Source organism: Ornithorhynchus anatinus, chromosome X1 (assembly GCF_004115215.2).
Source record: "Ornithorhynchus anatinus isolate Pmale09 chromosome X1, mOrnAna1.pri.v4, whole genome shotgun sequence".
Lineage (NCBI taxonomy): Eukaryota > Metazoa > Chordata > Mammalia > Monotremata > Ornithorhynchidae > Ornithorhynchus > Ornithorhynchus anatinus.
This window is the reverse complement of record NC_041749.1, coordinates 115,362,271-115,591,545: the sequence shown is the minus strand read 5'-3', so window position 1 is coordinate 115,591,545 and position 229,275 is coordinate 115,362,271. Positions and strand designations below refer to the sequence as shown.

Sequence of the window (229,275 nt, the reverse complement as noted above, 5' to 3'; positions counted from 1 at the left end):
GGGTGGAGGGGGGGGAAGAGCAAAGGGAGCGAATGAATCAATAAATCCTATTGAATGAGTCAGGGTGATGCGGAAGGGAGTGGGAGATGAGGAAAAGGGGGCTTAGTCTGGGAAGGCCTTTTGGAGGAGATGTGCCTTCACTAAGGCCTTGAAGGGAGGGAGAGTGATTGGTGGATTTGAGGACGGAGAGAGTTCCTGCCAGAGGTAGGACGTGGGCCAGGAGTTGGTGGTGAAACAGGAAAGAACAAGGCACAATGAGAAGGTTAGCACCAGAGGAGCGAAGTGCCTGGGCTGGGTTGTAGAAGTTGCTTAGTACAGTGCTCTGCACACAATAAATACGATGGAATGAATCGAATGAAATACAAAAATAATATTATTGTTATCATTATTGTTATTATTATTATTATTTCCCCAGCTAGAATCCTAGAGTGTCCTAAAATCCTAGAATCTCCCTTTTGTCCATTTCCAGCCAGGAGGCAGCTGGAAAGCCATTTTAAGTTGTGAAAACAGAGAAAAAAAAGAGATACCTAAAGGTCACGCAGTATGTCAGTGCAGAGCTGCTGGTTGGTGGGGAGGAGTAGGGAGGGAAGGTTCAGGGCCAGGGGTTGTCAGTGGATGGGGAGGTTGGGTTGGGCAGCAGCCAAGGTCGGGTTGGGGAGGGAGGGCCATTCCCCACCCAGCGTTTCCTGCCCCTTCCTGGTCGACGTTATTTTCACACTCAGAGTGGGAGTCTGACTGTGTCTTCCTGTCCTCTGGGTCAGAGGCTAGAGCTGCAGCCGTAGTGGGTGGGAGGGGAGTCCAGAGATCAAGGACTTCCACCCCAGCTCCCAGCTGTACTCCTAACCAGACAGAGAGACCCCATGGCTGCCCCTCCACCCTTCCCCCACACCCCACTTCCTCCCACCCAATCAGCCCAGGCAAAGGGAGGAGAACTTTGTTCCGGCTCACCTTCCCTTCAGTCTCTCAACTCCTTCACCCGACCAGGGCCTCTTGCCATCCCCTGACCTTGTGGGCCCTGTCAGCACCCCGACCTCTGTTCCCAGGAAAAGCAGACTCCCCCTGCCCCACCCTGCCCTACCACTCCTGGGGTCAGAGCCAGACTCTAAAAATACCTCCCCCAGGATCCCGCCAGTCTGGCCTCAGAGCCCCCAGGCCAGTCCTGTGCCTCTCCCTCTCCCCTGGGTCCTCCCCCACTTTGCACCCCCTCCCCACTACAGGTCAAAGAACAGAAACTTTCAACTTGGAATTGCAGTTCATTCATTCAATCGTATTTATTGAGCGCTTACTGTGTGCAGAGCACTGTACTAAGTGCTTGGAAAGTACACTTCGGCAACAGAGACAATCCCTACCCAACAACGGGCTCACAGTCTAGAAGGGGGAGACAGGCAACAAAACAAAACAAGTAGATAGACATCAATAGCACCAAAATAGATAAATAGAATTGTAGATATATACACATCACTAATAAAATAAATAGAATAATAAATAAGTGGGAGGGGAGATGAGGTGGGGGCAAGGTCCAGGACTAGGCAGCCCCTTCTGACCACCACCTGCAGGGACCCAAGTGCAGGTCCTGATTTCCAAGTAGAGGGAGGAGCTAGCTCCAACCCCACTGGGGAAAAGAGTAGAAGGAGAGATGGAAAGGACCCTGACCCTTTCTGCCTGAACACCCCAAGACCATTTCATCCAGACCTGCCAGACACCCTCATCCCTCTGGGAGTAGTGGTAATAAGAGAATTGATTGAGTGCTTACTGTGGGCAGAGCACTGCACTAAGCATTGAGGGAAGTAAACAGTCTCTGTCCCTCATGGGGCTCACAATCTAAATGTTTATGTGGGGAGAAGGGATTGGAGGCAGACACAACATTGTCCAGAGTGGTCCATAGGGGGATGGGGGGGGCGGGGGCCCCCTCCCCCCCCCCCCCCCAGAGGAGAGAGCTTCTGGAGACTTGACCTGTAGGGTAGCAGACAAATCTGGATGCCTGGTCCCTGGGCAGTCCACACCCCTGCTTTCCTGGTCGCCCTTTTCTGCCACATGATGCTGGTGCTAGTAGTAGAAGTAGTAGTATTTATGAAATGCTTGCTGGGTGCAGAGCACTGCGCTAAGCACTGAGCAAGAATCTACAAGTGAAAATTAGATATGGACCCTGTTCCTCGAGGGGCTTGCCTTCTATGAATATAGGTGTGATGGGGACGACAGGAGACATGGTCTGATTCCCTCTCTCCTCCTGCCACACCTGCATTGGCAAAGATGAAAGGTCTCTGGACAGTCCATCAGGAGGGCCGGGCAGAGGGGTAGAGGGTGTGTGTGGGGGGTGTTCTCTCTTCCTGCTTCCACCACTGCCTAATAGCAGAAATAAAGCTGGGGAGGGGAGGCTCCTGAGAGCCCCTGTGACTTGCAGCCACCCGGTGATTCGGGGTTAGGTTACCACCTCTACCCCACCACCCCACAGCTGGGAGTCACTGCCGCTTGAGCCCCCCTCTCCCCTCCCCCAGCTCAGCTCCCTGTCTGTCTCTCTGGGCGTCCCAATTATAGAGACGCATGTGCTCCACGCTGCTGGGAAATAATGTCACTCATTCCCAGTGGTCCCTGAGGCCGGTCCACAGGGGCCGAGGGGCTACTGCAATCACCCCTTCACTTTGGCTGACTTGTCAGCAGGATTGGGCAGCCTTGTCAGAGAAGACAAGCTCAGGGAAGGGGGAAAAGGGAGTTGAGGAGGGGGCGTGGGCAAGATGGAGTCATGCTGCGAGCAAGGCTGGCTGGGTCTCAGCTTAGTCATCACAGGCTAAAGGAGGTGCTGGGTGACTGGGAGGGGTATCGATGCATTTTGCCATTTCTGAAATGCCATGCAAATGATATGCCAAACAGCATGCAGATCAGTGTTTTGGAGTCAACAGCTCAGCCACTTCTGGCAGTTACAGGACTGCAATCCTGAAGGACAGAGGTCAGTACCAGTTCAGGGACTTGAAGGTGGGGAGGGGCCAAAAAGGCTTAGGTTAGCTGGTCTCCTTCAAAGCAGCTGCCAAGACACTGCCAACCAACCACCAGTCACTTGCCCAGGGAGATGAACATAGTGCCAGAGGGATGATTCTAGGTGAGCTTCTGGAGTAGTCCTTGGGCACCTCGCCAGCCAGAGCAGAGGGGTCACCACAAGAATTAGGACCTTCCAATGACGGGGGGGAACCGGGCCCATCACAAGGGAGTGTTGGCTGATGCTTGGCTCTGCCACCGGTTCTCTGGGCAGCTTTGGCAAGGATCCCTGGCCCAAGGGGTCCCTGGCTCTTCAGAACAGTCTGTATCCTCCTTGGGAGTTAGGGCAATGAATGGAGCCCTTGGCTGGGATCAGGACTCCTGCATGTTGGGTCATCCAACCGTTCTGTTCCCCGCCCCGCCCCGCCCCGGACCTCATCCCTATCCCCTGACCTGAGCCTCTCTGGGCTGCCTGGAGGGGGCAAATGGGTCCAAGTAACCACGGAATTCCAGGCAATCCAGGTGTCCAGGAAAGCCCAGGGACCACATTGCTATTAATATTTGTAATTAATGAATGTGTATAGAGAATCTCTCTAGAGTGGAAACAGAGGAGTCCATGAGTGACTGTCGCTCTTTCCAGCAAGGGAGTCTCCTCAACCTTTCCCTTTTCTCTCCCTCAGCTCTCTGTCAATCCCTGGCTCTCTAGGTGTCTGGATCCCTGTCTCTTTCTCTTTCTGAATCTCTGGCTGTCTCTGTCTCTCCGCAATCTGTGGTTTCTCTGTCTCTGCCTCACTGTCCCCACAGTCTCTGGGCACATGTCTGTCTGTCTTCTTCCTGACACTGTCCTCTCCCTCTCTCTCTCTCTATCTCTATCTTGGTCTCTATTTCAAAAGCTCAGTTGCTCTGTGGGCTGTTCCCAGCTTGGCTGGGAGTCTGGAGGGACCCAGAAGCAGAGAGAGGCCTGATTTGAATCTGAAAAGGGCCCTGGGCCAGAGAGCTGACCTTCACCCTGGGGGTCAGACTTTACATTCCGTCTGCCACCCGGGCTGGGCCTGCTCCCCCGGGATCCCCTGTGTCAAAAAGGGGACAGACTTACAGCAGCCAGGAGTCAAAGAGTTGAGAAGGGGGCGGGGGTGAGGGCAGAGGGGGATCAGCTGAGCAGGACAATAGGCCAACCCTCAGAGCTGGGGGCAGGGAAGGGGGAGATCCAGACTGCCCTGAAACTGGGTAGGGACAGGACTGACTTGGTCAGGAGATCTGGAGAAATCTTGAAGCTGCTTTGTGACCAGGGTAAGCAGACCCTGTCCCCTTCTCCCTGCCCCTCCCCACCCACTCCTCCATCACCAGGACCCAATGAAGATTCCTCTAGCAGGCTTGGGATCAGCAGAGCTCAGAATCAGTGGTATTTACTGAGCACTTACTGTATACAGAGCACTGTACTAAGCACCTGGGAGAGTACAATACAATGGAATTAGCAGACATGTTCCCTGCCCATAATAAGTTTACTGTCAAGAGGGAAGCCAGGAACGGCCCCTTGCGGGAAAGTGGGAGCAGGAAGTAATACCCAGAGGCAGGCTCTGATCAGGGCGTTACTGAGACAGTGGCAGGGGGGATATTTCTTCCCTCCTTTGCCGCACCCTATCCTCCCACTACTTCAAGTTTTATTTTAAAAGCTTCACACCCAGACCATCACCCCTCTGCCTCCTCCTCCATCACCCTCCAAAAACATAGCCAGAGAGAGGGTTACTCTGTTACCACCAGTAAGTCAAGTGATGAGTCCAATATAGGTTGAGCTGGGACAGGCCCTAGGCTAAGGGAACTAAGTGAGGGGAAAGCAGGTGGGCCGCTCCAGCCAGGCAAGGTAAGGTAGGCCGGCTAGGAATCTGCCTATCTCTCAGCACTCAGAGGGGTGGAAAGCCTCGCAACCCACCTCCTACTTCTTTTTCCAGGACATATCACTGTTGTTCACGATGCCCAGGCACAGCTCCCTTCACACAAATCTATTTTTTATCCCAGGCTCTCCTTCCTTCTGCTCCCAACCCCCCCTGCCAGCACATGGGGTTGGGCAGCCTGGGGTCATTTCCATTTGAAAGGCCAGTGACCTTGGTCGGCATCACTCCAACCTCTGGACTCTGACACTTGACCCCTGCCAAGGACTCCAAAAGCTGAGCAGGATGGATGAATAGGACTGAGAGGGTCAGTGACCCCTGGGACAGGCCAATCCCCAGGGGCTCCAAAGCCCTGAGCCTCAAAGTAGGCTAAGGTAGGTGAAGAGAGAGGTTGCCCTCTCTGTAGCCAGCAGGAGACTCTTCCAGGAGAAGGGATTGGTCTCTTGACCCATCCCTGGCCAGCCCAATGGTTGTAGAAAGTCCAAGGCCAGGGGAAGGATCCTGTGAAGCTGATGATCCTGCCTGTCTACCTGTCTACTCTGTTTTGTTTTGCTGTCTGTCTCCCCCTTTAGGACTGTGAGCCCGTTGATGGGCAGGGATTGTCTCTATCTGTTGCCGAATTGTACATTCCAAGGGCTTAGTACAGTGCTCTGCGCACAGTAAGCGCTCAATAAATACGATTGAATGAATGATCCCTGTTCTGTACTGTCAGGTAAGAGATCTGGCCTGGATCTCCCCATTTGATTCTCCAATCTTCAGATAAGCCAAGGGAGCAAGAACTTTGTCAGCCATAAACTGCAAGCTGCTTTTCTGAGGTGTGTATGGGAGAGGCAGTTAGGGCTTCTGCCCCCCCCACGCCCCACTCATGGATATTCTTCCAGGGTCTCCTGCCAACACCACCATCACCTCTCATCTCTCAGTTGTCGAGAGGAGGGAACATCTTCATCTGGGTTTGGGGTAGGCTATGTGGTCAGAGGGGATGGGAGCAGGTTTGGGGAAGCTCAGGTGAGTTCTTCTGGATAAAATATGGCATGCAAGATGGTATAGGCTCTTTGAAGTGGCATGGCATAATGGATAGAGCACGGGCCTGGGAGTCAGAAGGTCATGGGTTCTAATCCCAGCTCCACCACTTGTCTGCTGTATGACCTTGGATGTCATTTCACTTCTCTGTGCCTGTCACCTCATCTGTAAAATGGGGATTGAGACCATGTGGGACAGGGACTATGTCCATCCTGATTAGCTTGTATCCATCCCAGCACTTAGTACAGTGCCTGGGACATAGTGAGCGCTTAACAAATGCCATCATTTTTTTTTTTGATATGGTCTGTGACAGTCTACCGGAACTCTGGACCTGCAGGGCCAGGGGAGTGAATGGTCCCCTTACTCCATAGAGCCATCAGCCCTCAGGGCCATCTTGTGTCCAGAACAACCCCTAAAGCTGATACTGAGGGGCAGATTGAATGAGGTCTAGAGTCCTTGACTGTCCTAGTCTCTCGTCTCTGCTCTCCACTACCCCCTGGTTCCTGATGCAGTTTGAGCAATCCCTGACGAATCACACTGATAGACTAGAACGGGGTCACCCTGTCGCCTACCTCCCCACCCCTTGTCTCATGTTCCCCACCCTTCCAGAGACAGACAAGCGGCCCCCAGCCAGAGACTGGGCTCTAAGCACTCCCTTTACTCCGGAAAACAACAGTCATCATTTCTTCTGTGTGACCGCCTCGATGCCCCGGATGTCACCAGCCCTGGGGTGGAGCACACCTGCCTAGAATGGGAAAGGGCTCCCCCAGCAATCCACATCTCGGGACGCAGGGGCAGGGAGAAGCAAGGTATCTGCTCCTAACGGCCCCACGTATAGGACAGTTGGTTTGCCCAAGCTTCCTTTCCCTGGGCTAGGGAGGAGGCGGAGATCTGGCAGTTATCTCTTTAATGGTCCTGGTTGGACTCTTTCTGGCCCTTTAAGAGCCCTCCCCCCCCTTCCCGTTCTTGCTCCCCGCGAGCCTCCCCCTCTCCAGGAGGAGACCGCCTGCTTCCAGCTGGGGTCTGTGGGGGTCATGCGAGGCGGTTGGAGCCCCCCCCACTCCTCCCGGGACCGCAAGGAGACCCCCATTATGGGCGGGGCGGCTCAGACGGCTGGCCGGGCTGAGGCTCCCTGGGGGGCCGCCCGTGACCCCGCTGACAGCAGAGGCGGCCGAGAGACCCGCCCCCAGCTGGACTCTGCCTCTCCTCCTCCCGCCAGCGCAGCCCCCGGGGCTCCTGGCGGGCCGGGTGAGAGGGCTCGGCAGGGGCAAAGGGCATGCTGGAAGGGCCAGGGGAGGAAGGGGTAGAGTCCAGTCTCAACCTTCTCCCCCGTCCCTGGGCCTGAGTCGATTGATGTCCGCTCCCTCCCCAGTGCCCTCTCTCTCCCGATCCCAAGTCTTTTGACATTTTTCCGTCGCGACGGCTTCGCACCCTATCCCAGTGGGGCGACTCCTTCAGGTCACGGGGCGGGCAATCCTGGCCCCGAGGGGGCAAAGCTGGCACGTTGGTTGGCGCCCTCAGGAGGGCGAAAGAATCTGGCCATGCCCACCTCTGTCTCTCCTACTTGGCATCCTAAAATCCTTCCTTCCCCCCCAGCCTGGGTTCGCCCAGCAGTGCCTGTTCCGAAGGGAGGGAGGGACAGAGGGAAGGGGGAGAGAGGGGGCAAAGCCTGCCCGCTTCATCCCGGGCTTCCCCTCTGCTCCGGTGGCCTGGAGCACAGAGGCTCGGAGCAGCTGCTGCCTCTCTGCTTCCTGCGTGAGGCTTTTTTATTTCATTTTATTTTTTTTTATTATTTTTTCTTTGCTTCCAGCTCTCCGGCAGACCAATTTGTCCTGGGAGGCGTCAGAGTGGGAGTGATGAATAGGCCGACGGGGCTGCTGCAATGCAGCGCTGTGTCTCTGCAGGGCTCGCCAACTCGGCTCTCTCCGCGTCCGCCCCCTTTCGCCCCCTCCCTCCCCTGACCCCTAGGCGGGTGTGTGCGGGTGGGGGAGGGGATCGGGGGCGGACGGGGGGATGCGGGGCGGGGGGGATGGACACGCCCTGCCTCGCTCCCCCCGGGCTTTTCCAGGAGATGAGTCAAACGAGGGTCCCTCGGCCGACCCCGCCTCCCGCCCCCTCCTCAGCCTCCCCCTCACCCCCCTCCTCCACGCCTCAGGCTCTAGCAACCCTAGGGGCCGGGTGGTATGGCTGAGAGCCGACAGCCCCGCCCCGTTCCGGGATCTACCCCACCTCCTTCTCCCTCCTCTCCGGCTCCGGGTCCTTGACCGCAACTGTGGACTCGGAACGCCAGAGCCCCAGCGTGGACCGTCCGTTCCCTGGCCCAGGAGGCATCCTCCCGCCCGTCTCCCGGCCTGCTGCTCGGACTGCCTTCTCCCCCAAGTTCTGCCTGGGTGGCGAGGGGCCTCGGGCTCCCCGCAAGGACCCCACATGCTAGCCGGGAAAGGGGAAGAGAGAGCAGTCCCGGCCCGGCAGTAAAGCAGCTTCAGGCCGAGAGGGCCCTTGACTCGCCCCTTAGGAGATCAGCCCCCGCCGAGCCCCCCGTCCTCCTTCTCCCCGACCCCGGCCCCCCAGATCCCCCCAGCCGGCCGGGCCTAGCCTCCCCAGGATCTAAATGGGCGAGCTCAGGCCAGCCGATAGACTCCATCTAGGGCGTTGGTGCCCTGTGCGCAGGCGCCCTCGCTGGGTAGGCCCCGGTACTGCAGCCACGAGATCTAGGCTCCAGGACTGGTTGGGACCCGGGCAAGGGGTAAAGAGGGAGAGGTCGCCGGGCGGGAGAGGTTTCCCAGAACTGAGAGAGGAGGACCATCTGGAGAGAGGATCTGGAGGCTGGCAAGGGGGCAGGCAGCGGGAAGGCTGGTGGGGGGAGAAGCGGGAGGAGTGCCTATTCACTCTTCCTAGAAGCAGTATGGCCCCCCCCCCGGGGAGGCGGCTGGGGCGGGACGAGAGCCTCAGAGGGAGGTTTCGCCCAGAGGCCCCACGGCCCGGCGCTCCTCCAGAACCCGGGCCGTGCAGGCCAGAGTTTCGAGCCGCTCCGCGTGCCGGGCTGACATCAACCCCATCTGTGCATCCAGCTGCCGCAGCTGCTCATCCTGTTTCCGCTTGGCGTTGCGGAAGGCCAAAACCAGGGCACTGTGGAGAGAGGGGCAGGGCCGGCACTAGGTTGGGGGTGGGCTGAGGCCAGTCCCAGGGGAGGGAAAGAGCCTACAGGGGCAGGACAGGAGACCCTTAACAGGATCCTAGGGAGCGGAAGGAGGGGGTGGGGGGGTGTTGGAACTTTCACTGACAAAAGAGACTGAGCAAGTTGAAATTGCGGCACGAAATGCCCAGAATAGACAAAAGGAAGAACTTCCTGACTCTCAGGGGGCTTCAGAGTAGGAACAGGCAACCAGTGGAGATTGGGAATTTTCCACATTTTCCTGGAAGGTTTGGGGCGTTCACCAAAACCCTCTAGGCAGGGGACTGGATCAGATGACCTCTCAGGGTCCCTGGCTGTTCTGGGGATTCTGCTTAAGGTGAGGAGCTGATAGGCCGGGGGCAGGGTCAAGGCTTGGTGTAGGGAAAGAGTGAAGCTGGAATTAGGTCAGAGCTTGGTGTAGAGAAAGAGTGAAGCTGGATTTAGGGTTGCAGGAGGCAATCCTGGCCCACCTGTGGGCTTTGAAGAAGTCACTGGTGAGTTCCACACACTGTGCCCTCTGGACCTGTCCGGTGCTGGCAAGTTTCTCCAGGGATGCCAACAGCTCTTGGATTCGGCTTTGCAGTTCCCGGCCCCTGGCACCCAGAAGCATCACAGCATCCGAGGGGGGTGAGATGTCTCCCAGGGCCTCAGAGATGCCCCGGTACCTCTCTCTACCCAGGGTACCCTGAGACCTCCCTCTCCCCAGCCGGGACTCAGAACCCGATCTGGCAGACTAGTAGTGGTGGGAGGGGGGTTGCTGCCCCCATCTCCCCGCTCCCCCAGAATGATGCCCCGGACCTCTCAGAGGTTCCAGCCTGGCACAGCTGCCCCTCCTGCAGCGTTAGGTCTTAAGAGATGCTTACCGGGCCAGAGAACTTGCCAGCTCCTGTGCCATCACCTTTGTGTCCCGGGCCACCCTGGGTTTCCCCAACATTGCATTTCCATCGCCACGTTCCTGCAAAGACCACCGGGTAACCCCATGGCAAAACCAACAAAGGGGAAGGGGGCCCAAAACACCCAGAATTGCCACCCCCTCCTAGGTACCAGCTTCAGGTGGATCCCTCCCCCTGGTGCCATGGCTCAGGGCGGGCATTGTGGCACTCACCCCAGCACAACTGCTGCAATCACTGTCGCTGCTGATGCTGCTACCGCCGCTGGAGCTGAGCGCCATGCCAAGCCACCCGGGCCCATGGCTCAGCTCCCACTGCAGGTGCTCGAGCAGCAGAAGGTAGGTGGCCCCCTGGGCACGGTGGGCATAGTCCCGCAGCTCCAGACCGCGTTTCTCTTTCTCCAGAAGGCACAGCTGGGTCTTCTGGTCAGCCAGGGCCTCCTATGGCAGGAACAGCAGCTGGGCCCGGATCCGGCTACCCCGGCAGGCCCCACCAACTTGCAGGAGGTCTCCCCTCCACCGGGTCTGGTCCGTTCCAGACAATTCCCTTCCCGTCACCAACCACAGATCCTGGCTTCTGTGTGATTGGTAGGCCTCTGCCATAGCCTAGGTGCCTGCAGCTGGGAGTGGGTGGAAGAAACCTATGTGAGTCTTTATCAAAACCATTTTCAAGCCCTACGCCCAGCCCCAGGGCTGAGTGCTCGGTGCCGGCTGGGGGTGGGGCTGGGTAGTGGGATTGTCTCTTGGTGGAGTGGTGCCAGCTCAAGTATACCTAGGCACATAATAATAATGCTTACCATGTGCCAAGCACTGTTCTAAGCACTGGGGTATATACAAGGTAATCAGGTTGGACTCAGTCCCTGTCCCACGTGGGACTCCCAGTCTTAATGCCCATTATCCAGATGAGGTAACTGAGGCACAGTGAAGTGAATTTCCCAAGATCACACGGCAGACAAGTGACAGAGCCAGGATTAGAACCGATGCCCTCTGACTCCCAAGCCCGTGCTCTTGCCACTAGGCCATGCTGCTTCTCCCTGCCACCCCTTGACTTGTGCCCTTTCATGCCTCCTGGGCTCCATTTAAGATTCCCAGTAGATGGCTCCTTGCCCCCTAATGCTAGGCCAGGGACCCAAGCCCCCACCGTAGCAGGAGTTTCCTCTTGCCAGGACTGAGGCCAAAGGGGTGGGGTGATGCCAGCTGGTACCCACTCTGATGGTGGCCAGCTCCTGCAGAATCTGCATCTTCTCCAACCTTGGAAGAGCTCCTCCAGGCTGGGCACCCAGCACCGCCTGCATGATATCCTCTAAGTTGGGACGGATGGGGTCAGGGGCTGGGTGGGAACCATCCACTTGGGAGATCTTCAGCAGGGCCTGGCGCTCCCTCAGGTTCTGGATGAAGCTCCTCAGTAGTGTGGCCGCCTCCTGGGAATTTGCCGGTCTTGTCAAGGGGTCCACACTGCTACCCTCGGGACTGGAATACACATCAAGAGCAGTGCCAGTCCCAATGGGCTTTATCATACCAGTACTTGGGGCGGGCAATGAGAACAATCAGGATGCCCCACCCATAGACACCCCCCCACACAACCCCAGCAATTCCCGGTGCCAGCTCTCCTCCTTGAGACTGATATGATGCCAACAGTCTCTTACCTGGAATGGGCACCTCTCCCCTCTGGAGGCTCCTCTTCCGCCAGCAGTTTCCTGGCCTCAGCCAGGACCATTTCCATCCTGTCGAAGTTCTCAGGGATTCCTTCTGCTCCCAGGACTGGCACAATCCCCAGTTCTGCCTGACTCAGCGCAAGCAGCACCCCGTAAGCTTCCACACATTGCTCGCTGTTGGGATGACCACGGCCCTGAGCCTCCAAAGAGAGAAATACCCCCCACCCAAACTCCAGCCCTCCCATGCCCCTAACATATCTCTCCCTTCTGTGAATTAAATCCAGTTCCAATCTTCTTCCCCCAGGCTAGGGGCAACTATGCCTCCAACTAGAGCTCCGGCTCCACTGGATGGAGTAAAATACACTTAGGAGGAACTCAACCAGGCATTTTTTTTTTTAGGCAGGGCCAGCTCCACTTAACCCAGTGAGGGGACATTAAAGAGAAAGGGGCTGGGGAGTATAGAGGGGAGCGGGCGTATTTTCTGTATACTTTGGGATCAAATGAGCAATATGCAAATATATGCAAAAGCAGTAGACTGATTTCAAGAGTCAACAGCACAGGAGCTCTCTGCAACTGGCCTCACCTGTACTGCAGGGCCAGACGCAGGGCCGTGCTGTCAGACTCCTGCTGGCCCAGCCGCATGCTCAGTGCCTCCGAGTCACTCTTGCACTCCCGCAGGGCTGCTGAGAGCAGCTGGTTCAGGCACTTGAGTTTCTCAATGTTCCTGCCTCCGGACAAGAAGGGTGGTGGGGGGGGGGGGGAAGGGGCGAGAAAGTGAGAGTGCAGAACCAGAAAGGCCAAGGCCCCAGTGCCACCCTGGCAGGCTCCTCCCTCTTCCCAGAGACCCCCCTCCCCTCATGCCAGAGGGTGTTCTGTTTCCAGAGCAACTCCTGCCCTCACTTGCCCAGGCCATCCTGCCCAGGCCATCCTGTGGGTGCCTGTGGGTGCTCCCGGCCAGGGGAACCCAAGTTCTTCCCTGCCCTCCCCGTGCCAGGGTTGAGATCTCACCCCCGCAGACATTCCATTTGGACTTCCAGGTCTTGCATCTGGGGAACAAGGGGCTGGGGCTGGGGCTGGGGCTGAGGCCGGAGGTGGCCCAGGAGCTGGGCACTGGAGCAGCTCCGGGCCCGTCGGAGCAGTGGGTGAGCCACAGAGATGGGGTCCTGCCAGGGGAGAACCAGCTGTGACCCGCCAGAATGATGAGGGGTGTGTGTGTCTGGGGGGTGGGGGGAGGGACACGAGGGAAGAGAGAAACCTGGGCTCTTCCTCAAAAGTCAACATAGCCACAGATCCTGACACCCTGGCCTGCCCCAGACCCCATCACTCCCACCCCCATTTGCTGCAACTAAGGTGCACCTGTTCTTTGGCACATACCCACCTGGGACCCCCAGGTCTTGCCCACTGTTCCTGGGCTGCTGGAGCCACTGATGGAGCCTGCCCTTCTGAGGGGCAGGGGTGAAGATGGCTCCAGCCTCAGCAGGGAGTCCTGCAGCTCCTGGACCTGAAGGGGGCAGGGGTGGGGTGCAGGAGAAGGGTTGGCGTAAGTGCTGAGGGGACCCCGTCCCTGCCTCCTCCCCTCATCACCAATTCTAGAATCCTAGCTCCTGGCCCAGCTTCCCACCCCTGAGACAGAAGGATGTCTGTTTTTGGTTTAAACATCTCTCACCCTCCTGCAGCTTTCTGCCCCAGCCCCCTTATGTCTAACACACCTTCCTCTGGCTGTTGTCTGTCCCATCTCCCCATCCAGCCTCTGCCCCTCTCTCTCTGTCCCCCTCTCCTTCTCTTCTCCCTCCTCTCCATCCTCCTTACCTTTTTCTGCAACCTCTCCTTCTCCTCCTGGGAGGCCTGCAGGGCTCCCCGAGAGCGGCCCAGCTCCTCCTCCTTGTTCCCCAGTGCCACCCGGAGAGACGCATTCTGCTCCATGAAGCTGGCCACCTCCCGCCAATACCAGCTCCTCTCCTCTGCGGGCAGCCCTTGGCCGGTCTCACTCCTGGGCCTCCCTTCTTCCTGCCCTCCTGGGTCCATCCCCCAGCTTCCAGCCAGCTCTTCCAGTTTCTGGAAAGATGACATCACCCCCCCACCCCCCCCCGCGACCCCCATTATCACCCAACCACCCACCCCAGCAGGAGCTCAGGCCTGGGCAGGGAAAAGCATTCTTGGTTAGACCTCCCCCCGGGCCCTGGGACCCACTCTGGCCCCGGAGCACCTTGCCCCACCCTGCCCCCCATATACATCTCCACGCAAGGCCAGGCCCACCTGGTTTGCCTGTTCCAACTCCTCTGTTCCTGGCCCCTTCCTAGCAGGATCTGTGCCCAGGTGGCTGGAGGCCCCCTGGCGCCAAGCAAATGCTGCCTTCTCCAGTGATGTCACTGCCTGCTGCAGGTCCAGGAACACATTGGGGCGGTGTCCTGGGGAGACGCCAGATGCCCCAGCATGAGAGGTGAGAAGTGGGAAGCAGAGGAACTGTGGGCTGGGGGAGTTGGGGGGTGGCGCTGAGGAGGTGGGCTCTGGAGAACTGAGGACCCTTCTCGCGGGGGGGGGGATACGAGGGCAGATCCATGAGCTTGGAACTCCCCAGGGACATACCTCTGAGGGCAGGACCCAATCTTGGTGAGGGAACTCAAATAGGCTTTCCAGCTGGGGGAAACCTAGCAGTCCTGAGGAGCTCCCCCATCTATGGGCCCAGGCATCTCTCCAGATGGAACAAAACTTACCCTCCTCAGTGCTCCCAGCAGGGGGCAGACAGAGGCCGCAGGCAGGGGGCTTGGCCCAGCCCTCCCAGGGCAGGGTGCTGTTGTACTCCGAGCTTCGCTCCACATCCTCTTCTTTCTCCCTGCAGGGATAAAGTTGAAGGCCAGAGACCAAAGAACCCAGGAATCCAAAGCCAACAGCAGGAAGAGGGCACTCCCCACTTCCAATGGCGGCTGGGCACTTCAACCCAGTTTAACCTGGGTCTATCCCTTGAGCAGATCTGGATACCAGTGAGTGGGAACCAACCAGTATGGGCCTTGGAGTGCAGGCATCCATACGAGTGTGTGTGTCCTGTTTCCCCATCAAACTGTCAGCCCCTTGAAAATAGGGATGGGGTCTTCTCCTTGCCTTGCCCCTCCCCACAGCACCCAGTACAGTATGTGTGGAGAAGGGCGGAGGGTGGGGGGATGGGGCTTGTGCAGACCCCACAGTAATCTCCCATTCTTCCTGGTGCACAGCACCTCCTTACCTTGCCCTGGCTTGCTGCAGCTGCTCCAACTTGCCATGCAGCTCGGCAATGGTCACCAAGAGCTCAGTGATGTGCTCCTCATACCGCAGGATGGCCCTCTCATCCAGCGCCCCCTCTGCCGCTGCCACCACCTCCGTCTCCTCTGCGCTCTCTGCCACAGGGTCCAGCTCCCCCTGTAGCCACTCAGCCTTTTAGAAACCCCCAGCTCCCCGCCCCACCCCACCCCCAACCCCTGGGGTCCTGGCCCTGCCTCTGCTGTGAAGGAAATCGACTCTGCCTGATCCCCACATCGGCCTCCCCACTCCCTGGCCATCCACAAGATTTTCCATCTGCCCGGCTCCCAGGATGTGCCTTCTCCCACATTCATTCATATCGCCCCACTGTTTTACCTGTCCCCTCCCCACTGGACTGCCTGTCCTTCCCCACTGAATCCCGTGGGATCAGGGTGGGAGAGGAAGTGGGAGCCTCCGGGATGGCTTCCTGTTTTCAGACAGAACAATGAACGGTCGGCCAGTGGGGTGGGGCCCAGGACTGCTCGCCTCCCCGCTTTCCTCTCCCGGGCTCCCGGCTTTGGGACAACTCACAGGGGGTGGAGCTCGGCCCCTTCGGCTGCGGGGCCGGTTAGCCCTGCTGCTCATGGGCTCCTGGCCTGTAAGAAACAGAGAGGACAGGCAGGATGAGACCAAAAGCAGAGAAAGTGGCAGAGATCCAGGGAGAGATCGGAGCTTCGTCAAGCCAGCAGTTTCCATCTGAAACCACCATGGAGTTTGATGTGTGTTTGTGTGTGTGTGTGTGCTTGCATATATGTTTCGTCTCTACTGCCGCCAGCCTGACCCCAACCCATGGGATCTCTGCTATCCTCCTCGCCCACCTCCGGGCTCTGTAAATCCTAACAAGTTTGTGGTGGGCCTAGGGTGGTGGGACATGACTGCCATCTGATTCTATTTTCCCCACCTGGACCAATTTATAGGCATCCACCTATAAATTGGTCTACACTGAGCATTCCCTGGGTCCAGAGCCATGGCTTGGGGGCCTAACAGGATCAATCAATCAATCAATGGTATTTATTGAGTGCTTACTGTGTGCAGAGCACTAGACTAAGTACTTGGGAGAGTACAATACAGTAGAGCTGGTAGGCACAATCCCTGCCCACAAGGAGCTATAGTCTAGGCAGCTCTACTCAGCCTCCAGTGCAGGATGCCCAAACCTTGCCTACGGGACCCCGGAATGCAGAACAGGGCACACTCACAGGGCTCTTCCTCTGGGTGTTTGAGTGCACTTACCAAGTCAAGCCCTGTCCCCTTATGGGAAAGGTGAAAACTGAGGCCTGGGGACTTGCCGGAGCCATGTGGAAAATCAACAAAGATGGGAAGGCAAAACCCAGGTAGCAGCATGGCAGAGTGGATAGAGCTCGGGCCTAGGAATCGGAAGGTCATGGGTTCTAATTCCGACTCCGCCACATGTCTGCTGAACGACCTGGGGCCAGTCACTTTACTTCTCTGGGCCTCAGGTACCTCATCTGGAAAATGGGGATTGAGACTGTGAGCCCCACATGGGACAGGGACTGTGTCCAATGCGATTTGCTTGTATTCACCCCAGTGCTTAGCACAGTACTTGCCACACAGTAAGCTCTTAACAAATACCATCATTATTATTATTATTTCAAACTTTCTCCCTTTTCCCCCTCCCCACTTTCTAAGCCATTCCCCTTCCTTATTTATTGTATTGGAGGCAGGGGTTCAGATTTCTATATTCAACTTTCAGGCTTCCTCCTTCCCAGGATCCCCTGCCCTGTAGCAAACTGGGGGCAGCAAGCACCCCTGAGTGCGCTGGCATTCTCCACGGGTGCCATGATCCATCCAGTTCCCATTTGTTCCAACCTTTCCCAAACCCCACCCATTGAGGTTTCCACATTGGAGCACCGAGGGTGTCAGGCAGGAGAAGTCCTGTGCCCTTCCAGTGGGGAGGGCATCATCTGCCCCCTCCCAAGCCAGGTTTTCCAAATTGCCTCCCCCTTCCAGCCGCTTCCAGCTGCTTAATTGACAAGGGACAAACACGAAAAACCCCAGGGCCAGAGTCCAGCCATATTCCAGGGAGTGGGAGAAAGCTCCCGCCAAGAACACCTCCCCCCCCGCCCCCCGCACTGGAAAGGGCATGGCATTCCCTCTCTACCTTATAGCTCCTGGCTCCGTTGGCTGGCCACAAGCTGAGATGAAGGGGCTGGGTTGCGGGCAGGTGCCCTGGTAGTTGGCACTGCCCTGAAGCTGTGCTTCCTGGCAAGGCACACTGGAAGCCCCTTCCCCACTGCTGCCGGCCTGGGAGGTGGTTGTGACCAGAATGAGGGTGGAAAGCTGAACCTCCCCCCACCCCCACCCCTACCCTCTTGTCACATGACCTGGTTATTGTTTTTCTCCCAAACCCCTGAGTTGCAGCTGTTTCCTCTCCTCCTCCATCCTAGGGAAACACCTCCCCCTCCCCGCCGCACACCCATACAAACACTCCATCCTCTGCCAGTCTAGACAGGCTCCTTGTAAGGGGGTGGCAGGAGGAGATGGGGGCTTAAGCAGGACCATGCTGAGGAGGTGACAAGCCCTCAATAAATATCACTGATTGATTGATTGACTGATTGATGTGACAAGAATATACTCACCTGCCAAATTGCATACTCCTCAATTTAGGTCTACTGTCTCCTCCATTAGCCAGCATGTTCCTCAACCAATCAATCAGTGATATTTCTGGAATGCTTACTTTGTGCAGAATACTGGACTAAGCGATTGGGAGAGTATGATACAGCAGCCCTGCCCACATCTAGGAAAGCAATGTGACTCTAGTGAATAAAGCACAGGCCTGGAAGCCAGAGGACATAGAAGCTAATTCATTCATTCATTCCATCATATTTATTGAGCACTTACTGTGTGCAGAGCACTGTACTAAGTGCTTGGGAGAGTACAGTACAATAAACCGACACAATCCCTGCCCACAATGAGCTCACAGTCTGGGATTGGGGGGGAGACAGACATTAATATAAATAAATTACAGATAAGTACATAAGTGCTTTGGGGCTGGGAGGGGGGATGAACAAAGGGAGCAAGTCAGGGTGACGCAGAAGAGAGTCAGAGAAGAGGATGGCTGCTCCACCACTTGCGTGCTCTATGACCTTGGGCCTCAGTTTCCTCAACTGTAAAATAATAATTATAGTACTCAATAATAATAACTATGGTACTTGCTAAGCTCCTACTATGTGCCAAGCACTGTTCTAAGCGCTGGGGTAGATACAAGTTAGGTTGGACACAGTGTCTGTCCCACATAGAGCTCGCGCTTTTAATCCCCATTTTACAGATGAGGTAACTGAGGCCCAGAAAAATGAAGTGACTTGTCTACTGTCGCACAGCAAACAAGTGGTGGAGCCAGGATTAGAACCCATCACCTTCTGCCTCCCAGGCCTGTGCCTTATCCACTTAAACTATACTGCTCCAATATAATGTAGCCCTTAGAACTGTGCTTAACACATAATAAGCACTTAACAAATACTATTAATAAAAACAACTAACATTTACAGTCTAGAGGGCAAGAATCTAGTACCTCCCTGAATATGTACAAACACCTATGGTGATCTGTACAAACATCATCCTCCCTGTTTTTGAAGTCTGCAACCTCCCCAGCAACCTCGACTCCTCATGTCCTAGAAGAAAGAGCACACACTTGAGCATCAGAGGACCTGAGTTCTAGTCCTGGCTCTGCCACTTACTTGATGTGCAATTTTGAGCAAGTTACTTGACTTCTCTGGGCCTCAGTTTCCTCCTCTGTAAAATGGGGATAAAATACCTGTTCTCCCTCCCACTTAGATTGTGAGCCCCATGTGGGACAAGGACTGTTTCTGACCTGATTATCTTGTATCTACCCCAGTACTCAGTATAATGCTGGGCACATATTAAGCACTTAAAATACCACATCTATTATTATTATTATTATCTCTCAGACTCAATTGCTTGCCAAATTCTGCCGCTTCTTCCTCCACAACATTTGACAGATCAGCTCCTTTCTTTCCACCCATTTGGCCACCAACAGCAGCCACCTTGGTTCAGGAACTTGTCATATCCCAGCATGACTCCTAGATCAGCCTCCTTACTGGTCTCCCAACCTCCAATTTCACCTCTCTCCAGTCCATACCTCACTCTGCTGCTTGGTTCAATTTTCTTAAACATTGTTCTGCACTCATCTCCCCACCTCCTCAAAATCCTTCATTGTTGAAAAAAAGCAAGGTACTAAGTGCTTGGGAGTTAGTCAGTATTATTTATTGAGCTCTTACGTGTGCAGAGAACTGTACTAAGTGCTCAGGAGAGTACAACAGAGCAATATAACAGACACGTTCCCTGCCCATAACGAGCTTACAGTCTAGAGGGGGAGACATGTTAATATAAATAAACAAAATTACAGATATGTATATAAGTGCTGTGGGGCTGGGAGGGCTATGAATAAAGGGAGGGTGACACGGAAGGGAGTGGAAGAAAAGGAAAAGAGGACTTAGTAAGGGAAGGCCTCTTGAAGGGGATGTGCCTTCAATAAAGCTCTGAGGGTGGAGAGAGTAATCGCCTTGCCAACCTCCCAGCCTCCTGTCTTTCCCCACTCCAGTCCATACTACACTCTGCCGCCCGCATCATTTTTCTACAAAAACGTTCTGGACATGTCACCCCACTCCTCAAAAAACTCCAGTGGTTGCCCATCCACCTCCGTATCAAATAAAAACTCCTCTCCATTGGCTTGAAAGCACTCTATCACCTTGCCCCCTCCTTCCTCACCTCACTTCTCTCCTTTTACAACTAAGCCCACATGCTTCGCTCCTCTAGTGCTAATCTTCTTACTGTGCCTCGATCTCGCCTGTCTCACCGCAGACCCCTCGCCCATGTTCTGCCTCTGGACTGGAACACCCTTCCTCCTCTAATCCAACCGACAACCACTCTCCCCAGCTTCAAAGCCTCACTGAAGGCACATCTCCAAGAGGCTTTCCCAGACTAAGTTCCACTTTTCCTCATCTCCCACTTCTTTCTGCGTTGCCCTGACTTGCTCCCTTTGCTTTTCCCCCCTCCCAGCCCCAAAGCACTTATGTACATATCTGTAATTTTATTTATCCTTTTGCTCTTCCCTACTCCCAGCCCCTAAGCACTTAAGTACATATCTGTAATTTTATCTATTTGTATTGATGTCTTTCTCCCCAACTGTAGACTGTGAGCTCGTTGTAGGCAGGGAATGTAACTGTTTACTGTTGTATTGTACTTTCCCAAGCATTTAGTACAGGGCTCTGCACACAGTAAAGGCTCAATAAATCCAACTGAATGAATGAATATAAAGAGGGAGGAAGTTCCAGGCCAGAGGCAGGACATGGGTGAGAGGTTGGCAGCAAGATAGAGATTGAGGTACAGTGAGTAGGTTGGCATTAGAGGAGTGAAGTGTGCAGTTTGGGTTGTAGTAGGAGAGGGGCGAGGTGAGGTAGGAGGGGGCAAGGTGATTGAGTGCTTTAAAGCTGATGGTGAGGAGTTTCTGTTTGATGCGGAGGTGAGTGGGCAACCACTAGAGGTTCTTGAGGAATGGGGTAATGTGGCCACTAGAGGTTCTTGAGGAATGGGGTAATGTGGCCTGAATGTTTTTTGTAAGAAAATTATCCAGGCAGCAGAGTGAATCCTCCCCGCTTCTAAACTGTGAGCCTGTTGTGGGCAGGGATTGTCTCTATTGGTTGCTAAATTGTACTTCCCAAGCCTTAGTACAGTGCTCTACACACAGTAAGCTCTCAATAAATACAGTTGAATGAATGAGTGAATGAATGAAATATGGACTGGAATGTGGAGAGACAGGAGGCAGGGAGGTCAGCAAGGAGGCTGATACACTAATCAAGGCAGGATAGGATAAGTGCTTGGATTAGCATAGTAGCAGTTTGGATGGAGAGGAAAGGGTGGATTTTTAGTCAATTAATCAATCAATGGTATTTATTGAGTGCCTACTATGTGTAAAGTGCTTGGGAGAATACAGTAGAATTAGTGGACATGATCCCTGGCCCCTAGGATTTAACAATCTAGAAGAGATTTAAGGACTCAATAAGCACTATTGATTGATTAGCTGATTTAATATGTAGGAAGAGCCACTGACTGTCCCAAAATTATTTTGTGTGTCTCCCCTGCGTGAGTGGCTAGAGCTCAAGCCTGGGAATCAGAAGGACCTGGGTTCTAATCCCGGCTCCGCCACTTGTCTGCTGTATGACCTTGGGTCAACGAGGTCTTCACTTCTCTGGGCCCCAGTTCCCTCATCTGTAAAAGGGGGATTAAGACTGAGCCCCTGTGTGGGACAGGGACTTTGTCCAACCCACTTTGCTGGTATCCACCCCAGCACTTAGTACAGTGCCTGGCACATAGTAAGCACTTAACAAATACCACAATTATTATTATTGTTAGATGGTAAATTATTTGAATAATAATAGTAATAATGGTATTTGTTACTGTTCAAGGGAGGGATCCTGTTTCCTAACTCTATTGTAGTCTCCCAAGCACTTAGTCCAATGCTCCGCACCCAGTCGGTGCTGAAAAATACCACTGATCAATCAATCAATCATATTTATTGATTGCTTACTGTGTGCAGAGCACTGAACTAAGAGTTTGGGAGAGTAAGTAGAGTTGGTATCCACAGTTCGCTGCCCACAACGAGCTTAAAGCCTAGAGGTGGATACTTTAACTTGATTCTGAGAGACAAACACCTCCCCTTAGGCCTCTGGTAGAGCCTCAGACTTAGGGCCAGGGGTTGGAGCCCAACAGACTTCCAAGTGTGCTCGCAATTGAACCTGAGCCCTGTCCCTTTTTCCCCACAACCCCTGCAAGCTTACAATTTTTTCCAGGCTGAGCCGGTCCAACCTAACACAGTAGGAGCTGAAGAATTGCGGGGGTGAAGGAGCAGAGGCTAGGGGAGATTGAACAGGAAAGAAGCACAGACTGGGGCTCGCTCTGTAACTTTTTATCCATTAATGGGTAGTTTGCATATTAAGTATAAAACAATGTGCAAATCAGTGAGCTCTGTTTTAGAGACCACCTCTCAGCATTTAATAATGGTGATATTTGTTATGCACTAACTCTTTGTGTCAAGTACTGTACTAAGTGCTGGGAAGACACAAGCTAAGCAGTTAGGACACAGTTCCTGTCCCACAGGGCACGGGCCTGGGAATCAGAAGGTCATGGGTTCTAATCCTGACTCCACTTGTCTGCTCTGTGTCCTTGGGCAAATCACTTCACTTCTCTGAACCTCAGTTACTCATCTGGAAAATGGGGATTGAGACTGTGAGCCCCACATGGGACAGGGACTGTGTCCAACCTGATTTGCTTGTTTCTACCTCAGTGCTTACTACAGTGCCTGGCACACAGTAAGTGCTTAACAAATACCATTATTGTTATTATTATTATTATCATGGGGAAGGGAGCACGGGTCTCTTATCCCCATTTTTCAGATGAGGAGACAGGGATGAAGACTGTGAGCCTCACATGGGCCAACCTGATGACCCTGTATCGCCCCCAGTGCTTAGAACAGTGCTCTGCACATAGTAAGCGCTAAACAAATACCAACATTATTATATCTACCCCAGTGCTTAGTACAGTGGCTGGCACATACTAAGCACATAAATACCATTTTAAAAGAGTTTACTGTGTGGCAAATACTGTACTAGGTGCTTGGGAGAGTACGATACAACATGGTGTGGCTTAGTAGCTAGAGCATGGGCCTGGGAGACAGAAGGACCTACGTTCTAATCCCAGCTCTGCCACTTGTCTGCTTTGTGACTTCGGGCAAGTCACTTGACTTCTCTGTGCCTCAGTTAACTCATCTGTAAAATGGTCCTTGTCCCGCATGGGGCTACGAGGCTAAATAGGAGAACTGAGGCACAGAGAAGCAAAGTGACACAGTCTAATCCCGCCTCTGCCACTGATCAGCTGTGTGACTTCGGGCAAGTCACTTGACTTCTCTGTGCCTCAGTTAACTCATCTGTAAAATGGGGATGAAGACTGTGAGCCCCACGTGGGACAACCTGATTACCTTGTATCTACCCCATTGCTTAGAACAGTGCTCGGCACATAGTAAGTGCTTAACAAATACCAGTATTATCATTATTATTAGCGGATAGAACGTGGGCCTGGGAATCGGAAGGTCGTGGGTTCTTATCCCAGCTATATCACTTGTCTGCTGTGTGGCCTTGGGCAAGTCACTTCGCTTCTCTATGCTTCAGTTAGTTACCTCATCTGTAAAATGATGATGAAGACCGTGAGCCTCGTGTGGGACAGAAACTGTGTCCAACCCAATTTGCTCGTATCCACCCCAGTGCTTAGTATTATCATTATTATTATTATGGTATTTGTTTAGTGCTTACTATGTGCTGAGAACTGTTCTAAGCACTGGGGTGGATACAAGGTAATGAGGTTGTCCCACTTGGGCCTCACAGTCTTAATCCCCATTTTACAGATGAGGTAACTGAGGCCCAGAGAAGTTAAGTGGTTTGCCCAAGGTCAAGCAGACAAGTGGCAGAGTGGGATTAGAACCCATGTCCTCTGACTCCCAAGCCCGTGCTCTTTCCACTAAGCCATGCTGCTTCCCATGCACATAGTAAGTGCTTAACAAACACCACAGTTGAGGCTTCTTGGAGGAGATGTGCCTTCAAAAAGGCTCTGAAGTTGACTGTACCCTCCCAAGCGCACAGAACATTGGTCTGCCTGGAATAAGTGCCCAAGGAGAACACAACATCTGTTTCCCCCTCTCTAGACTCTGATGCTGTGGGCAGGGACTGTCCCTCCTTATTGCTGCATTGTGCTTTCCAAGTGCTCAGTGCACAGTAAGGGCTCAATAAATTTGAGGGGAGGGGAGGGGAGGGGAGGGGAGGGGAGGGGACGGGAGGGGAGGGGAAGGGACGGGACGGGAAGGGAAGGGAAGGGAAGGGAAGGGAAGGGAAGGGAAGGGAAGGGAAGGGAAGGGAAGGGAAGGGAGGGAAGGGAAGGGAAGGGAAGGGAAGGGAAGGGAAGGGAAGGGAAGGGTCCGTTCTGCGGCAGGAGGGGGCTGAGGTGAGGCCTCGGTGGGACTACATCTCCCAGCAGGCAGTGCGGCTCGCCCTGGTTTCCGGGAAAGAAGATGGTGGCCGCCTAGCTGGCCTCCTCGGCCTTGGGCAAGCCATTCCGAGCGGAGCGGGGCGGGCGCGGCGGTCGGCGCCGGTGAGCCAGGGCCGGGGTGGAGAACTCGCTGCGGGATCGGGGGATCTAGGGGTGCCACGTTCGAGGAACGCGAGGGAACTGTGGCTCTTCCTTTTGTGGTCCGGATGCAGCCACGCTCCCCCACCAGTCCTTCCCCTAATTTCCCCCTTCCGGGTCGTTCGTTCGTTTGTTTGTTTGTTTTTATGGTGTTGGGCAAGCGCTTATTGGGTGCCAGGCCCTGTTCTAAGCGCTAGGGTAGATGCAAGGTAATCAGGTCCCACGTGGGGCGCGCAGTCTTAATCGTGGCGCAGTGGATGGAGGACGGGCCTGGAAGTCAGGGGTTCTAATCCCGACTCTACCACTTATTAATAATAATAATAATGGTAATTGTGAAAATGATACTTGTTAAGCGTATACGGTGTGCCAAGCATTATTTTAAGCGCTGGGGTAGATACAAGGTAATCAGGTTGTCCCACGTGGGGCTCATAGTCGTAATCCCCATTTTACAGAGGAAGTATGGAGACACAGAGAAGTTAAGTGGCTTGTCCAACGTCACCCAGCAGACAAGTGTCGGAGCGGGATTAGAACCCACGTCCTCTGACTCCCAAACCCATGCTCTTACCACTAAGCCACGCGTAACCCTGGGCAAGTCACTTCACTTCTCTGGGCCTCAGTTACCTCATCTGGAAAATGGGTATTGAGACAGTGAGCCCCACGTGGGTCAGGGACAGCGTCCAACCCGAGTTGCTTGTATCCACCCCAGCGCTTAATACAGTGCCCGGCACTTAGTAAACACTTAAATACTACAATTATTATTATAATTATGAATCCCCATTTTGCAGACGTGGTAACTGAGGCACAGAGACGTTAAATGACTTACCCAAGGTCACAAAGCAGACAAGTGGCAGAGCTGGGATTAGAACGTAGGTCCTTCTGTCTCCCAGGCCCGTGCTCTAGCTACTAAGCCACACCATGTTGTATCGTACTCTCCCAAGCACCTAGTACAGTATTTGCCACACAGTAAACTCTTTTAAAATGGTATTTATGTGCTTAGTATGTGCCAGCCACTGTACTAAGCACTGGGGTAGATATAATAATGTTGGTATTTGTTTAGCGCTTACTATGTGCAGAGCACTGTTCTAAGCACTGGGGGCGATACAGGGTCATCAGGTTGGCCCATGTGAGGCTCACAGTCTTCATCCCCATTTTACAGATGAGGGAACTGAGGCACCGAGAAGTGAAGTGACTTGCCCACAGTCACACAGCTGACAAGTGGCAGAGCCAGGATTCGAACCCACGACCACCGACTCACAAGCCCGGACTCTTTCCACGGAGCCACGCTGCTTCTCTCAGGTTGGACACAGTCCATGTCTCACATAGGGCTCACAGCTTTAATCCCCATTTTACAGATGAGGTAACAGAGGCACAGAGAAGTCAAGTGACATGCCTAAAGTCACCCAGCAGACAAGTGGCTTAGCAGGATTTGAACCCAGGTCCTCCGACTCCCAAGTTCGTGCGCTTTCCACTAGCACACTGCTTCTCCCACTCAGTAGATACCATTAATTGATTGATATGGGGGTCTCATGTTTTGGTATTTTGCCAATTAATAGCATGTATTGAGGTCCAATTTTTTTTTTGCTTGTTTGTTTCTTTTAATGGATTAAGTGTTCACTGTATGCCAGGTACTGTACTAAGTGCTGGAGTAGATACAAGCTAATCAAGTTGGACGCAGTCCATGTCATTCATTCATTGTCATATTTATTGAGCGCTTACTGTGTGAAGAGCACTGTACTAGGCACTTAGAAAAGTACAATACACTAAACAGTGACATTCCCTGCCCACAACAAGTTTACAGTCTAGAGGGGTGGAGACAGCCATCAATACAAATCAATAAAATTACAGATATGTATATAAGTGCTGTGGGGCTGGGAGGGGAAAAGAGCAAAGGGAGCAAGTCAGGGCGACGCAGAAGGGAGTGGGAGATGAGGAAAAGTGGGACTTGATCTGGGAAGGCCTCTTGGAGAAGATGTGCCTTCAATAAGGCTTTGAAGGTGGGGGAGAGTAATTGTCGTATTTGAGGAAGGAGGGCGTTCCAGGACAGAGGCAGGATGTGGGTGAGAGGCCGGCGAGATCAAGGCACAGTAAGAAGGTTAGCACTAGAGGAGTGAAATGTACGGGCTGGGTTGTAGAAGAAGAGAAGTGAGATGAGGTAGGAGGGGCAAGGTGATGGAGTACTTTAAAGCCAATGGTGAGTTTATTGGAAACCACTGGAGGTTTTTGAGGAGCCCGGTTCTGAAGGTCCTGAATGTTTTTGTAGAAAAATGATCTGGGCAGTGGAGTGAAATATGGACTGGACTGAGGAGAGACAGGAGGCTGGGAGGTCAGCAAGGAGGCTGATTCAGTAATCCAGGCTGGAGAGGATGAGTGTATTAATGGGGTAGCAGTTTGGGTGGAGAGGAAAGGGTGGATTTTAGCGATGTTGTGAAGGTGGGAGTGAAGGGATTTGGTGATGGATCAAATATGTGGGTTGAATGACAGAGTCAAGAATAATGCCAATGTTACAGAGCTTGTGAGATAGGAAGGATGGTGGTGCCATCCAAAGTGATGAGAAAGCCATGTCCCACATGGGGCTCACAGTCTTAATCTCCATTTTACTGATGAGGGAAGTGAGACACAGAGAAGCGAAGTGACTTGTCCAAGGTCACGCAGTGGGCAAGTGGCAGAACCAGAATTAGAACCCAGGTCCTTTAGACTCCCAGGCCCATGCTCTATCCATTATCCCATGCTGCTTCTCATGCAGATTGTTGGATCAAGCGCTTGGGAGAGTAGAAGACACGATCCTTGCCCTCGAGGGGCTGATGATCTAAACAGGGAAGATAGTCATGAAACATTTTACAGGTAGGAGGAAAAAGAATGGAGAGCTGGAGATGTGGATGGGTCAAGGCTGAAATAGAGTCTGTCAGATATGGACCTCAGTGCCCACAGTGGCTGGGATCACATAGGTGCTGAGTGCTTACATAAGTATTATTTGGAAGGGATGGGATTTCAAATGGGTTTTGAAGATGGACAAAGCTGTGCTGTGGATCCCAGTGGCCAGATGCTTATAATGTATTGGCTCGGTGACTGCATCAGCCCCCTCATTGGTCTCCTGGCCTCCAGCCTCTCCTTTCTTCAGTCCATACTTTGCTCTCTTGCCTGTAGCATTTTTCTCAAACTTCATTCTGCACCCATCTCCCCACTCCTCAAAAACCTGTATTAGCCATTCCTCTCTGCATCAGAGACTCCTGACCTTAGGCTTTAAGGGTGTCTATCGGTTCTCTCTCCTGCTCTATTTCTCCCTCTCTCTCTCCCCCACTCTCCCATCCAGCCACTCTTATCTCCCACTATACCACTGCTCATACTCTTCATTCATGATTATCTACTCACAGTACTTGGTTCATGCCGTTCTCCTAGCCTGGAGCTCCCACTCTCTTCCAATCTGACAGCTCTCAACTCAAGCTCTCCCCATCTTCAAGGCCCTTCTGAAAATACATCTCCTCCAAGAGGCCTTCCCTGATTAATCTTGACTCTCTCCATTTTATATCCCCCCAAAACCTTCCTAAAATCACATTTTCTCCGAGGCCTTCCCTGAGTAGCACCCATTTCTCCTATCCACCCTCCCCTCCGTGACGCCTATGCACTTGGCTGTGTATCCCCTAAGCACTTTGATACCCCATCCCCACAATTCTTATATACAGATCCTTATACTTTGCCATTTTCCCTTTATGTCATTTGTTTTAATGTCTGTTTCCCCCTCAAGACTATAAGCTTCTTGTGGGCAGGGATCTTGTCTACCAGTTTTTATTGTATTGTACTTTCCCAGGTGCTTAGTTTAGTGCTCTGCATACAGTAAGCACCCAAGAAATACCACCGACTGGTTCATTGTCAACTCAGCAGTTCCGAGCCCCCTGAACACCCCCGTCCAACCTCTTAGTGCTTATGGACATATTTTACATACCTTCTATTTTTAGGCATTAACTCATATACACATCCCTTTTTCCTTCTTCACCTTATCTGCAGATTATTTTAGTGTGTCTCCTCCGATAGACTGTAAACTCCTCGAGGGCAAGAATAATGTCTGTTTATTCTTGGACTCTTCCAAGTGTTTAGTATAGTGCTCTGTCCACACCAGCTGCAGAAAAGCAGCATGGTCTAGTGGAAAGAGCCCAAGCCTGGGGGTCAGAGGACCTGGGTTCTCATTTCAGCCTTGCCTCTTGCCTGCTGTGTGACCTTGGGCAAGTCACTTCACTTCTCTGGGCCTCAGCTCCCTCGTCTGTAAAATGGAGATTAAGATTGTGACCCGCATGTGGGACAGAGATCTTGGTCCAACCTGATTAGGTTGTATTTACCCCAGTGCTTAGAATAGTGCTTGAGACAAAGTAAGCACTTAACAAATACTATTATTATTATTATTATTAATGAATGTGATTGATTTAAAACTGGAGGGAGTGCTAGGGGCCAGCTCACTGGAATTCCTTCCTTCATTTCATTCACTCATGCAATCGTATTTATGAAGCATTTACTGTGTGCAGAGCAGTGTATTAAGCACTTGGGAAAATACAATGCAACAATAAAGAGTGACAATCCCTCCTCACAACGAACTCACAGTATACAGGCAATACAAATAAATAAAATTACAGATAAATAAATAAGTGCTGTGGGGCTGGGGGCGGGAAAGAACAAAGGAAGCAAGTCAGTGTGATGCAGAAGGGAGTGGGAGATGAGGAAAAGTGAGGCTTAGTCTGGGAAGGCCTCTTGGAGGAGATGTCCCTTCAGTGAGGCTTTGAAGCAAGGGAGAGTAATTGTCTGACAGATTTGAGGAGGGAGGGCATTCCAGGCCAGAGGTAGGTTGTGGGCCAGGGGTCGAGACAGGCAAGATTGAGGCACAGTGAGAAGGTTAGCACCAGAGGAGCGAAGTATGTGGGTTGGGTTGTAGAAAGGTAGAAGAGAGGTGAGGTTCAAGGGTGCAAGGCGATGGAGTGCTTTAAAGCCAATGGTAAGGAGGTTTTGTTTGTTATGGAGGTGGATAGGCAAGCACTGGAGATTTTTGAGGAGAGGGGTGACATGTCCTGAACATTTCTGTAGAAAGATGAACCAGGCAGCAGAGTAAGTATGGACTGGAGTGGGGAGAGGCAGGAGGTTGGGAGGTCAGCAAGGAGGCTGATGCAGTAATCTAGGCAGGGTAGGATGAGTGCTTGTATTAACGTGATAGCAGTTTGGATGGAGAGGAAAGGGTGGATTTTAGCAATGTTGTTAAGGTGGGACTGAGTATTGCCACTCTCTGGCTACAGTTTAAACTCATTTGCTTGTGTTCAGTCCTTGAATAGCCCTTTGGAGCCTGTGAAATCAATCAGTGGTATTTATTGAGTGCTTACTGTGTGCAGAACACTGTACTTGGGAAAGTACAGTGGTGTGGGACAGAAACTGTGTCCAACCTATCTTGTATCTACCCTGACACTTAGAACAGTGCCTGGCACATAGTAAGCGCTTAACAAATACCATAATAATAATAATAGCTATTATTATTATTACACCATAATAATAATAGCTATTATTATTATTATTACAATATGATAGAGTTAGACTAGGATAGACAAGCTACTAAAGTTTCTCCTCTCCAGGCTCAGCTCTAGTCTGGCAGTTTTTTTCTGAACCAGCCTACAGGTGCTAATGGGTTCCTCTTTGCTGCCTCAGGGGGTTTGTCAGCTTTCTTGACTTTGAAAGTCTTGACTTTCAAAGCCAGTTCCCCAATGGAGACAATCGAGTCTGGAAACCCAGTTGTTGAGGAGGAAGAGGAGGAGGAGGAGGAGGAGGAGGAAGAGGAAGAAGAGGAGGAAGAAGAGGAGGAGGAGGAGGAGCAGGCAGCCGAGCAGAGACCCAGGACCCGCTCCAATCCTGAGGGGGCCGAGGACCGAGCTCTGAGCGCCCAGGCCAGCGTGGGGAACCGGAGTGAGGGGGAGGGAGAAGCGGCCAGCACCGACGACAGCCCCCAGAATCTGCCCAGCACCAATGGAAAGCCCTGGCAAGTCCCCGTGCAGGCCGTGGAGCTCCAGATCCGCACCCCCAGGGTGAACTGCCCGGAGAAAGTGGTAGGTGGTGGCTTTCCAGGCTGTCACTGGTCTTGCTGTCGAGCTCCTGTCCGATCCCTGGCAGGATTTCCCCCGAGAGGAGCCGCCCGCCGACACCATTTTGCCAAGCTGGGGGTTCTGAAGCCTGGGGCCCTCTTGCCCCTGGAAACCATTGCTGGGAGCTAAAACCATCACTAGATGATTCTGTGGTCTTGGGTATTTTCTTAGAGTATGATGACAACAACCTGGCAGAGATGCTCGCTCCGAGTGCCCCCACCAATTGACCTGCCAGCAGATAGAAAGCGAGCCTAGTCAATTTGATGCTTACCTGAATCCAGATGTGTGTAATCTAACTGCCAGTGGCTGGCTATGTTCAGAGAACCACCCGATCTCTGAGTGCCAGGCCAGGCCCTCTGTCTGTTTCTTCCCAACTATTATGTTGCCTCATTTTTGTTCCCAGCAGGGCGCTACTATGTTGCATTGTTAGAGGTTTGCTTTGGCCACCATGAATTGCCCTCTACTCTACACCCATTTCTCCTCTAATGCGAGGGTCGTGTTCTCTCAAAATCCCTTTCATTAAGGAAAACTCAAGCTGCTGTTCTAAATCCACACGTGAGTGTCGGAATTCTTCTGATACTATCGATTGTTTGGTCGATTGATGACAGCCAAACGGGCTCATGCTGTCAGGCGAATATTCCCTGATTCCCTAACGGCATTCTAGCAGAGTGAAAATGCGTTATGAAATAACTGAGTATATCTCTTTGTTCGATGACATCCGGGCAGTAGCACACTCCGTGTTTTGTTTCCTACATGGTTTGAACCGAGGAAGGTGGCCCGTGGTCATCTACCCGCTTTACGGGCTGGGACTGCAAAATCCAGACAGATCTGTGGTCCCGTCCAAAGTCTGGTGGTGGCGTCCAAGGCAGATTCAGGAGTTCAAGTCTTTATTCCTAGAAGGCTGCCCATCCTGTTTCTCATAATCCACGTTCTCTTTCCTTTGCACACAGATCATCTGTCTGGACCTGTCAGAGGAGATGTCTTTGCCCAAACTAGAGTCTTTCAATGGGTGAGCAGATGGGCTTTGGCTTCTGGTTCAGTGCTTTGCCTGTTGAAATGAGCTTTCAGTGGCCACCAATCCTTCCCCCTAACTCCTGCACCCTCCCCTAAACATTCACTCAGTCTCTTCCAGTGGCGATCAGGGCAGATGGAGTGAAATAGGGGAGAGGGAGAGGAGTCTGTCTGCCCTCCATCCTGTATGGGCCATCATATTAGATCATCCTCCATGAGAGATTATTAGCGAACCATCACGGCCAGGACAATCTCCCCGCCCCCCCCTTCCATTTGTAAGTTCCTTGTTAGCCTGTACGGGGGGGCCCGTCTGCCATTAAACAGAATACCAAGTAGCAGTTTGCTTTCAATGGCTCTGTATCAGTGGGCAGAATAGATAAAGGAGATGTCAGTTGAATTTATTGAGCGCTTACTATGTGCAGAGCACTGTACTAAGCGCTTGGGAGAGTACATACAATAATAAACAGCCACATTCCCTGCCCACAACAAGCTTACATCCCATTACCAGGAGCCCCTGCCACGTGGAGGGAGCTGGGTGGGTCAGCGAGGGGCTCTGAGGGGACTGCATGCTGCCACCCATACCTGAAAGGTCCTGTGCGTATCGCAGCAGACCCCAAGGACAGCCGCCCAGTGGAAAAGAGCAGCTCTCTGGGCCGGGCTGGGCACCCTCCCCAAGCTTCAGTCACACTTTCCCCTAGGCCGTCTGGCTCTCTGCCCCCCTGCGAAAGAGATGGTGGTCTCTGGGGAATGGGAGTCTCAGAGTGGCTAGGGCAGAGTGGGCCCTCTGTCCCATGCAGCTCCAAGACCAACACGCTGAACGTTTCCCAGAAGATGATCGAGATGTTTGTGAGGACAAAACATAAGATTGACAAGTGCCATGAGTTTGCTCTGGTGGTGGTGAATGATGATGCCACATGGGTGAGTGAGAATTTGCCTTCTCCTTGTTCCTTCCCGTCTTTCTTGCCCCCTGCTCCCAACGGGCAAGTGGTTAGTCTCTTCAGCCTGGTCTCCCGATCTTAGCAGGATCCCCTCTGGTGTGGCTTGGTAGATGATGGCCCCGGGGGGCTTATTTGATGCTTGATCACATTGCCTGGTGAGTTGGAGTCCCCTGCCTGGTCCTCCCTGTGCCCCACCCTCCATCATCATTATTATAATCAAAAACACTTACCGAGCTACCTGTGTAGACAGAGTGGGAGGCTGTCTGCGGGAACTCATATTAGGAAGAAAACCCAGGCTCTGCCCTCAAGAAGCTATAGAGAGGTGGCATGGTCTGAGAGGGCAGAACCTAGGTTCTGGATCCAGCTCTGCGGCTGGTCTGCTGGATGACCTAGTCCAAGTCTTCTGACCTATCTGGGCCTCGAGCTATAAAATCAGAATGCTACCTACCTCTCCCTACCTCCCTAGGTGGTTGGGAGGATAAAATCAGATGGTTTGTGTGAAAGCGCTTTGGAAAAATCCAAGCACGCCGTGCATTCAAGGTGGTGGCGGTGTTCTTCGTCATCTAAGGGGAAGAGGAAAGACTGGATGGGAAAAGATAATGGCAGGTGAACCAAGGTATGTGAACAGTCCTCTTTGTCTTGCTTTCAGCTGTCAGGATTCACCTCTGACCCCAGGGAAGTGTGCAGCTGCCTGTATGATCTGGAAACTATCAACTGCAAGTCCTTCAGTATCCTTTGAGGGGCCGGGGGGAGGTGCTGAGTGGAGTGGTCTGTTAGCCATCCTAGCTGACTCTGGGACTGTCCCCCCAGTGTTCAGAGCACTGGTGGGCAAGGGCTGGGGTTTGGTCATTGGATTGTAGTATATGGAATGTTGGTCTTTGAGGATATTCCAGTTGGGAGAGGGGGCAGTCTGAGAGGGGAGAGGGAAATAAAATCCCAAAGCAAGTCCATAATTGCGCAGGTTCCAGATTTTCTTTATTCCCCGTAAGGTTAACCGAGAAGCAGCGTGGCTCCGTGGAAAGAGCATGGGCTTGGGAGTCAGAGGTCGTGGGTTTTAATCCCGACTCCGCCACTTGTCTGCTGTGTGACCTTGGGCGAGTCACTTAACTTCTCTGTGCCTCAGTTCCCTCATCTGTAAAATGGGGATTAAGACTGTGAGCCCCATATGTGACAATCTGATTACCTTGTATCTACCCCATTGCTTAGAACAGTGCTTGGCACAAAGTAAGTGCTTAACAAATACCACTATTATTATTATTATTATTAATCAAGCAATAGTATTTATTAGAGAAGCAGCGTGGCTCAGTGGAAAGAGCATGGGCTTTGGAGTCAGGGCTCATGAGTTCGAATCCCAGCTCTGCCACTTGTCGGCTGTGTGACTGTGGGCAAGTCACTTAACTTCTCTGTGCCTCAGTTCCCTCATCTGTAAAATGGGGATTAAGACTGTGAGCCCCACGTGGGACAACCTAATTCCCCTATGTCTACCCCAGCGCTTAGAACAGTGCTCGGCACATAGTAAGCGCTTAACAAATACCAACATTATTATTATTATTATTATTTATTGAGCACCTCTTCTATGCAAAGCACTGTACTGAGCACTTGGGAGAGTAGAGTAGCTGCAGGAGACACGATACCCGCCCTCAAGGGGTTTCCAATCTAACCAGGGAGATGGACACATGGTGATTTATAGATAGGAAGAAGTACTTACATAGGTAAGTCGACATGTCCAAAAATACAATGGGAGGTTGAGGGTGCCAAGTGCTGAGATGATAGTTTGGTGAGGATGAGGGAAGTTTAGGATGGAATGACAGACTGACTGAGAGTTGGAAGAGAGCGAGGAATCCAGGAGAACGCTCAGGTTGTGGTCTTTAGAACCCTGTCGGTTGGTGGTGTTGGCTGGGATGGGAGAGCTAGCTAGAGGGGCGGATTTGGCAGGGGAGGTGAGGGGTTTGGTTTTTAACATACTGAGTTGGAGGTGTCAGTGGTCCCTGTGGAGGGGTCCTGCAGGCAAGAGGAAATGCAAGATTGCAGATGGGAAGGGCGGGCGATTGGGACTTGTAAGATAGAATCTTGTCTTATGCCGTCGAGTCGTTTCCGACTCACAGCGACATCACGGACACATCACTCCCAGAACGCACTGCTCTCCGTCTGCAGTTGTCTGGTAGTGTATCCATAGTTTCCTTGGTAAAAATACGGAAGTAGTTTACCATTGCCTCCTTCTGCTCAGTAAACTTGAGTCTCCACCCACTACTCTCTCCCATGCCGCTGCTGTCCAGCACGGGTGAATTTTGACTTGTAGCAGGTTGCCTTCCACTCGCTAGCCACTGGCCAAGCTAGGAATGGAATGGGTATGCCTCTGCTTGACTCTGCCTCCCGTGGCCGAGACTGGTAGAGGACTGGGAACTCTCCAGGTGCGACCTTGAGAGGGCGATAGATGTTGAGATACAGTCAGGAGACATGAATGTAGAGATGGTCGCTGAAGCCACGGGGATGGATGAATTCCCTCAAGGAGTGAGTTTAAAGCAAGAAGAGTAAGGGACCCAACCACAACCTTGAGGGACCCTGCATTTGGGATGGGAGGAGGAGGACAGGTGGAAGAGGAGCCAGAGAAAGAGATGGAGAGAAGGAGTTAGGAGGAGAACCAGGAGACGATGGTGTTTGTGAAACCAAGAGAAGAGGGTTTCAGGAGAAGGTGGCCCACGGTGTCAGAGATGGCTGAGAGGTCCAGGAGGACTAGGAGAGAGTAGAGACCATGGGATTTGGCAAGGAAGAGAGCACTGGGGACCTTGGAGAGTGCGGGCTTGTGGAGCAAAGGGAGTCGAAACCAGATGGTAGTGAATCAAGGAGGGAGTTGGAGGAGAGAAAGTGAAGACAAGCCATTAGAGGAGTTTGGACAGGAGTAGAAGCTGGGAAATGGGGAGGTAGTTGGAGGATGCAGTGGGATCCAGAGAAGGCTTTTTTTAATATAGGGGAGACTTACAAGTGTTTGAAGGCAAAGGGAAGGGAGCCATCAAAAGAGAATCAACCAATCAGTCAAATTCATTAAGTGCTTTCTGTGTGCAGAACACTGTACTGAGCACTTGAGAGAGTACCGTGTAGCAGAGTTGGTAGACATGCTCCCTACCCATAAGGAGGTTACAGTCTAAAGTGGGAAACAGTAAAATAAATTATGGATGTGGATGTTAAGTGCTGTAGGCCTGAGAGTGGGGTTAAGTGCTTAAAGGATACAAATCCAAGTGCAAGGGTGAGGCAGTGGGGAGAGGAAATAGAGGAAATGAGGGCTTAGAAGGGGAAGGCCTCTTGGAGGAGATGTGATTTTAGGAGGGCTTTGAAGGTGGGGAGAATGGTGGTCTGTCGCATATGAAGGTAACGATTATAGGTGACAGAGGAGAGTAGGGTAGGAGCTTGTATTTTTAGAAGGAAGTGGGGTCCGAGGCCTGTGTAGAGGGGGTAGCTTTTGAGAGCCAGAGAGCTCCTCTTGAGATGGCTGGAAAGGAGAGAGGATGTAGGGGCAGGAGGGAGGAGAGGGGATTGCTGCCTCAGCCTCCTTGCATACCTCCCTGCCTCCTGTCTCTCCCACTCCAGTCCATACCTCATCCTGCTGTCCAGATCATTTTTTCTACAGAGAAGTTCAGTCCATGTTTTCCTTCTCCTCAAGAGCCTCCAGTGGTTGCCCATCCACCTGCAAATCCAACAGAAACTCCTTACCATTGCCTTTAAAGCACTCGATCACCTTGCCCCCTCCTACCTTACCTCCCTGCTTTCCTATTACAACTCAGCCTGCACACTTCGCTCCCCTAATGCCATCCTATTCACTGTACCTTGATCTCGTCTATCTCACCACCGACCTCTCGCCCACATCCTGCCTCTGACCTGGAACACCGTCCCTTTTCATATTCGACAGACGATCGCTCTCTCCTCCTTCAAAGCTTTATTGAGGGCACATCTCCCCCAAGAGGCCTTCACTGACTCAGCCCTCATTTCCTCTTCTCCCACTCTCTTTTGCATTGCCCTTGTACTTGGATTAAATCCGTTTATTCACCCCTCCCTCAGGCACACAACATTTATGTACATATCTATAACATATTTAAATATTTGTCTCCACCCAAGACTGTAAGCTTGTTGCGGACAGGGAACTTTCCTACCAATTCTGTTATATTGTACTCTCCCAAGTGCTTAGAGTATTCTGCACAGAGTAAGCTCTCAAATACAACTGATCTATTGACTGATTCAGGGAGGGAATTGTGGGAAGCTTGCACCTAATGTTTTCAATTTCGTTGAAGTAGTTGGAGATAGGAGAGGAATGGGCGCTGGGAGAGACAGAATGGAGTTAAAGATCTGGACTATTCAATCATATTTATTCATTGTCGTATTTATCGAGCCCTTACTGTGTGCAAAGAATTGTACTTAGTGCTTGAGAGAGTGCAGTATAACAATAAAGACACACATTCCCTGCCCACAATGAGCTTGCAGTCTAGAAGGGGAGTAATTGTTAAGGGCCACAGGCATGGGAGTTGAGGAGAAGTAATGTTGCCTAGTGGAGGAAAGTAGGGGTGAATTGGAAGAGGCCAAAGCTGCCCGTGGTCCCTGAATTTCTGCCAAGGGCACTCTGTGGCCGGAACGGAGGAAGCCTGCTGGAGGTTGGTGGTTCCAGCTGGACAGTGACAGAGGGGTGAGGGGCTGGAGTTGTGTCAAGGGTGTGGCTTTGTGTATTGAGGGAGGGGAGATTCGGAAAGGAATCCAGAAGCATTGAACAGAGGAGGTCTAGGTTTGTGGGGTTGGGAGGAGTGTGAGAGCCACTGAAGATTAAGAGGCTGTGGTTAGAATGGTGAGGTGATTTGGGATGGTGGAATTCACAGAAATTCAGGAATGTACCTAATAATAGTAGTGGTGCGGGTTAAGGGCTCTGTGCCAAGAACTGTACTAAGTGCTGGGGGGGATACAAGATAATTAGGTCAGACACAGTCCCTGTTCCACATGGGGCTCCGGTCTAATAGGGGGAGGGAGAACAGGTCTCTTATCCCCATTTTACAGATGAGGTAACTGAGGCACAGAGAAGTGAAATGATTTGCCCACGGTCAAACAGCAGGTGCATGACCTTGGTCAAAAAAATGAGCAGAGGAGTTGAGATATGAATCCAGGTCCTCTGATTCTTAGGCCTATACTCTTTTCACTAGGCCTTGCTGCCACAGCCTTGAAATCAGGCCCTGAGTCCTGGAAATGTTGGGTGAACTTCAGTTGTGAGGGTTTTGCAAATTTCTTCAAGGGTAGGCTTCTAGCCCCACGGTGACAGGCTATGTGGAGGAACCCTGTGGGGATGACCATCTGGGACAGCGTGATCTAGTGGATAGAGCATGGGCCTGGGAGTCAGAAGGACTTGGGTTTTAATTCCAGCTCCACCTCTTGTCTGCTGTGTGACCTTGGGCAAGTCACTTCTCTGTGCCTCAGTTCCTTTATCTGTAAAATGGGAATTAAGACTGTGAGTGCCCTGTGGGGACAGGGACTGTGTCTAACCCGATTTGCTTGTATCTATCCCAGTGCTTAGTACAGTGCCTGGCACATTGTAAGCACTTAACAAATGCCATTATTCTATTACTGATGGTGATGATGATGATGATGATGATTATCATCATCCTGACAGACCTTGAGAGCTATCTACCAGCAAGCCTCAGGCTCCCTGTCTCCCCTCTCGTGTATCACTCTAGCCAATTCCCTTCCAGCTCAGCTTTGTCTTCCTGGAGCTTTCTCAGCCTTCCCTCACCAACCCCAAAGCCTTTGCCCAAAACAGTCGCCACCTCCTTTAAACCACCGCATGAGGAAGCTATCCCCAAGTAACTCCAACCTGCCAACACCATCGCGACCCACTCCACCTCCTCAGCTCTTTTTTGTAATGACTGTACTCTGTGTGCTTGGGCCTGTGTGTGTGTGTGCGTGTGTGTGAACTGAGAGAGACTGTGTTTTCACTGTGTGTCACATGTGGGTTGCCTTTTGTTGAGTTGCCGTGACCTACTTTCAGTTGGGGGCTGCTGCCTGCCTGACTCTTGCTGCTGATTAAATAGCCTCTTGGTGCCATCGTGTTCCAGGGTCGGGGAGCTGTGAGGAGGCTGTCCTGATCCCCACGGAGCCTATGCTTTTGTACTCTCCCAAGCGCTTCTCAGTCCGGGTGCTATAGGAGTTGGGACCTGGTGGGTTCATGGGCATTTGAAGGAGTCTCCTAAGTAATAATAAGAAGAATGATGATATTTGTTAAGCACTTAGTATGTGCCAAGCGCTGTCAGGATGGAGCCCTGAAGATTTGAAGTGCATCTTGCCATAAACACCTTGAGGCCAGGAACTACATCTATTCTCAAAGTGTAGAGCTCTGCCCCCTGATGATGGGGGTGGGAAAGGCTTGTGGCCCCAAGATAGCAACTCCGCCCGCAAGCTGAAACTGCCAAGCAGACTTGATCCCGGTCAGCTTGGGTCCCCAGCTTGGGGTGGGTGCTGAATCCATGTTCGCCTTGATCCTTATCTTCCAACCACCAGATCTGGATGGCCTCTTCAACCTTATGTAAGTTCCTGCTGTTGTCACCTCCAGTCATGGAGGCGGAAGCTTCTCAGTCTGGTTATGATTCAGAATACAAAGCCCCATTCTCCTCTTGCCTGCTGGCCAAGGAGCACATTGGGGTCAGTTTTCACTGCTCTGAAATGTGCCCTCTTTCCCCTCCCTTTCCTTCTTCCTCTTGTTCCCTTTTCCTCCCTTTCTCTCCCTTCCTTTCCCTCTCCTTTCCTCTCCTTTTCCCTCTTCTTCCTCCCCTTTCCCTTTTCTCCTTCCCTGCCCCTCTTCTCCCTCCCTCCCTCCCCTTCCTCCCCTTCCTTCTTCTCCCTCTCCCCGGCCCAGACAGCAAAAGATCGAGCTGCCTGTCACAGAGAACGTGCAGACCATCCCGCCGCCCTATGTGGTCCGCACCATCCTGGTGTACAGCCGCCCAGCCTGCCAGCCTCAGTTTTCCATGACAGAGCCCATGAAGGTGGGTTCGAGAGGAACAGGGATTGTTTAGCCAGAAGTCTGGTAGGGTGGCGGGAACTTCACCTCTTCTAGGGGCCAGAAGGTGGAACACGTTGTGGATGGACAGTCAAGCACTTTGAGGGCAAGGGATCACATCTGACTCCCAGACCTGGGCTCTTTCCCCTAGGCCACGCTGCTTCCCACTGGAGGCAGGGACATGGCTGAAAAGACTGGTGGAGGTTTCTCCCAACCCTAAGGTTCTCAAAGAGGAGCTGCCACTCTCCCCACCCTCTCGGTAAGCTTCAGTAAGCCACGTTCCAACCAGAAATAGACCCTTGACTTCCCTTTGAGGGCAGAACGGCTGAGTTGGATCAGATGTTTCCGGGGCCATAGACGCGATTAGGAGCTATTCAGCTTGGAATTAAAAAGGATGCAAGCTAGAGGGAGAGATTTAGGCTGTCTTTTTTTTCCCTCTCCTCCCAGAAAATGCTCCAGTGTCCGTATTTCTTCTTCGACGTGGTGTGCATCCACAATGGGGCAGAGGAAAAAGAAGAGGAGACGAACTGGAAGGTAAAAGGAGCAGAGCTAAATCCATTGCGGGGTTGGCTCTTCCCTCCTCAGCCCTTCCAAAACCCAGGGCCGGAGATTTTGGGTCCGAGGGATCTGGGGACAGGTGTCCAGTTAGGGTGAAGGGAGTCTCTGCTGTGCTTGGGCTTGGCTGTTTCTGGGACCATCTGCGTTTGGTGGCCCAATTTTAGCTGGGTGGGGGATAGGGGGGCAAGATGGGTAAGGGGGATGACCAGGGAACGTTTTGACCAGGCTGGGGTCCCGGTGGAAGTGTCTGAGGGGAGCAGAGAGCAGACTGCAATTTTTCTAATTCTAATTCATTTGTAGTTATTGAGCACTTACTGTGTGCAGAGAACTGTATTAAGTGCTTGGGAGAGTACGATATAACAATAAACAGACACATTCTCTGCCCACAATGAGCTTATAGTCTAGAGGGTGAGATAGACATTAATATAAGCAGGCTGGCCACTTGGACTCTAGAGGAGACAGGAGAGGCAGCAGAAATGGTGAGGGGCCTGGCATGGGCCTAGTCCCTGGGCACAGTGACATCAGACCCAATCTGGCAATCGATGAGTGGCATTTAATGAGTGTCTACTGAGTGCTAGGCACTGCACTAAGCCCTTGGGAAGATAGACAGTAGCAAGACACAATGTCCTGCCCTCAAGGAGCTTACCATTTAATAGGAGAAAGACAAGAATTTTTTACACATAATGAACAAGGATAAAGCAGGAAGCAGTACCACCCATCAGGATGAAACAGCCAAACAAATGCATATACTAGTAGAGAAATGATCTGTAAAGCTATGTATATTTAGGGTATGAACAAGAATGCTGACAGTAGGACACAAACTAGAAACTGGGACGAGATCAACATTTTTCTCTTATATCCAGAAGTGAAGAAAGGAGGGCCATCTCCAGGGGAGTCTGGAAAAACAGACCCAAATGACTGGCTCCCAGTGAGAGATGGGGGAATACTACCAAGCTGCCAGCAAGCCAGGAGAAAAAAGAGTTAAGGCAGTTTGGAAATGCCTCAGGGAGAGCCCGCCAACCCCCAACTCTCTGCTTGCTCAACTTCTGCCCGCTGAAGGCCCCCCCCAAGAAGAGTTGTCTGGATTCAGGCCTCAGAGAGGGTTGCATTGTGTTGCCACATGGACTAGTGGAAAGAGCCCGTGCCTGGGAGTCAGAGGACCTGGGTTCTAATACCAGCTCTGCCACTTGTCTCCTGGGTGACCTTGGGCAAAGTCACTTCTCTCTTTTTTTTTTAAATGTGGTATTTGTTAATCACTTACTATGTGCCAGTCACTGTACTAAGCGCTGGGGTAGGCACAAGGTAATTGGGTTGGACACAGTCCCTGTCCCACATAGGGTGCCCAGTTTTAATCCCCATTTTGCCAATGAGGTAACTAAGGCAGAGAGAAGTTGTGACTTGCCCAAGGTCACACAGCAGACAAGTGGAGGAGCAGGGATTAGAACCCTAGGTCGTCTGATTCCCAGGTCCTTGCTCTTTCCATTAGGCCACGCTGCTTCTCTGTGCCTCAGTTTCCTCAACTGCAAAATGAGGATTCGCTACTTGTTTTCCCTCCTACTTGGATGGTGAGCCCCATGTGGAAAAGGGACTGTGCCTGACCTGACTGATTTGTATCTACCCCAGTGCTTAGGACAGTGCTTGACACATAGTGAGCACTTAACAAATGCCGTAATCATTAGTATTAGTGTTGTTATTATCATTCCCTTGCTGGGTGCTGACCTACCTCCTGTAGCTGTGCCTCCTCCTGGAGGAGGTCCGGGTCTAATGGTCAAAGGGCAATTATGAAAGAGCTGGAAAGAGAGAGTAAGTCCAGCCTGCCATTCTCCACATGCCCTTCACTGTCAGAAACATTCCCTGCCCACCCCCTGGAACCAGCCCATCCACCCACTGGGCACTGAGAAGCAGCGGCACCTGGGGGAAGAGCCTGGGAGTTAGGAGATCTGGGTTCTGAAAAGAGCCCGGGCTTGGGAGTCATAGCTCATGGGTTTGAATCCCGGCTCTGCCACAGGTCAGCTGTGTGACCTTGGGCAAGTCACTTAACTTCTCTGTGCCTCAGTTACCTCATCTGTAAAATGGGGATTAACTGTGATCCTCATGTGGGACAACCCAATTACCCTGTATCTACCCCAGTGCTTAGAACAGTGCTCTGCACATAGTAAGCACTTAACAAATACCAACATTATTATTATCTCAGCTCTGCCACTTGCCTACTGTTTGATCTTGAGCAAGTCGCTTCACTTCTCTGGGCCTCAAGTTTCTCATCTGTAAAAAGGGGAAAAAAATATCTGTTCACCCTGCGCTACAGCCTGTGAACCCCATGCAGTTCAGGAACTGTGTCCGATCTGCTTACACTATAGCTCTTCCCCAGCACCGAGTCCAGTGCTTGGCACCAAGGAAGTACTTCACGACTGATGATAATGATGATGACCGAGACCATGGCAGCCAGGGCCAGGTTTTGGACTCCTGTTAAAATTTGAAAGTTCAATGAAAAGAACAGGAGAAAAGGCCTCAGGAGGAAAAGGAATTGGGCTTGCTTAGTCAGAGAAGAGGCCGAGGGATGTGTGTAGGGGGGCTGGAGCCCCCCTGTTTGTGGTCACCAGCCTTGAGGTCTTCAAAACATAGAGCAAAAGCTGTGCCTCAGACACACTTAGAGCCCGGCGGTCATGCCCGGTGACTTTTCCTGTCTGTGGAGGCTGAGCTGAGCTGCAGGGTTTTGGACAGGAGGAGTCATCCTCTGTCATCCCTGGTCCCTTTCAGCCTTCCTATTGCTAAAGCAGGCAGGGACAGAGAGAAGAGAGCAGCCACATGGAACTCCAGACAGTAACAGCTCTGAAACCAGAAATGCTCATGCCCATGCCAGGCAGGATGGCCCAGGGTGCCACCCTCTGGCCCAGGTACCAGCAGTTGCCAATCCCCCTGCTCTAGAGGGGAAGTTCCTCCGGGGAGGTGAGAGTGTTTCATTGATGGCCTGACCCCAGCTGCCACCCTTTTTTTCCACCCCCAGGAGATGTACACGTTCTTTGGGAACCTGGACTCCAGAGGCACCAACTACAAATACGAAGTGTCTTTAACCGGGCCAGCGGTGGAACTGCACAACTGCATGGCTAAACTGCTGGCTCACCCGCTCCAGAGGCCTTTCCAGACCCACGCCTCCTACAGCCTCCTGGAGGAAGAAGAACCGGTGGAAATTGAAGCCACCGTGTAGCTGCCGGATGTCACGTCCCGCGATTCTCTTCCACCAGGGGGGCTCACCGGAGCCATATGTGGAGCTCATCCCTAGCCCCCATCCCGTTTTAGCTCAGATCCCAAGAGTCAAGTTTTACTTGACTCTCCTTTTCTGCCCCCGTCCCACAGATCACTCTGACTTGTGTGTACAAGCAGCAGTTGATCTGTTTTTACTGTTAGCCATCACTGATAGACCCTGCGAAAATTAAAAGATCCACCGTTGGCCTCTGATTGGAAATGGGAAGGTCAGTTTATCCTACCTCTTCTTCAGGTGGTTGGGAAGGGGGAAAATGAGCTTGGAGTTGATGAGTTGGTGGCAGGACTCGCACAGATGGGACCTTGCTTAGTGCTCTTAAGAAGAAGGATCAGTGTCAATCGGGGTTTTTCCAATGATATTCTGTCACGCAGTGAGTTTGATTGTGAACTTCCGAACTGAACTCAGTGAACTTCCAGAAAGGAAGGTGTACTCTGTATTCATTCCTAGCGGGGAAACTTTTTCCAGCCAAGCAAAATAATTTGTCTTTTGAGGGGATGGGGGGAGCCTGATTTGGTCAAATGTCTCTCTTCTGACCTGTGGATTTGGGGAGAAAAGCCTCATGGATTTTCCACAGCAGTGATGGATACCTCTCTTGAGGTCTCAGTAACGGCAAACCTTCCTTCTTTCCAACCTCCGGCACTGCAGCAGTTGCAGTGTACATCAGACTTCACTGGGCTGGAACTGTTTTCTCATGCGGCCAGGGTGAGGCTCACGCCACCACCCCCTCTTCAATCAATCAATCGATCAATGGTATTTATTGAGTGCTTACTATTTGCAGAGCACCATACAGAATCCTTGGGAGAAGACAGTACAACAGAGTGGACAGCCTTGTTCCCTGCTCACAACGAGCCTGATCGGTTTCCCTTTATCTTGCGCCATTACTGTACTCCATTAGCATAGATCATTGAGAGTTGTCCAGATACCTTCCAACGCAGTTGACTAGTAAATCCAGATCCAATTTGCTAGACTGTTCATCTGCATGGGTGCAGAGGGTGAAACAGCCTCTCGGTAATGAAGATGCCCTTTCACTAAGGTTCATGTCAGTGGGGGATAAGGCGGTTGGAAGAGCGCTAGTGCTGATGGATCGAAAGAAATAGCGACTAAAACCCGAGGGTCAGGAACAACCGCCTTTGTGTTCCGCTTGGATCCTGCTGGTAATTGAAAAGTCCTCATGGGACCTTATTGACTGGTTCCCATGGGGTGAGGGAGGGTGCCGTCAGGATCCAGCCTCTCCCACTCTGGCTGTCCTGGAGTCTGAGGAAAACTGGCTCCCTGGTCTCTTGTGGTTCGGCACCATGGTAGCGACAATTTAGAGAGAGAAAAGGTAATCCCTTGGGGGAGCCTGAAGTCCCTTCTCCAACTCCCACCTTATTTGCTGCAGCAAGAAAGGGATTGTCTGCTGCTGAGCCAGGATGGGCAGCCTCAACAAACCCTGTAATCAGACTGCAGAGCCAAGAAACAAGCAGCAGGAGAGAACAGATCCAACAGAGGAGAGGCAGACACTAGCCTCCCAGGCCCTATCAGAGCTAGACATAACTACTGCTGGTGCTGATTGACGGGCTCTGGAGGTTTCTGAGGTGAAATGGAAACCGTCTTGTGCCCTGCGCTCAATAAATAGGATTGATTGATCTTGGTCTGTTGCCCAACTTCTGGGTTTTAATAATAGTAATGATGATGATATTTGTTAGTTGTATGTTTTGAAGAAGCCCTTGGAAGAGTACAGTATAGCAGAGTTGGTAGACCTGTGCCCTCCCCACAACAAACTTACAGTCTAGAGGGAAAGATAGACATTAAATAAATTGTGGATATGTACATAAGTGCTATGGGGCTGAGGGAGGGGTGAATAAAAGGTGCAAATCCTAGTGGTGGAGTGACGCAGAAGGGTGTGGGAGAGGAAGAAAATGAATGAAGGATTAGCTGGGGAAGGCCTCTAGGAGATGTGATTTTTTAATAAGGCTTTGAAGGTGGGGAGAGTAATGTCTGTCAGATAAGAACAGGGAGGGCGTTTCAGGCCAGAGACACATTGTGGGCGAGAGGTAAGTGGCGAGATAGACGAGATGGAAGTAATGGTGCCAGGGATTGTGGCCGAAAGATGTTAAAATGTAGTAGATAACTGAAGAAGTTAATTCTGCAGCTAAATGCTCTAGGGAGCTGGGGCAATAGCTGATGCTCTTGTTTCATGTAGGTTGAGTCCCCTTTGTATGGAATTGGATCTCATATTTTGTATTTCCATTAAGTTGGTTAAGTAGCGTGCCCTAGTGGAAAGAGCACAGATCTGGAAGTCACAGGTTGTGGGTTCTAATTTTGGCTCTGCCTCTTGTCTGTTATGGGACCTTGGGCAAGTCACTTAACTTCTGGGCTTCACTTTGCTCATCTGTAAAATGGGCTTTTTAGAGATGGCGTAGTAGACTTTTTACAGAAGCAGCATGGCATAGCGGATAGAGCATGGACCTGGGAGTCAGAAGGTCATGGGTTCTAATTGTGCCTCTGCCACTTGTCTCTTGTGTGACCTTGGGCAAGTCACTTCACTTCTCTGGGCCTCAGTTACCTCATCTGTTAAATGGGAATTGAGACTGTGAACCCCGTGTGACACGGACTGTGTCCAATCCAATTTGCCCGTATTCACCCTCGGGCCTAGTACAGTGCCTCGCACATAGTAAGCGCTTAACAAATACCATAATTATTATTTAAATCCTACTCTCTTCTACTTAGACTGTGAGCCCCCATGTGGGACAAAGGCAATGTGTTCAACCTAGTTATCTTGTATCTACCCCAGCTCTTAATACAGTGAGTGCTCCGTAAATGATAAGCTATTAACCATAATTATTATTAGTAGTAATAGCAACCCAAGATGCTTTCACACCAGAGATGAACTATGCTTAGAAACCAATTGATCTTCCTAACACGTGCCCCCATCTGAAGTAAATCGTACTTCTTTTGAGGGGCAGACCATATCTTGCACTGTTTGAATCAAGTTATGAGGCCTTGCGGATAATGTTATGGTTTCAATAAAATATATGAAGAAATTCATTATCTACTACTAATAAGTTGTCATTTTGCTTTCCAAGTTCCACGGTGACTTCTGGTATGTTGTGATACATAACTCAAATTAACCCAACCGCTTAGGGGCGTTAGCTTTTAGGCTACATTTGCAATCCAGGCATACGTTTGTGGGTTTTTGTGGTGTTGTTTTTGTTTGGGTTAGTGGAAAGTTGCATACACTAGTCATAATGACTGTTGATATTTGTCAAAATCAATACTGCATTTTGGTCTTTTTGCTTGGGTTAGTGTAAAGTTGCAAATTACTAGTCATAATGACTTGATATTTGTCAATATCAATACTGCATTTTGTGTTTTTGTTTGGGTTAGTGTAAAGTTGTGTATGCTAGTCATAATGACTGTTGATATTTGTCAATATTAATACTGCATTAGCTGCCAGACTACATTGCATTTGGAGAGCGATTCTGTGGGTCAGGTTTACACTCCTTTCAACCCATATGTTGAGAGGTGTAGAACCTTGCCAACTCCCCAGGGACATCAGTTGGCTGCGTTGAGGCACCAACCTGGGTCACTCATTTAAGTGACTGGGAATCAGCTCCAGATAATGGTGTCCCTTGTTTCCTTGGAACTTGGGAAGAAGATGTTTTCTGGAGCCAACTCAGCTCACCCTGGGTGTCTTCAAAATGAAGGAAGATGGGTCCAAAATTTGTAGAAAGTTTGCCCAGTGGTTGATTTGATCTCATCTGCCAGGGATCTATACCCCTAAAACAGCTCTATCCTATTTCAGCAGATCATCGTGCCCCTGTTGAAAGGTGGTGGAATTTGCGTAGCCACGTTGGCTGTTTCTGGCAATGAAATAAAGCTCCTATCATCAAATGCTGCGTCTTGGTCCTTTAAAGCAAGAAGATGCTTATTGCAGCAGACACCTGGAATTTAGGTCAGGTCTGAGGCTCCATAATACCACCTGCAGAAAGCCCAAGAGCTGAACATAGCGGGCTTCATAGAGGGGAGGACTCGATCACGTGAGAAGCAGCATTGCCTAATGGTTAGAGCACGGGCCTGAGAGTCAGAAGGACCCAGGTTCAAATCCCAGCCCTGCCACTGGTCTGCTGAATGGCCTTGGGCAAGTCACTTCACTTTTCTGGGCCTCAGTTCCCTCATCTGTAAAAGACTACAAGCCTCGTGTGGGACAGGGATTGTGTCCAACCGGATTATCTTGTATCTATCCCAGTGCTTAGAACAGTGCCTGACACATAGTAAGTGCTTAGCAAATACCATATATTAGTATTTTAGGTTGGTGTTAGCGGAGTGTAGTATGTGGGCTGGGCTGTAATAGGAAGTCTGAGTACTTTAAAACCTTTAAGCCTTTACTATGTGCCAAGCACTGAGAAGTGCTGGGATTGATCCAGTTTAAGCATATTGGACTCAGTCCCTGTCCCACATGGGGCTCAGAGTCTAAGAGGGAAAATGGGCATTTGATCCCCATTTTACAGATGAGAGAACTGTGGCCTAGAGAAGTTCCTGTCACTTGGTGGGCTGGCAAATGACAGAGCTGGCCTAGAGAAGCAGCGTGGCCTAGTGGATAGAGCACAGGCCTGAGAGTCAGAAGAGCCTGGGTTCTAATCACGACTCTGCCACTTGTTGGCTGGGTGACCTTGGGCAAGTCACTTCACTTCTCCGGGCCTCCATTCCCTCATCTGTAAAATGGGGATGAAGACTGGGAGCCCCACGTGGGACAACCTGGTTAATTTGTATCTACCCCAGCGCTTAGAACAGTGCTTGGCACATAGTAAGCGTTTAACAAATACCAACATCATTATTATTATTAATCCCGGGTCCTTCACTTGTCTGCTGTGTGACCTTGGGCAAGTCACCTAACTTGTCTGTGTCTGTTACCTCATCTACAAAATGGGGATTAAGACTGTGAGCACCGTATGGGCCAGGGACTGTTAACAACCTTTGTATCTACCCCAGTGCTTAGAACAGTGCCTGGCACATTGTAAGCACTTAAATAGGATAAAATAATAAAAAAAAGCAGGGACGAGAACTGTGGTCCAAGGCCGTTCTCTTTTCCGTAGGGCCATGCTGCTTCAGGGGTGCCGCTTCTCACAGTAGAGGAGAGCTTAGGATCCATTTGCTGTCACTTTGTCTAAGGCTTTTCCTAAACAGGAAGCCAGAGGCCCAAGCTGGCCGCAGCCTGTCCCGTCACTCATTCATTCATTAGTATTTATTGAGTGCTTACTATGTGCAGAGCACTGTACTAAGCGCTTGGAATGTACAATTCGGCAACAGATAGAGAATCCCTGCCCAATGACAGGCGCACAAACGGGGGAGACAGACAGCAATGCAAGACAGAACAAAACAAAACAACATCAAGATAAATAGAATCAAGGGGATGCAGCGTGGCTCAGTGGAAAGAGCCCGGGCTTGGGAGTCAGGGGTCATGGGTTCGAATTCCGGCTCTGCCGCTTGTCAGCTGTGTGACTTTGGGCAAGTCACTTCACTTCTCTGGGCCTCAGTTCCCTCATCTGCAAAATGGGGATGAAGACTGGGAGCCCCATGTGGGACAACCTGATCGCCTTGTATCCCCCCAGCGCTTAGAACAGTGCTTGGCACATAGTAAGTGCTTAACAAATGCCAACTACACCTCATTAACAAAATTAATAGGGTAATATATACAAATGAGCACAGTGCTGAGGGGAGGGGGAGCGGAGGGAAAGGGGAGCTCAGTCTGGGAAGGCCTCCTGGAGGGGGTGAGCTCTCGGTAGGGCTTTGAAGTGGGGGAAGAAAGTTCGTTTGGCCGTCCCGGCTGCTCGTTATCTCCTTGGCAGTCTGGGAAGGCCTCCTGGAGGAGGTGAGCTCGTTTGGCCGTCCCGTCTGCTCGTTATCGCCTTGAGCCAGAAGTGGTTATCAAAGCTGTACGAGGCGGGACCCACGACCGCCCTCGGGGCGGTCTGGCGACCAGTCCCTGCGGCCGGGCGCCGGGGCGAACGGCCAGAGCCCCGGGCCCGCGATGCGGCCCAGCTTCTGGCAGGGGCTGCGCCGCAGATTCCGGCTCCTCTCCGCGGCCTCTCGTCACTGGCCGCGCCCGGCCGAGGCGGAGACCAATGAGCGGAGGCGCGGTCAACGGAGGCGGGAAGTTGGAGATGGAGATGGCGACGGCCGGGGCGGGAAGCGGCCGGCCCAGGAGCGTGCCCCTCTACCCGCCGGCATGACTGCGGCCGCCCTGGCGACCAGGCTTCGCGCGGCGCTGCACAACGAGGAGGCGCCGTAAGACACCCTCGCCCTCGGGCCCCCGGCACCCCGATCCCCGGCGTCCTGAGCCCCCAGGCGGCCCCCGGGTCTCCAGCCTCCGCCCCCCAGCAGTCCCCCCTCCCTCCCCTCTGCCCACGCGTCCGGCCCCAGTTCCCTCTTTTCTCCTCATCCCCCGAGTTGGCCTCGGCCGTGCCAGGCCGGGCCGTGCATGCCCTATTCCGAGCGCTTTCCAGGTGAGGCCAGGGTTTCCGGCACCTCCGGAGGGGTCCTGGCAGGAAAGAAGAACCGACTCCTTAGTGTACAAAGCCCGGGGTGGAAGTGAATATCATATTGATGCTACTGACACCTCTTCACTTGTTTTGATGTCTGTCTGCCCCCCGTCCCGTCCTCCCCCCTCCCCCCTCCGCCTTCTAGACTGTAAACCCTGTGTGGGCAGGGATTGTCTCTCTTTGTTGCTGAATTGTAATTTACAAGCGCTCGGTACAGGGTTCCGCACACAGTAAGCTCTCGATAAATACGACTGAACGCACGATTGAATGAATGGAGGAAGGGTAGAGCCTTGGGGTGGGAGAGGGAGGGAGATTAAAGGGGAGAGCAGCTGGGAGCGTGGGCTCAGAAGTCTTAGACAAGAGGAGCTGGGTGCCGGCAATAGTGGTGGGGTGGGGGAGCTGCCAAGGGCCCAGCCTCGAGGGCATCCAGACACCCAGATTGTCCCCGATTACGCCCCACTCAGAAAAGGTCCAAAATGGGGACCTAGCTGCAGACTCCTCCAGCACTAGCCCCGACTTGTTGCTCAAATTTAAATGACGCAGGGGTTTAGGGGTGGGGCAAGGAAGTTACCGAGAGGAGGAAGAAGAGAATGGTAAAGTGTTGATGCTTAAGTGCTCTAATAGTAAAGCACGTAGGGTGATATGGAGTAGAAGCACTGAGGTGATATTTGAGAAGATGTGACTTGAGGCAAAGAAAAATCAATCACGGAAGGCCTCCTGGAGAAGATGAGAAGAACTGTGGTCTGGCTGATTTGAAAGGGGAGGGAGTTTCCCAGCAAAAGGGAGGGTGTGAGCAAAAAGGTGGGCGGAAAAGATGAAAACGAGACACACTGAGTAGGAGGGAAGAGTTTTCTTGCTTGTTTTTAAAATGGTATTTGTTAGTGCTTACGACGTGCCAGGCACTGAACTAAGTGCTGAAGTAGATACAAGTGAGTCAAGTTGGACAAAGTCCCTATCCCACATGGGGCTTGTAGTAATCCCCGTTGTACAGATGAGGTAACTGAGGCACAGAGAAGTTAAAGGACTTTCCCAAGGTGACACAGCAGACATGTGACAGAGCTGGGATTGGAACCCAAGTCCTCTGATTGATGCCCAGGCCCTTTCCACTAGGCCATGCTGCTCTGAATAGGTTGACTTGAAAGGAGTCAAGTGTGGAGATGTAGTGGGAGGAGAGTGGATAGGTAAGAGGGAGGGGGTGATTGAGCAATTTAAAGCCAATGGTTAGGACTTTGGGCATGATGTGGAGAGGCATAGGTAAGTAACCAAGGTAGGTAAGTGCCCAGCCCGCACACTCCGCTCCTCTGCCGCCAACCTCCTCAGTGTACCTCGTTCTCGCCTGTCCCGCCCTCAACCCCTGGCCCACGTCCTACCTCTGGCCCGGAATGCCCTCCCTCCTCACATCCGCCAAACTAGCTCTCTTCCCCTCTTCAAAGCCCTACTGAGAGCTCACCTCCTCCAGGAGGCCTTCCCAGACTGAGCCCCCCTCCCTTTTCCTCTGCTCCTCCTCCCTTCCCCATCACCCCTACTCCCTCCCTCTGCTCTACCCCCTTCCCCTTCCCACAGCACTTGTGTATATTTGTATATATTTATTACTTTTTTTTATTAATGATGTGTATATATCTATAATTCTATTTATCTGTTTTGATGGTATTGATGCCTCTCTACTTGTTTCATTTTGTTGTCTGTCTCCCCCTTCTAGACTGTGAGCCCATTGTTGGGTAGGAATTGTCCTACCTGACCTCGTGTCTCTCCTTCTACAACCCAGCCCGCAAGCTAAGCTCCTCTACTGCTAACCTTCTCACCGTGCCTCAATCTCACCTGTCCCTCTGCTGACCCCTAGCCCACGTCCTGCCTCTGGCCTGGAACGCCCTCCCTCCTCTAATCCGACAGACAACTACTCTCCCCTGCTTCAAAGCCTTATTGAAGGCACACCTCCTCCAAGAGGCCTTCCCAGACTAAGCCCCACCTTTCCTCATCTCCCACTCCCTTTTGCGTCACCCTGACTTGCTCCCTTTGCTCTCCCCCCTGCCCCATCCCCAAAGCACTTAGGTACATATCTGTAATTTTATCTATTTGTATTGATGTCCGTCTCCCCCACTCTAGACTGCGAGCTCATTGTGGGCAGGGAATGTCACTGTTTATTGTATTGTACTTTCCCAAGCACCTAGTACAGTGCTCTGCCTGCAGTAAGCACTCAATAAATATGATCGAATGAATGAATGAGTGATGAGATCCAGTGACCCCAGAATCAGGGTACTGTTGTGTCATTTGGCCACAACCCTGTTTTGAGTACTCTCAAGTGGCAGAGTGGTGTACCAGTCTCTGGGCTCCATGCCAGGCAACCGACCTGCCCTTAGGGAGATCCTGATGGGGGTGGTGGAGAAACAGGTTCAACAGCAACTGCCTAGTACAGTACTCTGCACCAAGTATGCGCTCAATAAATACTATCGAGGGGTCTATTCTAAACTGCTACTGCATAGATTCATTCATTCATTCACTCATTCAATCGTATTTATTGAGTGCTTACTGTGGGCAGAACACTGTACTAAGTGGAGGCCTCAGCCTTGGGTCACACTCTCCCCATCAGGAAAGACAAGGTGGGCTGCCTTCTCTGTCCCGCAGGAGCGTGGAAGCACTTCTGAAACAGGGTGCGGATCCCAATCTGGTGCTGCCCGATGGTGCGGCTGCCATCCACCTCGCAGCCGGCAAGGAGCGGGAGAGTGGGGTGCGCTGTCTGAGTCTGTTGCTGCAGCATGGCGGGGATCCCAATGCCAGGTAGCTGTCTCCCAGAGGCTGCTGGGATCCTGAGAACCTGAACGCTTGGGGATCCAGAGGCTCAGTGCTACCCCCCTCCCCCCACCCCAAAGTCCCTTGTAGGCGGGGATTGCGTCTACCAGCTCTATTGCTGTGTTCCATGCTCTGCACGCAGTAAGTGCTCAGTAAATATCATGGTTGGATTGATTTTATCCAGACAGCTGAGCTTTGAGGGAGGGACACCCTACATGCCCCTTCCTGGGGCTACTGACCCCCCCAGGTGGACTGAGATGCCAAACCAGGCTCCGTGCTGGTGGGTGGCTTGGTCCAGGCCATCCCTTTTCCCCTAATAATAATAATAATAATGTTGGTATTTGTTAAGCGCTTACTATGTGCCAAGCACTGTTCTAAGCGCTGGGGTAGACACAGGGGAATCAGGTTGTCCCACGTGGGGCTCACAGTCTTACTCCCCATTTTACAGATGAGGTAACTGAGGCACAGAGAAGTTAAGTGACTTGCCCAAAGTCACACAGCTGACAAGTGGCCGAGCCGGGATTCAAACCCATGAACTCTGACTCCAAAGCCTGTGCTCTTTCCACTGGTGGCTTGTGTCTCCTGACCCCTTTCAGGATCTGTGAGGGGGAGACTGAATTTCCCCCTCCCACACTCCACCCAAACCCCAGGCTTTCATTTTAGGTCTGTGGACGCGCTGACTCCACTGCACGTGGCTGCCTCCTGGGGCTGCTACAAGTGCTTGAAGCTCTTGCTGAAGAAAGGAGGGAACCCCGAGCTTCAGGATCAGGTCAGCCTCAATCAGCTAATCAGTTCATCAACCAACCAATCAGTGCTCACCCTCTGAACCCACCAGACTGTGGAAGGCAGGGACCGTGCCGCCTCCCCCTCCTCCCACCCATATCCCCTCTCCCCTTCCCCCCTCCCCTCCGTGCCTACTATACTACAGGCTAAATCACAGCCATGGTACTTGATGGGACCTCGGACTTCCTGACCCCCTCCCCCCGCCCCCGCAGCTGAACCCGGCCCAGTCTGTGCAAGGCTGTCTCCTCTCATCCGCCTGGGGACAGACATGGGGGCTGCCCGAGGACCCCAACTCAGAAGCTTTCTCATCTTGTTGTTCCCCAGGATGGAAACCGAGCCATTGACTTGGCCCTGGAGCAGGGGAACAAAGAGTGCGTCCGGATCCTGCGGGAATGCCAAGTTTCTGTGGATGAGGAAGAGGGGCCGTGTGGTAAGCCAAGGTGGCCTGCAGCGGGGGAGGGAAGAGAGCAGGTAAGGCAGGGTCGGAGAGTTCCGAAATCCAGACTACTCTAGTCGACGTTACCATAATCCGGCCACCAGGTGGCGCCACCTGATAACGTTCCCCAACCGGAGTTGGGGAGGGTGGGATTAAGGTAGGTCCAGGTGCCGGGGGCGGGCCAGACACTGGTAAGAATAAGAATAATAATAATGATCATGATGGTATTTGTTAAGCGTTCACTATGTGCCAAGCACTGTTCTAAGCACTGGGGTAGAAACAAGGTAATCAGGTTGTCCTTCATGGAGCTCACAGTCTTAATCCCCATTTTACAGATGAGGCACAGAGAAGTTAAGTGACTTGCCCAAAGTCACTCAGCTGACAAGTGGCAGAGGTGGGATTAGAACCCACGATCTCTGACTCCCAAGCCCAGGCTCTTTCCACTAAGCCACACTGCTTCTAGCGATGGAGTGAATTGGTCTAGGTGGCAAGGAGCATGGAAGAAGAATGCAGGACGCCCTTTATTCCCACAAGCCTTTCCATTTTCTGGGACCAGCATCATAGTTGCTGTTATTATTATTATTATTATCATTTTAAGCCTTTCTTATGTGCCAAAGCATTTAGCGCAGGTCTCTGCACACAGTAGGCATTAAATACATACTATTTATTGATTGGTTAATTGATTAACAATTTGTTAAGCGCTTACTATGCGCCACACACTGTTCTAAGCGCTGGGATAGATACAAGTTAATCAGGTTAGACACAGTCCCTGTCCCACATGGGGCTCACACTCTTAATCCCCATTTTACAGATGAGGTAACTGAGGCACAGAGAAGTGAAGTGACTTGCTAAGGTCACACAGCAGAAGAGTGGTGGAGTCAGGATTAGAACCCAGGTCCTTCTGACTCCCAAGCCCTTGCTCTATCCACTAAGCCATGTTGCTTCCCTTTAGGATTAAAGTCCTCCTAAAATTCCAACCCTTGCACTAAGACTTCCCTGAATAATTCCACCCCTCTCAGGGTCACACCTGGAGAGCTCCCAGTACTCTACCAGTCTCGACTACAGGAGGGAAAGTCAGGCAGAGGCCTATCCATTCCATTCCTAGCTTGGGCAGTGGCTAGTGAGTAGAAGGCAAACTGCTACCAGTCAAAACTCACCCATGCTGGGCAGCAGCAGCGTGGGAGAGAAACAAGGGCGAAGACTCAAGTTTACTGCACAGAAGGAGGCAACGGTAAACCGCTTCCGTATTTTTACCAAGAAAACTCTATGGATCCACTACCAGAACGATTGCAGTTGGAGGTGGGGCGTTCTGGGAGAGATGAGTCCATGGTGTCTCTGTGGGTCAAAGACGACTCGACGGCTTAAGACAAGGCGAGAATAACTCCACATCAGACTGTGTTCAACCCGATTTGCCTGTATCCACCCCAGTGCTTAGTACAGTGCCTGGCATATAGTAAGCGCTTAACAAATGCCATAATAATAATAAGAGCTCATTAGCTACCACAATCATCAATCATACAATCAATGGTATACATTCAGCGCTTACTGTGTGCAGAGCATTGTAAGGAGGGCTTGGGAGAGTACAGTATAGTAGGTAGACATATCCCTGCCCTCAAGGATTTTACAATCTAGTGCTTAAAATAGCACTTAGCTGTAGTAGTAGTGACCTTTGTTAGGCACTTACTGTGTACAGAACCCTGAACTAAATGCTGGGAAACCTTACAAAAAAGGTAATAGGAATAAATTGATTATATAATCAGACACATAAATGCAAGTGCTGCGGGCAAGCTATAAATGAATGTGTCGATTAGACTGTAAGCCCGTCGATTAGACTGTAAACCCGTCAAACGGCAGGGACTGTCTCTATCTGTTGCCAACTTGTTCATCCCAAGCGCTTAGTACAGTGCTCTGCACATAGTAAGCGCTCAATAAATACTATTGAATGAACCCACTACCCCACTGATTTTGCTTTTATTTACTGTGGGCCTTCGTTATGCACTTACTGTGAACAGAACCCTGAACTGAGTGCTGGGAAAGAATACATGGGAGGGAATTAAACATGGTCCCTGGGCTTCCGGGGCTCACAATCTAAGAATATAAGGTAGGCGGAGGGGATGGGTGACAGAAATATAAGGAACAATGAAACAATAAAATACCCAAACAACATAAAAGTCAAGGACAAATACACAAAATAAAAACAAAATCGGTGGGGTACTGTGGGTTACACATTCATTTATAGCTTGCCCCCACCACTTCCGTTTATGTGTCTAGTTAAACAATCAATTTATTCTGATTGCCTTTTTTGTAAGGTTACTAGATTTACCTGGACCTCAGGTTCCTCATCTGTAAAATGGGGTGTCAATCCCTGTTCTCCCTCCTCTCAGAGAAGCGGCGTGGCTTAGTGGAAAGAACCCGGGCTGGGAGTCCGAAGGTCCTGGGTTCTAATCCTGGCTCAGCCACTTGTCTGCTGTGTGACCTTGGGCAAGTCACTTAACTTCTCTTTGCCTCAGTTACCTCATCTTTAAAATGAGGATTAAAAGTGTGATCCCTATGTGGGACAACCTGATTACCCTGTGTCTACCAGCATTTAGAACAGTGCTTGGCACATAGTAAGCCCTTAACAAATGCCATCATTATTATTAGACTGTAAGCCCCATGTGGGACAGGGACTGGGCCCTATCTAATCATATTGCATCATTCCCCAATGCTTAATACAGTGCTAGGCTGATAGCAAGCACTTACCAAATACTCCAGTGATCATGATAATGATGATTATAGAGATAATCAGATCAGGTCCAACACACAATCTAAGAGAGGATTAGACAGTGGGTCTCAGGTCTCCTGATTCCCGGCCTGGGCTCTTTCCTCTAGACCCCCGAGCACAGTCCTAGGCTTGTCCCCTTTCCCTGAAACTAAAGGAGGAGGAGGAGGAGGAGGAGGGAGGAGACTTTGGAGGGGCAGGGGGCTAATGTGCTTTCTGGGCATCTCCCAGTTCCTGCTCGCGGTGAGGACCTGGGCAACAGCCTCTTCTCCGTGTTCAACTGGGATGGGATGGACCCCAGCCATCTGTGGGAACTTTCCGATGTGACTTCCGGGCCTCTGAGCAGCACCCACCTGGTCCTGGAGGAGGACTCGGCTGGCTCCTTCAGAAGAAATGGCCTCAGGAGTGCCCCGGGGCCACCAGGCTGGACAGAGGAGGTGCTGACCTTGGGAGGGTCTAACCCGGAAAGCCCCAGGCTGCTGGATCCCCAGCTCCAGGAGAGGAGCAGACTCGTGCGTCCTCTGGCATCTGAGGGGTGCCCCCGGACCTGCTCCTCTGAAGCCGAGGGACACGCCCCGGCTGACTTGTCCGACACCATCACCATCGGGGGAGAGGGATGCGTCTTCGGGCCATCCCCTCAGGGGCAGCTGGCCTGGGCTCGGGAAGACCTTCCTCTCAGCTCCCCAGGAGCCCTTGGGGCCTCTGACCTCTCCTGCCCTGCCGGCTCCCAAGATCTCAGCCAATTGCTGGGGTTGGCTGCCACATCCCCGGATCGTACCTACCTGTTCTGGCACAACTGCTGTGCCACCCCTGGGACCCCAGCCAAGGCGGAACCCCGGGACACAGGTCTGGGGGCCAAGGTGGGGAATCCAGGCAGCAGTGGCACTAGCAGTTACCTCCAGCCTGTCCAGGACGAAGAGACAGAGGGCACACCAGAGAGCAGCAGCAGGGAGGCTGGCCCCTCCCATAAAGAGACCCAAGACACCTGTCCTGTTGCTCATCTTGGGCATGGGGACACCGAGATCGACCCTGAGGTGACTTTTGACCTACCACCACCCTCTGCCAAGTGTGGGGGGTTCTCGTGGGCAGCAGCATCCCCCAGGGAGGGGCCAGCAAATTCTGTCCTCAGGGCCGAGCTCCGAGCCATGATGCTGTCCACCAAGGTTCCCCCGCCCACCACCCCCCATGCCCGGGGCCGGGCGTCGGAGTCAGACACCCTGCCGATCAGGGAGATCGGTGACCCGGATGCTTGTGTCCCCCCACCCAAAGCCCCTGGCAGTCCTGCTCCTGAGGAGCCCTTAAGTGCCATACTGCAAGGGATCCTACTTGCCCCCCCAGACTACCCCCACCAGGAGTCTTACCGCTTCGTCACTCCGCGTACTCCCAGCCGCCTGCGGGCCTCAGCCTCCCAGAACAGCAGCAGCTCCACCACCCTCTTTGATGAGAGTCTGGAGCTGCCGCGGAGGGTCCAGCGGGTCCGCAGCCCCCCACGGGAGGCCCCACCTGCTGCCGGCAGCCCAGGCGATGACGATGGTGATGCGGGAAGCAGCAGCCACAGCAGCAGCCAACTCTCTGGGGACCTCCCCCACAGCCTTAGCGGGCCAGGTGCCCCTCTATCTTCACCTCCAGCCTCTCAGAGTAGCTTGCTAGTACCTGGGGGAGATGGTCCCCCACCCTTAGTCTCCTCTGATTCTTTGGCGGGGCCTGAACCCAGTGCCCAGTCCCCTCAAAGCACCCTGGGGGGTGACAATTCATCTAACAATTTCCTGACAGATGACCAGTCCTCCCCAGACAGTGAAAATAGTGTCCAGAGGTGGTTTACCGAAGAAGAAGAGTCCTGGATGCCCCAGCCCCTCTGGCCCTGCAGCAGCTATGCCCAAAAAGGGGCAGCGGAGCAAGCTCCTGGGGCCCAGCACCCAACCCAACCTCGCTGCAGCTTCAGCCGTCTGTCTGCCCAGGGACCGTCCCTCCCTGAGCCCCCCCTGTCCCCCGGGGGGAGGCCCCAGCAACTCTCGGGGCCCGAGCCCGTGGAGTATCTGTACACGGATCCTATGGCTGGGCACAGCCTGATTGAACGGCACCTGCCGGGCACCGAGGAGAGCGCCAGCGACACTTCGGCCTCCGATACCACCATCATCTATGACTGGCGCAGCTGTATGAGGCAGCAGAGCACACCCCCTGCAGAGGCTCCCCGTTTGTCAGACCTCTCCGACCAAGACCTCCTGTGTCAGCTGCGTGCCCACGGGAAAAGCCCGGGGCCCGTCACCCCTTTTACCCGGAAACACTACTTGAGGTGGCTACAGGAGCTCCAGAATGCATCACCTACCTCTGTCCCTGGACGTCCAGCTGGTGAGTCTCTCCCCTTCCCACTCCGTCCCCTCCCCTACCATGCCTTGATTCAGTTAGGACCAATAGAGCCTACCTGGGGCAGGGCGGGGGGCCGAGGGGGGAGCAGGTGGGGAGGTACGCCTAGGACAGGAGAGTCCTTCTGAGGTCTAGGCCTGCCGGACCCGATTCGAGTTGGGACCAGAGTATTCTCCCTCTGGCCTGGCTGGAGGACCCCATGGGTTGATGCCCAGATAGGCCCCAGGTGCCACGGTCCTGCGAGGCCTGGCTCTGATTCAGGTTCTTCCTAGCTGGCTCCCCCATGGTGCCCCGGGGGCACAGCCCGGAGCTGACCCTGGCCTTACGGACGGGCCAGGTACCCGACGCCCAGGCGGACGAGGAAGCCCTGGCCCGGCAGTTCGATCAGCCAGACAAGAGCCAAAGGTGGCGTGAGGGCATCCTCAAATCCAGCTTCACCTACCTGCTGTTGGACCCCAGGTACAGCTGTGGGGGGATGCTGCCTGGGGGAAGGAGTGCCCAGCGGGTGAGGGGAGGGCACCCAGAGAGCCTCCCGTCTCCTTCCCAGGGTGACTCAGAACCTGCCGGCCCGCTGCCAATCCCTTAGCCCGGCCCAGTGCTTCCAGACTTTTGCCAGCGCCATCTTCTACGTGGGCAAGGGGAAGCGGTCCCGGCCTTACCAACACCTCTACGAGTCCCTAAAGCATTACCGCAGCAGCAAGAAACAGGTGACCGGGGTGTCCCATCCCCACTGCCCTCCTGGCTCCATTGCCAATAACCCCAACAGGCTCCTTGTCACCCTTGGCACGTCCCCCAGGGCGGGGCGGGAATAGTTGAAGCGGGACCAGCCAGTCAGCCTGAAGGCTGGGAGACCTTGGGCCCAGAGGCTGATCCGGCTTCTGCCTCAAGTTGAGAGAGTGGCGGGAGGCATGAGCGGGTTAGGACAGTGAGGTTGGGGGGCCAGCCCTGATGCCCTTCCCCCAACCACCCTCTCCAGGCCTGCCCCAAGGTTCGCCACATCCTGGAGATCTGGGCCAGTGGGCAGGGGGTGGTGTCCATGCACTGCTTCCAGAACGTCATCCCAGTGGAGGCCTACACCCGCGAAGCCTGCCTGGTGGACGCGTTGGGTACGTTGTCCTCTTTGTGGGGGGATGGATTGGGGTCAGGATGCTCTTGATGGATGCCCATCTTGCCCCACCTTCCCTCCTTCACTATTTGATGCTGTACCCCAGCCCCCCTTTACAAGATGGGTCCCTTTAAGGCCTTCCTCTCCCCTCCAGGGATGCGGACGCTAACCAATCAGAAGAAGGGGAATTATTATGGTGTGGTGGCGAGCTGGCCCCCCCGGCGGCAGCGGCGCCTGGGCGTCTACCTGCTGCACCGCGCCCTGCACATCTTTCTGGCTGAGGGTGAGAGGCAGCTGAGACCTCCGGACCTCCGAGCTGGGCCGTGAACCCGACCTCGGAGCTGGCCGACGGGGGAGAACCCGGGAGGCCGAGGACCATCAGACCCAAGCCAGCTCTGTGAGATGAGCGGGGTTCAGTGGGGTGTGGGGTCTCTCTCGGGGCCACATTGGGTCAGCCCTCCCCAACGCCGAGAGCTCCAGCTGGCCCTCTGGCAGAGAAGCAGCGTGGCTCAGTGGAAAGAGCACGGGCTTAGGAGTCAGAGGTCATGGGTTCTAATCCCGGCTCTGCCGCTTGTCAGCTGTGTGACTTTGGGCAAGTCACTTAACTTCTCTGTGCTTCAGTTACCTCATCTGGAAAATGGAGATTAAGACTGTGAGCCCCGCATGGGACCTGATTACCCTGTATCTACCCCAGCGCTTAGAACAGTGCTCGGCACATAGTAAGCGCTTAACAAATACCAACATTATTATTTACACGGCCAGATTAAGTTATTCATGGATTTCGGGAGGTTGGGCCTCTCCTGCCTCAGAGTAAGTTGGCTCATTGTGGAAGCAGCCCTCCTCCTCCTCCTCCCCCCCACCCCCTGGAATCGAACTAGAGGGCCTGGCAGCTTCTGGCTTCCTTCTGCCCCCTCCTTGAAGGGGAGCAACACTAACCTAACCCATCCTCAGGGTCTTCTCCAGCCTACGCTTCTGTCCCCTTTACTGTCTTCCACCCATCCACTCTGGCTCCCATCCTCTAACTGTGGGAATCCCTCAAGGTTCAGTTCTGGGTACCCTTCTATTCTCCATCTACACTCACTCCCTTGGAAAACTCATTCACATCCATGGTTTCAACTTTGCAGATGATTCCCAAATCTACATCTCCAGCCCTGATCTCTATCTGCAGTCTCACATTTCCTTCTGCCTTCAAGGATGTCCTGACAACACCTTGAACTTCACAGGTCCAAAACAAAACTCTTCATCTTCCCTCCCAAGCCCTGTCCTTCCCCTCTCTTTCCCATCACTGTAGACAGCACCACCATCCTCCCTGTCTCACAAGCCCGTAACCTTGGCATTTTCCTCAACTCATCTCTCTCATTCAACCCACATATTCAGTCTGTCACCAAATCCTGTCAGTTCTATCTTCATAACATCCCTAAAATCTGCCCTTTCCTCTCCATCTAAACTGCTACCACCCTGATTCAAGCACTTTTTACTGCATCAGTCTTTTTTATGGTATTTGTTAAGTGCATACTATATGCCAATCAATTAATCAATGGTATTTATTGAGTACTTACTATGTGCAGAGCACTGTATTAAGCACTTGGGAGAGTACGATACAACAGAATTAGCAGGCACGTTCCCTGCCCATAATGAGCTTACAGTTTAAAGGCGGAGACAGACATTAATATGAATAAATAAGTAATTTATAATATACAACTTAAAGATATGTACACAAGTGCTGTGGGGTTGGGGTTGGGGCGAATATCAAATGTCCGAAGACCACAGATCCAAGTGCATAGACGACGCAGAGGGGAGACAGCTGAGGAAAGAGAGACCAGCCACTGTTCTATACTCTGGGGTAGATACAAGCTAATCAGGTTTTTTGGATTTTTAAATGGTATTTATTAAGTGTTTACTATGTGCCAGGCACTGTACTAAGCGCTGGGGTAGATACAAGACAATCAGGTTGGACACAGTCCCTGCCCCACACAGGGCTCACAGTCTTAATCCCCATCTATAAAATGAAGCAGAGAAGTTAAGTGACTTGCCCAAGGTCACACAGCAGACAAGGGGCAGAACCAGAATTAGAACCCAGGTCATCTGACTCCCAGGCCCATACTCTTTCCACTAGGCCACACTGCGCCTTGCTGACCTCCTTACCATCAGCTTTAAAGCACACAATCAGCTTGCCCCATCCTATCTTACCTGGCTGATTTTCTGCTACAACCTAGTCCACAGGCTTCACTCATCCAATGCCAACCTACTCACTATACTTCGATTTCATCTATCTTGCCACCGACCCCTTGCCCTCATCCTCCCTCTGGCCTGGAACTGTTCTCCCCACTTTCAAAGCTTTATTAAAATCACACCTCCTCCGAGAGGCCTTCCCCGAGTAAGCTCTCATTTTTCTTACTCCCTCTCCCTTCTGCATCACCTATGCACTAACATTCGTACCTTTTAAGCACTTGATATTTGCCCCTCAGCACTGTAATTTAGTTTAATGCCTGTGTCCCCCTCTAGACTTTAGTAAACTCCTTGTGGGCAAGGAATGTGTCTACCACCTCTGTTGTATTGGACTCTCTCAAGCACTTAGCACAGCGCTCTGCACACAGTAAGTGCTCAATAAATACCATTGTTTGATCTGGATGGACCCAGCCAGGGAGACCCAGGATAGGAATGGGAGCCTCCGTCTATGACTGAAACAGCCACGGCCCTCGGACTCCCCACCACCATCACCGCCGCACAGCGCTGAGTGAGAACTCTGTGGAAGCCAGGGGTCCCCAGACACTAATTTTGTCGAGGATTGCCTGATGCCCCGGACCAGACGTCTCGAGTTATGATGAACGGCACAGACGACATTTCTAAATATATCCACCACAGACGGTTGACACATCCTTTTACTTCCAGTGACATAGAAGTTGGGAAACCCCTCCATCATTTAGGAGCAATACGGCTACAAGAATCAAGTACACAATTCTGGCTAAATTAGGTCAAAAAATAGGTGTCCAACCTTGGGTCAAGAACCAATCAAAGATTGTTCCTGCAGAGGAACCATTGGTTCCTGCAGACTGAATCCGAGGGCTGCCTGGATCTAGGTGGAGCTCCTGGGGGCTGGAATTCTGGGCGTTACCCATAAGGGGGTGGAGCTAGGGGCAGGCTAATGCAAAGTGGAAGACAAGCAGTCTATCCCACATGCTGGGCATCGGCCTTCTGGTCCTAGCCGATATGGCTGCCAGGTAAGACTGCATCTGTGAGCGTCTTTGAGAGTGCCCGCTAGCACGTGGTGCCCAGGAAAAGACAATCAGGCACCTTTTCTGGCCCCCTTGCCATTCAGGTAAGCATTGCTTAATAATAATAGTAATAATAATAATAATAATGGTATTTAAGTACTTACTCTGTGCCAAGTATTTTCGTAGATAGAGGATAATCAGATCAGACACAGTCCCCGTCCCACTGGGGCTTCCAGTCTAAGGGGGAGGAGGAATAGATATTGAATCACCATTTTACAGATGAGGAAGCTGAGGCCCAGAGAAGTGAAGTGACTGGTCCCACGTCACACAGCAGGCAAATGGTGGAGCCGGGATGAGAGCTCAGGCCGCCTGACGCCCAGTCCTGTGCTCTTTCCAATAGGCCACGCTGCTTCTGAGGGGAAAGGTGAGTCCTGCTGCCATGGAGGACTCATACTTGAGTTGTTTTGCCATAGTGGTGAGGCTTTGCACTCAACCATCCACACTCTCTCGCTCGGTCCCTGCATACCCAGAGGCACACATCGTGAGATAGCTGGCAGGGGAAACGGGACCAGCCCGTGGTCACCGAACAGAAGAGCTCTGAGACCTCAACAGCAGCAGACAACTCTGTACCCTCGCCCATTTGGCATCGTTCAGTAGACTACTCAGATTGGCTTAGTAAGGGATAGGAGGGTCTTTTACAATTTATTGCAAAAACCAAGGGAAAAGGGGGGGAAAAATACACAGTTGCCCTTTGTGCAGCTAGACAGACCGGAGTCAAAAAACATCACCAGACTTTTATCTCTGGGAAAATTGGAATGCCTGATAGCAGCAGTTGTCTGACTGTGAAAACATCCCTTTGGCCGCTGTCACTTCCATGAGGAAAGACAAGCCAGAAGCCATCGCCATTGGGCAAATGCCTGTCTGACTTTGTGGCCGGAAGCTTCTAGAGCTGAGGAAAACAGGACTCAACAGCTAGATTGGAAGCTCTTTGAGGGCAGGGGTCAGGTCTACTAACTCCATTATACGCCTCCAAGTACTCAGTACAGTGCTCAGCACACAGTAGAAGCTCAGTAAATAGCACTGATTGATTGATTAGCTCAACTCAGCTGTCTCCTGGCCCATCCCCTCCTTCCATTGAGTCACAGATTGGTGTTTGCCCCTCCATAGGAATCATGAGACCAAAAGTTTGAAAGCCAGCCTAGACGAGAGAGTTCAAATGTGAAGTCTAGTACATTGTAAGCTCCCTGAGGGCAGGGAGCAAGCCCATTCTCTAACATGGACCCCGAGTGCCTGGTATAGGCTTCTGCCCTCTCTGTGGGCTCAAATGCCATTTTTTGACTTGGTGGTGGGGCTTTTTAATTACATGGTCCCCTGGCCCAATAAACCCCACAGCTAACACAGGGAAAAGGAGGGAGGTGGTGGGGGTATCTGGATCCAGGTGGACTCAGCTTTGACCAGGACAGATCTGATGCTGGCTTGAGAACCCCCCACCCCCCGTTCTTTGCCCTTCACTACAGTGGCCAAAATCCCCATAGCCCACACCCCTCCCTGTGACGGGGAGCTCTGATTGTCAGTTTATTTGATCACCTGTGATTTGCACTAAACACCTCCCACCCACCGGGTTTTTCCAGTGATCTACAAGTGACTATCAAAATTCTCCCAACCCTCTGAGGAGTGGGGATGGGTGAAGGTGGAGAAGCGTCCTGTGGCAAATCCTCCTTCCCGACCCCGGCGGCCAAGATGCTGGCATGATGGAGAAAGGTCTGGCCCCCGGGAGGGGAGCTGGACAAAGGGTACATCTGGCTTCCCCAGACCAGTTCTTAGGGAAAGGTCCCGGACTGCTAGAGAACTCGGATGGGGACGACAATGCAGGCAGGTGACACAGGGTGGTGTGTTGGGGTGGTGGGAGGGCAGTGTCCAAACGCCTGGCTATGCAGTTGGGCCAGCCAGGCCCTCAACCCCTTCCCACGACCAGGCGGGTCCGTCTGAGTGACTTCTCCATTTGAATCGATTCCCTGGCTCGGCACGAGGGACACCAAGACAGACTGGATGCAGCGTCAATTCAGGGCCCACTCTTCAGGCAACCCCCAATGCTGAAGATCCTGGCCCTACCTCTACACCCCCTCCCCTCCACCCACCCCACCCAGCAACAACAGGCAAGACAGATGAGAGAAGCAGCAGGGGCCTGGGAGAGGGTCCCTCCCGACTTGGGGTTCGCCCCCCCCCCCCCGGTCCTACCCTTCAGAGTCTCCACCAAGCTGGGGCCGGAAGGGGTGGGGCATAGACCCCTACCCCCCCCAGCCTCGCCGCCACGCCTCTCTGGCTCCTCCGGCTGGATCTGGCAACCAGAAAATCCCCTCCCCTGCTAGGGAGGGCAGCCGCTGTCGGCCGTGCTCTTCTCATCCTCTTCTTCGAGATGCCCGACTTGGAAAAAAAATAACCCCACACGATTCCTCATTTATTTCTTCAGCTCCAGGGCCGCTGGAGGCCCCACGGCGTCTGGCTCCCAGAGCAGGAACTCGTGAAGGAGGGTGTTGACCAGCTCGGGACACTCCAGCATGACCATGTGGCTGCCTTCATCTATCAACTTCAGGAAGGCCAGGAGCAGGATCTAGGGGAGGGAGGCCACGAACAGGGCAGGGAGAGGTCACAAACTCCCTGGGTCACCCCATCAGACCCTTCCCAGCCAACGGGATGTCCTCCCTTGCCTTGGCCCTAAGTTTTTCCTGCTGAAGTCTTGGCTTTCTCAGTGCCCCAGCCCCTCCTGGACTCAAGTTCCCCTGTGCGAGGGCCCGCCCTGGCCCCCTAACCTTTGCCCGCTCCCCCGGCTGCTCCCCGCCCATGGCCCCGCACCTCCGCCATGCGCTGGTCCTCCTCCACGGGCACAAACTTGTCGTGCATGCCGTGCACCAGCAACACGGGCACCGTCAGCTCGGCGTGGTAGACCTCGTCCCCCTCGGGCCAGTATTGGCCACTCATCATGGCCCTCAGTACGAAGGAGGACACGTTGAAGGCATTGCCCTCTTTCAGCAGCTGCTTTTCCTTGGCTCCTTGGCGGGCGAAGCCGGCTCTGATGGGGAACAGGTGGAGAAGGTGATACTGGACGTTGGGCCAGGATCCGGACCGTGCTGTCCCTCCTGCCCCCTCCGACAGGAAACCAGGCACTGGGAGATGGTCAGGGACCCATTTCCACGGCTGCTGACTGGGCCTCCTGCTCCTTCCAGTGGGTAGAAAGGCCTGTGACCAGGGCCCTATGCTTTCTGATGGCAATTCCCCCACCCCAGCCCCTTCTAGTTTTCCAAACGTCAAGGGGGGGTATGGGGAAAAGTTGGCCAAAACAGCAACCCCTTGCCCCAACCAGTGTAGCACCTGTGGTTGGTAGCGTCCCTCCCTCCCCCAACAACCCACCCCTGAAAACCCATTTACTTGAGGAAGCTCCAGGCCAGGCAAGGGGAGAGGCAGCGTAACACACATGTAGGCATGTTGAAGATGGAGCAAAGACTGGGCTCCAGGGCCGTTGGACCCCCGCCATTGATCATGATGACCTTGTGCACCAGGTCCGGGTACTCGTGGGCCAGGAATGTGCAGAAGGAAACCCTGGGGGGGAGGCAGGGAAAGGGGCATCACTGGGGGGCAGGAGAGGAGGGCCAACCCCGGGGGCAATGTCTTGGCCCCACCCTCCCCAAAATGGGGTCAGAGGTCACCATGACCACTTCCTGTTGGGGTGGTCTCCCCGCTAGGGCAGCTGGCCTCCAGGGATGGGGAGAGCTCAGAGGCCACAGGGAGAAGCAGATGGGCCATTGAAGCCCTGCAGGAATCGGCTCTCCCTGGCATGCAAGGACACTCCCAAGGACTGCTGGGAGTCGTGGCCCGAAATGCCGGGGAAGGGGAGGCGGGGGGGCCGGGGGGAGGGAAAACAGCCGGAAGAGCAGGTGCTGCTCCTCTCCCTGGCCCCAAGAGGCAGGGCAGACAGATTCCCCAGGCCCGGCCCACTGCTGCCCGCCCGGCACCCTCTCACCCATAGGAGTGCCCGATGAGCACGTTGCGCTGCTTGGCATAGCGCTTGAAGATGGCGCGCATGTCCTCGGCCAAGGCGGAGAAGGTGTAGGCGGCAGCCACCTGGGGGGCCGAGCTGGCGCCGTGCCCAGCCAGGTCGGGCGCCACCACCTCGTATCCCAGCCGCACGAAGAAGTCCAGCTGCTCTTTCCAGATGGCGAGGGAGCCGCCCACCCCGTGGATGAAGAAGAGCACCACGTCCCCGTGGATGCCCTTGCAGCTGGTGATGCGCTTCTTGCAGTCGATGTCAATGATGCGTTTGGGGCGCCGGCCTCGCCGCCGTCGCCCCGCAACCCCGGCGCTGCCGCCACCCACCCGCTCCGGGCCCCCGGGGCCTGGCCGAGCCCCCTCGCCAGGCGGGGTGCCTGCGGCGCCCGCCTCCCCCACCTCCAGCTCCACTGTGGCGGCTGGCTCCACCCCCCCATTCTGCCCGTGGAGCAGATCCGCCCGCAGGGTGTCACCCAGGTTCTCTACAACCAATTGCCCATTGCGGTAGAGGGTTATGCGCCGCTTGCAGTGGACCAGGCCCTGCTCCTTGTCACCAGGTGGGGCATCGGCCCCCTCGATGGACGGTCGGACTGGGACCCCGTGCTTCACCCGCAGCACCCGCCCCGGCTTCACCTCCACAAAGCTGTAGCCGTCGCTAGACTCCACGCTCTCCAGGGGCACTACGGCCTGGGGCGTCTTGCCCAGAAGGCAGCACATGATGCCATCTGTAATGCTGCTCAGCATTCTCGGTCCTGGCAGGATAGGGGGCAGGGAGAGGAAGAAAGGAAGCTGGCATGAGATGAGGACAACACCATCGTCGTCATCTTCACCGGGGGTCTGGATTGGGTGCTGCTGGGTACAATAATGATGATGATGATGGTATTTATCAAACACTTACTTGATAAATACCATCACTACACTTGTAATGTACTACACTACACTTCCCGTTGTGGGCAGGAATTGTCACTCTTTATTGTTATATTGTACTTTCCCAAGTGCTTAGTACAGTACTGTACACACGGTAAGTGCTTAATAAATATGATTGAATGAATACATGCTCACTGGGGTAGATACAAGGTTCTCAGATAGGTCCCAGTCCCTGTCCCACCCGGGGCTCAAAATCTTCCTCATCCCCATTTTACAGGTGAGGAAACTGAGGTGAAGTGAACTGCCCAAGGCCACCCAGCAGGCCAGTGGCCATACTGGGGCTGAAACCTGGGTCTCTCAAGCGCGCAGTCCAGGGGGCTTTCCATTTGGCGCTTGGGAGAGTCCAATAAAAGTAAAAGACCTGGTTCCTGCCCTCAAGGAGCTGATAATCTAATGGGTGCCTCTGTGCCCACCAATTCCCATCACTCACATCCTTCAGCCTGGATAAGGTTGGAAGAGAAATAAGAACATGTGCATGTGCGTGCACACACACACATACACACACACACACACACACACACACTCTCCTCGCCCCCAGCCATGAGCTTGCTTTCTTTAACTAGAGTATGCTCTGGGGAAATGGGACTGGGTTAAGGGTCACTGCCCAGCTACTCACTTTTGGCTACCACCAGGACGGCCAAGTACACCATGGCAACTTGGAAGGATCTGTGCAGGAAGTTGGCAACACCTGCTTCCTTCTCTGGAGTAGGTCATTCCATCTCCCTCCACTAACCAGGCTTCCAGACCCCCAACAGCTCTCTATCCCTGTCACTTCCTGTCACTGAACCAATCAATTGATCAATCCATGGTATTTATTCAGCACTTACTGTGTGCAGAGCACTGTAGACATGATCCCTGCCCTCAGAGAGTTCCTGGTCCACTGTGGGCACAGAGTACTGGAATAAGCGCTTGGGAAAGGTCAATGCAATAGAGTTGGTATACGTGATCCCTGCCCTCGAAGAGTTTACAATGTAGTATGGGAGTTCATTCATTCATTCAATTGTATTTATTGAGCGTTTATTGTGTGCAGAGCACTGTACTAAGTGCTTGGAAAGTACAATTCAGCAACAGAGACAATCCCTGCCCACAACGGGCTCACAGTCCAGAAGGGGAAGTTGGACACTACGACGGGTGTTGAATCCCCATTTTACAGATAAGGAAACTGAGGTCTGGAGAAGTTATGTGACTCACCCAAGATACCACAACAGGCAAGTGGTAGAGCTGAGATCAGAACTCAGGTCCCCTGACTTCCAGGTCTGTACTCTTGGGATTAAGCTCATGGGGGTGAACTAAGACCAGGACTTCTGTGAGGAAGGCAGGCTGGTGGGGTCTGTGGGAGCCAACAGTGGCTGGCACTGAGTGGGCAGAAACACCAAGCCAGTGTGACACGGGCACCATCAGTTCAGCATAGTAACTACTCTTCCCAGACCTATGGGAACCATCTCACCTCTCTAAACATGCAGAGCACCTCTGCATGTCAAAGACACCCCTAAAGGGCAAGTGTGGGTGAAAAACACATATGTTTAAGGACAAAGCTCATGTGAAGAACATATGTGTGTAAATTGTAAGTTTATTTTGGGCAGAGAAAGTGTCTGCTAATTCTGTTGTATTCTCCCACGTACTTAATACAGTGCTCTGCACATAGTAAGCACTCAGTAAACACCACTGATTGATTGATGTGCAAATCACATGTGCAAAACCTTTGAGTCTCAGGGATGAAGACAGACAGACAGGCAGACAAAGAGCCTCTCAAAAGCCCCTAGCTCCCTAAACCTGTGAGCTTGGAGTGTGTGGGGGTGGTGGGGGCTGAGTCTTAAAGGGGAGGGCATCACCTGGGCCTAGCTTGGGAGGGAGGCCACGCTGCTTCTGAGTGTAGGTACTCGCCTTCTCTGGGCCTCAATGGCCTCATCTGGAAAATGGGGAGGTGAATCCCAAGTTGTCCCTCCTTTGTAGACCAGGAGTCCAGTGAGCAGGGGGACGGGATGGGGACTGGCTCGGATCGGCTCTCCCCGTCTAGGTCACTCAGTAAGTGCTCGATGAACCCCATAATTATTAATCAGAGAGGAAGAGGAAAGGGCCTGGCTCGAGAACGGGGGTGTGAGGTTGGGGATGGGGATCCAGAAGATCCTTTGAGAATGGGAGGGTGGGTCAGAAAACCCACCCACAGACAAAAACCAACCCCCGAGGAGGGGGGTGGGGGAGAACAGGCCTGGCGAGCAGTGAAGCCACTTCATGAACTGATCCCCATGATTCAGGGCACTTGGGGTGCACGGATGAGGCGTCCGGCACTTTTCTCCCAGCCCTGGGTGTCAACGGGGCGGGGAGGGGGCCCTTCCCCAACTCTGACTCAGACAGTCAAATACTCTGAGACACTCCTCCTCCTCTACACTGGAAGCTCATTGTGGGCAGGGAATATGTCTGTTATATTGATCTATTGGACTCTCCCAAGGGTTTAGTATAGTGCTCTGCACACAGTAAGTGCTCAATAAATATGATTGAATGAATGAATGAGACAGCAGCCCAGGCCTGCCTGGTCTCTCCACCCTCCCCTCCCTCCTGCTGCTGCTGCTGCAGGGCACAATGCTACCTGGACCAGACCGGACCAGCTGATGGGCCCAGAGCCTTGCCTACCTTCTCCTACCTGCTCCCGCTCTCCCCTATCTCCCTCAAGCCCCCCATTCCTAGCCCACCCCTTATGTTCATTCATTCATTCATTTATTCAATTGTATTTATTGAGCATTTACTGTATGCAGAGCACTGCACTAAGCTCTTGGGAGAGCACAATACAACAATAAACAGTCACATTCCCTGTCCACAACGAGCTCACAGTCTGGGGGGGTGGGAGTGGGGGCAGGAGAGACAGACATCAATATAAAAAAATACAATTACAGATTTGTACTTAGTGCTGTGGGGCTGGGGGTGGAGGGAGAGCAAAAGGAGCAAGTCAGGGCGATGCAGAAGGGAGTGGGAGATGAGGAAAAGTGGGGCTTAGTCTGGGAAGTCCTCTTCGAGGAGATGTGCCTTCAAAAAGACTTTGAAGCCGGGGGGGGGGGGGGTGTCATTGTCAAATTTGAGGAGGGAGGGCATTCCAGGCCAGAGGCAGGGTGTGAGCTTGGGTGGTAGAGTGCTTTAAAGCCGATGGTGAGGAGTTTTTGTTCGATGTGGAGGTGGATGGGCAACTGCTGGAGTTTTTTGAGGAGTTTTTTTACCTGTAATTCATTCATATTAATGTCTGTCTCCCCGTCTTGACTGTAAGCTCGCTGTGGATGGGGAATGCGTCTGATTATTGTCCTATTGAACCCCCCAAGCGCTTAGTACAGTGCTTGCACACAGTACGTACTCAATAAATTCGATTGAATTAATTGAATAAAAGAATATTCAAGGAGGAAGTGGAGGCCCCAGTTCTAGTTTGGGGAACCAGGTAGGGTTCGAGGGCTATTCTCAGTGAACACACACCCTATCCCATCCTAGATCCCAAGAGGAAAATCCCAGAGGACTTGGGCCACCCCAAAACTCCCCTCCTTCCTTCCACCAAAAGGTTACCAGGGAAGGGAAGGGAGGGGTGATTACTTGGGAATGCAAGTCATTAGCTTAATTGCCTTTTAATTGAAGGAGCCATCTGCCCTGAAGCTGTTATGCTCGGCTCCTCCCAGAGTTTCCCCCTCTCCTCTTTCCGTGGGTTGGGGGAAGGAGGAGAAAGAGGAGAACTAGAGGGTTAGGAAAAATCCCTCCCACTGTGATCCTTTTTCTCTGTCCTCCTGGGGGAGATGGACTGTGGTGCTGTGGACTGTGGACTCAGTAATAATGATGGCATTTGTTAAGCGCTTACTATGTGCCAAGCACTGTTCTTAGCTCAGTACCCAACTTGAGGTTTGGAGGACAAGGGGAACAAACCCGAGAAAGGAGCTGGCTGCTATATGTCCCACTGTCTCTCGTCCTAAGTCTCTCTGCCCTATCCCCCCACCACCCCAGTCCTCCCAAAAGCCTGGAAGTTCATTCTCCCAGATGGGAGTCCATCAGTCTGCAATAGAGACCATAGCCACACAGAACATCCTGGAGACCTAGCCTGCTTCCTTCTTCCACCACCTGCTCCTGGAGGCTTCCAGTGGCTACCGTCCTCTGAAGCAACCTAGCCAAGACTTTGGTGTGACTCCAACAGAGCAAGCTCTCCCCCAAATCAAAACCTCAAACTGTGGATATTGTCCATCCTTTTGCAACCACCTGCAGCTCCATTCTGCCCACCAGCCTGGCCTCAGACTAGGAGTTCAGCCTGTCAGCAATCTTTTGGTCTCTGCATGAAATAAATGTCTATTTCTATCACCAACCTGTATGAGGCTATTTGGGGGTGTTTGTGGACAGGCTGCCAACTGGGTACTGGTCAGATGAAGAGTTGTGATCAGGGCCAGTCAATGCCCATAGCCAAAAAGACTAGTACTGCCAGGGTTAATGGTTCTGGGGAGCAGGTCCTGAGCTCAGAGGTGTGTGTGTGTGTGTGTGTGTGTGTGTGTGTGTGTGTGTGTGTTGGGGGGGGGGGGGGGTGTCTCCCCATAGGGTGGAGAAGGAAGGGAGAGTTCCCCAGCTAATGTGAAGGAGGCAGGAGCTTAAAATAAAAGTGAGTTAGCCACTTTTGCCACCCACACTCCCCACACCTCAGATGGTGATGAATTCCTTCTGGCTTTTTCACCTGAGTAAGGAAGCAGGCCAGGAAGGGCAGGATTGCTAGCTGCGAGGGGCACATAGGTTGTGGTTTTCGCTGTGGTTTGTATGAGGGTCCCTTGAGGGGAAGAGAGAGAACCAGAGGCAATACAGCTGAAGGCCCTCATTTCCTTTTCTCCCACTCCCTTCTGCTTCCCCCTCATACTTGGATTTGCACCCTTTATTTACCCCTCCCTCTGCCCCGCAGCACTTACGTACATAGTTGCAATTTATTTACTTATATTCATATCTGTCTCCCTCTCTAGACTGTGAGCTCATTGTGGGGAGGGAACATGTCTACCAACTTTGTTATATTGTACCTCCCAAACAGTTCTGTGCTCTGCACACAGTAAGTGTTCAATAAATACTCTCAATTGATTGATCAAGGGCAGAGAGCGGTACTTGTCACAGGCACAGCACTCTTGGGAGTGCAGTTATGGCTGCCATCAAACCCACTAATGGGAAGTGGGGGCCTGAGATGGAGGGGTGGGACAAATTCCTGTGGCCTCCACCCTCTGCCCAACCTACCAGTTTACTGCCACTTAAGGGTGGAGGTAAGCCACAGCCAGCTGTTTAGGGTCTGAGGAGTGTTAGGGAAGGGACAGTTTCCTTCCAGTCAGCCTCAGCGTCCCCTTCCATCACCCCTCTCCCCCCACCCAACACTCAGCAGAAAATGCAAATTCGAGTGAGGCCTGGCCCTGCGTCTCCCTGGAGAGGGGCGCTCTTAGGGGTGGAATACTTGCCCAGTGAGATATCATTAGGGGTTGGTTAGGGTCATACAGCTGTGCTGCTGTTCACCCACCTGTGGAAAAGGGCAACCAAGGAAGAAATGCCTAAAGGATCTCTGGGAATAGTCCATCTGCACACTTTTCTCCCTGGGGAGACCCCTCTTCAGGGTGAAAGTTCGAGAAACCCCTTCAATGAAAGAGACTGCCAGAGGTTTTCTTGTCAACCTCTGATCCCATTTCAGATAGATGGGAATTTCTCCAGTTCTCAGTAGCAATAATAATAATAATAATGTTGGTATTTGTTAAGCGCTTACTATGTGCCGAGCACCGTTCTAAGCGCTGGGGTAGACACGGGAATCAGGTTGTCCCACGTGGGGCTCACAGTCTTAATCCCCATTTTACAGATGAGGTAACTGAGGCACCGAGAAGTTAAGTGACTTGCCCAAAGTCACACAGCTGACAAGTGGTAGAGCCGGGGTTCGAACCCATGACCTGTGACTCCAAAGCCTGTGCTCTTTCCAGTGAGCCACGCTGCTTCTCAGCAGTGTGACCTAGTGAAAAGACCACAGGCCTGAAGGTCAAAGGACCTAGGTATTAATCCTGGCTCTGCCACTAGCCTGCTGTGTGACCGTGGATAAGTCACTTAAGCACTTGAGTCCATACCCCCTAAGCAACTTTGATATTCATCCTGCTCTCAGAGCTCTTATGTCTATATTCTTTTACTCTGCTTATAATCAGTAATACGATTGATTAATTGACTGCTGTGTTCCCTCTCTGTGATTTATTTTGTCATCTTCCCCTCTAGACTGTAAGGTCCTTGTGGGCAGGGATCAGGCCTACCATCTCTATTGTACTCTCCCAAGCATTTAGTACAGTGCTCCGCACACAGTATGTGCTCAATAAATACCATCGATTCTGTGACTCAGTTTCCTCCATCTGTACAAAAGGAATTCAATACCTGTCCTCCCTCTACTTACATTGTGAGCTCTATGTGGGACAGGGACCATGACTGACCTGATTATCTTATTATCAGTGTTGATATCAGTGCTGACCTGATTATCAGTGCTTAGTACAGTGCTTGGCACATAGTAAGCATTTAACAAATACCACAATGATTATCTTCATTATTATTAGAGTTCCTTAGGGAAAGAAATTCCATAATCTCCCCTAGCCACTGGATTCAGCATTTCTCAAATCTGGCTCATGGGAAGTTCCTCCTGATGTCTAACTTTAGTCCCTCCTGCTGACGCAAGACTTTCCTTTCATTCTGTCTTCAGAGGAGATGGAGGCTAGCCAGTCACCCTCCCCGAATAAGGAAAGGAATGTTCATGAATATTTGGGAATGAAAGGGGGTGGGGCAGAGAGGTAGGAACCATCAGAGTTGCCTTTCATGGAGGCAGGGTAGGGTCAGAGGGCAGAGAGTAGAGGGCCATCAGGCCATTCATTCATTCATTCATTCAATCATATTTATTGAGTGTTTACTGTGTGCAGAGCACTGTACTAAGCCCTGGGAAGAATACACTACAACAATAAACAGGCACATATCCTCTGTCCATAATGAGTTTACGGTCTAGAGGGGCCAGCCCCTGGAGGTCTAATTTTCATCTGGTTATTCTTTCCCAGCCCTCAGCACAGTAAATCAATCAATCGATGGTTTTATTGATTAAGACTGCGAGCCCTATGTGAGGCAGGGATTGTGTCCAACTCGATTATGTTGTATCTACCCCAGCGCTTAGTACAGTGTTGGCAGATAGTAAGCATTTTAACAAATACCACAATTATTATTATTAAGCACATACTGTGTGCTGAGTACTGTACTAAGCGCTTGAGGGAGTGCAGTAATAATAATAATAATGATGGCATTTGTTAAGCACTTACTATTGTGCCAAGCACTGTTCTAAGTGCTGGGGTAGTACAAGGTCATCAGGTTGTCCCACGTGGGGCTCGCAGTCTTAATCAATAAAACCATCGATTGATTAAGTACTGTATTTTCCAGATGAGGTAACTGAGGCACAGAGAAGTTAAGTGACTTGCCCAAAATCACATAGTTGACAAGTGGCAGAGCCGGGATTAGAACCCACGACCTCTGACTCCCAAGCCTGGGCTCGTTCCCCTAAATCACGCGGCTTCTCAGTACAATAGAGTACAACACAAAGCAATACAAGAGAGATGGTAGACACGATCCCTGCCCTCGAGGAGCTTCCAATCCAGAGGGGGAGAGGGACATTAAAATGAATGATAGGGGAAATAGAAGAGCATAAGGATGAGTACTTGAGTGCTGGGGGGCTAGGGGTGGGGCGAGTGCTTAAGAGGTACAGATCCAAGCGCACTGGAGCGTAGAATACTATTAAGTATGGGGTTAATAAGTACTATTACTACTAGTCAGTGGAATCCCGGACCTGTGTGGGCTAACAATGCCTTCCCGATCCCCTCCCCCTCCCGCCCCTTCTCTGCAGACAGCAGCCCGGGAACAATACGGTACTCAGCTGTTATAGGGGAGGCCTTGTCAGAAGCCTGCCGGCCGGGGTCGAAAGGGAATTCCCGGCCGGCCGGGACCCCACTTTAACCCCTCCTTCCCTCCCTCCCACATCCAAATCCATTTCGTAGCTCCAGAAGCGGATCCCACCTCAATCGGACGTTCCCTGCGAACGACCCTCCTGTCTCTCGCTCTCCCACTGCCCTCCCCGCCCCTCAGGATGGGAGCTTCGGTGGAAAGTCAGAGAGCGAGGGTTCTTCAAACTAATGGGGGGGGCTACGTTGGGAAATGGAAGGAATTCATCCCTGCGGGGGTAGGTAGCAGAGAAGACTTCAGGTCCAGGGTGGTGGGGGGGGGGGGGCTTTCGGGCTTCAGACTGGGCCCTTCTCCCCCCGGGACGTCAAATCAATGTGCCATTCTAGTCCGCGCCTGAGGCCGGTAACCATGGCGACTGGCTGGAGCAGTCAGCGCCCACCCCCAGCGGCGGGGAAGGAGCCTGCGCCGGGTTGCATAACGGGGAGACGGGAGGGGGGAGGGGTGAAAGGAGCGCCGCAGAGAAAGCACCCCCCCCCCAGGCCTTGGTCACCCCGACTAGACCTCACCATGTGGGTGAGGGGTAAGAGCAGAGAAGAGGGAGTGGACCTGCCCGGGGTGGGGTGGGGGGTTCCCAGATCTACAGAATGAGGATGGGGCCTAGCATTTCGTAGAGAGGACCATGGAGGAGACAAGAGGGGAAGGTGGAGGATGGGGGATGGTGAGGGGTAGATGGAGAGGTGGGGGACATCTGTCGGGGGGTGGGGGTGGGGTGTGTGTCAGTTGAAGGGCTGGGTAAGATGAGGTCCAGGCCTCTACATCCTCCCCATTCCCCAGTAGTTTCCATCCTGGCAAAAACAGAGCCAAGCATGTCTTGGGAAACAGGGCCCTGACAGGGGAAAAATTCTCCCCTTGAGCTGGGGGAAAAGAAGGGCTTGGATGGAAGGTTAAAATCTTCCTGGACACCTACCTGGTAGGTCCTCTCCTCCTGCAACATCCAAACGGTGGGGGGGGGGGTGTCTGTGCGTGTGTGTCCGTATGTATGTGTATCCATGTGTGGAGCTGTGTGTGTCCAAATACATGTGTATCCATATGCATGTGTATCCATGTGTGGAGCTGCGTTTGTGTGTGCGTGCACGTGTGTGTGTGTGTGTGTGTGTGTGTGTGTGTGTCCCTTCCTTTCAAGATTTGCCCTGCACCTGGCTGGCAGCTCTGATTAAATGTTTGGGGAATTGAATGAATAGGATAGGGGGATAATTCCAGGCCAGTCACCTATTGCCCAAAGTAATCAAGATTCTGATCATTCAGACCAAGTGTTCCACTTGTGGGGGGCCTGGGGCCAGAGAGCCAAACCCCAAGATTTTCTCATCCTCATCACCTTATTAAACTGAAGCTATTACAGCTCTTGCCCCCAAAGGAATCGACCCAGCAGAAAGGGGCTCTGTGGTTTCAGCTCTTTAAGCCTGTCCCAGAGCTGCATCTGCTCAGCAGCTGGTGAAGCAGGCCCCTCTTGCCAGGTGCCAGGCTCGCTGCAGGTCCTTGGCATTTCACAGATGAGGACAGGCCTTGATCATCAAGGGGAACCTGCCCAATGCCAGTCAGGTCAGGACCCAAAGGACAGAAAGAGGCGAACAGAAAACCTAAGATCCCTTCCCCCAGCCCCTTCTGACCCCACCCGTGTATCTCGGTTTTCAGGAATCTCCCCCCTTGTCCCACGAGTCCCAACTTCCCTTGCCTGTAGCATTTCTAGGCATAAGGAACCTGGATCCTCCCAACCCCCATCACAGAATAACCCCACAGAAGCTTAAAGCATCTAAGCCAGAGACCTCATCCTTCTCCCAGAATAAGAATTGAGAGAGGGAGAGAGCCAGAGAGGCAGAGAGCAAGAAATCAATGCTGCACCATGCTGGTCTGCGATCCCCTCGTCCTCCCTCCTCCCGCCAGAAAATCCAGGCTGTTCGCTGTCTCTCCAGCGCCCAGGAATACTGTTCCCTCCCTCCTTCCCTCCCTCCCTCCTTCCAAGTCCTGATCCTTTTACTGCAGTTGCATCATAAAGCCCACTGAGCGCCAGAGCCACTCTGAGGGACTGGGGTTATGGATTTTTTTCGGGGGGGAGGGGTCCCCAAAAGCCAAAAAAGAATCAGGGGGGTCGCCTCACCTCTGCGTTCTTTATGGCCATTTTGCTCGGGCAACCCCCCCTCCTCCCGTCCCCCCTCTCCCTCCGTGGCCAGCCGACAACTTCGGCTTACCCATCCCGGCTTACTTCCTCACCTCATGGACTGCTGATCGCTGGCAGGGGCGCTGGGACCCGGGGCGCGGGGGGCTGGTTCCAGACAGGAGGGAGCGGAGGGCTCCAGGTGTGTTTGGGGGGGTCCGGGAACTCGGGAATCCAGGGCTGGCCGCTGCTTAGGGAGGCTTCTGCTTTGCTTTACATTTTGGCACGTGCAGCGAGAGGTCGGTGGGGCTCCCTGAAGACGTCGGGGGATTTAAAATTGCTTTTCTTCTTCCATCGCCGTCCCATTTCCCACCGCGGGGAGGGGAACGCTGTCACCATCCCCTGAGCCTGGCCGCTTTGAGAGGGTTATCTGTCCTTGTACGCTGTAGCCATAGAGAAACCCTTTAAATCCCTCCCTGGGTAGAGGCGGGGCCTCCTCCGGATAGATGGAGTGCATTGCCAATGGAACTGAAGGCAATCGTGGCCTACTTTTTAGCCAATGACAGTTCAGGACCAGGAAAAGGGGTGGGAAGAGAACCGAGATAGTAAGGCTACATGGAAGGAGTCGAGCCACTTCATTTTTCCAGACCAAATTCCTATTATCCTTTTTGTCCTCACAACAACCCTGGGGAGAGGAAAGTTCAGGGATTCTTCTCCCCATTTTCCAGATGGGGAAACTGAGCCCCAGAGGCAGCTAGTGATTGCCCCAAGGTCGTCCGGCAGGCCAAGGCAGAGCTGGGACTGGAACCCAAATCTCTCGTTGCCCAAATCTGCATTTTCTGCTCTAGTGAGTTAATACAGCTCTCTCTGGTCTAGGACGGGAGGGTGGGAATGAACTAGCTGTGGAATCACAGCCTACATTCTTGCTTAAGACAACACCCTCAAATAATACATCCTGTCCAGCTGCCTCAGCATGTGTTGGAAGGTATGCTATTTGACTCATCAAGCCTAGGAATTAGGAAAGAGGCAAAAGGTGATTGGGAAGAAGTCTGGCCTAGTGGATAGAGATGGAGCCTGGGAGCCAGAGGACCAGGGTTCTAACCCCGGCTCCGCCCCTTGTCTGCTGTTTGAGCTTGGGCAAGTCACTTAACTTCTCTGTTGCTTCAGTTTCCTCAACTGTAAAATGGGGATTCAATCAACTCCTGTTCTCCCTCCTATTTAGGTTGGTAGCCCCAAGTGAGACAGGGACTGTGTCCAAGCTGATTGACTTGTTTTCTACCCCAGTGCTCAGAACAGTACATGACACATAGCGTGCAACAAATACCATAATAAATAAAATTACCATCAGCCCCCTGCCTTCAAGAAGTCCAGTGCTTAAAACAGTGCTTGGCACATAGTAAGCACTTAACAAATACTATTATTAATAATAATAATAATAATGATAGCATTTGTTAAGCACTTACAATGTGCCAAGCACTGTTCTAAGCGCTGGGGAGGATACAAGATCATTAGGTTGTCCCATGTGGGGCTCACAGTCTTAATTCCCATTTTACAGTTGAGGGAACTGAGGCACAGGGAAGTTAAGTGACTGGCCCAAAGTCACACAGCTGACAAGCGGCGGAGTGGGATTTGAACCCATGACCTCTGAGTCCCCAATCTGTGCTCGTTCCACTGAGCCATGCTGCTTTTCTGTTATTAGTAAGGCCCCAACCATCCCAGCATAGGTGTCACACAAATGGGAGCAGGGGTGTCAAGGGGAATCGTGAGGAACCTGAAGTTCTGCTGCTTCTTTCACGTTTATCTGTCATGTTGGTCTTTAGTATTTTTGTTTACCTTTCCTAATGTGTCATTCACCAACCCTACCCCTCAATCAATCAATCCATCAATCAATGGTATTTATTGAATGCTTACTCAATAGAGAAGCAGTGTGACTTAGTAGATAGAATACAGGCCTGGGCGTCAAAAGGTCATGGGTTCTATTCCCGTCTCTGCAACCTGTCTGCAATGTGACCTCACTTTACTTCTCTGTGCCTCAGTTACCTCATCTGTGAAACGGGGATTGAGACTGTGAGCCCCACATGAAACAGGGACTGTGTTCAACCCAATTTGCTTATGTCCACCCCAGCGCTTAGTACTGTGCCTGGCACATAATAAGCACTTAACAAATACCATCATTATCATTACTACTGTATGCAGAGCACTGAACTAAGCACTTGGGCACATACAATACCTCCTCCCCTTGTTCTTAGATGGGGAGCCCCTTGGAGGATAGGGACTTTGTCCATGTCACATCCATCTATTTCCTTCCCAGCACTTAGTGCTGTGCAGAGTGCAGGCTCTGCAGCTCTTAGCCCCTCCACCCCATCCACCCCCCCCCCCCCGACCCGCTTCTTCTCCTGTCAATGCTGCTCCTCTCTAGTTACTGGGTTGAGAGGTAGAGAAGAGCTTGTGGGAGTAGAGAGGCAGTCTCAAGACTCAGTTCTGGTTCTTCTCTCATTCTTCCATTCTCCATCTATACCCACTCCCTTGGAGAACTCATTCACTCCCATCTCTATGTGGATGATTCCCAAATCTACATCTCCAGCCCTGATCTCTCTCCTTCTCTGCAGTCTCACATTTCCTCCTGCCTTCAGGACATCTCTATTTGGATGTCCCACCGACACCTGAAACGACATGTCCAAAACAGAACTCCTCATATACCTACCCAAATCTTGTCTTCCCCCTGAATTTCCCATCACTGTAAATGACACACCATCTTCCCTGTTTCACAAACTCATAAGCTTGGCATTATGCTTGACTCATCTCTCTCATTCAACCCATATATTCAATCTCTCACTAAATCCAGTTGGTTCACATCATAGCTAAAATCTGCCCTTTCTTCTCCGTGCAAGCTGCTAAGATGCTGATCCAAGCTCTTATATCCTGCCTTGACCCTGCATCTCTTTCCTCACTGATTTCCCTGATTCCTGTCTCTCCCCACTTTAGTCCACACTTCACTTTGGTGCCCGGATTATTTTTTTACAAAAATGTTCAGTCCACATTTCCCCACTCCTCAAATATCTCCAGTGGTTGCCCATCCACCTCCACATCAAATAGAAACTCCTTACCATCATCTTTAAAGCACTCAATCACCTTGTTCCCTCCTATCTTACAATAATTATAATAATAACTATTATTATTATTGTGGTACTTGTTAAGTGCTTACTGGCTCAGTGGAAAGAGCATGGGCTTTGGAGTCAGGGCTCATGAGTTCGAATCCCAGCTCTGCCACTTGTCGGCTGTGTGACTGTGGGCAAGTCACTTAACTTCTCTGTGCCTCAGTTCCCTCATCTGTAAAATGGGGATTAAGACTGTGAGCCCCACGTGGGACAACCTGATTCCCCTGTCTACCCCAGCGCTTAGAACAGTGCTTGGCACATAGTAAGCGCTTAACAAATACCAACATTATTATGTACCAAGCACTCTTCTAAGCGCTAGGGTAGATACGAGTTAATCAGATTGGACACAGTCCCTGTCCCACATGGGGTTCACAGTCTTATTCCTCATTTTGCCTCTATACAAAGCAGCGTGGCTCAGTGGAAAGAGCCTGGGCTTCGGAGTCAGAGGTCATGGGTTTGAATCCCGGCTCTGCCACTTGTCAGCTGTGTGACTGTGGGCAAGTCACTTAACTTCTCTGTGCCTCAGTTACCTCATCTGTAAAATGGGGATTAACTGTGAGCCTCATGTGGGACAACCTGATTACCCTATATCTACCCCAGTGCTTACAACAGTGCTCTGCACATAGTAAGTACTTAACAAATACCAACATTATTATTATTATTATTATTTTACAGATGAGGTAGCTGAGACACAGAGAAATGAAGTGACTTGCCCAAGTTCACCCAGCAGACAAGTGGCGGAGCCAGGATTAGAACCTAGGTCCTCTGACTTCCAGGCCTGTGCTCTTTCCACTAGACCAGGCTGCCTGATTTTCTACTACAACCCAGCCCACACACTTCACTCCTCTAACACCAACCTACTCACTGTACCTCAGTCTCGTCTATTTTACCTCCAACCCCTTGCCCATATCCTCCCTCTCACCTGGAACTCCCTTCCCCTTCATATTCGACAGACCATCACTTTCTCTATCTTCAAAGCCCTCCTAAAATCACGTCTCTTTCAAGAGACCTTCCCTGATTAAGACCTCATTTCCCATATTTGTCTATACACTTGGATCTGTACCCTTTAAGCACTTGATATTCACCCCACAGCCCTTATGTACACATCCTTATGCTCTCCCATTTCCCCTACCTGTAATTTATTTTATTGTTCATTCATTCAATTGTATTTCTTGAGTGCTTACTGTGTGCAGAGCGTTGTACTAAGCACTTGGGAGAGTACAATATAACAATAAACATATACATTCCCTGCCCATGATCATGTATGTCTTCCTACTAGTCTGAAAACTCCTTTTGGGTATGGATCGGGTCTACCATTGGTATTTATTGGTGTTTATTATCTTCCAATTACCATTGATATTTATTATCTTCCCATCCAAACCCTGTCCTCCCCCTGACTTTCCCATCCCTTTAGATGGCACCACCATCCTTCCTGTCTCATAAGCCTGTAACCTTGACATTATCCTGGACTCCTCTCTCTCATTCCGCCCACATATTCAATCCATCACTAAATCCTGGCTATTCCACCTTCACAACAACGCTAAAATCCAACTCTTTCTCTCCATCCAAACTGCTTCCAGTTAATCCAAGCACTTATCCTATCCTGCCTGTTTTCGTTTAGAAGCAGCGTGGCTCAGTGGAAAGAGGACGGGCTTGGGAGTCACAGGTCATGAGTTTGAATCCCGCCTCTGCCACTTGTCAGCTGTGTGACTGTGGGCAAGTCACTTGACTTCTCTGTGCCTCAGTTACCTCATCTGCAAAATGGGGATTAACTGTGAGCCTCACGTGGGACAACCTGATTACCCTGTATCTACCCCAGCGCTTAGAACAGTGCTCGGCACATAGTAAGCGCTTAACAAATACCAAGATTATTATTATTATTATTACTGCATCAGCCTCCTTGCTGACCTACCTGCGTCCTGTCTCTCCCCACTCCAGTCCATACTTTATTCTGCGGCCCAGTTCATTTTCATACAAAAACATTCAGACCCTGTTTCCCCACTCCTCATGAAACTCCACTGGTTGCCCATCCACCTCCACATTAAACAAAAATGCCTCACCATCGGCTTTAAAGCACTCCGCCACCTTGCTCCCTCCTACCTCACCTTGCTACTCTCCTACAACCCAGACTGCACACTTAGCTCCTCTAATGCTAACCAACTGTACCTTGATCTTGCCTATCTCACTACTGACCCCTCGCCCACGCCTTGCCTCTGGCCTGGAACACCCTCCCTCCTCATATTCGACGGACAATTACTCTCCACCTCTTTCAAAGCCTTATTGAAGACATGTCTCTTCCAAGAGGCCTTCCCTAAGCCCTCCTTTCCTTTTCTCCCACTCCCTTCTCCAATGCCCTGACTTGCTCCCTTTGTTCATCTCCCCTCACAACACCACAGCACTTATGTATGTGTTCGTAATTTATTTATTTATATTAGTGTCTGTCTCCCCCTCTAGACTGTGAGCTCATTGTCGGCAGGGAATTTGTTTACTGTTATATTTTACTCTCCCAAGAGCTTAGTATAGTGCTCTGCACACAGTAAGTGCGCAATAAATACCACTGAGTGATTGATTGCAAGAAAGCATGATTGATTGAAGTAGTAGGGCCTAGTGGATACAGTATGGGCCCAAGAGTCAGAAGGACCTGGGCTCTAATCTTGACTCGGCCACATGTCTGCTGTGTGACCTTGGGCAAATCATTTCAGGTCTCTGGGCCTCAGTTACCTCATCTGTAAAATGGGGATTAAGAGTGTGGGACAGGGGACTGTGTCCAACTTACTTAACTTGTTTCTACTCCAGTGCTTAGAGCAGTGCTTAGCACATGGTAAGCACTTAAAAAGTACCATAATTATTATTATTATTGTTAGGGGGAGACATACATTAAAATACATCACAGATGGGGATATGGACATAAGTGCTAGGGGGTTGGAGATGGGGAAAAGAGGGGTTAGTCAGGGAGGGCTTCTTGGAGGAGATATGATTTTAATAGGGATTTGAAGGTGGGTAGAGTGGTGGTCTGTTAGTTATGAAGGGGGAGGGAGTTCCAGGACAGAGGATGTGAACAAAGCATGGGTGACAAGATCACAGTACATTGAGAGGTTTCATATTAATAATGTTGGTATTTGTTAAGCGCTTACTATGTGCAGAGCACTGTCTAAGCGCTGGAGTAGACACAGGGGAATCAGGTTGTCCCACGTGGGGCTCACAGTCTTCATCCCCATTTTACAGATGAAGGAACTGAGGCACAGAGAAGTTAAGTGACTTGCCCACAGTCACCCAGCTGACAAGTGGCAGAGCTGGGATTTGAACTCATGACCTCTGACTTCCAAGCCCGTGCTCTTTCCACTGAGCCACGCTGCTTCTGAGCAGAGGCTATATTAGAGGAGTCGAGTATGTAGGCTAGATTGTAGTAGCAGATCAGCAAGGTAGGGTAGCTTAGGGACAGTTAATTGAGTGTCTTAAAGCTGATGTTAAGGAGTTTCTATTTGATGAAGAGGTGGATGAGCAAGTACTGGAGGTTTTTGAGGAGTGATAAAACATGGACTGAACGATTTTTAGAAAAATGATCCAGACAAACAGAGTGAAATATGGACTGGTGGGGAGGGAGGCAGGAGGCAGGAAGGTCAGCAATGAAATGGATGCAGTAGTCGAGGTGGGATATGATGAGTACTTAGATCAGTGTAGTGGTAGTTTGGATGGAGAGTTAGGGGCAGATTCTAGAGATTTTGAAGCAGGATGGCTAGTGGATAGAGCACGGGCCTGCGAGTCAGAAGGTCATGGGTTCTAATCCCAGCTCTGCCACTTGTCTACTGTGTGACCTTGGATGAGTCACTTCACTTCTCTGTGGTTACCTCATCTGGAAAATGGGGATTGAGACCATCCCACTTGGGACAGGAACTGTGTCCAATCTGATTTGCTTGTATCTCCTGCAGCACTTAGAACTGTGCCTGACACATAGTAAGTGCTTAACAAATACTATCATTATTATTATTATTATTATTAGACCCAACAGGATTTGGGGACAGACTGAATATATGGATTGAATAAGAGAGATGAGTTGAAGGTAATGCCAAGGTTATGGGCTTGTGAGACAGGGAGGATGGTGGTGGTGTCTACAGGGATGGGAAAATGTGTGGGAGGACAGTGTTTGGGTGGGAAGATGAGGCGGGGGTGGGTAGAAAGACAGAGTACACTTCTGTCACTTGAGTGCTTCACAAAATGTAAATCCTGCAGCTCCCTGAAAGATGGGTCCCTCCCAAAATAGCAAATAAGCCTTATTGATTCTTATCTATGTGAACTACCCACATAAATCAGAACTGGAAGGGATCTCAAGAGGTCAACTATTCCAGCCCCCTGTTACCAAGCAAGATACAGGGGTGTCTCCAGGAATGGATTCAAATGACTGTTACAGTGCTCCATCCAGGAAGTTTTGTTTTGTTCTGTTTTGCTTTGCTGTCTGTCTCCCCTGTTTAGACTATGAGCCCATTATTGGGTGGGGATTGTCTCTATCTGTTGCCCAATTGTACATTCCAAGTGCTTAGTACAGTGCTGTGCACATAGTAAGCGCTCAATAAACACAATTGAATGAATGAATGAATGAAGCTCAGTCTTGTGTTTAACTCAACTCACTTGTTTAATCTGCTGTGAAGTTGGTCTCAGTAGTTTCTCCATTTTATTCACTACTCTCCTACTACAACCCAGATCGCACATTTCTCTCCTCTAATGCTAACCTTCTCACTGTGCTTCGACCCCACCTATATAGCCACCGCCCCCTCACCCATGTCCTGCCTCTGGCCTGGAACACCCTCCCTCTCCATATCTGACAGACAATTACTCTCCCAGCCCCTCACAAAGCCTTATTCATTCATTCATTCATTCATTCATTCATTCATTCATTCATTCAATAGTATTTATTGAGCGCTTACTATGTGCAGAGCACTGTACTAAGCGCTTGGGATGAACAATTCGGCAACAGATAGAGACAGTCCCTGCCGTTTGACGGGCTCACAGTCTAATCGGGGGAGATGGACAGACAAGAACAATGGCAATAAATAGAGTCAAGGGGAAGAACATCTCGTAAAAACAATGGCAACTAAATAGAATCAAGGCGATGTACATTTCATTAACAAAATAAATAGGGTAATGGAAATATATACAGTTGAGCGGACGAGTACAGTGCTGAAGGGATGGGAAGGGAGAGGGGGAGGAGCAGAGGGAAAGGGGGAAAAGAGGGTTTAGCTGCGGAGAGGTGAAGGGGGGGTGGTAGAGGGAGTAGAGGGAGAAGAGGAGCTCAGTCTGGGAAGGCCTCTTGGAGGAGGTGAGTTTTAAGTAGGGTTTTGAAGAGGGGAAGAGAATCAGTTTGGCGGAGGTGAGGAGGGAGGGCGTTCCGGGACCGCGGGAGGACGTGGCCCAGGGGTCGACGGCGGGATAGGCGAGACCGAGGGACGGTGAGGAGGTGGGCGGCAGAGGAGCGGAGCGTGCGGGGTGGGAGGTAGAAAGAGGGAAGGGAGGAGCGGTAGGAAGGGGCAAGGGGACGTAGAGCCTTGAAGCCTAGAGTGAGGAGTTTTTGTTTGGAGCGGAGGTTGATAGGCAACCACTGGAGTTGTTTAAGAAGGGGAGTGACATGCCCAGATCGTTTCTGCAGGAAGATGAGCCGGGCAGCGGAGTGAAGAATAGACTGGAGCGGGGCGAGAGAGGAGGAAGGGAGGTCAGAGAGAAGGCTGACACAGTAGTCTAGCCGGGATATAACGAGAGCCCATAGCAGTAAGGTAGCCGTTTGGGTGGAGAGGAAAGGGCGGATCTTGGCGATATTGTAAAGGTGAAACCGGCAGGTCTTGGTAATGGATAGGATGTGTGGGGTGAACGAAAGAGACGAGTCAAGGATGACACCGAGATTGCGGGCCTAGGGGACATCTCCAAGAGGACTTTCCTAAAGCCCCCTTCCCTCTTTTCCCACTCCCTCTTGCATCACCCTGACTTTATTCATCCCCACTCCCAGACTCACGGCACTTATGTACGGATCTGAAATTTATTTATTTATATTGATATCTGTCTTCCCCTCTAGACCGTAAGCTCCTTGTGGGTAGAAATGTGTCGGTTATATTGTTATATTGTACTCTCCCAAGCACTTAGTATAGTCCTCTGCACACAGAAAGTGATCAATAAATACGATTGACTGACTGATTAGTAATAATAATGGTAGCATTTGTTAAACACTTACTATATGCCAAGCACTGTACCAAGAACTGGATAGATACAAGATCGTCAGGTCGGACACAGTCCTCGTCCCATATGGGGCTCAAGATCCAAGGGGGAGGGAGAATAAGTATTTAATGCCCATTTGACAGATGAGGAAATTGAAGCCCTGAGAAGTGAAATGACTTGCCCAAAGTCACCCCGTAGGTAGGTGACGGAGCTGGGATTACAACCCAGGAATCCTGACTCTACCCCGTTTAGACTGTGAGCCCGTTATTGGGCAGGGATTGTCTCTATCTGTTGCCGAATTGTACACCCCCAGCGCTTAGTACAGTGCTCTGCACATAGTAAGCGCTCAATAAATACTGTTGAATGAATGAATGAATGACTCCAGGCCTGTGCTCTTTCTTCTAGGCCAAGGATTTATTCCTGTTCTTAATTAATAATAATGGCATTTATTAAGCCCTTACTAGGTGCTGAGCACTGGGGTAGATACAAGGTCATGAGATCAGATACACTTCCGTCTCACATGGAGTTCACAGTCTATCTTATCCTCATTTTGCATGTAAGGAAACTGAGGCCCAGAGAGGATAGATGACTCATCCAAGGACACACAGCAGACAGTGGCAAAGCTGGACCTTAAACCCAGGTCTCCTGGCTTCCCTGTTTCATGGTCTTTCTACCCGACCACACTATCATTCGTGTTCTTTTTCAAAGGCTTTGGTGATTTAACAGGGGAGATGGGGTCACTTTGAATGTGCTCACAGTGGAGAAAAGCTTGCATTGGGTAGCAAAAGGGAGTGGGCGTGGGGAGCCACTGAAACTCATGAAGCTCAAAAGCTCTTTTCAATCAATGAATGGAATTTACTGAGTGCTTACTGTGTGCTGAGCTAATTCAGGAGGACTGGTGAAAATATCAGCGGGGGTGGAGGGGAGGAGAAAAGGTACTCTTTGGTACCCATGGTGTGTTGCCATGCTCTTGGCCATCTTCCATGTACCCCCCTCCCTCCCTTCTCCTTGTGGCGATTGAAGGGAAGGGGAGGGCATACTGATGTCGCAAGGTAACTGGGAGTCCTAGGCAACCGGGAGCAAGACAATCACTCCCATTCCTGTTCTCCGTCCTGCCTCGGTTAGTTCCTTAGTTAGCTATGGTGTTTATTAAGGGTTTACTGGGGGTTAAGCGCGGGGATAAATAGAGAACAATCAGATTTGATTCGGTACCACACGACCTGAGTGGGGAAAGTCAGACACAGAAAAGAATAACAATGAGTTACAAACAACGGTAAAAATTACGAACTGAACAGTCCACGATAAGGTTACAAATCGTAGTTGAAACGGTCATTTTGGAGCAGGGCTCGAGCTCCTCTCCGCTTCAGACAACAGTTCTTGGTAATGAAGCGCTGCGTCCTCCGCAATATTCAAGTAGAGGGGAGCTCTCGCGGTGGTCGGAAGGAGCCTGGGCGGGTTTGGGGGGGCGGCACTGGACGGCGCATCCCGCAGACCGCAGTCCCAGGAGCACGGAGATACAGGACCACACGTGGTACAAGCTTCTGCCCACCTCCCGCTCCTGGAGGGAGCTCGCTGTCTACTTGAGCTACGGAAATCACCCGCCCCAAACGGAGTAAAACAAAAATCTCGGAACGCCCCCCGAAGGTAGATAGAGCCCCCCGCGTATAAGATCGCTCTGCACCACAAATCCCGCCCACTGGAAATTTGCTCCAGTGTCTTTTCGCGAGGTTCACACGCACACACACTCTCTTTCCGCCCCCTTGCCAGTCGCCCCACCAGCTGTGCAACATCTGCCTACTGCAGTCAACAAAACAGCTCCAGAGGCATGCAGTCATTCCTTCATTCAATAGTATTTATCGAGCCCATACTGTGTGCACAGCACTGTACTAAGCGCTTGGGAAAGTACAACACAGCAATAAAGAATGACAATTCCCTGCCCACAACGAGCTCACAGTCTAGACTGGAGGAGGCAGACCTCAATACAAGTAAACGGACATCAATATAAGTACATTCCAAGCGCTTAGTACGGTGCTCTGCACATAGTAAGCACTCAATAAATGCTATTGGATGAATAAATAAAATTACAGATCGCCCCGCTTCTAGGCTGTAAGCCTGGTGTGGGCAGGGATTGTTTCTCTGTATTGCTGAATTGTACTTTCCAAGTGCTTAGTACAGTGCTCTGCATACAGGAAGCATTCAATAAATATGATTGACTGAATCAGTGAAAGTGCTGTGGGGTGGGGAGGGGGGAAAGAACAAAGGGAGGGAGTCAGGGTGACGTGGAGGAGAGTGGGAGATGAGGAAAAGTGGGGCTTAGTCTGGGAAGGCCTCTTGGAGGAGATGTGCCTTCAGTAAGGCTTTGAAGTGGGGGGAGAGTAACTGTCTGGCAGATTTGAGGAGGGAGGGCGTTCCAGGACAGAGGTGGGAGGTGGGCCAAGGGTCCGCGCTGAGACAGGTGAGATCGAGGTGCAGTGAGAAGGTCAGCACCGGAGGAGCCAAGTGTGCCAACTGGGTTTAAGGAGAGTAGCTAGGTAAGGTAGAAGGGGACAAGGTGATGGAGTGCTTTAAATTTAGCCAAGGGTGAAGAGGTTTTATTTGATACGGAGGTGGGTAGGCAACCACTGGAGATTTTTTGAGAGGGCGGTGACTTCCCTTCTTCAAAGCCCTACTGAGAGCTCACCTCTTCCAGGAGGCCTTCCCAGACTGAGTCCTCCCTTTCCCTCTGCCCTTCCTCCCCTGCCCATCGCTCCTCCTCCCTCCCTCTGCTCTACCCCCTTCTTCTCCCCACAACACTTATGTATATTTGTACATATTTATTACTCTATTTTATTAATGATGTGTATATATCTATGATTCTATTTATCTACCTTGATGGTATTGATGCCTGTTTACTTGTTTTGTTTTGTTGTGTCTCCCCCTTCTAGACTGTGAGCCCACTGTTGGATAGGGATTGTCTCTATCTGTTGCCGAATTGTACTTTCCAAGCGCTAAGTACTGTGCTCTGCACACATTAAGCACTCAATAAATACGATTGAATAATAATAATAATAATAATCATAATGATGGCATTTGCTTACTACGTGCAAAGCACTGTTCTAAGCATGGGGGGTGGGATTCAAGGTAATCAGGTTGTCCCACGTGGAGTTCACAGGCTTAATCCCCATTTTACAGATAAGGTAACTGAGGCCCAGAGAAGTGAAGTGACTTGCCCAATGCCACTCAGCTGACAAGTGGCGGGGTCGGGATTAAAACCCATGACCTCTGACTCCCAAGCCTGGGCCCTTTCCACTGAGCCACACTGCTTCTCCTGAATGACTACGCTGAACGATTCTGTAGAAAGATAATCGTGTTATTGGAGTGAAGAATGGACTGAAGTGTGGAGGGGCAGGAGGTTGGGAGGTCAGAAAGGAGGCTGATGCTGCAGCCCTCTCAGCTGGCCAACAATTGCCGGGCCAGCAGGAGTGAGGTCGCATCACCAAGTGGATAGACCACGGGCCTGGGAGTCAGAAGATCATGGGTACTTATCCCTGCTCTGCCACTGGTCTACTGTGTGACCTTGGGCAAGTCACTGCACCTCTCTGTGCCTGTTACCTCATCGTAAAATGGTGATTGAGGCTGTGAGCCCCACGTGGGACAGGGACTTTGTCCAACCAGATTATCTTGTGTCCATCCCATCGCTTAGTACAGGGCTGACACATAGTAAGTGCTTTACAAATACCACAGTTATTATTATTATCGTCCAGCGGGGCCTTGTAGCGACTCAATCCTGAAGGAGGGACTACACATCCCAGCAGCCCTTGCGCCTCAGCTCCCAGAAGCGCTTGCGGCCGCGCCTTTCTCGCGCGAGGTTGGGCTAGCGGCGAGACCCGACGGGACTCGAGGTTGTTTGAGAGTCGGTTTTGGCTGCTGGGTTGGCGGTATGGGCTTCCTGGTGGGGATTTTGGGACGCCTTTTGGGCCCGGTGGGTTCACGGGCGGTACTTCTCGGAGGCAGGTAACTCCTGGCGACCTTTCCTGGGGAAACAGGGAGGGAATGGGAGGCGGAAAGAGAAAGGAGGGGGGAGACTCAATCCATGGTATTTATGGAGCGCAGAGCACTGTGCTAAACGCTTGGGAGGGAGAGGCTGCGTGTCTCAGTGGAAAGAGCCCGGGCTTGAGAGTCAGGCGACCCAGGTTCTAATCCCGGCTCTACCACATGTCTGCTGTATGTCCTTGGGCAAGTCAGCGTGGCTCAGTGGAAAGAGCCCGGGCTTGGGAGTCAGAGGTCATGGGTTCAAATCCCGGCTCGGCCACTTGTCAGCTGTGTAACTTTGGGTAAGTCACTTCACTTATCTGGGCCTCAGTTATCCCATCTGTAAAATGGGGATTAAGACTGTGAGCCTCACGTGGGACAACCTGATTACCCTGTATCTACCCCAGCGCTTAGAACAGTGCTCTGCACATAGTAAGCGCTTAACAAATACTAACATTATTACAACCTGATCACCTTGTATTCATTCATTCAATAGTATTTATTGAGCGCTTACTATGTGCGGAGCACTGTACTAAACGCTTGGAATGTACAATTCGGCAACAGATAGAGACAATCCCTGCCCGTTGACGTGCTTACAGTCTAATCGGGGGAGACAGACAGACAAAAGCAATAGCAATAAATAGAATCAAGGGGATGTACCTCTCATTAACAAAAGAAATAGGGTAATAAAAATATATACAAATGAGCTGACGAGCACAGTGCTGAGGGGAGGGGAAGGGAGAGGGGGAGGAGCAGAGGGAAAGGGGGGCTTAGCTGAGGGGAGATGGGGGGACAGAGAGGCAGCAGAGGGAAAAGGGGAAGCTCAGTCTGGGAAGGCCGCTTGGAGGAGGTGAGCTCTCAGTAGGGCTTTGAAGAGGGGAAGAGAATTAGTTTGGTGGAGGTGAGGAGGGAGGACATTCCGGGACAGCGGGAGGACGTGGGCCAGGGGTCGACGGCGGAATAGGCGAGAACGGGGGACGGTGAGGAAGTGGGCAGCAGAGGAGCGGAGCGTGCGGGGTGGGCAGTAAAAAGAGAGAAGGGAGGAGAGGTAGGAGGGGGCAAGGTGATGGAGTGATGGAAGAGTGAGAAGTTTTTTTTTCGTGCGGAGGTTGATAGGCAACCACTGGAGGTTTTTAAGAAGGGGAGTGACATGCCCAGAGCGTTTCTGCAGGAAGATGAGCCGGGCAGCGGAGTGAAGAATTGACTGGAGTGGGGAGGAGAGGAGGAAGGGAGATCAGAGAGAAGGCTGACACAATAATCCAGCGGAATATTATGAGAGCCTGTACCAGTAAAATAGCCGTTTGGGTGGCGAGGAAAGGGCGGATCTTGGCGATATTATAAAGGTGAGACCGGCAGGTCTCGGTGACGGATTGGATATGTGGGGTGAATGAGAGAGCCGAGTCAAGGATGACACCGAGGTTGCGGGCTTGAGAGACGGGAAGGATGGTCGTACCATCCACAGTGATAGGGAAGTCAGGAAGAGGACAGGGCTTGGGAGGGAAGATAAGGAGCTCAGTTTTGTACATGTTGGACATTTTGGACCTTGTATCCTTCCCAGCGCTTAGAACAGTGCTGTGCACATAGGAAGCGCTTAACAAATGCCATCATTGTTGTTATTATTGTTATTATTCTCTGTGTCTCAGTTTCTTTCTCGGTAAAATGGGAGTTCACTAACAATTCTCTCTTCTACTTAAGCCCCATGTGAAGGACTGCCCGACCCCAGCACTTATTACAGTGCTTTAGGAGCAGCGATACCCTGCTATAAAATGTTGCCGAGCTGTTAACTGTTTATGAATAGGTCCCATTTACATCTTGTTTCACGAAGCTGAAGTCCTCTCCCCCTCCCTTCAGGCTCGCATCTCCTCCTGCCTCCAGGATGTCTCCACCTGGATGTCGGCCCGCTACCTAAAACTCAACATGAGCGAGACTGAGCTCCTCATCTTCCCTCCCAAACCCGGTCCTCTCCCAGACTTCCCTATCACCGTGGATGGCACGACCATCCTTCCCGTCTCTCGGGCCCGCGATCTCGGTGTCATCCTTGACTCGTCTCTCTTCGTTCACCCCACACATCCTATCCGTTACCGAGACCTGCCGGTTTCACCTTTACAGTATCGCCAAGATCCGCCCTTTCCTCTCCACCCAAACGGCTACCTTACTGCTACGGGCTCTCGTTATATCCCGGCTAGACTACTGTGTCGGCCTTCTCTCTGACCTCCCTTCCTCCTCTCTCGCCCCGCTCCGGTCTATTCTTCACTCGGCTGCCCGGCTCATCTTCCTGCAGAAACGATCTGGGCATGTCACTCCCCTTCTTAAACAACTCCAGTGGTTGCCTATCAACCTCCGCTCCAAACAAAAACTCCTCACTCTAGGCTTCAAGGCTCTACGTCCCCTTGCCCCTTCCTACCTCTCCTCCCTTCCGTCTTTCTACCGCCCACCCCGCACGCTCCGCTCCTCTGCCGCCCACCTCCTCACCGTCCCTCGGTCTCGCCTATCCCGCCGTCGACCCCCGGGCCACGTCCTCCCGCGGTCCCGGAACGCCCTCCCTCCTCACCTCCGCCAAACTGATTCTCTTCCCCTCTTCAAAACCCTACTTAAAACTCACCTCCTCCAAGAGGCCTTCCCAGACTGAGCTCCTCTTCTCCCTCTACTCCCTCTACCACCCCCCCTTCACCTCTCCGCAGCTAAACCCTCTTTTCCCCCCATTTCCCTCTGCTCCTCCCCCTCTCCCTTCCCACCCCCTCAGCACTGTACTCGTCCGCTCAACTGTATATATTTCCATTACCCTATTTATTTTGTTAATGAAATGTACATCGCCTTGATTCTATTTAGTTGCCATTGTTTTTACGAGATGTTCTTCCCCTCGACTCTATTTATCGCCATTGTTCTCGTCTGTCCATCTCCCCCGATTAGACCGTAAGCCCGTCAAACGGCAGGGACCGTCTCTATCTGTTGCCGACTTGTTCATTCCAAGAGCTTAGTACAGTGCTCTGCACATAGTAAGCGCTCAATAAATACTATTGAATGAATGAATGAAAGGGCGTAGTACAGTAGACATGCAATAAATACTAATGAATGAATTCAATTAGTATTTATTGCATGTCTACTGTACTGAGCCCTTTCATTCAATCATTCAATAGTATTTATTGAGCGCTTACTATGTGCAGAGCACTGTACTAAGCGCTTGGGATGAACAAGTCGGCAACAGATAGAGACGGTCCCTGCCGTTTGACGGGCTTACGGTCTAATCGGGGGAGATGGACAGACGAGAACAATGGCGATAAATAGAGTCGAGGGGAAGAACATCTCGTAAAAACAATGGCAACTAAATAGAATCGAGGTGATGTACAATTCATTAACAAAATAAATAGGGTAATGAAAATATATACAGTTGGGCGGACGAGTACAGTGCTGTGGGGATGGGGAGGGAGAGGTGGAGGAGCAGAGGGAAAAGGGGAAAAAGAGGGTTAAGCTGCGGAGAGGTAAAGGGGGGGTGGCAGAGGGAGTAGAGGGAGAAGAGGAGCTCAGTCTGGGAAGGCCTCATGGAGGAGGTGAGTTTTAAGTAGGGTTTTGAAGAGGGGAAGAGAATCAGTTTGGCGGAGGTGAGGAGGGAGGGCGTTCCGGGACCGCGGGAGGACGTGACCCAGGGGTCGACGGCGGGATAGGCGAGACCGAGGGACGGTGAGGAGGTGGGCGGCAGAGGAGCGGAGCGTGCGGGGTGGGAGGTAGAAAGAGGGAAGGGAGGAGAGGTAGGAAGGGGCAAGGTGATGGAGAGCCTTGAAGCCTAGAGTGAGGAGTTTTTGTTTGGAGCGGAGGTGGATAGGCAACCACTGGAGTTGTTTAAGAAGGGGAGTGACATGCCCAGATCGTTTCTGCAGGAAGATGAGCTGGGCAGCGGAGTGAAGAATAGACTGGAGCGGGGCGAGAGAGGAGGAAGGGAGGTCAGAATACAGTACTGACACAGTAGTCTAGCCGGGATATAACGAGAGCCCATAGCAGTAAGGTAGCCGTTTGGGTGGAGAGGAAAGGGCGGATCTTGGCGATATTGTAGAGGTGAAACCGGCAGGTCTTGGTAACGAATAGGATGTGTGGGGTGAACGAGAGAGACGAGTCAAGGATGACACCGAGATTGCGGGCCTGAGAGACGGGAAGGACGGTTGTGCCATCGACGGTGATAGAGAAGTCTGGGAGAGGACCGGGTTTGGGAGGGAAGATGAGGAGCTCAGTCTTGCTCATGTTGAGTTTTAGGTGGCGGGCCGACATCCAGGTGGAGACGTCCTGGAGGCAGGAGGAGATGCGAGCCTGAAGGGAGGGGGAGAGGAGAGGGGCGGAGATGTAGATCTGCGTGTCATCTGCGTAGAGATGGTAGTCAAAGCCGTGAGAGCGGATGAGTTCACCGAGGGAGTGAGTGTAAATGGAGAACAGAAGAGGGCCAAGAACTGACCCTTGAGGAACTCCAACAGTTAAAGGATGGGAGGGGGAGGAGGCTCCGGGGGAGGAGGCTCCAGCGAAGGAGACCGAGAATGACCGGCCAGAGAGGTAAGAGGAGAACCAGGAGAGGACAGAGTCCGTGAAGCCAAGGTGAGATAAGGTATGGAGGAGGAGGGGATGGTCGACAGTGTCAAAGGCAGCAGAGAGGTCAAGGAGGATCAGAATGGAGTAGGAGCCATTGGATTTGGCAAGAAGGAGGTCACGGGTGACCTTAGAGAGAGCAGTCTCGGTAGAGTGGAGGGGATGGAAGCCAGATTGGAGGGGGTCTAGGAGAGAATGGGAGTTAAGGAATTCTAAGCATCGATTGTAGACGACTCGTTCTAGGATTTTGGAAAGGAAGGGTAGTAGGGAGATAGGGCGATAACTGGAGGGGGACGTGGGGTCAAGAGCGGGTTTTTTTAGGATGGGGGAGACGTGGGCATGTTTGAAGGCAGAGGGGAAGGAGCCCTTGGAGATTGAGTGGTTAAAAATAGAAGTTAAGGAAGGTAGGAGGGCTGGGGCGACGGTTTTAATAAGGTGAGAGGGAATGGGGTCCGAGGTGCAGGTGGAGGGGGTGGCACTTGCGAGGAGGGAGGAGATCTCCTCTGAGGATACTGCAGGGAAGGATGGGAAAGTAGGGGAGAGGGTTGGTGGGGGGGAGGGGAGAGGCGGAGGGGTGACTTTGGGGAGCTCAGACCTGATTGTGATTTTCGTGAGGAAATAGGTGGCCAGATCATTGGGGGTGAGAGATGGGGGAGGGGGAGGAACAGGGGGCCTAAGGAGAGAGTTAAAGGTCCGGAACAATCGGCGGGGGTGACGGGCATGGGTGTCGATGAGGGAGGAGAAGAAGTTTTGCCTGGCGGAGGAGAGGGCAGAGTTAAGGCAGGAAAGGATAAATTTGAAGTGTGTGAGGTCGGCTTGGTGCTTGGACTTTCGCCAGCAGCGCTCAGCAGCTCGAGCATAGGCGCGTAGGAGAAGAGTACTCTGAAGGATAGATAAGACAGAGCTCCTTCATTCATTCAGTAGTATTTATTGAGCGCTTACTATGTGCAGAGCACTGTACTAAGTGCTTGGAATGTGTAATTCGGCAACAGAGACAATCCCTGCCTAATAACGGGCTCACAGTCTAAATGGCCCCTGGCCCATGATATAGGAAGAGGGCGAGGTGTGGCAACAGCCCCACAAGGACTAATTGAAATAATGAAAATGAACAAGGAAGAAGAAAGAAAACCAGGACGGCAATAAAATCACTGAGCGCTACAGCGCATGTTGGCTAAAGACAGGGTGTGATAAGTGGACTGCTGGTAATAATGGTAATTATGGTATTTGTGAAGCGCTTACTATGTGCCAAGCAGTGTTCTAAGCGCTGGGATAGATACAAGTTGATCAGGTTGGACTCAGTCCATGTCCCACGTGGGACTTAGAGTCTCAGGCCCCATTGTACAGTTGAGGTAACTGAGGCACAGAAAAGCTAAGTGACTTGCCCAAGGTCACACAGCAGACAAGTGCAGCGTGGCTAAGTGGAAAGAGCACAGGCTTGGGAGTCAGAGATCATGGGTTCTAATCCCGGCTCTGCTGCTTGTCAGCTGTGTGACCTTGGGCAAATCACTTAACTTCTCTGTGCCTCAGTTACCTCATCTGTAAAATGGGGATGAAGACTGTGAACCCTATGTGGAACAGGGATTGTGTCCAACCTGATTAGCTTGTAGCCACCCCAGCACTTAGTACAGTGCCTGGCACATCGTAAGCGCTCAACAAATACCATGAAAAAAAAAAGGGGGCAGGGGGATTTCCAGACCAGGGGAGCTTGTGGATGAGTGGTCGGCGGCGAGATAGACAAGATCGAGGTACTGTGAGTAGGTTGGCGTGAGAGGAATGACGGTGAGCGTGCTGGGCATGAGAGAAGCAGCGTGGCTCAGTGGAAAGAGCCCGGGCTTTGGAGTCAGAGGTCATGGGTTCAAATTCCGGCTCTGCCACTTGTCAGCTGTATGACTGTGGGCAAGTCACTTAACTTCTCTGTGCCTCAGTTACCTCATCTGTAAAATGGGGATTAACTATGAGCCTCACATGGGACAACCTGATTACCCTGTATCTTCCCCAGTGCTTAGAACAGTGCTCTGCACATAGTAAGTGCTTAACAAATACCAACATTATTATTATTATGACACTGTACTGTTTTGTTTGTCATTGAGGTCGCAATGATGCTGTTTTCTCTCTCTCCTCTCTCTCCTCTCTCTCTCTAGATCTTTCCCACCCTCCCAAGGAGCATTGGGACCCCTTCAGCTCAGGACCCTCTCCACCCTTTCCCGGGCCTTAGCACAGCCTCCAGGCACCCTCCAGCCTATCCCTGCCCCTGCACTGCTGCCACCCTGGAGCCTGCAACAAGTCCGCTTCAAGGCCCGAGGGAATGAATACCAGCCCAACAACCGCAAGCGCAAGAAGACCCATGGCTGGATCAAGCGTCTCAGCACACCTGCGGGCGTCAAGGTGATCCTCCGTCGCATGCTGAAAGGCCGGAAGTATCTGACTCACTGAGTGCTGATGTTCCACGCACACCCTGGGCAAGCCCTCCAAACTGGCCAGGCAGCGCATGAGGGGCATTGGTTTCACCGCTGCTGACTCTCCCGGGGCACCACCAGAGATGTCTGAAGAATTGAACTGGAACCTCTGGGGTTCCGTGGAGAGGACGGTTGCTATTCCAAGAGATGGGTGGGATGCTTTGTTCTGATGAAACCCAATTTACTCGTGATTCACTAGTAAAATCTGAAATCAGTAAGCTTCCAGTGGAAGTCTTCACAGTGGCCTGTCTCTTGTGTTCAGTGTTGTGATAATCATTCATTTAGTGGTATTTATTGAGCTGCTCCTGTGTACCTTACTAAGTGCAGCTGGAGAATGCAGTAAAGGATAAATAAGGGTGGGTCCCTGACCTCTCAGGAGGTTGTCAGGCTGGTTTTGGGCTGGGGGTTAGGGGACACACACATGAGAATAGATGAGAAAGACAAAATAACATACGGTCCAACATACATCAGAAGAAACGTCTGGCACTTGTAATCGAAAGAGCCGTTTTTGGGTTCCTTCGCCTTTGGGGTCCAGTAGTCATAGCAACCAAAGTCTTCCCAACTTTCTAAAATCGCTGCCTCTGTGGTGTCTCCCCGCCCTGCTTTGGCACTTCAGGTGGTGTGTGTGTGTTACAGAGAGAGGGTGGCAGAAGTGGCATGTGCCCCAGGTGGCTTAGCATGGAAGGACTAAGGCATGTGATTCTGCTGCTTCGGTCCCACCCTGCTCTGTTCCGACAAGGATGGGCCAAATTTCTGAAACCTTTTAGTAGCTCCATAGAAATCCACCTGGTTGGTTGGGAAAGGGTGTTGGATTCTTGATTCTCAAGTGAGAGTGGGGAAGGGGTGGGCCCCAAAAGCTTTTAACCGGGATCATTGTGCCGCAGCTTGTTGGCTGGATTTCGGTTCAGCCCAGGATTTGATCAGGGATCACAGTTTCAGAGTCCAATTCGAGATGTCCAACCCTGGAGACTTCTAGCCTCTGATCTCCAGTCAGTCCCCTGAAAGACTATCCCAGCCCCTTCCGCTGAGGTGAACGGAGCCCTTCAAGGCTCCGGTGGGAGCTCTGGAGGCCGGAGAGAGCTCTTAAAAGTTCTGTTGTCCTCCTCTGCTTCTTTTGTATTCCTTCCACTTGTGTGTGTGTACATGAGTGTGCTTGCCTCGGCATAGCTCTATTTCCCCAACATGGTGGCTGAGACCGCTCTGGTGATCAAGTCTCCTGTGGTCTGCCGTGCTCGTGCCACTGGAGTCCCCAAACAGTTACTGAGCCAACAGCTGGCTTCTTGCTACTCCACCAACCAGATTCCTAACTGACTAAGGGTAGTTCATTTGCCCATTTTTAAAAAGTGTCCTGGGTTCGCCTAATCTCCTGGGGAAATGCCACTCGTCAGCCTGAGACCCCTGGATGAAAGGCTTGAATTGAGGAGCTCAGAGGATTTCAGTCATTAATATTATTATTATCCTTATTATTTTAATGGTTTTTAATCATTCAGTCATATTTATTGAGCACTTACTGTGTGCAGAGCACTGTACTCAGCGCTTGGGAGAGTATACTGGAACAATAAACAGATGCATCCCCTGCCCACAGTGAGCTTATAGTCTAGAGGGGGAGACATTAAAGATATGTACCTAAGTGCTGTGGGACAGGGAGTGGGGATGAATAAGGGAGCAAGTCAGGGCAACACAGAAGGGAGTGGGAGGAGAGGAAAGGAGGGCTTAGTCAGGGAAGGCCCCTTGGAGATGTGCCTTCAGTAAGGGTTTGAAGAGGGGCAAAGTAATTGTCAGATATAGAAAGCCTAATGGATAGAGCCTGGAACTGGGAGTCAGAAGGACCTGGGTTCTAATCCTGGCTCTGCCACTTATCTGCTATATGACTTTGACAAGTCACTTAATGTCTCTGGGCCTCAGTTACCTTATCTCTAAAATGGGGATTAAGATTATGAGCCCCATGTGGGAAATGGATTGTGTCCAACCCGATTTGCTTATATCTACCCCAGCTCTTAATACAGGGCCTGGCACCTAATAAGCACTGAACAAATACAATTAAAAAAAATAAGTGACTTGCCTAAGGTCACACAGCAGAGAAGTGGCAGACCTGGGATTAGAACCCAGGTTCTCCTGACTCCCAAACCTGTGCTCTATCCACTAGGCTTCATTGCTAAGCGCTTACTATGTGTCCAGCACTGTTCTAAATGCTGGGATAGATTTAGGTTAACCGGGTTGGACCCAATCCCTGTCCCATATGGGGCTCACAGTCTAAAGAGGCAGTTGGAGTTAATCCCCATTTTACAGATGAAGAAACTGAAGCCCAGAGTGATGAAGTGACTTGCCTCAGGCGACACAGTAGTTGAGTGGCAGGCCTGGGACTCAAACTCAGGTCTCTTGACTTTTTTTTATGGTATTTGTTAAGCACTTACTGTGTGCCAGGCACTGAACTAAGTACTGGAGTAGATACAAGATAATCAGGTTGGACACAGACCCTGTCCCACATAGTGCTCACAGACTTAATCCCCATTAGAGAAGCAGTATGGCATAGTGGATAGAGCACAGGCCCAGAAGGTCAAGGGTTCGAATACTGGCTCTGCTGCTGCATGACTTTAGGCAAGTCACTTCTCTGTGCCTCAGTGAACTCATCTATAAAATGGGGATTAAGACTTTGAGCCCAATGCGGGACAGGGACTGTGTCCAACCCAACTTTCAAGTATCCACCCCAGCGCTTAGTAAAGTGCCTGGCACAGAGTAAGCTCTTAACAAATACCATAATTATTATTACTATTATTATCATTATTATTTTACAGATGAGGTAACTGAGGCACAGAGGAGTTAAGTAACTTGCCCAAGGTCACACAGCAAGCAAGCAGCAGAGCCAGGATTAAAACCCAGGTCCTCTGACTCCCAGTCCCATGCTCTTTCCACCAGTCCATGCTATACAAATTTGCTGCTGTGGCTTTGGACACCTGACCCTATTGTGCCCAGAGGAAATGAGGTGAATTCTTTCAGCCAACCAACAGAAATCAGGCTGGGCCCAAAGGAGATATTAATGGGCCTAGAGGATTTTAAATCAATCGATAGTATTATATTGAGTGCTTACTGTGTGCAGAGCATTGTACTAAGCACCTGGGAGAATACAGCATAACAGAATTGGTAGACACATTCCCTGGAAACAAGGCACCTACAATATAAGGGGAAGATAGACATTAAATTATGGATATGTCCATAAGTGTTATGGGGGAGGGTGGGGTGAAAATTAAGTGCTCAAAGGGTACAGATCCAAGTGCATAGATGAAGCTGAAAGGAGAGGGAGTAGGGGAAATATGGGCTTAGGGAAGACCTCTCAGAGGAGGTGAGCTTTTAATAATGCATGGAAAGGGGGAAGAGTGGTGGATTGTCGGTTACGAAGGTGGGAGGAAGTCCCAGGCCAGAGTCAGGAAAGTGAGCGAGGGTCAGTGAGGCGATAGATGAGATTAAGGTAAGAGTAAATTGGCATTAGAGTATGTGGTTGAGTTGTAGTAGGAAAGCAGCGAGGTAAGGTAGGAGGGGGTAAAGTGATTGAGTGCTTTAAAGCCAATTAGTAAAGAGTTTCTGTTAGAAGTGAAGGGGAGTGGGCAACCACTGGAGGTTCTTGAGGAGTGGGAAAAGATGGACTGAACATTTTTTAGGAAAATGATCCTGGCAGCACAGTGAAGTATGAACTGGAGTAGGGAAAGACAGGAGGCAGGAAGGTCAGTAAGGAGTCTGACTGCAGTAGTCAAGGCAGGAAATGATAAGTGCTTGGATCGGGGTAGTAGCAGTTTAGATGGAGAGGAAAGGGAGGATTTTAACTGTGTCGTGAAGGTTGAACTGACAGGATTTGAGGACAGATTAAATATGTGGGTTGAATGAATGAGAGAGATGAGTCAAGATAATGCCAAGGTTACAGGCTTGTGAGACAGCGAGGATAGTGGTGCTGTCTACAGAGATAGGTACATTTGAGAATCATCCACATAGAGATGGTAGCTGAAGCTGTGGGAGTGAATGAGTGGGTATAGACGGAGAATAGAAGGGGACCCAGAACAGCCTTGAGGGACTCACACAGAGGGTGGGAGGGAGAGGAGGAGTCTGCGAAAGAGACTAAGAAGGAGCGGCTGGAGAGACGGGGAGAAGCAGCTGTGAACAGTGGCAGTTAAGCCAAGGTTAGATCATGTTTTCAGGAGAAGGGGTTGTACCACAGTGTTGAAGGCAGCTGAGAGGTTGAGGAGTGTTAGGTTGGAGTAGAAGCCACTGGATTCGGCAAGAAGGAGATTGTCGGTGACCTTTGAGAGGGCAGTTTTGGTGGAGTGAGGGGGTGGAAGTCAGACCGGAGGGGGTCAAGGAGAGAACTGGATCAGAGGTAGTGGAGGCAGCAGGTGTAGACAACTTGCTCAACTTGTTGAGAGGATGGTAGAGGAGGGAGATGAGGTGACAACTGGAGGGAGCTGGTGACAAGGGAGGGTCTTTTTAGGATAAGGAATTCATTTTAGAGCTTAGAACAGTGTCTGGCACATAGTAAGCACTTAATTACTATGATGATGAAGCAGCATGGCTCAGTGGCAAGAGCACGGGCTTGGGAGTTGGAGGTCATGGGCTCTAATCCCCTCTGCCACTTGTCATCTGTGTGACTTTGGGCACTTCTCTGTGCCTCAGTTACCTCATCTGTAAAATGGAGATGAAGACTGTGAGCCCCACGTGGGATAATATCCCCCAGCGCTTAGAACAGTGCTTTGCACATAGTAAGCGCTTAACAAATGCCATCATTATTATGATGATGATGATGACGATTGGAGACCAGTGAGGAGGCTGATACGGAAGCCTAGCCGGGACCTGAATAGACCTGGAGCAGGGTGGGGACCGCTTGGATGGAGAGGACTCGGTGGATCTGGAAGGTGTTGTGGAGGAAAAACTGACAGGATTTAGGAACGGACCAAAAAATGAGACTTGAAAGAGAGGGAGGAGTCGAGGATAATACCTAGGTTGTGGACTTTGGAGACAAGGAGGATGATGTCGATTGTGACGGGAGACTTAGAAGGAGGAGGAGGAGGAGGAGATTTAGGAGGGGAGATGATTCAGTTTTGGTCATGTAGATTAGCTTGAAGTGTGAAAGGACCCTCCTCCCAAGCGGCTTTGGATCTTCAACATTCGCACTACGAGATACGGTTCGTCACAGTTGAGAAACAGCACCATCTAGTGGGAAGAGCCCCGTCCTGGGCGTTAGAGGACCTGGGTAGTATTCCCGGCTCCATCACTTGTCTGCTGTATGACCTTGGCAAGTCACTTCACTTCTCTTGTGTCTCAGTTACCTCCTCTGTAAAATGGGAGTTGAGACTGTGAGTCCCATGGGGTACATGGACAGTGTGGCTCAGTGGAAAGAGCACGGGCTGGGGACTCTGAGATCATGGGTTCAAATCCCAGCTCTGCCGCTTGTCAGCTGGGTGACTTTGGGCAAGTCACTTAACTTCTCTGTGCCTCAGTTACCTCATCTGGAAAATGGGCATTAAAACTGTGAGGCCTCGTGGGTCAACCTGATCACCTTATATCCTCCCCAGCACTTAGAACAGTGCTTCAACTGTCATCTCTATACAGATGACACACAAATCTACATCTCTGCCCGTCCTCTCCCCCTCCCTTCTGTCTCCTATCTCCTCCTGTCTCTGGGACGTCTCCACCTGGATGTCTGCCCTCCACCTAAAACTCAACATGTCCAAAGCTGAGCTCCTTATCTTCTCTCCCAAGCCCTGTCCTCTTCCTGACTTCCCTATCACTATGGATGGTATGACCATCCTTCCTGTCTCTCAAGTCCGCAACCTTGGTGTCATCCTTGACTCGGCTCTCATTCATCCCGCACATCCAATCCGTCACCAAGACCTGCCGGTCTCACCTTTATAATATCGCCAAGATCCACCCTTTCCTCTCCACCCAAACGGCTATTTTACTGGTACAGGCTCTCATAATTTCCCGGCTGGATTATTGTGTCAGCCTTCCCTCTGATCTCCCTTCCTCCTGTCTCTCCCCGCTCCAGTCTATTCTTCATTCCGCTGCCCGGCTCATCTTCCTGCAGAAACGCTCTGGGCATGTCACTCCCCTCCTTTAAATCCTCCAGTGGTTGCCCATCGACCTCCGCATGAAACAAAAACTTCTCACTCTAGGCTTCGAGGCTCTCCATCACCTTGCCCCCTCCTACCTCTCCTCCCTTCTCTCTTTCTACTGCCCACCCCGCACGCTCCGCTCCTCTGCTGCCCACCTCCTCACTGTCCCTCGTTTTCGCCTATCCCACCGTCGACCCCTGGCCCAAGTCCTCCTGCTGTCCTGGAATGCCCTCCCTCCTCACCTCCGCCAAACTAATTCTCTTCCCCTCTTCAAAACCCTACTAAGATCTCACCTCCTTCAAGAGGCCTTCCCAGCTTCCCCTTTTCCCTCTGCTCCCTCTGCTGCCTCTCTGCCCCCCCTTCACCTCCCCTCAGCTAAGCCCCCTTTTCCCCCTCTTTCCGGCTTCTCCTCCCCCTCCCCTCCCCTCAGCACTGTGCTCATCCGCTCATTTGTATATATTTTTATTACCCTATTTATTTTGTTAATGAGATGTACATCCCCTTGATTCTATTTATTGCTATTGTTTTTGTCTGTCTCCCCTGATTAGACTGTAAGCCCGTCCATGGGCAGGGATTGTCTCTATCTGTTGCCGAACTGTACATTCCAAGCGCTTAGTACAGTGCTCTGCACATAGTAAGCGCTCAATAAATACTATTGAAAAAATGAATGAATGCTTTGCACATAGTAAGCGCTTAACAAATGCCATTATCATTATTATTATGTCCAACCTGATTATCTTGTATTTACCCCAGCACTTAGTGCAGTGCCTGTCACATAGTATGTGCTTAAAAAATACCACTAACAACAACTACTCTCGGACCCAGAAGACAGTTGGTTACAGATGGGTTTCAGTGAGGTTTATTTTCCAGCTAAAGGGCTTCATGGCTAGGAAGGAAGCAGGCCCCCTCAGGTGGATCGCTGGCTACAGGAAAAGAAAGAGAGGCTGGTTTAGCTTCCTACTTTTATACACCCTCTGCCTTTGTAACACTTCACTTTTTTTTTTTTAGTGGTATTGAGACACAACCTGGCCTAACATCCTTTCTGATCTCCCAACCTCCTGTCTCTCTCCACTTCTGTCTATACTTCACTCTGTTGCCCGGATTATCTTTCTACAGAAACGTTCTGGGCATGTCACCCCCCTCCTCAAAAATCTCTAGTGGTTGCCTATCAATCTCCATATCAAGCCAAAACTCCTCACTATTGGCTTCAAAGCTCTCCATCACCTTGCTCCTCATCTCACCTCCCTTCTCTCCTTCGACAACCCAGCCCCCACACTCTGCTCCTCTTGTGCTAACCTTCTCACCGTGCCCCCTTCTTGCCTGTCCTGCCATCGACCCCGGCCCACGTCCTACCTCTGGCCTGGAATGCCCTCCCTCCTCACATCTGCCAAACTAGCACACTTCCCCCCTTCAAAGCCCTACTGAGAGCTCACCTCCTCCAGGAAGCCCTCCCAGACTGAGCCCCCCTTTTCCTCTGCTCCTCCTCCCCTCCCCACTGCCCCTACTCCCTCGTTCGCTCTACCCCCTTCCCCACCCATCTGTGTATATATGTACATATTTATTATTATATTTATTTTATTAATGATGTGTATATATCTATACTTCTGTTTATTTATATTGATGCTATTGATGCCTATCTACTTGTTTTGTTTTGTTGTCTGTCTCCCCGCTACTAGACTGTGAGGTTGTTGAATAGGGATTGTCTCTGTCTGTTGCCGAATTGTACTTCCAAGTGCTTACTGCACACAGTAAGCGCTCAATAAATACAATTGAATGAATGAATGAATGAAAGAGTACAGGCCTGGGACTCAGAAGGACTTGGGATGTAAGCCCAGCTCCGCCATTTGTCTGCTGTGTGACTTTGGGTAAGTCGTCTCACTTCTCTGTGCCTCAGTTATCTCATCTGTAAAATGGGGATTAATACTATGACCTCCACACAGGGACTGCATTCAACCTGATAACCTTGTATCTACCCCAGCACTTAGAACAGTGCTTGGCACATAGTAAGCACTTAACAAATGCCATCATCAATCAGTCAATCGGTTAAGTGCTTACTTTATGTCGAGCACTGTTCTAAGCCCTGAGGAAGATACAAGTGCTTAGTACAGTGCTTTGCACACAGTAAGTGCTCAATAAATATGACTGAATGAATGAATGAATCAGGTCGGACACTGTCCCTGTCCCACATGGTGTTCACAGTCTAAGTAGGAGGGAGAATTGATATTGAATCTCCATTTTATAGATGAGGAAACTGAGGCCCAGAGAAGCTTAAGTGACTTGCCCAAGGTCGCACAGCAGGCAAGTGGCAGATCTGGAACTCAAACTCAGATCTCCTGGCTTTCCTGATTCCTGCTCTTTCCACTAGGTTAGGCTGCTTCTCACATTCACATTCACACCTTTTGTGCCTCAGATCAGGCATGTTACCCATATTACCCATGGACTTGAGGCATTTGCTCCTTTTTGGCCCCCTGTTGACTCCACACTGGTGTATTCTACACACCAGTCACCCTGTATCACCATTTCATATTCCTGGGGAGGGCTCAGTGCCCTAATAATAACTGTGGTATTTGTTAAGTGCTTATTACGTGCCAGGCACTGTATTAAGAGCTGCAGTGGATACAAGCAGATTGGGTTGGACACAGTCCATGTCCCACATGGGGCTCACATTCTCGATTCCCGTTTTACAGATGAGGTAACTAAGACCCAAAGAAGTGAAGTGACTTGCTCAAGGCCACAGCAGGGCCTGGGTTCTAATCCTGACTCTGCCACTTGTCTGCTGTGTGACCTGGGGGAAGTCACTTCACTTCTCTGTTCCTCAGTGACCTCTTCTGTAAAATGGGGATTAAAACTCTGAGCCCCATGTGGGACAGGGGACTGTGTCCAACTGGCTTTGCTTGCATCCACCCCAAAGTTTAGTACAATTCCTGGCAACACAGTAAACGCTTAACAAATACCACAATTATTATTATTATTACATGTGAGGTTGGAGAGCAGGGATTAGGTTCTCTTGGATCGCCAAGGGTCACCCATTTCTCTCCACATCAAGCAGAGCACTGGAAATTCTACTTGAAGGCACTCCAGCAGCTCTCCCCCCACTCCTTTTCCCCCCTAGACCCTAGCATGTACTCTCTGTTCCTCCTAAACTCACCTTCTCACTGAACCTTGTTCTCTACTCTCCTGCCTCTGGCCCCCAGCTCAAACGCTTCCTCCTGCCTGGAACTCCCTCCAAATCAGCCAATCAGACACTCGTATTTATTGAGTGCTTACTATGTGTAGATCACTGTACTAAGCACTTGGGAGAGCACAATACCACAGTATTAACAATTTCCCTGCCCCCAATAGTGGATCGATCACAGGCCTGGGAGTCAGAAGGTCATGGGTTCTGATCTTGGCTCTGCCACTTGGCTCCTGTGTGACCTTGGGCAACTTCGCTTCTCTGTGCCTCAGTTACCTCATCTGTAAACGGGGATTGAGACTGTGAGCCTCATATGGGACAGGGGCTGTGTCCAACTCAGTTTGGATACAAGCAGATTGGGTTGGACACAGTCCATGTCCCACGTGGGGCTCACATTCGTAAACTCAGTTTATCCACCCTAGCACTCAGTACAATGCCTGGCACATTGTAAGCGCTTAACAAATACCATCATTATTGCTACTACTCATTCATTATTATCACGACAAGCTTAGAGTCTAGAGGGGGAGACAGACATTACTATGAAAGACAGACCTTAATATGTCCAAATCTGGCAGATCTCAGTTTTCCCCATCTTCACAACCCTTCTGAAAGCCCACCTCCTCCAGGAAGCTTTCCCCAGATTATTTTTTCTCTGTAGGTCACCTAGACCTGGTTCTCTACTTAGAGAAGCGGCGTGGCTCAGTGGAAAGAGCACGGGCTTGAGAGTCAGAGGACATGGGTTCTAATTCCGGCTCTGCCATTTGTCTGCTGTGTGACCTTGGGCAAGTCACTTAACTTCTCTGTGCCTCAGTTACCTCATTTGTAAAATGGGGATTAAGACTGTGAGCCCCATGTGGGACAACTTGATTAGTTTGTATCTACCCCAGTGCTTAGAACAGTGCTTGGCACATAGTAAGCGTATAACAAATACCACAATTATTATTATTATTATTCTTTGTGTCTCAGTTATCTGTCAAAATGGGGATTAAAAAAATGTGAGCCCCACATGGGACAATCGGATTACCCTGTATCCCTGATTACCCAGTGCTCAGCACATAGTAAGCACTTAACAAATACCATAATTAATATTACTACCTCCTTCCAACTCTCACTGCAGCACTTATGCACTCTCGAGCTCCCGTTCAGCAAAGCAGCGGGGCCTAGTGGAAAGGGCTTGGGAGTCTGGAGACCTGGGTTCTCATTCATTCATTCATTCATGCAATCATATTTATTGAGGGCTTACTGTGTGCAGAGCACTGTACTAAGCGCTTGGAATGTACAATTCGGCAGCAGATGGAGACAATCCCGACCCAACAACGGGCTCACAGTTTAAAAGGGGGAGACAGACAACAAAACAAGTGGTCAGGCATCAATACCATCAAAAGAGATAGAGTCATAAGTAATATATATAAATATACGCAAGTGTTGTGGGGAGGGGGAAGGGGAGGGAGTAGGGGCGATGGGGAGGGGAGGAGGGGCAGAGGGAAAGGGAGGGTTCAGTCTGGGAAGGCCTCCTGGAGGAGGTGAGCTCTCAGTAGGGCTTTGAAGAGGGGAAGGGAGTCCGGGCCCTGCCTCTGGCCTGCTCTGTGACCTTGGGCAAGCCATTCCACTTCTCTGGGCCTCAGTTTCCTCATCCGTAAATGGTTATTTTAGTACTTGTTCTCCCTTCCCCTTAGAGCCCCGTGTGGGATGGAGGCGGTAGGGGAGGAAGCCGCGTGTATGTACTCGAGCGCTTAGCATGGTGCTCGGCACACAGTCCGCGCTGAACAAATACCCCACCCCCTTGAGAACAAGCCGCCAAAATCCCTTAGGTCGCCTCTTCTCGGGAGGGACTACAAACCCCAAGAAGCACCTCGAACGAGGCCCAACCCTCATCACTTGGCTCCATCTGCAACCGAAGCACCGGGTGGGGCCCGCAAGCAATTGTCCTTTCAACCTAACTCGACTACATTGTGGGCGGAAGCTTCAGTACAATCAATCGGCAAGGCTTGGCCGAGGGGGCGGCCAATAGACGCCAGAAAGGGAACCTCGAAAGCCGGGGCGGGGCGGCTCCGAAAGCCAATGGAAAAAGGCGGCGGCGGCGGCGGAGGGCGCAATCAAGCTACTTTGTGGTGAGCTGGAAGTTGCTTTGCGGCGGTGTTGGCTTCGGGAGAGGTGGCGGCAGCGGCGGCGAGGTAGGGTCGCTGGAGACAAGGCGGCGGCGTTGGAGACTGACGAGAAAGGCAGACGGCAGTGAAAGATGGTAGGTTCCGTTCCTCACATTCCCCCTTCCGCTCTCCCTCCCCCCCAAGATGGCGTCTCGCCAGGGGGCAGTTGGCCGTGTCCCCTTGCGGCAATGTCCCCGGTGCCCCCGCCCTTTCTCTGGCCTCCCCCCACCCTCCTCATCATTCTCGCCCTTCCCGCTCCTACCCTTTCTCTCCTATCCCTTCTTCTCTCCCTCCTACTAGACTCCTCTTTCCCCACCCCTTCATCCATCCATTCAGCTCCCCACTCCCCGCCCCCTGCTTCTCTTCCCTTCCCCCGCCCCGGGCCTTGCTCGCGCCCCTTAACGCAACGGCCTCTCTTCCTCACCCCACCCACCCCGGCCTCACCTCTTCTCCCCTCCCCCGCCCCTCCTTCCCCCTTCTTCCTGCCTCACCTTCCCCCTTCTTCCTGCCTCACCTTCCCCCTTCTTCCTGCCTCACCTTCCCCCTTCTTCCTGCCTCACCTTCCCCCTTCTTCCTGCCTCACCTTCCCCCTTCTTCCTGCCTCACCTTCCCCCTTCTTCCTGCCTCACCTTCCTTTAAGAAGGGGACCCAGCGTTTCTCACTTTTCCCCCTTTGGCACTCCCGGGTCCCCCTCCCTTCCTCCCACCACCTTCTTACCTAACCTGTCCACCTAAACCGGCCAATCTGCAAACTCTGCGATTCCTTGGTTCCTTACAGGTCTCGTCTTCTAACTCCGAATTAGGAGGTGCTACGCACTTCCTCTCCCCTAACCCTAGCGTTCTGATCTAACCCCCCTACCCGCCTCTAGGCTGAAAGATGACCGATCCCCTTTCTAGGTTTTGAGTTTCTCCTCCCCTCCGCCCCCGCTGTCCAACAGAAGGGATTTGGCTCAGTTGCTTGCGCCCTACCCCTTTGCATCCAGGTGAAGAGCTGACCGCCTCCATTCCTTGCCCTCAGTTTGCTCCCGTTCCGGGATGGTGGTTCCTACTTAGATCTTTGATTACCTTGGAGCTTTGGCAGTGATTTACCTAATAAGGAAGTTGGGCTGTTGGTTAACCTCTGGCCTAGATAGAGAACAAGAATTCCCCAGGAGATTCCTTCCAGGGAGCCAGGGGAAGGGGATCTAGGCTTTTGGCACATCTTCACCCCAAATAAGAGGAGATGAAGAAGTTCACTCATTCAGTAGTACTTATTGAGCACTTACTATGTGCAGAGCACTGTACTAAGCGCTTATGTTGGTAGGGACACAGCCATAGTGGAGTTCCATGGGATGACGGAAAAGCAGTTTGGCCTAGTGGAAAGAGCCCGGGCTTGGGAGTCGGGGGACATGGGTTCTAATGCCGGCTCTGCCACTCGCCTACTGTGAGGTCTTAGGTAAATCACCTCACTTCTCTGTGCCTCAGTTTCCTCATCTGTCAAATGGGGGATTAAAGTCCTGTTCTCCCTCTTAGACCGTGAGCCACTCCATGTGGCTCACTGCTCTAGACTGTAAACTCGTTATGGACAGGGAACGTGTCTGCTAATTCTGTTGCATTGTACTCTCCCAAGTGCTTAGTAAATTGCTCTGCACATGGTAAGCACTCAGTAAATGGTATTGATTGATTGATGGGCCAGCTGACCTGATAATCTTGTATCTACCAGGGCTGAGTACAGTGCTTGTCACATAGTACTCACTTAACAAACACCACAGTTATTAGGATGAAGATGAAGAGACCTTAATACACTAGTCCCCCTCTGCCATTAAATAATATTTGAGAGCCTAATTTATGCAGGACACTGTATTAAGCACTTGGGAGAATAGAATTAGTAGGCACCCATCTCTACCCCTAAGGGGTTCACAGTCTAGTTGGGGAGACTGACCCTAAAGTAACTTATAGATAGGAAGCAACAGAGTGGGTATGATGTGTTCGTAAGTGCCTTGGGGATTGTAAGTAGTTAAGTGATGTGAATGTCCAGATGTGGAAGTTGAGGGCTATGAAGTGGAGAGACTGGAATTTCAGAAGGACTTTGAAGACAGGCAGAGCTCTGCTCTCTTAGGTCTGAAGGGGGAGCAGTTCTAGCCAGGAGGGAAGGAAAGAACAAGGTGATCTGCAGTGGCAGAACAAGGCACAGTGAGTGAAGTGAGTAGGTAAGTTGGAGAGAGCAAAGCGCGCAAGCTGGGATGTAGTGGGAGAAGTGAGTGGATGGGTGGGAGGGAGATCGAAGATTGAGTGTCTCAAAGCCAAGAGTTAGGAGTTTTTCCTTGAGGCAGAGAAGAATGGGCAACCTTTGGAGGTTTCTGAGGAGTGGGAAGATGTGGGTAGAACAACATCTTAGTAAGGTGATGCGGGCAGCAGAGTGAACTATGGACTGGAGAGGGGAGAAGCTGGAGGCAGGGAGATCTGCGAAGAGGCTGATTCAGTAATTGAGTTGGGACATGAGTGCTTGGGCCAGCGTGGTGGCCATGTTGGGACAGAGGAGAAGGGGCTGATCCTAGAAATGACAGCATTTGGCAACAGAGTTGAGCCAGAGAGGAGTCAAGGGCAATGCCAAGGTTACAAGAGATGAGGAGGATGGTAGTGTCCGCTGTGATGGGAAAGTTAGGTGGAGTAGAGGATTAGTCCTTTTTGCTTTAGAGGGAGGGATCAGTGGGGGATTGTGCAGAAGGGAAGAGTGGGGGGTGGGGCTGTCCTGTTCTTGCCCCAAATTCACCCGCCTGCTTTCAACCCCTCACCCCCCCAAGCCTCATTGTGTTTTGTGTTTTCCTTCTCCAAACCCTCTACTTCTTTCTCTCTCTCTCTCCCCTTCCCCTCCCTCCCTCCCCTTGGAGGCCCTTCATGTCTCCTGGGGTGATATACCTTACATTCACACTACCTTTGTCTAAGGTAATTAAGTGCCACAGTTTTAACCTGCCCTGTTGGATCTTCTCTCCCCTCATTCCCCTTCCCTGTTCTCCACCCTGACTAGAAAAGATTTTCATCATCTCTTGAACTGTTCAGTTGGCATTTGCTCCTTTATCAGAATTTCGGTTGGAAAAATTGTGGTAGAACCGAAAGGTTGGGTCTGTGCCCTTATCGTTCTGACCTGGGGCCAAAAATGATGGTTCGTGTAATCATTTATGCCTCTGCCAATGTTTTAAGCCTGACTAATGCTCAGCCAACATTTCCGGAGCAATGGGAAGCTGAATCACTTGAATAATTTCAAGTAGGAAAAAAGAGGGAGGTGGTCACTGCCAGCGAGGACAAAGTCACCCTACTGACCTTTTTACCATTCTCAGTGGCCCTCCATGCCAGTCCTATAGGCAACTTCCCTTACAGCTTGTTTGAGGCAGAATTGTAGGTGGCTTCTGCGGAAGTGATTCTCTGCTCTCACTTAAGGGATTTTGGCTTCTGCTGGGATTTGCCCGGCAGATATGTAAAACTCTCTCCTCTTTCCCCCCTCCCCCCCTTTTTTTGGTGGGGGGACTGGTTTTCCTGACTCCTTAAGGAAAGGAGTCATCCAGATTGTTCTGTGGGTGAGCAAGGCACTCTTTCCCCTCACCACCCCCCAACCCCCAGTGGTGTGGGCGTGGAGGCTTGTGTGGGTGGATGGTCTGAAGAATGTTTTTATCGGCCTTGTTCAATTGAGCTGCTGGGGCAGTTTATTTCAGTAACAGCTTAGTGATTGGAACCAAATCCATATATCCATGTGGTGCAATTGGACCTGTATCTGAAGGCCTGCTGGAAGATTGCTCCTTTGAATGGTTTCACAAATGGCCTGGCTTTGTGCTTAAAGGATGCTGCTCACTCCCCCTGGAAAGGAGCACAGAGTGTCCTCTAAATGGGTATATAACATTGTTCTTACTAGGCTAGAATTCCTGCAACAGTCTTGTTCCCCAGAAGCAGGAATCTGGAGAAGATTAGGTGTACATCCAAAATGTAGATCTTTCACAGAACACACTTGCGATTTTGGGTCCTATGATCATATTTGTGTGCAGAACTGGGCTGGGGGATGCAACACTGCAGTAGCAAAACGCTAAGGTTTTTTCTCAGTTAGCTTTTGAAACAGTTTCCTCCTCCAGTGGTCCCTGACGTATCTGACTGCACAAAGAAATATCCAGTAGTTTCCCCAGAAACATGGCAGAAAAGACCTCAGTCAGAATATGCACTTAAATGGGGTGAAACCTCAGTGTCATTCCAAACAGTAACTTTATTCCTTTTGGCAGCCCCCACGGATTTAATGCAGTGATAATAATAAAAAATATTCATTGCGGTATTTAAGCTCTGACTTGGTGCCAAGCATGGTACTAAGCGCTGGGGTGGAGACAAGATAATCAGGTTGGACACAGCCCCTGTCACAGAAGCACTAGTTTAAGGTTGGAGGAAAAAGGATTTAGATCAGGCTTGTTGTCTTGGGATCTGGTCTTCATTTCTTGTTGATTCTTTCCTCTGCCCCCTCTGACTAGCAAAGGTGATTTCAGCATTTAGTGCTGCAAGGGGAGTGTTTAGTTGTGGTGATGGGGGTTTTTTTTGTGCCTGGAGGAGCTGGACTATTTTGGGATTTTTTTTAGTTTGTATGTGTTGATATGCAAGAATCACAAGGCTTTTCGTCTATGTGGGATTATTCAGAGCACATATCTGGAATGCAATCAATGCTGTAGATGGAAATCATCTCTGGGAACCTTGGCTGTATTACTGTTAAAGCTGTTTGCCTGGTGGTGAAATCTGTACCTCCTGGGCAATAATCTCTCTTCCTTCCCTTTCCCACTCTGGTTTCCACCCCCAAATGTAGCAGTTTATTAAGGGTGGGTAGGGGAGGCAGCAGGCTTTATGGGGAAAAGCACAGATCTGATAGGAGACCCGTTCTTGGTCTCGCTCCGCACTGCCCCTGTGCCATGTGACTTGGATAAGGCACCTTATCTCTCTGGGCCTTGGTTTCCTCCTCTTTAAAACAGGGGTACTCCCTCCTCTCCCTGCCTCACTGAGAGGTCTTGGGGCCAAAATGAAATAATGGATGTGAAAGCTCTTTGGAAAAGAGAAGTACCTTTCCAGTATTATTGCTGGTAAATGGAATAGCCTACTGGACACCTTTGCTGTTGCTCCTAGCAAAGTAGGCTGGAAAGAGCAGCATCTGAAAACCAAATATGTTTTCTTGGGTTTGGGTGAGACAGTGGATTTTGCATTGTAGCAGGCTCTCCCAAGACAAATTCCCCCCTGCCCCCAAATGTGTTAAGCATTTACTATGGATCAAGCACTGTTCTAAGACCTGAAGTAGATACAAGTTAATCAGGTTGGACACAGTCCCTATCCCATATGGGGCTCACTGTCTAAGTAGGAGGGAGAACAGGGATTGAATCTCCATTTTACAGGTGAGGAAACTGAGGCCCAGAAAAGTGAAATGACTTGCCCAAGGATACCCAGGAGACAAGTGACGGAGCTGGGAGTGTAGCACAGATCGTCTGATTCCCAGCCCCATGCTCTTTCCACTAGACTGTGCTGCTTCTCTTTGAAATATGGATAGTTGTGGTTGCCTGAGATAGGGAAGATTCAGAAAAGGTGGATTTTTTTTTTAATGTCCTCCCCCCTCCCCCCGAACACCTTGCTAAAGTGAGGGTCTCCATTTCCTTTATGGTAGCACCCTCATCGTTGGCATCTGTCACCTCACTGCAGCCTGTCCTGAATGCTTTTGGGCTGGTGATTACCTTGTGGCAAAATGGCCCCGAGCTGTCTCTGGGTCCAGGCCTATTTTACTGACTGCTGTCTGCGCTACTGCGTTTGCTGTGTAACCGTTATGACAGATCGGTTTAGCTGGCTAACTCTCTGGGTCCTTAGATGCTGCTGCTCCTCCAGCTCTCTCTTCCTTTCTCTAGTGCGGGCTGCATGACTCCGGCTTGACATCTGGCCCATCTGTGCCCTCTGTTGCTTTTAAGAGCTTCGGCTGTCACTGTCCAATCCTCTTGGTTGGCCGTCTTCGCTCGTTTAGAGTTTACCAGCATTGCCGCCACTCTGCTACTGCCAGGGAGCACCTTTCTGAGGAACCCGGTTGCTCTTGGGACTGATCGGTCTCCCTTCCGTCCGCCTCATTAGAGACACCTCCCTTTCCACTAGAATGACTTGGCAAGGTTGCAGAGAGCACTTGCCTAGAATAAAGCACAATTCCTGGATGGGAACTAGGGAAGATGGCAGAGCTCCTGGTTGGGGCTGCCCTCAGTGAGGGGAGGTTAACTCTTTTTTGACAAAACTGAAAGAACCAATTTGTGACAGCGAATGGGAGCTCTTTGTACAGAGACCTTATAAAAGTGGGGCCAACTTGGATGTGGAATTTTTTTTTTTTTGAATAAAGGAGTTTAAGATGGCCTTTTTGCTAAGCTCTGTTTAGGGATCTTTATTATTATTATTATATTAAAATCATTATTAATAATGATAATAATAGTACTTGTTAAGTACTTATTATGTGCCTAGCACTGGGGTAGATACAAGTTCATCAGGTTGGACACAGTCCCTGTCCGACATGGGGCTCACGCACTTAATCCCGATTTTACAGATGTGGTAACTGAGACCCAGAGAAATGAAGTGACTTGCCCAAGGGGACACAGCAGTCATGTGGTGTAGCCTGGATTAGAACCCAGGTCCTTCTGACTCCCAGGCCTGTACTCTATCCGCTAAGCCCTGCTGCTTCACTTTTAGCCCAGCTGTCTCTCCTCACCTCAAACTCTTGGCTCCTCTCTAGTTTACTATCATTCTCTTAAGAGCACTCGACTCTTCCACCTCTGACCCCTTGCTCATACCTTTCCCTCTGCATGCTTGCTCCCCCGTTCCCTTCAAGTCTGCCAGGATACAGCTCTCTCCAATTTCAAAGCCCTTCTGAAAATTCACCTCCATCAGGCTTTCCCCACCTCCCCAAGTCATGCCATCCCAAGAGCCACCCTTAGCACTTGTACGTCAAACTTCGAACTACGTATTCTACTTAAGTATTCATCTTCCCATAGTCTTGTTGTTTCCAGTTGTATCTTGGCCCTTCCGACTGCTCCCGTGATTTGTAAATAATGTGGGCAGGGAATGTGTCTGTTTATTGTTGTATTGTACTCTCTCAAGTGCTTAGTACAGTGCCCTGCACGCAGTAAGCACTAAGTACGAATGAATAAATGTCTGCTTCCTGTTAGGTTGCAGTCTTCTGTCTCTCTTCTGTTGTACTCTCAAGTGCTTAGTACAGTGCTCTGTACTTTCTTCCCAAATCCACCTTCCCTGCCTCCCCCTCCGAGAGCAAAATAAGTCACATCCAACTTCTGGGAATCCCCAAGTGTCTGACTCAAGTGCGGCTCTTGTTCCCCATTGTCCAGCACATTTGAAAGTGGCCAGAAAGGGAGAGGACTAAGACCATCCTTCCGAGGCACGTGTCGCTGAGCAGGGACGAGAACCAGAACCGTTTCTCGGCTCTGGCCTCTCATGGTTCCCAGTTGATAACCTCCATTAAGTCGACCCCACTCTCTCAATCTTTCCCCTTGCCCCGAGATGTCTATTTCATCAGCCCTCCATAGGTGGTGGTACTGATATGTGGTGGACGTTAAGTCCAGATGTATCCAGATAGGCAGAAGCTTATTAAACCAACAGTCCGTGAATCAGGCAGGAGAGAGCCCTTCAGCAACGTGAATCGCAGTTTGCAAATCAAGTTGAAAGACTATGCTCGACAGGCGGGGAATCATAAAAGCTGAAGAGATCTACCAGCTAACCAAGAACTTCTGCACGTTGTTCAAGAAGTTGCATGGCCCGCGCCTGCCATCCGAGCATCTCTGAAGAGCGAAGATGACGATGACGCTTGGCCGTTCTCCCCAAGCTATCCTGTACTCTGGAAGAGGAGGTCCCATGAAACAGACAACCTTTCAGCATGCGGAGACATGGCCCTCGCCCCAGCTGGCGGGGAAGTCACTGCTGCGGGTGCAACCATGGAAAACGGCGAAGCGCCGGGCCCCAAGGCCTTCCCGCTGAGATCCACAGCACTTGGGGCAGGAAGGGGTGGTGACACCCTGCTTACCCATCTGCCCGAGCTCTTCCTCAACATATGGACCACAGAGGGGATGCCCCTGTCATCACCGGGAAAGAAGGGGGAAGAGATCAAAAGGCAAGTGACTGAGCCATCTCATCGCTCTCCATTGCCAGCAAGATTCTAGGCGGAACACGCTAGGCTCACCTACCGAGGAAGATCATTGAGCGGATACCCCTGAGAATTTCAGTGTGGCTTTAGAGTCTGGCATGGCCCAGAGGACGTGGTCTCTGAAGCATTTCCGATTCAGAAAAAGTGCAGGGAGCAGCACCAAGACCTCTATGTGGTTTGTCCAGGCTGTAAGAGAGGTTTTGACACCATCATGAGACCCGGATTCTGGAAATTGTTTAGTAGTTGTAATATTTATTAAGCACTTACTTTGACTTCCCTGCAATCTGACTTCCCTGAAAGGCTCATTGAGATACTGAGATTACTTCGTGATAACCTGGTCAGGCATGTCAGAGCTTGGCGATGGGATGGAGAGCCCAGTCACCAGTTGTGTGAAGCAGGAATGCATAGTGAGCCAGGGTCTGTTCAGTTCTTTCTGTACAGCCAGGCTGGAGGGTGAAACAAGAGGCTAAGATGCAGATGTTAGACTACACTTCCTTTCCCCTAGGAAAAGAGAAGTCCAACTCAACAGACTTTTTGAGCAGTGTCCAAAGACTAGAGACAGTCAATCAAGAGTTGATTGCGCCCTTGAGGCATATGCCCAAGAAGAGGGGCCCAAATGGTGGTAAAACACTTCACCAAATTAGCCAGGTGGTGTGGACTGGCAATAAATCCAAAGAAAATCAAGGAAGTGAATCAGTGTGCACAAGGGAAGCTGTACGGACAGCCTACAACCAGAGCAGCTTTTTTTATGCCCAGTGTGGCCAGGCAGGGAGTCCTGCATTGCCACACACACAAACATACACCCGTAGGGTGAATTTTAGCATTGTTGACATGCTCTTTGAGGAACAACTGTACGGAATGTATTGCAAATATCCAGTCGATCAGTCAGTGGTATTTCTTGAGCTCTGACAGGGTGCCGATCCCCAGACTGAGTGCTTGGGAAAGTACAGTAGAGTTGGTAGACACAGTCCCTCTGCCCTTGAGGAGTTCGCAGTCCAGTGGGGGAAGACAGACTCAAATCAGTTATAGGAAGGGGGAGCAGCAGAATATAGGGAGAGGTCCATAGGTTCTGTGAGAGTGGAGTGAGTATCAAAGTGCTTAGTGGATCAATGAATGGTATTTACTTGAGGGCTTACTGTTTGCAGAGCCCTGTGGTAAATGCTTCGGAGAGTACAGGACAAGAGAGTAGGTATAGGCAATCCCTGCCCAGAAGGATTTTAGAGATTAGGTATGCCCCATTAGTAGCAGTTATGGACATAAATGCATCCGGTGAGGCAGATGGGAGGGAGAGTAGGGAAGGGAGATAAGAGGTTAGTCAGGGAAGGATTCCTGGAGGAAATAGGGTTTTAGTAGGGCTTTGAAGATCTGAAGAGTGGTAGATTTGAAGTGTGGGGCGGGGGATGGTTAGGGAAAGTTCCAGACAGGAGGGAAGGTGTGAACAAGGGGTCCCCTACAATCGATCATGAGGTACAGTGAGTAGGTTGACATTAACAGAGCGCAGCAAGTGGGCTGGGTTGTGGAGGGAGGGGAGTGAGAAGAGGTAGGAGGAAGAAAGCTGATTGAGTGCCTTAAAGCTGATGGTGAGGAAATTCTGTTTGCAGAGATGGGTAGGCAACCATTGGAGGTTTTTGCAGAGCAGGGAGACGTGTGCAGAACGATGTTTTTAAAAAAATGATCGACAACAGAATGAAGTTAGGACTGGAGAGATCAGAGGCAGGGAGGTCAGCAAGGAGGCTGATGCAGTAATTGATACAGATTATGACTAGCATGATGGCAGTTTGGATGGAGAGAAAGGGGAGGATTCTGGAGATGTGAAGATAGAACCGAAAGGATTTAGTGACTGTGAATAGGTGAACTGAGAGAGAGGAGTCAAGGATAAGGCCATGGTTGAGGGTTTATGAGATGGGGGGAACAGGTTTGGGAAGGAAGATGAAGAAGAGTTTGAGTTCATGTTGAGCCTGAGTGTCAGTGGGACATGGACACTGTGGACAGTGCCCTTCTCCTGGAAACATTATCTAACCTTGGATTCAATGACACTGTCCTCTTCTGGTTCTCCTTCTGTCTCTCTGGCTGCTCATTCTCAGTCTCTTTCACAGGCTCCCCTTTGTGTGCCATCCCCTAACTGTGAGAGTCCCTCAAGGCTCAGGTTCGGTTCCCCTTCTACTCCCACTCCCTTGGAGAACTCAGTTGTTTCCATGGCTTCAATTACCATCTGTATACAGATGATTCCCAAATCTACCTCTCCAGCCCAGAGCTCTCTACATTCTCTGTAGTCTCACATTTCTTCCTGCTTTCAGGACATCTCCACCTGGTTGTCTCACTGACACCTCAGACTAAACATGTCCAAAACAGAACTCCTTATCTACCCACCCAAACCCTGTCCTCTTCCTGACTTTGCAATCACTATAGACAGCACCATTCATTCATTCAATAGTATTTATTGAGCGCTTACTATGTGCAGCACACTGTACTAAGCGCTTGGAATATGCAATTCGGGAACAGAGACAATCCCTGCCCAATGACGGGCTTACAGTCTAATCCGGGGAGACAGACGGACAAAAACAAGACAACATAAACACGATAAATAGAATCAAGGGGATGTGCACCTCATTAACAAAATAAATAGGGTAATAAAAATATATACAAATGAGCACAGTGCTGAGGGGAAGGGGGGGGAGGAGCAGAGGGAAAGGGGGCTTAGCTGAGGAGAGGTGAAGGGGGGAAGGGAGAGGGAGCAGACAGGGAGCAGAGGGAAAAGGGGAAGCTCAGTCTGGGAAGGCCTCTTGAAGGAGGTGAGATCTCAGTAGGGCTTTGAAGTGGGGAAGAGAGTTAGTTTGGCGGAGGTGAGAAGGGAGGGCATTCCAGGACAGTGGTAGGATGTGGGCCAGAGGTCGACGGCGGGATAGGCATGAATGGGGGACGGTGAGAAGGTGAGCGGCAGAGGAGAGGAGCGTGTGGGGTGGGCAGTAGAAAGAGAGAAGGGAGGTGAGGTAGGAGGGAGCAAGGTGATGGACAGCCTTGAAGCCCAGAGTGAGAAATTTTTGTTTCATGCGGAGGTCGATGGGCAACCACTGGAGGTTTTTAAGGAGGGGAGTGACATGCCCAGAGCATTTCTGACGCAAGATGATCCGGCCAGCGGACTGAAGAATAGACTGGAGTGGGGAGAGACAGGAGGAAGGGAGGTCAGAGAGAAGGCTAACACAATAATCCAGCCGGGATATTATGAGAGCCTGTACCAGTATGATAGCCGTTTGGATGGAGAGGAAAGGGCAGATCTTGGCGATATTGTGAAGGTGAGACCAACAGGCATTGGTGATGGATTGGATGTGTGGGGTGAATGAGAGAGCGGAGTGAAGGATAACATCAAGGTTGCGGGCTTACCATCCTCCCTGTCTCTGAAGCATGTAACCTTGGCGTTATCCTCGACTCACCTCTCATTCAACCCACATATTCAATGTCACCAAATCATGGCAATTCAGCCTTCGTAACATCGCTAAAATCTGTCCTGTCCTCCATCCAAACTGCTACCACGTTAATCCAAGCACTTATCTTATCCTGCCTTGGTTATTGCATCAGCTTTCTTGCTGACCTCCCAGTCCCCCCCCCCGTCGTTCCCCCCCCCCACCCCACATTTTTCCCCTCAGTCCATACTTGACTCTGTTTCCCAGAACATTTTTTTACAAAATCTTTCAGTCCAGGTTTCCCCATTCCTCAAGAACCTCCAGTAGTTGCCTATTCACCTCTATATAATAACAACAACAATAATAATAGTAATAATAATGGTATTTAAGAGCTGACTGTGTGCCAGGCACTGTACTAAGCACTGGGGTGGATACAAGCAAATAGGGTTGGACACAGTCCCTGTCCCACTTGGGGCTCACAGTCTCAATCTCCATTTTACAGATGAGGTAACTGAGGCATAGAGAAATGAAGTCACTTGCCCAAGGTCACACAGCAGACAAGTAACAGAGCTGGAATTAGAACACATGACCTTCTGACTCCCAGGCCCATGCTCAGAAACTCCTTACCATAGGCTTTAAAGCACTCAATCACCTTGCCCCCTCCTACCTTACCTCCCTGTTTTCCTACCACAACCTAGCCCGCACAATTGGCTCTTCTAATGCCAACCTACTCGATCTTGTATATTTTGCCACCGAACCCTTGCCCACCTCCTGCCTCTGGCTTGGAACACCCTCCCTCTTCATATCTGGCATATGATTACTCTCTCCATCTTTAAAGTCTTATTAAAAACTCATCTCCTCCAAGAGGCCTTTCCCAACTAAGCCCTCCTTTCCTCTTCTCCCACTCTCTTCTGCGTCACCCTTGTATTTGGGTTTGCATTTGGCTTTATTTACTTCTCCCTCAGTTCCACAGCACTTATGTACATATCTGTAATATATTGATATTAATGTCCATCTCCTCCTCTAGATTGTAAACTTGATATGGGCAGAGAACATGTCTATAAACTGTTATATTATACTCTCTCAAGCACTTAGTACAGTGTTCTGTGCTCAATAAATACCAGTGATTAATTGATCCAGTTTTTCAGCCTTTCTTGGGCAAGAAGTGGGGCATCCAGTGCTTGGGATGGGTGAGAGCATTGAGAGGAGGGATAATCTGTTTGAGTATAGGTTAGATCAATCCAGGGTGTGGGTGAAGGGTCGGTAGCGGGATTGATGAGCTCGAGGTACAGAGAAAACAGGTGGGCTTGGGGTTAGAGGAGTGGAATGTGCGGGTTGATTTGCAGTAGGAAATCAGGAAGATTTCCTTGCTCCCCCTTTTCTCAATGGTGTGACATTCTCTTCCCTTACTAAAAATCCTTTTCTTTGCACCTCGACTTGAGGGAGAGAAGTGGAGGATAATTGAGTGTTGTAGGGGGAGGCTAGCCTTTCTAATCCCCCCCACCCCCCACCCCCCACCCCCCACCCCTCCCTCCTCCATTGTTTAGTAAGTGCTGAGGGAGAGAGAGAGCTGGGGGGAAGGGGGGGGGTGGCGGGGGTTGATTGCTTTGCTGAAAGTAGGCAGAAACTGTGTTCTCTTCCAAACCTAGATGACCTACTCTCCATGGACCAACAGCTTGAGGTTTGAAGATTCATCCTTGTTGAATCTCTCTCAGCCCCTGGGCTTATTCTTTTTTCTGGGCTGGTGCGTACACACGAACCCTCCCATCAACTAACCATGCTTTGGGATGTGTGTTTTGTATTTCAGGCAGAATTCTTGAAAGGGTTACCTGTGTACAACAAAAGCAATTTTAGCAGATTTCATGCAGATTCTGTGTGCAAAGCATCGGTGAGTAGTCTTTTGGGTGCGGGAACAGGGTGGGGTTTTCCATCAAGCACTTATTGAGCACTTACTGTGTGCAGTGCACTGTACTAAGCTCTTGGGAGAGTATAATATGACAGTGAATAGACACATTTCCTGCACACAAGGAGCAGCCTACAGTCTGGAGGGGAGACAGACATTTAATATAAATACATTATGGATACGTACATAAGTGCTGTGGGGCTGAGGGTGGGACAAATAAAGGGTGCAAATCCAAGTGCAGAATCTCAGGGGCATTTTGGAGTGTTTTCAGAGATGGGGAAACTCCAGTGTGTCTGGGAGGCTCTTCCATGGTTGCGCTGGCCTGCTGGACCTTGAATCTGGTAAAATGGCACAGGAGTCGGTGGAAAGCCGGGGCCCCCATCCGAAGCAAACGTAGGTTTTGGAAGTCCTGCTGGCCGGCTTGCTGTAGGCCTCTTCTCTCACGTGAGCCTAAACAAAATCCGTCACGTTCTCGGACCAAAATATGTCTCCCGATTCCTGTGGCAAATTATCCCGTAGTTGAGCAGGGAATCTGAACTTTAACTGAGCCCAAAGTAGGGAGTGACTTTATGATATGGAAAGGCGGACAGTTCTCCCAAGAACCTCAACATCTGTTCCCTTCTATTCTACCATTCCTAATTCTTCCTACCTTCTAATTCTCCTACAGAATAGACGACCATCAGTGTATCTTCCCACAAAGGAATACCCTTCGGAACAGAGTAAGTGCCCCTTTGAATTGATTTCATGATAATTAAAAATAATATAATTTGGGATATTTAAGCGCTACGCGCCAAGCACTGTACTCAGCTTTGGGCTAGATAATTAGGCCAGACACGATCCCTTTCCCACCCGGGGCTCACAGTAGGAGGGAGAATGGTATTGAATCCCCACTGTACACATAAGGAAACAGGCCTAGAGAAGCGAAGGGACTTGGCCTAGGTCACCAAGTGGACAAGTGGCAGAGGCAAAATTGAGAACCCAGGTTCTTTGACTCTCAGGGGCCATGGAAGGGTTCAGTAGACTGGGACCAGAATCATCTTGGACCCTGCCTGGGAATCTGAAGGCAGAATGCGTTCCAGCCAGTGACTTTTAAGGGCCTACTCTGCTGGATAGATAGTTGGGAAGAAAGGCAAATTTGGGGCCTTGGGCGTCCCCCCGCTCAATCTAGGTAGCACCATCAGTCTGATGTCTGGAGTCATTCTTATTGACACATGGTTTGATCACAAAAATCCCCCAGACCTCAACCCTCTGTTTTGTTGACGATACTTCGTTACTTTTCTCTTGGGTGGCTTTGTTCTTTTAATCTTATGTCCCACGACCCAAAGAACTTCCAATTCAAGTCCCATAGCAGGCTGAGCTTAGTTTATTTCCCAGCAGTGGAAAACGCAAAACTCGCTTTCTGATCGAGTTTATTTTTTTCTCCCGTAGTCATAGTAACAGAAAAGACAAACATTCTTTTACGCTACCTACATCAACAATGGGACAAAAAGGTAAGAGCTATTAACAGTTGTAACTCTGGGGGAGGAGGTGTGGAATTTTGCCCTTCCATTTTGCGGCGTGTTCTGTTCTCTGCAGAGCAACCGATCCCACTGAGAGAGAAATATTTTTCTGTTGGGAGTGGGAATTTACCTGCTCCGAGAAGGGGGGATACTAGGAAGCCTGGCTTAAGGCTGATGGAACAGTTCCCCAGGTCTGTCCACTGCTCAACTCCCAGGCCTCAAGCGTGGTCTACTGAACTCTCTCTCGTTCCCTTTCTGTGCTCCTCCCAGGCAGAAGCCAAGTGTCCCAGGCTGATTGGCAGGCAGAAGCCTGCCTTGATTTTTGACCCGGGGCCTTGCTACCTGCCTTGTTGCCTGCTTACTTTCCCCAGCCCTGAGAGGAATGTCATTCTGTCGGCTTGGCTTGGAGCCTATGCCAGGCGGCAAACCCCAAAGGATCACAAGCTCCTGGAGGGGCAGGGACTGCGTCTCTTGATATTGCATTATTCTCCCAAATGCTTAACTCTAGAGTTTTAAATAACATTGACGAACTGGAGCAACATGGGCTGTGTCGACAGGGCAGTTTTTCCCCCCAGCCTGGCCACCGGGCAAATAAGAGGTTCCAGTTTAGTGATGCACAACAGAACCCGTGCTCTTTGGCGAGATGCAGCCATTTTTAGCTCCCTCCGTTCTCCTGTAACGAAGGGGCTCTGTCGCTGACAAACCCCACGTTAAGGAAAACTCACGATAGAGTCCACTGGGCCTGACGGGCAGCCTCCCGAGCCGTTTCTTCCGCCATCACATTCTGTCCAGTGGGCAGGAGGAAAGATAGAAAGGAGAGATGCGTGTTGTCAGAAGAATGGTCCGTCATCCCCTCACAGCATCACAGCCAAAATTGTTTAAAACTCATGCGATGTTGATAACCGAATGTACCAGGGAGCTAAAACAATGCGGGATGGGAGAAAGAGAGCACATGCACTAATCGGGGCTCAAAGGAGATGCTTTAGCCACGGGGAGCCTCCTGGGTTTCCAGGGATGTTTAGGAACCAAGTTGCATACGTTTGCCGTAGAGCACTGGGTGATGTTCAGTTAGTTTGCAGTTTTTCATTTCTGTCCTTGTAGGTCTTGTTCCCCTTCTTAGGGGCTGGGACAGGGAGTATTGTGTGTCAAGTGGAAGGGATCACCAAAGGTCATCCATTTCATCCTCCTTCCTCCAGGGGGAAGTAACTGGGCCAGAAAGAAAGTTCCCTCCTTTTTGGTTTCCCAGCTCCTGAAAAGGAGAGCTGCCTCCTCCCAGGGATCAGGTTTCAGTGGCTACCGCCTCCCCGCCCCCTCCCCCGACCTTTGATCATCAGAAAATTCTTCCTGGTGTCTAACCTAATTCTCTCCTGCATCGGTGTGCATTTATTCTCTCCTCTGAGTGACTGGTGGCTGTGATTGGGTAAGCCGCGCTGCTGTAATGAGCTTCATTTCCTCTTCTAATAACTTCCTGTCATCCAAGCCATCCCTAATTTGTTGATGAGAACCCTGCTCTCGGCTGAGTCATGCCAGAGCTCCCTGCCGAAGGGGTGGGAGAACTCCTCAGGCTTTGGCTTCCTGGAGGAGACTCCTGGGCTCTGACCCGCCCCAGTCTGGCTCCGGGAGCCTGGTCTTGCACTGAAGCTCCGGCAGGGGCTGCTTTAAGCCAGCCGGGGCCATCAAAGATCCGGTTCAGCCAGCCTCTTTGGGGCAGAGTCGAGGTTGAGCCGATCCCGGCTAATTCCTCTCCCTCTTGCCACCTGGCCTGGGCTCGGAGAGATGTGCGGGAGACTCTTCTCTGGATGTTAGGGGAAGAAGTGGGGTGGGTTGGGATGCAGGCAGCCAACCAATTGTGAGCTGGGGCGAAGGGCTCTTGGAGCCAAGTAGGATGGGGGTCCAGAGTGGAGCTTTTGCTTTGTGGGGGGGGGGGGCGGTCATAGAGGCCTACTTCTGGGAGGGGGTGGCAATGGCCCCCCACAGCTTACTCCAGATCTCGGAGGAGAAGACCCGAGAGTTTTCCCATTGGGGCTGAAGAGACCCAGAATGGCGGCCTTCTGGCCCATGAGCTCATTGAAGCCTGCCCCCTCCCGGTCCATGGCCCCCCTCTAAAATCCCGGCCCCCTCGTCACCCCCACGCTCAAAATGAGAAGTTGGCCACCTCTGCTTGGGGTGCAGCTTCTGGTTTCTTGCCATCCAGACAGCGCCAGGCTTTGGTACCTGAGCTCCTTAAATAGTCTCCCACCCCCTCCTCTTGTACCTGGCACTCCTGTGAACCCTCAGCCCACTGCAGGTGAAGAAAGTGGCCTCACCATCCGTGGAGATGCAGCTACTTCTGGGGTGGAAGCCCAGCAGCTATTAAGTGGCAGTTTCAGGAACTGTTTTGAGGAGGCTCGGCTTAATGTCGGTCCTAGCAAAGGATGCGGAGGGGGACTGTAGAGAGAGGGGGAAGGAGTGAGAGCATGGGCCATCTTGCCCCCCCACCCCATGGTCCTCTAACCCAACCGCGTGTCTCCCTTTCCTGGCCAGAATGCTGCGAAGAAGAGAGACCAAGAGCAAGTGGATGTAGAAGGTGAGAATTCCGCACCACCTCGGAAAATCGCTCGGACAGACAGCCAGGACATGAACGAAGACACTTAGACTTTTACTTCCCTTCTTCACTTCTCTGCAGGCGCTTCCTGTCTCATGGTCTCAAAAACATGTAACCTCTCCTCTTTCTCCCCCCCTTCCCCTCCCGCCCCACCCCCACCCCTCCCACTATGCAGTCAAAACCACTTCTGACTTTGTAGGAGCTGATGTATTTATTTCCTCGAGTTTTTATTTATGCTGTAAAATTTTGGGAGTGCTGGTTAAAGCAGGTCGCCTGATGGTGTAGCGCAACTGTGATAGAAGCTCTTTGAAAATGATGTGGGCCCTGGTTTTTCCCGGTTTTACTAAATCTGTTGCTTAATTAACTCAAAGTAGCCGCGAAAACCTGGAGCCCAAGCAGGTCCCAAGGCTGCATCCTAGGGGGTGAAGGGACGGGGCAGTCCTGGCTCGTTCTCAGCCCGTTGCCTCTCCTGGACTCCAAAATGGCAGGACCTTATAGGATTTCCAGACCGGACTGTGAACGAGCCGTTGACCCCGCCCCGTCTTCTTTCCTCCCCGGCTCCACATCCCCGGGCCCCTTTTCCTTTCCTCTACTCAGCTTTGTCTAGAGGAGATGTATCTCCCAAACTCTTTATTTTTTTAATTCATTGTATTTGTTTTGTCTTTGCTGCTCTGGTGTTCCGTCAGGACCACACAGTACTGGGCAGCGTTGAATCCGATTTCCTGGCTTGACCTGGAGAGGGAAGCTGGCAAGAGTTCTCCTGGCCTTTAAAGCTCTAGACTCGCCCCCTCACCAAGACAAGACAACACATGACCCCCGCCTTCAACCAAATCAGCTAGATATTTCTTATGCCCTCAAGTATGTGATTTGGCAGCATGTTTTAGTTACAGCAGAACGGAGGGAGCTTTCCGATTTGGAAGGAATGTGCCCTCCACTCCCCTTGTCCCCTCTCCTCCCCCCCTCCGGCCTTCGGGAAGAGGGCAAATTATCATCTGTGCGTCCAGAGATACCTGCCTAGCAGTCTTGGGATTGTAACCTTCCCTAGGGTAGCTTGACAGTAAGAGCTTCTTGGTTTTTGGATATTTACGACTATCATCAGTCTCCACACACTCTGTCTTTCCAGTCTGAAGGGACTTCTGTGGCAGGAACCAGGCTTCAGACCCTGCGGTGGCCAGAGAGACCGAGGGTTTCCAAGGGCAAGGATTGCTTGACTTGGGGAACGTGGCGGGGGGGGGGGGGGGGAGTGTCCTGATGCTCAGGCACTGCTTACCACTGCCCCGCCCCCCCCGCCGCCAGCACCATGCACACATACACACTTGCACGCATTCACAGATTCCCAAGCTACCGCACAGCCAGCCAGGTGCCTTCGAAAGCATGAGCCAGTGGAGTGGAGAGGAGGATGCCCCTGCCACCTGGGTGTCCAGTTGGCGCTGGAATTGGCTGAGCGCCCCTCCCCCCCCCCCCCCCCCCCCCCCCCGCCCAGGAAGGAGAGGAGGCACTGTTGAACTCTGTTTGGAAATCGGACTTTTGCCTTATAAACTGTGATGCTCCTCCAGCGAGCATACTTCTGGAGGCCGCACAGTGTTTTCTCTCCGGACCTCTCCTCCCTCTTCTCCCCTCCCTCCAATGTCGGAGGGAGAACAAAACCCCTTCAAGTGGAACTGAAGGTGCTGGTTCGGGGTTGCAGCCAGAACTGACAAGTGTGCGTGCGTGCCCCCCCCCCCCCCGCCCCCCACTCCCACCCCCCCCAAACCGGGTCTGACGGTAGTAGGGGTTCGGTGCTAAGGGCTTACCCTCTTTTTGTCTCTGGCTCCGAGTCTGATTGATGGAAGGAGAAATCTCCGTGTCATCCTGCTTTCCGGAGCACGTCCGGCCAAGGAGACGAAGCCAACCCTTTGGTTCACCAAGACACTGGCTGGGGTCCCTTTAAAGAGTCGACATGCATGCCAAGCCCAATGGGGACTCGAGAGACTCTGCTCCTGACTTGCTGGAAAAGCTTGGGTGAATTGCTTTACCTCTCTGTGCCTCAATTCCAACATCCCTTCCCCCCACATCTGAGAAATAGACTGACCAGCAGATTCCGGGTGTGTGCCCTGCTTTGAGATCTCCAGCTGGATAGCCTAAGGAGAGGCCAAAGTGTTCCTCTGTGGAAATGACAAACGCTAGTTCTCTTGCTCCTCAACGATTGACTCTGTCCACTAAAGATTTGTGTGAGGCCCCCGTTCTGGGACCTTGCTGATTTTTCAGAAAATCAGGGCAAAGGGGAGGATCTGAATCAAACCTTCCTGATGCCCAGTTCCATGTCAAAGGATGTTTCCGCTTCCGAAACCTCTTGCTTTTCCCCATACCCCCCCATCTTATAGCCACTTGATCTTCGGGTATACAGGGCAGATTTAAACACTGCACTCGGAAATGAGAGGAGTCAGATCCTCAGTTACATGCCAGTCTCTGGGGAAAGGCGAAAGAGACATACACTACTGCATACACTCACTCATTTGCACTCACACTCCCTCACTCGTGTGCACACACCCACTTGCACATGTACTCACGTGCACACCTCTCTCCGCCCCCCCGCAACACACACACACACACACTGTTTAAACTTGTATGTGTCAGCCGCACTGCATCAATTTCTCTTGAAGATGTTTTGAGATGGAGTAGGTTGTTTTATGGGTGGGGGAGAAATCCTTCAGAGAGAGGAGGGGGGTGGGGTTGCCTTGCCCAGGGTTGAGGATCCAGAGTGGGGAAAGCCAGTGGTTTGAATATGCACCTTGGCAGAAGGAGCAGATGCTGCCCTCGCCAGGCAAAGACCCAAGATGCTTCAGGAGGAGGCCACCAGTCACAAGGTCAGCGCGTTCTTTCCTGGCCAGAGAGTCTCCTCTCAAACGGGCTGCAGATGAGAATTTGAAGCCAACCTCACTGCTCGCCCGTGAATGGGGATCTTGAGCCACTGCACCCGAAGATCAGGCTTGGCTTCTGGGTTGCAGGGGCACTGTGAGGCTGCTGACCTTTGTTTCCACACAATCTGGTCTTCATTTTGTGCCTTACCTGGTTGGTGGTTCTGAGTGTTTTTCCTTCGGCCTTGAAGCCAGGGTGGAAATGGAGGTGCGAGGCAAGGCCTGTCCAGCTCTAGCAGGACAGACTTGGGGAGCTGAAAAGACAGACGGCCTAGCAAGTGGCCGTCCCGAGTTACCCTGCCAGGCCTGTAAAGCCTGACTATTCCCAGCAATGTGATGGGCTCTTGGGATTTCCACCAGACCCTCCTGAAATGATAGTCGGGTGAAAGAACATAAAAATCTAGTTCCCAGGGAATGTGTCATTGGGGGTTACATTTTGGCTAAACTGGTTGATGTCTGAAACTTTGGACATCCAAACCCTTTGGTACAAATCTCTGGGAGCCAGGTGACTCTGAATACCTCACTGGCATTTTCCCAGGGCCGTTGGGGGAGGCCCAGGGTAGTGGCACTGTGGTGCATGTGCACCCCCTACCCCCCTTTTCCCCATTAAGGGGAATGGTGGAAAGAGCTGTCTCCAAGGAGTAGGTCACAGTTCTGTGGGATCTCAGGGAGCTGAAGTGCAGCTGGGGTTTAGGTGATAATAGAAATTGTGGCAAGTGCTTGCCCTGTGCTAAGCACAGGGGTAGATCCAAGATTATCGGGTTGGTCATAGTCCCTGACCCACCTGGGGTTTATAGCCTAAAGGAGGGAGAATGGGTAGCTCGTCCCCATTTTACAGCTGAGGAAACAGACACAAAGCAATTAAGTGACTTGCCCAAGGTCACCCAGTAGGCAAGGGGTAGAAGTGGGATGACAACCCAGGTCCTCTGATGCCCCAACCTGGGCTCTTTCCACCAGGCCCCGTTACTTCTCACATGCTGCTATGTGGACTGTAGCCAACTGAGTGGATTGCTGTTTGTTTGGACTCAAGGGTGGAATTTGTGGCTTCAGCAGAGGGCAGAGGAGTGGCTCTCTTACCCCTCTGAGCTGTCCAAACCACTTGGGATTCAGTGGCTTGAGTAGATGAATGTGGTCCAGCCCCTGAACCAGTCGCCAGGCTTTCTGCTTGATTGCTGTTGGAAGGAGGAAAACAGCTCAAGAGGTTGCTCTTCCCCGCCACCCTGGGCCGCCCTGGGAGATTGAACTAAGGGGGCGACCAGGCCAGTTTCGTCACCTAACCCAGGCAAGGGAGGCTAAAACTGAGGCTGGCTTTTTTCCTTGTCCGGGCATCTCGGTCCTCCTCCAAAGTCCAGTCTGACCCAGTTGATGGCAGTAGGGGCAAAGGCCACTGGCAGGGAGGGGAGGACCCCACCTGGTTAGCCCTTACCCAATGTCTGCCCAGGCTCTGTCGGAACCCAGGGCCTCGCCCCTGACGTTTCACAACCACCACGCTCTTGCCTTCCAGCTAAAGGGTTGGACCTTTGGTTTGAGTGCCCCACACCACCGAGGGCCCCAGAGGGGATCTGTATGGAACCGGCCCCGGTGCGGCTCCTCGTGACGTCACCCCAAAGGAAGAACGAGTGGCGGGACGCTGTTGCATCTCGGGACTTGGCTCTGGATGGGGAGACAAACCCCTCCCCCCCGGCTGAGAATTGATCAAGAGTCCTGAGGGCATCCGTCAAAGCTGGAAATGTCGGCTCACAGACTGAATAATGATGGAGGCGAGAAAGGGTGGTTTGTTTTTAATGTGCGTTTGAAGAGGCAGGTGGGAGCGAGGGGAGAGGGATAGGCAATTTGGGGGTGAAATGAGGATGCAGTTGGACACCTTAAAGGAGGCCCCCCCACCCCCTGGTCTGGGACGCGAGTGCAGGCATCGCTGGGATCGTGGCCGGACTCCGGGGATCTTGGACCGACCCTGGGAGCCATCTGCCATTTCCCCCTGAAGCCACCCCAGTGACTTCTGCATCTGCTGCCATCCTGCTCGTCAGCCTCCAATTCCCTGGGCTGTTGTTGCAGGACACGGTGTTCCAAACGGAGACGCAAACCTACAAAATATTTTTCTATTTGTGGGCCAGGGAAGTAGTTCACGTTCCCCAACTGAGCTCCCTGCTTCCTTTTTGGCAAGCGGGCCAGGCTGGGGGGAGGAGGTTGCAGAGGCATTGGTGGGGGGGTGGAGGGGGGTGGAGGGATGGGAGGGGCGAATCGGGGAACTACTGCTGGAACGAGGGCCGGGCCTATTTTCATCTGAGGTTAATGTTGCAGTTTGCATTTATTAAAAAAAAAAAGATCGAATTCATGTTTGATACTGTGTACAATAAATCTGAAGTCTTTAGAGGATTGGGTCTCCTGTGGACTTTGTCTTCTGAAGCCAAGCAAACAGGGTGGCACTAGGGATGTGATGTGACTCAACTGGGAGCCGCCACCCTAGAGGAGGCTCTTACTGCCAGGGGCCCCCACTCTTCCTCCCTCTCTGCCCAACTGGGGGAGGCAGAGGCGTGGATGTGTGGGGCGTGGGGAGCAGGGCCATGCAGGACCCAGCTCCCTGTACTAAGGAATCCCTTGATCCCAGACATGGGTATTTGTTTTAACTTTGCTTGAGGACCAGATGTTGAGGCTGCCTGGGGAGGGCTGGAGAGGGAGTTGGGGTTCTGGGGGAGAAGGGGAGATTGGCGGAAAAGGCCAGAGAATGGGCACTCCTTCCCTCCCTCCCTTCCTGCCCAGAATAGCCTGGCAGATAAACTCACGCCCCTGGCCAGGAACCACAGGGAGCAAATTGTATACTCTTTCCCAGTGCTTATTACAGTGCTCTGCACACAGTAAGCACTTAAGATATACTGTTAATACTAGGAAAGGGTGGGCTAATTTAGAGAGGTCTGTCCAGGGTCCCCAGGGCACAGCAGAGCCCATCTGCCAGCCCATTCTGCTGATCAGCTTGGCTCACTGGAAAGAGTGTGGGCTTGGGAGTTGGAGGTCATGGGTTCAAATCCCAGCTCAGCCACTTGTCAGCTGTGTGACTTTGGGCAAGTCACTTCACTTTTCTGGGCCTCAGTTACCCCATCTGTAAAATGGGGATTAAGACTGTGAGCCCCACGTGGCACAGCCTGATCATCTTTTATCTACCCCAGGGCTTAGAACAGTGCTTTGCACAAAGTAAGTGCTTAACAAATGCCATCATTATTGGGGAAGCAGTGTGGCTCAGTGGAAAGAGCACGGGCTTGGGACTCAGAGGTCATGGGTTCAAATCCCTGCTCTGCCACTTGTCAGCTGTGTGACTGGGCAAGTCACTTAACTTCTCTGTGCCTCAGTTACCTCATCTGTAAAATGGGGATTAAGACTGTGAGCCTCACGTGGGACAACCTGATTAACCTGTATCTACCCAGCGCTTAGAACAGTGCTCTGCACATAGTAAGCGCTTAACAAATACCAACATTGCATTATTATTATTGCTAAGATCGGCAACCCTCTCCCTGGCCCCACTCACGGTCGGGCCATGCTGTCACTTTGTTGAAATATACTTTTTTTATTGCATTTCTGCAGATTTTACAAAAATATGACAAAATAAATTAAAAAGAAATAAATAAACCCCTTTTAGTTTTTTCCTTGATCAAAAGAAATAAAACAGCAAAAAAATTGTATTTTTTTTTCCTGTGTACAGTGATTGCCCAGAAGACCACCAGATGAGCAATGTTTGTATAAATACTTTGTATTGAGAAACAGTAAAAATTCCCTGGGCAACAGCCCCTCCCATCTCCCCCACCCCCCCATCCCCAATTGCCTGCTTTTGAGGCCCAGGGCTATCAGCCGCTTTGCCCCAGGGCCTGGGCGGGGCTCCTAGCACTAAGACAAGAACGTAAAAGACTCCCGATTCTTTTTTTAAACTAATATTGCATATGAGAACGGAAAGGAAAAAATTCATTGAAGTCTTGGCTATAGCTTGTTTGGGACCCACCCCACCCCTGGCACCTTCTAGCGCCACCCTGCTGGCCAGCAGAGGTACTGCGGGCTCGGGGAGTCGGTTGAGGGGAGGAGGAGAGGAGAGGGCGGGTCTTTGGGGTCTGGGGCATAACAGTTAGCATCCTCGGGTTGGGGGAGGGCGGGAGCTAGGGCAAGAGCTGGGCCCGGCTCCGGAGGCAGCAGGCTGTAGAAGCTGGGATCTGCCTTCAGGTGAGCAGCAGAGGGTTGGGAGGGCACTGGGGGTTGGGAGGGGCTGGCGCGGGCGGGAGGGTTCCCTGGGGGCGAGGGGGTCCTGCGTGCTGGCCTCCCAGGGCTGGCGCTCCTGCTCACGGCACACAGCGGGCATTCGGCTTCCTGGGTCTCCCTCCGGGTGCGGTTCCACAGCCCCTCCCAGTGCCAGCAGCCCCCGGGGAGGGGCTTCCTGGGGGACGGCAGGCAGGAGCGTCGCTGGGTTCCGGCTGGGGCGTGGCCCGGGTGGCAGGAGCGGTGGAGAAGGCCAGCTCTAGCCTCCCTGCCCGGCCCCGGCATGCCTGTGGCAGCCTGATCTGTCCCTGCGGAAGGGGAGAGGGGAGGGTTCCAGCTGGGGGCCGGAGCCGGAGCAGAGTGGGATTTCTGACCGGTCAGCCCTGGCCGGTCCAGCCCTGCCCACGCTGTCCCCCGGGGGCTGCCGTGCCCACTGGCTTCAGGAGCAAGAGCTGAGCTGTGACGGGGTAGGTTTGAGCCGCTCTCAGTGCCGACAGCCAAATGGCCCCGGGGGCCAGTCTGGGGCTAAAGGCAGAAAGAGATGGGCCAGCCGGGGCTGGCTGACCGGAGCCCCGGAGGGGGAGGAGCCGGCTGGGACTTTTCCTAGGCTGACCTGGGTCACCCAGTTTGAAGCAGAAGAGGGGGAGAGGATTCAGGCACATAGACTGAGGAGTGGGAGCCCTCCCCCGCACCCTTCCTGGTTAACGGATGGCATAGCCTAGAGGCTTCATGGCTTCCCCTGGGGGTGCCCCTTTCCAGTCCCACCATCCCAGCAGTAGCAGTAGCTGGGGGTAGGGGCGTGGGGTTGCCAAGGAAGAGCGCAGATCCCACCGTGACTCCTTATGTCAGGGAACCAGACAGTTTGGCTGGCCCAACTGCCCCCAGGTACTGACTGCCTGTCCCCCTCCATACACAATTCCCTCTTTCCCTCCCTCCCCCCCAGGAGGGCTTTATTGCTTCTAGACATAGGCTTGGGGGGGAAAGGAGCCCTCCAATGGATTGGTTACTACTAGAAAAGACCTTTGAGGTCATCTTCTCCAACCCCTGCCTTCAGAGGTGTGATAAACCAGGTGGGGAGGGGAGGGCGTGATTCTCTTCTTAAAGTTCTCAAGCAAGGAGGTCCCCCCAACACACACACGACTAGCATCCCTTAGACAGGAAGTTCTTGCTGTCTAACATCAGGCCCTCCTGCTGCAAACCAGCCCCATTTCCTTTTTTGCTCTTAGGTCTCCTCAAAGGTCTCAGACAGCACAAGAGTGCTGGCCCACTTAGCAAATGACCCTCCCTGTCCAACCCCCAAGTTCCCACTGCCTGGCCACTTTTTTTTTTAAACAATGTCACAACCCAAATAGTGTGAATCCTGAGATAGCCCCCCCCCCCCTTCTCTCCTAGTGCAGGAGCAGAGCAGGCCCTGGGGCTTCCACTCCACTCTTGACTCAAGGAGAGGGGAGTGAGGGGTGAGTTTCGTGTCCTGAGTGGGCAAGGGCAGGACCAGTGTCAGTGGGCCCCAGTGGCCCTGGCTCCTGCTGCCCAGGAAGGGGGCGCCAGAGTGGCTCAGCCAGGGGCCCATTCCCCTCACCCCCGGACCCCAGCGGGGGCAGAATCTGGGGCTAGGTCCCTGCATCCAGCCCAAGACTCAGCCCAGCCTCCCGACCAGGGCCCTAAATCTCCCTAAGCCTTAGTTTCTCTGGGGGATAGCTCCCCTTAGCCCACAGCCCCCTCCCTCTGCCCTCTGTTTTCCCCCTCCCATGCTCCTCACCCTCTCCCAGGGAGATGCTTATTGCAGGTCTATACAGCAACGGTGCCTTTGGCCCCAGGCCCCCCGCCCCACCCCCCAGCCAAGGAGCAGGAGGGAAGGGACACAGCAACCCGGGGTTTGCATAGAGGTGAGAGGGGGGCTGCCCTCCACACCCCGAGAAAGCTGGCTAAAGGAGGAGCATGGAGCTGAAGAGGTGGGCCTATAGTGCAAGAAATGTCACCATGCATATGGAGTTTGGGGCCAGGGCTCTGGGGGAGATGGGGATGGGAGGGGTGCAGGGCCCAGGGGCAGAGAAGAGAGGTGGCACGCTCAGGGCTCGGGGGGAGTCTCCCCGGTGGCGCCTCGACTAGCATTTCCTCACACATACAACACAGACGTGGTGCACACACACACAGCCCTTGGTGCGGGGGGGCCGAGGCCACCCCGGGAGACAAGACATCGAGAAGAACACTACCATCGCCGGCTTCACCGGACTGCACGAGGCGGGCGGGGTCGGGAGAGAGGGGAGTAACCGCTGCCCGCTAGGGGCGGGAAGACGGGAAAAACCCTGGGGCCAACCCTTCAGGGAGGGGAGGCTGCCGAGCCTGCGGCTTCTGGGAGATAGGGTGGGCGGAGAATGAGGCTGGCTGACCCGCTAGAGTCTCCCAGCTCAGCCCCCGGTCCTCCCTGCCCCCCAGCCCTATGTATTGCAATTTGAGGTGGGGAGAAGGGGGAGGGAGGGCTAGGATTGGAAGCAGCCCCCCATCCTCCTCCTCCCCCGCCAAACCTTCCACTCCCTCGGGGGCCACACCTTGTGGGGCGAAGGGAGGGGAGGATGACTAACTGCCCTCCTCCACACATCTCCCCAAAGCCCAGTTCCCGTCTCCCTCCACCCCTCTTCCCCGGGTTAAAGTTTATGGCTGGAGCTGTCCTCCTGGGCCCAGATCTCAGGCTCCTCCCCGCTGCCCTCAACGGCCACCCCGTTGAGATGGGATCTGCTGGGGGGGCCCTCGGACCGGAGCTGGCCCCCCGCCCCGTTGCCCCCGCCCTCGGACTTGCCCCCGAAGTTAAAGAGTTTGCCTGGGTGGAAGGACTTGGTGGGCGACTGGGTGCGCTCTGGGTCGCGCTTGGGCTCGGGCGACTTGAGGAACTTGAAGCTGAGGAAGCCGGGCAGCTTGGTGTCAGCAGTGGGGGACTGGGGTGAACGGACCGAGGCGCCCGCGTGGGTGGTGCCGCCACTGCCGCCGCCCCCCCCACCCCCCGAGGACAAGAACTTGCCCTGCAGAGGGATGATCTGCTTCAGCTTCAGGACGTTGTTGCCGGCCAGCAGGGAGCTGGGCCGCTTGGGCTTGTCGGCGCTGTGGGCGCTGCCACCCTTGCCCTTGGCCGGGGCCTTCTCGGGGGCCGGGTCCTGCCCTGCACCCTCGGCCCGGCCCTCATCCCGGCTGGCCTCCCGCTCCTTGCGGGCGTGGTACTCGGCGTGCCGCTGCCGCTCTTCCTCCTCCCGCTTGCGCCGCTGCTGCTGTTGGTAGTGGTGCTGGGCCTGGCGCTCGTGTTTCTGTTGGGGGCAAAGGGGCTGGGCTGAGAGGCCCGTCTGAAGGTGGGATGCCGGGCCGAGTGAGGGCCGGGGTATGGGCTCGGGGACAGACGAGACTGGCACAGTCTCTGCCCTCAAGGGGCGGGCAGGCCGATGGGGGCAGAGAGACAGAGGCAGAGACCCAAACAAACAGACCTGAAACACAAGATACCTATGAGTCCTGGCCAAGAACTGCAAATGGGTGGCAATTACTTGGGGGTGTGTGTGAGAGAGCAGAAATGAAAAGGGTGTGTGCGTGTGGTATTTGTTAAGTGCTTACTCCCTTCGATAACTTAGCTGGTAGAATGGAGGCCTGTAGATGATCGTGGTGTGGTGATCCTTAGGTCGCTGGTTTGATTCCAGCTCTAAGGAGAGGAACTATTTTCCAGTGCTTGGAACAGTGCCCAGCGTTTAGAACAGTGCTTGGCACATAGTAAGCGCTTAACAAATACCATAATTATTACTATGTGCCAGGCACTGTACTAAGCGCTGGGGTGGCTACAAGCAAATCGGCATGTATGTAAGCAGAACTGAAAAGGCTTTTCTAGGACTAACCCAAGCTGCTTCTACACGTTTTTGTCCATAAGTGTGAGCCTACAAATTGATAGCTTGAAGAATGCCTGTTGGCAAAATTCCAAGTCCATAAATTCCAGGCTCGTCATTGCTAGACAGACCTGTTCGAGTGCTGAAGGATATTGGAAGGGTATTTGTTAAGCACTTACTATGGACTAAGCGCAAAGTGCCCGGGTAGATCCAAGCAGATCAGACATGGTTCCTGACCCCCACAGGGCTATTTGGGGAAGACTTTCCGGGAGAGGTGGTTTTAAGAAGAGGGGATCGGGGCCATCGGCCATGGGGGAGCAAATTGGGGCACTGGGCTCTGGGAAGGGACAGGGGCCAGAGAGAGTGAGCTGGTATCTTCTGGGTAGGGAGGGAGGCTGGACACCTGAGTTCTGGGAAGGTGGAGGAGAGATGGGGAGAACTAGGAGCTGGTGGGCAGGATGCCTGGGTTCCAGGACGGGCACCCCGGTAGCAGCTGGGCTGGCAGCGCCCCTCCCCCTGCTCCGAGCCCCACCTCACCCACCTTGAAAGCCTCCCGGCGCTGGTACTCAAGCTTGGCCATTTCCTCAGCCACCCAGGCAGGGATGTCGGGAATGGCCACCTGGATGAGGTACTTCAGGAAAAGTGCGAAGTGCTGGGGAGAGGAGGCACGGGGAGAGCAGGAGACAGAGGAGGCCTGGGGTTATGTCTCTGGGAGCCACTAGAGGGCAGCACTCTCCTCCCCTCTCCTCTGCGTTACATCGCTATCTGGGTGGGGAACACAACGCTGCTGCGGAGAGGCAAGGGGAAGAGGAACCCCTCAAGACCAGCCCCTTGCAACTGCCCCATTATAACACCCAGGCAGGCGATGCCCTAGCAACAGAAAGAACTCTACAAACAAGGCAGGCCACAATCGACACCTTGGCAATCGGATGGTTTTGGATAACTCTACAAACACAAAATACCCCCGTGGGTGTGAATTAGTTGTGCGTGTATGTGTGCGTGTGCGCCTGCACGTGTGTGTCTGCGTGTGTGACGGAGGGTGAATCATCTGAGAAGGAAACTGGTCTCCCTTTCCTTTCGCTCTAGTGGCTCATCTCCCTTCTTCCCTCTCTCCCTCCGTCCTTCCCTTCCCCTCCCACCCTCCCTCCTTCCCCCAGAGGAAAAGCACCTACCTCCAGCACCACCACGGAGATGATGGCTGCCTCAGGGCTGAGCCAGGGGAAGAGACGCTGCAGCTGGCCACACTGGCCAATCAGGTAGCAGTTAACCACGATGGCCAGAACTCCCATGACCTCCATGACCTTCTACAAGAGAAACCCCACCAATCAGGGCCTGGGCACTGGGCTCCTCTCTGCCTCTATCTTTTGGCTTCTAGAGAAGTTAACCAGACACCCCCACTTTAGGCTGGCATTCTTTGCCCTGGCTAGGCACTGTACCAACATTTCCACCGGGCTCAAGAACTGGCCATGCCACCATGCCCTCGGTGGCTGGCACTTCCCAAGCCACTCCTCTGAGCCCCAACCTTTGCCCACAGACCCAGATGAGGGAAGGGACTGGTAGCACTGGGGTCCCAGGGTGGGCGCGTCCCCTCACCTGCCACTGGCCGATGCTCTCGACCCTCTGGCCGAAGGGCCGCTGCAGCCCGGTGCAGAGCTTGAAGGCATCGCTGCGGATCTCAATGATGTTGTTCACCAGGGCGCACATGGCAGCCAGCGGGAAGGCCGAGGAGAAGAGGACCACGTAGCCAAACTGAATGAACATCTCCTGGTAATCCTGAAACGTGTCCTGCTGGGCCCCAGGGACCGGGACAGACTTGGAGTCAGGGGGCAGGAGGGGGACAACTGGGAGCATCGGAATGGGGGGCCCAGCGCAGGGGCAGTGCCAGGGAGTTTGGCTAGGCCTTGCTGCCGGCTTCTCTTCTCTGGCCTGCCACGGTGCTGAGGCTCCCCACTCTAACCCCTGCCCCCCTCCAACCAGCCCTCCCCAATCTCCACTCCCCACTGCTCCTGTGCAGAGCCAGCCACCCCCTACCCTGGAAATCAAGTCACTCCTTTGGCCCAGCTCTGCCTGCCTCTTTTCCAGAGGGGCAGTGCGGCCTAGTGGAAAGAGCACAGTCCTAGAAGTTGGAGGACCTCTGTTCTAATCCTGGCTCTGCCACTTGCCTGCTGTGTGACCTTGGGTAAGTCACTTAACTTATCTGTGCTCAGTTTCCTCAACTGTAAAATGGACATTCAATACCTGCTCTCCCTCCCACTTGGACTGTGAGCCCCACGTGGGATGGGGACTGTGTCTGACCTGATTACCTTGAATCTACCCTGGTGCTTAGAACAGTGCTTGATATGTAGTAAGTGCTTAACAAGTACCATAAAGCGAAAAATGGGGGCCGGGGATGAGAAGCAGCATGGCCTAGTGAAAAGAGCCTGGGCCTCCAAGTCCCGGATCCTTCATTCTCATTCTGGCTCTGCCACTTGCCCGCCGTGTGACTTTGGGCAAGTCACTTCACTTCCCTGGGCCTCAGTTTCCTCCTCTGTCAAATGGGTGATGAAATCTCTCTTCATCCCCTTAGATGGTGAGCCCCATGTGGGCTGTGGACTATATCTCCCCCAGCGCTGAGCACAGTGTTTGGCACATAGTTAGCACTTAACAAATATGACGAGGATAATGATGATGATTTGTGACTGTGAGCTAGACTGTAAACTCCTGGTGGATGGGGGACCTGACTACCAACTCTGTCATACTGGATTCCCCCAAGCACTTAGGACAGTGCCCTTCATACAGTAAGCGCTCAATTAATACCAGTGATTGATTGATCGATTATGATTATTCAGGACGAGAAGCCAAAGAGGTGTCCCCCGGCTCACCTCATATTTCTTCATGCAGCTCTCCACTTCGGCTTGGGTCAGTTGCGGGGAATAGTCCTCGTCAGGGGGGTCGATCCAGGAGGCCCGATTCTGTTTGTGCCGCCGCTGCTCCTCCTCCTCCTCCTCCTCCGGCCCCTCCTCCTCCTCCGGCCCCTCCTCCCGCCGCCGCTGCCACCGCCGCCGCCGGCGGGGCCTCAGAGTGACGGTCGTTTCCCTGGGCTCCCGCAGGGGGCTGCCCGTAGGGCCCTCGGCCTCATCCTCATCTAGCTCAAAGACGGAGGCCGGGTCCATGCCCTTCTCCACCATGGTGGGGCTGCCTTCCTCCAGCAGGCTCTCAGGCCCCAGGGAGCCGGGCTCGCTGTGCCTCTCCGTTCTCTCGATGAAGCTCACCTTCTTCAGCTTCAGCCCGCAGTCTGGCAAACCCTCCTCCTCCTCTTCGTCCTCGTCCTCCTCCTCGTCCTCCTCCTCATCCACCTCCTTGCCCGCCTCGTCCTCCTCCCCTGCCGCCCGCAGTTGCTTCTCCTCTTCTTCCTCCTCTGGGACTCCACACCTTCCGTTCAGGCACTTCTTGCCGCCTCCCTCCTCGGCCGCCGGCTCGGGTGGGCCAGCCCCCGGCTCTCCTGGTCGGGGCTCAGGACTGTGGGGGGCCTGGTACCTCTGGCTGAGGAGACGGAGGAGGGTGCGGGACATCTCCCAGGCGGCCTGCAGGTTCAGGTCACCGCGTTTGAACCTGCGATACAGGTGGGGCTGGGACACCTCCTTGACGTTCTGGAGGAATTGGCGGGTGATGAGCAGCGTCGCCAGCATCTGGGGGGAGGCGAGAAGTGGCATGGTTGTGGCCGGAACCAAGGACGGGAGTCAGGATGGGCTGCCGCTCAGGGGCTGGGTGGCCCAGGGCAAGTCTGTTAGCCTCTCTGGGCCTGACTTTCTCGCTAAATGATGAGGAGACTCACCCCTATCTCTCGGGGCCATGCTTCCTTCCTTCGCTCCCTTCCTTTCCCTCCCTTCTTCCTCCCTCTCTCTCTCTCCCTCCTTTCCAAAACTGAGGTGGAGATGATTGAGTCCTGGATGTCCCAGGGCCCAAAGCTTTTAGAAGGGAAATGGCACAGGGCTTGTTGTGATTCTTGCAGCCAAGATTCATGGCACTGGGATGCCCAGAGATCCAGCGTGCCCGACTGGAGTGGCAGCGGTGGGTCCCAGATCTGGGAGTTTGGGCTGCTGGAGGGACACCCCCAATTAGAGGTTGGGGAGCAGAGACCTAGATGAGAGCCTAGATCGGGCGTTGGCGGGGGGCGTTTATCAGCCTTGGGACAGGGAAACCCTGGCGGAATGAGGTGCCCCCAGGCCCCTCCCCTTGGGTGTCCTGAGCAGTAAGAGGTGCAGCCTCTAGAGCAATTACACCACTGAGTTTGGACTCCAGCCATCTAGAATGACCCCAGAAGGGTCTCCAGTGTCAAACTTCTGGGGCCATTGTGGATGGCTGGAGTCTAAACCTACCTTTGAGTCACTCCAGAAAGGGGGCCGGGGTCATTCCAGGGGTTCAAAACCCTCCCCCCGTCCTGGTGCCACTGTCTGGGCTGAACCAGAGTAGATTGATCGTGGCTGGGGTCCTGGGAGGTTTTGCTGCCCCACTCCCCCTGCCCGCCGGCCCTACCTCCACCCCAGCTGGCCCTTAGTACTCAGGGGCCCTGGTTTAATCTGCTTCAGTTCCTTCTCGCTACTGTCAAGTCCCAGCCCACACCTCATCGGGCCCCACCTCCAGCTTTGGACTCCCTCAGCCAGACTGACATGTCGGAAAGTGGGCACTCTCTCTGCATCCCCCTCTGGCCCTGGACCCTCACCCCTTTCCCCCTCCCTTCCCACCCACCCCAAGATACCATACTTTGGCCCTGGCCATGGTCCAGCAGAAAGCCAGGAGGCCTTTAAGGGAGATGAGGAGGAGATGGAGCTGGAGGGCGATGAAAGGGAAGAGAGCGACTCGCAGCTGCCGCACGAAGCTTTGGGAGAGAGAAAGGATGAGCAGGAGCTGCGGGAGGGACGGACAGAGGCCACAGACAGACCGAGAGAGAGAGAGAGAGAGAGAGGGACGAAGGTGGACAAACACAAAGAGATGGGAAAGGAGGGTGAGAAAATCAGCTGGGTGGGGGGACTGGAGAAGAATGGATGCAGAGAGAGGGTGGGGGGTGGCAGAGGAGAGGGGTGGAGAGAGATGGTGGCAGAGATGATAGAGGTGGATAGGAAGGAAGCAGCTGCACTCACGTACCCACCCGGATGGCTCGCTCTCTGGCTGATTCTGGGTTTGACCCCCTCCTCCCTCAACCCCTTCACCTGCCTGGGGGGTCCCCAGGAGGAGAGACCGGGGCAGAAGCGGGGCTAGGTTGGTGGAGGGAGATGCCAAGCACAGAGTTGTCCTGGAGGCAGAAGATTGGGCCACATGACCTCTGGCAGTCCCCTCTCTGAGCTCTGAGATACTTTGTTTCTTACCTCCTTCAGCCTCTCCATGTCCTTGAGGTAGAAACCGATGTAGAAAAGGCTCAAGTACGAATTTACAAACTGAAACTGCAAGGGAGAGAGGGAGAGGAAGCACAAGACTCAGTTGGGCTGGGCTGGGCCGGGCTGGCCAGGCCAGGGAAGGAAGGGCCTGGCCCAAGGGCCAAGCTGGGCTTCTAGGGGGAGGATCCGGGCCACATGGCCGGCCCCTGGCCCGGCAGCAGCAGCAGCAGCAGGAACAGAAATCTAACCATCAAGGATCACAAGCACAGTGCCGTGTGAGGTGCCCTGGGCACCACGGAGTCGATGTCCCTTCAGGGCGGGTGGCCCGGGTGCACACCACCCGGGGTCAGGGTCGGGGGGCTCTCTAAAACTCAGCCTGCTCTGCGGGGAGCCCCATGGGGGGCAGAGGTCTGTGAGATGGCATCTCCACCCACTTGGGTGCCACCCTACTCTCCCAGAAGTGGGGAGTAGTTTGCCCCCCCAGTGAGGGGGGGTGGCAGCGCCCGCCCTCCCCCATCCGCTGCCCCTCCTGGTGGTGGAGTGGAGGGGGTGGGGGGCTGGGACATTGCCCGCCCACTGCCAGGCTGGGCGCCCTCACTCACCAGGACGATTTTGATGATGAGGTGTTTCTCGTAGGCACTCTGCAGACGGTAGTTCTCTGGTGGGGGGAGGACGGGAGACGGGAGGGTGGTGAGGGCCCCCGGGGGAGGGGATCTGAATGCCCCCAAGGGGCAGGTGGCCAGGGCCTCTAGGGACTCCCCTCCACCCCCGGACCTGCCACTCACCCTGCCTAAAGCCAGTGGGCCCGCTTGGGTTGGGAGCTGGCAGGCCTGTCCCCTCCCCCTCCTGAGGGTGTGGCACACCCCAACCCGGCTAGGCACCTACCCATGTCATTGAGCCAGTAGGCCAGTTTCTTGTAGACCTCGTCGCAGGCGGTGACAATGAGTGCCAGCGTGATCTTGGGCAGGAAGCGGGCCAGGCGGGGCAGCCCCTTCACACTCAGCACAAACTCCTGCTCCAGGGAGATGGGCAGCATGAGGAGCACAGAGCCCAAGGGCTTCCCCCGCCACCCCACGTGGGCTCTGGGAGTCGGCTGGGGGTTGGGGGGTGAGGGGGCCCGACTGGGTGGGGCTGAGGATCCGGCTGGCACCAAGGGGTCCCCAGAGCTGCGGGGCTCCTGACACAACAGAGCTCAGCCGTGGCCTGCCCCCCTCCCTGCCGGAGCTCCCCCAGCTCCAAGCCCTTGGGGAAGGAGGGGAGGACGGCTCCCACCTGCAGCTGGAAGCAGGCCAGCATGATGAGAAAGACAAAGGAGAGGCAGGCGAGGCAGATGGGGAGGCTGACCAGCAGCTGGAACAGCAGCCGCTTCCAGGGGGGATAGTAGAACTCTTCTGCATTAGTCACTGGGCTGATCCTCTTGATGCCCTGGAGAGAGGCCGGGGGCCAACGGACGGATGGGGACACAGAGAGTGAGGCCTTATGGCCCTGGCGGGGCAAGCTGGGGCAGGTGGGTCTCCCGTGCCCCTCGAGCTCGGGGGGATGCTTGGGGGGATGGTGGGAGGGAGGCGGGGTCTGATGAGGGAGTCCCAGGGAGGGGACGATGAGGGCCAGCCAGGATCGGGGGGATGGGGGTGGTGGTAGCGGAACCGTCTGGGTCCTGGCTTAGAGCCCAGTCTATGCTGGATCCCCTGAGGGAGCAGGGGCGGGATGGGTTGGGGTCAGAGAGAGGTGAGGGTCGCTCTGGCCCCTCCATCCCACTGACCCTGAACTGCGGCCGTGGCTCCTCTATGGACTCCGCCGGGGTATCCAGGGTGCCCCACTTATAGGCAAATTCTGCCCCTCGACGCTTCCACTCCTCCAAGAACAGGGTGGACCAGATGACGTTGAAGATGGCGAAGACCACGCAGCAGATGTCCCGGCTGGTCTGTGGGTGTGGAGGATGGGGAGGCAGTGGCAGATGGGAGGTGTGGCTATGGGACCCCCTCCAGGCTAGGACCCCTTCATTCTTCCCCGGCTGCCTCTGCTTTACCTCCCCAACAGGGTCGAGGTTCTCTCCTGCTCTCTCCGGGCCTCCTGCTGGCTGGATACCTCAACTCTCCAACTGGACTCCAAATGGGAAGGGTACCACTCTACCGCACCACTCTGAGCTGAATTGGAAGGGTGGCGGGGGGCTCCCCCTGCCCCTACCAGCCCCTTCCCAGGCCTCACCTGGTCCGACTCGGTGAAGGTGTACAGCATGGAGCCGAAGACTGCAGGGTACACCATGGCGGAGGTGTAGAATCCCAGCCAGGCAAAGTACATGGCAATCTTCACCCCAAAGTAGTCGCAGATCTCATCTGGCAGGGGTGGGGGTGAAATCAGTCTCGGGGCTCAGGCCCAGCCACACAGGGGGCCGACAGCTCAGCCCATCCTGACCCCTCTCCCGCCGATCTCCCTTTCCTCTACCCCACCCCCATCAAAGTGCCATACCCAGGGGCTGGTTCTCGCAGACAGCCTGCACCCAGGACTTCATCAGCCGGTTTAGGATCCGCTGCTCATGCACGGGAAACACCTGCTGGATGACTCCGCGGGCGGCCAGCTCGGGGACTGTTGGGAGGGGTGGGGCAGGAGGGGGCTGAAACCTCACCTAGGCCGGGCTAGGGGGCAGATTGGGTAGCCCCACCCAGATTCCCCTCAGGCCCAGGTTGGGCAACCCATCGCCACTTTACCCTGGGGACCTTCCCACTGTTGCCCCCAGACACCAGCTCTCTGCCAAGAGCTTGCGGGAAAGGGGATGGGGGGACCCTTTAGGATCCGGGGTGTCCAAGAAGGAGCCCAGTTGTCCTGCTGTGCTGCCCCCAGACTCACTGATAGGCTGGCCCTCCAGGAAGTGGATGTTGTGCAAGGCCTCGCCCTGCTTGGCCCGCAGATTCTCCAGCCAGTAGCGGATGATGCTCTGTCGTTCCTATCAGGTGACAGACAGGTGTTGGTGAGGTGAACTAGCCCCCAAATCCTTTCCCACTGTTCCCCGTCCCTCCATCCTCTAAGTCGTCCAGCTGACAGACCCCTTCTGCTACTGTCTGCCTCCCCCATTCATCTTCTCCAAGGAGCCTTCCCTGATTCACCCTGCACAGGCTCCGGCATCCTGTTCCATCTCATGACCCATCCATGACTCACCCAGGAGCCACTCCTTCCCCTCCATTCATCCTTGCCAGATGGGGATGGTTTGTGTGTCTGCCCTCCCTCCCTTGTCTGCCCTCCCTCCCCTTTAAGACTGGGAGTTCCTTGAGGGCAAGAACCAGATCTGCTCTGGTGCTCTGGAACATCAGGTTGACCTGAAAACCTGGGCATGGGAGACTATCCCCAACTTGGGCATTTTCCTTGTCCCTCTCTGGGGCTGGGAAAGTTGGGAATAGAGAGACACGGTGGGGGATTTAAGCAGTGTGAGGCTTCTAAGGGAGCCAATGTGTAACAATGTGATTATTCTGTATCTACCCCAGTGCTTAGTACAGTGCTCAGCACATAGTAAGCTCTTAATAACCCCTACAGTTGTTATTAATGGAAGAGCAACTGTCTGGAAGTAGGAAGACCCGGGTCGGAATTTGAGCTCTGCCACCGGCCTGCTCTGTGACCTTAGGCACGTCACCTAACCTCCCTGTACCTCAGTTTCCTCCTTTGTAAAAATGGGGATAATAATCCCTGCCTTTCAATCTACCTCGCAGGGCCGCTGTGTGAGCCAAAATGAGTTGAGTAACGTGATAGCACTTTGAGAATAAAAGCTCTATAGAAAAGCAAGGCTCTAGTCCAGAGGCTAGGACATTCGCTCAATGATGTGGTTGGTCCCACTCTGAAGCCCCCACTGGTCCCCTTTACCACCAGACTTGGACTCTCAGCATTTCCTTCTCTTGTTTCCATTTTCCCTTTATGTATCTACCAGAGATCATGTCTACTGACTCTGTTGTACTGAACTTTCCCAAGTGCTTAGTTCAGAACTCTGTACACAGTAAGCGCTCAATACGTTCCATTGACTGTTGTATTGTACTCTCCTAAGCACTTAATACAGTGCTCTTCACACGGTAAGCACTCAATAAATACCACGATTGACTGATTGGTTTATTATTTCCAGTGCTCTGAACATATCTTTTTGTACTATAAATTAATTATTTATTTACATCGACGTCTGTCTCCCCCCTAGAGTGTTATGGGCAGGGAACATGCCTACCGACTCCGTTTTACTGTACTCTTCCAAGTGCTTAGTACAGTGCTCTGCACATAGCAAGCACTCAATAAATACCACCGATCTATTGATCGACTGACTGCCAGCTGCTCCTTCCACCCCCGCTTTTTCTTAAACCGTGAGCCCTTGGAGAGTCAGGGACAGTGTCTAATTCTTGCCCGTGTATTTTTTTTCCCAGACCTTAGTAGAGTGCTCTTCACACAGAAGGTGCTTAGTAAATGCTATTATTACCACTAGAAGGAGTGCGGGGTTAAAGTGGCCAGCATTCTCCAAAATCTGTATTTCAAGTCCCAGAATGCTGTGGGACCAGAACTGAGCACATTTTGAGCGTGCTCCAACCCCAAGGGACAATCCGAGAACTGAGGATTAGCAAAAGAGGCTGAATAGGTGACTGACTAGGTGGCTGACTGGATGGGAGGTGGCTGACTGACTGGTTAGCTAATAATTTCAATTTCAGGCATGGGGCTCTGCCTCCTGCAGGTCCTCAGAAAACAAAGGCAGGAGTATTGCCTGGCAGGCTGTTGACCAACCAACTGCGCAAAGACCTCCCATCCCCACCCTGTGGAGACCTCCTTCTTTCCCTCCCTCCCCTGCGCCCCCTCCACCACCCCCACGGTCAGCTAGAGCTAAGGGGAAATGGAGAAAGATTTGGGAAGAAGGGAAGGGGCAGCTCCTCTAAACTGTAAGCTCATTGGCAGGGAATGTGTCTGCTTATTGTTATATCGTACTCTCCCAAGCGCTCAGTACAGTGCTTTGCACACAGTGAGCCCTCGATAAACACGATCGAAGGAATGAATGAAAAGGGGCAGAAGGAGACACTCACCTGGGAAGTGAAGAAGAAAAGTTCATTCTCGATGTTCTCGTAGATGTAGTCCTCCTCGCAGGAGAAGCCACGGGTCCCACCCCCAAATTCAGCCTTCACAGGCTTCCGCAGCCCAATCTCGTCGGCCCCGCGGAGCAGGCTGCCAGGACGGGAGCCCAGGAAAGTCAGTGAGGGATTCTAACTGTTCACTGTGCATACTGGGCGGGGGCACACTTTGTCTCATCCCCTCTCCCCCCACCATCCCACCCAGGGGTATCTGGCAGAAGCCGCCCTGTGAGGATGTATCGGGGATGGGAGAAGGGGCACTGACACGTGTCTCTGCTGTGTGTCTGTAAACGGAGAGTGTCTCACTTATCAGACTGGAAGCTCCCTGAGGGCAGGGACTGGGTCTGTTCTCTAACTTGGATCCCCAGCACCTGGTACAGGGCTCTGCTCCACCTTAGGTGCTTCGGGCAGACTTGCTGATGGACTGAGAGTGGGGGAAAGAGGGCTGGAGAAAGAAAAGGGGGGTGAGCCAAGGGCGCCCGGGAGTGAGTGGGGAAAGTGGGCTGGCAGGGCCACCCAAGGACACCTGCCTCTCATAGGTGGCGGTGACGAAGAAGGCGTAGACGCGGGTGTGCTTGTGATGGCGGATCTGGATGATGAGTTCGGGGATGCCCAGGCGGATGTGGTTGAGGAGCCAGAGAAGCGTGTGGTCATCGGTTGTGTCTGCCACAGGGAACAGGAGAGGAGATGGGTAGCAGCGGAGGTGCCTGGGCAGGAGTGAGGGAGAAGCAAGAACCCCAAGGACGGGACAGGAACAGGACAGGAGCCAAATGGGCAGAAGGTCTTGCCCGGGGGTTCTCAGGCCCTGTAAATTCTTGTCTTCCTCCCCTCGCCCATCCTGTCCCAGCACCAACATGGAGCTCAAATCCTTAGGCCAGGAGGGGATCCACGGTCTGGTTCAGATTCCTTGTCCTTCCTTGCTGCATCATCCCAGACGTGGCTGGGCCCCAGATGGATTGGGCGCTTGACCCGCAATACCTGCAAAGGTCATGAGCACATCGCAGTTCTCGGTGGGCACCGTCTTCATCCAGGATTTGTGGGACATGATGTAGCGTCCAGCCTGCAGCAGCCGCTTCCCAAATAGCTTATCTGCAACCAGATCCCCAGGGTGGGGAGAGGTCAGCCCTCCCGGGGGGTGAGGGGGAGGAGCAGGAGGGCATGCCAGCTGGAAATAGAGTCCAGTTGGGGGGAGGGGGTCAGGGAAGATGGGACAGGCACCTTTGCTTTGATTACCCAACCCTGACCCCCTGCCACCCAGGTTGACAGGAGATGGCCCAGGAGGTGTCAGGCGCCAAGGGAGGACAGGCACTGTGCCCTCTGCTAACAGTTACCCCTGCCCTGGCCTTGACCCTGTAGAGTTGAGCTGAGGTGGGAAGCGGGGAGTTCCAGGGAGTTCGGGTGGGTGAGGCTGGGGTAAGGAGCGAGCAGGAAGGGTGGAGGCTCTGGGTTGGGGGTGGGGAGGGAGGGGAGAGAGGAAAGACAGGTAGAAGCCGGGGCCTCGGGGCCCATGGAGGCAGAAGACAGGTGCAGAAAGGGGAGCTGGGGAGACTCTGTAGGGAGCCATGATGGAACTGGGGTCGGGGTGGCTACTTCCCCCATTCATCCTTCTGGAGCCAAGTTGCTCCAGACCCTGCTACCTTCCCTCCCCGCGACAGCCAACCAGCTACCAGCCCAGCCTGGGGTGTGTATTGGGGGTGAGGGGGTGTGGAGGGGGTCACACAGGAAAAGGGAAAAGCCGGGAGAGGCAGCCTCCTCCACCCCAGTTTGCCTGCTTGGCTCTGCTCCCCTTGGGGCCTGTGGGCACAGAGGAGCCGGTGGGGACGGCAAATGCCCACAGGCCTCTCCATCGTCATCTCTTCATCCTCGGCCAGCATCCTCTCCCAGTCCCCTGAGCTCAATGCAACTGCCTCCCTCACCCCTTCACCTGCCCCCCGGAGCCTCTCACCCTCTGCTTCCCGAGTTCCAGAATCCCCCTCCAGCTGCCGCAGTCCCGGCCCCCTCCGCAGCCCCGGCCCCCTCCGCAGCCCCTGGCGGAAATGCGCAGCTGGGGAGAGCCGGAACAACGAGCTAGCGAGCAAGTGTGTGTGTGTGTGTGAGAGAGAGAGAGAGAGAGCAAAAAAAAAAAAAAAAGAAAGGAGAGGAACCCGTCTCCATGGAGATGTTGGAAGCCCCCGTGACGCAGTTCAGGTGGGAGGGGGGAGCCACGAGGTGGGAAGGGAGGACACGGGGAGGGGTGCAGAAAGCAGGGAGAGGAGCCTGTTTGGGCTGCAGACGTGAGTCTCGAGAGATGGCTTTTGCCCTGTTCCCTTGGCACGAAAAGGCCTGCCACCTGCAAACCCCAAATTCACTGCCTGTCTGCTTGAGGGAAGGTAGGACTGAGGGTTGGGGAAGGGCTGTCTCTTTCGCTCCTGTTCCCCAGTACCCTCTGCTCACCTGCCCCCTCCGTCCATGGCTCCTGAGGGCCTTCAGTCCCTCTATTCCTCATCTTCCACATCTGCTTCTCCCCCACTCATCCTTGGCCTCCCTAATCGCCATGGGTCCTGACCATGTCTCCCAGCCAGACTTTGGTCTGCCCCAAAGCAAAGGCTGTTAGGAAATGGCCAAGGGGGAAGCCAGGGCTGAACCAGGGGTGGGAGGGACCTAGGACTTTTAGGCTCTATCCCCCGTAGCTCCGAAGGGGGAGAGGGCTGGGAGGCAGAATTCCAGAGTCCTTGCCCTGCTCTGCTCTTGTGGGTTGGTCTGAAAGCAGTGCTGAAAGGATTTCCTGTTCTCACTGATTGGGGGCGGTGGCGGGATTTAACTCCTTGGCTTGAGTTCTGCCGTGGGCAGGCAGCCCTCCCTCTTTCCCTGATTCCACACATGAGTTCACAGTCCCTCGCTAAGTCAGTCGGGGACAGGGCAACTGGGTCCTCTCTCCCTAATGCTGTCCTCCCACAATCCCAAGATACTGAAAAAGACTGCTGCCATTCTTCTCACCTCCCCAGGGCTCTGCCCTGTTCCACCACCTGGCGAGTTGAAGCTTCCGGCTGGGAATGGGGGCTGGGGCCAGGCAGAGCGGGAGAGGGGACTGGGATCTCCTGGCTCCCAGGGGCCAGGCATCCTGCCCCGTCTCCTCCCTTGGATGGTGAGGCAGCCCAGCCACAGAGACAAAGCCGGGTTCTCTACCAGAGTCGTCAGGGTGAAGGGCACAGGGTGAGCATTGTTGGTGCCCACGCTTCCTGGCACGGCTCGCTCTGCCCATGGCAGAGTGGGAGTGGGGACAGAAAGTCCCCAGGGGCTTGAGGCCGGTGGGAGCTGGGAGCCTCAGCTCCAGGTGGCTCCCGACAAGGACAATGGGCACCTGTGTCCTCCTGCCACCTGAGGTGACCTCTAGTCCCAAGTAAACCCGTCACTGCTATACTAACCAGACTCTGGATAGCATCGCCCTGGAGCCAGCGGGGAGGCCCTGGTGGCTGAGTCTGGCCTTGAGCTCAATCAATCAATCAATCAATCAATAAATCAGTGGTATTTATTGAGGACTTGCTCTGTGTAGAGCACTGTACTGAGCACTTGGGAGAGTACAATATAGCAGAGTTGGTAGATATGTTCCCTGCCCACAAGGAGCTTCCAATCTAGAGGGGGAGACAGGCATGAAAATAAATTATGGCTATATACATAAGTGCTGTGAGGCTGAGGGTGGGGTGATACAGAAAGGAGGGGGAGTAGGCGAAGTGAGGGCTTAGTTGGTGAAGACCTCTTGGAGGAAATGTGATTTTAATAAGTCCTTGAATAATAATAATAATAAGAATGGTATGTGTTAAGTGCTTACTATGTATCTAGCATGATTCTAAGCACTGGGGTAGATACACGCTGTAAGAAGCATAGTGGCTTAGTGGAAAGAGCATGGAATTGGGAGTCAGAGGACATGGGTTCTAGTCCAGGCTCCATCATTTGTCTGCTGTGTGAACTTGGGCAATCCACTTAACTCCTCTGTGCCTCAGTGACCTCATATGTAAAATGAGGATTAAGACTGTGAGCCCTACGTGGGACAACCTGATTACCTTGTATCTACCCCAGTGCTTAGACAATGTAAGCACTTAATAAATACCATAATTATTATTAATTACTATTACAAGCTAACCAGGTTGGACACAGTTCTTGTCCCACATGGGGCTCACCGTCTTAATCCTCATTTTACAGATGAGGTCACAGAGGCACAGAGAAGTGACTTACTCATGGTCACATAGCAGATAAATGGCAGAGCTGGGATTAGAACCCAGGTCTTTCTGACTCCCAGGCCCATACTCTAGCCACTAGGCCATGCTGCTTCCCTTTGAAGGTGCGGAGAGTGGTGGTCTGTTGGATATGAAGGGGGAGGGAGTTCCAGGCCAGAGGAAGGACTTGGGCAAGGGGTTGGTGATGAGATAGATGAGATCAAGTTGAAGAGCCCAATTTAGTCTTCTCTGGCAGAGGGGAAATGAGGGGCCCCTGGGGCCCCAGAAAGCAGGTATGGGGCATGTATTTGCATGTAAGTAATACCCATGTATGCCTGCATGTAGTTGCATGTAACATATGCTTGTGTTCATGAGAATTCATAATTGTATATGTGTATTGTATATCAAGATATGCAAGCATGAAGGCACACATGTGCCCATGAGTGCACGTTTAAGAGTGTGTATGAGTGCACATGTGAGAACATGCAAGTGCATGTAGAACAGTGAGGATACATGTGTGTTTGACTGTGTCACATGAGTGGTCACATCTTTACATAGTTATTATTATTTATTATTATTTGTAAAGTCCCCCCTACCTGGTGTTTGGGTTCCTGGCCAGCCTGGGGATGTACCCATCCTTGTCTTGTCCATCTTGGTGTGCGGTGGGTGTCTAGTACTGGACACAGATGACAACGGGCTGCCTAGCTGGGGTCCTGGAGCTGCACGTCTGGCCCTGGGTGCCCATGTATGTAATAATTGTGGTATTTGTTAAGTGCTGACTATGTGCTAAGCCCTGTGTTAAGCACTGAGGTAGATACAAGGTAACGAGGTTGGACTCAGTCGCTGTCCCACATGGGACTCACAGCCTAAGTAGGAGGGAGAAGAGGGATTGAACCCCCATTTTACAGATGAGGTAACTGAGGCACAGAGAAGTTAAATAATTTGCTCAAGGTCAAACAGCAGACAAGTCCCCCGACTCCCAGGTCCAGGCTCTTTTCACTAGGCCACGTTGGGGAAAGGTTCAAGGCAGACAGGCACCGCCTGACCGGTGTGCATGCGATGGGGCCTTGGGATTGATTGTGGGTTTAGAGAGCTGGGAGAAGGGCTAGGAAGCTGGCAGCCTGCTTTCCTTTACAGGGCTGGGGCTGCGGGGGGGAGGGAAGAGAGAGGAAGGAAAACCAGAGGAGAGGCCTCTATTCCCTGCTCCTGTGTCACAGCCACAGCCTCTGGGCAGGAGGTTTCTGCCAGGAAAAGTCAGGGAGAGAAGCAGCAACAGTAGCAGGCAGCAGCAGGCCCCCCGGGCCTGGTGTTCCCAGCCCCTGTCAGGCTGGGAAAAGAAGGGACTTAACCTGGGGCAGAGACTGCCCGGATGTTCTCCATTCCCTCCAAGAACCAAACAAGAGGAACCGGGCCCGAAATTGCAGCCTGAGAGACTCAGGCTGAAGAAAGAACTTCCTCGTCATTGGCGGGATTAAATGTGGGAATAGGTGGCCGAGGAGTCTCTGGGCCTGCAGATTTTTAGAGTAAGAACAGATCCTCATATATCTTGGTGGATTCAGGAGTTTAACCTGCCTGGAGGCAGGGGGCCGGACTTGATGACCTCTCAAGGTCCTTCTCAGCTCTCAGAGGTTTCTAAGGGAGGGTCCCGCAGTGCCCCAGTTGTCCAAAAGGCTGGCTTTAGGGCTGCAGAGAGAGTATCGACCCCTGAATGACCTTTGGCTCGGGAAGTAAACTCCAGAAGCCAGAAGTAGAATGGATAAAGGTCGACTGGGGACAGGCGACTGGATAGGTTGGCAGAAAGGGGAGAGACTGTTTCTGAAGCTGGAGGGGGCCCTGGGCGGCAGAGCTGTCTCCCTTGTTGATGGGTGACAACTGCCAATGGACCCTAGGCAGCTTGGAAATTCATCTGGTGTACAGATTGTGGTATTTGATAAGTGCTTACTATGTGCCAAGCACTATACTAAGTGCTAGGATCGGTGCAATCAGATCAGACCCAGTCTCTGTCCCACACTGAAAACCTCTGAAAGTCCCAGTTTGTATATGGGTAGACGAGAGAGTGATAGGGTGTATGGAAGTGTATATTTAGTGTGTGTGTATATATCTGCAGGGCAGTGATTACATGCACGGGTCTGCATGGCGTTAACCATCACATTTGATGAATGAGTGTTCTGTGTGGCGTGCCTGGGTGCAGATGTGCACACTTGCATCTTCCTGTGTGCGGGCATGTGCAGCATGTGTGTGGGCCTGGGTGTCTGTTTGGATGTGTTCCCTCTATAAGCCACTGCAGGGGGCAGGCTGCGTAGTCTGTATGGGGCACACTGGATCACTGCTGCTGCTGCTGCTACTGCAACTCCAAGCTCTTCTCCCTTCAGCCTGCCCCCTGCTCCTGCTCCCCCCCACAACCCCTCCAGCGAGTCTGCAGAGAGAGTCAGCCGGCAAATGTCTCCCTGGTGCCCCTTTGCTCCACGGGAGCCCAGATCCAGAGGCCTGCCTCCCCTCCCACCCCCAAGACACCGGGGGTGGGGGGGCTAGGAGGAGAGTCCCATTCAGTTGGTATGTACCGGGCTGGAGCTGGAGCTGGGCTTGGCCTCTTGCTGCTGACTGCTGAGTTGTCAGTGCAGTCTGGAGTGTTCTCTGCACTGCCTGCACCCTCCTTTCCCTCTCGGAGGTGGGAGGGAGTGGCATTGGGAAGTGAGCACGGTTCCCCTGCATCCTGGCTCTGTCTCTCAGCCCCTCCCTCTACCCGTGAAATGAGTCAAAGACCTGGGCAGAACCCAGGAGTCCCAGCTCCTGCCTCCTGGAGTTTCATGGGGCTGGGGGCTGGAGGGCTGGAGGAGTGGGGTGCTGCTGATGGACTCGAAGGCATGGCAGGGGCAGCCTGGCAGACCCTCACCTTGGGCTCTCCTAGCTAAGGTCACCGTGACTGCAGCATCTAAGGAAGGGGGAAAAGACTGCTGGCTTTGTGGACCTGGGGGAGGGTTGCCCGGAAGGGAACACCGGAACACCTTGCCCCCTGGAGTCAGGCATGGGGATGGCACAGCTCTTCGGTTGTGCCCCTTGCTTTCTTGGCATGGCACTCTGGTCACTGGACCAGGCTGCTTTGACCTAGGAGGAAAGGGAGTGTCTTCTGTTCACAGGTAGATGCCAGTCATAACAGCAAACTCTCTTCTTCCTCCGCCTTAGACTGTGAGCCCTATGTGGGACAGGGACTATGTCGGACCTGATTATCTTGCATCTACCCCAGAGCTTAATACAATGCTTGGCACATAGAAAGCACCTAACAAATGCTATTTAAAAAACTGCCAGGGAGCAAAAAAGGGGCTGGGAGAGGTGCTGCCCAGAGTGGGCTGGGTACCACGGGGAGCCACAACCCCAGCCCCCTCCTTTCCAGATCTCTCCAGACCCCAGCCCCTCAGTGGACCTCCCCATCCCGAGCTGTTTCGGGAGTCCTGAATGGTCCGAAGGAGGAAAGACGGGGTGAAGGAATTTGAACAACCCCAAGAAACTGCTTTCCTTGCAGATCTCACTTGGGTTAGGTGGAGATGACATCAGCTCCTGGTTGGGAGGAGGAAACGCGGAGCCCCCGGCGCGCCTACAACCCGCACGTTCTTCCGATTGTTACTATCCGCCTGTAAATAAAGCGCCACCGCCAGCCGCCTGGGCTAGGGAGGGGTGGGGTAGGGTGGAGTGGCCGGGGCTGAGGTGGGGGTACCCAAGCCGCCTGGCTGGGGAGTGGGGGCGGCAGACCTGCTACTAGAAAGAAAGCGCTGCCAGTCTCCCCCTCCCCTTCTCCCCCCCCACCCTTCTCCAACCCGTGCCAATCTCCTCTCCCTGCCCCCATCTTGGGTGGTTTCCTGAGGAGATCAAAGCCCAGACAAAAAAGATTACTGCAACGCTGCAGTGAAGAGGGAAGACTGAGGAAAGCGGGGAATGGGGGTGGTGGTGAGCTGACCTGGGAGCCAGAGACAAGGTTAGAGATTGTCCCCTGCCTATCTGTCCTTGCACCCCCCCCTCCCGCCCCCCAACATCTAGGCGTCCTCGGGACCAAGTAAGCTGCAAAAGTGCAAGCAGCGTCTCTGGGGCTGCAGCAGCAGCCCCTCTCCCCGTTCCTCGCGCCCCAAGCAATCTAGTGTACTTGGGAGGGGAGTAGAGGACACACACAACACACAGACACACAGAGAGAGACATAAACACAAACCTACCCAGGACTCCAGCCGCCGCAGCCGGTTCGGCCCGATCTCGCTCTCCATCCGCCTGGGCGCGTTTACCCCGTTCGCCCTCCTGGGAGCCCCCGGCTCCTGTCTCGGGCATCTCGGCAAATTGGGCGGGCGGGGAGGGTATCGGGAGAATCCGGATCAAGAAAACTGGGCTGGCATCGCCGGCGGGGTGATCAGAGCAGAGGAGGCGGGAGAGGAGGAGGAGGAAGAGGAGAGGTCGTGGGGCAGCCCGGGCCGGGCAGCTGCAGGGTCATTAGGGCTGCGGAAGGCGAGAGGGGTTGGGGGGGGATGGGGGACGGGCAGGGCACAGGGTGTCGAAGGCGCCCCTCCTGCCCCTCTGCGGGCTCCGGTGCCCGCTCGTGCCCCGTGCGTGCCAGCTGTCTGCCCGGCTGATCTTGACGCGGCCAACCCGCCCAAGCCTCCGAGAACCCGGGAGGAGAAGGGCGAGGAGAAACTGGAGGAGGAGACAAAGGAAGCAAAGCTAGTCACAGCTGCTGCTGCTGCTGCTGCCGCTGCTCCTACTGCTGCGCTGCTCTTGCTCCTCCTGCTGCTGCTGCAGCAGCGGCGACGGCGGCGGCCGGCTGCTTCTGCTGTTTAATAATGTGGTTCCCCTCCTCTGCCCAGCGCAAAATGGGGCCGGGCCAGATGATGTTGCTGACGATGATTTCGTATTTCATAAGTGCTGGACGCTGTACAGAAAAGGGGAAGACTCTGTCCCTTCCTTCCCCGGGGGTAAGCGGAAAGCCCCGACCCGGAGAGAAATCCAGACTAGAAAAAATGTTAGGCACCTTAGGGTCTCGACTTCCCGAGAAGGGTTTCAAGAAAGGAGGAAACTTGTAGGGCACAGGGTCAGGCAGCAGGGCAAGGGGGCGGGCTGGCTTCCCTCCTCTCCGCCTCCTTTCACATTTTCCCCACCACCACCAGCGTGTGTGTATGGGGGGGGGGGGGTCTCTTTCCACCAGGGGGATAATGGATGGAGAAGGACCGAGGGACCCCTGCCCAGCCCATTTCCGACTGGGAACATGGGCGATGGACAGTGGTAGATCTGGGCCCTGGAGAACTTGCTGCAGTTGACTGATAATAATAATGATAATAGCAATTCCTTGGTATTTACATAGCGTTCTCATTCCCAAAGGGCCCTCACATTACTTATCTCATTTTTGCCCGTACAACACCCCTGCGAGAAAGACGGATATTATTATCCCCCATTTAGCAGATGAGGAAACCGAGGTACAGAGAGGTTAAGTGACTTACTCACGATCACATAGCAGGCCGGTGACAGAGCTGGGACTCGAACCCGGATTATCCCGCTCCTATTACACTACACTGACGGATGGAGCCCACTCCCTTCTCTCCCCTCCCCTCGCTTCTCGGCTCTGGGTCACCAGCAGAGAGAAAAGGGACAAGCCCCTTTTCTAGTTGTCTCCCCGGGAGTGGGGATTCAGCTCTTTCCTCTTTGCCTCGAAGGTCCGGGGCGGACAAACAGACGGACAGACCGTCAGACATATCGGGAGCCGCCTCCGTGCCTAGAAAGACGCTGCCGCCGCCGGCTCCCAGCCTTCTTCGGCCCTGGGTTAGTTACTTCACTCCCTCCAGAGCCCTTTTCCAGCAAGTCGTGAATTATTCAGGCTGGAAGAGGTTTCGGGGCTGGAAGAGGAGAGTGGGGGCGGGGGGTGGGGGGAACGGCGAGTTGGAACGAGGGTGTGGGAGCCCCCGGGGGTGTAGGGGCGTAGGGACAGAGGTGTATTGGGTCAGGGTGGGAGGTGGCGAGCGGGGGTATATGGGTGGATCCCGGATATGAGTTTGTGGGTGTGTATCCAGGGAGATGGGTGTAGTATGTGAAATGAACTGGGAGGTGCGGTGTTTGTGTTCTGTCCACATCATTGTGATTTGTATGTGTGTAGTAGCATCGGTATTTACGAAGTACTTTCTGTGCGCACAGCACCGTACTAAGCGCTGGGAAAGAATACACAAGTGAAAGTTAGACATAGTCCCTATCCCTAGTGGGAAGTAATGTGGATGAATAGGAGCTCCGTGTCTGGTGAGGGTATATGCATGATATTTGTGATGAGTGTGATGAATTTATTTGTGGTATGTGCGGTGGGTGTGATATTTGGTGTTTGTGTGCCAGTTGGGATGTGCGTGGAGTGTGTGTGTGTGTGTGTGTCATTTGATGCCTATGTATGGTTTGTGAAGTGATTTTAAGGCGCGTGCATTTTGTGTTTGTGGGGTGATGTGTGTGATGTCGGTATGTGTCTGTGGTTTATGTATGGTGTGTGAAGTGATGAGTGCATGTCATGCTTATGGTGTGATGTTTGTAGTGTATGTGTGTGGAGGCTACTGGAGGGTTGGTGCCCCCTTTCCCCCAGCTGAGCTCCTCGAGGGCCGGGATCGTGTCTACTAACTCGATTGTGCTTTCTCGTGTGCTTAGTACAATGCTCTGCGCACCGTTGGCGATCAATAAAGGCACTGAATGATTGAATGATTGCGGAGCGACTGTTGGACCGGTCCGCCCGTCTCCCAGGGCCCACAGGGCTGCAGAGTCAGCTCCTGCCTCCCTCCACTTTTGCCCATTGAAAGGAGCCCGTGGTCGGAGGGAGGGAGAAGGGGAGGGAGGGAGGGAGGAAGGAAGAAATGAAGGAAGGAAGGGAGGGAGGGAGGACGGAAGGGAGGGAGACAGGAAGGGGAGAACGCGAGCAGCTTCACTCTGCAGGAGTTGTTTTGTCCAACTGGTGCCCGTCGTACCCTTCCCCTCCATCCATAGCCATCCTTCTCCATCCCTAGCCCACTAAAGGCCCATCGGCTGGGCGGGAGAAATCCTCCCCGTCTTCAGCATGGAAGAGGCATGGTGTAGTGAAATTAGCATGGTGTAGTGGATAGAACCCGGGCCTAGGAGTCAGACGGTTGTGGATTCTAATCCCGACTCCACCACTTGTCTACTGTGTGACCTCGGGCAAGTCGCTTCACTGAGCCTCAGTTTCCTCATCTGTAAAATGGGGATTGAGACTGTGCTGTGTCCAATCAGATTTTCTTGTATCTACTCCAGCGTTCAGTACAGCGTCTGGCACACAGTGAGCACTTGACAAATACCAGAATTACCATTATTATTATTCATGACACTCAGGTCCCAAAGGATCTCCAGGGACCATTACCACTTTCCAGGCCAGTGGGGGAGAGTCCCCAGGGGGAAACTAAGACCCAGACGGCTCCACTCTACCCTGCTCCCTAACCAGAAAAAGAACCTGTGCCATGGACTCCCAACCCGGATGAGCAAATGTGTATATCCACGGTATCGTTTGCATGATACCTTCGCGATGCCCCGAACCTCACCCAGCCCTTGCTCCTGGCTTCGGGGCCCAACCTGGAAAAACGCTTGGCAGGGTTTCACCTTGCTGGGGCCTCACCCCTTGACCCGGGGCTGCTTCCTCCCCGGAGCCCTGGCGAGACCCTGGATCGGCTCTCTCCGAGCTGGAGCCCAAGGAACACGCGCCGGCTACCTGACTTGCTGAATCAATTTTATGGTTGTTGGTCGCTGCCTTCTGGTTCTTCTAGTGGCTGAGGCGGGCGAGCAGGCACTTAGGAAACCAGACACCCGAGCGTGGCAGAGAGCCAGGGACTAATCAGGGAGAGCGAGGCGCCTGGAAAGACCTTCGATTCCCTCCCCGCCTCCACCCTTCGCCCCCTCCCCCCACCCATTCCCTCTTGAGACTTCTTGTTGTCCATCTCAGAAAGAAGGCTACAGTCAGCGTTTCTCTTCTAAACTCGAGCAGCTCTGATATCAGGGAAGAGGGGGTGGGTGGGCCAGCCGGCGGGGAGATTGGAGAGCTCCGATTTGAACTGGGTGTCCTGAAAGGAAGTGCTATGGGGAGAGGAGCCAAAATACAATCACTTCAGGTAGATTCAAGGCTTGGGGCGTGACCTCTTGAGTCGGGACCTAAGGCGAATGGAAAAGCCTGGTATCTGGGTGGGTGGGTTCTGACCCCGGCTCTGCTGCTGCTGTGCTGTGTGACTATAGGCAAATCACTCAACCTCTCTGGGTCCCAGCTTCCCTCTCTGTAAAATGGAGAGCATAATAATTCCCCTCCCCTTCTCCCCTTCCAGGAATGCTATGAAGACTCTTGAGATAATTGATGGTGATATTGCTTGGAGAGTAAAGTACTATAGCCATTCAAACAAGGAATTCCTAATATTATTGCTACCATCCTCAACATCATTTAGAATAGGAAATCCAAAGAGGAGTTTATCATTTATGATTATTTTATGATTATGCTCCCTAGCAGTGTAGCCTAGTGGAAAGAGCATGGGCTCCAGGGTCAGAGCTGCACCACTTGTCTGCTGTATGGCCTTGGGCAAGTCACTTCACTTCCCTGTGCCTCAGTTATCTCATCTGTAAAATAGGGATTAAGACTGTGAGTTCTATGTGGGACAGGGACCATGTCTGACCCGATTATTTTATATTTACCCCAGTGCTTAGTACAGTGCCTCGCACATAGTAAGCACTTAACAAACTCCATAAAAAAAATTAGTGGGGAGTGGACAACTACCTCCTGATGACACCCTCGTAGGTCCCACAGAGCCTGTTTAAGCCTCCCCCACCCCCACAGGTATTCTCAGCTTGATCAATCAAACAATAGCATTTAGTGATTGCATATTATGTGCAGGGCACCATAGTAAGTGCTTGGGAGAGTACAATAGAGAGCTCAGAGTTTAAGATTTTAGGCCCCTATTCTTAACCTCTTGGATGCTGAAGATCATTTTCTTGGAACTAAAAGGCAGCAGGGACCCTCCCCAGTTCCTTCTGACACTAGTGAAACTAAGACATATTAATTAATTAATTCAGTCAGTCATATTTACTGAGTGCAGAGCACTGTACTAAGCGCTTGAAAAGTAAAATTCAGCAACAAATAGGGACAATCCCTACCCACAGTGGGCTCACAGTCTAGAAGGAGGGAGACAGACATCAAAACAAGTAAACAGGCATCAATAGCATCAATATAAATGAATAGAATTATAGACATATACACATCGTTAATAAAATAAATAGAATTATAAATATGTACATATATACACACAAGTGCTATGGGCAGATTGATAGGAGAGGTCATGTGGGGCAACACCCTGCCTCTGAGCAGAACTGGCTGTATACGGTAAATATGTCAAAGTTATTATAATAAGAACTTGAATGTGCATAGTGCTTTTATTTTCCAAAGTCCCTTTGATCAATCAATCAATCAGTGGTATTTATTGAGTGCTTATAGTGTGCAGAACACTGTACTAAGTGCTTGGGAGAGTACAGTACAGTAGAGTTGGTAGACCTGTTCCCAGCTCATAAGGAGCTTACAGTCTAGAGCGGGAGACAGATGTGAAAATGAATTCCGGCTATGTACTTAAGTGCGGTAGGACTGAGGGTGGGGTGAATATTAAATTCTTAAAGGGTACATATCCAAGTGAATAGGTGATGCCTAAGAGAGAGGGTGGGGAAGGCCTCTCAGAGAAGTTGTGGTTTTAATAAGGCTTTGAAGGTGGGAAGAATAATGGTTTTTTGGATATGAAGGGGGAGGGAGTTCCAGGCTGGGGGCAGGCATGGGCAAGGGGTAGGTGGTGAGATAGATGGAATTGAGGTACAGTGAGTAGGGTGGCGTTAGAAGAATAAAGTGTGCAGGCTGAGTTGTAGTAGGAAATCAGTGAGATAAGGGAGGAGAGGATGTCCAGACTGAGTGCTTTAAAGCTTATAGTAAGGAGTTTCTGTTTGAGGCGGAGGTGGATGGACAATCACTGAAGGTTCTTGAGGAGTGGAGAGATGTGGACTGAAATTTTTTTTTTTTTGAAAAATGATCCGGACAGCAGAGTGAAGTATGAACTGGAGTGGGCAGAGATAGAAAGCAGGGGAGTTAGGGAAGATGCTGATGGAGTAGTCAAGGTGGTTTGGATAAGTGCTTAGATCAGGGTAGTAGCAGTTTGGATGGAGAGAAAAGGGTGGATTTTAACGATGTCGTGAAGGTAGAACAGACAGGATTTGGTGGCAGATTGAATTTGTGGGTTGAATGAGAGATGAGTCAAGGATAGTGTCAAGGATATGGATTTGGGAGACAGGGAAGATGGTGGCAGTGTCTACAGTGATGGGAAAGACAGGGTTTGGGTGGGAAGATGAGGAGTTCTGCTTTGGACATGTTTGCACATCAATTATATCATCTGTTCTCACATCTCTGAGACTAGAATTATGAGCCTCGTATTACAGTGTGGAAAGCAGCATGGCTTAATAAAGAGCACCGGTCTGGGATTCAGAGGACCTGGGTTTACTCTTGGCTCTGCTACTTGCCTGCTGTGTGACCTCGGGCAAGTCATTTAATTTACCAGTGCCTCAGTTTCCTAAACTGTAAAATAGGGATTAAATTCCTGTTCTCACTAGTATTTAGATTATGAGCCCCATGTGGGACAGGGACTGTGTCCTACCTGATTAACTTGTATCTATTCTAGTGCTTAGAACAGTGCTTGGCACGTAGTAAGTGTTTAACTAATACCATTTAAAAAAATGAGGAAACAGACACAGAGAGGGTAGGTGATTTGCCCAAGGTCACCCAGGAGTTCAGGGGCAGAGCTGGGACCTGGAAGCCTAAGTCTCCTATCTCCCAGCCATCTCCTCTTTTGATGAGACTATGTTCCGTCCTCGTATTGCTGTTTTGTTGATACAATTTTAATTTTGCCTTTACTCAAATACCCCTGACACAACCGGTTGTCTCTGTTAGAATGAAAGTCCTTTGAAGCCAGGTTGGCATTTGTCTCCATGTGTTAGCTATGGTGCTTGGTCCACCATGGGAAATTATCAGCTAGAAAAATGGAAAAATATTTTATTAGCAGCAGGATTGATCCCACAAAAAAACTTTCACCAGCTGCCCAATCTTCTCTGGTCATATCCTGACTTGCTGTAATGAGAGACCAGAAAGGGCCTGAAGTAGGAGAGTCCCTATGGTAGGGACTGTTTCCATTGATACTAACTTAACTAACTAAACTAACTTAGTTTCCATTGTTACTTCACTTAACTTCTCTGTGCCTCAGTTACCTCATCTGTAAAATGGGGATGAATAATAATAATGGCATTTGTTAAGCGTTTATTATTTGCAAAGCACTGTTCTAAGCGTTGGGGGGATACAAGGTGTTCAGGTTGTCCCACATGGGGCTCACAGTCTCAATCCCCATTTTACAGATGAGGTAACTGAGGCCCAGGGAAGTGAAGTGACTTGCCCAAAGTCACACAGCTGACAAGTGGCAGAGCTGGGATTAGAACCCATGACCTACTGTGAGCCCTACGTGGGACAACCTGATTACCTTGTATCTACTCCAGCGCTTAGAACAGTGCTTGGCACAGAGTAAGCGCTTAACAAATACCAACATTATTATTATTATTGATACTAGGATTAGTACTTGTGAAACGCCTGATTTCTTTTGGACCCAGGCAAATTTATTTCAATCCCCCAGTCTCTGTTAATGTAAAGGACTAAATCTTACAACAATCAGTCAAGTGGGTATTTATAGTAATGCATTAATATTCATACTTTAATATTTCTTTGGATTTCTCCTTTAGAGTGAATGGTGCTTTTACCTAGTCTCTCATCTATCCTCCTGATATGCCTGTCACAGGGAATATTACACTGTCCCATTTTATAGATGAGGTGCCGAGGCTCAGAGAGGGTAAGTGACCTCTCCAAGGTCACACAGCAAGTCAGCAACAGATCTGGGACCAGAACCCAGGTCTCTTTCTTTTGAGCCTGGGTTTCATAGAGTAGTTTCTCTTTGCAGCAGAGGAGAAAGAACTGTCTGGCTTTCTAACCACCCCGAATCCCTTCCTTCCCCACACCAGATATCCTAGAAATCTCCCTCCAGCCTCTATGCCTGCCTCCCTGGGTCCACGATTCTCCTTCCTTGACCCTTCCCCCAACATCCAGGCAGCATAGAAGCAGCATGCCCTAAGAAGCAGCGTGGCGCAGTGGAAAGAGCACGGGCTGTCAGGGCTCATGAGTTCGAATCCCAGCTCTGCCACTTGTCGGCTGTGTGACTGTGGGCGAGTCACTTCACTTCTCTGTGCCTCAGTTCCCTCATCTGTAAAATGGGGATGAAGGCTGTGAGCCCCACGTGGGACAACCTGATTCCCCTCTGTTTACCCCAGCGCTTAGAACAGTGCTCTGCACATAGTAAGCGCTTAACAAATACCAACATTATTATTATTAATGGAGAGAGCACAGAGCCGGGAGTCAGGAGGCCTGGGTTCTAACTCCGGCTCTGTCCCTTGCAGGCTGTGTGACCTTGGGCAAGCTACAGAGAAGCAGCATGGCTCAGTGGACAGAGCACGGGCTTTGGAGTCAGAGGTCATGGGTTCGAATTCCGGCTCCGCCACTTGTCAGCTGTGTGACTGTGGGCAAGTCACTTCACTTCTCTGTGCCTGTTACCTCATCTGTAAAATGGGGATTAAGACTGTGAGCCCCACGTGGGACAACCTGATTCCCTTGTGTCTACCCCAGCGCTTAGAACAGTGCTCTGCACATAGTAAGCGCTTAACAAATACCAACATTATTATTATTATTATTATTCTCTGGGCCTCAGTTTCCTCATCTGTGAAATGGGGGATTAAGACTGTGAGCCTCACATGGGACAACCTGATGACCCTGTATCTACCCCAGCGCTTAGAACAGTGCTCGGCACATAGTAAGCGCTTAACAAATACCGACGTTATTATTATTACTTGTTCTTCTCCCCGTACACCTCTTTAAACTGTGAGCCCTGTGAAGGGCAGGGACTGTGCCTGGTCTGACTCTGCTGTGTGCTCAGCGCGTGGCACACAGTGAGTGCTTCACAGATGTCACAGTTGTTATCGCCCAGGCCCTAAATCGTTTTCCCGCAAGGGAGCTCGGTTGTGCTGGGGCTCAGCCATCCCTCGGGCCGCAGCGGAGCAGCTTCCAGTTGCCGTAGGGAACTAATTCAGCTTCGCACTGCCTTGGTCGGCCGCCTCCGCACCCTCCCGGCAGCGAATCAGAACGGGCGTTACTGCTCCTGGGCGGGGCTCCTGGGAGATGAACCAATCATAGGCAGGAGAAGGAGGAGCCGCTTTGCCCTCGCTTGAAGTTGCCGGGAAGATGTGGGGGCTCGGGAAGGAGAGCCGGGGTCGGGGAGCCGGGAGCGGGGAGAGTGGGGTGTGGATGTGCATGTGAGGGTGGCGGGGGGGGACGGGCGGGGAGTCTGAGCCGGGACGAGGCGGAGAAGGTAAAGGGGAGGGGCGACGCCCCCCTGTGTCTGCCCCGGCTGGGCCATGTGGGCCGGGTTGCAGGCACTTTTGGCCTCGGGGGCCCGGGGAACCCACCTCGTTGCCAGGTGGGTGATGCCCCTGTCCCGAGCAAGTCGGTCTGCCCGCACTAGATCCAGAGGGGCTGGGTGGGCGGGCCGTGCCCGTGGCTCAGCTGTGCATTCGCCTTTTTTTAGCACCCGGGAGAAATAGGGTGCGGCATCCGCTAAATTGGCCCGAGGAGAGCAGACGGCTTCTGTCGTCTGAGGGGTTTGGTGCGACACTGGGTCACTTTAATCTCTTTTCTGGAAAGAGTGTTTCGGATGCCTCTGGAAGAGCTGGTAGATCCCCGAATTGCCCCCTGGTTCAAGGACAAAGTCATTTTCAGGCCTCCTTTTTTTCATTTTTTTCTCCCTTTTCTCTCTCCCTCCCTTCCCCTCGATAATAATAATAATGATGGTATTTGTTAAGCGCTTACTATGTGCCAAACACTGTTCTCAAGCGCTGAGGTAGATACAAGGTCATCAGGTTGTCCCACGTGGGGCTCACAATCTTAAAACCCATTTTTACAGATGAGGTCACTGAGGCACAGAGAAGTGAAGTGACTTGTCCAAGGTCACACAACAGACGAGTGGCGGAGCCGGGATTAGAACCCACGTCCTCTGACTCCCAAGCCACTAAGCCACGCTGCCTCTCAGCAGCAATCCCCCCTTCCTTCCTCCCAACCTTTCTCTCTATTACTCCCTTCCTCCCCGCTCCCTCTCTCTCCCCCTCCTCCTTTCCCCCCAGTCTTCCCCTTTCTCCTTCCCTTCCTCTCGCTCTCTCCCTTCCTCCCGCTCCCTCCCTCCCTGTCTTCCTCTCCCTCCCTTTCTCTCCCTCCCTCTTTTACTATTGCTCCCTCCCTCTTTTTCCCTTCCAATTTACAAAGGTACCACAGGGATCCCTGCCTGGGGGCTTGGAGATGGCTGGGGTGAAAGGTAACTCGTGCCCAGCCCCAAGCCCCTGGTGTTCCAGGGACTAGTTGGGCTCTCAGCCAACAGTGAAGGGGTTACTGGCAGCCCTACTTACCCGAGCACCTTGTGTTGATGGAGAGGGAAGCATCCTGAGGAGGAGACTGTGCCCATAACTCCAGCCCCACCCTGTTGTCTGTTCCAGGCTGTCGAAGCAGCTGTGCAGCCAGGCTGGGTCTCGGGTCACCATCTTTGCCCTGTCCTCGGGTCACGGCAAATGCGGGGTAGCCGTCATCCGGACCAGCGGACCTGCCAGTGGCCCAGCCCTCCTCCGCCTCATGGCGCGGCTGGAGCTGCCCCGTCCCCGGACCGCCACCTTGAGCCTCATCTTGGACCCTGACTCTTCTGAGCCCCTGGACAGGGGCCTGGTGCTCTGGTTCCCAGGTGAGATTGCGGGAAGAGGGAGGGGATGTGGGCAGTCGTGCCAGGGGCCACGGGGGAAGGTCCCCTGGGTGTTCTGGTGCCAATGTTGCCAGGAGCCCCCAAGCAAGGTCCAGGGATTCTCTGGCGGTCTGAGGGGCTGGGATCCCCTGGGACCGACTGGGTACAGGCTGGGTTGCCTCACCCCTCCCCCGTCTTGCAGAAAGAGACTTGGTGGGGCCAGAGAGCCTGGAGAAAGTAGGGCAGCAGGGCCCCTCCCACAGCAGGTGACACAGAAATGGGGTCACCACAGACTAGAGCTGGCACAGTGGTTGGGGGAAGGGTTGTCTGTCTGGAACATTCAAAGCCAGGGCCCAGGATGGTTGGGGAGGGGGATATATATATCTATCTAAAGGGAAGGCAGAGAAATAGCCCAGGGGGCCTTAAAGGGAGCCAGAGGGTTGATCCTGTCCAAGGCCTCGGTTACAACCCCAACTGCATCCCTCCTCTACCCCAGTGGTCTTCATATTTCTTCATATTTGTTGGGGGTGGGGTGTGAGCTTTGTGGTCTCAGCTCTGAGGCCCCTCGAAGGCCTGGGTCCCACCCCGAAGGCAGCTGCATGTTAGGGAGTTAAGTGCTGTAGCAGTGGGAGCCTCTCGGTAACCTGTGGCCTTGTCACCTCACCCCTGAGGGGTTTCTGGGTCACGCAGCCCAGCCCAGAGTCGGATGCTGGCTAGGAGCTGGGAAGGGAAGGGCTGGGTGCAAAACTGGTCTGGTCCGGTCTGGTCTCTTGTCCAGGGCCACACAGCTTCACCGGGGAGGACTGCGCTGAGCTGCATGTGCACGGGGGCCCAGCCGTGGTGAGCGGGGTGCTGCAGGCCCTGGGTGAGTTGTCCCCGTTGTGGCCTGGATTGGCTCCCTCTTTGGTGCCCCTGCTCCTGAGCAGTGCCAGCTGCCCAGTCTTCTGCCAACTTGGCTGATGTTCTGCCCCCATGAGGGCATCTCTGGAGATCCCCTGCCAGTTGGGGACAACCACACAGTGCCTGGGATGGTGGGTAAAGCTGCCCTCAGACCTCCAGGATTGCCTTTGTGGCTTGTGCTACCAAAAACTGAGGAAAAATAGACAGTGGTGGTGATGGTAGCAGGGTCATTTATTGAGCACCCACTTGGCTCGGTGCACTGAACTAGGTGCTTGGGAAGGATAGAATAACAAAGTGCACTCTCCTTTCCCCCAAGGAGCTCTCACTCGAATCAGGGAGAGTGATCACTCAAGTTGTAAATATTTTTATGCCTAAATAAATCAGTTGAGCAGACACATCTACACGAGTGTTAAGTCCTTCCCAGCCTTTCCCCTCCCAGACCTGGTGCCAAGCGGGGCCTGGCATAAAATGGGGGAAGTTCCTTGCAGGCAGCCTGCCTGGCCTGCGCCCAGCGGAGGCGGGCGAGTTCACCAAGCGGGCATTCCAGAACGGGAAGCTGGGACTGACAGAAGTGGAGGGGCTGGGCGACCTGATCCATGCTGAGACGGAGGCCCAGCGGCGCCAGGCCCTGCGCCAGCTGGCTGGGGAACTGGGCCGCCTCTACCAGGGCTGGAGCGAGACCCTGACCAGGGCAAGTTGAGCTGTGCTGAGCCCCTCGGGTCACCTCCCCTCCCTTCTCGCGCTCTCCCTCTCCTCCGTCTCTTTGCCCGATCTTTTGACCAATCAGTGGCATTTATTGAGCACTTACTGTGTGCAGTGCACTGTACTGAGCGCTTGGGTGAGTTGGTAGGCATGATCCCTGCCCTCAAGGAGCTTTCAGTATAATGACTTTCTTTTGACTTCCCCTCTCCATCACAATCTCCCTTCCATTTCCTTTCTGGGTCCTTCTGTTCGCCTGCCCTGCATCTCTCATTGCCGGTCCCTGCTCCTCTTCCCCTCTTAGGCAGTCCCAGTTTGCTCCCCACTAGCATCCCCCTACCTCTGCCCACTCCTTTTGGCTTTTTCCCACTTCTCTCCGTCACTCTTGGCTCTGCCCCCTCCCGCCTTCCTCCACCAGGTCCTGGCCCACGTGGAGGCTTACATCGACTTCAGTGAAGATGACAACATCGAAGAGGGAGTGCTCGCGGATGGTGAGCTCACAGTCGACATCCCTGACATGCCAGAGAAGCAGCATGGCTCAGTGGCAAGAGCTTGGACTTGGGAGTCACAGGACATGGGTTCTAATCCCGGCTCTGCCACTTGGCTGCTGTGTGACCTTGGGCAAGCCACTAAACTTCTCTGGGCTTCAGTTACCTCATCTGTAAAATGGGGATTAAGACTGTGAACCTCACGTGGAACAATCTGATTACCTTGTATCTACTCCGGCGCTTAAAACAGTGCTTGGCCCATAATAAGCGCTTAACAAATACCATAATCATCATCATCTTGCCTCGGGCTCAGGCTGAGTCCCTGGGGTGGTGGGGGTTGCATGGACTCCCTCCCCTTTCCACAGGTATGCAAGATGTGTGTCTCCTCTTTCCGCCCTCCCCACCCTTCTTCCCTGTGCAGTCAACACAAGCGTGAGAGGACTGCAGGCTGAGATCCAGGGGCACCTCCAGGATGCCCGGCGTGGAGAGCGGCTCCGCAGCGGGGTCCAAGTGGTCATTGCCGGCCCCACCAACGCCGGCAAGAGCAGCCTCCTGAACCTGCTCTGTGGGTACCTGCTGTGCATTGGTACCGAGACCCACTGACCGGGCCCCCTTCTCCCTCTGGCAGCCGAGGGAGGCATATTGGGATCTGTGTGCCCAGTCCCGGCGGAGGTTCTTGGGGCTGGAGGGTGCTTTGCCCTGGGACACCATTAGGTGGCAGCCCTGCCATGCTGTCTGTGGTAATAGCTGTTCATTACCTACTGTGGGCAATGCTCTGTACTAAACACTTGGGGAAAGTACGACAGAAGCACAAGGCACATTCCCTGTCCTCAGGGAACCGACACTTTAAAAGGGCAGACAGGCAAATCTTAACAAACGGTGAAATAAGAAGCAAAAACGGAATGGTCAGTCAAGTACGTATACATGCCGCCCGCAGATTGCAGGGTAAGCCTTGGGTGGTGGGTCTGCCGGGTGGGGGTAACCCTTCCCCTTCCCTCCCTCCATCTCCCCCAGGAGGTTGTCCCTGGCCCTGACAAGTAGCTTTCTCTGCTCCTCTCCCCGCAGCCACTTGGCACTCCCCAACTGGAGGCCGTGACCATCTCCTTCTGCTCCCCCTCCCCCCACCCAGGCCAGAAGCCTACAGCCATCGTGTCTCCTGTGGCTGGGACAACCCGGGATGTAGTGGAGTCAGCCCTGAACATTGGTGGCTTCCCTGTACTGCTGAGTGACACGGCCGGGCTGCGGGCGACCCAGGACCCCGTGGAGCGAGAGGGCGTGCGGCGTGCCCAGGACAGGTGTGGGTGGGTGGGTGCTTAGCTCCTCTAGGCCCTGCCCGGGGAGCAGGTAGGAGCAGGGCAGTGAAGAGCAGCAGCAAAATGGAGTGGGGGTGGGTAGCGGGTGGGTGGAGGTGGGGTGGGGTGGGGAGGGTGTATTTTGGTATCTCACGTGAAACAGAAGACAAAAGTTTTCCAGGCTCCAAGCTGCCTGTGACTGGGCTTTCCTCCCTAGGAGTTTCGTGTTTAGTTTATTTTTCCTCCTTCCTGTTGCAGCTTCCCCGTCCCCTGGGCTGACCCCAGATCCCCATAGAGCAGCTCTTGGAAGTCGCCTGTCCCCCCTGCCCCCACCCCAGCCCGGGCAGTACTCTGTGACCTGAGCTGAGCTCTTGGCAACGAGTAACCCAGGGGGCTGGGGGCTGACGCAGGTGACTTCCTTGCCAACCTTCCCAGAATCAGGGGGAAGGGATGGGGGTGGTGAAGGGCTGGGCCTTGGCCTGTGGAAGCCTCCAACCGGAGTTCCTAAGGAGCCACGATTTAAGTGGGGCATTTTCTGGGAACTTGTGTTTTGGGCTGGGGGACCTGTCTGGAACTGAGGGTAGGGAACAGCCAGTGGCCTGTACCTTTGTTTTTTTTTTTTTTTGTGGATATGTGTGTGTGTATGTGTGTGTGTGTGAGGCTCCTCAGTTCTCCTAGGACTACCTTGTTCTTGCCCCTCAGTGACCTTCTCTTTCTTCCCTGCCCATTGCCCCCTCTGCCCTCGAGAGGGTAAGAGTAGACCTTGTGAAGCAAAGGATTGGAGAGAAGGATACAGCTCCAGAACACAGTCTCTCAGCTCAGCTTTTCCTCTTCTTCCCCCAGGCTGACCCAAGCGGACATTGTGTTGGCAGTACTGGATGCCACAGACATCGCCTCAGACTCGAGCCACCTCTTCCTGGAGACCATGAGAGGCCAGGGAGACCCAACCCGGCCCTGCCTTCTGGTGCTGAATAAGGCCGACCTCCTGACACCAGGGAGCCACCAGGGTCTGGTGGGGATCTTCCAAGGGTGGGGGCTGACCCCCGTCCTCCTGATGTCCTGCAAAACGGGGGAAGGCGTGGAGGGACTGCTGGATGCCTTGAAGGAGGAATTGGCTGCCATGTGAGATGCCTGGACTGTCCAGGGTGGGAGGGGTCTGAGAACAGGCTTCTCTATCCTCGTTCCTTCCCAGAGCCTCCGGAGCCACTCGGCAAGAAGCAGGTTCCCTGGGGGCCTGGGATTAGGATATCTGGGCTCGGTCTCCCCATCCTCTTGCCTCTGAGTCTCTGTGGGTTAGGTCTCCGATGTCAGCCCTGTGGAGGGGGGCGAAGGGAGGGCGTTGGGAGGGTCGGAAGAGGGGGTGGTGATGGTAGTGGAGGAGAAGATTGAACCCTGGGGTGGAGTGGGGCGTTGGGGTTCCCGCTGGCCAGGTCTGCAGCTCTACCCATTGTATTTCAGATGCGGGGACCCTGCCGTGGGCAGCCCCAGCCTGACCCAGACCCGTCACCGACGCCATCTCCATGACTGCCTGGCAGCACTGGGACGCTACCAGCAGTGGCACGAGCGGGACCTGGCACTGGCAGCAGAGGAGCTGCGGGCGGCCCGTGGCCACCTAGGCCGGATCACGGGGCGTGTGGGCGCGGCCGAAATTCTGGACGTCATCTTCCGTGACTTCTGCATTGGCAAGTGAGGCCCGGGCAGACCCTCCCCCCACGCCCCCTCCGCCCCCCGGCTGGAGTGAGCTAGAGGGCTCCTGGGACCTTGGTCTCAGCTACGCTGAGGAGAAACTGTCTGATTCTGGGGGCCAAGGAGAACGGACAGGAGACTGAATTATGTGTTCTGTGTTAAGATTACTTGGGCCTGCTGCAGAGCTCTGCTCCACTGATATGCTCGGTCAGCCCTGGGCTGGTGGTCCCACCCCAGGGCCCCCACAGTGGGGTGTGGTTTGAGGGGGACAGGGGCGTTGGGGGGAGGTGTTCATCCTGTCTCAGCTGGGCTCATTGTGCCTGCTAAGGGGATGCTTCCTGAGCAGGGGGCCTGGGGCCGGGCAGTGGAAAAACACGAGACTACTAGAGGCCAAGCTTCCTGTGGGGGCACAACTTCCAGCCAAACAAGCCCCCTCCGCCACTTGGTTTATCACCTCCTACCCCCAAGGGGAAGCACCAGCCCTAGCTTTGCCTCCTGGAGAGGGGGAAGGGAGAGTCACCACCAGCAAACCCTCCACCCGCCCCCACCCACCACATCCGGTCAGAGAGGCTGTGGCAGTGCCATTAACCCTTTGGTCACAAGGCTGGGGGCCAGAAATGGGCTTCTTTGTCCAATGCTGCTTCTCCTCCCCTTGACTGTGGTTGTGTAGAGCGGAAGGAGTGGTGAAGAAAAGAAGCGAAGCAGCCAGAGGTGCAGAGCAGCAGTAATGGCATTTTACCCAGTTATGGGGACATGAATACGGGCATGAGAGTCAGAGGACCTGGGTTCTAATATCAGCTCTTTGCTGTGTGACCTTGGGCAAGTCACTTCACTGGGCCTTAGTTTAATCTGTTAATTGGGGATTCAATTCTGTTCTCCCTATGTGCCTCAGGTGGGATAGAGACTGTGTCTGACCTGTTTATCTTGTATCTACCCCAGTGTTTGGCCTAGAGTAAGTGCTTAACAAATACCACAGTTACTGGTTATTATTGGTCATCGGTCTGTTTGAGCTCTCCTGTTTCATTCATTAGTATTTATTGAGCGCCTACTATGTGCAGAGCACTGTACTAAGCGCTTGGAATGTACAATTCGGCAACAGAGACAATCCCTGCCCAATAACGGACTCACAGTCTAAACAGGGGAGACAGACAGCAAAGCGAAACAGAACAAAACCAACAAGACAACATCATCAAGATAAATAGAATCAAGGAGATATACACCTCATTAACAAAATAAATAGGATAATAAATACTATGTACAAATAAGCACAGTGCTGAGGGGAGGGGGAAGAGCAGAGGGTGGGAGTTGGGGGGAGGGGAGGAGGAGCAGAGAGAAAGGGGGGTCTCTTAAGAAAGGTCTCTTAAGACTGTGGGCCTAAATCCCACACCCATATTGTAGGGCACATAGCGCTTAGTACAGTGGTCTGCACACAGTAAGCACTCAGTAAATACGATTAATATAGGCCATTGGCCCTGGGGTATGCTGGGTCATACAGTCTCAGCAAGTGCACAGGGAACCTCCTTGGATGGGTGACTCTTTGCCCGGGCAGGGTGATGCCCTAGTCATCCTGGTCTGCTAGGAGCAGCTAGACCCTCTTCCATCCCCAGGCTGAGAAAGTAGGCTGTATGATTCATTTCCCCTACCCCAATCACTCCCTTGTTGCTCCTTTCCTAAAGGCTTCATTCAGCCCAGCCCCATCCCCTCTGATGCATGCCCCCCTCCTCCCCAGCCCCCATGTTAAAGGAGGGGCTTCCTGGCTTGGGGGGGTTATGGCCTTGGCTCTGCTGCCGCCCCCCCCCCCCCGCCGACCTTGCTCCCGTATTAGAGGAGGGGATTCCCAGCCTGCAGGCTCTGCTGCACTTTGTTCTAGTCCTTGAACCTCCGGCCCCCCTGCTGAAGGCTTAGCCCTCCCTTCTGGAGAAAGCTGGGCATGAGCTAGGTGGCTTGGGGGTGGGGAGGACGACCAAGGAGTATGAACACATTCTTTTTCTTCCAAGAAGTCCAAGGCTCTTTCGTCGGAAGTGGCCACTTAAAGGGGTTTATTTATAGAGAGGATTTAGGAAGTCCTAAAACAAACTGGCAAGTGCCCAATCCGCCCCTCGCCTCCCCTACTACCTCGCCAGCCTTCATTGAGCACGGGACTGGTGGGCGCAGGTTGCTGGGGTGGGAGGTCTCAAAAGCAGCTCTGCTCCATTGGAAGAGGCTAGTCCAGGCCTGGGGCCATGGCTCGGCCCCCTGGGGTGTCCTGGTCCTCTCTGAACAACAGGAAAGTGGGCCTGGTCTCCAGGTCCCCGGTCGGCAACAAATCAAAACCCCGGTCAGGATCCGAGTGGGTGACAGGTGAGACTCCCAACCTGCTGGGCCACAGCAGAGACTTGATCAGAAAATGGAAGTAGCCTAGAGCAGCCAGGAAAGGGGCAAGCTAGTCTTGCAGATAATAATAATGATGGTATTTGTTAAGTGGTTACTATGAGCCAAGCACTGTTCTAAGCGCTGGGGGAGAAACAAGGTAATCAGGTTGTCCCACGTGGGGCTCACAGTCTTAATCCCCATTTTGCAAACGAGCAACAGGCACAGAGAAGTTAAGTGGCTTGCCTGAAGTCACACAGCTGACAAGTGGTGGAGCTGGGTTTAGAACCCATGACCTCTGACTCCTAAACCGGTGCTCTTTCCACTAAGCCACAGCTGCTTCCCTAGATAATTTACCAGCCTGTAAATTGGGCATCGGACAGACCACCACCAGTGGGTTGGGGGTTGGGGGAGGCATTTCACATACCAGGGGGTCTTTTCTTGCAGAGTGAGGTTTTTAGGTGGCTTTTACTGCCCCAGCACCCTCTCCTACCTGACTCTAGGAGACAGGGAACCTGTGGTGCTAGCAGAAGCAGCTTCAGAGGCAGGAGGGAGGGCCCAGCCCACACAGAGACACCACAGGACTTTACAGCCATAGGAGAGGGGCAGCTTCAAAGCGGTGCCAAGGTGCCAAACTAGAATTGGCCCCCAGAACTGGCCCAGTTTTTTTTTTTAAAGTTCCAGACCCCCACCAACCAACCAACCTGTCCCATTTCTGACCCTTGCTCCACTCCTTCCTTGACCCATGCCAGTCCATACCTGGGAGGTTGCTGGGAAGAAGGCCGGGCTTCGCCTGGTCATGTTTGTGGGACCACCCCTCTCCTATGCCCAGCTGCTTGGCTCCTGTTGCCCAGGGTGTTGATGGGAGTATCTTCTTCCCTTCCACCTCCCCGTTCCTGGCTGCAGGAGCCCAGAGAGGGAGAAGCTGGACTCAGATCATTCCCTCTCCTTCAGCTCCCAGGCCTCTTTCCCTATGCAGCAGTGGGGAGGAAGGGGATGGAGGCTCCAAGCCCTGGGTCATTGTTTCCCTCTCAGCCCCTACCAGAGGGTGGGTCCTGACAACAGGAAAAGAGTGAATCTATCCCACTCCCCAGCTCCCCTAAGGGAAGTCACTCAATCTGACTTTCAAGAAGCTCCCTGCCCGATTTCCATTTAGCCTACCCTGATTTCTTTTATGGAGCATATCTACCAACTCTTATATTGTACTCTCCCAAGTGCTTAAAACAGTGCTCTGCACTCAGTAAGTGCTCAATAAGTACCATTGACTGACTTTAAGCCATGGGCAGGTGAGCCTGTACTTGTTTTCAGGGCTGGGTTAAGGAACAGCCGGCCACCCCCATCCAGCCCCGAGTCAAGAAACCTTGTTCCCCGGGGACTTCCCACTGCCATGAGTTTGCCTGTGTGCCTCCCTGCCTCTTGTTTCTGAAGCTTCCGTCTGTCGGAAGTATCATTATCTTGAATAAACCACTCCTTCTGTGTCCCCTCACACCCATCCCGTCCCACTGGTAACAAAAGCTTGAGAAACAGGCGCCCCACAGCCACGACTGCCTGTCAGGGCTGAGTCACTTTGGCAAACTGGTGCTTGGCCTGGCCTGTGGCCAGGGCAGAGGGTCCGGCAGAGCAGAAGGTTCGGGAGCTTCTCGGGGATCCCTGCTCTCTGGGGCCACCGAGACTTAGCCTCTCACGTTGGGTCAGATGGTACAAGGCCGATCAGGCAGGGAAATGGCTGCCACAGTGGATGATGGAAAATGGCAGGTTGACCAGCCTCTTCAGCTCCTTACCTGCAGCCTCGAGGACTTGGTCATCTGTTCATCCTCCAATTAGACTCCATCCCCCGGTTCCTTTTCCCCAATGGAGGGACTTCCCCTGGGGGTTCTGGGAGAAACCCAGAGAGACCCTGAGCAGCCTGGGCTCAGATCGGTGGTTGGTGTGGAGAGGAAGTACTTGATAGGCTGAGTTTAGGTAGTTCTGGGGACCTGCTGGGGCAGAGGCATCCAAGTAATCTTCCTACCATCCCCTCCTCCCTGAAGCCTTCTAGTTCTAGCAGCTGTAGCTCAGATTTTTCTGGAATCTTTACCCTGGGGGACGCCAGGGTCTGGTTGAGCCTGTTGACAGAATTTCCTGCCAAGGGGCATCATCGTTACAACAGGAGGCAGACAATGTTGAGGAGTCTCTGCTCCTCTAGCTCTTTAGAAGAGGCTATACTCTGTTCTGGGGGGTTTGGGCATTGACCTGCTTGCAGGCAGGGGACTGGGCCAGGTGACTTCTCGGGGTCCCTCCTGGGTCTTAGATTCTAGGATCTCATTCTCTCCCTGCCCCCTCCCAAAGGCTGAGGCTGGAAGAATGAGTTCCAGACAGGTTCCAAGGGGTTGGCATTAGGTGTGTTTATTGAGGATTCCGCAAACAGGGAAGGGTTAAGGACATCCCAAACCTTCGTCACCAACCCAAGCATCAGAGCTGGGACTAACTCTTCAACTCCACCAAACCTCTTCCTGAGGGCCTGATGCTAGGGTGCAGCAAGCCACTTGCATGGCAGGAGGCTGGAGCATGTGCTTCACACTCCTTCCACCTATCATTGTGAAGGTTGGGTGGTGTTCGCTGCTCAGCTTGGGGTTCGCCATCCTGGGCCCCCTCCCCGGGCCAGCCAGGCCCAGAGGAGCCCGGGGCACTTCTCATGCCAGCCGTCAGGAGTGTTCTCTTCTGAGCAAGGCTCCCGGCCCCTGGCTCCTTCTCTCACCCTAATCCTGCTTCTCCAGCCTTTGCTCTGAGGCAGGCAGAATGAAGTGGCAGCCTGGCTCTGTCTGTGTAGCCAGCAGGGGCTAGAGCAACAGTGAAGTCAGAGGCGGGCGGAGGTCCTGCCTTGGGGCAGGTGGTCAGCAATTGCCCCCTTCTCCCTTTTCCAGGCCCCTTTTCTCAAGCTGGCGTGCTGCCCGGTGAGGGGTGGGGTGGGGGTGGGGGGCGACCGGGAATGGGGGAGGAACTGGAGGGTCTCAGTCAGCCACAGGCTGAGCTCCCTTTGTCTTGGCAGGACCCACCAATGCCGGCTCCTCTGACAGCCAGATTGATATCTTCCCGTTCTTTCCCGGCTTCAGCAGCTTGTGGAGTTAAGATAGGTCGGTGATAACAGATAAGGCAGTGACAAGTTAGGCACGTAATATAATATGAGGGAGGAGAGAGAGAGAGAGAGTGTGTGTGTGTGTGAGCATGCGCGTCTTGGGTGTGGGGAATCTGGATCCAGAAGAGTGTAGGCTTCCATGTATCTGAGGTCGGGGAAGTGGGGTGGGTGGGTTGGGAACCTGTAGGTTTGTGTCTGGAGGGTGGGGGGTGAGGGGGAGCGTGAGACTGCATGGCTGGGTCTGGGTGTGTGCATGTGCAGGCATGTGAGTTGGGTGTGCTATATAGCTAAGCAGATCTCTGGTTAATATTATTGTCAGTAAAGTCCCGTTTCCTTCCTTGTATTTTCCTCCACGTTCCAGCCTCCCGTTGCAGCCCAGGTCACTAGCCACTAGAGACATGGGTGGGGGGGAGGGGGGGGAAGGGCAGAGGGAAAGGACAAAGAAAAATAATTCAATCTATGACCCGTGGGATTCCCTGAGCCCCCACCAGGGCCAGTTGTGGCCTTTCCTCCCGGGCAGTCTGGGGTTGAATTTGCAATTCTAAGATGCCACTGTCTGCTCCTCTCACCTCTGATGCTGCCAAGATGGCGCCATTCCCCACCCTGCCCCCATGCTCTGCGCCCCAAGGCAGCTGCAGGCACCCCACCTCCCGGCCCTCAGTCACTTAATGCCCGTTGCAGAAACAGCAGCCTTGAATTTCACCATTGGCATCTCCTCCCTGTTCCAAGAACCTCTCCATTCCTAGGCTGTGGGGTCTCTTTCCTGCCATAAGTGACTTCATTCTGGGACCCTGGGGCTCCTGCACTTGTCTTACCCCAGGCTCACTGGGCCTGACTGTGGGATCCTAGGCTCCTCCTCCAGCTGCTAACCATTCCAGCTCATACTGTCCTCCCCCAAATCCTCCCAGCCCTACTCCTCCCTTCTCCAAGCCTGGTCAAGACCTTCCTCCTTTCCCCTCCTGGACATGGCAAGGCATGAGCCTCCTCCTCCAGAAAGCCTTCCAGGATGAACCCCATTCTCCTTCAGAGCACAAGCCAGGACCCACTCCTCTCCGCCTGCCAGTTCACTTCTGTAAGGATTGTCAGTCTATCCACATAGGTGCAGACCGGCTGTGAGTCTGTCAGCTCAGGGTAGCCAGATCCCACTGAGGGGGTTGTGCGGGTGGATGGGGTCTGATTTCCTGGGGGGCCTACTCTGGAGAGGCAGGGATAAGATTCCTTCCACGGGGTGACTTCTCGACTCCCAGCCTGGGGCCGGGGAACATTTTCTAGAGGGAGGAAATGGTGGTTCTTGTAAGGGGGCAGAAGAGAACCCCCGGGTTAGTGGGGGAGGCATCCTGCCCCAGGCCTGAGAGAAGGCCCTCTGTGGGGTGGCTCCACAGAGAAGGGAGCTCCATTTTGCCATCTTCCCCTGGGGGCCAGGGGTTCACCTGGGCTGCCCGAGCGGGTTTCCTGGGAACGTGTTCATCCGTTGCTGCTCCAAGATCTTCTTCTTGAATTCCTCCAGACTGGTCTTGTCTAGTGTAGGAGAAGCCAAGTGGGTCTCAATCTCTGGATCTTTTCAGCTCAACATTCTCCTTGCCAGTTTCATCTCCAGGAGTTATCATGACCGTAGGACCCCAGGGCCCCTCTGCCCTCCCCACCCCATTCCCACCAATCCATTGAGTTGAAAATATCTCCTTGTTGCTCCCCACCATGATGCCACCCGGCTTTCCCCAGAGCACAGTAGATCCCTGGTTTTCATGGGCACCTGGGAGGAGCCAAGGTGGTCTGTGGTTACAATTACCAGTGTCATCACCATTCCAATAGAGATGCCCTCACCTTTAGCTGGCATCAACCCAGATCATGACTGGATTGGTGGAGAAGGCTGGTAAGCCAGGCCAGGAGGGTCAGGCTCTGGCCTGTGGAGGAGGACAATGCCTTCCTGTTTTGGTCAGGATTTAGTTTACATGGAACGGAGGTGGAGTGGTGTGTTCCCATGTGAGCCCGGTGATGGTCTGGGGGTGTGAAAAGTGGCCATCTCTGCCAGATCATAGGGGGCTGAGGCCCTTCCAGGGTGACTTTCCCAGGTCGCCATGTTAGTGTCCTTACTCACCAATGGTTCCAGCATTCCCTAAGATCCCAGGATTTCCAGAAACGGTCCCAGTCCGAGTCACCGGATTCCCCAAGGGGCCTGCCTGTAAAATGCAGAATTAAAGTAACCTTCAGCGCAGTAGACAGTAAGACCACCTGGAGATGAGCTGTGGGAGAAGGATCTGATGGGGATGAGGTTTCTGTTGCCATCTCTTCCTGCCAGCTCCCAGGACTGGGACCCTCCCTCAGTGGCCTAAATATGGGTGCCAAGTGGGCCCAGGGAAAAAGCAGCCTTATTGCTCATTTCATGGAAGCCCAACAGCTATTTTTGCAACCCAGTGACCCCTGGAAGACCTCAGGCTGTTCTGGTCACGGCCTCATGGCCTGGGCAGAACAGAGAAGGAGGCAGGGGGAGGGAAGGCCCACCAAGATGGAGGGGGAAACAGAAATGCTCTGTGTGTGTGGAGACCCTGAAAGGGTCAGGTTTCTTCAGTCTGGAAAGATGCAGGCTGGGAGGGGACAAAGTCATGGAGGGGGTGGACAAAGCTAACATGGAATTGCTGCTTCCAGCAGCAGGACAATGAGGAAACCCATTGGAGCCAGAGGGTCTTTGGTTCCAAAAAAATAGAAGGAAACGCTTCTTCACCCCCAGCGAGCAGGAAGCCAACAGAATTTGTTCCCACGGGAAACTGGGCAAGGCAAAAATATTAGTAAGTTCAAGACTGGATAAATTCAAGAATGAGAAGTGGAAGATGGGTTACTGGGAGAAACCTAGGGATGGAGAAGGGAATGAACATTAGGGGTGTTGGATGGTCTGACCTGACTGTGAGGTGGAGGTCCTGGAGGGGCACTGGTCCATGGTTCCTCCACGCATCTGGTGCCACTGTCGGAGGTTGGCCCCTGGGCTAGATGGGCCATGGGTCAAACCCTGGGCTGGATGGACTTACCATCTTCTGCTAGAATAAGGGCTGGTAAGGAATGGGCCGATGGCTGTGCATTTAGACTACTGGACTGGAATTAACTGCTTGGGCATTTGGAACCAGGCCTGCAGCCCTGCAAAGATGTCAGCTGTTGCTTTGGGAATTTATGGGGTCCAGTCAAGCTGAACAGCTGATGGCGCTGGAGGAGAGAGCTCTACTCAGCTCCCCATCCTCCAGCTATGGGGTCAGTGCCCGGGGAACAGAGGTCTAGATCAGATGAGAAAGGCTTCTCTCCCATGACACCACTCAAGACAGGGGCAGGAGCAGAGATGAACAGGATACTCCAGCCTCCAGATGTCTTACCTTGACCACCAACACAGGCAGGCTCCCAGACTCCAAAGAGCAAAGAACTGGCCTTCTGCCTTGTGTATATATTGGGACACATACACACACACACACACACACACACACACACACACACACACACACACACTCACATAGTCACTGCACAGATGTGCCCACACCTACAGACATGCCACCAGACACAGCCACACCTAAAACATCTCCCTATCCTTTTGTTGGGGAGAAGAGGGCAGCAGGTTCTAGTGGCCATTGTGAGCCCCACATGAGATGGGATCTGTGTCCAATCTGATGATCTTGTCCCCCAGCGCTTAGCCCAGTGCTTGGCACATTGTAAGTACTGCACAGATATCATTATTATTATTATACCATCTAAGCTGGGCAGTTGGAAGGAGGGTGCGTGCCCCCCTGACCCCCGCTTTTAGGGTTCTGGGAGAGAAAGTCCAACAAAAGCAAGGGAACATGTCTACCAACTCTGTTTTACTGCACTCTCCCAAGCATTTAGTACACACTAAGCACTCAAGAAATACTAATTGATTGAAAACTGGCATGGCCTAAGCCGCCCTCTCCTCTCTGCCAATGTTAGACACTCACTCCCAGATGTCAATATATATCAGACTCTCCCAAGTGCTTAGTCCAGTGCTCTGCACCCAGTAAGTGCTCAAGAAATACCATAGATTGATCGATCGATCGATGCCCAGGAAGAAGGGTCCCACATATCGGGAGAGCTTCAGGCCCCTGCTCCTCTGCAGCCCCACCCCCACCCCATTCATCCCACCTTGCTTCTGATGCAGAATTCCAGGGAGCTGGTCTTGATCGCCACTTGGGTATTGGCAGCTGCCAGCTGCCGCTCCTTCTCCTCCAGCTGTTTTAGCAGCCCCTCCTTCTCCTTGCGCAATGCCATCTTCTCCTCCAGTGCCAGGCCACCCTGCTTTGTGCAGTCAGTCTGCAGCTGCTGGTACTTAGACACTGCCTCCTTCTGGTTGGCCTCCTTAGACTTCTGGCAGGCCTGGAGGTTCTGCTCGATCAACTCTTTCTGCCTCTGGAGGTCTGCGTTCTCCTGCGCCTTCTGTATGATGTCCACCCGGAGCTGCTGGAACAGCTCGCCCACCTTGGTGGTCATGGTGTTGGGTGTGGTGTCGCAGAACTGTCGGACGAGGTTCAAGTCCGTGACGTAGTTCACGGGCAGGCTGTATGGGTTGGAGTAGCTGAACATATTGTTCAGGGACTTGGGGATGATGGATTCCTGCCACAGAGTCTTCAGTTCCAAGGATAATTTGTCATTCAGCTTCAGGCACCCATTCTGGAGGAACTGGATCTGGCCCTGTTGCCTCTGCAATTCTTGAAGCTGCCGGATCGACTCCTCTTTGCAGCTCTCCCAGTTTTTCTGGCCGATGTTCTTCTCTGCCAGAAATTCCTCCTTCTGCTTGGTCCACATGGTCTGCAGGTTCTCCTTATCCTGTTCTATCTTCTTGACCTTCTCGCTGAAGTGGAGCTTCAAGGCTGTGGTGGAAGGGAGATGCCCATTTCCCGTTTTGTGAGCTCCTGTCCAGGCAAACAACCTGGGGCCGCGGGGGTGGAATGGTTTAGGCCAGATTCCGGGGCCCCTAACCCTAGAGGTTGAGGCTGCTCTGTCAGCTCTCTCCAGGTTGGGGCCCAGCTAGAAGTGGGGAGGGACCCCCCCCCCCCCCACTGAACACAGACCTCTCTCTCCCCATTTCCTAAGCTGGGGTCTTTCCACTCCCCACCAGCCCCTGCCCACTTCCCCACCCCTCACTCTGACAGAACTTCACGAAAGCGAACCAGAGAGGAACAGAAAGGAAGGGCTGGGAGACTTTGGCCCCCTTCCCGGTTGCAGTTTGCTGCCTGTCTGATTTCCTCTGGGTTGGCCCTGATTTCAGGCCTAGGCACTTGGGCTAGGGTCTGGCCATTTCTGGGACCTCTCTTCCCCGGTCGGGGGCTCTTACTGATATGAGTGTTGTTCAGTTCCTTCAGGTCCTGTTTGCAGATCTCTTCCTCTTTCACGATGTACACCGTGTACTTCATGTTGACCTGGCATTGTATCTTAAGGGACAGAGGGGACAGGTGATCAGAGCTGGCTCCCCTGAGCAGTCCTAAGGGCTCTAGCCCAAGGCTCTGCCCCCCAGTCTTGGCACTTCCCCACCTCCACCCCCTAAACCCCAGAAGACAATACACTCCTCAACAAGCCTTTGTGGAGTATCCCTAGAGGGTACCTGGGACTTGATCTCTGTCCTCCTGGAAATGACTGTGAACTTCTGTATATCTCTGGAATCTTGTTTCTGCCTTAGGGCTCTTATCATTTCGATAGCTTTCTATCTTTCAGTGCCTTGGGTTTATAATAATAATAATTATTATACTTGTTAAGCACTTACTATGTGCCAGGCACAGTGCTAAGCACTGGGGTGGATACAAGCAAATCCAGTTGGACACAGTCCCTGTCCCCCGTGGGGCTCTCAGTCTCGATCATATGTGGATCTGGGTCTGCCCTGTCTCCCTGATCAGACTTGTCAGCACTTTGAGGACAGAGACTATGTCTGTTCTTCCCTTGGTCTCTCCCCATAGCAGTATATGTGGGTATATGCGTGGGTATGCTCACATGTGCATATGTGTGTGTGTGTGTGTACACGTGCGCACATGTGCATGCTCTCCCCCATCAGAATGTCAGCCCCTCGAGGACAGAGACCTTGTCTTCTCCTCTATCCAACCACACAGAGCCGGATCCAGGACTCCGAATAGTATAGATGCTTAGTCCAGACTGGAGACTAATAGGGTAATAGAGAAGAGAAGATTGAAAAATATAGTTGTCTTGCTTCACACCAGTTATTTTTAAACTAATCTGTATTGACTTTTGGTTCAGACCCAAGCTCCTTTTTACTGTGAAAAACTGAGTTCTCTTTGTTGTCGTCATCATCCTCGTCATCACCAGTATCAAAGTTTGAGGGCCGGGACTTTAAAAACTTCAGAAAAAAGCACAGAGAAGTACAGGGTGTACTGAGAATTGGCGAGTATTCACATTGGGAACCAAGGTAACTGGAGTGGGTGGCATGATCTTGGAAAGAGTGGGAGATGGAAATCTGGGAAGGCTTCCAAAAGGAGGGGTTTTTTAGCAGCACGTTGACCCTAGGGAGATGGGTGATTTGGTGAAGAGAAGTAGGGAGGGCATTCCAGGCCGGGGGGAATGGTTTGCACCATTATTAAAAGCACATCTCCAAGAAGCTTTCCCCAACTAAGCCCTTATTTCCCCTATTCCCTCTCCCTTCTGCATCACCCTTGCACTTGGATTTGCACCCCATACTTAGCCCTAAAGGATTTATGTCCAGATGATCCATAATTGATTTTAATAATGTGATAATAATAATGTTGGCATTTGTTAAGCTCTTACTATATGCAGGGCACTGTTCTAAGTGCTGGGGTAGATACAGGGTAATCAGGTTGTCCCACGTGAGGCTCACAGTTAGTCCCCATTTTACAGATGAGGTAACTGAGGCACAGAGAAGTTAAGTGACTTGCCCACAGTCACACAGCTGACAAGCGGCAGAGCCGGAATTCGAACCCATGACAAAAGAAACAAAACCCCTCCGAGCCTGAACACTGGTTGGTTGGAAGGAATTAGTGGGAAGTGATCTTTCTGGGCCAGGTTGGGGGTTCATTTCACTCAAAGGGTTTGCTCCTGGAGGGCGAGTCCCGCGTATAGAGTTGGGGAAGCAGAGGTCATGGAGTCTTAGAGGAGCAGAGTGGCGAGAACCCAGGCCCAGGAGTAAGAGGACCAGGATTCAAATTCCAGCTCTGCCACTTGTCTGCTGGGTGTTCTTCCCCTTGACTCTATTTATTGCCATTGTTCTTGTCTGTCCATCTCCCCCGATTAGACTGTAAGCCCGTCAAACGGCAGGGACTGTCTCTATCTGTTGCCGACTTGTTCATTCCAAGCGCTTAGTACAGTGCTCTGCACATAGTAAGCGCTCAATAAATACTATTGAATGAAGCCCGTACTCTTTCCACTGAGCCACGCTGCTAATATCCGTCTTCCCCTCTGATTGTAAGCTCACTGTGTGCAGAGACCGTGTCAACCCACTCTATTGCACTCTCCCAAGTGCTTAGTACAGTGCTATGCACACAGTAAGTGCTCAATAAATATGATTGATTGATGGCTCGGCAGTGTAAGGGGTCTTATGTGGGGGAGCAGGAACAGCTTCACTTAGGTGGAGTAGAGGATGTGAGCCGAAGAGGGCAGTTTGGTAGGGGCAGAATGAGCAGCAGCTGAGCTCTGGTGGTCTCTATGGCCACTCTGAGCCTTGAAGTCTGTAGCCGAGAGTCTTAGTTTGATCTGAGCTGTGATAGGAAGCTCCTATTGACTTTCGAGGAGAGAAGTCACCTGTTGTTATCAATGTTTAGAGAAAGCAGCGTGGCCTAATGTATACAGCCCCGGCCTGGGAGCCAGAAGGATCCGAGTTCTAGTACTGGCTCTGCCACTTGTCTGCTGTGTGACCTTGGGCAAGTCACTTCCCTTCCTCTGTGTGTCAGTTACCTCATGTATAGAATAGGGGATTAATTCTGTGAGCCTCATGTCAGACAAGGACAGTGCTTAGTATGGTGACTGGGACATAGTAAGTGCTTAACAAAAAACTAAAAAAAAATGCTTGAGAAAAATGACTCTTGCTCTTGCGTGTTGGACAGCTTAGAGTGGGGAGAGGCTGAAGGCAAGAGTTTGGCAAGGAAAATGAATTGGGGGGCTTGTTTATTTTAAACCTTCCCACTAAAGAAAACAGGAAAATCTCCAGGGGGAGAGGGGAGGGATGATGACTAGTTGTTTCCAAGCTGCCCTCCTGTTTGCCCACCCCAAAGGTTGGCAGATGAGTAGGGAGGAGGGGGAAGGGGAAATTGTTATGAGCAGACACCTGCAGCATCACAAAAAGCTCCTGGCAGATACTCTGGAGTCTCTGGCTGAAGCAGAGCTGGACGGAGTCTTCCACTGAGGACCTCGGCATAGAAAGAAAGGAGGCTCATTGCCAAGGGCCCACCTGCATGTTGTTGCCATAGAGACTACTGGGGCTCAGCTGCTGCCCTCTCTGCTAATGTTTATGGTGTTCTGGTCCCCTGAAGAGAGGGGATGGCAGGAGTGGCCATTCAGAGAAGGGGGAAGAAGCTAAGAATGACTGGCTTCTTGGCAGTAGAACTTGGCTTGGTCTGGAGCTCGATCCAAATGCCACCAGCCACAGCCAGAAGTAGATGAAAACTCATTCCTGAGAAGGCTCACTGTCCCGGTAATCCATAGGACAGCACTGCAAGCTTCTGGGCAGTGAGTTTCTACTCCCCTAACGCCCACCACCCCCAACCCCTGAGTACAGTATCTGTGCATAAATTCCCCAAGAGTAGGTGTAGAGCGGGAAAACCTGGGGGGCCCCGAACTGACCCTGGTCGGACCCCTTCCCCCTCCTGTCCCAGTTAAATGGGGAGGGGAGGGAGAGGAGCCAGGAGAGGAGGCTGAGAAAGAGCAGAAAGACCAGGAGGGCCCTGGGTACGTAAATCCAAGATGGGGGTGGGCTGTCGAAAGCTGGCTGTAGAGGGGTGCCGGAGGGCTAAAATGGAGGCCAGCCCAATGAGTCGGGCCAGAAAGAGGTCACTGGGGACCTGAGAGAGGGCTGAGTCAAGAGTCAAGAGAGCGAAATCCGGGCCAGAAGGGGAGAATCTGGGTAGAGGAAAGAGAAGAGGCCGTGGTGGGTGCAGCTGTTCAAGGAGTCTGGACAGGCACAGGAGCAGGGGAATGCAGATAATAATAATAATGTTGGTATTTGTTAAGCGCTTACTATGTGCAGAGCACTGTTCTAAGTGCTGGGGTATAGAGGGTAATCAGGTTGTCCCACATGAGGCTCACAGTCTTAATCCCCATTTTACAGATGAGGTAACTTGGGCACAGAGAAGTTAAGTGACTTGCCCAAAGTCACACAGCTGACAAGTGGTAGAGCCGGGATTTGAACCCATGACCTCTGACTCCCAAGCCCGTGCTCTTTCCACTGAGCCATGCTGCTTCTCAGATGGGACAAGAGCAGGAGAGGATGGTGGTGTTGAGCAGTGATCCTTTTCAGAATGGGATAGCTTGAGCAGAGTTAAAGACAGAAGGGAAGGAGCCAGAGGAGAGGGACACAAGGGGAAGATGAGAGAAGGTTGTGGTGTGGGTGTTTTTACGAGTCAGGGGGCCCTGCAATGTTGGGATTGTGACAAGTCAGGCTTTGGGGGTTGTATTCTTTGACTTTCTGGGGTGGCAGGAAGAGGGGGAGCAGGATCTTTCCACATCCATTTGTTCTTTTAACTGCCTTAATCCCAGACTCTGAGAGTCACCAACAGAATTCTCCCCAGCTTTCCAGTTGGAGAAACCAAAGCCCAAAATGTCTCTGACCTATAAAAAAACTCCCCAATTTTCCCTGTTTCACCCCGCTTCCCCCTAAGGGGCTCAGTATACCACCTGGGGCAAAAACTTCTCCATTTTGCCCAGGCTCAGAATCCTAAACAAAATGGGAGAAGTGAGGCAGAGAGGTAATTCCACTGCTTTTTAGGCCCTCTGCCTGATTTTTCCCTCCTACATCAAAGCAACTTGCTCAGGAAGGTTCTTCCCTCTTGACTACAGAAATGTTCCTTGTTAAAGCTCTTCTCCTTTCCTTGTCGGAATGTCTCTTTCTACCTCCCCAAGCTCAGGTGAAATGTCTGAAGGTAAGTGAGCAGCGTCTCTCCCTCTGGAAGGTGTAGGAACCCCTGGAGGGGAGAAGACTTCACCTAGCCTGGGGCCTTCTCCCCTCAATAGCCCCGGACTTGATTCAGCAGCCTAGATCCTACCTCCACTTCTTTTTTCGAGCCCCCATGAATGGAACTTCCCCCGCCAAAGAGAAACTGGGATCACCTTCTGGGATTGGGAGGGGGGTGGGGCAGCGGCCCAGGAACGAGGGAGAGGAGGGCACCGGCCCCTGCCCCCCAGCCAACAGCTCTGGGCCTCATCCCCAGTAAAATGGGGATTGAGTCTGTGAGCCCCACATGGGACAGGGACTGTGTCCAACCCGAGTTGCTCGTATCTACCCCAACGCTTAGTACAGTGCCTGGCACATAGTAAGTGCTTAACAAATACCATAATTATTATCCAACTAACTGGCTTTCAGGTGGGGAGACCTGTATGTTGAGCAGTGGTTTGAGCAAGTTGGGTGACTGGGTGGTGGGAAGGGGGGAAATCAGGCAGCGGGATGAATGAAATCAGGCGGAGGGCCTAAAAGAAGTGGAATCTTCTCTCCACCTCACTTTTCCCTATTTGTTTAGAAATCCAGGAGAGATTTTTGACTTAGGTGGTATTCTGAGCCCCTGTGGGGGAAAGCAGCGTGGTCCCATAGGGATCTGCCTGGGGGTCCTCAGACAGGGCCATCCCCTGGGGTAGTAGGGTGACCCCCAGCAACAGAGATGCTGAAGGCGGGGAGTAGGCTGGGGATAGGGAAGGGAGGGCAGGACTCACCCGGTCCACCTGGCACTGCTTGAAGCTGGCATTGATCCGGTCCTGCTCCCTCCGGCTGTTGACCAACATCTGCATGAATTCCTCCCGTGACTTCCGTGTGAGGTTGAGCTCCTTGGAGATGTTGGTGTTGAGCTGGAGCAACTTCACATTCTTGCTGTAAAGCGCCTCATTCTTCTGGGTTACCTGGTGCAGATGTTCCTCCGTGCCCACCTGAGGGTTGCCATAGACCATGAACAGTACCAGCCCCAGGATGATGAGGAACTGGATGAGTGAGACAAAGAGGAAGAAATATTTCAGGTAGTACCAGCAGCCTTTGCTCTTGGTACCCATGTCACCCATGCGGTAGCCGGTGCCGTTTCGGTCCATGGAAGGGCAGTAGGAGGCAAAGCAGTGACTGACCCTGGGGTGGGCTAGCGGCCTCTGCTGCCTCTGCTAGTCCTCCTTCCCTCTCCTTTGTAGCCCCAGGGGAGCGAGGTGGGAAGTCAGGGAGAGGTGGGGCCTCCTGGTTTCCCTGCGGGTGGAATGCTTATATTGCTCAACTTAATACTTCCTCCTGTCTGGCTCCTTCCTGCCTCCACGGATGTTGAGGGGCTGGGGTTATCATAACAAGACGCTGCTTGGACAGCTCCATTGTTTGAGGGTTTTATGGACGGGACCTGCTGGCTTGGCCGTGCCAAGGGTTCAGACCTTTCCATTGTGTTGGGTTTTTGACGACGCTCCTAAGCGTGCTCCTCCCTGCCTGCTGCTTTCCCATCTTTGCCACTCCGTCTTTTGTTCCGGCGGGTGGCGGGTGGCTGAAGCTTGGAAGTGTGGTGGCTGGAGAATGTCTTCCCACTCGGAGAAGCAGAGACTCGGTGGTCTCACCCTCTCCCTGCCACAACCACCACCATCATCATCATTACAGTGATCGAAAAGTCTGGAAACAGTGTAGGCTAGTGGAAAGAGCATGGGCCTGGGAATCAGAGGTCCTGGGGTAGTGGAAAGAGCACGGGCCTGGGAATCAGAGGTCCTGGGTTCTCAACTCAGCTCTGCCACTTGTCTGCTATGTGACCTTGGGCAAGTCACTGAACTTCTCTGGGCCTTAGTTTCCTCTACTGCAAATGGGGATTCCATACTTGTTCTCCTTCCTACTTTGAGCCCCATGTAGAACAGGGACTGTGTCCAACATGATTAACTTATATCTACTCCAGGTGTTAGAACAGTGCTTGACACATAGTAGGGCTTAACAAATACCATTACAAAAAACCCCCACTAGTGATTCGAGGTCCTGGAGGTGGTAGCGTGAGAACACATGGGGATTGGCCCACAAGTATCTTACAGTCTATGGGAGGGGTGAGGGAGTGGGGAGACATGGTACAAAGAGAAAAATTCAACCCCAAAATAAGCTCTGGGAGGACAGTAAGAACAGTGAAAGTCCAAGCTGATTCTCTTGTATCTCTCCCAGGGTTTAATACTGTGCTTAGCATGTAATCGGCACTTAACAAATCCCACTCTTATTATTGCCCAGACCTAAAGACATGTTACCACGTTAGTAGAATCACTCATCATATCCCGACTGGATTACTGTATCAGCATCCTTACTGATCTCTCAACCTTCTGTCTCTCCCCACTTAGGTCTATACTTCACTGCTACCCAGATTATCTTTCTACAGAAACGTTCTGGGCACGTCACCCCCCTCCTCAAAAATTTCCAGTGGTTGCCCGTCAACCTCCACATCAAGCAAAAAGTCCTCACTATTGGCTTCAAAGCTCTCCATCACCTTTCCCCTTCTTACCTCACCTCCCTTCTCTCCTTCTACAACCCAGCCCACACACTCCGCTCCTCTGGTGCTAACCTTCTCACTGTGCCTCATTCTTGTCTGTCCCGCCGTCGACCCCTGGCCCACTACCTACCTCTGGCCTGGAATGCCCTCCCTCCGCAAAACCTCCAAACTAGCACACTTCCCCCCTTCAAAGCCCTACTGAAAGCTCACCTCCTCCAGGAGGCCTTCCCGGACTAATCTCCCCTTTTCCCCTTTCCCCTTTTCCCCTTTCCCCCTCCCTTCCCAATCGCTCCGACTCCCTCCTTCTGCTTTACCCCCTCCCCGCCACTCCCTCCTTCTGCTTTACCCCCTCCCCGCCCCACAGTACTTGTGTATATATACGTACATATTTATAATTCTATTTATTTTATTAATGATGTGTATATATCTATAATTATATTTATTTATATTGATGCTATTGATGCCTGTTTAGTTGTTTTGATGTCTGTCTCCCCCCTTCTAGACTGTGAGCCCACTCTAGGCAGGGATTGCCTCTATCTGTGCTGAATTGTACTTTCCAAGTGCTTAATACAGTGCTCTGCACACAGTAAGTGCTCTATAAATACGATTGAATGAATGAATATGATTGAATGAATGAAAGGATCAAGGAATTCAAAGGGTTCCCAGCAGGCCTTGCCCCAGTCCACCTCCAGCACCTCCAGACCCACTCCCCCAGGGGGGAGGCAGGGGAAGGAGAAAGCTGAGTCCCCAGCTGGCAGACCTCCCCTGCCTTAGCTCCGACCTACCCACTGCTGCTCCCATGGTCGTGGTCAAGAGGGAGAAGCCTGGGCATCCAGCCTACCATGTCTCCCCTCCGCTTGACCAGATAAGGTAGGACATCTTCCTCGGGAAACACAGTAGTTTAAGGCCAGGCCAGAGTTAGGCCTCTGAGCTGCAGAGGTTCCATTGTTTGGCACATCAAACAAGTTCCCTCATTCTCCCTCCCCGTTAGATATACTGGGAGTCCTGGCTGGGCAGGGACTGTGTCTAACCTGATTCTCTCGAATCTCTCCCCTGCACTGTGCTTAGTCTCTTGGTTCTTTGGAAGGGTTGAACAAACACCACTATGATTGTCCTGTGGTCCAGTGGGGGCAAGTGCCAGTCCCCACCCCCCGCCCCTTCCCAACCCAGGCTCGGCCCCACCCAGAGGAGCCGTTTGATCTCCAGCTAGCCCACAGCTGCCTGCTGGTGGGAGGGAGTGGGGTGGAGCTGGAAACGGGGGTGCCTACTGGGGAGGGGACCCAGGGAACAAGGCTGCCAGGATAAACTGGATTTTGGCCTGCCTGGGGCCCAGAGGTATGAGCCAGGACTTCCTGTGTTCCCAAACCCAGTCCACCAGCTGCCTCCGGCCACCTCAATCCCAGATTTCCTGGCCAACAGAGGAGGTGACTTGTGCTGTGGAGCATGAGCTGGGGGGACCCCAAATATTTCAGGATGCGGAGCTGGGCCCCTCCCCCGGGAACACTCCGAGGTCTGGAAGTGAGCTGACTGTGCCTGGCCCCATCCCATCCCCCTTCCCTCTTCCCTCTTGCAGGAGGGAGACCTCGGCTGAGCACATCCATTCAGCCACCAGCGCCCTGGAGTGAGTCTGTCATTCTTGCCTGGTGCATCCATATCTGTGGTTACAGTGATAAGGGGGAGCACTAACTCATTATAGCTTTTTCTTTGCTTAGCCTGTTTTAACCAAACAGGCTACATGTCCAAAACTGAGCTCCTTATCTTCCCTCCCAAGCCCTGTCCTCTTCCTGACTTCCTTGTCACTGTGGATGGTACGACCATCCTTCTTGTCTCTCAAGCCCGCAAACTTGGTGTCATCCTTGACTCAGCTCTCTCATTCACCCCACACATCCAATCCGTCACCAATGCCTGCCGGTCTCACCTTTACAATATCGCCAAGATCCGCCCTTTCCTCTCCATCCAAACGGCTATCTTACTGGTACAGGCTCTCATAATATCCCGGCTGGATTATTGTGTCAGCCTTCTCTCTGACCTCCCTTCCTCCTGTCTCTCCCCACTCCAGTCTATTCTTCATTCCGCTGGCTGGATCAACTTTTTGCAGAAATACTCCGGGCATGTCACTCCCCTCCTTTAAATCCTCCAGTGGTTGCCCATCAACCTCCGCACGAAACAAAAACTTCTCACTCTGGGCTTCAAGGGTCTCCATCAGCTTGCTCCCTCCTACCTCTCCTACCTCCTCTCTTTCTACTGCCCACCCCGCATGCTTTGCTCCTCTGCTGCTCACCTCCTCACCGTCCCCTGTTCATGCCTATCCCGCCGTCGACTCCTGGCCCACGTCCTCCCACTGTCCTGGAATGCCCTCCCTCCTCACCTCCGCCAAACTAACTCTCTTCCCCTCTTCAAAGCCCTACTGAGAGCTCACCTCCTCCAAGAGGCCTTCCCAGACTGAACTTCCCCTTTTCCCTCTGCTCCCTCTGCTCCCTCTCTGCCCCCCTTCACCTCCACTCAGCTAAGCCTCCTTTCCCCTCTTTCCCTCTGCTCCTCCCCCCGCCTTTCCCCTCCCTTCAGCACTGTGCTCATTTGTATATATTTTTATTACCCTATTTATTTTGTTAATGAGGTGTACATCCCCTTGATTCTATTTATTGCAATTAAGTTGTTTTTGTCTGTCTCCCCAGATTAGACTGTGAGCCAGTCAATGGGCAGGGATTGTCTCTATCTGTTTCCGAATTGTACATTCCAAGTGCTTAGTACAGTGCTCTGCACATAGTAAGCGCTCAATAAATACTATTGAATGAATGAATGAATGAATGAACCCATTGGACGGGATACTCCAGGAGGGCAGGGGCCACGCCTTTCTGTTCTTCCAGCAATTTCCTCAGCTCCCTGGTAAGGGGCCTGAACGCAGGATAGGATTTAATGAACACAGGATGTGGCTTAATGAACAAGGAGGAACAGGAGAAGAAGGAGGAGGAAAGTTTTGTGTTGCTGTCTTCAAAATAGCAGGTTAAAACAATTTGCCTTGATTGTCAAAGGCACAGAAACCTCCTCCTCTTCCTCCTCCTCCTTCTCTTTCTCTTCCTTCTCTTTCTCCTCCTTCTCGTCCTCCTTGTCCTCCTCTTTCTCTTTCTCCTCCTCTTCCTTCTCTTCCTCCTCCTCCTCCTCCACTTCCTCAGGCCCTGCCCCCAGTGCCCACTCTCCCTTCCACTCCTTCTCCTGCCTCCATCCCCGCTCCTTTCCAGCCTTGCCCGATGGGGTGGCAGAACGAGGAAAACGTGCCAGATCTGGGCAGCAGCATCATCAGGGCTCTGAGCAGCTCCCCTGCCCCTCCCCCTCCCAACCTCCCTGTCTCGCCAGGAACCCAGAGGAGCGGCAGTAAAGGTGAAAGGCCAAGCCCTGGCTTCCTTTCTTTCCATCCGTCCCAGGAGAGCCAACCATTTCCCGCTTGTGTGTCCTCGGCGTCCCAACCCTGGGGACAGGAAGAACTGAGGGAAATTGGGATGGTCGAATTCCACAGCTGGAAATGACCTCCAAAGGTCATTTGATCCATCCCCCCTCCCCCCCATCTCCAGGCAGGTTGAATGATCTCCAGGGACAGAGACTCCACCCTCACCCTCTCCCCCGAGTGCCCGGTGCAACGTTTTTAAGGCCTTGATCGTCAGTCTCACCATCTCCGTCGCTAGTATTTACGGTGTTCTTCCTTCTGCGGAACTGAATGGTCTTGCTGCAATTGAAACCCGTTTCCTTGTGTTCGGTCCTCAGGGGAACCAGAGACGGGCTGGTCAACATCCTCTCCATAAAAACCCTTCAGAAACTTGAAGATCAGCTATTCATTCCAGCCCCCTGCCCCCATCCCCCACCCCCGACCCTCAGCCTTCTCTTCTCCTAGCATAGAACCCCAGAGTTGCGGGTCTTAACGTCCAAGAGGAAGAACCAGGACTTCGGCTGAAATTTGTCCCTGAGAAGCTTCTTTCCTATTGCTTAAAAAACCCTCCCTTGACTTCATGATTCCCTCCAGTTATCACCCCATCTCCCTCCTACCATTTCTCTTCAAAATCCTTGGTAGAGTTGTTTACACCCACTGCCTACATTGGCTCTCCTTCAATTCTCTCCTTGACCCCCTCCAATCTGGCTTCCTCCCCCTGAACCCCATGGACATGGCCCTCTCTAAGGTCACCGATGACCTCCTTCTTGCCAAATCCAGTGCCCTGTACTCCATCCTAATCCTCCTCGACCTCTCAGCTGCCTCTGATACTGTGGATCACCTTCCCCTGAAAACTTTATTCAACCTCGGCTTTACTGACACTGTCCTCTCCTGCTTCTCCTCCTGTCTCTCTGGCCGCTCCTTCTCAGTGTCTTTTGTTGGCTCCTCCTCTGCCTCCCACCTTCTGACGGTGGGGGTACCTTGATGCTCAGTTCTGGATCCCCTTCTGATCTCTAATTAGATCAACACCCTTGGAGAACTCATTCACTCCCATGGCTTCTACCACCATCTCTATGTGGGTGATTCCCAAATCCCCCTCTCCAGCCCTGACCTCTCTCCTTCTCTGCAGCCTCAAATTTCCTCTTGCCTTCAGAACATCTCTACTCAGATGTCCCACGAACCCCTCAAACTTAACATGTTCAAATCAGAATTCTTTGTCTTCCCACCCAAACCCTCTCCTACCCCTGACTTTCCCATCACTGTAGACAACATCACCATCTTTCCTATCTCGCAAGCTTGTATTCTTGGCATCATCCTCAACTCATCTCTCTCATTCAACTCATGAATTCACTCCGTCATCACATCCTGTTTATTTCACTTTCATGACATCCCCAAAATCCACCCTGTCCCCTCCATCCAAACAGCTACCATGTTTATCCAAGCACTTATCATATTCCACCTTGGATATGCATCATTACTGCAACAGCCTCCTTGCTCACCTCCCTGCCTCCAGTCTTTCCCCACATCACTCTGCTGCCCAGATGATTTTTCTAAAAAAAGTTCTGTGTACGCCTCCCCACTCCTGAAAAACTTCCAGTGGTTGCCCCTCCACTTCCACTTCAAACAGAAGCTCCTCACCATCCACTTTAAGAGACATTCAATCAGCTTTCCCCACTTCACCCCCACCTTACCTCGCCTATCTCCTACTAAAACCCAGCCTGCACACTTCACTCTTCTAACACCAATCTACTCAGTGTATCTCCATCTCATCTCTTTCATTACCTACCCTTTGATCACAACCGGACTCTGGCCTGTTACTCCTTTACCCTTCACATCCCATAGACCACCTTTCTCCCCATCTTCAAAGCCCTGCTAAAAATCTAATTTCCAAGAAGCTTTCCCTGACTAATTTCTCATCTCCCCACCCTATTCTCCCTCCCTTTTGCCTCACCTATGCACTTGAATCTGCATCCCCTAAGACCTTTATTACTCACCCGAGCCCCACATCACTTACCTGCTGCTTCTCCTATCAGTCATTTATTTTAATGGCTGCCTCTCCCACTAGGTTGTTAGCTCCTTCGGGGCAGAGATGGTCTATCAACTCTGTTGTACTTTCCCAAGTTTTCTGCACACAGCTAGCCCTCAGTAAATACCACTGATTAATTGAATGATTGATTGCTAGCTGAGATGGGGGAGGTTTTGAGGCAGAACAGAGAATGGGTACTAGTGAATGAAGAAAGCAACAACACACTGGTAAAAGAAGCCAGAAAATATGAAGAAATAATCTTGTGTTTTTAATGTAATTATACTAGTAATAGTATTTACTAATAATAGTATTTTTTAAGCATTTCCTGTGTGCAGAGCCTTGTACTAAGCACTGGGAAAGAGTACCCAGGTGGGAATTAGGCATGGACCCTGTCCTTTGAGGAGCTCACCATCAGAATTTCTCTGATTATCTATGATGACAGTGTGGGGAAGCAGCGTGGCTTAGTGGAAAGAGCATGGGCTTGGGAGTCAGAGGTCGTGGGTTCTATCCTGGCTCTGCCACTTGTCAGCTGTGTGACTTTGGGCAAGAGACTTGATTTATCTGTGCCTCAGTTACCTCATCTGTAAAATGGGGATTAAGACTATGAGGCTCACGTGGGACAACCTCATAATGGTGCTTGGCAGATAGTAAGCACTTAACAAAAAACATTACTATTATTATTATCTTTGTATAAACTGTTTTTAATGGAAGAATTTTGTGATATACAATAAAGAAAAACTTCTCTTGGCAACACCTCCCTTCCCCCCAAACCCTATCATTTTGCTCCTAAAACCAATTTTTCATTTATTTCGTCACTTTCTCAGCATTCTGAGAAGTAGCATGGCCTAGTGGAAAGAGAACAAGCCTGGATGTCAGAGTTCCTGGGCTCTAATCCCGGCTCCGCCACTTGCCTGCTGTGTGTCAACTTCTCTGTGTCTCAGTTTCTTCAACTGTAAAATGGGGATTTAATACCTGTTCTCCCTCCTACTTAGACTGTGAACCCCATGTGGGACAGGGACTGTGTCTGACCTGATTCATTTGAATCTACCCCAGTGATAAGAACAGTACTTGACACATAGTAAATGCTTAACAAATACCATAAAAAAGCAAAACAAATCAAACATTATTTCTCCTCCCTCATCCATTTCCATGCCCATGGCCATCACCAATCATTCCAGGCCTTCAACTCCCTCCTGAAGTCCTTGGTGCCCCCGTCTCCAGCCTCTCTAGCTCTTGATGTCCTGGCCAAGTAGTTACTTCATAAAATTGAAACCAAAGTTCCCCCTCACCTTCCCAACTCTTTCTCCCCTTCTGAAAACACTTGCTCCCACCCTTCTTCCCTCCCTGACCACCATCTTTAATCTCTCACTCTCTGATGTCTCCTTCCCCTCTGCCTTCAAACATGCTCAAGTCTTCCTTCTAGTAAAAAACCCTTTTGGGCTCCCATGCCCCCTTCCAGCTATCACCCCACATCCCTGCTCCCACTCCTGTCCAAGCTCCTAGAATAGGTTTTATACACCTACCATCTCCCCTGCGTCTCCTCCAAAACCCTCCTTGACCCTCTACCATCTGGTTTCCTTCCTCTTCATTCCACTGAGATGGCACTCTCCAAGGTCACCAGTGACCTCACTTGTGCCAAATCTAATGGACCCTATTCTGTACTCACCTCTTAGGGTAGCACCTGGAGAGTTTCCAGTACTCTACCAGTCTTGACTATGGGAGGGAGAGTCAAACAGAGGCATATCCATTCCATTTCTAGCTTGGGCAGTGGCTAGCGAGTAGAAGGCAATCTGCTACAAGTCAAAACTCCCCTGTGCTGGGCAGCAGCGGCATGGGAGAGAGTTGAGGGCAGAGACTCAGGTTTACTGCGTGGAAGGAGGCAATGGTAAACTGCTTCCATATTTTTACCAAGAAAACTCTATGGATACCCTACCAGATTGATTGCAGATGAAGATGGGGTGCTCTGGGAGAGATGTGTCCATAGTGTAGCTATGGGTTGGGCATGACTTGACAGCATAAGACAACAACAACAACAACTCCGTCCTAATCCTCCTCAACCTCTTGGCTGCCTTTGGCATGGTGGCTCACTCCCTTCTCCTGGAAACATTATGTAACCTTGGTTTTGCAGACACAGTTGTTTTTTTAAAGTGGCATTTGTTAAGCGCTTACTATATGCCGGGCACTACGAAATGCTGGGTTAGGTACAGGCTAATCAGGTTGGACACAGCCCATGTCCCATGTGGGGCTCACATTCTTAATCCCCACTTTGCAGATGAGATAGCCAAGGCACAGAGAGTTTAAGTGACTTGCCCAAGGTTACGCAACAGACAAGTGTCAGAGTTTGAGTTTGGAACCCAGGTCCTTTGACTCCCAGGCCCGGGCTTTTTCTCCTAGGCCATCTGCTTCTCTCTTGGTTCTCCTACCATTTTGGTTGCTTCTTCTGAGTCTCCTAATGATAATAATAACAGTAATGATAATGATTATGGTATCTGATAAGTGCTATGTGCCAAGCACTATGCTAAGCACTGGGGTAGATACAAAAAAATCCTGTTGGACATAGTCTCTGTCCCATACAGGGCTCACAGTCTAGGTTAGAGGGACAACAGGTATTAAATCTGCATTTTCCAGATGAGGAAACTGAGGCCCAGAGAATTTTAGTGACTTGCCCAAGGTCACACAGCAGACCATTGGCAGAGCCAGGATGAGAACCAAGTTCCCCTGACTCCCAGATCCGGGCTCTTTCCACTAGACCATACTGCTTCGCTGGCTTCCCTTCCACTTCTCATCCCCTAATTTTAAGTTCCCCACAAGGCTCAGTTCTGTGTCCTCTCTACTCTTCTCAATTTCTCAGTTTTCATTTACTCCTTCGGGGGGCTTATCCACTCCCAGAGCTACAGCTATCACAGCTCCCAAATCTATCAGGCTAGCCCCAGCCTCTCTCCTCCTCTGCACCCTTGCGTTTCCTCTTATCTCCAGGGAAACTCCACATGGATGACCCACTAGTGTTCTAAGCTCAAACTGTTGAAAGCTGAACTCCTTATTTTCTCTCAGATCCTCTCCTCACCTAAGGAGACTCCATTAGCCATCCACTCTCTCAAGTGCTTTAGTGCAGTGCTCTGCACGCAGGAGGCATTCAATCAATATGATTGATGGATTAATCCTGTCCAATTTCTCCAGCTCCTTCTTAGAAAAGCAGCGTGGCTTAGTGGAAAGGGTACGGGCTTGGGAGTCAGAGGACGTGGGTTCTAATCTTGGCTCTGCCACTTGCCTGCTGTGTGACCTTGGACAAGTCACTTAATTTCTCTGTGCCTCAGTGACCTCATCTGTAAAATGGGGATTAAAACTGTGAGCCCCACGTGGGACAACCTGATTACCTTGTATCCACCCCAGCACTTAGAACAGTGCTTGGCACATAGCAAGCGCTTAACAAATACCATAATAGTAATAATAATTATTATTATTATTAAAGGGCGGTGGCCATGGATCTCTCATCAGGTTGGGAAAGTGCAGTGCTCACAGAAGAAGCATTAGCTCTCGCTCCTTCATTCATTCAATTGCATTTATTGAGCATTTGCTGTATGCAGAGCATATACTAAGTGCTCGGGAGAGTATGATACGATACAACAATAAACAGACACATTCCATGCCCACAACAAGCTTAGAATCTAGATGGGGGGAGACAGACATCAATACAAATAAATAAATTACAGATATATGCATAAGTGCTGTGGGGCTGGGAGGGGAGAAGAACAAAGGGAGCAAATCAGGGAGAGGCAGAAGGGAGTGGGAGAAGAGGAAAGGAGGGACTTAGTCTGGAAAGGCTTTTTGAAGGTGATGTGCCTTCAACAAGGCTTTGAAGGGGCAGAGAGTAATTGTCTGTTGGATTTGAGGAGGGAGGGCGATCCAGGCCAGAGGCAGGACATGGGCCGGGGGTCGGTGGCAAGATAGGTGAGACCAAGGCACATTGAGAAGGTTAGCACTAGAGGAGCGAAGTGTGCGGGCTGGGTTGTAGAAGGAGAGTAGCGAGGTGAGGTAGGAGGGGGCAAGATGGTCAAGTGCCTTAAAACCAATGAAGGGGAGTTTTTGTTTGATGCAGAGGTGGATGGGCAACCACTGGAGTTTTCTGAGGAGCGGGATGACATGTCCTGAATGCTTTTTGTAGAAAAATGATCCTTGCATGCCCCACTCTTGGGAGAGTACAATATAGTAGATTTGGTAAACATGTTCCCTGCCCACACGGAGCTTTCAATCTAGATGAGAAGACAGAAACATTGATATAAATAAATTATGGATATGTACATAAGTGCTGTGTGGCTGAGGGTGGGATGAATAAAGGGTGCAAATCCAAGTGCACTCAATACACCTGTTGCTTTTTGTCCTTGGGTGTTTGCATGGAGGCTCAGGGAGAGGAAGTGGGCTGAGGGGAAAGTCCAAGAGTCCAAGTCCAGAAGTCTGGGTATGTGGGGGAGAGATCGAACTCTGGTCCCAACTCCAGATTGACCACAACCCTCTTCCCTGCTGGCCCTTTCCCCACCTCACTCTGGAAGTCACCAAGTTTGAGTCCATAGGGGAGCTTGCCTCTTCTGCCTCTTTTCAGAGTCCACAGCAGAGGAAATGGGCTGATGTTACAATGGGAGGGATCTAAGTTAGACACACGAACTAGTTCCTTAGGGAGACTGGGGCATTTCTTTCCCCAACTTGCTTACAGGGAGGAGCCAGTTGACTTGTCAAAGCTCCTTCCAGTCCCATGATTCTCTGAGCCTCCTGCCTTGGTTTCCCCATCCTTACAGGATCTGGGCATAGTCTATGTGACCCAGGAGATGAAGACTCATGAGTTTTGGCCCACTTCGGAGCCTCCCCTCAGAGAAAAGAAAAAAGAAATCACTTAATGACTTTAATTACGGACTCCAAATGAAGCAAGTCCTTATTAGGAGTGCCCACCTACTAAAAATGCCTTCAAATGAAGAAAAATATTTGGAAAATCAATGAGAGTCTTTTAATTATTTAGCCCAACACATAAAAAAGGAAATAAGGAGAATCATAAATACTCCTTGTGTTTAATAAACTCAGGACTTCTTGGGCTGAGTGTGGTTTGTTCTTCCCCTCCTACCTAACCTCGCTCAATTCCCAGGACAACCTAATCTGCACACTTCGTTCCTCTAACTCCATCATACTCACTGTGCCTTAATCTCATCTCTCTTGCTACTGATCTCTTGCCCACATCCTCCCTCTGGCCTGGAACTCCTTCCCCCATCATATCCAACAGACAACTATTCTCCCCATCTTCAAAACCCTACTAAACTCACATCTCCTCCAGGAAGCCTTCTCTAACTTCTCACCTCCCCATCCTCTTCTCCCCCACTTCTGTATTGCTTATGCACTTGGATCTGTACCCCGTAAGCACTTTGTTACCCCACTCCCAGCACACAACACTTATGACCATATCCTCATACTCTGCTGCTTCCCATATCTATAGTTTATTTTGATGTCTGTCTCTCCTACTACATTGTCAGTTTCTTGAGAGCAGGGATCCTGTCTATCAAGTCTATTATAGTGTAATCTCCCAAGCCCTTAGAACAGTGCTTTATCCCCAGTAAGGGCTTGATAAATACGATTGACTGATTGTGGCTTCTATCCCTGGACTTTTAAAGAAGGTCTGGTCTGGGGGAAAAGGATGAAGAAAGGACTGACAGCCAGGATCCACCAGAGACAGAGTGGGATCAAGACCCCACAAGGTAAATGTGCACCTGGTCTTCTCTAACCTGTTTCCTTCCTGGATCAAGATCCCCCAGAGAACTCATTATAATAATAATAATTATTATTATTATGGCATTTGTTAAGGGCTCACTGTGTGCCAGGCACTGTCCTAAGCACTGCGGTGAATATGAGCAAATTGAGTTGGACACAGTCCCTGTCCCATGTGGGACTCACAGTCCCAATCCCCATTTTACAGATGAGTTGACTGAGGCACAGAGAAGTAAAATGACTTGCCCGAAGTCCCACAGCAGACAAGTGGAGGAGCGGGGATTAGAACCCAAGACCTCCTGACTCCCAGGCCTCTGCTCTATTCACTATGCCGTGTCTCTCTTCAATCCCTCTTGCTGTAGTTTCTTGTTCCTTGTCCTCAGTAACCAAAGAAACTGCTAGGCTCTGCCTCCCTGTCTGGCTGAGAAAGTCTGGGCAGTCAATGGCAGGCTATTCCAGGGCACATTTGGGCATTTGCCTGGTGACTTGTGGGAAAAGCAGCCTTCTCCAGGGGAGGGAGAGGAACAGCAGGACTTCTGCCTGGCCATGCCCCTGCCTCTGTCCCTGTCCTTTTCGCTGTACCTGACTGCATTCTACCCAGGAAGCCACCAAACCCAGAAGCCTTACTCCTGGAAGTTCCACTCAGTGGTCTGGAATCCTGGAAATTTGCCTGGCTAGCCAGGGAGGGGCTGAACTGGAGTGTTTGGCCAATATGGAGTTGGAAACAGAGTTGAATGGCTGTCAGTGAACTCTCTCCTTCCTTGTAACCCTGAGGCCGGGCTGGTCTCACTCAAAGCTGTCTGACCTGAGGCTCCCCTGGGAGAATCCACTCCTGCGGGCAGAGAGTGGATTTGGAAATAAGGAAGGGGGATAGGGGATGCGGGGGGTGGGGGAGAGGAGGAGGGGTCTAGCTTGGCTCTGGCAGATCCCAAACCAGTGATGAGTCCTGGGGCCCAAGTGCCTGATGCTTGACTTTAGTGCTCATTTGCATATTAGGATGCATTTAATTTGCATAGACATCCATCCTGCTTCTACTCCTTCCCTATCTCCCACCCACCCCAGCCCGGGTTATAGGTAAATTCCAGGGTTCCCCTGGTGGGGGTTGGGGAGGGGAGGGGTTGCATGTCCAGAACCCATTTGTCCATTTGGCTTGGGACCCTCTGAGGGGCTTCCCAAAACTCTTGTTGGTCAGGTCATCCCAATCTCTAGAGGTGTGAGACCTCAGAGGGTCCGAGATCGGGGGGTGGGGGTGGGGGAGGGGTGCCTTTGCAGAGGGCATAACTCTACAAAAAAGGCAGCTTGATAAAGCACCGTAAGACCTTTCAGGATGAACAATGCTCCAGGAATCGCAGATTATATCATGAATCACCATCCTTCCTCTCCGTCTGCCTGCTCTGCTGCAGAGAGAATGGGCAGTGATTATTTAAAAAGAACCCAGTTTTTTTCCTCCAGGCTTTTTTTTCTTGCGCAGATGCCTCACATTTATCTGGGTCATAGCTTCAAAAACGATTAATATTCACAGCTGGGCTACCTTTCTTCTGGGCCCACAGGGGAAAAGGGAGGAGGACAAACAGAAGTGTCTACCAACTCTGTTGTACTCTCCCAAACGCTTAGCACAGTGCTCCGTACACAATAAGTGCTTGATAAATACTATTGATTGATTGAGGAAGGAGGGAGGAGGAGGAAGAGGAGGAGGAGGAGAAGGAGAAGGAGCTCATCATCTCCAAAACTGAACTCATTTTCCCTCCCAAATTCTTTCCTCCACCTAACTTTCCAATCACAAGTGACACCACCCTCATCCTCCTCATCTCTCAATGCTTTAACCTTGGCATGATTCTTGACTTCCCTCTATTCAACCTCCACTTTCAATCTGTCACAAAATCCTGTCCATTCTTTCTCCATAACATCTTTAGAATCCATCCCTTTTTTTTTTCATGGCTTTTGCTAAGCACTTACAATGTGCCAAGCACTGTTCTAAGCACTGGGGAGATACAAGATTATTAGTTTGGACACTATTCCTGACCTACATGGGGCTCACAGTCTAGGTAGAAGGGAGTAAGATTTATCCCCATTTTCCAGGAGAGGTAACTGAAGCACAGAGAAATGAAGTGACTTGGCAAGGTCACAGCAGGCAAGCGGCAGAGGGCACGCTCAGGTCCTCTGACTCCCAGGCCCAGTCTCTTTCCATTAGGCCACACTGCTTCTATCAAGTGTTTAAACGGTACAAATCTAAGTGCATAGGTGATGCAGAAGGGAGGGTAGGTAGGAGAAATAAGGACTTAGGGAAGTCTTCTTGGGGGAGATGTGATTTGGGAGGGCTTTAAAGGTGAGGAGAGTGGTGAACTGTTGAACATGAAGGGGGTGGGAGTTCCAGGCCAGAGGGAGGACCTGGACAAGGGTTCAGTGGCCAGAGAGATGAGATCAAAGTATAGTGAGTAGGCTGGTGTTAGAGGAGTGAAATGGGTGGGCTGGGTTGCTATAGGAAATCAGTGAGATGAGGGAAGCAGGGAAGTTAGAGAGGAGGTCAATGCAGTAGTCAAGGCAGGATATAATAAATGCTTGGATCGGCCTGGTAGCAGTGTGGATGGAGAGGAAAGAGTGGATTCTTAAGATGTTGTGAAGGTAGAACCAGCAGGATTTGGGGACAGATTGAATATGTATGTTGAATGAGAAAGATGAATTGAGGATAATGGCAGGGTTTCAGGTTCATGAGGTAGGAAGGTGTTGTCTAAGCGATGAAAAAGTTGGGGAGAGGAGAGGGTTTGGGGGGGAAGATGAGTTCTGTTTTGGACATGTTTAGTTTGAGGTGTCCGAGGGACAGCCAAGTAGAGAAGTTCTGAAGGCGGGAAGAAATGAGAGACTGCACAGAAGGAGAGAGGTCAGGGGTTGGAGATGTAGATTTGAGAATAATCTGTTTAGAGGTGGTAGTTGAAGCCATGGGAGCAAATATATTCTCCAAGAGAGTGGGTGTAGATAGAGAATAGAAGGGTACCCAAAACTGAGCCTTGAGGGACTCCCAAAGTTAGGGGGTGGGAGGCAGAGGAGGAGCCCTTGAAAGAGACTGAGAAGAAACAGCCAGAGAGCTAGAAGGAGAACCAGCAGAGGACCATGTCAGTGAAGCCAAGTTTGGATAATGTTTCCAGTAGAAGGAGATGGTCCACAGTACCAAAAGCAGCTGAAAGGTCAAGGAGGATTAAGATGAAGTAGAGGCCATTGGATTTGGAGGTCATCTGTGACCTTAGAAAGGGTCATTTCTGTGGAGTGGAGAGGGAAGCTAAATTGGAGAGGTCAAGGTGAGAATTGGAGGCAGCAAATGTAGAAAACTCGCTCAAAGAGTTTGGAGAGAAATGGTAGGAGGGAAATGGGGTGATAACTGGAGGGAGCCAGGGCAGTTATGTACATATCTTAACACTACTGCTTTCTCCTACCTGTTATTTATTTTAGTGTCTGTCTCTCTCATTAGGTTGTAAGCTCCTTGAGAGCAGGGATAGTGTCTACTAAGTTTATGTACTCTCTCAAGTGCTTAGTACAGTGCTCCACACACAGTAAATGCTCAATAAACACTCCCGAGGAGGAGTAGAGTGTAAGTATCATGCGGGCAGAGAATATGTCACTTCCTTATTCTGTACTTCCCAAAGTTCTAGTACAGTGTTGCATTAGCCTGCACTAGGGAAGCCACACACACACAACCAAAAATTTAGATTGGTAACACAGAGCTAAGGACTTTGATACTCACCCCACCTCCATCTTCACAGTACTTATGTCCATATCCTTTTCCTCTATTACTTCCCCTACCTGTAATTAATTTTAATGTCTGTCTCCCCTTTTGATTGTAAGCTCCTTGAGAGCAGGGATTGTGCCTACCTACTGTATTGTATTCTTCCAAGTGCTTAGCATAATTCTCTGCATACAGTAAGTGCTTAAAAGGTACCAATGATTGTTTTAGAGCTAAATGTTGTTACAGAATTCTGTTATCTAGACAGCACACTGCCCAACTTAGTAATGATAGATAAGAAAATAGAAAACAGAATCAAGAAGGCCAGCATAACCTTGGGGAGAGTGATGGCAGCAGGGAATCAGATTCCAGACCAAACTATAGGTCTCCAGAGTTGTGGTGTTGTCCTATCTTCTCTAAGGCTGTGAGATCTGGACCTCAAAACCCACTCCTTCAGCAGTTCCATCTGTGTCGCATCTGGCCCAGTCTCAATGTCAAATGGCAAGACAAGATTATGACAATGAAGTTCTGGAACTCAATCAGTCTCCTTGTAGGGAAGTTTTGCTCACAGTAATACAGTTACACTGGGTGGGATATGTGCTGTGAATGAGCAACATCAGGATACCCAAACAACTGCTGTAAGGAGAGTTGAAATTGGGAAACCAAAAGTCAGGGGGCAGACAAAGTGTTTTAAGGTCACGGTAAAACAAAGCCTCAGTCAATGCTGCACCCCAGATGAAAACTGGGAGTCGGTTGTCTAGGATAGCCCAGCATGGCATTCTGTTATCAAGAGAGGAAGAGGAGCAGCTTTTTTTTTTTTTTTGAGCAAAAGCTTCCTGAGGAACAAGAGATAAGGAGGCAAAAGGGAAAACAGTGCTAGGTGCTTCAAACATTGAGCATGATGGCACCACAAGGACAGCCTTTATGTGTGCCCTTGGCCTTTTCAGATGAAGTCCACCATCAGTGGTGTCATCAAATATGAAGGACAATTACCTATACATAGTACTGAGCACTGCAGCAAGTGGGCACTCACTGTTACTTCACTATTCTCCTCTTATCTCTCTGGCCGTTCATTCTCAGTCTCCTTCGTGGGCTCCTCCTCTCCCTCCCTCCCCCTAACTGTGAGGGTCCCTCAAGGTTCAGTTCTCGGTCCCCTTCTATTCTCCATCTACACTCATTCCCTTGGAAAACTCATTCGCTCCCACGGCTTCAACTACCATCTCTATGCGGAAATTACCCAAATCTACATCTCCTCCCCTGATTTCTCTCCCTCTCTCCAGGCTCGCATCTCCTCCTGCCTTCAAAACATCTCTACTTGGATGTCCTCCTGTCACCTCAAACTTAACATGTCCAAAACAGAGCTCCTTATCTTCCCATCCAAACCCTGTCCTCTACCAGACTTTCCCTTCACTGTAGATGGCACCACCATCCTTCCTGTCTCTCAAGCCCCTAACCTTGGCTTTATTCTTGACTCTGCTCTCTCATTCAACCCACATATCCAATTCATCACCAAATCCTGTCGGTCTCACCTTCACAACATCGCCAAGATTCGCCCTTTCCTCTCCATCCAAACTGCTACCATATTAGTATAATCACTCATCCTATCCCACTTAGATTACTGCATCAGCCTCCTTTCTGACTGTCCAACCTCCTGCCTTTTCCCACTCCAGTCCATACTTCACTCTGCTGCCCGGATTATCATTCTACAGAAATGTTCAGGGCATGTCACCCCACTCCGTAAAAATCTCCACTGGTTGCCCAACCACCTCTGTATCATACAAAAACTCCTGACCATTGGCTTTAAAGCACACCATCACCTTGCCCCCTCCTACCTCACTTCGCTTCTGTCCTACAACCCAGCCCACACACTTCACTCCTCTGGTGCTAACCTTCTCATTGTGCCTCGATCTCGCCTGTCTTATTCATTCATTAATGCTTTAATTGTATTTATTGAGGGCTTACTGTTTGCAGAGCACTGTACTAAGCGCTTGGGAAGTACAATTCAGCAACTAATAGAGACAATCCCTGCCCACAGTGGGCTTACAGTCTAGAAGGGGGGAGACAGACATTCATTCATTCATTCAATAGTATTTATTGAGCGCTTACTATGTGCAGAGCACTGTACTAAGCACTTGGAATGTACAAGTCGGCAACAGATAGAGACAGTCCCTTCCCTTTGACGGGCTTACAGTCTAATCGGGGGAGACAGACAGACAAGAACAATGGCAATAAATAGAGTCAAAATAATAATAATAATTATGGTATTTGTTAAGCGCTTACTATGTGCCAAGCACTGTTCTAAGCGCTGGGGTAGATACAAGGTAATCAGGTTGTCCCACATGAGTTTACAGTCTTAATCCCCATTTTACAGATGAGGTAATTGAGGCATAGAGAAGTTAAGTGACTTGCCCAAGGTCACACAGCTAAGTGGCGGAGCCTGGTTTATAACCCACAACCTCTGACTCCGAAGCCCGTGCTCTTTCCATTAAGCCATGCTGCTTCTCTATCAGAACAAGTAAACTGGCATCAGTATCATCATTATAAATAAAAAGAATTATAGATTTATTCACATCTTTAATAAAATAAATAGAATTATAATTATAAATATGTACATATATACACAAGTGCTGTGGGGCATAGAGGGAGATAGAGCAAAGGGAGCGAGTCGGGGCAATGGGGAGGGGAGGGAAAGCAGAGAAAAAGGAGAGATTAGTCTGGGAAGCCTCCTGGAGGAGGTGAACTTTCAGTAGGGCTTTGAAGGGGGGAAGTGTGCCAGTTTGGCAGATTTGAAGAGGGAGAGCATTCCAGGTCAGAGGTAGGATATGGGCCAGAGGTTGATGGCGGGATAGGTGAGAACGAGGCACAGTGAGAAGGTTAGTACCAAAGGAGCAGAGTGTGTAGGCTGGGATGTAGAAGGAGAGAAAGGAGGTGAGGTGGGAGGGGGCAAGGTGATGGAGAGCTTTGAAGCCAATAGTGAAGAGTTTTTGCTTGATTTGGAGATTGATAGGCAACCACTGGAGATTTTTGAAGAGGGGAGGTGATGTGCCCAGAACGTTTCTGTAGAAAGATAATCCAGTAGCAGAGTAAACTGAAGTGGGGAGAGGCAGATGGTTGGGAGATCAGAAAGAATGCTGATGCAGTAATCCAGTCAGGATATGATGAATGATTGTACTAGCGTGGTCTCGCCGCCGACCCCTGGCCCACGTCCTGCTTCTGGCCTGGAACACCCTCCCTCCTCCAATCCGCCAGACAATTACTCTCCCCACCTTCAAAGCCTTACTGAAGGCACATCTCCAAGAGGCCTTCCCAGACTAAGCCCCACTTTTCCTCATCTCCCACTCCCTTCTGCATCACCTTGACTCGCTCCCTTTGCTCTTCCCCCCTTTCCCCACTCCACAGCACTTATGTATACATCTGTAATTTTATTTATTTATATTGATGTCTGTTTACTTGTATTGATGTCCGTCTCCCTGCCTCTAGACTGTGAGCTTGTTGTGGGCAGGGATTGTCTGTCTTTATTGCTGAATTGTACTTTCCCAAGCACTTAGTACAGTGCTGTGCACACAGTAACTGCTCAATAAATAGGATTGAATGACTGAAAGAATAAATGTTACTACTACTACTACTAGAGGAAAAGAAGCAGGAGGAGAAAGAAGAGGAGGAGGAGTGGGAGGAGGAGAAGAGGAGGGCTGGGAGGAGAAGGCGGAAGAAGAGATTTTTTTTCTGTTTTAAAACCTAGGGCTGTGTTGGCCATGGGGCAAACACAGATGCCGTAATCATCCATAACCCCCATCAATGGATTAAACTCGCCTTCTAGAACTAGAGACACTTCTTTCATAGGGGATTCAGAATTACTTGGCAAAAAGAAGGGTTTTCTCTAAAGTGAGATCGGATGGACAATATTTCAACATCCTACCCCGGTCCGTTCCCTCGCTAAACCCACTTTCCCTCCAGCATCTGGACCCATTTTTCTCCCAGCCCACCGAGGCCACCCTTTCTTCACCTCAGCTCAGGACCTCCTTCCCCACCACCCCCCCTGCTCCGGGAAGCGGACTGGTGGGGCTGGGGGAGGATAGCCTGAGTAGAGCATGGCCAACCCAAAGGGAGTTTGCTGGAAGGTGTGGGCGAGTGGAGGAGGGTGGCTGGAAAATGTCCCCACGGAGACCCTTGGGTGCCACCCTGTGGATGAGAATTCCAGCCTTGGGGTAGATGCAAGGAGAGCCCTAGGTGTGTAGGGCCGGCCCCCATTGGACTCTCGAAGTTCTGTCAGCTCCGAGTGGTTTTACACAGGGATTGGGGGCCATCTGGAGGTCAGTGCTGGCAGCAGAAGAGCTCCGGAGTTGAGCAGGGAAGAGAAGTTGAGAGTTGGGGCGGGGAGAACGGTGGTGGATTCTATTTATTGCTCTTGATTCTATTTATTGCTATTGTTCTTGTCTGTCTGTCTCCCCCGATTAGACTGTAAGCCCGTCAAAGGGCAGGGACTGTCTCTATCTGTTACCGATTTGTCCATTCCAAGCGCTTAATACAGTGCTCTGCACATAGTAAGCGCTCAATGAATACTATTGAATGAATGAATGAATGGTGGGAGAGAGAAGATGCAGGAACTCGGCAGAGTGGGGCCTCAGGCTGGGCTTGGTATTTCGGACAAGCAACATCTCAGACTGAGCTGAGCATTCAGGATGAGACTGTCTTCGGACTCCATTGAGTCTCAGCAGCCTGGAACCCCCCAGGAAGAAGTAGTGGGAACAAGGTGACAGGAGAAGACTCCGGAGGGTAAGAAAGGGCAGCAGTTTGGGTGTATATGGTTTGGAGACTACTCCTCAACACTGCCTCCACCCTGCCACACCAGATCCCTGTAGGCCTCAGAAAAAGCCTCATCCAACCCCAACCCACTCACTTTCCCCAAGGAAAGAGGAGTAAACAAGACCTGAGTCAGTTGGGCTGAGTGCCACTGGGTGTGTTTTGGGGGGAGGAAGGGCGGGTGGCATGTGTGTGTGTGTGGGTGTGTTATGTGCAAGATTGAAGTGGGGGCTGGTTGTGAATGTTTGTGGACAGAGTTGTGGTAGGTGTGGTTGTGGGTGTCTGAGGAAAGGGTGTGTGCGTGTGATTGTCGCTTGGTTTGTGAGGATGGCAGTGGATCTCAGTGAGTGTGAGGCTGTGGCCTGGGGAATCTAGGCCCAGATGTGCGTCTGTGTGGAGTGAGAGAGCCCGCCCCCTGGAAAGCCAACTTCCGGCTGGGTCCCGACGATGCAGGTGCAGTCACTGCAACACACTGACACAGCAGACACACATCTTGTTTATTGCTCGTGGAAAGTCTGGTTTGGGTGGGAGCGCCGTGGCCCCCTCCACCAGGCTGGTCTCCATAGGAAGAGTTCCTCCAGCCAGCTGGGTGCAGGCAGATCTTCAGACGATGGCAGCCCCTTTTCTCTCTCCAACTCCCCTTCCCAGCAGGAGCCGAGGAACGAGGAGGCCTCATCCAGCACTGAATATGCATGCTGCTGCTGGGATGTGTTGGCAGAAGGCACTTGCTCGCTCTCTGATGGGATGAGAAAGGTAGAGGGGAGAAGGCCAGCGAGTGGGGAGGCTCAGAACTTCTTTTTCAAGATTTTCAGGGGGCAAGAAATGCAGCTGGAGATCAGATACTTCAAGGTGACATGGATCCATTGCCCGACTCCTCTCTGCTTCATTTCTTTGCTCCCTGAACCCCAGGCAGAGATCAATCCTTCTCCACCTGGCCATCATCACATCAGTTGTGGGCAGGGATTGTCTCTATTTATTGCTGAATTGTACTTCCCAAGCGCTTTGTACAGTGCTCTGCACACTGTAAATGCTCATTAAATACGATTGAATGAATGAATCAGTTGTCCTCAACCTCCTGCCTGGGACACGTTCCGCTCATGCCCTGCTCCTCATGTGGAATGCCCAGACTGGGCAGTGCCATGGAGACCAAGAGATGTTGGCCAAGGGTGGCAATGGAGGCTCAGACCTGGGTCTCCAGCTGCTAATACTAATACTAATAATTGTATTTGTTAAGCACTTACTATGTGTCAGGCACTGTAGGAGACAATCATTTTGGACACAGTCCCTTTCCCACTTGGGGCTCCCAGTCTAAGGGGGAGGGAGAACAGATATCGAAATCCCATTTTACAGCTGAGGAAACTGAGGCCTAGAGAAGTGAAGTGATTTGCCCAAGGTCACACAGCAAGCAAGTATCAGAGCCTTTGGGGTAGATGAGAATCTGCTGCAGGCGAGAGGTTTTCAGCTCCTAATTTTGGAAACTGGGCTGGAGACAAAAAGCGAGGGAGAATTGCCCCCATCTTGAAAGGCAGTTCCGGCCCCAGGAGGGAGGGTGTCTGTGTCTTGGTGAAGAGGCTCGAAAAGAGAGTGGCTTCTAATCCCGCTGCCTCCAACTGATCTCACTGCGGCCTCGTCTGGGATGCTTCTGCCCTAATGCATCAACCCTTCCTGGATGCAGAGAAAACAAGAGATGTTTGGGGATCTCCGCTGCACAGACCCCGACCTCTCCCCCGCTCACCCTGCTGGCCCCTCAGGTCTGAGGGAGGAACAAGGAGCAGAGAGCAGACCTGGTCAGAAGAGATGGTACTGGCACAAGCCAGCCAGGCCCTACCCACCAAGAGGAAATGAGTCAGGCTTGAATCAAAGCCCAACATAGGTTTGGGGCCATTAGGGTGAGTAAACTGGCAAAAGGGTGCTGGTGTGTGGAACTGAGGTTCTGAGTGTGAGTGGAGGGTGGAACACACACATATGGTATGTATGTTTGGGGGACTGTGGAGGAGATTTGTGTAGAGTGTGTGGAGATTTCCCCACATGTTTACATGTTCCTGGGCCAAACATATGGGCAGTATAGAAATAATAGTAATAATTGTATTTATTAATTAATTATGGTATTTATTAAACACCTATGTGCCAAGCACTGTTCTAAGCACTGGGGTAGATACAAGGTTGTCCCACGTGGGGCTCACAGTCTTCATCCCATTTTACAGATGAGGTAACTGAGGCACAGAGAAGTGAAGTGGCTTGCCCAAGGTCACACAGCAGACAAGTGGCAGAGCCGGGATTAGAACCCGTGTCCTCTGACTCCCAAACCCATGCTCTTTCCACTAAGCCATGCTGCTTCTCACTTTAAGTGCTTACTATGTGCCAAGCCCTATACTAATCACTGGGGAAGATACAGGATAATCAGGTTTGGCACAGTCCCTGTCCCACAGCTAAGGGGGAGGGAGAATGGTATTTCATCCCCATTAGATAAGGAAACTGAGGCCCAGGGAAGTAAAGTGATGTGCCCCAGGTCATCCTGCAGGCCAGGGGTGGAGGTGGGAAGAGAACCCAGATCCCCTGACACCCAGGCCAGGGATCTTTGCCCTGTAATAGTAATGGCATTTATTTATAGAGTGCCTACTGAGTGCAAGGTACTGTCCTCAGGGCCTCTAGGCTGTAAGCTCATTGTGGGCAGTTAACGTGTCTACCAACTCTGTTGTACTCTCCCAAGTGCTTAGTACAGTGCTCTGCACACAGTAAGCATTCAATAAATACCACTGTTAATCATGATGGTGTGGGAGGGGGCCCATGCCCAGACATGCGTGTGTGTAATGGGCAGCCTGGGTGGCAGTTCACCAATCCCAGCGGTTGAGCGGGGCTGCTGGGGACCCTGGCACCCTGTCACCTTGTCCCGGGCCAAGCGCGCTCACGAGCAAAAAAAGAAAGCAAGCGCTGCTTGCTGTCACCCACACTGAGCCCCAGGGGGGGCGGCGGCACCCACCCGAGCGGGACCGCAGCTGCTTGCGGAGGGCCGTGATCTCAGCCAGGTGGTTCCGCCTGCAGGGGCAGAGAGGGAAGAGGGCTTTACCGTTTCTGTCCTCCAGATGGCGGTCTCCATCCAGATTAAGTCCCCCCCCTTTTCCTCTGCTTCCCCTCCCCTCCCCATCGCCCCCACTCGCTTCCTTTGCTCTACCCCCCCGCCCCCGCCCCACACCACTGGTGTATATATTCCCCCTCCCCTACCCACCCCACTCTCTGCTCCTCCCCCTCCCCCTTAGCACTGTGCTCATTTGTATATATTATTTATTACCCTATTTATTTTGTTAATGAGGTGTACATCCCCTTGATTCTACTTATCGTGATAACGTTGTCTTGTTTTTGTTTTGTTCTGTGTTGCTCTGCTGTCTGTCTCCCCCGATTAGACTGTGAGCCCGCCATTGGACAGGGATTGTCTCTATCTGTTGCCGAATTGTACATTTCAAGAGCTGAGTACAGTGCTCTGCACATAGTAAGCGCTCAGTAAATACTATTGACTGAATGAATGAATGTACATAGTTAGAATTCTATTTATATTAATCATGCGTATATATCTATAATCCTATTTACTTATGTTAATGCTATTGATGCCCGTTTACTTGTTTTGCTGTCTGTCTCCCCCCTTCTAGACTGTGAGCCCATTGTGGGCAGGGATCCTCTCTATTTGCTGCTGAATTGTACTTTTCAAGTGCTTAGTACAGTGCTCGGCACATAGCAAGCGCTCAATAAATAAGTATGATTGATTGATCCTGCCCCGGGCCCCCCGCGCTCCCACTGGCCGGCCAGACCCAGAGGGCTCCCAGCAGGCTCCATGATCCAGACTTCTGGGATTTGGCCCATAGTGGCCCCGAGTGATAGTGGGAGGCCTCCCACTCCCCTCTAACTGTGCTGTCCTAGAACTGAGGCAGTTGCGATGGGCCCAGGGTGACGATCTTTGAAGGAGGGGTCGGTTGAGAACAGTAATCCCTGGGATGGGTTGAAGGGTTCCGAGTTCCAGTCCTCCCCAGGAGGGAGCAGGTCACTCACACGTCGCCCTGCAGTTCAAAGTGCCGGACCCTGCACTGGTCCCTCTCAGCTTCCACCGCCTGCCACCGGCGCAGTGCTCCGTCCAGACGCTGCTCCGTCCCCGCTGCTGCCTCCTTCCACCGGGCCAGTTCCTCTGGGGGACAAAGCCGGACCCCAGGGGCTCCCGCCTCCATCCCGGCCTCTGCTGCAGAGGCCGGGTGGGCCCCTGGGGGTGGGGGGTGACTTGGACCTGGGAGCTGTGTCTCTCCTCCCTCAGGTCCCTGCTCAATCCATCATTCAGTGGAATGTAGTGAGCGCTTACTGTGTGCAGAGTACGGGACCCATAGATTTACCCTTAGAATTGTAGGGGTTCAAATGGTGTCCCTTCTTGCTCTGCCCCATATGGGGACAGAAAAACAGCAGAGGAGGGTCCCCATGGGGCTTCTTGGGCTACTTCCAGACCAGGAAGTTTCCTAGGCTCTTGACAGACCCGAAGACCCAAGTCATGACTGAACGGTGCTGCGGGATGCTTTCCGGGGGATCCCGCTCATCCTCACCGTGACCTACCTTGCAGGGCAATGTTCTGGGTGCCTATTTCTGTGCTTTCTGCCCAGGCAGCAGCCACTTGGTTCCTCAAGGCCGTCACGTTGGCTTCTAGCTCGCTCTGCAGAGAGAGGTGGGGCATGGGGAAATTCCCTTGGATGGCATCTGGGACCTGGGGCACTTGGTAGCCTGGGGTTCTAGCGGTGGCTCTCTCACAGTCCCCTTTTTTCTCATCTCTCTGCAAGGGGCCACCAGAACTCTCTCCCTGAGGGTCGGGGGGGGTCCACATTTCTGGGCTGGGGGCTGGGAGGGGGGCTTTGTTGGATGATGGGAGGGTAGTGGTTAAAGCACCACCCCAGCACCTAGGCACATGGGGGATGGGCTGGGCAGGGTCTCCTCTTGCTGGTCTTATCTGGGGGATGGAGGACCAGGCTACTTTTCTGCCCTCCCCTCTAATCATCATCATAATAATTATTATTTTTGGGGTATTGGTTTGCTGCTTACCATCAATCAATCAATCATATTAATTGAGCACAATGTACGCAGAGCATTCTGCCATGTGCCAAGGACTGGGGTAGATACAAGACCATCAGGTGGGACACAGTCCCTGTCCCACATAATAGTAATAATAATTATGGTATTTGTTAAGCACTTACCATGTGCCAAGCAATGTTCTAAGCACTGGGGTAGATACCAGGTAATTAGGTTGTCCCATGTGGGGTTCACAGTCTTAATCCCCATTTTACAGATGAAGGAACTGAGGCCTAGTGAAATGACTTGCCCAAGATCACACAGGAGATAAGTGGCAGAGCCGAGACTAGAACCCATGATCTTCTGACTCCCAGGCAGGTACTCTATCCACTATGCCAAGCACATGGGGCTCATGCTCTGAGTGAGAGGGAGAACAGGTAAGGAGTCCCCAATTTACAGATGAGCTGAGATGCGAGAAGTGAAGTGACTGGCCCAAGGTCACACAGCAGGCAAGGCAAGTGGCAGAGTCAGGATCAAAATCCAGATCTTCTGACTTCCAGGCCAGTGCTCTTTCCACTAGACCACACTACTTCACTACTCTAATTCCCTCCCCATCCTTAAACAGAGAAGCCTTGAAACACCCAGTAAAGATGTCTTCTCCCTCTCCTCCCAAGGCCCAGCATCCCAGGCTGGGAGAGGTTAAGAAACAGGGAGTCAAAGAGGACTAGAGGAAGGGAGGAGCAGCTCCTACTCTGTTTAGACTCTTAATTACAGGTGCTACTGACTCCAAAATAGCGGCCTATTCCTAAACCAGTCCAGCCGCTGGCATCTTAGGCTGGAGGTGGGCAGATTCCTGGATTTGAATGCATTTGGAGGTGTGGGGCTAGATGGGCTCTCTCCTCCCACCCCCCACAAAGAGGACCAGGCTTTAGCTGGGGTTTGACCAGGGGAGGCTGGCCAGGGGAAGCAAAGGGGGGAGAAACTGAAGGGCACAGTAACTGTGAAACTGCAGGTTTCGCCTTGCCCACTCCCCACAGGCCCCCAGACCCCCAGAGCACAGCCCCTGGGTCTCTCAAATATATGCCCTGTCAGTGGCCCAGGGTTGGGGGGCCAAGTTGGAGCAGGAAGGAGCCCCGGCCCTCACGTTGCAGGGTAGAAGGGGGCTAAACGAGGGGCTAGGGGGCCCGGTCCTACCTCATGTTTCTGGCAGGCTCGCAGCGTGGAATTGAGCCTGTGCTTGCTGTCCTCGGTGCGTGCCAGCTGCCGACCCAGCTCCTCCTCCCGCCGGGCACCCTCCTGCAGCCGCCACCTCAGCTCGGCTCCCTCCTGGGCCCAGTCCTCCAGAGCCACCGTGGCATTGGCCTCCCGCTCCCGACAGGCCCGCCATTGGCGTGCCACGTCAGAATTCCACAGCAGCAGAGCCACGGCCCCTGCTGCCACAGCCCCCAGCAGCAGTACCCCAGCGCACAATCTCAGGGCCTGCGGCGCCCTCCTCTGCCTGGGCCCGCTGCCCCTTGGATTTGCCATCCCTCCCTGTGGCGGGCCCTGTCCCAGCTCTCGGCTGCTGCTGTGCCCAGCTCCCAAAGAGCAGTGGTACCAAGTGACCTGCCCTGTGCCTTTAATTGCTACGTGGGGCGGCCCCCTGCCTCCCACGGCCACCGGGCTTGGACCTGAGGTTTCTGGGCAGCCAGAGGATGGGGCCTGTGGGCGGAGAGGCCTGTTTCTGCTGTTCCCCAGATGCTGGAGTGGCAGTCTGCACGGGAGCTGGGTCCCGGGCCTGAACGAGTCAGGGGAAGCAAGGGGAGTCATGGTGGCAGGGGAGGTGTGGGGATAGCAGGCTTCTGAGTCAACACAGTTCAGGCCACCCTCTCCTCCCCCACCATCCAATCCCATCCCCATCTAGCTCCCTGCTGTTCCCCAACCCAGGACAGGGAACCAGGAAGCAACGGCCCTTTGTCTCTGAACTTGGGCAGAGACCCAGGGAAATCGGTCCCTTGGATAAACCAGGCTCGGGGTGGAGAAAGAGAGCAAAGGTTGTATTTTCTGGAGAGCAGGAAGCCAAGACAGGATGGGAGCTATGTCTGAGCCTTCCCTAGAGGGACCTAGTCCTGTGAAAGGCTAGTCGGGGGGATACCCGGGGTTTTACAAAGGCTGAAGCAGTGACAGAGCCCTAGTTCAATCGCTGGATGATATTTATCCAGAGCTCACTGTGTGCAGAACATTACTGTAAGTGCGTGGGTGGGGGGCATTAAGAAGGGGTGGAGGGGGAGCTCTGGCACTTACAGGATTAATTCTCGCCCTCTCTCATGGTGTTGGTTTCCAAATTAAGGATGCTGAAGAGCAGAAAAGAGGAGAAAATGGTGCAAGGTGCCATGTTGTTTTAAAGACAAAGGAAATACAAAGTTGCTTTAATCATGTGAGCCCCCACACCCGAGGTACACTGGCTGGGCTGGATTCCCTGGACAGCAGACCTGGCCCAACCCTCATGGGGGCCAGCAGGGAGTTCAAAAGTGGCGGGAAACTAGCAGGACTCAGCACTGTGGTTCAGCCCATCTGTCAGCCGTGAGCTCTAGATGGAGTTGTGTAGTCGAGGTCGCTCACTGTTGTCACCAAGGTTGCTGGTATCTGGATCCAAAGCATCCGCCATCCATGGATTCCAGCTGCCTGCTACCACTCAATCCCAATCGACCTTACTGAGCTCTTACTGTGTTCTGAGAACTGGATCAAGTGCTTGGGAGAGACTGTAGACTGTAAGCTCACTGTGGGCAGGGAATATGCCTGTTTTATAGTACTCTCCCAAGTGCTTAGTACAGTGCTCTGCACACAGTCATCTTTTTCAAATGCCGAGTCGTCTGTCCCATAGCATCGCAATGGGCCCACCCTCTTCAGAACGTCTCATTTCTGTCATAAAGTCGTTCTGGTATGTGTATCCACGGTAAGTGCTCAATAAATACGATTGATTGAGAGTACAATGCAATAGTGTTGAAAGACACGATCCCTGTTCACACGGAACTTACAGTCCAGAGGGGCAGATAGACATGAAAATAAAATTCAGCTATGTATATAAAATTAGGGTGGCTATTAATAATAATGGAGTCATTTGTTAAGCGCTTACTATGTGCAAAGCACTGTACTAAGCGCTGGGGGGATACAAGGTGATCAGGTTGTCCCACGTGGGGCTCACAGTTTTAATCCCCATTTTACAGATAAGGTAACTGAGGCACAGAGAAGTTAAGTGACTTGCCCAAAGTCACACAGCTGGCAAGCGGCGGAGCTGGGATTCGAACTCATGACCTCCGACTCCCAAGCCTGGGCTCTTTCCACTGAGCCACGCTGCTTTTAAGTGCTTCAGGGAGACAGATCCAAGTGCATAGGTGATGTAGAACGGAGAGGGAGTAGGGGAAATGAGGGGACAGTCGGGAAAGGCTTTTGGAGGTGATGTGGTTTTAATAAGGCTTTGAAGGTGGGGAGAGTGGTGGTCCGTCAGATTCGAAGGTGGAAGGAGTTGCGGGCCCGAAAGAGGACTTGGTGAGGGGTTGGCAGTGAGATAGACAAGATTGAGGTACAGAGGGGTTGGTGTTACAGGAACAAAGTGTGCAGGCTGGGTTGTGGTAATAATAATAATAATAATAATAATAATCATGGCATTTGTTAACCGTTTTCTATGTGCCGGGCACTGTACCAGGTGCTAGGGTGGATACAAGCAAATCGGGTTGGACACAGTCCCTGTCCTGGATGGGTCTCACCGTCTTAATCCCCATTTCACAGATGAAGTAACTGAGGCACAGAGAAGTGAAGTGACTTGCTCAAGGTCACACAGCAGACAAGTGGCGGAGCCGGGATTAGAACCTTTTGACTCCCAAGCTTGTGCTCTATCCACTGTACTCTCTCAAGTGCTTAGTACAGTGCTCAGCACATAGTAAGTGCTCAATAAATATGATTAATTAATTGATTGGTTGATTGAGGACAAGCTGATAGAGTGCTTAAATGCCGATGGTAAGGAGCTTCTGTGTGATGAGGAGCTGGATGGGCAACTACTGGAGATTCTTGAAGCGTGGAAGGAGACCAGGACTAAACTGAAGAACCAAGAAGCTCTTCTCCATTAATGCCAATGAAGGGGAGGAGGGAGCCAGGAGAAGGAAGCAGGAATGGGCTTAGGGACATCCCTGGAGAATGTCCCAGCATCTGATCCAGAGACCTAAGAAAAGCAGGAAGATGTGATTAAGAATCACTGTGGTATTTGTTAAGTGCTTACTATGCACCATGCACTCTGCTACACTCTGGGGTAGACAGAGGATAATCAGGCTGGATACAGTCCCTGTCCCACCTGGGATGCAGTCTAAATAGCAGGGAAAACACATAACGAAGCCCCATTTTAAAGATGAGGAAATTAAGGCCAAGGGAAGTGAAGAGACTGACCCAAGATCACAAACAGGCTGGGGCAGAGTCGGGATGAGAACGCAGGTCTTCTGATTCCCAGGCTCGGGCTCTTCCCACTGGAGGATTTGCATATCTCTTCCCCCCACTCCCCACCATCCAAGCCAGGGAGCTAGGAGAAGAGTGCACTCCTCCCCAGATGAGGTCTGAACACTCAGGGTGGGGAGTGGACCTGGGAGTCCTTGCCAATTGACTAATTCTGGCCACATAAGCTCCCCTAGGCTCAGATCACAGGATTGGCCTGGCCCACATTCCCCAGTGCCTCCTCTCTTTCTCTTTCTTCCCAGCCCCTGTCAAAGTCCATTTTCCTGGGCAGCCTGGCATGGGGATGACCTAAACCCTCAAGGGAGTCCTTGGACTCATCCCTGACCCAAGGGAATCCCAGATCCAAACAGAAAGGGGCCCAACCAGCCCTTCGTTCAGGCCCCGGGGATGTTGCAGGGGCTAGACCATGGCCAGCTTGGGGCTTCTGGTCCCTGGGTGAGAAATATCTCCTTTCCTGACTCCCCCATCCGACTCTGCCTTGGCAAGGCACAGAGACACTCAAAGCCTCTGGGCTTCGGGCCCACAGACTGATGAAGTCAGTAAGCCCTGCTGTCCTCATTGCTCACAGGGATAAGGACAAGAAAGAGGTGCTAACTGTGGGGACAGTTTCTTGGGAAGACTAGTGTCCTTTAGTCGGGTCCTCTGCCTTTGTCTCCCCCCGGGGTGTGCCAGCTTGGTCCGTGACACCCGGGACTGAAGGAGCTGCCTCCCTGACATTGGCCTGACCCAGTGCTGGGGCAGCTCAGCCCAGATTGCCTTCCACTCCTCTGCTTCTGCCTCCAACTCCACCTCTGGGGCCCAACCCCACCCTGGCACCTCATGCCAACTCACTCCCACTCACTCCATCAGCCCAGCTGTACCTGTTCTCTCCTCTGGGTTTCTCCGGCACCCCTCACTACAGCAGGGTGAACAACAGCAGGAACGGGAAAGCAAGCAGGGTGGCCTCTGTTTTGGTTGGCCCACTGTTGGCTTTGCTCTTTCCCCAATTTTGGTTTCTGAAAGGTAGCAAAGGTAAAAAGGTCAAGGGAGACAGTTGTGGGGAATAGTGACCCCCTTCCTTGTCCCACTTTCCTGTTGGGGGTCCCCCTGGGAAGGAGGGGCACTTGACCTGGGCGGTCTCTGGAGATGAAATAGAGCCTCCCCCTCCGACCTCAGTTAGACCCCTACCCTGTGACCTGGACTCCTTCTCTCTCCCACCTGGCTGATGCCTCATTGCCTTTATCTACCCTCCCAACCCTCCCAACCGTCTCCTGCTTCTGCTGGGTTAGAGAAGCAAACCCTCCCTTCAGAGAGAAACAGTCCTTACTCATGCTGTTGGAGCTTCTTCCTGAAGTCCCAGGATAACTCTTGGATACTGTCTGGAAGAGGAGAAGGAAGCATCAATCACCAAGTCCTCCTTCATTCCATTATCAACATCCTCATCATCATTATCATCACCATTATCTTGCCCTTACTTTTACCAAAAATGTGTTTGCAATTTATGTCTGCTTGTCTCCTCCATCAGAACGTAAGATCTTCGAGGAAAGGTAGGGACCACATTGCTGGCTTCTATTGTATGCTCCCAGAGGCCTCGAACAGTGCTCTGCAGCCACCGAGTAGGTGCCCAATATAGTGCTCTGCACCCAGTGAATGCTTTGCACACAGTGGACTCCCAGTAAGGCACTCTGCACATAGTAGACACACAGTACAGTGCTCTGCAAAGAGAGTCCCAGCACACTGCTCCTCAATCAGTGATTTTTAATGAGTGCTTACTATGTGCAGAGCACTGTACAAAGGGCCTAGGAGAGTACAATACAATAAAATCGATAGTTACAATCTCCAGCCTTAAAGAGTTTATAATTCAGTAGGGGAGACAGACATCACAATGAATTATATAGGATATGAACATAAGTGCTCTGAGGATGGGGTGAGTACCAAAGTGCTTAAGGGGAACCAACCCGAGTCCATAGGTGATGCAGAAGGGAGGGCAACGTCATTGTCATCATCAGTGGTATTTATTGAGTGCTTACTAAGTGCTGCACTAAGTGCTTGGGAGAGTATCAACAGAGTCGGTAGACACGCTCCCTGCCCACAACGAATTTATGACGGGAAATCAGGGAAGACTTCTTGGAGGAGATATGATTTTAGTAGGGCTTTGAAGTTGGGAGAGTAATGAGAGGAGAGGGTGTTCGAGGCAGGAAGGAGGATGTTGCCAAGAGGTCAATGGTATGAGAGGAGAGCAAGGTGCAGTGAGCAGGTTGGAATTACAGGAGCAAAGTGCGTGGGCTGGGTTGCAATGGGAGAGGAACTGAGTGGGAGAGAGCTGACTGGGTGCCTTAAAGCTGACGGTGAGGAGAAAGGAGGCAGGGAGGTCAGAGAGGAGGTTGATGCAGTAGTTAAGGTGGGATACGACAAGTGCTTGGATCATTGTGGTAGCAGTTTGGATGGAGAGGAAGGGGCAGATTCTAGAGAATCTGCCAAGGTAGAACTTACAGGATTTGGTGACGGGCTGAATATGTGGGTTGAATGAGAGAGATGAGTTGAGATTATGCCTGGGTTAAGGGCATGTGAGACGGGCAAGTGTTGGGAAAGCTGGGTTCCACAGAAGTCTCCAGCACAGTACTCTGCACACGGTAGATGCAGAACGCCTCTCCTCCCCATGGTTTTCCCAACACTGTTGACACTACCACCATCCTCCCTGTCTCTCCATCCTGCAACCTTGGCCACATCCTCGAGACTGTAAGCCCGTCAAACGGCAGGGACTGTATCTGTTGCCGACTTGTTCATTCCAAGTGCTTAGTACAGTGCTCTGCACATAGTAAGCGCTCAATAAATACTATTGACTAATCTCTCTCTTTCAACTTGCATGTTCAGTTAGTCACCAAATCATATGAGTTTTCTCTCTCTCTCCTACCCAGAATGCCCCTCCCTCAGATAGTGGGCACCCCTCACCCCCTATAGACTGTAAACTCATTTTGGTCAGGGGATGTGGGTTTGTTGTTTTTTTTTATATTTGTTAAGTGCTTACTATGTGCTAGGTACTGTACTAAGCACTGCAGTAGATACAAGCTAATCAGGTTAGACAAAGTCCAATGTGTCTACCACCTTTGTTGCATTATGCTCTCCCAAGTACTCAGCACAGTGCACTGCACACAGTAAGCACTCAATAAATACCACTGATGATGATTCCTCTGGAATCTTGGAAGCCAGAGTCCCAAATCCGCTTCCATTTCTCTAGTGAGCCAGCGGGGGTGGGAACAGGGGTGTCTCTAGGGGTGACCCCAGCAGAATCAGAGACCTCCCACCTGTCCACCTGTCCCCACCCCCAGCTCCTCTGGCTTCCCCAATCTGTCCTTCTTACCTTGGAGTTGCTTTTCTTTCACCATCTGCTCCTGCAGCTCAATTTTCAGCTCCTTGATGGTCACGTCCTGCTTCTCCAGCTCCATTTTCAGCTCCTTGATGGTCCCATCCTGCTTCTGCAGCTCTGTTTTCATCTCCTTGATGGTCATGTTCTGCTCCTGCATCTCAATTTTCAGTTTTTTGACAGTCGCCTCCTGCTCCTGGATTTCTGTTTTCAGCCCCTGGACCTTCTCCATCTGATTATTCATTGTCTCCTCCAAGATACTCTGGGTGGAGAGAGGAGAGGGGCCAGGTTGGCTGGCAGGACTTGGCTGATGCCCCTTCACCCTGCCTTTTTCCCAGGGGCATCACTGTCTGAGCAGCAGTTTGTACATTCAGGCACTTAATCTGTCAATCATTTATTGAGCACTTACTGTGTGCAGAGCACTATACTAAGGGGTTGGAAGCATAAAGTACAACAGAGTTGGTAAAACATGTTCCCTGCCTACAAGGAGCTCACAGTCTAGATGGGGAGACAGAAATTAATATGAATAATTAAATTATGGATATGTACAGAAGAAGTGGCATGGCGTAGTGGATAGAGCATGGGCCTGGGAGTCAGCAGGTCATGGGTTCTAATCCCAGCCCTGCCACTTGTCTGCTGTGTAACCCTGGGCAAGTCACTTCACTCCTCAGTGCCTCAGTTAACTCATCGGTAAAATGGGGAGCGAGACTGTGAGCACGAAGTGGGACAGCACTTAGTATAGTGCTCTGCACACAGTAAGTGCTTAATAAATATGATTGAAAGAATGACAGGGACTGTGTCTAACCTGTATCCACCTCAGCGCTCAATACAGTGCCTGGCACATAGTAAGTGCTTAACAAATACCATAATTATCAATTATTATTATTAAGTGCTGTCACATTGAGAGTGGGGTGAATACCAAATACCCAAAGAATACACTCCCTGCTCAGCCCCAGGGCCTTGTCCTGACGCAGAGGCTGCGGGATGGGGGTGGGTGCCTGGGAAGAAGACAGAGAGAGCTGTCCCTCTCAGTCTAGGGTTAGTCGCTTGCACGTTCTTCCTGATGATTTCCTTGGGATCGACTCTCTTGGAAATGATAGGCTGTTGGTCCCATTTCAAAACTTGGATTCCACCCCCTGGGTAGAGTCCAGAGCAAGAAAGAAAAACAGGAAAGCAAAATGTCGGTTCCACATATGGCTCCACTCCCAGAGAACTGAAATTCCAGCAAATTCAGTTGCCGCTTTCTCTCTGGGGCTCCAGATCGGATTGGCTTATTTTGTGCTATGAAACATAATCAGGCGAAATCCTTCAAGATGATCCCAGAAAGGAGCGGTTTAATTGCGCCTCCTGCTTTGCTGTCTGCATAGTTTAAATTATCCAGTTGCTCGACTTTTTTTTTTTGTTTGGTTTTTTGAAGGTATTTGTTAAATGCTAACTCTGTGTCAAGCACTGTTTAATAATAATCATAATAATAATTATGGTATTTGTTAAGCACTTACAATGTGCCAAGTAATAATAATAATAATGTTGGTATTTGTTAAGCGCTTACTATGTGCCAAGCACTGTTCTAAGCACTGGGGTAGATACAAGATAATCAGGTTGTCCCTCTTGGGGTTCACAGTCTTAATCTCCATTTTACAGATGAGGTAACTGAGGCACAGAGAAATGAAGTGACTCACCCAAGGACACACAGCAGACAAGTAGCGGAGCCCCCAAGTCCTCTGACTCCCAAGCCAGGGTTCTTTCCACTAAGTGCTGTGGTAGATCAAGTTAATCAGGTCAGACACAATCCCTATCTAGCATGGGGCTCACAGTCTCTCTCACAGAAGGGAAAACAGGCACTGAACCTCCATTTTACAGATGAGGAAACTGAGGCCCAGAGAAGTGAAGTGACTCACCCAAGGTCTCACAGCAAACAAGTGATGGAACTGGGATCAGAACCCGGTCCTTCTGACTCCCAGGCCCATGCTCTTTCCAAGAGGCCATGCTGTTTCTCAACCTTCCGACCACAGGGTGGTGCCGAGTTAGAGGGAGGTGGGACTTTCCCATGGCAGGAGCATGGGGCAAAGTCTGTCGGGGGATGTGTTTGGATTTCGGGGGCGGGGAGCGGCTTGGGGAGCACATACCCTGCTACCAGCCTTTTCCCCTGAAACTGACCCCTGCAGCGGCAGTGACAGCAGCAACAGTCCGGTTTTTCCTCTGCCTCCGCTGTCACCGGAGGCATGTGCCAGACCCTGGGGCGGCATCGGATTGTACCAGATAACCAGCATATCGGAGGTGGTGCGTGTTAGACCGTATGCCACGGATTTGGTAGAATTAATAGGCCACCCGGACAACTTCGTAAGCCGACCAAACCCCTCTTATGCAAACTGCACCCCTGTACCCTAGCCCTCTCTGGGTGGGAGACAGCCCTAATTCATTCATTCATTCATTCAATCTCATTTATCGAGCATTTACTGTGTGCAAAACACTGTACTAACTGCTTGGGAGAGTGTAGTAGAACAATCAACAGACATTCCCTACCCACGATAAGCACTCCCACCTTCATCTTCTCTTGGACTGACCCTGTTGGATTCAGGTCAGGCCGGCCAGGGGCTCCAAGGGCGAAGGGGCGGGGATCTCTTGGCTCCAACCGGCCCTCTAGAGCTACAAAACTCAACCTGGACCCTGGGGGAGAGGGGGAGGCTTCCTAGGACCACCTTCAGGACCCTCAGGATTGGCTGGGGAAGACGAGAGGGAGTGAGGCGCCTGCAAAACTGGTGGGGGATCCTCCCGCCTCTGTTCTCTAGACCTCCGACTAGAGGGAAAGCCCCTCGAGGACAGGGATCGGGTCCGTCAACTCTACTGTACTGCTCTCGGCCCATCACTTAGACCAGTGCTCTTCACACAGTAAGCACTCAATAGAGATCATGGATTGACTGACGGCCTTGGGCCCACTGTCACGCTGGCCCCTACTGTCCAAGGCTCTGCCCCACTACTGCCACTCATCCGCCCTTGGTGGTCGCTTCCAGATGCCCCTCTCTTCCCCCCCAGCCCTCTCCCCTCCGATGCCACCCACGAGCTCCTCCCCGGACGTACCGTGTGGTTGTCGCAGGCCTCCCAGCATTCCTTCAACAGCAGGAGGGTCCGCTGGACGTGGGTCAGTTGGTTGCCCAGTGCCCGGCTCTCGTTATGCCAATGGGTCACACACTTCCAACCCTGCTGGCACACTTCCGAGGTGACCCAGGGGATGAAGACAGCAAAGCTCACTACCAGGGCGAGGACGAGGAGCCCCGAGAGGACCCCCAAGATGACGATGCAACGTTTGTTAGAGACCCCTCTGCCGGTGCCCGGGGAGCGGTCCATGGCTTGGGACCTGCTGTGGAGAGGGAGGTGGTCGGGGAAGCCTTTCAACAGTCCCCAGAGGCCCATCTTGAGTGAAGGGGGGCAGCTCAGCCCTGCGGTCTTTATAGAAGCCAGGCTCCTCATTAGCATATGTCCCGCCCCTAGCCCCTGCGGAAGGACCTCTCGCACTCTCCGACTTTGCTGTTAGAAGGGGATTTTTTTTTTTGCAGGGGGGACTTCCCAGGGAGTTTCCCGAGATCCCAGAGATAAGGGATCGGGAAGAGAAAAAGTCAGGGGTCCCAGGCTGGGGGGGAGGAGAGTCCAGCTGTTAATTCCCCCTCTGGCCCGATTCGGGGGAAACTCAGGATGCTGCAGGTTGCGGGAGCTCGGGGCGGGAGGGATTGATTACAACAGGGAAGCTGGATGGGTGCTCTGGGGGCGTGGAGAGGGCGTGGAGTGCACCTCTGGGCATCTAAGAGCTCTTGGGTCTTCACCGGCTTCCGCGACTGCGCCGGAAGGGGAGATTTGGAAAGAGGCGTGGCTAATTGAGTTTTGCTTTCCAGATCGTAGTTTCATTTCACCTTTAGGGAATCGAAAGGGAGAGGGAAAAGGAAACTAAAGAAGTAGTGGGGGAGAAGAGATCGGAGAAAGAGAGCTGGGGGAATGGAGAGCCTGGGGAGGGGTCAGAGGAGGGGTGGAGATGTACTGGGGGACTGGGGTGGGAGTGCAGAGGAGGGGTGGCACAGACACCACCCCCGACGAGCTTTTTGAAATTCTGTGAGCTGTTAGGGAGCTGGCGCTGGAGAAAGTGCACTGGGGTTCAGATGTTTGCACCCCACTCCTGATGAAGAGAAGCAGCGTGGCTTAGTGGAAAGAGCACGGCCTTGGGAGTCAGAGAACATAGGTTCTAATCCCGGGTCTGCCATTTGTCTGCTGTGTGACCTTTGGCAAGCCACTTCACTTCCTCTGTGCCTCAGTTACCTCATCTGTAAAATGGGGATTAAGATTGTGAACCCCATGTGGGACAACCTGATTACCTTATATCTACCCCAGCGCTTAGAGCAGAGCTTGGCATATAGTAAGCACTTAACAAATACCATTATTATTATTATTATTATTGTTATGACTGCCCTGTTAAGGGGGCAAGAAAGTGGGGAAGCTGCAGGGTCCATGTAATCAGCCCAACAATACAATCAATCAGTCGCATTAATTGAGCACTTTCTATGTGCAGAGCACTGGACTAAGCGCTTGGGAGAGGACAGTGGCTTTCGTAGACATGATTCTTGCCCACGAGTTGCTGACAAACTAGCGGGGTCCGGGGTGGGGATGCAGACACTTAAATAAAGGACAGGCATGCACAGAAAGAAGGGCTATTAATTAATTAATTCATTCATTCATTCACTAGTATTCATTGAGCGCTTACTATGTGCAGAGTACTGTACTAAGCGCTTGGAATGTACAATTCGGCAATAGACACAATCCCTACCCAGTGACAGGCTCACAGTTTAAACGGGGGAGACAGACAGCAAAGCAAAACAGAACAAAACAAAAACAAGATAACATCATCAAGACAAATAGAATCAAGGAGATATACACCTCATTAACAAAATGAATAGGGTATTAAATAAAATATACAAATGAGCACAGTGCTGAGGGGAGGGGAAGGTGGAAGAGCAGAGGGTGGGGGAGGGCAGAGGAGGGGGAGCGGGGGTGGGGCTCAGTCTGGGAAGGCCTCCTAGAGGAGGTGAGATCTCAGTAAGGCTTTAAAGAGGGGAACAGAGTTAGTTTGGCGGATGTGAGGAGGGAGGGCATTCCAGGACAGCGGTAGGACGTGGGCCAGGGGTCGACGGTGGGATAGGTGTGAACGGGGGACCGTGAGGAGGTGAGCGGCAGAGGAGCAGAGTGTACGGGGTGGGCAGTAGAAAGAGAAGGGAGGTGAGGTAGGAGGGGGCAAGGTGATGGAGAACTTTGAAGCCAAGAGTGAGGAGTTTTTGTTTCGTGCGAAGCTTAATGAGCAACCACTGGAAGTTTTTGAGGAGGGGAGTGACATGCCCAGAGCGTTTCTGTAGGAAGATGATCCGGGCAGTGGAATGAAGAATAGACTGGAGTGAGGAGAGACAGGAGGAAGGGAGATCCGAGAGGAGGCTGACACAATAATCCAGTCGGGATATTATGAGAGCTTGTACCAGCACAATAGCAGTTTGGATGGAGAGGAAAGGGTGGATCTTGGCGATATTGTGAAGGTGAGACCGACAGGTGTTGGTGATGGATTGGATGTGTGGGGGGAATGAGAGAGCTGAGTCAAGGACGACACCAAGGTTGTGGGCCTGTGAGACAGGAAG

The 229,275-nt window shown here is 52.3% G+C and overlaps 10 protein-coding genes and 3 non-coding genes across 21 annotated transcripts; 7 read left to right on the top strand and 6 right to left on the bottom strand.

Moving 5' to 3' along the window:
• Positions 1-8,064: 8,064 nt before the first annotated feature.
• USHBP1 (USH1 protein network component harmonin binding protein 1) lies at positions 8,065-17,150 on the bottom strand. Of its 2 annotated transcripts, none has more exons than XM_029052236.2 (15): positions 16,991-17,150; positions 15,403-15,467; positions 14,819-14,991; positions 14,313-14,431; positions 13,855-14,006; positions 13,408-13,653; positions 12,977-13,099; positions 12,607-12,761; positions 12,182-12,322; positions 11,590-11,772; positions 11,152-11,413; positions 10,160-10,384; positions 9,918-10,009; positions 9,525-9,647; positions 8,065-9,008 (listed from the first exon to the last, which is right to left on the bottom strand). In XM_029052236.2, the coding sequence occupies exons 2-15, from the start codon at positions 15,454-15,456 to the stop codon at positions 8,828-8,830; spliced, it is 2,229 nt and encodes a 742-aa protein (XP_028908069.1). In that variant the 5' UTR covers positions 15,457-15,467; positions 16,991-17,150; the 3' UTR covers positions 8,065-8,827. The 2 variants fall into 2 exon arrangements, with proteins under 2 accessions (XP_028908069.1, XP_028908070.1); XM_029052237.2 differs by having other exon boundaries at positions 11,590-11,667.
• Positions 17,151-23,913: 6,763 nt separating this feature from the next.
• On the top strand, positions 23,914-44,452 carry BABAM1 (BRISC and BRCA1 A complex member 1). 2 transcript variants are annotated; one of them, XM_029051651.2, is made up of 9 exons: positions 23,914-24,045; positions 29,758-30,152; positions 31,139-31,197; positions 31,997-32,117; positions 32,787-32,865; positions 38,663-38,687; positions 39,018-39,147; positions 39,609-39,695; positions 42,724-44,452. In XM_029051651.2, the coding sequence occupies exons 2-9, from the start codon at positions 29,814-29,816 to the stop codon at positions 42,922-42,924; spliced, it is 1,041 nt and encodes a 346-aa protein (XP_028907484.1). In that variant the 5' UTR covers positions 23,914-24,045; positions 29,758-29,813; the 3' UTR covers positions 42,925-44,452. The 2 variants fall into 2 exon arrangements, with proteins under 2 accessions (XP_028907484.1, XP_028907483.1); XM_029051650.1 differs by lacking the exon at positions 23,914-24,045 and adding an exon at positions 25,335-25,377.
• Positions 34,429-34,566, bottom strand: LOC114806901. The gene has a single exon (XR_003754954.1). It is a non-coding gene; the product is annotated as a small nucleolar RNA SNORA7 (small nucleolar RNA).
• A 4,720-nt stretch (positions 44,453-49,172) lies between the features above and the next one.
• Positions 49,173-60,239, top strand: ANKLE1 (ankyrin repeat and LEM domain containing 1). The gene is made up of 9 exons (XM_039910087.1): positions 49,173-49,251; positions 52,128-52,280; positions 52,956-53,061; positions 53,400-53,505; positions 56,504-58,612; positions 58,909-59,095; positions 59,184-59,343; positions 59,613-59,742; positions 59,896-60,239. Exons 1-9 carry the CDS (start codon positions 49,193-49,195, stop codon positions 60,066-60,068), a joined length of 3,183 nt encoding a protein of 1,060 aa, XP_039766021.1. The 5' UTR covers positions 49,173-49,192; the 3' UTR covers positions 60,069-60,239.
• On the top strand, positions 54,521-54,658 carry LOC114807232. Its single transcript, XR_003755284.1, has one exon. It is a non-coding gene; the product is annotated as a small nucleolar RNA SNORA7 (small nucleolar RNA).
• Positions 60,240-65,401: 5,162 nt separating the features above from the next.
• ABHD8 (abhydrolase domain containing 8) lies at positions 65,402-78,478 on the bottom strand. The gene is made up of 5 exons (XM_001519469.5): positions 78,131-78,478; positions 66,975-67,752; positions 66,383-66,553; positions 65,810-66,026; positions 65,402-65,567 (listed from the first exon to the last, which is right to left on the bottom strand). Exons 2-5 carry the CDS (start codon positions 67,742-67,744, stop codon positions 65,415-65,417), a joined length of 1,311 nt encoding a protein of 436 aa, XP_001519519.2. The 5' UTR covers positions 67,745-67,752; positions 78,131-78,478; the 3' UTR covers positions 65,402-65,414.
• A 12,728-nt stretch (positions 78,479-91,206) lies between these two features.
• Positions 91,207-98,652, top strand: MRPL34 (mitochondrial ribosomal protein L34). Its single transcript, XM_029051301.2, has 2 exons — positions 91,207-91,366; positions 98,095-98,652. The coding sequence occupies exons 1-2, from the start codon at positions 91,293-91,295 to the stop codon at positions 98,384-98,386; spliced, it is 366 nt and encodes a 121-aa protein (XP_028907134.1). The 5' UTR covers positions 91,207-91,292; the 3' UTR covers positions 98,387-98,652.
• An 11,033-nt stretch (positions 98,653-109,685) lies between these two features.
• Positions 109,686-132,050, top strand: DDA1 (DET1 and DDB1 associated 1). 7 transcript variants are annotated; one of them, XM_029050869.2, is made up of 6 exons: positions 109,700-109,924; positions 123,207-123,287; positions 123,970-124,021; positions 124,731-124,792; positions 127,325-127,367; positions 131,787-132,050. In XM_029050869.2, the coding sequence occupies exons 1-6, from the start codon at positions 109,922-109,924 to the stop codon at positions 131,975-131,977; spliced, it is 432 nt and encodes a 143-aa protein (XP_028906702.1). In that variant the 5' UTR covers positions 109,700-109,921; the 3' UTR covers positions 131,978-132,050. The 7 variants fall into 7 exon arrangements, with proteins under 7 accessions (XP_039766132.1, XP_028906702.1, XP_028906701.1 ...); XM_029050868.2 differs by lacking the exon at positions 109,700-109,924 and adding an exon at positions 122,978-123,080; XM_029050873.2 differs by lacking the exons at positions 109,700-109,924; positions 131,787-132,050 and adding exons at positions 122,978-123,080; positions 129,203-129,555.
• A 1,770-nt stretch (positions 132,051-133,820) lies between these two features.
• On the bottom strand, positions 133,821-157,733 carry ANO8 (anoctamin 8). Its single transcript, XM_039910296.1, has 17 exons — positions 157,209-157,733; positions 149,792-149,902; positions 149,344-149,476; positions 148,769-148,907; positions 146,577-146,673; positions 146,199-146,315; positions 145,938-146,065; positions 145,492-145,653; positions 145,002-145,154; positions 144,615-144,741; positions 144,332-144,387; positions 143,721-143,795; positions 141,237-142,043; positions 139,969-140,160; positions 139,548-139,679; positions 138,917-139,027; positions 133,821-137,814 (listed from the first exon to the last, which is right to left on the bottom strand). Exons 1-17 carry the CDS (start codon positions 157,315-157,317, stop codon positions 137,164-137,166), a joined length of 3,300 nt encoding a protein of 1,099 aa, XP_039766230.1. The 5' UTR covers positions 157,318-157,733; the 3' UTR covers positions 133,821-137,163.
• Positions 157,734-166,445: 8,712 nt separating this feature from the next.
• Positions 166,446-173,137, top strand: GTPBP3 (GTP binding protein 3, mitochondrial). Its single transcript, XM_001518700.4, has 9 exons — positions 166,446-166,586; positions 167,653-167,891; positions 168,667-168,753; positions 169,277-169,479; positions 169,906-169,978; positions 170,397-170,540; positions 171,105-171,270; positions 172,111-172,389; positions 172,726-173,137. The coding sequence occupies exons 1-9, from the start codon at positions 166,525-166,527 to the stop codon at positions 172,955-172,957; spliced, it is 1,485 nt and encodes a 494-aa protein (XP_001518750.1). The 5' UTR covers positions 166,446-166,524; the 3' UTR covers positions 172,958-173,137.
• A 4,524-nt stretch (positions 173,138-177,661) lies between these two features.
• Positions 177,662-189,771, bottom strand: LOC100085400 (plasmalemma vesicle associated protein). The gene is made up of 6 exons (XM_029051777.1): positions 189,281-189,771; positions 183,738-183,834; positions 182,549-183,273; positions 180,513-180,594; positions 179,848-179,935; positions 177,662-178,807 (listed from the first exon to the last, which is right to left on the bottom strand). The coding sequence occupies exons 1-6, from the start codon at positions 189,644-189,646 to the stop codon at positions 178,801-178,803; spliced, it is 1,365 nt and encodes a 454-aa protein (XP_028907610.1). The 5' UTR covers positions 189,647-189,771; the 3' UTR covers positions 177,662-178,800.
• An 8,382-nt stretch (positions 189,772-198,153) lies between these two features.
• Positions 198,154-198,291, top strand: LOC114807084. Its single transcript, XR_003755137.1, has one exon. It is a non-coding gene; the product is annotated as a small nucleolar RNA SNORA7 (small nucleolar RNA).
• Positions 198,292-219,856: 21,565 nt separating this feature from the next.
• LOC114806322 lies at positions 219,857-227,307 on the bottom strand. Its single transcript, XM_029049809.2, has 5 exons — positions 226,688-227,307; positions 223,607-223,871; positions 221,573-221,624; positions 221,127-221,261; positions 219,857-219,982 (listed from the first exon to the last, which is right to left on the bottom strand). Exons 1-4 carry the CDS (start codon positions 227,081-227,083, stop codon positions 221,162-221,164), a joined length of 813 nt encoding a protein of 270 aa, XP_028905642.1. The 5' UTR covers positions 227,084-227,307; the 3' UTR covers positions 219,857-219,982; positions 221,127-221,161.
• Positions 227,308-229,275: the final 1,968 nt, after the last annotated feature.

Coding starts and splice junctions, on each gene's coding strand:
- USHBP1 (XM_029052236.2), bottom strand. CDS start 15,456: ATGAGCAGCAGGGCTAACCGGCCCCGCAGCCGAAGGGGCCGAGCTCCA. Junction 11,414..11,589: donor GGGAGAGGTGCCCATTCCAG/GTAAGAGACTGT, acceptor TGTGTATTCCAG/TCCCGAGGGTAGCAGTGTGG. Junction 9,009..9,524: donor GACTTCTTCAAAGCCCACAG/GTGGGCCAGGAT, acceptor CTCTCTCCACAG/TGCCCTGGTTTTGGCCTTCC.
- BABAM1 (XM_029051651.2), top strand. CDS start 29,814: ATGGAGACAATCGAGTCTGGAAACCCAGTTGTTGAGGAGGAAGAGGAG. Junction 30,153..31,138: donor TGAACTGCCCGGAGAAAGTG/GTAGGTGGTGGC, acceptor CTTTGCACACAG/ATCATCTGTCTGGACCTGTC. Junction 38,688..39,017: donor GATGGCCTCTTCAACCTTAT/GTAAGTTCCTGC, acceptor TCCCCGGCCCAG/ACAGCAAAAGATCGAGCTGC.
- ANKLE1 (XM_039910087.1), top strand. CDS start 49,193: ATGACTGCGGCCGCCCTGGCGACCAGGCTTCGCGCGGCGCTGCACAAC. Junction 53,506..56,503: donor TGAGGAAGAGGGGCCGTGTG/GTAAGCCAAGGT, acceptor GGCATCTCCCAG/TTCCTGCTCGCGGTGAGGAC. Junction 59,096..59,183: donor TACCTGCTGTTGGACCCCAG/GTACAGCTGTGG, acceptor TCTCCTTCCCAG/GGTGACTCAGAACCTGCCGG.
- ABHD8 (XM_001519469.5), bottom strand. CDS start 67,744: ATGCTGAGCAGCATTACAGATGGCATCATGTGCTGCCTTCTGGGCAAG. Junction 66,554..66,974: donor CTCATCGGGCACTCCTATGG/GTGAGAGGGTGC, acceptor CCTCCCCCCCAG/GGTTTCCTTCTGCACATTCC. Junction 65,568..65,809: donor AGGACCAGCGCATGGCGGAG/GTGCGGGGCCAT, acceptor TCCCTCCCCTAG/ATCCTGCTCCTGGCCTTCCT.
- MRPL34 (XM_029051301.2), top strand. CDS start 91,293: ATGGGCTTCCTGGTGGGGATTTTGGGACGCCTTTTGGGCCCGGTGGGT. Junction 91,367..98,094: donor GCGGTACTTCTCGGAGGCAG/GTAACTCCTGGC, acceptor CTCTCTCTCTAG/ATCTTTCCCACCCTCCCAAG.
- DDA1 (XM_029050868.2), top strand. Junction 124,022..124,730: donor GGAATACCCTTCGGAACAGA/GTAAGTGCCCCT, acceptor TTTCTCCCGTAG/TCATAGTAACAGAAAAGACA. Junction 124,793..127,324: donor ATCAACAATGGGACAAAAAG/GTAAGAGCTATT, acceptor TTTCCTGGCCAG/AATGCTGCGAAGAAGAGAGA.
- ANO8 (XM_039910296.1), bottom strand. CDS start 157,317: ATGCCCGAGACAGGAGCCGGGGGCTCCCAGGAGGGCGAACGGGGTAAA. Junction 143,796..144,331: donor TCATCATCAAAATCGTCCTG/GTGAGTGAGGGC, acceptor TCTCCCTTGCAG/TTTCAGTTTGTAAATTCGTA. Junction 140,161..141,236: donor GCTGCATGAAGAAATATGAG/GTGAGCCGGGGG, acceptor GGGGCCCAGCAG/GACACGTTTCAGGATTACCA.
- GTPBP3 (XM_001518700.4), top strand. CDS start 166,525: ATGTGGGCCGGGTTGCAGGCACTTTTGGCCTCGGGGGCCCGGGGAACC. Junction 171,271..172,110: donor GTGCGGCGTGCCCAGGACAG/GTGTGGGTGGGT, acceptor TTCTTCCCCCAG/GCTGACCCAAGCGGACATTG. Junction 172,390..172,725: donor AAGGAGGAATTGGCTGCCAT/GTGAGATGCCTG, acceptor ATTGTATTTCAG/ATGCGGGGACCCTGCCGTGG.
- LOC100085400 (XM_029051777.1), bottom strand. CDS start 189,646: ATGGACCGAAACGGCACCGGCTACCGCATGGGTGACATGGGTACCAAG. Junction 183,835..189,280: donor AGCAGTGCCAGGTGGACCGG/GTGAGTCCTGCC, acceptor CTGTCCCTTAAG/ATACAATGCCAGGTCAACAT. Junction 183,274..183,737: donor ACTGAACAACACTCATATCA/GTAAGAGCCCCC, acceptor CTTCCACCACAG/CCTTGAAGCTCCACTTCAGC.
- LOC114806322 (XM_029049809.2), bottom strand. CDS start 227,083: ATGCTAATGAGGAGCCTGGCTTCTATAAAGACCGCAGGGCTGAGCTGC. Junction 221,625..223,606: donor GAAAGAAAAGCAACTCCAAG/GTAAGAAGGACA, acceptor CTCCTCTTCCAG/ACAGTATCCAAGAGTTATCC. Junction 221,262..221,572: donor AAGAAGCTCCAACAGCATGA/GTAAGGACTGTT, acceptor GCTACCTTTCAG/AAACCAAAATTGGGGAAAGA.